The sequence below is a fragment of the Lemur catta genome, chromosome 1 (assembly GCF_020740605.2).
Source record: "Lemur catta isolate mLemCat1 chromosome 1, mLemCat1.pri, whole genome shotgun sequence".
NCBI classification, from domain to species: domain Eukaryota; kingdom Metazoa; phylum Chordata; class Mammalia; order Primates; family Lemuridae; genus Lemur; species Lemur catta.
Window position 1 is genome coordinate 100,329,930 of NC_059128.1, and position 243,615 is coordinate 100,573,544.

Below are 243,615 nucleotides of genomic sequence, written 5' to 3' on the forward strand. Positions count from 1 at the left end.
CAGATTATCCGGGATAATCTCCCCATCTCAAGGTCTTTAATTTAATCACATCTACAAAGACCCTTTTGCCACGTAAGGTAACTTATTCACAGGCTCTGGGGATTAAAACATGGACATCTTTGGGTGTCATTCTGCCTTTTGCATCCAGTGACTGACATGTAAATAAATATTTGGAATCCACACCTTATATGTTTTTCCTCCTAGCACTTGTCATCCTGCATTCCAAAGGCCTGAGTTCCTTAAGAAACTGTCATCTCCATATGAGAGCAGAAACTGAGTCACCTTTGTTCTTCAGTTTCCCAGCACCTAGCACAAGGCATGAAGTAGGTGCTCAATAAATCTTTGTTGAATGGCTGAATGAATAAATGAGTAAACATATTCTTTCACGTGGGCTGCTATAGCAGAAATCTTTTGTTTGGGCTCAGCAGATAATATCTGACCCGTTCAAAGGAAGTGGGAACAGGGTCAGTTTATCTTCTCTGCCTTGTTACTTTCAATGTCTGATTCTACCTTCAGCACATCTCTTCCCTCGGGCACCCACTGAATTCATGCCATCTGCTATGTTAATTCACATTAAGCTGTTATATTAGTGACATTACCACTAGAAGGACTGATGTTTAATTTTTAAATTAATTTTCATAGGTAATATATATATGATAAAAAAAGTTTTTTAAGTACAAAAGCATATGCATTCAAAAGCAAGTTGGACTTTCCTCCTCTTCCTGCTACCCAGTTTCCTTCCAGAAACAACATCTTCTACTAGTTTGTTGGTTTGTTTGCTTATTTGCTTGTTTTGAAGGGGGATTCTAAACTCACAGGCATACTCTATGCATATACAACTTTTTTATATAAAAGCAGAAGCATCCTAAAAAAAACTTTTCTATGCCTTGCTTTTTATCTAACAATACCAATCTTTCCAACAGCTGCTTAGTACGCCATTAAAGAGAGATGCAACAACTTATTAAACTTTTACAAATAAGGCCCTCAAGTGATGACTCAAGTGTGGCAGAACTTCAGGCATCCAAGGCACAGACAGTACGACTGGCCGTGTTTTGTGGGGAAGGAAACGGAGGGAACTGTGGTATAGATGGGACACCGGGAAGCCCAAGTATGTGTCACAAGAAAAATCTTAAGGAAAACAATGTAGACAACTAGAGGGCAGTGAGAATTTGGATGCCAAAAGAGGGAAGCCCAAGAGGGCAGAAGGAAAGGTCATTCAGGACTCTTCACAGCTGTCCCTACCCAGCGCATCTAGAAGCATCTTCCCGTACTCCCCAGAGTGCCTCCGCCCTTCTGAGCAAGTGTGTTTCCTCACCCAGCCCCCAACCCTCTGCATGCACATTCCAGGGCCTTTGCTCACATCCTCCTGCCTCCCGGGATGCATTTGAAACCATTGCCCACACCCTCCTTCCTGAGCTCTCACCTGTCCAGGTTTCTGGGTCACCTTACCCTACCGGTACTCCTGCTACCTCCCTGAACTTTTCTTCAATCAGTCTCTGCATTGGTTGGCTGGGGCTGCAGGAACAAAGCACCACAAACCATGCAGCTTAAAACAACAGAAATGTATTGTCTTATTCTGGAGGCCATAATTCCAAAATCCAACCATGCTCTCTTTGAGAGCTATAGAAAAGAATCCTTCCTTGCCTCTTCTAGCTTCTGGTGTTCTCCAGCAATTCTCGGTGTTCTTGCCTCGTAGATGCATCACTCCAATTTCTGCCTCCATCATACCTGGCTCTTCTTCTCCCTTTGTGTCATCATGTCATCTTTTCTCCGAACACATCTTCTCTTCTTCTACAGGACACCAGTCATATTGGATTAAGCCCATCCTACTCCAGTGTGACCTCATCTTAACTAATTACATCCACAATGGCACAATTTCCAAACAAAGTCACATTCACAGGTACCAGGAATTAGGACTTGAACATATCTTTTTGGGGGATGCAGCTTTAACCCATAGTACCCTCCTATAAAACAGTAGTCTACAGAGTGGGGTGAGACCTCTCTCAGGGTGTACAAAATAATACTTTGAGGAAAGGGAAAAAAAATTAAAATTTCTATTTCTAATTTTTTTTTCTAAAAAATAAGAAAAAAGTAAGCTTTACTAACATTTAATATGTGGACTAATACCGGTGACCTCCCTTACATTCTATTTGCTAGAGCTTCATGTTGTGCCTTGTGAGTGGTGGCCCCTGAGAGAACAGTGGGTGCTCCCTACGTAGTGCAGAGGGGATAGCAGAGGTGCCCCATGTTCAATTTCAGTGCATTGCCACACAGTGCAGTTACATACTTCAGGACATCATTCCTAGGGCTGCAAGACCTTTAAACAGTAGCCTCTTTACAATACTTTTTGCCAAGATGAAGCATGGCCATGAAAGTACTCTAAAATCCAACCAAAACATGAGCTTGCACTTCATTTTACAAAATTATAAATTTTCACATTTTCCTAGCCTTTCTCATGATGACAAATAACAATAAGCAGTGTGGCACCTAGCAGATAGTTTTGGAAAAGACAAAACTTCTGAGTATACCCCTTCAAGGTAAATGCAATATTTTAAAAATGAATGAGGAAGACATTTTTTTCATAAGGTACTCATATCCTAAGGAGAGCACATTTGAAAATGTTTCCATTGTTGGATGAAATAACCATGTCACAGCCTTCCATTTCTGACAATAAGGAGGAAGAAATGACCTCAAAACCATCCTGCTATAAAACACACAGAAATGTTGAAAAGAATAATTATTGGTAATGCATAATGGAATCTCTAAGAAAGTCAGGAAAACTCCCAGGGGCCAAAAACAAAGAAGGGAATAAAGCCCAGAGCTGACAGTGCAGTAGCTGCAGCTCCCCAGTAAGAGCCTGGAGACAAGAGACACCACCCTGGGCCACCTAAAGCAGGGAGCTGAAACTGTGACACCATCATAAAGCTGAGTCTTCTCTGAAAGAATGTCCTAGAAAATATCCACCCGCCAGCAAAGAGACACCCGGGAAGCATGTCAGAGGCGGCCTGGTCTTTAGGTGGGGAAAGGAAGTCTCCACCGAGGATGTTTAACACGTGCCTGGCCTCACATCATTTGGGAGCTTGAAACTCTACTAATCTCATGGACTAGGCACCTCAAAGCCAAGAAATTGGTATTAAAACTGTTTGTAAGTCACTTACACCCCTGGCAGAAGCAAACTAAAACCAAGCCAGAGCAACACTCCTTTAGCCTAGGTCTGGTAAGATTTTTTTTTTTTTTTAAGACTTTACTTTTTTCAAAAAGTTTTAGGCTCACAGCAAAATTAAGAGGAAGATGCAGAGCTTTTCCACGTATTCCTTGTCCCCAAACAAACACAGCCTCCTGCATTATCAACATCCCACACCAGAGTGGTACATTCATTACCATTGGTGAACCTACATTGACACATCATAATTACTCAAAGTCCATAACTTATATTAGGGCTCATTCTTAATGTTGTGCATTTGGCAGTTTTGGATAAACATATAATGACATCTGTCCATCTAATGATGGACACTGTGTCACACAGAGTAGTTTCACTGCCCTAAAAACCCCTTGTGTTTTGTCTGTTCATCTCTCCATGCCCCAACCACTCTCCCAACCTCTGGCAAGCCCTGATCTTTTTACTGTCTCCATGGTTTCGTCTTTTCCAGAATGTCATATTGTTAAAATCATGCAGTCTGCAGCCTTTTCAGATTGGCTTCTTTCCCTTAGTAATATGCACTTAAGTTTCCTCCCTGTCTTTCCACGGAGGATTCTTTGTAATGTAATTTTTAATAGGTAACATATTTACATGATTGAAAAACAGTTAAGAGGCTGTATTAGTCCAGCTTGGAGGTTAAGGCACACAGAGCAGAGTGGAGATGGAAGCTGGGAGATGGATTTAAGAGATAGGAGGAGTGTAATCAGAGGCTTTGATGACTAACTTGGATGTGGTGGTGGAAGAGTGGAAAGTTAAGGATGGCTTCCCAGTTTTTAATTTGAGCACCTGGATGAATAATGTTGCTTTTTACTAAGAGGGGCACACAAGCACAGCAACAGATGTGCGGGGTAAGAAAGGTTGTTCAGTTTTGACTATGCTGAACTAGAGTTACCTGCGATGCACCCACATCCAGGAAGATATTCAGCTCTGAAGCTGAAGATAAAAATGTGCATGTTGTCAGTATATCTGCATAGTAGCCAGAGCTAAAGAATATGAAGGCCCAGGAAGTGTACAGGGTGATATAAGCCTCAGGAATAGCAGCTTTTAAGGGATGGATGGAGAAATGCAGGCCAGCAGAGAGAGTATGGAGGAAGGTCAACGAACTCTAGGGTCACAGAGGCCAAATGCCAGTAAATATTAAGTGCAGGTGATATTAACAGCAGTCAACGGCCTCTTTCTCTCTGTCATCCTCACACAGAGCACAACTCCTCTAAACACTCAGAGCACTTCTGAGCCACACCTTTGCCCAGTCTTCACTCATGAGAAAGCGAATAAACATGAGCCACTCCCTGCAGCAAGGCTGTGTTTGCAGACTTGAGCACAATTATTTGGGACATCTCTTTGCTCTTTTTCCTTGATATTTCAATATTTCAATTAAACAATGTGCAGAGCAGAAGTTGAATATTACAGCAGCAAATCCTCTGTGCTAGCAAATGCTCAACCCACTGATATTAGAATCACAGGTTTATATAAATGATGGGGAAAGTCTTCATATGGATGTTTCCTCCAACAAGGCCTCATGGGATCTAGCAACTCCTAGAGGTCCTGCATGTGCCGATCTCCCTGGCATCTGTCCTGTGTGCATTACATATCCCTTGGCAACTGACTGGCTCAGTTCAAACCTAAGGCTAGCAAATTTGGGGCCAATGGACCAGTTAGACTGTGTTTCTCATTCTGTAGCCACAGCATGGCCTATTCCATTCTCACATTGTATACAACCTCTACCCATTGCTCGATGTTCTTCTCAAACCTTACTGCCATCAGAAATCTTTCCCACTGGGTGCAGTGGCTCATGCCTATAATCCCAGCACTTTGGGAGACCGAGGCAGGATGATTACTTGAGGCCAGGAGTTTGAGACCAGTCTGGGCAACTTAGCAAGATTGTGTCTCTACAAAAAAAAAAAAAAAAAATTTTTTTTTTCTTTTGAGACAGGGCTCAAGTGCAGTGGCATCAGCCTAGCTCACAGCAACCTCAAACTCCTGGGCTCAAGCAATCCTCCTGCCTCAGCCTCCTGGAATGCTAAGATTATAGGTATGAACCTCTGTGCCAGCCTCTACAAAAAATTTGTTTAAAATTAGCCAGGCGTGGTGATGTGTGCCTGTGGTCCCAGCTACTCAGGAGGCTGAGGCGCAAGGATCACTTGAGCCCAGGAGTTAGAGGCTACAGTGAGCTCTGATAGCACCACTGCACTCTGGCCTGGGTGACAGAGCAAGACCTCATCTCTAAAAATAAAATCTTTCCTTGGCTATTTCAGCCTATGGACCTTTTTCCTTCCTATGAACTTTCATCACATTTTCTTTGTCATTCACCCAGTTCTTGGTAATATTTGGTTTGTGATCTACTTCACTCTTTATCTTATTTCCCCTCTAAGTTATTTGCTGTCATCGGGAAGTATATTGAAGGCCTTGACATCTTTTATTCATTCCCCTGGGAGCTCAGACCCACCTTTGTCCTTGGTATAGATGTTTAGTTATTGTATAACTCATTACTAATTATATGTAAAAAAGACACATTTTATAATCATATGTAAACATGATTATGGCATGTTTCAAGTTTAAAGGGGAAAGATCACCCTAGTCAAGACTGGTTTCATTCTGAAGCAGTTCATTAATTATTGAGGAATAGAGGTGAGGAAGGTATAGAAGAAGAGACTAAGGTCATGTCTAGCATGTACAGTACAACTGATTCACTTATTTCATGTATTAATGTTAAAATTGAATCAAAGAATACCATACTATAGAATAACAGTGTGGCAGTTATTGATTCACTGCTCCTCGTCTCCAAGTCTGCCCTTCATTGCCTGACATGTGGCTCTGGAGCCAAACCCTGCAAATGGGTCCCTTCACCCAATGGCACATGTCAGGCTCTGTCAGCGGAGGGTTCTGATGGGATGCTGCAGGAGAAAGCAGCTTCTCCTCCTGGTTCTGATGTGCTTCCCTTTCTTCTAGCTCCTGTGGCTCCCCCAGGGTGGGAATGGGGGTGGGGCCATCTCACTCCCAGCAAGGTTCAGTGTAATCCCCACAGGCAGCTTCTGGCAAGTTCCACAAGTGCCCTGGCTAGCTTCCCAGTGAGACTAGCAGCTCTTCTGTGGGCAGCTTCCTGGCAAGATTTTCTGTGCCCAACACAGTGGGTGCTGCCATGCCTGCCAGCCCAGTTGGTAACACCTCAGTGAACCCCTCGCTATTCACTGGGTACCTTCTCCAATAAGGTCTTTATCTCAGCCTTGGAGTGGGGACTCTCCAAATTTGTCCCTTTCTTGGGGACTCTGTTTCAGCCCTAGAGTCGGCCCTAAGCTGCTCCCTCTGTCTACTATTCCAGTATTCTTCAGAGTTTACTTTGCCCTCTAACAGTTAATTCCCTGCTTTGGTTAGTAATTCTTTATTTTAAACTTCCCCTCTTCCAAATACTATATGGTTTCTGTCTCCTAACTAGACGCTGAATGATACAGATAGAATCAAAGGAGGTCATTTCCTACAACTCCCACACTTTACAGGTAAGGAGTTGGAACCAGAGGGACCAGGAGAGGGGCCGGAAAAGCAAACGCCCTGCCCAAGTCACATTCTGCAGCAAGAGGGAGAACTAGAGGTGGAAGCCACCTCAGCGAGTGGTCAATTTGACTACACTGTACTAACCCTGGCTCGATGTCTGCAATACACGAGGCAGTTGAGTGAATGAAGTAATGAATTAAGGCTCTGAGAGCAAGGCTTTATTGGGGAAGTTCAGGAAGGAGAATGCATGAAGGCCTAGGGTCTTTGATAATGATGAAGAAAGTTATCAATGAGATTAAAAAAAAAAGTACATAGTTAAAAGAGACCAAGATCTCTTAGTTAAACTTCACAATGCAACAGGCTAATCCAATAGCTTGATTTCAGCCTACAGAGGGCCTGGGGACTCGGGGTTGATTTCTTGAGAGCATTTGAGGGCATTTCTGCACAGGCTTCCAGCCTTCTCAGCCTCAAGCATCCCTGGCCAGAAGACATGTCTGTGCACCCCAGTGCCCCACCCCTGACTTTCAGATCACCCAGGCTGCCCAAATATTCACCAGGTGGTGGCAGCTTCCCTGGAAGTGTTCCCAACCTAATTGGTTTGTGGTATCCAAGAGGCAGCTCTCTGTTGTGGCGGGAAACTAATGGCAATAGAAGGCCCCCTCCAGAGCTGGCCCCATCTCCCACCCACACCCTTGAGATCCCACAACTCACAAAACGATGGCTTGGATTTTGTAATTAGCGGTTTGTCTTTAACAAGGATGATTTTAGCACTGTGGGTGCCAACACACAGTCTCTTTGAAGCACTGGCCGGGACCCAGGAGTTGTTCCTAATTTCTAATTAAGGCATGTTTGGACAGCAAGAGAAGAATAGCCAGTCTGGCATTTTGATTAGAACAAGAAGGTAAGGCTGGGCACGGTGTTTCACGCCTGTAATCCTAGCCCTCTGGGAGGCCGAGGCGGGTGGATCGCTCGAGGTCAGGAGTTCGAGACCAGCCTGAGTGAGACCTCGTCTCTACTAAAAATAGAAAGAAATTATCTGACGAACTAAAAACATATATAGAAAAAAATTAGCTGGGCATGGTGGTGCATGCCTGTAGTCCCAGCTACTCGGGAGGCTGAGGCAGTAGGATTGCTTAAGCCCAGGAGTTTGAGGTTGCTGTGAGCTAGGCTGATGCCACGGCACTCACTCTAGCCCGGGCAACAAAGTGAGACTCTGTCTCAAAAAAGAAAAAAAAAAAGAACAAGAAGGTAGTGGGATGGATTAGGCTCAGACAAACTTATTTTGGACAAGTTGTTTTGACAGGTTCAGTAAAACAGAGGGAAATACAGGGGGAAACTGATCAAGTGGAAAGAACACTAGCCTTGGAGTCCAGCTGCTAGAGGTCAAGTCCCGGCTCTACTACTAACTGGTTGCGTGATCCAGGGAAGTCACTTCACTTTGGAGCCTCAAAACTCTCATCTGCGAAAGTTTGACCTAAACAATTTGTCGACCCTAGTAATAACATCCTAAGAGATGATGGGATTTAGTGGGTTCCTGGAAGCACCTCTCCTCTTCATCTACTGCTACCTTTAAGAAATTGATTCCTAACTAGGCACAGTGGCACACACCTTTATTGCCAGCTACTCAGGAGACAGAGGCAGGAAGTTCTCTTGAGCCCAGGAATTCAAGACCAACCTGGGCAACATAGCAACACCCCCATCTCAAAGAAAAATGACTCTTATGTGTTTCAGAGTTATTCAAATGTTATTCTTTAAGAGTGAAGGTTGCACTTTGTACCCATCTAGGAACAAATGACAAAAAGTGCTTGCCTTATGCATTCATTCATTCAGTTATTCTCTGTGCACTTTCCAGGGGCAGAAAAAACTGGCTAAGTACTAATCATTTTTGAGGCTCACACCCAAACCTCTCCTCCACAAAGTTTTCCAGCTCAGCAGCACACTTGAATTCCTTTTCTGTCCTCATAGCAGCTAGCATCTGCTCAACTCATATCCTAATTAATCCTGTCACCTCTCTCCCACCGTAGAGTTTAGCCATTAAGTGGTTACTTTATTTCTCAAAGGCATTTGCCATATCTCTGTAACTAGACCATGAGATCTGGAGGGTAGGAACTAGACTTTACACTCTGTCTCTCCCACAGGGTCTAGTTCAGTGTCCTCCTACACATGGGTACTGCTCAGTTAATGGTCCTTAATTGATTGGTACATTAGCATCGTGGATATACAAAGTACAAACCCGTGTAAGTGAAAGTTCCTGTCTTTAGGAAGAATTCGGTGTAATCGAGATCATTAAGTGACAATTGCAAGCAACATCTCCAGGCCTGTGATTCAGTTGTAAACACATGCAATAGGTCAGTGGTTCCCAATCTTTGGACCCTGGACCTCTTATATAATACACGTCACAAACCCTTGTATTTGTGAGATGACTCAGACATATCTCAGAAGGTTCATATACAGTAGTGTCCCTTTATCTGTGGTTTTGATTTCCACAGTTTGTTACTCACGGTCAACTGTGGTTCGAAAATATGAAATGGAAAATTCCAGAAATAAACAATTCATAACTTTTAAAGGGAGCCATCCCGCTCAATCCAGCCTTGAATGTAAATCCTCCCTTTGGCGTATCCACACTGTAGATGCTGCCTGCTCATTAATCACTTAGTAGCCATCTCTGTCATCAGATGGATTGTCGTGGTATCGCAGTGCTTGTGATCAAGTAACCCTTATTTCACAGGACAGCAGGTCCTCGAATTACATCGTTTCATTCAACCTTGGTTCATTATAATGTTGATGAGAAAAAAGAATTGTGTGGCGTTTGCATGTTCTCCCCATGTCTGTGTGGTTTTTCTCTGGGTACTCTGGTTTCCTCCCACATCCCAAAGATGTGTACCTGAGGGGAATCAGCGTGTCTACATTGTCCCAGGGTGAGTGGGTGTGGGTGTGGGTGTGGGTGTGGGTGTGGGTGTGGCCTGTCCAGAATTGGTTCCCACCTTGTGCCCTGAGCTGCCAGGACAGGCCCCAGCCACCGGAGACCCTGAAATGGAATAGGCAGGTGAACAGTGATCTTTCTTGTTTTTATTAGTCTTTCTTAAATGTATATATAGCCCACACTTACTTCAAAGTTTAATATTAGAAGTGTTTTGATCTTTATTTAGAAGTCCAGTGATGATTTTGTGAACAGAAATATGTCATTGGAACTTAATTCCTGTTTATATCAATTTGCCTACAGTAAAACTGGTTTCCTTATACATTGTCTTGCTTAAAGTCACAGTTTCTAAGAACCTGTCAATGACATTAAGTGAGAACTAACTGTACTTAATAATGGCCCCAAAGCACAGGAGTGGTGATGCTGGGAATTCAGATATGCCAAAGAGAAGCCATCAAGTGTTTAAGTGAAAAGGTAAAAGTTCTTGGCTCAGTAAGGAAAGAAAAAAATTACATGCTGAGTTTGCTAAGATCTATGTTGAGAACAAATCTTCTATCTACGAGATTGTGAAGAAGGAAAAAGAAATTTGTGCTAGTTTTGCTGTCACATCTCAAACTGCAAAACTTACAGCCACAGTGTGTGATAAGTGCTTAGTTAATATGGAAAAGGCATTGAATTAGTGAGAGAAGGCATGAGCAGAAACATGCTTCAACTGATGGCAATTGAGTTTGATGCTACCCAAGGTTTCAGGCAACCACTAGGTGTCTTGGAATGTGACCCCCTTAGATAAGGGGGGGACTACTGTACTTATTTTTCAAATGTATATTGTGATTGGCAACATACATAGCCTCTTAAAAACCTAGGATTTCATGCTATCCTTTGTTCATCATGAACTTTTGAAATAGATACTAAAAGAAAAATTATTATGTGGGTTCTGTGAACTTTTTCTGGAACTAAAAACTATCATACTTAAATAAGTTTTGTTCAAACCACTGGCATAAACAGTCAGAATTTAGAAAAGAAAGTGAAAACTTTAGCCTATATGAGTCACGGATTTTTTTTTTCTCCTAAAAGAGATGGGATTTGAAATCAGCTTTAAATAATGGTTAAGTTTTTCAGTTTTGTTTTGTTTTGTTTTAACAGAAAGGGCATGTCTGAGATTCAATCCATTTCAGGTGTCCCAGCATATATGAAACAAATAAAGCCCACAAGTTTCATACCTACATGCTACAATTCTCTCCCTGACAGGTCATGATACTTCAAGATCAGCAGGTACACAGATGAATTGGAGCACGGATGCATGGAGATCTCAGGTTAATTAACTTCCTTTAAGAGCATCCAGAAAATTAGCAAAGACATGAGAAATCATTCACCCCAGTAACTCATACCAGTCAGCTGGAAAACTCTGAAACCTGTTATATCAGATTTTTTTTTTTTTTTTGAGACAGAGTTTTGCTTTGTTGCCTGGGCTAGAGTGCCGTGGCGTTAGCCTAGCTCACAGCAACCTCAAACTCCTGGGCTCAAGCTATCCTACTCTCTCAGCCTCCCGAGTAGCTGGGACTACAGGCATGCACCACCATGCCCAGCTAATTTTTTTATATATATATTTTTAGCTGTCCAGATCATTTCTTTCTATTTTTTTAGTAGAAACGGGGTCTCGTTCTTGCTCCAGCTGGTCTCGAACTCCTGACCTTGAGTGATCCTCCCGCCTCGGCCTCCCAGAGTGCTAGGATTACAGGATGAGCCACCTCACCCGGCCAGATTTTTAAAAACGTCTTCTAAATGCTATAGACAAGTGTACATCACCCACACCCTCAAAACTTAGTAAAGTAAACCTGAGTGCAAGAACACATGTATACAAGGAGTCATGGCTAAAAGATTTGTACCTTCAAATCAAATTCAGTCATTTTTATTTGTCACCCAGTGTGAATGGAGATGTGGGTATTAGTCCCAGATATGCCATCAACTAGCTGTGAGTCATTTCTTGGACAGGACACTTCATTTTTCTAGGCTTTGACCTGACCAAGTGAGGGTTGGGCCTAAGAATCTTTAAAGTCTCTTCCTACTAGCATGTTTCTGCCTTTCTGATGGTCACTATGGTGGACAGAGCCATCTGTTGCCAAGGAGCTGGCTGGTGCCACTGCTCTAGACCTGTGTCCTAGAAGTCGCCCAGGGAGGTGAGCAGAGGGAGAGATGACTTCCCCCATTTGATCTGGAATAAGTCTCGATAGGCTGTCATTCCTATAACTCTTTCATAAAAGTTGTTTCTCTGCAAAAGGTGAAGCTTCACTCTCTCCGTTCCTGACCTTTCCCTTTAGCCTAAAATTCACCAGTGAACCTGATTACTTTCCTTCTATATTTCAACTCGGTTTCACTCCTATCAAAAATGCTGCCTTTTCACCCCCTGCACTGCTAGAAGGAGATCATGTAATATGATCCAGCTCTTTTGGAAAATATTTTGGCATGAAGGATCAAAATGTTTAAAAATATTCATAGCCTTTTATTTTATCATCTTACTTCTAGAAATCGATCTTAAGGAAGTAATTCGAAATGTAGTTATAGATTTAGGCATAAGGTTGCTCATCAAATTGTATTATTACAAAAAATTGGAAGCAACCTAAATATCCTGAACAGAGGAAGGATTAAGTAAGTCATAGTATATTGAAACAATGAAACATTGTGTTCACAAACAGTGAATAGTTGGAAATAATAACTTGGAGACAGCTTATTTTGAAAAAGGATAAGTGAATAAAGTGAGATACAAAATTGATTGTATCCTGTGATTTTAACTTTGTAAACAAACAAAAAATGGATAGAAAAAATATTGAAAAAAGAAATACACCAAAATGTTAACAGTGATATTTCTGGATACTGAAATTCTCTCTTGCTTATATTCATCTAATTTTTTATTAATAAACTTTTATTGTTATCAGAATAAAAATATTACTCAAATATAAAGAAACCAGCCTGGATGAAAACAGTAGCAATGGAAACTTTTAGTGAAGGGAATACAATATTATTTATTTTCTTCTTTATATTTTTTCGCATTTTCCCAATTATATATTATCTATATAATCAGAGGGGAAAAAATAAGGAAGCCCACAGTGCCGGAGACCCCACCAGGGAGATTACCATGGGATACCCCAGGTCCCCACCCCACCGTGGCCCTGCTGAGATGGAGCAAGTACACACCCGTTAGCAGCTCCATGACCTGCCAAAGCGGCCCAGGCGGAAGGTGTTCTGTTGTGCTTGCCGCTAAATTTAGACTACAGGTGGCAGGAAGGACATAGGAGGGAGGATTAAAGATCCAAGGGGGCAGCTGCTTAGGAAGTCTCAGGAACCTAAATCCGGGTTGTGCTGCTGAGTGGAAGCCTCCCTTCCAAACATCTCAGCCAGCTGTTGCTACATTGTTTGTCCTGAGGACTGGCAGTGAAGACTCACTTGTCCCCACAAATGCCCAGCCCGTACATATACCACCAGCAGGAGTCTGTTGAGACCAGGAGCCAACTGGGCAGATAACCCCACTAGAAAATTTGGGGTGTACCCTGCTTGCTGCAAGGACTGGCCCAACCCCAGCTGCTGGGAAGTCAGATCCACAGGCCGATGTTGCAGGCAACCTGGACAAGGCCCTGGAGACACCTGGGAGATCTTCCCTTCATCTCAAACATCTGGCTTCCAGGAAGGTGTGAGGGCTCTGCAGTGACAGTCACATTTGCCTTCCGGATCTTCTACTAACTATCTGGGGAACTTTGGACAAGCTGCTTGATCTGTGCCTCAGTTTCCTTATTTAGCATCTCACCTTGGACCTAGCATACAGTCGATGCTTGATAAAAGGTGTTGAATGAATGACAAGGAGTAGGATAGGGTGGACCCCACCAAGCAGGCCCTTGGGGAAGGCTCACAGAGGTTTCTTCCCTTTGGGAAGAGACACATAATATAGTGTTCCCTGCCCTCCCACACCCCTATACCACTCATCTGAGAGGGAATCTCCTTCTGCCAATGCAGGCATTTTCCTGGATTTCCTCTTGGTAGCCAGTCAGGCACAAATCCTCAATCCAGTCCACAACTAGGCATTTTTCTGTCTTGGGACGAGGTGCCTCATGGCAGGGTTGGGGCAGCAGAGTCTCCACCATTGGTTGGTGGGGTAGTGGGAGCCTCTTTTCGCCATCTGTCTCACAATCTTGCTTCCTCTAACATACTTCCATCTCAGCCTTAACTGTGATGTTATACTATCTTTAAAAACGTGGAAAAACTCTCTCTCCCTAATTCCCACCACTCCAACCCTGCCTCTAGTCACACACAATGGTGGAGTCCAGGCTTGAGCCAACTGTAACCAGCCCTCAAGGGTCAAGGGGGCCCCAGGGGACCTTAAACATAAAAGCAAAAATAAGTGCACATCAAGGCATTCCCCGGGGGCCAGCCAAGGGACTGCTGAAGCCCACGCAGACTTCTCTGAGAGTTGAGAGGGCTGGGAGACTTTCCCTCCAGGGCAACGGAGAGAAAGATAAACAGAAAGGAAAATGAGCCTTCAGAGGCGAGGCTGAGAGAGTGGAGGCCATCCCCACATGCCCAGGCTGGGCAGTCACGCGAGATAGAACCGTTCATCCGCAGCCCTCGCTCATCCTGAACCTCCCTGCGGCCGAATCTACAAGTGTCTCCACTTGTAACCACTTGAGCAGAGTCAGGGGCAGGTCAGGCGCAGACCCCAGAGACCAGTCCACGGGGAGACTCAAGCAGAGAAGGGGACACGGAATCAGTTGCTGCCTGGGCTTTGTTAGTGTAGGGGTGGGAGGAGGGTGGCGGGTGGAAGACGGGGTTTGCCCACCAGCAACAACTGCTCTGGGTGTTGGGGACGTGGAGGCTCCCTCTGAGGCCCGTGTAGCTAATTTAAGTCATCTGTGTGCTGGAACTTAGTTAAAACGGAGTTTTTGTAGGATTCTTCATGTGGGCGCTGCGGTTAAACAGAAATTCCTTTTAAGTGATGTCTGAAGAGTGAGTCAAAATAAGGCCAGAAAGCAAACTGTAGGGAAGCTCGAGCCGGGTGGAGAGGGTATTTATGTTGAGCGCAGGGCCCGCAGGAGAAAGATAATGGTTCCTTCTCCAGCTGGCATGGCAGGGGGTGGCTTTTGGCTCTCCTCCTTCCCCACCGCTGTTCTGGGGGGAGTAGTTCTTCCTTACAGAATTCTTGAGCATGATTGAACTTCAGTGATCATAGTCAAGCCCCTATCTTTTTCAAAAATAAAGTCTCTGTTATTGCTTTTTCTTATTAAAAAAATACCATTGCTCATGACAGAAAAATCAGAAAATATAGACAAGTAAAAAGAAGAAATGTTAAAGTATCCATAATATAACTTGCTTTAAACAATCCCCATTAACACCATGTGAGATCATCAGTGTGCCCTCCTAGGTAAATACATATATGCACATAAAACATATTTGGATATGCATAATGCACATCATACAAACACAAATGTACTTTTTTCAAGCAAGAAAAGGCCGATCCTGTAATACAGTTTCTGTGACTTTTTCCCTGTTTTAACTAACATTTTCTGTGGCTGTAGATACATTTGCCAACATCCTTTTCATGGCTACATACTTTCCCATTATCGGGAGTACTAAGTTGATCTGACCTATCCCCTGTTGCTGGACACTCTTTCTCTATTATAAGTGTTGCAATGAATATCCATGCAGTGAAATCTTGGCATAAATTCTTAACCCTTTCACTGGGTAAATTCCCAGAAGTTAAATTGCTGAAGCTCCTTTATCTTCACATGTTAGGAAAATTAAACCCAGATAAAGGCCTGAAGCATTACATAAACACTGAAAGGTGTGGGGTGAAGAGATGGACAGCCCAGTCCAATGACATTCAGGAGCAATGCTATTTGCTCTGTGCAAGATAAGGAAGGGACTCCCCATCTTAGTGTGACGGTTGGAAATACCAGCTCTAAGAATGGAGGCCACATTTATAATACAACCTCATATAAAATCTAGGGCTCTTAATTAAAAGCCATCTATAGGCATTACTCATCTTCTGCAGCCTCGAGTCCGGAATACTTTTGGAATGTGTGCTGTGTGTCTCAGAGCTGTCAGTATTTACCTGCCTGGACATTGCATCTCCACACCTTTGTCCTCTTCTCCTGGCTACATGGGAATTGGGATATAAATGTTTTTCAAAGCTCTACAGGATTCTCCTGGCCCATTATCATGCAGTGCCTGCTTCTCACCTAACATCTCTGCCCTGAACATATTTGGAGAAAAATTCAAAGGCTTCAGAAGAGAAGCACAAATGGTCATATCTATTAGAAAGCAGGTGGAGATTCCCCATTCACTCCTTAGTAGCACAATTGAAATTAAGCCACTTAGTGGCTAAATCTGTAAGCTAATAATCCTCCTCCAAGGAGAGAGGTGGCTGGGTGGGGAAGGGTTGCTGGGGCAGGCAACAGATTCGCAGAGCGACACCTGTGGAGGCATAGAAGGAAGAAGGTGGGCAGTGAAGTTGAAAGAGTTGTTGGCTTGAGTTCCCGTTCTGCTGGTGATATGCTGTGTGGCTTTGAGGCAGTTGGTTTCCTACCCTGATCCTGTTTCTTTGTCATTTAACCAGGGCTTACAATCCCTTCCTGCTCTCACCACTGCTGTTTTTCTTACTTATTTGATAAGTTTTCTAATAACATGGTTTAGAGCATTCTCTTGTGACTTTTGACAGTCTTTTGTGTTTTTTGAATCTTACATATGGGCTGCCAGTAGCTGGCCATATGTTAATGCCACAGAGAAATACCAAATCAAGCTTTCACTTTTGCTATTGTCAAAGGCCTTAAGTTTCCAAAAGCATCTCTTATAGCAACAAGCTCTTGTTTATAAGTGACCATGCCCCCCTGTTTTTTTGTGTTGTTTGCTCGTTTGTTGTTAGGGATGAGGTTTCACCGTGTTACCCAGGCTGGACTTGAACTCCTGGGCTTAAGCAATCCTCCCATCTCAGCCCCCTGAGTAGCTGGGACCATAGGCACACTCCACCAAGCCCAGCAACCTCTTTGTTTTTAAAGCCTAGAACATGGGGGCCTCCAGAAGCTACGAATGTTCACCTCATGCATACCTGGAGAATTCCCCACTTCTGCCCCCTTTCTGCAAGGCCTGTGGGCCACCAGGAACTACAGAGTTGGCAAATAGATTACAAGGAGCATGCCAGCCTAATCAAGTGGCTGCCTCAATGGTAGTACTGAAAAGCAGTCTGAGGCCACTTCCATTCTCAACCATAAAGATTGCCATGCCTGCCATGAGCAAGACATGTGGGGAAGAGGTGGCATTACTGCCATTTCTCACTCTCCCTGTTCTAGTTTATGAGAATCGGTAAATTTGCCCAGGTCCCAGCTTTCCAATGGGTTCCTGTGCTCCAGGGTGGGAATACAGAAAATCATCCCACGTGGGGAAGGTGAGCCTGGGCAGAAGGAGGTGATCGGTACTGTAAAATAGGCCTGCCTCCCACCCCAAGCCTTCTAGCAGCCCAGAGGCTAGGTTTCTCCTGTCACTTGTACATTGGACTTTCTCAAACAATGTTTGATTCATGGGTGGTGCCTTATCCTCTCCAAGACTTTTCTGGATGTTGATTTTAACTTTTGTCCTGTATCACATTTTATTTTGAGTCGGTAAGGCGAGAACTCAGAATGAAATTACCTTTGAGCCTGTTTTCCAGCTGGAGGAACCCGGCTGGATCATTTATGGGCTGGAAGTTGGGACGTCCATGAGAATCCAAAATCTTCTCCTGGAAAGAAAAGATTTAGAAGCCAGCATCCAAGGAAGTATTTGATGTGTTCTCCTCATTCTTTCCATGGGAGTGCAAAGTAGAGCAAGTTTAAAGTGGTTATTAATGGATCTCTAAGGAAGGTATCAGGGTTTTAAAAGCAGGCTTCATAGACCTGGGGAGAGCATGCATCTCTGTCCATGGGAGTGTGGGCTACAGGGCAAGCCAAGACCTGGAACCAGGAATCCAGATTTCTACCTTCAGGCTGGTCACTCACTGAGGAAGTCAATTTCCCTTTCTGGGCCTCAGTTTCCCTATCTGTTACATGCCCTGCCCACCCGAAACAGTTTTGAGGATGATCTGATGGGAGAAAGGATGTGAATATGCTTTGAAAAGAAGCCTCAAGAGCTATATTAATGGAAGGGATGACTGTTTGTTTTCATAAGTGAACTTGTCTCTTTGCCATCACTGCTGGAGAGGCTGTTTGGATCATAAGTATTTGGCCTCTGAACTTTCATTCTGGACTGGAGCCGCTGTGGGTGGCAGGAACGCAGGGAAGGAGGAAATATCAGAGCTAGCAAGCATGGGCCTCAGTATCAGAGTGGGCCAAGTTTCTAGGGGAAAAAAATCTCAAGTAGCTCTTTGTGGTCATGAGGAATACACTTAAGTGATTGTTTTCAATGTTGTAGAGTCTGAAGAAAAGCATTAAGGGGCACTTATCACAATGGAGAACAACAGAATTACTCATTCAGCGTAAGCTGTACAAATCTACGTGAAATGCAGAATAGAAGAAATTATCTAAATAATTCAACACTCCTCTTCTTCCCAGCATATACAAATACGTATGCACAAGGGTTATGCCATCACAGTGATTCAGATAGTCATTTTGGTGTGTTTGGTGTGTCCTTCTTTACCCGTTTCCACCAATCAGAGCTTGTCCAGTCTTCAAAGTTCTTCCCAATTGCTTTGTCTGTTTATGCTCAGTGACAAACCCAGTATGTGTCTCATGGTAGGCACTTGGTAAGTTTATGATAAATGAACTACCACCCTGTCTGGGGTATATCATTACTGTAATGGCTCCCAACGAATCATGCCTTTCTGAATCCATGTCCTTACATAGTCCCTTCATAAGGGACTCTGGGCTTGATCACATAAGTTGCTTTGGCCAATGGGACCTTAGCAAACATTACACAAGCAGGGGCTTGAAAAGCACTTATACATTGAAACATGATTGCCATGTGAAGAAGCCTGAGCAAGCCTCCCAGAGACACCTCGCCCAGGCAACAGCCAGCTCTATTGACTAGTCATGTGAATAAAACCATTTTAGACTTTCCAGTCCCCATTGAGTCAGCAGGTGATTACAGCCAAGCAAAGTCAGCAGAATTGGCCAGCTGAGCTCAGCCCAAATTGCTGACCCTTAGAATCATGAGCAAATAAAATTATAGTTTTAAGCCACTGAATTTTAGCATGTTATGCAGTAATAGATAATTGAGAGGCCACTTCTTTAAAAAACATAAATAGAAACCTTTGAGTCAGAAATGGTAAATATGTTACACCCCATCTATCAACTTTAATTGATTGGTAATGTTTTCTTGAAGGACTGTCATGAAGAGAATTTGAAGGCTATATTAATGGAAAAGAAAGCCACAAATCCCTTAGTTAGTACGCAAAGAACATGGGAAGAAATAGTGGCAATATGTATGCCATATATTTTCCATTCTTGTTGCATATTATCAATCAGAGGTCAATGAATAAGGAAAGCAGAATTACTAAAGTTGAATGTTAGGTGGGCCATCTGGTAAGGAATTTCTCCAATGAGTTAGGTAACATTTTTCAGAAATAGTGATAGTGAAGGCAGAACTCCTTGACTGGACTCAACCAGGCATTACTTATTTCACTGGAGAACACAATTATGTACTGAAGAGACCCACAGTTTGGGACTTTGGTTGGCTACCCTGGCTGCCTAGGACAGCACGCAACTGGGTTTAGCATGGTCACAGATCTGGTCATCAGTTTCATAGGTCCAGAAACTCAGTGTTCTTGGTGCATCCAGAGCTGACTGGACTCTTGCAAACAGACCTACAAGAACCATATTCATGAGAGACTGACTGTAAAACAAAATGTGAAGACTTTCCAGGAATACAATTTTAATCTGCTCCCTAGACTAAATTGGTCATCAAAAAACGCCTGGTGCTATGAGGAGGATGGAATGAGAAGAAAGAGAGTGGGAAGATTCAGATGGAATATTTCACATGAGTCAGGAAAGCCGGATGGAACATCTCTGCCACCCTCTCTCCAGCAGTGGGAAAACCTCTGACCTTAGGTCCAGCACCTCTCTCCCTTGAGCATAGCTGGAGGCACACTGACCACTTGCAGGCATTGATTCCTTTTCTAACATCTCTTCAGACTCCATTCCTTCTGGGAAACATGCTTCCTCAGACACAGTAATATAATTGATCAGGCCATTGCTACTTTTCTGTTCAGAAACACCTTCTAGGGATTCTAACATAATTAGAATTTTGTTGTCCCAGGTCCCTGACTATCCATTACCACTTTGGTTTATAAAGCATCTTACCCCTTTGAAGATATACACATAATGCTTTGATTTTGTCCATCCATCTATCCATCCATCCTTTTATCCATTTGTTCTATTTCATCTGTTTATTCAGTAAATATCTAATACGTACTCAGTTGGTGCTAGGGGATACAGAGAGGAGTAATGCATGGTCCTGCCTCCAAAGAGCCTTAAATGTGAATAAGGAGACAGACTAGATGAAAGACAAGTCCTAGGCTAGATCAGGGAAGAATTGAGGATACTCTGACTAAGGCAGAGGTAATAGGGAAGAAGGACTGCTATCAGAGAAGCAGAGATGTTAAAAACAGAAAATGGATTTAGGACTGCCTTTTTGGTGGGCAGTGATGGAGAAGACCAGGATAATAAAAATGAATGTAAACTATTAAGTGTTTATTACTGTCATCATTATTGTTAATAGCTGGTGTTTATTGAGCACTTCTAGTGGGCCAGGCACTGTTCTAAGTATTTTATAAGCATGAATTCATTTATTCCTCACAACCCAATGAGGTAGGCATTGTTATATTGTATTTCAGGTGAGGAAATGGAGGCACAGGAAGATAAATAACAGGTCCAAGATGATTCAGCTAGTACATGGCAGGGATGGGGTGACTCAGGTGCCTAGTTCAGTGTCCGGGTGGTACCTCCCACAAAGATAGGAGACACAGGAAGAAGACACACAGAACAGTTTGGAAATGTACAATTTCAGATGGCTGGTATCATCTCAGTGAGGAGTTCCAGCAGGGAGTCGTCCGTATAGGAGAGGGGCCAAGGAGAGCATCTTCATGGGAAATATCAGTTTAGACACCACCATCATCTCCACATGGCGGTAGACACCATCAGTCTGGTGTGGAACATCAAGGACAGGGCCATAGTTCACCACTGCTACAGCCTACAAACAAGTAGCACTGAGAAAACCGCTACACTAAGGATATCTATAACCAAAGCATTCATCCAGAACCTACATCACCATCAAAGCACTCACAAACAAACCCAAAGTTTCTTACCCAACATATGCTGCAGATACACCCTTATAAGTGAGGCGAGGGGAAGCCCCATCTAAACAAAAGAAAATGCAAAAATAAGAAGCAACAGCTACTCCAGATGAGAAGGAATCAGTGGAAGAACTCCAGAAGCATGAAAAATTAGAGTGAAAGGGAATCCAGCTTTCCAGCAATGGATAACAGCAAAAATGAAAATACTGAAATGACAAATAAAGAATTCCAAATATGGATTGTAAAGAAGTTCAATAAATTCCAAGATAAAATTGAAAACCAACTCAAAGAAACCAGAAAAACAATTCAGGAAATGAATGAAAAATTCACTAAAGAGATTGATGTATTAAAAAAAGTTGAAGTTCTGGAAATGAAAAATCCATTTAAGGAAATACAAAACACAGTGGAAAGTTTTAAGAATAGACTAGACCAGGCAAAACAAAGAATCTTAGAGCTTGAGGACAACTCTTTCAAAGTAACTCAGTCAGTCAGAAATAAAGAAAAAAGAATTGAGAGGAATAAACAAAGCTTACAAGAAATATGCAATGATGTAAAGCAGCCAAATATAAGAATCATAGGCATCCCTGAGGGTAAGAAGAAAATGCACAAGGGCTGGAAAACCTATTTGAGGGAATAATTGAGGAAAACTTCCCTGGTCTTGCTAAAGATGTAGACATCCAGGTATAAGAAGCTCAATGAACACCTGGGAGATTCACTGCAAAGAGGCAATCACCAAGACACATCATCATCAAACTGGCCAAAGTTAACACAAACAAGGAAGTCCTGCATGCCATGAGGCAAAAATATCAAGTAGCTTACAAAGGAAAACCCATTAGGCTTAACTGCAGACTTCTCAACTGAGACCTTCTAAGCCAGAAGGGATTTGGGCCCCATCTTCAGTCTTCTTAAACAAAACAACAGCCAGCTTAGAATTTTGCATCCTGAAAAATTAAGTTTCATATATGAAGGAGAAATAAAGACTTTTCCAGACAAGCAAACATTGAAGGAATTTGTCAAGACCAGACCTACACCACAGGAAATATTCAGAACTGCATTATACATGCATCAGCACAATAGACACCCACCAGTGTAAAACCACCCAAAAACTAAAGCTCAGAGCTCACATAAAAACAATAGCACAAGAGGTAAAACAAAGCAATAAGGTATACCCAACAGGATGAACAGAACAGCATCCTACATATTGATTCTATCAATCAATGTAAATGATCTGAATGCCCTGCTCAAGAGACATAGGCTGACAGAATGAATAAAAAAATACAACCCAAATATCTTCTGTCTCCAGGAAACACATCTAACCCACAAGGACTCATTCAGACTCAAGGTGAAGGGATGAAAAAAATATTCCATGCAAATGGAAACCAAAAGAAAGCAGGTATAGCCATTCTCATATAAGATAAAATTGACTTTAAATTAACAATAGGAAAGAAAGACAAAAATGGTCATTATATAATGTAAAGGGACCAATTCAACAAGAAGACATAGTAATCCTAAATATGTATGCACCTAACACAGAAACACCCAGATTCATAAAGCAAACCCTATTAGATCTAAGCAAAAAGATAAGCAGCAGCATCATAATTTCTGGGGACTTCAACACACTACTGACAGAACTAGACAGACCCTCCAAGCAGAAAATAAATAAAGAAACACGGGACTCTAGAACAAATAGGCCAAACAGATATTTACAGAACGTTCTACCTTAAAACTACTGAATACACATACTTCTCATCAGTATGTGGAATATTCTCTAAGATGGATTATATCTTAGACCACAAAACATGTCTCAACAAATTCAAAAAAATAGAAATCATACCACATATCTTCTCAGACCACAGTGGAATAAAACCAGGAATCAACTCCAAGAGAAAAGTTCAATTCTACTCAAAGTCATGGAAATTAAACAACTTGCTAGTGAATGATTATTGGGTCAATAATGAAATCAAGATGGAAATCAAAAGATTCCTTGAACTGAATGACAGAGGAGACACAAGCTATCAAAATCTATGGGATTCAGCAAAAGCAGTCCTGAGGGGAAAATTCTTACCCTTAAATGCCTACATCAAAAATACAGAAAGATCACAAATTAACAATCTAATGACACATCTCAAGGAACTAGAAAAGGAAGAGCAAACCAAACCCAAACCAACAGAAAAGAAGTAATAACCAAGGTCAGAGCAGAACTAAACAAAATGGAAAATAAAAACCAATACAAAGGATTGATGAAATAAAAGTTAGTTTTTGAAAAGATAAACAAAATTGAGAGACCTCTTGCTAAATTAACTAGGAATAGAAGAGAAACAACCCAAATAAGGTAGATCAGGAGTGAAAAAAGAGATTGTAACTGATACCACAAAAATACAAAATATTATCTGTGAATACCATGAAAATGCACATAAACTTGAAAATTTAGAGGAAATTGACAAATTCCTGGAAACACACAACATCCTAGGATTCTGTCAGGAAGAAATAGAACTCCTGAACAGACTAATAATGAGCAGCGAGATTGAAGCAGTAATAAAAAATCTTCTAACAAAACAAACAAACAAACAAACAAACAAACAAAACCAGGACCAGAGGGAGTCACAGCTGAATTTTACTGGACCTACAAAGATGAGCTGTACCCATACTTCAGAGATTACTCCATAAAGTTAAAAAGGAGGGAATCCTCCCTGACTCATTCTACAAAGCCAATATCATCTTGATACCACGCCAAGGGAAGGACACAACAAGAACAAAAAAGAAAACTACAGACCGACATCTGTTATGGATATAGATGCAAAAATCCTCAATAAAATACTAGCAAACTGAATTCAACAGCACACCACAAAAAATAATCCACCACAACCAAGTGGGCTTTATCCCAGAGATGCAAAGATGTTTTAACATATGTAAATCAATAAATGTGATTCACCACAGAAATAGAAGCAAAAACAAAGACCATATGATTATCTCAATAGATGCAGAAAAAGCATTCAACAAAATTCAGCACCCTTTCATGCTCAAAACCCTCAACAAACTAGGCATAGAAGGAACATATCTCAAAATTATAAAAGCTATATATGACAAACCCATAGCCAACATCATACTTAATGGGGAAAAGTTGAAAACATTCCCACTAAGAACTGGAACAAGACAAGGGTGCCCACTGTCACCACTTCTATTCAACATAGTGCTGGAAGTCCTAGCCAGAGCAATCTGGCAAGAGAAAGAAATAAAGCGTATCCAAATCGGTAAAGAGGAGGTTCAACTATTGCTTTTTGCTAATGATGTGATCTTATATCTAAGAAACCCCCAAAGACTCCACCAAGAGACTCCTGGAATTGATAAATAAATTCAGCAAAGTCTCGGGTTACAAAATCAATGTACACAAATCCTATACACCAATGACAGTCAAGCTGAGAGTTGAATCAAAGTCTCAATGCCATTCACAATAGCCATAAATAAATAAATAAATAAATAAAATACCTAGGAATATACTTAACCAAGGAGGTGAAAGATCTCTACAAACAGAACTACAAAACACTGAGGAAAGAAATCGCAAACAATGCAGACAAATGGAAAAACATATCATGCTCATGGATCAGTAGAATCAACATTGTTTTAATGTCCATACTACCAAAAGTGATTTACAGACTCAATGAAATCCCCATCAAAATACTATCATCTTTCATAGAGCCAGAAAAAAATAATTCGCTGCTTCATTTGGAATCAAAAAAGAGCCCAAATAGCCAAATCAATCTCAAGCAAAAAGAACAAGTCTAGAGGCATCACATTACCAGACATCAAGCTATACTACAAAGCTATTGTATTGTAACCAAAATAGCATCGTATTGGCACTAAAATGGAGACCTAGACTATAGGAACAGAAGAGAGAACTCAGATATAAAACCATCCACGTGCAGCCAGCTGATCTTTAACAAAGCAGATAACAACATACACTGAGGAAAAGAAGCCCTATTCAATAAATGGTGCCAGAGAAATTGGATAGCCACATGCAGAAGAATGAAACAGCATCCATATCTCTCACCACTCACAAAAATTAATTCAAGATGGATAAGACTTGAAGGTAAGGCATGAAACCATAAGAATTCTAGGAGAAACTGTTGGAAAAATTCTTCCAAATATCAGCCTAGGCAAGAAATTTATGAAGACAACCCCAAAGGCAATCTCAGGAACAACAAAAATAAAGAAACGGGACTTGATTAAATTAAAAGGCTTCTGCACAGCTAAGGAAATAATCAACAAAGCAAATAACCTACAGAATGGAGTTGTATTCACAAGCTATACATCCAATAAAGAGCTAATAATCAGCATCTACAAAGAACTCAAGCAAATCAGCAAGAAAAAAACAAACAACCCCATTAAAAAGTGGGCAAAAGACACAAACAGAAGCTTTTCAAAACAAGATAGACAAATGGCCAATAAACATATGAAAAATGCTCAATGTAACTAATCATCAGGGAAATTCAAATTAAAATCACAATGAGATATCACCTTACCCCAGTGAGAATGTCTTTTATTAAAAAGTCCAAAAAACAATAGATACTGGTATGGATGCAGAGAGAAAGAAATGCTTATACATTGTTGATGGGACACAAAATTAGTACAACCTCTATGGAAAACAGTATGGAGCTTCCTCAAAGAACTAAAAGTAGACCTACCATTTGATCCAGCAATTCCACTACTGGGTATTTACCCAAACGAACGAAATCATTTTATTAAAAAGACACCTGCACTTGAATGTTCATTGCAGCACAATTTACAATTGCAAAGATGTGGAATCAACCCAAGTGCCCATCAACTCACGAGTGGATTAACAAAATGTAGTATATGTGTATCATGGAGTACTATTATATTCAGCCATAAAGAAGGATGAATCAATGCCTTTTGCAATAATTTGGATGGGCCTGTAGGCAATTATCCTAAGTGAAGTATCTAATGAATGGAAAAACAAACACCACATGTACTGACTATTAAATTGGAACTAACCAATGAGCATATATGTACACAGAGGGAAGTAAAACTCAGTGGAATTCAAGCAACAGGGAGAGTGGAGGAGGGGTGGGTGAAAAGCTACCTAACAGGTATAATGAACACTATCTGGGTGATGGGCACACTTATAACCCTGACTTGAGCATTGCAAAAATGATTCATGTAAGCAAAAACATTTGTACCCCTGTAATATATTGAAATTTAAAAAAAAAAAAGGAAAAAAAATCAAGGACAGGGCCAAAGTCAGGACCTAGGAGGAGACCCAAGAATGAAAGGGCACTTGGAGGAGGAGCCAGACAGGGACTGAGGAAATGAGTGGTTAAAGGGCTACGATATGAACCAAGAACAAGTGGTGGTATACGGGGTAAAGCAGTAAAGAGTTTCAAAAATGAGACAATGTTGAGTAGTACTCTGTGGTATACATATACCACAATGTCCATGTCCAGCAAATGCCACCCAGAAAGCATACGAATGAGGCCTGAAAAGCCCCCACGAAATTAGACATTCAAGAAGTTTGACATCTAGTGGCCTTGGACAAGCACAGTTTCAGTGGCATAAACTCCAGCTCCCAATGCACCTGGGTCAGTGGTTTTCAAACTCTGGTGCAGAAGAATCCCTTGGTAGTTCATGAAAATGCAGATTCCTGGGATCTATGAACCTGGATTCATAAGGTTTGTGGTCAGGTTCAGCAATCTGCATTTTTTAAAAGATTCTCTCCTCCCCCAGGTGATTCTGACACCAGTGGTTTGTGAACTATGTTTTGATAAGCATGGCCCTGAAGTCATGAGCATTTCCTTTTCTACCTGCCCCATGTTCTGGTTTTCTGTTAAATGATCCACGACCTTTCCCTGGGAGACCAACATGTGAGTGGCCAACGTTTCAGTTCACACCTTCCCCCAGGGGCCTGCCACACTGGCCCTAGTGTCACAATCATATTTCAATACTACAGTTAGCGGAACATTCATGCGTATCTTTCTCTCTGTCTCTCTTTCTCTCTCATGCACAGAATAAGAGAGAAAGCCATTTATCCCAAACATAAACTTTTATAAGTAAATACATATAAATACATGTGATTAATCCAATGAGGGAGAAGACTAGAATAATAAAAATGGCTCTAAATTGTCAAGAGTAAATATAAATACACTTCTATGTACTCTTAGGGACAAACTATGGAAGAAACATAGAGGAAAGAGTAATAAACTCAGCTTGGAGGAGTTGGCCAAGGCATCCCCAAGAAGGGGACATCCAAGTTACATCTTGAAGGGTGAATAAGAGTCCATGAGGCAGAGAAAGGGAAAAGGATTCCAGGCAGTGGAACAGCAGGTCTCAAAGTATAGAGACGTGAAGGAGCATGGTGCTCCCAGGAAAAGTGAGAACCTCAGTGTGGCTGGAATGGTAGAGATAGAGGGTGGGGAGAGGAGGTATAGAAGCAGGTGGAATAACAGTGAGCTAAGTTGGAAAGCTGAAATACATTGGGCCACCATTTGGAGGGTCTTTGATGCATGACAAGGAACTCGGACTTGGTCTTGGAAGAAATAGAGAGCCCATATGGTTTTTAAGTAGGGACTTGTTTTTAGATAACTAAGGATGTCAGTAGACAAGAGGCTGGGAGACCTCTTCCCATCCGTCTGCTACAGCGTCCGGCAGGAGGGGCATCTCTAGGAGAGAGAATCCCTGGAATTCACATGATACTTGCAGACATAGATTTTGAGTCTGTTTCTTCTAAGCTATGGAGCCTGAAGACTACAGTTTGGGAAATAAACCATGGGGAATGAAGGGAGGAGGGGGAGAAAACACTCAACTCCAATTCCTCAAATGGAAAGAAGTATAATGTTAATATAACATTTACTTATCTAAACATGTGTTTAAAATAATAACAAAAAAATAGAGTTCAGTTTTGCAGGGCGGGATAGTGGAAGAGAACCATAAATGACGAAAGAACAACAAAGGAGAAAAATAAGCAGAGGAGAAAAGAATATAAAAACAGGAAGTCAGCAGGCAGTGGTTCCCCATGAGGTCATTGGCAAAGGCCCCAGGGGCTGCTTCTCTGTAGGTCCCGGATGGGGCAGGGAGGGGTGGGGTGCGGGCCTTTTCTCACAGCCTTGGGCGCTAGAACAGGACAAAACATCGGGTCAGTGCCAGACACACCTGGACAGTTTCAAAATCTGTTTCTATACCGGGGTGGGAAAGGTGGTCTCAAGGCTGCCCAAGTGGAGGGAGAGAAGCTCAGTTCAAGTCAGAAGCTGAGTCTCAGCTCTGGGTCTGCCCCTTAGGGACTGTGTGACCTTGGGCAAGGGCCTCCACCTCTCTGGGCCTGTTTCCTCATCTGGGATTTAGTATGGTTGGCAAGGCCTCCATGTGTGGGTGGCCAAGGGGCATGCTGCAATCCCACTGTGAACTCTGATGTGAGCGGAGACCAGGAAGAAAGTGTTTTATTTTTCTAATTTGTACCAAAATATTGTTCTGCCAGCCAGACCCCGAGCCCACAGGGCTGTGATCACTCATAGAGGTTCCTGTCTCTCCTTCATACATAGGAGCGTCCCGGGCTAGTGGTGGCCTTGAAGTGAGGGGGTATGGAGGCACAGCGGACTAGGTTGGAAAAACAGGCTGAAGCCACCCTGGGGGAGTCTTGGATGCCACGATAAGGAATTTAAACTTGCTCTTGAAAGAGATGAGAACCAGATTTGCTTGGTCCTTGCCTTGCTCCAATCCCCCTCTCCTGGCCAGTTTCAGCCACCTGCTCCATGGAGAACCCCTGCTGCCACTGTCACCCCACCTCCCAGCACAGCCTGCCACAGCCACCAGGGGGCGAGTGCCGGCTTTCTGTGGGATTTTCATCATGCCTGCCATGACGGGAAGGAGCTGACACAGCTCCAGCACCCATGTCCAACCTGCCCTGGACCCACCGAGGCTGGCCCCGTACCTGCCCAGGGAACACAATCCAGAAGCAGGAGGGAGCTCATGCCCCACGGGGTGAACTTTGACCAGTGAAACACCTGAGATAGGAGGGAAACAACACATAGATTCCTGACTCTTCTCCCCAACAAATTGTTCCAAGGCACTGTGGTTTCACTCGTGTTCCGCAGGTTCTAGCATGGCTGGGCGATCCTTTCTATTTTACAGGGTGCCACAGCCAGCTTGTATTTGCTTTCTCTCTTTCTCTGCCTCACCTCCTCTTCCTCTCACTGTTGCTGCCCTAGGATTAGCTCCCCCTCTGCATAAAGCTTTAGCATGTGCGTGCTGCCTTTTCTCTGTTTTTAAGGGGAATGGACCAAGACAGAGGGCACCAATAGTAACAGATGGGGGCCATCTTGCTGACCCCAGCAAGCGAGGGTTTACCACATTAGTAATGTTACCTCTCTTGCTCCTGAGTGTGTTGGGACAAACACACACTCATCACCAGTATCTGGACAACAGCATCAAAAGGGCATGGGGTCAAACAGACCAGGGTTCGAATCTGGCCCCATGGCTCGCCGGCTGTGTACATGTCTTCTCTAAGAAGACTTGACTTCTCTAAGTCTCGGTTTCTTCTTCTGCGAGATGGAGATAACAAAACTGACTTCACTGATTCAGTAATGATTAAATTAAATGAGATGATGTATGCAGATTGCCTAGCATGTTGCTGGACACATAGGATGAACTCAGGCAATGACGTTTTTGTTGTAATGATGAGGAGGCCTTTGGGTCGGTGCCTGGGAACAGCAACTAGAGAGAGGGACTGCAGGACACAGGGCTGCAGCAGGGGCATGGCAGTGGTGGTCAAGGCCAGTCTGGAAGATTTCCCAGACAAGATTCTGAGCACGCGGAGTCTCTGCTATTTAAACATGGGGAGTGTCGTGAGCAGTAATCCAGGTCTCCTCTGAAACCCACTTAACTGCAGGGCTGCATAGACCACCCAGCCTGATCCCAGCCTGGAGTGTGTCCACCTCCCACCCCTGAATGCTGTCTCCGCTGTGCTGCTCCTGTTTCCATTTCATCCTCTGAAAGGACAGGCTTCTTGCCTAGCTCATTTTCACTGTGGCCTTGGCCTTGGAGGCTGAAGGCATGATTTGGTGGGAGGTGAAGCCCAGGGCAACCTAGGACAGAGGCTCCCACTGCCCACAGCCTCAGCAGCCTGTGGACACCTCTGATGCCAGCTCAGATGACAGAGCCTAAACTGCAAGGTCATTGTCACATGTGCATGGTGGTGCTGCTGCTGGAGCCCTGTGCTTATTTTCGCTGTTCCACTGCTACTTATGGTAACAGGCCACCAGTGGGGAAGGGTGGGAAGCAGAGGGGAAGGGACTTCTATCCCTGCCCCCTCCCTTTGTCTTTACACACGCCCCACATCCAAGCCTGGGTGGCTGGGTTTGTTGAGGGGACTGAGGCAGGCGGGAGACCACGCGCTACGTGACAGGCTTAAGGGAGGTTTTTGTTCTGTTTCATTTATTTGATGTTGGGGGAGCTTGTTCATGGGAAGAGCCAGAGAGAGAGAGAGAGAGAGAGAGGGATGATACTTGGAAGAGCAATCAAAGACAGAGAGGAAACCTGGGCGGGGCTGAAGGGGCTGGAGTCCTGGGGGCTGTGAAGAGATTCTGGTCTCTGCAGGAGGGGAGGCTGTGAGGGCGGCAGACATAAATAAGTCTGTAGGAGGGAGGCTGGAAGTGGAGGGATTTCATGCCGGACGGTGTCCATTTTCTCTGGGAACTAGGAGGCAGAGCCGTCTGCTGAGAGGGGGTCAGAGAGCAGTGGGAAACGTCGGGAAGAGCCATCATGCAGCAGGCAGAGGATGCTTCCTAGAGCAGGTCAGAGATCGCTCAGAGGCACCGAAGGCTGCGAATTTACGATTATCCCCCAGCAGCACTGAGCAGTACAGACCGGGGCCCAGGAGGGTTTGTCACCTATGAATGGGACTAACAGACATTATTATGGGAAGCATCTTGCCCAACACCTGGGGTCTAAACGGTTATTAAGCTCAGACTTTTCTCATTCCTCTCCTGAGAGCAGCCAGAAGGTACGAGGCTCAGAGAGGTTTTGGTCACCACCAGGCCATTCCCTCCCCACCCTGTGGGCCACTTCATCTTCCTTCCCCCCCACCCACCCCCGGAGTCAAGTGGCTGGTCTTGCGGGCAGCTGAGGGGCTGCAGGAGCAGATGGCCAGGTAGGTGGCCCTGCGTCTCTGGCAACGATCAGTCCCTCTCTGCCCACTGCCCACAGAGCTCAGAGGAAGCACACACCCAAGACAGAGGAGCCTCCGATCGCCTGAGTTGTGGGGCTCTTTGAGCACTAGGGTTGGAATCCTTCAAGCAGCTGGACTCGGGTCAGCCTGTCAATCAAAAGCGGGTCATAAGATGTCACTCTGCCTCCTCTCCTAGGACCCAACACGTGGACAAGAAATCCCACCAACCTCCCCGGTGCCAAGGCCAGCTTTATTCAAAAGTCTTATTAATTGATGTATAACTGACTATATCTGTGTTTCCACAAATGAGTTGTTTCCCAGCACTCCCCAGGTAAGTGGAAAAGGCTAAGGAACAGGATGACTTGGAAATGTTTCCTGGAAGAGGATTTATTGAGATAAAATAGTTATATATAACTTATTGTATAAGTTATATAAATAAACTATTTTATTTATAAAATAGTTTAGTGCCTGGCCGGGCCTGCCATCCCAAGACGGCGTGAACACACAGGTGTCAACTAAGAGCCTCAGCCTTCATATACCCCTACTTTTTATTTTTACCACTTCGAATTTTACTGACCCGCTTATTTAAATAGATAAAGCATGAAAAAGAACAACCCACCTTGCTTCCCCTTTCATCTCCAGGTTCAACTATTCAGCCTTTACATTTGGGGAGTTGAGACTTATAGTGAGGCTTGGTATGGCGCCATCTGGTGGTGGGAGAGGGTAACTGCCTGTTCGTGCTCTGGGGTAGTCATCGTTTCGGCAAGTACTATGTGTATTGAGGGTCCACTCTGTATCAGGCACTGTATAGTAATTGCAGTCATCTCTTAAAAATAAGGGTCTACCTATAATGTAGGGGCCTTCTCCTGGGATTGCTGGTAACTGCCATTCCAGACCCTCCATAGCAGCTGCCTCATAGGAACCCAATACCGTTGGTCCCCACTCCATTTGAGATTTCACCCAGAATCTTGGATGTGCAAAGGAGCCTGCTGGAACAATGCTGCCTTGGGCTGCAGAATTCATTTCAGGCACAGCAAAATGTGACTTTTTCCAGTTGTGGTAACTTCCCAGCGCTAAACATCAGTGGTTCTCAGCCCTGGCTGCAAATGCAAATCTGTAGGCTTTTAAAAACAACGATGCTGGGGCCTCACCCCCAGAGATTCTGATTTAATATTTCAGGGGTGAGGCATTGGCATTTTTAAAGCAGTTCAGCCGGTTCTAATGTGCAGTCAGGATTAAGAGATGTTGTCAAAATTAGTAAGTATGGGTCAGACCTCACCCTTTCTATTGCTATTATAACTGGAAGAATTACCTGCCTCCCCCCCACACACACACACGCACACACACACACCCCTCTGCCCACTCACCACACTGAGACAGAAAGTGGGGAACAGCATGGCCCCATCATCTAAGAACTTCATTTGTCTCTCACGTTATAAGTGATCCTTTCTGGGGTTGGGGGTGGGGTCTTTGAGAGGCTCCACAAACTGCTACTAAAGCCATGTGGCCAATAGGCCCCTTTTCTTGTTCTTGGCCAGTCTAAGGGAGTACCATTTGAAAGTAGAATGGATGGGGAAGAATTGAGCAAAGGAACACATTCTGGTCACCAAAACAACGTACAGTAAAACTCCAAGGGGCAGCCTTGCAAAGTATAAGCAGTTTGAAAAAAAAGTTTTTGTTTTCTTTTTGTAGTCTGAAGTCTACGCTATTTCTGGGAATTAATGTTTGTCATTGGGAGGGTATGTACATGCACCAACTACTATTCTGTGGGTATTAGGAAGAATAAAGAGCTCTACTTTCAATTCAGAATGGCGCGGACAGGCGTGTGTCCCATGTCCCCCACAGCCCATCTAGCTCTGAGGGACTTGAGAAGCCCAAGTTCATCTTGGAGCAATTTGCTGAACAGGTGTCATCCTCGATGCAATAACCAATACTTGGCTAAAGGAACTTCTGGAGTTGGGTAGGGTGTGGAGACCCTTGTGTGACGGGACAGTCCCTATACGTGGGAGGTGGAGTTTCTCCACACAGGAGGGGATGCACACCTGCTTGGGGCTGCTGTAACAGAATACTAATGAACAGAAATTTGCTGGCTCAGGGTCATGGAGGCTGGGAAGTCTAAGAGTGAGGAGCCACACGTGCTCCATTGCACAGGAAGCAGCTGGATGCTGAGGGCGACTTGAGCCTGGAGCTGCCAGAAGAGAACAGAACCCACAGGGACAGAGGCCCTGGGGAAACTCAGATGTGGGAGAAGGGAGATAACCCCAGCCCACCACCAAATACAGAGGGAGGTGGCCCTTAAGGAGAAAGGGAAAGCTGCCATTTGGGCTCCAGCATAAATTCTTTCATTACCAAGATAAAGGGGGAAAAGAAAGGTGGTTGACTGAGAAGACTGATTTTTTTAACTCAATTAGTTTTGGGCAGTAGCAGGATACTCCAGCAGACTTCCCATAGAAATGAAGACATACATGGTAAAGAGAAGGTGCAAAATTTAAGACCAGTGATAAAAATTGAAGAGTCTGAGCAATATAAAAATTGCCCAGATATGACAGGGTTTGAAATCATAGACCAAATCCTAGCCCTTGCCTTACACATGAGGAAACTGAGAACTACTAGGGTAGTGAGGGCCACTGACATCCCCAAGGTGACAGAGCTTTTTGACCTGAGGTCTATGGCTTGAGCCTGATTCCCAGCTCAGGTCTTGCTTTTGTTTTCTGTTTTCCCAGGTGTCACTTTGATCCTGGTAACCTGAACATTGACTATGGTGAACACGTGAAAGGCAATTCATGGGAAGCTCTGGGAAACCCACCAGCCAATACTCTTTTATCGGGTTTTCTGGTGCCAATTAAAGATAAGTTTTATTATCAGTTTTTTAAAAAATCATTATTTGATTTTTTTTTTGTTTTTTAGTAATTACCAATATTTGTGTAGACAGAGTTAAATCTCTGAGTCAGAATTCTCCCCTTTCTTTCAGTATATTCAGACTTCAGGACTGCATGAGCAAAGGGTATCAAGTGGTTTCCATCTAAAAGGGAACTTGACATTGAGCCATGGGACTTGGCTGCAGTCCTCATGCTCAGTGATTCCAACAGGGACAGGCCTAACCCTTTCATTAGGAAGACATTTGCCCATGACCAAGGTGACCAGGGCTTTGAAGAGGAGAAATAAAGCAGGCAAGAGGGGCAGCAACATCCCAGAAACCAAATGAAATGGTCCCTTTGGATGGAAATCAGCTATCTTGGAACAGCAAAGAGGGAGAAGTCAAGGATTCTTAGAGCTGAGGCTGAACTAAGTCTCTCTCTCCCCCCTCCCTTGCCCCTCCCCTCCCTCCCCTCTCCCCTCCCCCACCCCTCCCCTCTCTTCTTCCCTCCTCCACCCCCTCCCTCTTCCTCCCCATCTCCTCTCCCTCTCTCCCTCCCTCCTTCCCTCCCTCCTCTCTTTCCTTTCTCTCTTCACCAGGATTAACGTGTGCACAGCCATTTTGTGAACCTGGACTTGGGGGTTTGGGTGGGTATTTTTGCTACTGGCTAGCGGGGGCCAGCAAATAGACACCTCCTTCGGCCTCGAGTCCCAGCCCCTTTCCGCAGCACCACCCATCCCATGTGAAACCATCTCTGGTGACTCATGGGGCTCCCAACAGCCTTGACCACACTCATTTTCCAGTGTTTTCCGAGGTCAGAGGTGCTAGCCCCACCCAGGAAGCTCCATTCTCCGTGGGTAAGCCTCATCTGCCCACGAGGAGTTGGGATGGCATAGAAACTAGCTCCGGGAGGTGCTCAAACTTGCCCAAGGCCGTGTGTTTATAGCAACAGGGTCCACGCTGTGAGCTGTGAGAAAGCTGGCAAGGAAGCTTCTGCGGTCTGGATCGGGTCACCCTGTACCTGGGACCCTCTGAAAAGCTTGGAGACACAATGCTTGTTTATTCTGAGACAGAAGGCCAAGAAAACACTCTGGCCCTGCCTCTGCAGCACTGGAGCTGGCCAAACAAGGACAGTCTAACCACAAAGCAAAACTGCATTTTAAAAGCCAAACTGTTTTCTTCTCCCTCCTAGTCCTCGGTCCCCGTAAAATGTTCCTATTATTTGGACCTCCCTTCTTGAGGTGTGATGGCTTTTCTCTTTAATTACTTTTTAAAAGTGAAAAAGCATTTTTCCATAATTCACTATTACATAACCCTCCTCCACCTAGCAGCCAGAATGATCTTTAAGAGGCGTAGACGCCTTTCCAAGTGTCTTTGTGGCCTATGGGGGCCAGCTCTGCCCACCTCTCTGACCTCGGTGGTGACACTCTGCCCTCAGCCCCCTCAGCTCCAGCCACCCTGGCCTCTAGGTTATTCATCAAGCACTGCAGGTTCAGGAATTTACGGGGATGGGTCAGGTGCCGACACATGAAACCACTGGTCAATCATTTTTATTATAATGCTTTTAAAAATTTATATACCGTAAACTTCACTTTTCTTGTCCAGTTCGATGAGGGTTCACACATGGATAGATTCTTGTAATCCCCACCACATTGTTTGTGATATAAAACAATTCCAAGATCCCACAGAGCTCCCTCATGCTGCCCTTTTGTAGTCAGTTCCTCCTCTCACCCCCGGCAACCACTGATCTGTTTTTTCCTCCTATAGTTTTGTCCTTTCTCAATTGCCATATAAATGGAATTATACAGTGCAGAATCTTTGGAGACTGGCTTCTTTCTCCTAACATACAGCATCTGAGATTCGTCTATACTGCTGTGTGTATCAGTAGCCCATGGTTTTTACTGCTGAATGGTAGTCCATTGTGTGGATGCTGCATAGTTTGTTGATCCATTTATTTGATGAAAAACCTTTGGGTAGTTTTCAGTTTGGGGCAATTGTGAATAAAGCCACTATAAACATTTGTGTACAGGTTTTTGTGTGAGTGTCAGTCTTAATTTATAATAAATAACTACAAATGAGATGTCTGGGTCAAATGGTAAGTATATGTTTAACTTTGTGAGAAGATATCCAACTGTTTTCCAGAGTGCCAGTCCTGTACCATTTTGCATTCCCACCAGCCACATATAAGAGTTCCAGTTACTCTGTATTCTCATCAGCACTTGGCATTATCAGAACTTTTTATATTAGTCATTCTAATGGGTATGCAATGGTATCTCACTATGGTTTTTAATTTGCATTTTCCAAATGACTAATGATGTTGAGCAGCTGTTCATATGTTTATTTGCCATCAGTGTATCTTCTTTGGTGAGGTGCATGTTCAAATCTTTTACCCATTTTTAAAAAGTAGGTTTGTTTTCTTATTTTTGAGTTAGACAGTTCTTTATATATTCTGGGTACAAGTCCTTTGTCAGATGTGTGATTTGCAAATATTTTCTCCCAGTCTTTGCCTTATCTTTTCAAGCTCTTACTGGCTTTCACAGAGCAAAATTTTTAATTCAATAAATTCTAGTTTATCATTTTTTTCTTTTAAGAATCTTTTTGTGATTCAAGTTCATATAGATGTTCTCTTTTTCTTTTAAACCTAACAGTTTTAATTTTAAAAAGTTAGTTTTATAAGTTTTAAAATTTTACATTTAGGCCTATTATTCATTTTCAGTTAATTTTTGTCTATGATATGAGTATAGGTTGAGGTCCAAACTTTGCATTTTAATATCCAATTGTTCAGCACCATCTGTTGAAAAGATAATCTATTAAATTGCTTTCATACCTTTGTCAAAACTTTCAACAGTCAGTTCACAAAAGAAGATATACAGATGAGAAATAAGCACACGAAAAAGTCTTTCACATTTGGAAAAGATCTTCAATATTAGAAAAAATGAAAATAAAAACCACAATGAGTTACCACCACATACTGTTTAGACTAGCTATAATTAGAAAGACTAACTATGCCAAGTGTTGGCAAGGATGTGATGGAGCTGGAACACTCATACACTTCTGGAATAAAATGGTATAATCAATTTGGAAAACAGTTTTTCAACTAAACGCAGTTACCATTTGATTCAGCCATTCACCTAAGAGAAATGAAAGCATATGCCCATACAAAGACTTGCGCATAAATGTTCATAGCAGCTTTATTTGTAATAGCCAAAACAGGATACACCTGAATGCCCATCAACAAGTGACTAGATAAGCAAAGTGTGGTACATGAATACAATGGACCACAGAGCAATAAAAAAGAATGAATTATTGACACATGCTATAACATGGATGATCCTCAAAAGAATTATGTTGAGTTCAGGAAGCAAGACAAAAAAGTACATTCTGTATGATTCCACTACTATATAATTTCAGGAAGTGCAAACTAATGTAAATGACAGAACTCAGATCAGTGATTGCCAGGAGATGAGGTGCGAAGTGGGGTCGGGTGGGAAGGAGGGATTACTAAAGGACACAGGACACTTTGGGGGATAATGGATATGTTAATTATTTTGATTAGGGTAGTGCCTTTATAGATATATACATATGTCAAAACTTATCAAACCATATACTGTAAATATGTATAATTTGTTATAAGTCAATTAAATATCAATAAAGCTCTTTAAAACTGACTATATTTTATGGATCTATTTCTGGAGTCTCTATTCTGTTTCATTTATTTCTGTCTTTAAATCAATTCCATACTGTTATGATCACTGTAGTTTTATTTTACAGTATGTCTTAAAATTGAGTAGTACGAATCTTTGATTTTGTTCTTTGTCAAAATTGTTTTGGGTATTCTAGTTCCTTTACTTTTAAATATAAATTTTGTAATTCACTTACCTATATCTATAAAGAATCAGGTTGGGATTCGTTTGGGTTTGCCTTAAATCTATAGATCAGTTGGGGAAAGTTTGACATTTTAACTATAATAAATCTTCTAATACATGAACAGAATATGTCTCCTCACTTATTTAGGTCTTTAATTTCTTCCCTCAGTATTTTGTAGTTTTCAGCACATTGCCAGGAGATGAGGTGCGAAGTGGGGTCGAGTGGGAAGGAGGGATTATCCTGCACATATTTTGTTAGACTTATAGCTAAGTATATCATACTCTTTTTGGAATTACCATAAATGGTACTACTTTATAAATTTCAGTAGCTAACTGTTCATTTGTAGCTATTGAAATAGGACTTATATTTGCATGTTGACCTTGCTACACTCAGTCCTACAAGCTTTTTTTGTAGATTCCCTGAGATTTTCCACATAAATAACAATGTCTTCTGTGTTAGGAGACAGCTTTACCTCTTCCTTTCCAATATGAATGCCTTTTATTTCTTGTCTGATCACACTTGCTAGGATTTCCAGTACAATATGGAACAGTTGCCATGACAGGGGACATCCTCCACTTATTATTCTTTTTTTTTTTTTGAGACAGAGTCTTGCTCTGTTGCCTGGGCTAGAGTGCCATGGCGTCAGCCTAGCTCACAGCAACCCCAAGCTCCTGGGCTTAAGCAATCCTTTTGCCTCAGCCTCCCAAGTAGCTGGGACTACAGGCATGCGCCACCAGCTAATTTTTTTTTTCTATATGTATTTTTAGCTGTCCATATAATTTCTTTCTATTTTTAGTAGAGATGGGGTCTCACTCTTGCTCAGGCTGGTCTGGAACTCCTGACTTCCAGCGATCTTCCCACCTCGGCCTCCCAGAGTGCTAGGATTACAGGCGTGAGCCACCATGCCCGGCCTATCGTTCTTAACATAACAAAAAGAGGCAATAGAAAGCTAGTCCCTCTTAATGTGGTGCAGAAGGGACACACTGTCAACTATAAAGTATTCTTGCCGAAAAAACTGAACATGGGACTGACAGATGCTCTAGCTAGAGCCAAGAATAGGGAATGACCAAAAAATTCAGTGATAACATAAATCAACTTTGGTACAATATTTTTTTAAAATCACCATAAATGCAAAAAAATTCTATCATGAACAAAATACTCAAATTTTAAATAAAGACAGGATCAGTATTACTCGTGTTTTCATTGCTTCTGGCTCCATCATGACTTACTTAGCATGGAACTGTTACTGACCCTGACCCTAGTGTAAAGTCTAGATCTAATGACCATTTTACAGAAAATGTAGGAGTAGAAGAAATATAAAAGGAATCCAGTATGTGGGAAATGATAGAATGATGACTAGTTTCTTCAATAAATAAATTGCAAGGAATAAAGCAAACCTGGAGTGCTGGAGTGATAGTTACACAGACATGTTCACTTTATGATGCTTCAGCAAGCTGTACACAGTATCATCTGCGTACTTGTCAATAGTATGTCATATTGCAATGAGGTATTTTTTAAAAGATGGAAGAAAAAGCACATAAATTCAGTTATTAAGTTCAGGTGATTAGATTATGGGCTATTTATGTAATTTTATTTTTAATGTTGTTTTATAATGTTTAGTAATCATTTTATAATTTATAATTTTATAATTATAGTTGCATAACATATTTTTATAATTATAGTTATATAACTCACATAACTATAATTACTGTTAAAATGTCAAGCTACATCATATTATTATATGATTTTTAATTTTATAGTTTATGTAGCAAAACAAAGAAAGGAAGGAATGAAGGGAGGGAGGAAGGGAGATTGGAAACGGACCCAATGAAGTAAATGCAGGAAAAACTGATAATTGTTAAATCTGGGGAACATATTAGAGTTCTTTATACTCTCTACTTTTGTTATTTCCTTGAAAATTTGTAAAAAGCTCTTCACCCCCATCTACTGTCATTCTCTACCCCATTACATTGTTTTATTTTTCCCAGACTATTATCTGAAGTCATCTTGCTTATTTGAGTATTGCCTGCCTCCTTCCAGAAGAATTAAGCACCACGAAAACAGGATGTACCTGCGTCTTGTTCATTCCTCTATTCCTGGCAGCTACGGCAGTTCCTGGTGTGAGACAGACATTCAATTCACTTTATCAGCACCTTCCCTCTAATGTGATTTAGTATACAAGTGATGTTGTAGTTGAAGGGCATTTTATTTTTAATTTCCTTAATTTTTTTTTTTTTTTTTTTTTTGAGATAGAGTCTCACTCTGTTGCCCAGGCTAGAGTGAGTGCCGTGGCATCAGCCTAGCTTACAGCAACCTCAAACTCCTGGGCTTAAGCAATCCTACTGCCTCAGCCTCCCGGATAGCTGGGACTACAGGCATGCGCCACCATGCCTGGCTAATTTTTTCTATTTTTAGTTGTTTGGCTAATTTCTTTCTATTTTTAGTAGAGACAGGGTCTCGCTCTTGCTCAGGCTGGTCTCGAACTCCTGAGCTCAAGCAATCCTCCCGCCTCAGCCTCCCAGAGTGCTAGGATTACAGGCGTGAGCCACCGTGCCTGGCCTTATTTTTGATACTATTTAAAGACTAGGATCTCAGTACACCCCCACTTTTTGTCTCACAGGGATCCCAGCTCTTCACATAGGTGACCCGGCTCCTTCTGCCTGGCATGGATGGCAAGATTTGGCTGGATGCAGAGACTAAATCCCCTGTAGGAGTTCTTCACCATCATTTCAAGGCCCCAAATCTGGTTATTTGCCATTCAGTAAAGGCTACGAAGCCCTGCATTTTAATTTGACCTTCTGTTAAGTTCCCCTGTGAGGTTGTTATTTTCTAAGAGCTTTGGGGTTTTATAGACTCCATCTTCCTTAAATTGTTTTAAGGCTATCCTAAACAAAGAACAGATGTCGCACTCCATAAATCTGTAATTACCAGCTTCTAATCAGCTCTCAATGTCAAAGTTAGCTTCTCCATCTTGTGAAGGTACTGTGCACCTCAGAATAAGCAAGTTTTTGTCCCCACATTTATCTCCTTAAAAGTAATAATATAGTTAAAATTTCTCGCATGGTATTTCTTGTGTTTAAAGATGAAATTGATCTACTTGTCTGTCTTGTTTATTTTCTTTTCTTGACTGTGGGTTTGTAGACTTGTGCTATTAGAAGAATAATTTTGGGATAAAGAAAATATTTATGACATATTCATATTCAAGTTCATGACGGTTGCTATCTGTTCTTCACTAAAGTCTGAAGTCATAGCCGATTTGAGATGACCTATCAGAGGCTTAAGCATATTTGTATAACTGAATTCATCTGGGCACTTGTTAATTGAGTTGACCCATCAGAGGGGATTCCAGGTGCTTCAGGATGGGACCACCACTCCCATTTTACACATACGAGTGGCAGCAGAGGGGGTCTTTTGGGTTCTGACTTGCAAAGGCCGCTACTGGCCCTTGGCCTCCACCCCCTCTGTCCCAGGAGCTCACTCCCTTTTTCAGATTCCTCAGGGGTTCAGAGCTCAGGATTCCCCATGCCAGACTTTATTTTGGAGAATGTGCTTTTCATACCTTATGATGGGGCCTACAGACACTCCAAGGTGTATTTCAGGGCCAGAGTATTTCAGGACAAGGGGAAATCACCAGACAGCGCTGAATTTTAGAGCTCTTAGAATCTGCATGCTCTGCAAAAGAGTCTGCTTGGATATTGGGGAACACTAAATTTATATCACATTGCCCAGTGTTTTTAAAGGTAGGGAAAGTAAGTTTTTATTCAGTACCCATTCCACAAATATTTTCTGAGCTCCTGTCACGGGCCAGACACTATAAGATGTGTTGAGATATGTGGTCCCTTACCTCATGGTTGATAATCCAACAAGGGAATGGAGCATAAACACTCGACTATAACGCAAAGTGATGAGTGCTCTAGGTAAGTCTCTCCCGTCCTTCTTGCTTGGGATGAGTTTATGTCTGAACATCCTGGTGACAATGTATTTTGGGGAGCAATTTCTTTATGCTAGGTTGGCATTGTGCTTTCCATGTATCATGGAAAACCTTAATCCTTTAATCCTTACAAGAAAACTGATGTTGTAGGCATCATCATATCCTTTTTACAGGTAAGGAAGCTGAAACTTAGAGAAGTGAGACAGCCTCTTAGTTTAGCAAGTGGCAAGGCTGGAATTTAAATCAGTCTTATTCCCCAACTGCAGGAGTATACCCTTCTGTTGTTTAGATAAGGCTGCGTCCCAGTTGGACACTAGAGGGCACTGAGATAGCACAACAACGTCAGGAATTTGCTTAGGCTGCCGCTCTGAGCAGCCGTAACAAATTGACCTTCCGGAATTCATCTTTGAAGTTGGGTTAACTGTGAGTGCAGTGTTGAGAAGGCAGGTCTGTACCTACTGCACTCGGATTATAGAGGAGGGCAAGGATCACTTAGGATTCATCTTTTATCCGAAGCACTATCAGCTTGCTGCTTTTTTTTTTTTTTTGCCCTAGTAAATTGCCCAGGATTTCAATTTATTTGAATGTCTGGGTCCAATCACAAGGCACGTGTCTAGCTTGCTTCTGCTCATCCTGCAGCTGATTCCAAATCGGAGCTGTTATGCAAGCAGCTGCTCAACTAGAAATTGGTCCAAGGGAAGGTAGCTGAGTTCACCTACGGGCTGTATACACACTCCAGAGGCAGCTCCCACTACCCCGTACACTCCAGCTCCCTGAGCAATGAGTGGATGGCATGCCTGCCCTCCCCCACTCTGCAACCCTCACCCCCCCCCCCCGACTGAACCATAAAGAACTGATCCAATCAACGTGACTGTCATCCTGAGCGATGCTTCCTGAGAATGAAGTACTAAGACTGTAGCTCACAGGATTATTTATCCACTAAGGGAATGAGCACTCACCAGAATCAGTGTCGGTGTTAGGAATAAGAAGTCGACATCCTTGTTGCTTCAATTCTTTCCTCCTTAGATCTTTGCTGTTAGTTTCTACGTAGCTATTCTGTCCTGTTTACAATTCACAAGCAGTAGAGTATGTGGATGAAAATGACTGGAAAAAGCTAGCTCACACTTTAGGGGGAAAGTGTTTTAAAAGGATCGGTGAACAACATGTCTTCAAAAAGTACTTGGTCATGTGTCTCAGTCTTGTGTGGCAGAAACTAAACAGAGCCTTTTTCACCCCAGCCACACCCTGGAATGATGCAATAGCAAATGAGACCCAGGCATGGACACGTTTCAGGAGGTGAAGCTGGCCTGCCTGCTCAGGAAGTTACCCTACAGTCAGGTGGGTTGCGGATCAACGAGAAATGTTCAGACAGACTTACCCACAGGATACACAGCACAGCAGGGGACACCAGGCAGTTTGGCTCTTTTTCTCTGTACAGGAAGTGGCAGGCAGCATTTTTTTTTTTTAATGTGGGGAAGTTATGTGACCAAACTCTATTTTAGTAAGATGAGTTGGTGGCATGATAGAGGTTAAGTTAGAGGATGCTTGGAGACAGAGACCTTGGGCAGAGGGTGTGTGGAACTCAGTAGGCACTGGGGAGGGGCGGGGGGCTGTTTGTAACATTTCAGAGCTGGAATTAGCAGCTCTGGACTGTTGATTGACTGTGGGAGTTTCAGAAGGAGGTATAAATGTGGTAGGTAGCCTCACATTCATTGAGCATTTACTATGTCCATGTTACCAAGCACTTTGCAGGTATTTGCTCATTTAAGTCTAACAAATCATGAGAAAGAGGAATTATTATTATCCACCTTTTATGGGAGAGGAAACTGAGGCACAGAGAGGCTAAGTCATTTGTCAAAAGTCACTAGGATTTTGAATCCAGGCAATCAAACTCCAGAACACGCATTCTTTGCATATGCCACACGGTCTCATTTCCGGTCTGGGTGACACAGGAGATGGGGACATCACTGGCTGAGACGAGGCAGTCAGGGGAAGGAGCAGGTGGGCTTGTGTGTGCAGGAGGAGGGTGGACAGACAAGGTGGTGTTTGGGGCCTGTGTAGACTGTGGCTGTTCTGCCAGCACCTCACGTGGAGATGTCCAGAGGGCTTCGTGTCCCAACGTGGAGAGGGAGCTGGTTTTCATTAAAAATAATGAAACATCTGTAAAAATACTGTTGGCTGAGTTTACCAGTCAAGCTATTCGAGAAAGGCCTGCTATGCTAACAAACAGGAAGACCGTGCCCTAGCTGAAGGTTTGGCCAGAGACTCAGAAGGAGCAGGTTCATCAAGGTGCTCAGGCCTCTGGAACGCTGAGTACTGTGGGGAGACCCCTACACAGGAGAGAGTAGGACCAAGCCTTGAAAACGGAGGAGGGAAGGAACACACCCCTCATTCCAATGGGCCAGGGCTTCTCGATGCTGCCTTCCCATTAAAATCACCTCGGGAGTCTTTAAAAGTGCTCATGCCCAGGCCTCACCCCAGAACCAATTAAATCAGAATATCTCACCATGGGTCATAGGTCTAGACAATTCTAGAGAGCTTTTAAAAACTAGATGTGAGGCCAGGGTTAGGAACCACAGCAAAAGAATGAAGAAGGTTTGTGTTTGGAGATGGTCGGAGAGCAGGATAAGTCATGACTAACACCTACAAAGTACTTTTCAGTTCATAAAGCACTTGCACATACGTGGCATTCCTACCCACTGGTGGGACGAGGGAATCATGAACCAAAAAGGGAAACGATTCAAGGTCAAACTGTTATTTAGTGGAAAAGCCACGAATAGAACTCAGATCTGCTGGCCCCAAATTCATAATGCCACACAGAGCATTACTGCAGACAGAAGGTCAAGTTCATCTGTGTTTACATATAAAGGTGAGGGTGTAAGTATTTTTTAAAGTAAGTATGATCCAGCTAAAGAGAGAGCTGCAGCTTGTGTGCTGGAGCATAACAGGGTGAACAGCCCGAATGTTACCAGGCCAAGGTGAGCTGGGGAAGCCCTGATGGCCCAATGGCCAAGGAGCAGGTGGGGTGGCTGCAGGAAAGGACAGGGCAGGGGGCAGTGGGAGCAGAGTTAGGGAGCCCTGGCATTGCCCAGGGTCTGGCAGCCTGGGGTCCAGACACAAGCCTCTGGTAGTAATGTAAATGGTAAATGCAAGAAACTCCTGGAGGCATTTACCAGTTCACAGGAATTCTTCTGGGTCTTAAAGGACATACCATCTTACTATGCACACAGTAATTGCCTGCTAATTTCCAGAGAGCTGTACAATTTAGGATACACCATTTTTATCCATTTTCATAACTGTTTGAGGTGAGTGTTATTTTCCTACCCCAGCAGCTTCATGTAAAAACCTGGTATAATAATACCTTCTATGGATACTGAGAGTAAGCAAAAGGTGTCTAACAAAACACCTAGCACCTCTTGTGGCTGTTTCTGTTTTGAATGTGGGTGGTAAGGTGCAGAAATGTTGAATACTGTGATTACTGGAGTCAGACCACTAGGTTCAAGCTCACCTCCACCAACCCAGCCGTTAAACCCTGGATAAGTTAGTTACCCACATAAAGTCTGTTTTTTTCTGGTATAAAAGAGAGATAATACCTGAACCTTTCTCATGTGGTTTCTGGAAGGATTAAATGAGACAATGCATGCAAAGCTCCTACCGTAGTCCCTGGCACCTAATTACTGTTCAATAACTATTAATACGTTCTATGAAATCCCCTACATAGCAGTGGATAAGCCAACACTGGGATCGAGGCCCGTGCTCTTCCTGCTGCACCAAGGTGGCTCCTGATGATAATGACATTAACCCAAGCAAGAAGGAAGAGGAGCTGACATCTATGGAGGGCCAACTGCATTCCAGATGCCAACATCCCCGCAAAGCAACTCACAGGGATGTGATGAGCCTCGGGGGGGGGGGAACCTTCCCAAGGTCACAAAACTGTGAGAGATATGGGACCTCAGTTCCCACAGCCTTCGTCCGTGGTTCTCACGCTGGCCTGCTGCAGAACCATCTGAAGGGTTTGTTAAAATCCAAATTCCAGGCTCTTCTCTGGAGTTTCCGATTCAGTAGGCCTGAGAATCTGCATTTCCAACAAGTTCCCAGGTGAGGTCAGTGCTGCCGATCCCAGACCCCGTCTAGAGAACCATCAGTATATACCCAGCTGCCTGTGCTCGGTAGGATCAGTTGTCATGAGACACCTCTCAGGCTGCCAGAGCCCCAAGGAGAGCCTGGGGGCTGCCCTGGGGTACAGTGGGGAAATGTGTCTCTGCTAAGCTCCTCAGAGCTTTGTGACACACCACGCACGGCCTGGTCAGATGGGCACAGACTTTTGTCAGGCACAGTCTATGACCTCAAAGTCAGCACTCCCAGCTGGGTGTTTTATTATTTATTCACTTGACACGTAACATACATTTGGTCCTATAAGACACCATGCTATTGGCTTGACTACTTGCCACTGCACACGAGAACTCCTCTGGGCTCTCAGGAAGCCCTTGCACGGCCTGTTGAGGACAGCTCAGTCACTGCAGGGAAAAACCGTGTCCAAAGAAGCAACCTGCTCCCCAGGGAGCCTCTGTCCCACAGCCCGTTAGAGCCATGACACTCACACGTCAGGCATCATCAGAGTAATGGCCATGCTGGGAGCGATGAGTGTTCTGAACTAGAAGGTGGTCTTAAAACCATGGTGTACCAATTTATATATATTACAATTATATAAATTAAGAGGTCTACATGTATATAAAAATCTTTCAAAGGGGACTGAATTTCATTCTATATCATGCCAGGTATCTGTCAGAACCGTGAAAACAAAGGTGGTTTTCAATGGAGCTGCTATTAAAAATAGAAGGTATTTATACACAGGCCCTGCTCCTCTCATGTCCACCATGAAATCCCCTGGTGTTGTCAGGGCCCCTGGGCAACCTCAGCACCCCTACGGGCAACCTGTCTGCAGTCTGTATCTTCCGAGAGAGCAGGGGACTTGCACCAGGGCTTTTCTCCTGTGTCCCCATCTCGGCCTGGCGGCGCCTCCGAACCCAAGGGCTCCCAGAGGGAGTGACGCTGCTGTCGGAGGAGTAATCCATGCACTTGCGGAAGATCTCAGGACTGGTGCTAGAGTTCAGTCTACCCTCCTCGGCCAGAGGGGATTTTCTGGAGACACCTTTGCGTTGGGCCAAGGGGCTGCTCCAAGGACTTGAGCACGGGGAGGCGTTTGGGCTCAGAAAGAGATTCTGGTGGCCAGAAGGGCTGAGCTTGTTGGTGGCCACGTGCCGTCGGCCAGCCATAGGGGACGTGGGATTGCTCTCAGGGTCAGAGGAGCTGTTGGCAGAAGACTCGTCACCCATGTATTGAAGCTCCTCCACTCTCTTGTTGAGGGACTTGTTCAGGTGGATGCCTGTAGTGGGCTCCTCGTCATGGTTCTTGTCTTTCGGAGCTTTCTTTTTGGGTGGCTTCATACCAATCAGGACAGCTTTCATGTTCTCTTTGCCCTGAGATTCCGTGATCATGAACTCATGGGCTCTGATGGCCGCTTCTACCTCCTCAAATTCCACGATGGCGCACTCCTGGGTCCCCACTTGGCTGTAGCGACTGCTGATCCTCCGGATGTCAGGAGGTAGCTCTCTCCCAGGTTTGAGGATTCGCACTGAAGAGATGACCCCGAAGGTCCCAAAGAGCTTGAGCAAGTGTTCCATCACCTTCTCCTGCACCCTTCCATTCTTCTGGGGGGTGGCCAGCGCCCACAGCTTGGAGGACAGGTAGAGATCATAGACCAGGAGCATCTTGCTGGGGAGGTTCTCGTTGGGGAAGAGTGGGACAGGAGTGGTCCTCCTCACCTTCCGGTGGTCCTCATTCAACTCAAGGATCACTGAATACTTCAAGGCATATGCTGTGGTTCTCCAGTCCCGAGTAAGGTGTTTCACCTGAAGAACATAAAACAAATCTGAAATGGTGCCTAATGTCCTTGTTCACCTGTGTATACTCTATAATCTCCCGCCTTCACTTCCTTATCCATATAACGCTAGTATCTAGAATCATACCTTGTATATGTAAACACTCAAAAATCTAGTGAATGAACACACCAGTTTCTACAACTTCAAACTAGGGCAGGACAGTTTAGAGCAGCGTTGTCCAACATAACTCTCCATGACAATGGAAATATTCTGTTCTGCACAAGTTTATAGGTTAAACCCGCAGGCTCTGGAACAAGGCTGTTGTAGACACAAATCCTAGGCCCACTTCTCACTGGTAGCAACTCTTGAAAAGTCGTTCAACCTCTTAGCGCCTCAACTTCCCTTGCAAAAATGGAGATATTAATAGTGCCAATTGCATGGAGTTGTCATGAGGATTAAATGAATAAATATATACATACACATATCTATGTACAGACACATATTTATACATAAAACTTTGAATAGTGACTAGCTCACAATGAGTACTCAATAGCTATGTACTATCATTATTTCAAATATTACATGCTATCGTTTTGATAGAACTTGGAGATTTTAACATTCAAATGCTTCTCTAAAGCTGTATTTCTACATTTCTGCATTCGATACAGAGAAGGTTCCAAAAGATCTTTCACATTTCACAGCAATATCTTCTGAGAATGATGTGGACCATTTCAACCTGGAATTAAATCCAATTTAGGCCTCATGAGGAACAAAAAAATAATCCCTTTCTCCTCCTCCCTTGGTGGAAATTGTGTGCATCAGTGTTGCACTATATGAAAGTTATATTTATATTGTAAAATAGTAATTTTCTAGAGGCCCACTTCCGGTGAAGGGAATGCCAGGGGGGAATGAGTCATCTCAAAGAAAAGGTGAAAGTGGGTGGGGTGGGTAACCTGAGCCAGGAATGGCAGGATTGCCCTGAGTCCTCTGAGGCCAGGCCAATGTAGTGGCTTTGCAAAGGAACCAGGAACTCCAGATGTCACGGAGCCTAAAGCAGGAATTTCATGACACTCAGAAAGGGAAGGCTCACTGCCTGGGCAGGGTGGGGAAGCCTGAAGAGCCATCAGTGCGGGCTCCTAGGGACAGCACTGTCCACTCCAGCCTGTGGCCTCTGGGGGTAATGGCCCGGACTCAGGCTTAGGGTGAAGGAATCAGGAGAGTCACCTACACACAATTAATGGGCTGATCACCACGACACAGGCCAAGGGCCCAGAGAGGCAGGCCCAGGCAACGGGGCAGATTTCAGGCAAACAGAGTCCATTCGGGGTCCAGAAAGGGTGAGGACGATATGAAAAAATGCAGGTCAGAGAAAGATAGTGAGAAAGCCAGGAAATAGCTCTTCTGGGCATGAAATATGATGGAGCTTTCTCCAAAAACTGCTGGGGATGGAGCACTCAGGAGAGGAAAAGGAATTACCTCCTAAGCCTGCAGCCTGAGCAAAGAGCACCTGGGGAAGCAGGGCACTGCTTTACTCAGGGGGCTGGAGACGTCTGTGGAAGGCCACAACCTATCTCGAGAGAAGCAGGCTCCGGCAAGGGCTGAATGTCCCTCCACAGCCAGTAGCAAGGTCCACTGGGAAATCTCAGTCTCAGTCTGAGCATCCTAGGCCTGTGTCTGTGACCCTTCACAACGAGTGTCCAGGCACCTCCTAAGAAAAGGAGCCAGGGAACTTTGGTCCTTGTGCAATCGCTAGAAGAACTCTGTAAGATTTTCAGAAACTTTATAATTTCCCTACTTTTGTTACCTTTGTCATATATGTTTCCTCTTGTGAATAACAGGAAACCCTTTAGAAAGAAAAAGGCGTTTGCTCTTATTTTGGAGGTGTTAGGGAGTCTATCTCTACTCTGCAATTGGTTTCCAACAAAGAATATTCCTGAATAGATCTGTAAACGGCAGCATAAAAAGAAAAGAAAAATAGGTTGACTCCTGGGGTCCCTGGGGAGGAATAAAGAAATCTGCAGGATGATTCCACTGGCTGTTCATTTTGGGATCCCCCAAAACACCTGCTCACTGTTCTCTGGACATTGAAATGCCCCTTCCCTTCTTCTGTACCTTGAAAACTCCTTCTCATCCTCCAAGAGCCTATTTCAGTGTCGCCATCTCTGGGAAGACTTTCCATTCTCCAGGCAGGGTTTGTTGCTCTGACCAACTAGCTGCCAACAGTACCTTGCTCTCTTTTTCATTCTGTCTGTGGCCATATTGTAATCTCTCCCCGATCTCTCCCCTTTATTGGACCGTGAGCTTTTCAAAGGCCAGGGGACTACCATACTCATTCTGTACATTCTGCACCTAACAGCAAACAGAATGAATGTCTCTGATGAATGAATAAAGGGAGAGAGTGAGAGAGCAGGACAGAGTATACCAGTGGGCGAGGCAGGGAAGAGCTCCAAGGGGAAGAGCTCTCCTCCAGTGCTCTCTGACAGAGTACACAGACAACTTGGCCGGGACCCACTGGTTACGCATCCCGTTATGCAACAGGCCACGTGGTGCTCTTCCGTTCTAGTAAATGCGCTTCCCTCGGGGGACACACGGAGCTCTGATTCCAACTGGTCTGTTAACTCTCTGAGAAGTAGAGAGTTCACAGCCCAGACACTGGATCTGCCCACAGCAGGGACAAGCAGTGTGCTGCCTACACAGCATCAGTCACTGGACATCTCGTATCTCTATTGTGCAGACGAGGATGATGGTGTCACACACGGCAGAGCAAGCTGGAGTCGTGGAGAAGGCTCATCTCCCAGAGTTCTGGGTGCTCATTCTCTCCCCGTGTTTATTCAACCTGACAGATGCAAAGCTTGGATTTCACAGAATTCTAGGCCTGGCAGGTGTCTCCCAAGGCCTTCAAGTCCCCTTGTCTGGGCCCAGCATCCTCCTGGCCACCCACGCGCCTGGCAGGAGTGCCTGAACTTTCCTAAGCACAAGTGATATTGTTTCGTAACTGCTGCCAGCTGCGATTTGTCCCTTTGCCTACGACCCTTCTCACAGTGTGGGAGTATACTCTTACTAACAATCCTACATCCCTTCTCTTGGCCATTTTTCTCTTTTTCAGGCCTCAGATTTAATTTTAAAAAACTGCTAGTCATCAGGCTTCAAGGAGGTAAAAAAATGTTCAGAACCGTAACCCGAAACACCCTGGAAATCCCTGAAGCAGCTTGCGAGAACCACGCCTCACCTTTTTGAAGGATGTGAGTAGCTTGACGCTCACGTATCCCAGCTTGTTCCTCCTCACGTGCTTTAACAGGAAGGCGTCCTTCTCCAGGTTTTCATCTGAAAAGTAGAATTCAATCTGATCCACCAGCTTCTTGATTAAGTCCTCGTCTGGCGGCTTCCACTCCTGCTCCAGGTCCTCTCGCTCGTTCTCGCCCCCACTTGTCGTGGCGCCACTGGGACCAGAGGAGACACCAGGCGTTAGACGTTGAACTGTGTCCTCCCCAAATTCACATGTTGAAGTCCTGACCCCCGGGACCTCAGAATGTGACCTTACTGGGAAATAGGGTCATTGCAGACATCATTAGTTAAGATGAGGTCACACTGAAGTAGGATGTACCCCTAACCCAAGATAACTGGGGTCCTTCCGAAAAGGGGAAATTTGGACACAGACATGTGCACAGGGACAGTGTCACCTGAAGACAAAGGCAGAGCCTGGGGTGATGTAGCAGAACCCGAGGAATGCCAAAGATTGCCACCAGAAGCCAGAACAGATCCTTTCCTGGTACCCTGAGAGGGAGTGCCACCCTGCTGGTGACACCTGATTTCAGGCTTCGGGCCTCCAGAACAATGAGACAATACATTGCTATTGTTCTAAACCACCCAGTCTGTGGTACTTTGTTATGGCAGCCCTAGGAAATGACGCTGGGTCACACCTGAACTGGACTCCTCACAGGCAGTGATCACATGGCCACAGAGGGATAGCTTTTGTCTCCAACCAGCTAAGAAATCGAACTTTTGTTTCGAACAAGTAGGAAGGATCATTAAAATAATAACACCCTCTGCTAACATTGACATGGTGCTCTGCCACCGGCAAAACGCTTTTCACATATCTTATTCTCCCCTCCCCGCTCCATCCCCGCAAATCCTGATTTCTAGAAGACAATATGGCAGAGTAACTTGATCTTTCAACAAGACCCTCCTCCATCCTTGTTACAAAACAAGAGCATGACTTCTTAGCCAGTGGGTACCAAACCTATCCCTCTGTGGCCATGTGATCACTGGCTCTGAGGAGTCCTGTTCAGGTGTGACCCTGTGAAGGTTCCCAGGGCTGCCAGCTCTAAGAGTCCTGGTTCTGGAGTCAGACTGCCTGGGTTCAAATGCTAGTACAGGCTGAGCATCCCTTATCCAAAATGCCTGGGACTAGCTGCGTTTCAGATTTTGGAATATCTGCAGGATACATAATGAGGTATCCTGAGGACAGGACCCAAGTCTGAACACAAAATTAATTTGTGTCATACATATCTTATACAGATAGCCTGCGGGCAATTTTATGTAATACTTTAAATAATTTTGTAATGAAACAAAAGTTTGTATACACTGAACTTTCAGATAACAAAGGTGTCACTATTTCAGCCACCCATGTGGACAATCTGAGGCATCATGTTGGCACTCAAAAAGTTTTGGATTTTGGAGGATTTCAGATTTTTGGATTAGGGATGCTCAACCTGTATCACCTTTCATTAGCTGGGTGAATTTAGGCAGGAACTCCACTGAGCTGCACCTCATTGCCATTATCTATAAACTGAGTATTAGGATAGTCCCTATCCTGATGGGATTGTTGTAAAGATTAAATGAATTAATACATGGAGAGTGCCTGGTTTACCCTTAGAGCTCAGTAAGTGACATATGAATTCCTTTCCTCAATCAAAAGGCAGATCTAGGATTTAAATTCCAACTCTCCGTCTCCAAAGTCAGCACTCATATTACGCTCTGCGTTTTATCAGGATCCTGCGTTAGAATCTGGAAACACAACCCATCATCAAGGCCCTTCTAAATGAAGCCGAGACCACCAGCCTCTCCACCTGGACAGACTTCCCCTCTCTCTCCCTCTGAGGATGTTAGGACAGAACAAGCCAAAGCAATCCTGGGAAAAGCCTCTTTAGGAAAGCTAATCTTTCATAAGGAGATTGTACAAATTTCAAAACCATAAATGTTTAGAGAACGTGTAGATTATCCACAACCTAGTTGACACCATTATTAGAAGTTAACAGAAATCTGTAAGTAGGTAGTTACAGGAGTTGGTTTAGCAGCTCAGTAATGTCACAGCCAATAATGTCAACAGGACCTATTACTGTGATCATTTAAAGCTGGAAAAGGAACATACATATATGTCCTTCAACAAAATTTTCACTGGTTCTCAGCCTCAATAAAAAAAAGCAACTATGGAATACTCAAAAGGAGAGGAAATACTGACTATTTTGGCAGGACAGAAAAAACTAAAGTCTATTTAATAATTTTTCAAATTCAGAAATTATAATTAGTATAAAATATAGGCATTGGTTGATTAAAAAAATGCAGAGTTTTAGTTATTTGCCTGTAGGCAGCCTGGAAATGGTTTTTAAAATAGCTTACTGATGTATTTACCTTGATGTATCATTCTTTCTTTTCTTTCTCCCCCCACTTCTAAACGTAGGTATTCCCCCAAAGTCTATCCCTAATTCTTTATTCCTTGGCAACCTCTACACTTCAGCCCCTGTAAACTCCTCCAATTCAAATCTGCCTTTCTTCTCCCCACCTGCTCCCTACTTTCCTCTCCTTCTGAGCTCCAGTCCTCAATTCATACCTGCCTGCCAGACATTTCCACTAGAACCATCGGATATTTTATCAAATTCAATATGTCCACAACGGAACTTATCACCCTCTGCAGAACTTGACCTCAGGCAGGACTGAAGCCTGGGCCTGCCAACAGGCATTCTTTCTGGCAATCTGACCTTCCTTTCACACAGTCTCACAGCAAATCCATAATGCATTGAGGGTGACTCTGCATCAGTTATACGCATCCAGTGAGCGCACAGGCAGGTAGCCAGAGATTCCAGAACAGGTGGGTGGTACTGCAGAGGTGACATGAAACCCCTAGTAAAGCATAGAGGTGTAGTTCTTGCACTTGGAGGACTCCTCCCTCTGCACGGGTTCTGTCATCAGCAGCTGTGCATCTCCAAAGGGGAATGTTAGAGGAGCTAGAAAGCCTCTATTATATCTGGGAGCATGCTGCACTATTTCCTGGTTTGTATAACAGCCTTTGAAAAGGAAAAGATTCTGCAGCTTGAGCAACAGCAAGATCCTGTATCTACAAAAAATAGAAAAATTAGCCGGCGTGGTAGCGCACGCCTATAGTCCCAGCTACTCAAGAGGCTGAGGCAAGGATGATCACTGGAGCCCAAGAGTTTGAGGTTGCTGTGAGCTACGATGACATCACTGCCCTCTAGCAGGGGTGACCAGAGCAAGACTCTTTCTCAAGAAAAAGAAAAAAAAAAAAAAAAGGAAAAGATTCTGTATCCTTTATGAACATCAAAGTGTGTATCCTTTAAATGAGTATTGTCAACTTTTTGTCAATTACAACCACCCTCTGATAACCATATATCTTCCCTCCTAATCTACCCAAGTACCTTCCCCACTTATTCCTCTATGCCCTTAAGCTCAAAACCTGGGAGGCATCCTTAGCCCTGTCTTTTGCCCCAACATCCAGTCAGTTATTGAGAATTGATTTCATTCTGCAGTATCTCCCATCTGTTCTCTCCTTTCCATTCCAACCATCCTCATTACTTCTCCCTTAGACACTATTAATAGTTCATCAAAGAATGATTCTAAAAAACTAAAGTAATAAATATACATAGCAAAAATGAAAATAAAATAGAAGGGAACTTATAAAGAAAGCAACAATTCCCACTCCACCCTTCCTCCCAGAAGCAACCTCTGTTCAACCATTCAGTTCTTAGGAGAGTTGTCTCACAGCTCTATAAAATATGCTTATAGCTCTATTTTTCACTTATCAATTTTAGACATTCTCTATTAAAGTCCTATTACATAAAATAAGGACTTGGGATCACTTACGTATGGCCCCAAACCCCTTCTTCCCATTTTTAAAATTTTCTTTTTATTTTTGGTTTTTCTATTAGCTTTCTATTTGTGTTTTTAAATAATACACTTAAAAGTTTCTTATTCCATCAATATTGAACAATATTTTTCAATTCCTCATTACATATGATGTGCATATTATTGTCCTACCTTCTCCACCTCTGCTTCCATTTCCAACTTTTCAAATTCTATTAGACATACTTTTATTTCATTTTGCCATGGTTATAATGTTTCATTCTATTCTGTAACTAATATTCCATATTTTGTCTATATAGATACTGAAAATTGAAAGTCAGTTGCATTTTATTATTATGACTATGTCAACATTGTTTCATGCAGGGTGAAGTCATTTGCTAAGATTAAATTTCTTAAAGTCTTATTAGGTGACTGACCACCTGGAATGATGCTTATAAACCTCTGTGTTTATTTTTTCTTTCATATTATCTTTGTCTTTAATTTACATGCTAACAGATTTCCTTCAAATTATCTTCCAACCTCTCCTACTGAATTTTTATATTTCAATAATTATTTATTTAATTTCTAAGAACTCTTTTTGGTCCTCAAATTGTTTCTTTCTAAGAGCTTCTTATTGTTTTGGGGATGCCATATCTTAAATTCTCTCTCAGGGTACTATTATAATTGGAATATATATATTTCAGTCTTTTGTTTCCAATATCATCACCTCCTATCCTCTGGGATTGGTTCTTCCAATTAACTTCCATGCCACTGATTTTCTTTTTTTTTTTTTGAGACAGAGTCTCTCTCTGTTGCCCGGGCTAGAGTGAGTGCCGTGGCGTCAGCCTAGCTCACAGCAACCTCAAACTCCTGGGATCAAGCGATCCTACTGCCTCAGCCTCCCGAGTAGCTGGGACTACAGGCATGCGCCACCATGCCTGGCTAATTTTTTCTATATATATTTAGTTGTCCATACAATTTCTTTCTATTTTTAGTAGAGACAGAGTCTCGCTCTTGCTCAGGCTGGTCTCGAACTCCTGGGCTCAAATGATCCACCCGCCTTGGCCTCCCAAGTGCTAGGATTACAAGCGGGAGCCACCACGCCCAGCCCATGCCACTGATTTTCTTCATGTAACTAATAAATAATTCACTTTTTTCTTTATAAATTTAGAATAGTTTTAGATTTACAGAAAAGTTGTAAAAATAGTACAGAGTTGCCATATATACCCAGGCTTGCTCTATTATTAATATATTAACGTTAGTATGGTACATTTGTTACAACTAATGAACTAATAGTTATACATTATTATTAGCTAAAGTCTATACTTTATTCAAATTTCCTTAGCTTTTTCCTAATGTCCCTTTTTCTGCTCCAGGGTCCCATCCAGGACACCACATCATATTTAGTTGTCATGTCTCCTTGGGGACCTCTTGGCTGTGACAGTTTCTCAGACTTTTCCTGTTTCTGATGACCTTGACAGTGTTGACAAGTACTGATTAGGTATTCTGGGGAATGTCCCTCAGCCGGGACTTGTCTGATGTGTTTTGTCATGATTACATTGGGATTATGGGTTGTGGGGAGGAGGACCAGAGAGGTGAATTTCCACGCTCAGCACCTCATATCAGGGTACATACTGTCCACGTGAATTATCACTGTGGATGTTAACCTTGATCACCTGTCTGAGGTACTGCTTGTCACATTTCTCCCCTGTAAAATTACTCCTTTTTTCCCCACTTCCATATGGTGCTCTTTGGAAGAAAGTCACTATACCTAGCCCACATGTGAGGCATGCCAAGTGGCAGGCTTCATTCTGGAGTGAAGGGGAACAACAGGCAGGGAGTCACTAAATTGGGGCCTATGCTCAAATGGAGAAGGCTTTACTCTGCAACTACCAGCACTGCCTTAGCATCCCTAGATCTCCATAGTGAGTTCATTCAATTCCTTTAGAAAATAATCTTGTTTCTTTTCTTCCCCCTTGAAAGTACGTGGTATGTTGCCTGCTACTTCTCACTGACAGGCAGAGAGGCTGGGAAATTGCTCTAAAGGAAGAATTTAAATGACCTCTCAGATATTTGCATCCCTTTTCACTCTTGCATCCTTGGCATAGTTCCCAAGCAGAGCCTTTCTAGGGTTCTGTCTTCCCACCTCCTGCCACCCCCCATGTTGTATTTTGGGCTACAGCCTCCTCCATATTACATTACTCTGTGCCGTATTACACATTTTGAAGAACAGCTATAATATGCCACTGCTCTAGTTTAATAATAACAATAAAAGGTTTTTTATTTCCTATTACATAAAATCGAAAGTCCTTAGCTCCTTATTCAGATTCACTTAGAATCTGGCTATAACCAGCTTCTAAACTTATTTCCATCTATTTCTTTTCAAATCCTTTGCTCCAGGCAAACAGAAATATAGTTCCCTGTTAAATATCACAGCTTTCTGCACTCTACACCTTTGTGTATACTGTTCCTGTCTCTATGAATGTCGTGCACCTCTTTCTCAGGTCCAAATCCTAGCCACACATCAAGGCTCATCTCAAATGCAACTCTCCCAGGAGGGAAATCGCTCCACTTCTCCTAACATTTGTCTATATTTGTATCATGGTTACTTACGTGTGTGCGTATCTTATTAGCACCCTGAACCCTAAGTTGAGGGTAGGATTCATATTGGTTTTTTTCATTCTATTACCATCCCAGAGCCTTGCTAGTATGAATTCCTAGCAGGAATTTTAAAAGCATCATCGATATAAAGCAAATAGTTTCTGTAAGGACAAAACACACTTATCAAGATCCTCTGAGGGAGGAAGTATGGTTACTGATAAATTTGTTCTTTTGTGGACTTTCAAGAAGACTTGAAAAGGTTTTACACTTAAGATTTTTTTAAATAAAAAATCATAAATTGGGAATGGTGATGAGGTCTTTGTTACAGCTATAAACCTGGTAGAAACGGAAACAAAGGGTAGAAATAAGGGGTACATTTTAAAACAGATAATTGGGTTCCATGAATCAGTGTTGAAATATTTATTGTATTTGTAAATGATCTGGAGAAACAAAAATGATTTGCAGCATAAAACCTCCAAAGCTGCTTTTCTTATAAAAATACCAAGCTAATCTGGATACACTGATTGAGTGGTTAATCAAATGATACCTTCCAAAAGAAAAATATTCAAACTAAAATGGTGGAGTAATGAGATCCTTTCTATGACTTTCAACCCAGGAAAGATTTCCTGGACTCAGCATCTATCCTTGCATGTGGTCTATTATGGTGCTTTGACCACCAAGACCAGGAAAATAGTGGACACCAAGAAGGAAGGTACTGAACACAAAGGAGAAACATCATGTGTGAAAAACACCAGAGTCCAGTCCCATCTATGTGAAGTTTCCTTTGACTCACCTCTAGAACAAGACAATGAATCTGAAATGGTTCAAACAGGGCAACCAAACTGATATAAGCACAGGGGCAACCAAACTATAAAAGCACAGGGGTAGATTCAAAAGACAAAGGTTCTTCATTGAGACAGGTTTAAAACATACACAGGTATGTTCCCAACCTTGGAAAAGATACCACAGGAACAACCACATTCTGGATGCCGCTAGCAAAGGGCACATCCTGTGCTTGGGTGGCCCACAGCTTCTTATACATTTATTACAGAGATCATGACCTTCCTCTCTGCCCCTGTCTTCTGTCATGCTGTTCTGGCACATTCCCTAAATCGTGGAAAAGGACTACCACTAGTGGATGTCTCTTCAGGTCTAAATAATGGTTTGTGGCATGGAGTAGAGATAACATACATGGCACTTAGTTCCCCATCTGGCACAAAACTGGCATTGATAAAAGGAGACTTTCATTATCATTACCCAGAGCAGGGAAAAGAAAGCCCATGCAATGTCCCTAAAACATCACAAAAAGAAAGAAATCTAGATGATTGTGTTTGTTAAATGAAAAGCAGGTGTGCTCAATGGTTTTTATTATCCATATTGAGCATTATAATTTTGAATCATTTTTACACATTGTAAGACAAGGCAAATAGATAAATATATTAATGTTATTAGGAATCAAGATTTTCAGGGTAAAAATTAAAAGAAGTAAACAGTAAAAACCATGTAAAGTTAAATGTGAACTGGAATTATCAATACAAATTTATTTTTAAAAAACATATATTTCTTAGCTCTGTCCATTAAAAGGCCCTGAAAGCAATGATGTCCCAGCAGAAGTTAGCACTCTTAATCGCAGGTCTTGGTTTCTAAATACTTTCTCCTACTAGTATTTGAAAAACCAGGGATTCCTGTGGAAATGGCTGGATTCCACGACTGGAGTAGGAAAAGTATAAACCTGGAATATCTGGTACCAGAAAGCATGGAAGTACTCAACTAGTGCTCCAACAGGACACACTGAAGTCAATTGAAGGGGCTCCCTTAGCTACATTATAGACATTTTGAGCATCACAGGTAATGACTATGACTAATTATAAAAGTGAATAAATAAAAATCCATGAATCACAGAAAAAGGGAGAGTGTAAGCTTGAGGGAAGACCCTCATTTAAATTATTTGGTGTGACTATTATATCAAATGATCTCTTTGGCCATTTTAGGAGGAACTCTTGTTCAACCCAGATAATAAGGCAAAGCTGTTTTTTTTTTTTAACAAAAGAATGCCTGCTAATAAATGTACAAAGAATGGGAAAATTAGAAAATCATCAATTTGCAATCCTGATTAAGTAACTGGCTCACGTAAGGATCATTAATGGATACTAAAACCATCAGGTGAAAGGTCATTAGTCAAAGAATATTCACAGGAAGACTGGATAACCTGGAAGAAATGAATAAATTCCTAGAAACAGGCAACCTACCAAGACTGAATTATAAAGAAACAGAAAATCTGAACAGACTAATAATGAGTAAGGAGATTGAATCAGTAATTAAAAACCTCCCATCAAAGAAAAGCCCAAGACCTGTTGGCTTCACTGCTGAATTCTACCAAGTATTTAAAGTAGAACTAATACCCGTCCTTCTCAAACTCTTTTAAAAATGGGAAGAGGAGGGAATACTTCCAAACTCATTTCATGAGGCCAGCATTACCCTGATATGAAAGCCGGACAAAGACATACACACAAAAAATTACAAGCCAATATGAACACAGATGCAAAAATCCTCAGCAAAATACTAGCAAACTGAATTCGACAGCATGCTAAAAGGATCACTCACCATGATCAAGTGGGATTTATCCCTGGGATGCAAGGATGATTCAACATATGCAAATCAATAAATGTGATACATCACATTAACAGAATGAAGGACAAGAGCCCACACATTACTTATTAACTGAAAAGGGAAAGACGTACCTGGACGATGGAGAAATCTCCTTAACTAAATGGTCACATTTAGTATCACTGATGGTGATGCCTCCTGAGGCAATGCAACGTGAAGTCCAAGGCATGGCCTATGAAGTGTTGGTACCAAAATGTTTAAACTCAATCCATCCAGTCCTTAGCCCTAACTTCTAGTTTATACAAAGCACATGGTATTATACAAAGGAACAAGTCAAACGAGACCACCAGAACATCAGGCCAATCCAAAATATGAGACATTCAGGGAGACATCTGGCCTCTTGTACCCAAAATAGCAAAGCATTAGGGGGAAAAATGGTGGCAATGTGCTAGATTACAAGATTCTAGAGAGACATAATAGGCAAATGCCTCAACCTGGATTGTACTGTGATTTGAGATGGGGAAAAGAAACAGCTATAAAAGACAACTATGGAACAACTGGAGGAAATTTGAACATGCAACTTGGCTGTTAGATTATTTTAAGGATTATATGAGGGAATTGTTAATTTTCTTAGTTGCAATAATAGTATTACGGCTTTTTGGGAAATGTCATTATTAAGAGTTACAAAATGAAGTATCTAAGGTATAAGTCTTGTGTATAATATACTTTCAAATAGTTCAGCGGGAACCGTACACATTATAAATCCATCAAACAAATATGGCAAAATATTAACAATCTAGATATGGCTATACAAATGTTCCCAATACTATTTTTTCACATTTTCTTTACGTTTGGAAATTTTTGTGTTAAAAAGGTGAGAATAAAAGGAAAGACCTTTTTTTAATGAGTAAGATGTGGGGAAAAGACCATTGAACATTTAGTGGTTGTAAAGACTTCTCCTTATTGTGAATTTATTCCTTGTTCCCCTGGTGCAAGGCAGGTATTGGGCTAGATATGAAGATAGGGAGAGAACTAAGACAGGGCCGCTGCCTTCAAGGATCTCACTGTCTAGTGGAGGAGAAACACAAATATTTTAACACAGCAGAGTTAGTGCAATGATAGGGATATGCATTCACTCAATAAATACGTATTGAGCACCTACTATGTGCCAGGTACTGTACTGAAGATACAATGAGAATAAAGCAAGAAGCATGGTTCCTGAATTCACAGAGCTCCTATTCCTGTGAAGGAAGAGAACTATAGAATTATGACTGTGTAAGTGCCAGGTGTAAAATCTGCAGCAACACAGAGGAGAGGAAACACATCCAGCTCTGAGAGGGGACTGGGGGCGGTGGGGAAGAAGCAGTGAAGTTGCAAAGGCTGGCTAGATTTCAGTCGATCAAAGGACCTAGAGGTGGGTGTGCAGAGGCATGTAGACACCAAACAGCCCCCTGTGCTCAGGGAACTAGATGGCACTGCGGGAACAGGAATTGTTAAGCCAGGCAGGGAAGGAAGCAATGGGCTGAGGGCATGATGGGGGTGGGTGTCACATCTTAAAGAGATTTAGGAACCTGGGCTTTCTCCTGTAGGCTCCGGGAGCCAAGAACGTTCACATAAGGTGGGGGCAGCTGCCATGCCAGGCTGGGCCCAGACAGGGTACACTGTGGATCCCGCTCTTGGCTGCATCTCCTTGTGCTTGGATGCCTGCCTGTGGGGCTCTGTCAGCTCCACTACCCTGAAGAGCCCCACGGGTTTTCTGGGGTCAACTCTATGCCAGTGGGCAGCAGGAAGTGCTTCAGACCGAATGTTCCATGAGACTCAAGCCACTGGAGCTGGGACAGAAGGGCAGCTCTGGAGGGAGAGTATGAAAGGTGAAGGCAAGAGGCCCACTCATATTGAGGATCAGTTTCCACTAGACCTCCACAGGGGATCTTTTCAGGCCCAAGAAATAAGTACGGCTTTCATCTTCACTAATGATACAATCTCAAAAACTTAGCTCTCACAATAGGGATGGCTTTTGCCACAGTCACAGGCAAATAAAGTCACAAGGATAAACCACTCAGGGCTATTTTTCATGAACTCTGAAATTATTGACTAGGTGACTGCCTTCTCAAGACTCTGAGCTGTCAGTGACTACGGGTTCATCATATTTATGCTCTCAGTACTTAGCACAGAGCTGAATGAATCAGGCTTTTTAGTACATAAAATGCTGATATATCTACTGTGTCATATGCTGTGGTCTAGCTTTCCTGCCCAAAATGGTTGGGCTGGACTTTTCCTCTCCAATATTTGTCTCTACTGGTCTGTCCTGAATCTCTGGGTCCCTAAGTCTGACCCTGTCAACTGGGGAAGGGCCGGCCAGTTCTGGGGAATGGCTCTGGCCTGGGTATTCTTAAACCCTTGAGTTTAGTATTCCCCCTATGAAGTGGACACATGTCTGCCAAGGAATAATCCTGTAGAGCCTTAATGGCTAAAAGCATGTGACAGAGTCCCAGAAAAAAGAGGGCTTTTAATAAATGCCTATTGGCATTTACCAGAATTTGCAATTTGTCATTTCCTTACTCTCTTCTTTTTCTTTCTTTCTTTCTTTCTTTTTTTTTTTTTTTTTGAGACAGAGTCTCACTCTGTCCCCCAGGCTAGAGTGCAGTGGTCTCATCATAACTCACTGCAACCTCAAACTCCTGGCCTCAAGCAATCCTCCCGCCTCAGCCTCTCAAAGTGCTGGAATTACAGGTGTGAGCTACCAGGCCAGACCCTCTACTCTCATTTCTATGGATACTCCACACTGCATCTTCTTTCAACAGCAGGAATAAAACCTCAGTCCTGAAGGGCCTGGGCATTAGCATACACAAGCCTAAGGTGTCTAGGGACAAAGCTCAGGACCCGAGGGCAAGGGTAGGCAGTGCCATACCAGCTCTAAACTACCCAAAACCCAGGACCCCAAGCCCAAGCAGCAAGATGATGATGCAGGCACAGATGTCAGGTGGGGAGGGCTACGTGAAAATGGGAATCCCTCAAGGGGGAGGATGTAAAGCGGCAAGCCCTGTACCCATCTCAAATCAGGGAAAGGGCGCTCTCTACACCGTGAAATCACTCCTGGAATCCCCCATCAGCAGGTGCCAGCTGTGCCTGGCCTGCTACCACCCAGAGACTGAGCGAAGCCAGCTGGACTCAAGAGCAGACAGGGCGATGATGGCAGTAGGCTGGGGGACCACTCGCACGGGGAGGTGGCCCAGCCTCACAGGGATGGGCTTTGGGGGGGTCTTTAGGGGAGCTCACAGAGGGAACGTCTCCCCCAGAGGAGGGGCTGGCGAGGATGGCCCCTGAAAGTCTTCCTCCTGGATCCCAAAACATCCTCACTTTCAGGCCCCTCAGATCCCCGCCGCCCTGGGAGTCCCGGTCGGGTTACCAAGCTGCGGACGGGGCCCCCGCTACAGCCGAGAGCCGGTTCTGACTCAGTGGGACGGCCCAGAGCTGCCTCCCCGGCCGCGGGGCTGACCCACACCCCCGGCCGCGGAGTCGCCGCGCCCCGTGAGCTCCCCGAACTCGCGCGGGCCCGGCGCCCCTCGGGCCCCACCTCCGCCGGGCCGCGCGCGCCTACCTGTGCCCCCGGCTCGGCTCCTCCTCGCTCGCGCTGCCCCAGCCGGGGCTGAGGTACCGGCCCGGGTCCCCGGCGCCACGCGCCTCCGCCCCCTCCTCCTCGTCCTCCAACTCCTCCACGTCCTCGGCCTCCTGGATGGCGACGCGGATCTGCACTGCCGCCTCGGGCCCGGGCCGAGCCTCCTCCGCAGGCTGGGCCATGGCTCGGGGGCTGCAGCGCCGCGGGGTCCCCTCGCCGCGAGCCCAGCCACTCGGGCGGCGGCGACTGCGACGGGGGCGGGGGCGGCGCGAGCGCGCCCGGGGGAGGGACGGGGGTCGCGGCGCCCCGCCCCGCGCCGCCGGCGCCGCCACCGCCGCCCAGACCGCTCGCCGAGTGCCCGCGCGGGCGGGGCCGCCGGGGGAGGCGGCTTCCTCGGTTCTCGCGCCGCGGCCTGCCCGGAGCGAGCCCCTGGACCCCGGATCCTCCCCTCTGGCCCGCCCGCTGGCTGGGGCCTCCGCCCGCCGCCTCCCTCGCGGCCGCCGCGCGGCACGTCCGACTTCTCAGTCTGTGCTTGGCCCCCGGGATGGCGGGCACAGACAGCCGCGTGAGGGGCTTCTCGGACTCCTGCGAGTCTCCCCGACTGAACCGCCAAGATGAGAGGCGATCTCCATCTTTAGTCTGTTGGACATAACCCCCTAGACTGTGCGTCCTACGAGGTCAGGGACTCGGCTCCTACCATGCCCCGTACCAGGGGTTCTCAAAGTGTGTTCCCAGACCAGCAGCACCAGCCTTGCCTGGGAATCTGTTAGAAATTCATGTTCTCAGGGATCATCCAGACCTCCCGCATCAGAATCTATGCTTCAGAACTTTGTGTTTTAACGAGCCCTCCAGGTGATGCTGAAGTTCACCAAAGTTTGAAAGCCACTGCCCTGCACATAGTATGTGCTCATATATTTATCGAATGAATAAAGGGAGCTACTGAAATGCCAGTGTGTTCTGCAACCCTGCCACCTTTTCACATTTAGCTTTGAGTTCCATCTCAGCCCTCCAAGTTTGATCCAGAAACTAGGGACAGGAGCATAGAAATGAATAAGACCTGAATCTGCTTTCATAAAACTCTTCATTTAGGGCCTTAAACATAATTTATCATATTAATTTGTCACAGTAAGATCCAAAAGAACAGAACCCTGGACCAACACATTTGTTTTGATATAGGGACACAAGTCAGGAGAGGTTCAGGACATGGAGTCTCTTGGAGGGCAGTGTGTCCTTGTGGAAAAACACCATGTATAGGGACCCAGGAGAGACCCAGGAGCCTAGCAAGGTTAGCCAGTCTTCTTAAGAGACCCAGGAGCCTAGCAAGATTAGCCGGTCTTCTTAAAGTTTTAGAATTTGTGTCCTTTTCTTTGTCAATCTCTTTTTTGATAGAAGAGGTCCTAGAATGAGCAAGTGAAGGAAGAGAGAAACAGCTGGTGCTACTGCTGTTTCTGCACCAGAACAGCTCACAGCCCTGGGGCTGAGCTACCAGGAAGAAGAGGCAAGAGGGTGAGAATATCTTTTCCCAGCCAGCTGCACCTTCCTCCACGGCTATAAAGGTTATAGAACCTCTACACACCTGTAATGAGGTTCAGAAGGAGAGAGATTTGTAGCAATCTCCATGCCTTCTGGTCTGATATCTTCAGTTCCTGAGTTTCATAAAACAATACCCCTTATCTCATTTAAATCATCCTGTGTGGCAAAGACATCAGGTATTATTATTATTCTTACCCATGATAATGGTTCACATCTGTGCCAAGTTTTACAGTTTCTGAACAATTTATACACATCATCTCAGGTTTTCCAAATGCCTGATCAAAAGAGTCCCCTAGGGACTTTTTGGAAAATATACTTTGAGAACTAACGGTAGGTGAATCTGGTCTGCAGAGTGTTTTATTTGGTTGGAGTTTTGAAAAAAATTAGTTGAATTTATATGCCCTTAAATCCAAATATATCTGTGTATATTGTTTCTGATATTGTTTATTTCTGACTCCCCATGAAAGAATCTTGGATCTAGAGAGGATATCAGACATCATCCAGTCCTGAGCTCCTCCTGGTAGGGAATGTATACCCCCAAGAGTACCCATGAAGTCATAGGAAAAATATAGGGCACCTTTCTGGGATATTGATTTTACTCAAATATCTGAGAAGAGCCATAATATATATATTAAAACAATTTGGAATATCAGTAAAATTGAATATAAAACTTGCACAAAATTTTTAAGGCAAATTCACTTAAGTTTCTCATTTGTAGTAGTTAGCTTAGCATGATGCTTAGGGGAGGGAAAGACAGAAACCCTCATCTGCATTAGGGGTACTTCTGGGAGGGTCCAACTCAATGCCTTTTTTCAAATGAGGAGAGTCAGTTCCAGTAGGCTTGCAGGGAAGGGCCTCTTTTTCTACCTTGTTGCACCCCCCATTCTGTCTAGCAGGGAGCCTTGCATCTAGGAACACTTGCTGATTGGATTTGATTAGTCCTACCCTCACACCAATCATTTGTGTCACTGTGAAGGAATCGGGGCTTTAAAGGGCCCCTTCTGATGTCCAGCTCCTTCCTCCCCAGAGCCATGGCAGGGAAGGAGGGCACTCCTGCCCACGCCTGTCCTGAGCATCATTGCAGGGAGTTTGCATCACCACTGGGATGATTAGCAAAGACTGTTTAAAGAAAATCATGACCTCAGCCTGGAGTTGGCATCATTCCCTTTCCGTGGAATCTTGAGGGCTCATTTTTATAGTGAACTCAAAATGGAAAATAGCTTTTTTCTCTGTAGTTTCTGAGGATGAAATAGGAAATATATTGACAAAGCCTCAAGATGGACCGAGGTTAGGTTGAAGCAAAAGCTCAACCCTGAAAGACCTTTCCAATATATAAAAGGATGTTGTTCGGAATCAATTAGAAATATTTTTGAGCATGTCTGGCACTAGAAATGGAAACCAAGGACTTAGAATAAGACATTAATGTGGTGAAATTGGGATGGGGCTAAATGTTGAAGTGTTCCTGAGGGGTGCTCATTAAAAGGTCTGATTTGAACTGAAGGTTAAGAGGACATTTTTATTTACTCATTTAATCATTTATTTAAGGATGTACCAAATACCAGGCCCTGTGCTATACTCAGTTTTGTAAAATGCCTGAGACATGATCCATGAATACGAGGAGAAGGAGGCAGCCTGGAAAGACAGCCATCAATAATAAGAATATGCCTACTGCACTAAATGCTGTAACAGAAATCTGTACAAAGAGGTGCAGCCAGTGAAAACCTCACCAAGCTTACTAGAAAAGCTCACACGTAAACATTAGGGTATAATGGAAAAAGCACTCACTTGGTATCAAATAGACCTGGATTTAGACCAGCCTCACCACTTCTTAGCTTCAAAACCTCTCTGCTGTTCCATTTTCTTACCTGTAAAATGGTCTGAATGATCCATACCTAATGAGTTGGGCACATAGATAAAATTAGATTTTTTTTTTTTGTAGAAAATGTTTAGCACAGCATCTTGCCCAAATGAGATGTTCAGTATGTGCTAGTACACCATGATGTGGCTTTCTAGGTACCCCCACACCAGGAAAATCTTAGCCTAAGTGGAGAACACAAACATTCCGGTTGATAGATATGTATATTTCTCCATTGTAAATTCATAAGTTGTTTTGTTTTGCTTTTCTTGCCTAGATGCCATACTCTTATAAATTGGGGTAGCCTTTCAGAGCCAACTTAATTCTGACTACACTGACAAAACGGAGAACCTCTCTGGACCCAAACCCAGCATCTTCTCATAGTTTATCTCTAACTTCAATGAGAATTAACATATTTATCCACAGATGTGAGGTTTCTTATGAGACTTGTCCATTAATGTCTATTCTCTCGTTTAATATCAATCCCCAGTTTTAGATGGCTGTATGGCCACCTGATTGGCAATTACATTTCTCAGCCTGCCTTGCACATTGGTATAACCATGTGATGAAATTCTAGCCAATAAGATGTGAGCAGAAATGTTTTCTGCCACTTCCAGGTTGTGTTTCCCTGGCTTTTTCCTCTACCCACTGGCTAGAGCAGCCATGTCGAACACAGCATGGATGGAAACCACATGTTAAGGACACTTGAGCCAACAAACAGGCCCTGGACTTGTTTGGTGGACCAGGATCTGGACCATTATTTGAGAAAAAAAGAAACTCACACCTTGTTTAATTCACTGTTTTTTTGAGATATCTTTGTCATAGCAACTTAGCCTATATTCTATCTAATACCTAATATTAATATCTAACATTGATACTAAGATTGAATGGTATAACACATGGAACTACCTAGTTCAGGGCCTAGGATATAATAACCACTCAGTAAATTGGTGTTGAGTTTGAATTTTAGAAATTTGACAACTTCAATATTTATTGCATGATGAAAGTGTGTAAATTATGTGGTAAGAATGATAAGGGATCCCAAAAGGAATAGAATATGGTCCTCCCTATTAAAATAAGAGCTTATGTTCTAATGGTGGACTTAGATTCCTTCTTCTCATCCCTTCACAAGAATAGCATTATCAGCATTATCAATAGAAGCTACAAAGAGCAAAAACAGCAGGGGCTTCTTAAAGGCCTTCAGCTACTGTCTCCCACTCCCCTAACTTTGAGATGCCCCCCTCAAAATCTACAACATCCCAAGTTTGGGTCCCATCATTTAAAAATATCTTTCTATTATAACATTACTTTCTTTATAGCATATTATCAAATTGTTTTGGCACATACTTCAGAGAGTATATTCAAGCTTCACCTGCCATTTATGCCTTGTGGAGGGCTAGTTTATCAAACTGATAGGGAGTGTGACATATTAAAAATAGAAAAAATAGATGGGTTTTATTTGGGGGAGGGGGAGAGGAGGGCTAGATCTCAGAGAGTGATCAGTAACCACAGGTATAAAGGTGATTGGTAGAAATGCCAAGAAGCACAGGTAAAGGTACTCATTCTTTTATTAAGGGAAAACCTAAAGAACTTACACAAACCTGGACCACACGGAGCTAGAGAGCCAGCTGCCTACTGCACTCCCTATGAGGACACACAGCAGGAATGCTGCTCGCTGGTCAAGGGGAGGGCTCTGTTAGGTCAGCGATTCTCAGCTTTGGCTGCACATTAGAATCACCTGGGCAGCTTTTTAAAATTCTGATGTCCAGGCTGTACTTCTGCTCAACTAAGTTCTGGAGGTAACACCAGGCATCAGGCATCATATCCAGCTTTCAAAGTTCCCAAAGTGATTCCAACGTGCAATAAAAGTCAAGAACCTCTGTGTTAAATCTTCAAGCTTATATTTTTCAGGCACCTCTGGACAGATCTGGAGACTCTGGCTACTGGTTCACTTGATCGTCAGGTGCAAGTAACCAGCACAATTCAACCCCAGCATTTTCCTAGAGTTTACTGAGAGAATGGGTGACTCAAAGATGAATTTCTCTTGTGTACCATTTCTTAGCAGGAGCAGACATCAGATCAGCCTGCTGTGAACAGTTGTGCAGGTTGTGCAGAAGACAAGGATGCTTGGCAAAAGGAATGAAGGGGCTGAAATTACTGCCTAAACTCTGTTTACTGAGCCATCACCCTGGCCTCAAACTTGGTGCATCTTGTGGGGGAAAGAGTATCTATTTCTAATTGTCACAAAGGAGCTAAAGTGGCCCTTTGTGCTAATAGTCACCCTGGTTCAGGCCTGCCTAAGGTAGAGGCAAAGTGAGACTCAAGGAGCACCTACATCAGAACCACAAGGGAGCTTATTAAGATGCACATTCCTAGATCCTTACCCGAGATCTAAAGAATCAGATATCTGGGGATGGGGCCTAGGAATCTGTGTATTTAACAATGTCCCAGTGGTTTCTATCAAGCTGAAGATTGGGGGCCACTGGCATAGGGTATAAGATGGTCCCTGGATGAAAATAATAAATTGAGCACCTCCTACATGACAGGTCTGTGCTACCTTTCAAGGATCTAAGAGCAAATAAGACCCCATAACTTCCTCAAGTATTCTGGTCTAGTTGAAGACAAAAGCTGTGGGTCCCAGGAAGAGCCCAAACAGTCACCTCCACTGGGGTTCAGATGGGTCTGGCATATTCAGAGAACAGAGAACCAGTTAGCAGATTCAGAAATCTCTACAGGAGGGACCAAAGCTCCTCCCAGAATAGTCATCCCAGGGAAGTGGGAGCCAGGCACCACAAGCCTGACCACTAGCAAAGCCTCCATTGTCAGAAATGACAATGATTTGGGGGACAAATTAGTGCCTGACATGTGTTTCTTTGCCTGTGGGCCAAGGCCCTGCTACCCAACCCTTGTGGCTATATATCTGAGTCTCATGCAAAGCTGGGAGAGCTGTTTATATTAAAACTGAAAGAACTGTTTCCCTATAACCCTATAAACTGTTTGAGTGGAAGGAATATGACTTTGAGTCCCACTACTTGAAATTGAGGGGACACATAAAGAAGGGAGGCATTCTTTGCCGTTGCACAGAACAACATCCACAGCTTTGGCCCCGCCTGTGCTCCTCATCAGCTGCAGGAGGAGCCTGTGGTGCCTGGTGGACACAGCTGTGCCCAGGGACATGTCAGCAGTGCCCGGTGGACGGGGCATTGTCTCGCAGAGAAGGCTGGGGCAGTAGAGGAGGGATCTCCTGCAGGCACCAGCTGGTGACTAACTAGACTTGCCTATGAACACATGTGAGATACCCCCAGGGAATGCCCACAGGTATGTGGACAGCATTTGGGGGGCTAGGATCATGTGTTAATGGCAGTAGTGGGTGAGAGAGGGCAGGTGGAAAGAACTCAAAAACCACAGGTGACAGACTCAGAAGACTCAGCTCCTCTTCATTTGTCATCCCTTTTGCATCAAGGACTTGGTGCCTGGGTGACTTCTGCCCAGACCAAACACTTCAAAGACGTTAGGGGGCTTGGATGGATCAGGGTTGAGAGGGAAGGATCTGGACCCTGGAGTTCCTGAGATAGGGGAAGGGGTGGTAGTCATTTCCTTTATCTGGTCTGGAAGTTCTAGTGCATTCTCACTCCTGCCCACCTTTGCACCCTCATCTCACATCTGTCTCACCCTCGCTCCTTCTGCTCCAACCATACTGCACTCCTCTCAGTTGGCTCCAAGACACCACTCTTCTGCCTTTTAAACATGCTGTTTCAGATGCTTGAGATGCTTATTCTCCCCCTTTTGCCTGGCCAACTCCTACTAATTTTTTAGGTTTTAGCTAAGATGCCACTCAGGTGGACCTTTCCAGGTTCACCAGTTTAGTGTATAGGAAATTCACTGCCATCCATAAACTCAGATGTGGCGAAAATGTAACTCTTTGGGGTGATGGAAACTGAATCTCAATTTTAGTCTGGGCTCTTCCCATCAAAATTCCAGATGTCTCTGGTCATCAGTGTATGTAGGAGTCTGTCTATTGACATGTCCATGTCATCAGTCAGGGGCTCTCTTGGCTTGCTTCAATGCCAAGTTTGAGGCATGGCATTGAGAGCTAGGCTCTCTATGATCCCATGTACCTAGAGTCAATACCACTGGCACACAATCATTTTCCTCCTTTTTCCCCTACTTCCATTCTGGGAGGATCCTTTTTCAGTTCATGGAGAAGTTTTTCTCATCTCAAACCCTATTCTGTTCAATGGTTTCTGATTTCTTCCCCAAAACTTTTTATTATAGTCATAAATACAGAAAGGTTGAAACAATAATAAAATGAACAGCCTTATACGCTCTACTGGATTCAAAAATTTTTAAAATTTGTGATCATCATTTCCTCACCTCTATGTACTTCAGTCTATGCCTTCTAGAAAGGACATACACCTACATAACCACAACCTTGGTTGCATCTGACAAAATTGTCAGTAGTTCCACAAAATCATCTAATATCTAGTTGATATTCAAGTTTCCCACAAATGTTCCATTCCAAGAGTGTTTTTTATTCTTAAAAACAAAAACCAGGATGCAACTAAGAGTCACTCATTGCATTGGCGCTTTATGTCCTTCTAGTTCATTTTAATCTAGAACAATTCCTCCACCTTTTTATATTGTTGTTGTTGCTTCATGATATTGACTTTGTGAAGGATTAATGTTAGTTATCCTAAAGGACTTAGGCTTTTTGAAAACAAAAGTCAGAGAACTCTGTGCCAAACTTTCCTGGAGGGATGAAGTGTAACCAACCTGTCTGGTTTGTTGGGGATGGAGGGTTTTCCCTGGTCAGGGGATTTTTATGGTGAAAACCAAGAAAGTCCCGGACAAACCAGGATGAGCTGGTTGCCCTAGAGGCAAGGAAGTACAGAACTGGATATTTGCTTAAATGATGCCAGGCATAGGGTGAAACACTTAAAAAATAGATTAATCCAGTATTACACAGCCACACTTGATTAATAAATACCCTCATACAATCCTGTGGTTACCCTTTTGCAACATACATCATATTTTTGACCCTATTTGATGTCTAAATTTCCCAATAGATAAACTCCATGAAGGCAGGGACATGCATATCCTTCTCATTACTCTAATCCCACTGTATACCCATAGCCCTGGTACATATTGTTTATTAAATATTTACTGATTGAAGTAATGATTGAATTATGTCAAGGTATTTCAGAACTGAATGAATAAAGTGAAATTCAGCATCTATTTACTGAATGCCCAGCTAAGAAATTTTTAAATAGTAAGATTGCAGCCCAATAGTAATCTCCATACCACCTACTCACTGAGCATTATTAGGTGACATGCCTGCATGGAAATCTTAACAAGCGTTCTGTGCAATTGTCTTGGCCTTACACCTGAGACTCCAGAAATTTAAATGATCTTCAAGATCGAATTCAAACCTTAGCTTCTAAGTCCTCGGTGTCGTCATGCAATGAGGGGATATAGATAAGGGTAGGGGGATATCAATTAATAGGAATCTGGAGACACTTAACGCATTGGCTAAGCAGCACTGGCTAAGGAGCACCAGGATCCTAAGGAAATCAATCATATCTTAAGAAAATTCAATTAAATCAGGTAGAAATTAACATAGTAATTCCATTCAGTCCCTGTCCCCTTCTCCAGATTTGATTCCCTCAGGCTCATTAAATAATTGGTCTATGAAAGACCAAAAAGAGGTTGAGATTGGGAAGGCAGTTGAAATACGGTGTAATTCTGGACCTGGCCTGAACTCCAGGTCAACTCAAGGCCAAGGCTGGCCTTCAGGAAGTCTTCAGGGCTCGGGATTTGGTGAAAGACTGGAAGTAGCCCTGGGTACCTGACCGTAGAGAATTCACTGGGAGGCTGATCTGGGCTGGAATCTGGAAGGCCCAGTGCCCAGGACTGGCAAGGTCCATGTGGAAGATACCATATCTCAATGCCTGCTCTCTCATTTCTTTCTCTCCCCCCAGAAGAAAGTCTAGGTGAGACCCAAGCTGGCTCATGGAGGGCTGGCTTTGTGACAGAAATCCTTATTTCAGACACTCTAGGGAAAGAGGTATCATAGTATAGGCACTAAACTATCAAAGAAAGACCGATGGACAAGGGCATAGAAAAGAACTTTCTAACTGAAGGAATTTTGAAATACATGATGAGGTTTGTTTATTCTTTCTGAGTATTAACAGAATATTATTTGTGTTCCTCACACTAGGGACACCAGAGTACTGTAAAGAAGACAACAGGAATGACCATTTATGGAGCAATGACTGTGTGCTTGGCATATGACCTCATTTAATCCTTGAAGCAGTCCCAAGTCCCAATGATCCCAATGAGGTATTGGGAAACTGAGGCTCAGCAAAATTAAATGACTTGCTAAAGGTTTTATGGTTGGGGTGTGGCAGAGTATAAAGATTCATACTTTCGCTGTCTAGCTGCAAATCTATACCTTTCCTACTATACCACACTGCATTTCTCTGAAGATGCAATGGACCTAACAGTCCTAAACAGCCTCAGAAATGGGGGCATTATCAAATTCAGGTGAAGAAGACAATCATTGCTGCCATGCTATTTGAAGGGCACTGGAAAGACTTTTTGCTTCCAATTTTTACCACGCCTACTACAACACCTGAAATCTTGGCATGCATTTCTTTGAGGTGAGTATTGGGGTCATGCCTCTCAGAGCTATTCCAGGTGAACTAGTCTGATCTAGACGTGGTGGGGTAAGGTGCTCTGTTTTCCCTTCTGTCATCTCTACTTTGATACATCCCAGATGCTCCAGCAGCTCCTTTTCTCACAATCAGCTGTGAACTTGAGAGCATTGTGTTTTTCCTTCTCTTTGGCTTGATTGTCCTTCACCCTTGGGGGATGGGGAGGGGGGGTGCTAATAGCTTGGAGAGTGGCCAGACTATTCCATTTTGCAATCTCCAGCCACAGCTGCTGAAGAAAACTTAAACTGTGTTTTCATTCAGTGGGGAAAACATGTTTTGTTTTACATTCTTGCATAACCGTGAAACATCTGGGGCAACTTAGTTTAAAATTTCCTTCCAGTATGACAGTTGGGCTAAATGATATAGAAAAATTTTCACTTTGAAATGTAAGATATAACAGTGTAATAAGTCATTATTACATGCATTTGAATGCATACCCAGTAGGGAGTCATCCAGTTCTTAAAAATCAGGCCTTCTAAACTAAAACCCATTACTTTTATGGTATATTACACTGTTCCTTATATGTGGTCAGGGCCCAGAAAATGGTATTTGGGCACTCAAAATTCAGGGAAACACTGTGAGGGCTGGTGGTTCTCAAATTTGAGTGTGCATCAGAATCACCCAGAGGGCTTGTTAAAACTCAGATTGCTAGCTCCTATCCCCAGAGTTTGTGATTCAGTAGGCCTAGGGTAGAGCCTGAGAATTTGCATTTCTAACAAGTTCCAGGTGATGCTGATGCTGCTGGTCTGGAGACCAGGACAATCTCGGCTTTAAACTTTGGTCGGCCCAGGTGAGCAATCAATTATACAATATATATGGGAGTGGCAAAAACTATTTACAGTAGTAATGTTCAGGTTCATGTTTTGCACTGTTCTTCTAAATAGGTAAAAGCTGATGTTAAAATGGGATTACCACACTTAATCATTGCTGATGGGAGTACATGTTGGTAAAAACTTGCTAGAAAACAAATTGGCAGTAAATAACTATAGGCATTGATCTAGTAAAACCCACTTCTAGGTATCTCTAAGGAAATAATCAGAAGTATGCACATAGATTAAGGTATAGAAACATCTATTGCAGTGTTATATAAAACGGTAAACATTTGGAAATCACATGAATATCCAACAGTTTATAAATTATAATAATATCTGTAAATGGATTATTATGCCACGTTCAAAGTATTTAGGGAAAATTTTTAATGATAAGAGGAAATGCTTGTGATATGTTACTAAATGAAAAGTCCAGAACACAGAGCTACATATATAGTATATCAACTATATAATGCATATATACTGCTATAAACAGCATATCAACTAAGGAAACACACGAAAATGTTAACAGTGATGATTTCTGGATGGTATTGTATTTGCACTATAGATGCCTGTCATTTCTTCCCTACCTAATTTCTAAAATAATCTGTCCCACACATAGCCTCCCTACTCCATAACGTCCTCCCCAAAAGGGGATTTTTAGGCTACCATGTATGAACCAAGTGGTCCCACCCTTCCTTTGGTAGGTGATTGGCCTCTGTGTGGACATCTGACCCAAGGTGAACCCATCAGAGACTGTCTATCAAAAATTGGATCGTTAAACCCAGAATCTGTGGTTAGCTAGCTGTGGGTACATATGTGTAAGCAGGGCTGGTGGCCGTCTCAGGCTGTGTACAAGCAGAGGAGGCTACAGTAGAGCTGCTGCTTTGTCGGTTATTACCGTCGGTACCATACGGGCTCAGTAACTAAGCAGCACATACACGCAGGAACTCATGCATACACGCACAAATCCTTCTTAAAAAGCAGGGGATGGGGAAAGATTATAGATATTAAACTGTAATACCTTTGTCCCTGTTATGCTTCCAATAATCTCCCTTTTTGCTTTGAGCTAATGAGAGTAAGTTTCTCTTCCTTATAATTATGTCCCAAATTCACAGGCGACTTTTATTTATTTGTACATGTTTGTTTTTTCTTAGTCTCCCACACTGAATGTATTTCTTATTTTATTAACAGGAAATTATTAAAATTAAAACAGTGAGCTGCAGCTGAAAAAATAATTAATTCAGTGGAAATGATTCCTACTTGGTTACTAGCTCCCCACCTCCAGACCCTCTTATTTTTGACACTCAGAGCTTCAGAAATGGAGAGGTTTTCTTTGCTTTCTTTTAGTGTGGTACAAAATCCAGGGGACAGTTTCTTTAAATTTGGAATATGTCAATGCAAAATTATTTTCCCGTACTGAGCTAACAACAGCAAAGCCTGATGCAGAATAAAAGATGTAGAGTGTAGTTTTCTCCATTGATTTATAGACATGAAGATTGGAATGGATGACTCATCAGCAAATTGAATTGGGAGGGACTGCTACAGAGCAGCCCACACTGTCATAAAAATACTGCCGCAATATCACACTAGCTCAGCTGTGGTTTACCATTTTTAGAAATATGAGTGAATGCAGTATATTTGGCTACCACTTTTTGGTGACATTTCAGGTTCATGTGAAGTTGTATCAATACCAAAGAGTGATACAGTTTAGGACAGGACTATTTGGAATAAGCCCATTATGTAATGCTTTTCCCTCTCAAGGTCATCATCTTAATTTATTCCTCACTGGGAGTCAAAGTCTAACTAAAAATCGTTGCAATTTGTTTTAAAAATTTTTAGATATGCTGTAAGATATTTGAGGGAAGGGACTAATTCTGCCATGCTCAGTCTTATGCTCAGGTTGTTGAATGAGTGAAAAAAAAAGTCCGTATTGGTGCTAAAAGATGAACCTGGGGGATAAGTGCTTGGAAGTAACTTCCCAAGGGGTTCAGTTTGGGGACCCAGAATTGCGGTTTAGAAACTTGGGCTGATGTCGAAGATAAAGTTGTGATGCACTTTAGGGTTCCCAAAAGTGTATGTACTCTAAACGGAACAGACAATTCTCAAGGAGAAAACTATTCACTTTTAAAAAGGAGGAAACTTAGACCAGAGAAGTTCCATGAGTAGTATCTAAGAAAGCTATCACATCCATTGAGGAGAGTGATTTGGATACAAAGCCATGGAGTGCCTGGAGAGAAAGAGGACCTTTTTTTCCCTAAGAAATTCCAAGACCTGTGAGAGAAATGACTCTGGCTCAAAATATATTATAAATTCAACATAAAGATGGATTGCCAAACAGAGGTAATTTAAGTCTATACCTGCAGCTGACCCAATTTTATATAACAAGTCTACTCTGCAAAATTACTAAATAAAGCTATTATGATAGAAGAATAGAAAGATGAGGGTCACCATGAGGCAGGAACAGGAAAATAGTGATTGCCGTTCCCTTAGGGAGTCTTTATCACTGGTATATCAGGTCCGTGTTGGCTGCATAACAATCTACCCCACAATTTAATGGCCTACAACACAACTGTTAATTCCTCTCACAGTTTCAGGGGCAGGCTTCACTGATCCGCTGGGCTTACTTGTGCTTCTCAGTGGGCATGTAGGAAACGGCCAGGTGATCTAGGATGGCCTCTCTCACGTGTCTGGCAGCTGGAAGGCTCCTTGGAAGGGGCCGGCTGCTTCTCCACATGGACTCTCATCATTATCAGGCTAGCTTGGGCTCATCCACATGTTAGTCCTGGCGTTCCAAGCACAGCAGGAGGACAAGCCCAGTGCTCTAGCACTTTTAAAGCCTCAGTTTGTATCACCTTTGCTAAAGTCCTATTGGCTAACGCAAGTCACATGACCAGTCCCAAAGTCAAGGAGTGGAGAAATAGATTTTACCTGTCAATGGGAGTGGAAGAATTTTTTGGCCATTTTTACAACCTATCACAACTAGATAGTAGGGTTAGTAAAGAAATAAATCAGTAGGTATGTGGAACTGTAGAGAAAGGATTGGGATATCAAGCGTGCAATCCTTGACTGTAGAAACTCTGCGTTTCCTGGGTGATGTTAGCAAACAGTGTCTGAATGTCATTCAGTCCAGCTAGGGAATCCTCTGTTTAGAGATTCCCTTGGATTATTTTACCTCAGAGCCCAGTATAACTCTTTTAGGCTCTGAATAGAACTGCAAACACCATCTTGGAATGATCCTGGAAGTGTCCTGAATGTCTGGGATCCTTCTGTTCTGAATCCAACCAGGCAGGGACAATGTCCTTGGAATACCTGCAAACCCATCCCTGCTGGTTCAGGTGGGAAAGAGGACCTACTTTTTCTTCTCAAGGGCAGGGATTAAGAGCCAGGAGGTGCAAAGGGTGGGTAGCAATGGTAGGGCAGATTCATTGTCTGACCTGGGATCAGGAACAGGAAGGATGTGAATGGCAAGCCTGCTCCCAGAGAGAAGCAATCAAATTGATAGTTTAATAACAAGCTGGAGAATATGATCTGCAGGAAAGGTTAGGGAACATTTAAAGGGCAGATGGAAAAAGTTTGACAGTCTCCTGAAGCAGTTTGATTTTTTTTTTTTAAGATGATAAGCTAGGGAAAATTCTAAACTCAGCTCTGCCACTAACCAGTTATGTGAATGTGGACAAATCATCTCATCTAATTATCTCACTGACAAAATGAGGCATTTTGACCAGAGGATTTTTCCAGCTCTAACATCTTCAGGGAAGCTAGAGAAAGAAAAGGACTGACATATACATGAAGCGAATGAGTCCATGTTAGGAGTGATCCCCTTCAGAGAACAAGTACTGAGGAAGATTTGCAATGTCTGGAGCTTTAATAACATGATAGGTGCCTACCATTCATTCAACAAACATTAACTGAGCACCTACTGTATACCAGGTATTGTAGACAGAGCAGTCGGTGAATAATAGCAGCTTGCTCCTGCTGCCCCTGTGGAGCTTCCAGGATCATCTGAGTTTGAGCAAATGATTCTAGAGACTTGCAAGCACATGCAGCTTCACTGTTCAATCATTTCTGATGAAGAGTGGGATTGGGTTTGCCAGAAATGGAGAGACTGGACTGCTGAACAATTGCAGGCGGGGATTGCATCAGTAACTTTTCTGATCTTCAGTTTCTTCATCTGCAAAAGAAAAAGCATCAACTAGATCCTCCCTGAAATTCCATTCAGCTCCAAAATTCTGATTTGGCTGCCCAGTTCTTAGGTGTTTTAGCTCAGCAACCCCATCTAGTGTCTCCGTGAATTTAGTAGAAAACATCCAGTGTACTAACCAGTGACTGAAAATTAGAGGCCACTAAGGAGACTCGATATAACTGAAGACAGGCTTCAGAATCACAATATACAGGTAAGAGCTTGATAGTGATTATAACTACACTCACATGATGTTTACTATGTGCCAGGAGCAGTTCTAAGTGGTTAGCATTCATTTGATTTTCATGACAAACCTGTGATAGAGGCACTAATAACATCCCTACTTTATAGATGAGGAAACAGGGCACAGGAAGGTAAAGGAACCTGTAAGCAAGTGGCAGAGCCAGAATTGAAGCCCAGGTAGTGGGCTACAAAGTCCATGCTCTTTTTCCATACTAGTGGTTAACTATACTTTCCCACCTCTAACTAAGTGTTATGGAACACTTACCATGTGCCAGGCACTGTTCTAAGGGTTTTGCATAATGTAACTCATTTAATCCTCTCAACAAAAATATGATGTAGGTACCAAAGTCACAATTTTACAAAGAAGCAGACTTAGGCCCAGAGAGATGAAGCATAACTAGTCTAAGATCATATAGCGGATAAGTGGGGGCGCCTAGATTCAAACTTCCGTATTCAGCCAGGGTGAAGGGAGCATCCAGGCTGTTGCCAAGTCCCTAGAATTTTTTCTTCCACTTTCATGTCACTGCTTCATTATTCTTCATACAGAAAGGGAGGATGCAAGCATCAAATGCCACACAGTTTGGCGTTTTTTTTGAGCTGATTATCTGCAGAGCAAACTCTTGAACATTCTGAAGCTGTTAATTCAATTAATGGAGAATGCAGGCTTGTGCGCATTTTCTTGTTCTCTCCTGCTTCCCATTTTGGAGCAATTGTGCCAGATAGATAATGAAGACATTAAGTGCCACAACAGGTTTACAAGCTCTCCTTTAGGGATCCTACATCATGGTTTCAACTATCACTTTTATGTAAATGCCTCCACAGACTCCATCTCTGTGCCTCACCACTCAAATTGCCTGAGAAACACATCTGCTTTTCTATTCCATTATCCTCTCCAACTCAACGTTAGTATTCATTTAGCAGATACTTATAAGCCTTTACTATGTGTGAAGAACATATGGAAACTGCTTAGGTCCTTCGAGCAGTGCCTGGCACATAGGAATACTAGTGAGAGTTAGCCTTCGCCTTCAGGTTGTACAGAGTCCATGAGGGAGATTGGTGAAAAGTTATTTACAACACAAGGTGATAAATGAATGCTATGATGGGCTAAGCATGACATGTTTCAGTAGTATGCAATGACATTTCATCCAGTCTTAAGAGAGGGAAATGGATAGGGTCAGGGTGGGTTTCTCAGACCCTATTGTGTCTACTAATGATACTGCCATTTTTTGTTACCCACGCTGGAAAACTCAGTCACTGTTTACTCATTCCTTGTTCACAAATCCAGTGTCTAAATTAATCATAATGTCCAGTCAATTCTTCCTTCTCAATAGTGCCTCCATTTTTTTTTTTCTTTCCTCACTCTAGGTCAATTTTTTATCTTCACAAGCCAGGACTATTACAAAAGCATGTCATGTCATCTTAACTCTGACAAATTCTCTCCTTTCCAATTCTTCCTGCACTATGCTCCAGAGTCATTTGCCTAACATACTTTCCTGCTCAAAAATCTCAAAAGTTCATTCAATGCCCACAGCTTAAAGACTGATCTCCTTGTTCTGGCAACATTCTGACCTTCTGTCTGAATCTCTCAGAACTCCCTTGAAATTTCTGCCTTCAATCTAATCATGCCACTGTCCTTCTAGCTCACTCATCCTTTGCCTTTTATGCATTCATGCCTGGGTTGACTTTTTATTTGCCTTCAGTTCTTTTTTCTTTTGTTTTTGTTTACTTGTTTTCAAAGCATATTTTATATCCTATCTCTCCTTAAAGGGCCATTACAATTTTAACTATTTGGTGAAGCCTACCTTAAAAAAGTGTAGAATTTATTGTTTGAACTAGTCATTTGGGCAATTGGTTATGTATTGCCTTTTCTTTAATCAACTTTATATAGTTATAATTTACATACAACTACAATGTATATATCAATGTGTGATCCTCGTCATATCAGGATATAAAACATTCCATCATCCCCAAACGTTTTCTTATGTACTTTTGCAGAGAGTGTTTCCCTGCCCCAGTCTTAGGCAACCACTGATTTTCTGTTACTATAGATAAGATTTCTCTTCTCTAGAATTTTATACAAATGGAATTGTAGAATATGTACTTTTATTTGAGTGAATTTTTTTACTTACCATAATGTTTTCAAAATTCATCCATGTAGTTATGTATACGTTTGTTCTATTTTATATCCAAGGGAATTTTGTTGTATGGATATAAACAATTTGCTTATCAACTCTCCTGTTGGTGGACAGTTGTTTTCAGGTTTTGGAACCTATGAGCATTTGTGTAAAAGTGTTTGTGTAGACATATATTTTCTCTTGGGCAAATACCTAGGAGTGGGATTGCTTGATTTAATGATATGGGTATGTTATTTTTACCGAAGTTTGCCAAACTGTTTTCCAAAGTGGTTGTAACATTTTATGTTCCCACCAGCAATGTATAAAAGTTCTAATTGCTCTTTCTCTCTCCGATACTTAGTTATTTTAAATCCTTTGCTTTTTCCATGTTGTAAATGAAGTTATTTCACTTTCCAATTGTTCATCATATAGAAATAAAGTTGATTTTTGTATGTTGACCTTGCTAAATCCACTTACTGGTTCTAGTAGGCTTTTTTTTTTTTTTTTTTTACATTTCTTAGGTGTTTCTATGTACATGATCATATCACCTATAAAAAGAGACTTTATTTCTTCCTTTGAACACTGATGCATTTTCTTTTCCTTCCTTCCTTCTTTCCTTTTTTTTTTTTTCTCCATTATTGCACTGACTAGGATCTTCAATATGTTGAATGGAAGTATTCAAGAGTCAACATCCTTACCTTGTTCCTGGTCTCAGGGATAAAGCTTTCAAGGGAACATTAACTGTAATATTATTGGTATATACTTCATGGTTGCTATTAGGTCAAGTAAATTCCTTTCTATTCTTAGTTTGCTGGTAAGTTTTATCACGCATGGATGTTGACTTTTGTAAAATGTTCTTTCAAAATCTAATGACACGGAATGATTTTTCTACTTTATTCTCAATGTGGTGTATTACATTGATTGGTTTTTGAATGTGAAATCAATCTTGTAATGCTGAGCTAAACTGTACTTGGATGTGATATATTACTTCTATAATATATTCCAGGATGTTTGCTTTCACATCTATGTTCACAGGGATATTGGCTTGCAATCTCTTTTCTTAAAATGTCTTTGCCTAGTTTTGGTAATAGGGTAATGCTGAACTCATCAAAGTGTTCCCTAGTCCTTTTTTCTTGAAAGAGCTTGTGTAAGATCTTTCTTATATGTTTAATCAAATATATAAGTGAAGTCATCTGGGCCTAGAGTTTTCTTTGTGGAAAGGATTACAATTGCAAATTCAATCCCTTTAATAGAAATAGGACTACTCAGATTTTCTGTTTCTTCTTGTGCCAATTTTGATAGCTTATCTGTTTTCAGTTTTAGAATTTCCATTTGGTTCTTTTCTTTGGTTTCAGTTTCTTTGCTGAGATTCCTCCCATCTCTTCATTCATTATTACTCTATTTTCCTCTTGGAACGTATTTATAACAGCTGCTTTCAAGTTCTTATCTGCTAACTCCAACTTCTGGTCCTCTTGGGGTCAGTTTCTATTGATTCTTTTTTGTCATGATTACAGGTCACACTTTCCAATTTCTGCACATGACTAATAATTTTAAATTATATACTAGACATTTTGGATGACAAATTCTGCTATCTTCTTCCAAAGCAGCTGAATTTTGTTCCAACAGCTGGACTCAAACTCCAAACTTCATTTCCACTGAGATGGGTAGTGGCTAAGCTAATGCTTCCAGCTGTTGCTTTATGTTGGTCCCCCTGTGGTCACAACACAGGCATCACTCAGTGATTAGTCAGAGATAGGGTGGAGTATATAAGCAGATTTTGGGCCCTGTCCCCTCTGGCTTACTCTTTTCCGTGACTTGCCCCATCACCTTTCACTCTGGAAGCCCTGAATTCTTACCACTGATTCCTCAGACCAGTAAGACTGAAGCTTTCCAGAATCCCAGTAGATGAATATTTTCGACTGAATAAACTTTACATTCACATACTCGATGTGACTCTCTTCTCTCACCTAAAGTACAATCATTCTTCATGTGTATCCAACTAAGTTTAAGAAATAAATATTGGCAAATAATTAAACCATCAGAATACATTTAAAATAGAATTTAAGCCTAAAATAAATTAAAAATTCCTGATTGTAGCCTCTAATACCTTAGCATGGTCTGGTCCTACATATCACTTCAATATTATAATTCCCTGACTATTTCATTGTCTCCAGCCACCCTAGTCTTCTTGCTGTTGCTCAAACATACCAGAGCACTTGCTGTACCTATCATATGGAATGCTCTTTCCTCCGATCATTACATGGTTGTTCCTTCTGATCATCCAGGTCTCTGATCATATACTCTCCTCACAGAGGCCTATTCTGATTACCCTACCTAAAAGAGCTCCTCAAACCAGGTGTGGTGGTTCATGTCTGTAATCCCAGCACTTTGGCAGACTGAGGCAGGAGGATCACTGAGGCCAGGAGTTCAAGACCAGCCTGGGCAACATAGCAAGACCCTCATCTCTAAAATAAAAATAGGCTGGATGCAGTGGCTCACGCTTGTAATCCTAGCACTCTGGGAGGCCGAGGTGGGAGGATTGTTTGAGGTCAGGAGTTCAAGACCAGCCTGAGCAAGAGCAAGATCCCATCTCTACTAAAAATAGAAAAAATTAGGCAGGCAACTAAAAATAGAAAAAAAAATTAGCCGGGTGTGGTGGCATGCACCTGTTGTCCCAGCTACTCAGGAGGCTGAGGCAGGAGGATTGCTTGAGCCCAGGAGTTTGAGGTTGCTGTGAGCTAGGCTGATGCCACGGCACTCTAGCCTGGACAACAGAGTGAGACTTTGTCTCAAAAAAAATAAAATAAAATAAAATAAAAATTAAAAAAATAAAAATAAGTAAGTAAAAGAGCTCTTCAGCAAACTTCTCCTTCCACCCCAATTATGCTTGAACATGTTATGCTACTCTATTTTCTTCAAAGCACTAATCACTATCTGAAATTATTCATTCATTTCCTTGTTTATTACCTGGCTCCCCTACTAAAAGGTAAGTGTCAAGAGGGCAGAATCTTTGTCTGTCTTGTCACCAGTGTATCCTTAGTGTCTAGAACAGTTGTCCGGCACAGAGTAGATGCTTAATAAGTACTTATTGAATAAATAAATGAAGAATGATATGGGGAATGTTGAGGTAAATCTAACTTTTTCCCTATCAACTGGCAACAAAATATATGAAGATAATTAAAAATATTTATGCAAATATTAAATGGTATTATAGAAACTATAAATTCCTTACATGTCATTTAAAATAAAACCAGTATTTCATTTCACTGTATATGGCAGTGAAACATTACATAATATATTGTAAAATCATGTGAATCAACAAACCAAGTATAAATTCTTAATTGGTGGGAGAAAAAAACTAAGTGCATAGCAGAAAAGTACTCATATGGCTGTCAAAGTTGTTTAACATGTAGAAATGAAGTAGACTCATAGGAGTGAAATTTGGGGATGAATGGACATGTAACATTCATAACGGTTCGAATGAAGGAGATGGGTTGTTTCTAAGCTCAAAGCACAATAGGTACTTATTGACAATATTTAGCTTCAGAAGATCTATATGCTTAACTTTAAAACATAATGCTCTCTTAAAACATAAAATAGTCATCTCAAATTCAAGCCAAAGCAGCAAGAACAATAATAATAATAATAATGCTATGTGTTACACAAGCATTGTTCAGGCTCACAACTCCTATACTTTATGATTCTTTTCCTTAAAATTAAAATTACACTACTCAAATGAACTCAGACATAAAATTATCTTTAGAAGACAATCACTTTGGTGTATTATTTAAACCTTCTAGGATAAAATGCATGCAGGTTCTTCTAATCATGCAGAACTAACAGGACATGTGAGGTATAAAATGGATATTTACTTTTATTATACTCAACAGAAGATCAGAGTTATAATAAGTTTCTCAGAAACTATTTTAACAATTAACTTCATGGTACAAGACTGCCATAGAAATTTTCCTGGTGAATGGCAGATGGGCAGCTAATTTTGCATACTTATTTCCCACATGTAGAATTCAACAGAGAGGTGCTGATAAAAGAAAAACCATCTCCTACAATGGGAATGAATATGTTAGAAATGTAATACTTTTTTTTTGCATGATGTTAATAATTCCACTCTAAATTAATCAAGATAACTAATTTGTTGCAGTAGGAACTGAGGCAAATAGATTTCGTTAACAAAGTAATCTAAGTATGTGAAACTCTATCTCTAAACTGATTCCCTTTGAAAATTTTCTGTAAGAGCTTTACCTTCACCAGAAATGTTTACAGGGACTGATCCATAAATCTCATAGTATTACAAATGGACAAACAAATAAATAACATATCTTCACTCCCAAATCATTTAAAGCTATCAGGCTTGGCTGTGCTCACTGTCATTGCTCTTTACCTTCAAATTATTTAGAAGAATAGTGACATTCTAACTGGTGAATGTCAAAGAAGTCCCATAGAAGCATTGCTTCTCAACTAAGCTTAAATATTCAATGCTTACTTTTGATCACGAAATGTTGTTGCTACTATGATTTTGTTTTATAACCTGATTTCCATCAAAGAGGTAAAAAGAAAAAAAAAGGTGAAAGTAAGTGGGTAAGGAGGTTTGTGGACAGGGATTACTTTCATTATCTTGGCAAGTAGGCAAATTTTTGCCTTAGAGCTAAACAAATTTTGCTGATACTCAACTGTCAAATTATCCTGAAGTGAAATATTTATAATAGCAAAGAGATAATTACGTAAGTAAAGATTTCAAAATCTATAGCACATCAAAGCATTTGATGTTGTGTTTTTAACATGTCTCTTCTTTCACCTGTACAGCTATATAAGACAAATCACTCTGCTCACTCTTGATATCCCAGTCTGTATCTGTTTCTGAATCACTGGAGTCAATGTCAAAGAGAGAGGAAGTTCTAGACCACAATTCATCTGTCTGAGTAGTTGCATTACACAGTCGTTTTCCTAACACTTTCACTTTGGCCTGAATACCTGAAAGAGAATAAGCACAAATACCTATGAGTTAGGCTTTGCTTTTCATATATCTTTAATATACAAAAGATCAGTTCAATTGATCGATCAACTGAAGAGTCAAAACATACCCACACTACGGTGAGGGGGCCTTTTCAGAGAAATTTGTGTACTTTTATGCACTGGGCCTTCTTCACAGTGAGTAGGTACTGAAGTGACATCATTAGGTACATTACCAGCATGGACTTGTGTTTGTATAACTTCATTTTCACATGCAATCTAAAAATATAAATCAGAGGAGAATTACGTACAAGGTAAGTCTACTTTATAGAGTTTCATCTTTCAAAAGTTACAAGTAGTAAGAGTATATAGCTAGTACTTTTCAAGGTCATATATTAGTAAGGCTGAAATTCCAACCTAGGCAAGCTGGATCCATAGTGCAAGGTTCTATGAACTCTGCCACATTGTTCTTTACTACTTATAAATCATAAATTCTAGTCAAGCAGAAATATATAGGTTATCTGCTTACAACTAACTCATTTTTTCCCCTTAAATCAATGGCTAGAAGAGATAATACTACTAGTTTTAAATTACTGGATATCTTAGCAGCAATATTATTCTAGAAAACCTAATCATCAATCCTTTATACTTTATGGAGAGCTACTTTAGTAAGATAATATGAGTGGCTGTAATACTTTCCTGAGAAAAATTACACTGCGAAATGGAAATTCTGATTTGTGGGGTAATAAGGGTAAGAAGTAGAAAGGAGGAGGGTTGAAAGTGACATAAGACTGGGTACCTAGAGATTATGTGGAAGAGGCTAAAAGATACCTAGAAAAGGTAAGAGGGCCTAAGGGAAGAGAAAATAAGAAGCGATAGAGAAAAATTAAAGTGTTCAGCAATTTTACCTACAGCTGTGGTAGTAGCAACTGCCTTCAGACCACTGAAAAAATATTTAGTAGGCATCTTTGGTTGCTGTATCATGGGCTATTAAAGAAACTTTGTGAAGAAATTCTTGTGAAGAGTCCCTTTGCAACATGAATAATTATACCTAACATTATTGAGGTTTTAAATAAAAATTTAAAGGGCTTATCTTTATTTGTTTTTACAAAATCATGACCAATTTTTACTAGCCACATCTACTTCTAAGCCAAGCATTATAAAAGTCCAGAATAAGTACATACTTCTTTACAAAAAAAGATGTATCTCTGATAAAATGGAGTTTTAGGAATTTAATCAGGGTTTAAAAAATAACTTTTGTTCCCTTTATAACAGTATATTTTTCACTATGAAAAATTTCCACCATACAGAGAAGCAAAAAGAAACTAACATAATTTCAAAATTATCATAATTTAATAATCTATAACTAAAAATTTACATTTTAATCTATAACTAAAAATTTATATTTTAATGTGTTTGTCTTTGTAGTTTATAAAAATTGGGAGTATACAGTATGTTTTATAACCTAGTTTCCTCCCTTAACATATGTTTCTATGTTATTAAATATTCTGCATATTAATTTTTATGGCTGCATAGGAATCTATTATACAGATACACTATAATTTAATTTTAAAAATCCATATTACTAGAAATATTTGAACATAAATCTTCTGTGTACATATCTGATTGCTTCTTCAGATTAAAAGCTTAGAAGCAGAATTTCCAGGTATGTATTAATCTGCTGGAACATGAGTCAAAAAAAAAAAAGCTAGAATGAGACAGAAAAAGACAAAAGGAAAATGCAAAATATAGAAAAGTTCATAAGAGACAGAGTGGATAAGATGAAAAGGTAAAATGGGGCAGAAGCAATACTTGAACAAATAAGAGCTAAGAATTTATCAAAATGGTATTAAGGCATGGTTTTACAAAAGTACTATGAACCCTTTTTATTTAGCAAAATAAAAACAAAGGAAACCAAACCTATACACATTACAGTAAAACTGGAAAACAAAGGGAAGAATATAAACGGCAACAGCTAGAGGGGAAAAAGATACATTCCCTTTAAAGGAGTAAACATAAGAGTTTAGTAATGAATGACTAAACTCTTGAGGACAAAGAAAGACTGAAAGTAAAAGGATGGAAAAAGATGTACTATGCAAACACTAACTTAAGAAAGCTGGTGTTGCTATATTAGCACTATATACCTAATAACATAGCTTCAAAATATATACCACAAAAATTGTTATAAGATTATATATGTAAATTCAAAATCACAGTGTAAGATTGTAACACAACTTTCTCCATAATTAATCAAATAAGTAGACAAAAATTCCGTAAGGATATAGGAAATTTAAACATGAGTAATAGACATATATGGAACACTGTATCCAACTGTATAACGTGCATTTAAGTACATATGGAACATTTAAAAAACTGACTATGTTGGGTCTAAGTCTCAACAAATTTCAAAAGATTAAGTCCATCTATTGTATTTTCTCTAGCAACAGCGTAATTGATCTAGAAATCTATTATAAAAATATAACTACAAAATGCCCATATGTCTGGAAACTTAAAACTATACTTCTAAATAACCCATGAATAAAATATACAATCACAATAGAAATTAGAAAATATTTTATACTAAATAATAATAAAAATGGGCCATATCTAAAACTTGTGGGATTCAGTAAAGCCATGCTTAGATGGGAATTTATAGTCTTCAATGCACATATTAATATAGAAAAATTAACTAGGCTTGATTAATTTAGATTGGGATTTTTAACATCACACACAAAAATATTCCACAAGATATTTCTAACATATCTCCATTTCAAGAGCCAGTTTCTCCTTGATCAACACCACTCTACTAAATTCTACATGTGGGAAATAAGCACGTGAAACTTAGCTGCCTCATCTACCACTTACCATGAAAATCCTTTAAATCAATGATTAACTTCTCAAGAAGTTAAAGAAAGAACAGGAAATAAAATTTTAAAAAGTAGAGAGAAGGGAATAATAATAGAAATAAAAGAAAAAAAATACCAGACAGAAGATCAACAAAGCAAAGTTTGTTCTCTGAAAAGACTAATAAAAATTGATAAGCCATCTGGTGAAGCTGTTCAAGAAGCAAAAATTACTACAGATCATACAGAATTTTAAAAACTAAAAGATTATCACAGTTTTGTATCAATATATTTAAAAATTTAGATGAAACAGAACTTTTTTAAAAATACAATATCTCAAAGAACTAAAAATAGAAATACCATTTGATTCAGCAATCCCACTACTAGGCATCTACCCAGAGGAAAAAAAGACATTCTATAATAAAGACATTTGCACTCGAATATTTATGGCAGCACAATTCACAATTGCAAAGATGTGGAAACAAACCATGTGCCCTTCAATACATGAGTGAATTAATAAAATGTGGTACCATGGACTACTACTCAACTAAAAAAAACCATGGTGAATTAGCACCTCTTATATTATCCTGGATAGAGCTTGAGGCCATCCTTAAAAGTGAGGTATCACAAGCATGGAAAAACAAGCACCACATGTACTCCCCATGAAATTGGTACTAACTGATCAATATTAAGGTGCTCACATGGTAGTAATACTCACTGGGTGCTGCTCAGTTGGGAGGGGGTGGGGGAGGTGGGCAAATTCACAACTAATGAATGTGGAGCGCACTGTATGGGGGAAGGTCATGCTTGTAGCCCTGGCTTGGGCAGGGCAAAACATTATATGTAACCAAAACGTTTATACCCCCATAATACTCTGAAATTTAAAAAAAATAAAATTTATCAAAATGGCTAAACATAGAAACAAAAACTGAAATTGAATCCACTATTAAAAATCTTTCCACAAGAAAAACTCCTGGACTAGGTGTCTTATCCATGAATTCTACCAATATTAATACCAAATTTATTAGTGAATACATAATGCCAATTTATATTAATATAAACATTTCCAGAGAATGAAAAAAGAAGGAACAATTCCAAATTGGTCGGCATAATCTTCATACCAAAATCTGAGAAAGGCATTTTAAGAAAGAAAACTATAGACAAATTTCACTCATGCACACAGATGTAAAAATCCTAAATAAAATATTAGCAAACCAAATTAAGCAATATAAAAAAGAATAAAACACTTTGACCAAATTTGGTGTATTTTAGCCATGTAAGTTTGATTCTATATTTCAAAACCAAGCAGTGTAACTCACTACATTGACAGAATAAAATATATGATCATTAATAGATTCAGAAACATCATTTCATAAAATTCAACATTTATGATTTGAACTAGGAGTAGAGAAGAACATTTCTTTTTATGACAGAGAGCAGCTACAAAAATAACTATAGTAAAAATCATACAAATGGAGAAATATTAAAGGTTTTCTGTCTGAAATTAGGAATGAGAAAAGGATTCCCCATCACCTCTTCTGTTCTCCATACTGCACTGGAAGTTCTAGCTAGTGTTATAGGAAAAGTAAGAAATAAAAGCATGAACATCAAAAACTCTTTTCAGATGATATTTTTGAAAATGTAGAAAATTCAAAAGAATTTATAAGTTATTGGAATTAATAAGTGAGTTTAACAAGGTTTCTGGATACACATTCAACAAAAAATCAATTTATCAACATATACTTATAGATTATAAAATTTAAAATACCATTTATAGTAGCAAAATCAAATACCTAGGAATAAATCTAATGAAAGATATACAAGACCTCTACATAGAATGCCATAAAATGTTTTTAAGAGAAATTTAAAAACTCAAACAAATGGGAGGATATGTTCATGAATTAGAAGAAACTGATATTGTCAATATGCCATTTCTTCCCACAATTCACTGATAAATTCAATGCTGTTCCAATCAAAGTCTCAGTAGGTAATTTGTGGAAATTGATGAACTAATTCTAAAATGTATATGGAATCTTAAAGAGCCCAAAACAGCCAAGATATTCATGAACATGAACAAGAGGAATTAATCAACTGAATATTCTTAATATAAGCCTAAGTAATTAAGACACTGTGATAATGATGCAAAGATAGGCAAATAGATAAAAGGAACATAATAAAATATGTGAAAACAGACTTATGCATATACGGACACTTGATTTATGACAAAATTGACACTACAGAGCAATGAGGATATAAAAGATGCTGAGTCAATAGGGTATGTATATGGGGAAAAATGAAACTTAACTCCTACCTTACACCATACACAAAATTAATTCTGAATAGATTGTAGATCTAAATGTAAAAAATAAAACAACAAAGTAGAATCTTTTAAGCATTAGGCATAAAAAGATTGGTAAACTGGACTACATCAGAATTAAGAACTTCAGTAGATCAAGAGACAAAGAGGCAGCCCACAGTGGGTGAAGATAAAACCATTTAACTGACAAAGAACAAGGTAGAATCTATCAAGAATTCTAAATCAACAAGAAAAAGATAACCCAACAGAAACAAAACAAAACAAAACAACGCAGGAAAACAGGCTAGCTTTAAACTGGCATGTCACCAAAGAGGTTATCCAAATGTCCAATTAACATTAGAAAAGGTGTTTCCTTACTAATTTCATTAGTAATCAGGGAATGCAAAGTAATAACACCACTATACACCCTGCAAATGGACTCAGATGTGAAAGACTAGCAATCTCAAGTGTGAGCAAGAATGTGGAACTATTTAAATCCTCACACGGCTGGTAGAAGTGTAAATTGGTACAAATATTTTAGAAAACTATTTGGTATTATCCACTAAAGTTTAATATAATACTATGACCCAACACTTCTACATATGTACCCTCAGAAATGTGTGCATGTGTGAACCAAAAGACATGTGCAATAAAGTTAATGGCAGTATTACTTACGATAGCCCCAAACCCATAACAACCCAAATGTTCAACAGTAGTAGATGGATAAGCAAATTTTGGTATATTCATGAGAATGGAATACTGTATAGTGATGAAAACTACTGTTACATGCAACAATATGGATGAATCTCACACATACAATGTTGAACAAAAGAAGCCAGACACAAAGAATGCCTACAGTATTATTACATTTATATGAAATACCACAAAAAGCAAAGTTGGTTACCTTTGAGGAGAGGGGAAGGGCTGGGGTTGGGATGATATAGGGACTCCTGGGGTGTTAGTAATGTTCTATTTCTTTGACCTGGATTGTGGTCATACATGTTCAGTTTGTGACCATGTAATGACTTTTCCACTTAAGATTAGTTCAATTTTCTGTATATTTGCTATACTTCAACTAAACAGTTCAAAAATTCAGTTGGATTTTTTTAGAGGGTGTAGAATTAACAGTTAAGGAAAACAATAATCATAGCTTTATGAGGCAAAATATCAGACAGGGCATAGTGGTCCTCAGAGCCCCTTTCATTCTGTGGAGGTGGGCTCTTCCAAAGATAGGAAACAGTCACACTTATATTTATCTATATATCGCGCGAAGTACCCAGAATAGCATCTGCAATAGCTCCTCAATAAATGTTGTAGAATGACTAGAAATTTGATTTTTAGTCATTTGGTCCTGGGATTGGGAAAAAAAACATTGAGTGGGCGAGGGAGTCAGAAGTGGCACAAGCAAACTTTCTTAGTAATGTTACTAATATTAGGCTGTACACTTATTGTCATCAACTCAAAATAAACTTTTTTTTACCCTATATACTTTTAAAGTGACTATCATTAGAACTCACACATAGTTTCCTACTAACTCAGCAAGTATACTAATGTAATATGGATTGTTAGGAATGTTGGCTGGATACATTTACTGGAAAATAGATTTGGCATCTATTCTGGATGTTTCCTAATGATTAGCCTTTGCTGTATTATAAAATCTTTGGTTGTTTCACTAGCCTGGTTTTTCTTTTCCCAATTTTTGATTAGGTGGTATAATTATGGGGAAGAAAAATAGTGTGTGTGGCACATGTTTAGTATTTATCTCTCTTACTACATTTTCATATTTATATATATAGATGTAATTTATATGTTTGGGCAAAGTTTGCATAGGTAGTGATGGTGGACAAATGGTTCAAGGAAAGGGTAGATGTCTTGACAGGTATACAGCTTGGTGAGAAGGAAAACTAGCAGAGAAAAATTCTATTATAATGCAAAAATTGTTCTTTTAGTCACGTCATTCCATCAAATATTTATTGAATTCCTTAAATTTGCAAAATATTGTTCTAGGCACTGGCAATACAATGGTGAAGAAGTCATATATGATCCCTGCTCCTAGGGAGCTTACATTCTAATGTGAGACAAGCATTAAGCAGACTACACAATTATTTCATGACAATTGTGATGAGTGCTGTTGAAGAATCTGTGCTATTGAAGCAAATGGAGTATATGAAGAATAAAAGTATGGAACTAGGGGATCAAAGGGAAAGATGTTTGAGCTGATTTTTAAAGGAAAAATACTTAATTGGTGATGACGTGGAATGGGACAGGCATAATTCCAAGGTATTACATGGAACAATTGAGCAAAGTCTTGTTGGTAGTTAGGAATATAGTGTGTCCAAGAACTGAAAAAACCAGCATGACTGGTGCACAGGGAGAAACAGGGACAGTGGCCTTGGATAGGGCTGATGTGGCACTCAAGGGACATGCAGGGACATGTTAATTGTGTTAATAATTTTTTCTTTATTCTAGTAATTGCAGGATGCTATTAAAGGGTCTTATGCACTCACCTCAATGGAGGAAGCAGGTTAGTATTATTGGATCTAGAGTAAGGATTACAGGCCCTTGAGGAATTTAATACTAACCTCCTGGATGATCTTCCTCATGCATAAATTGTGGCTTTGGACTAAATGAGCACTAAGGTTTCCTTCAGCTCTAAAATTCCATGAATACCTCTGTATATTCAAAGCCAAAATGTCAATTACAGGTCACTTGACTTGTTGGTGAACTCTTCCCACCTCTAGAAATAAACATCTTTTAGATCCAATTATGAGCCATAATTTAATCTATGTAATGGTGATAGGACTGAAGTTTGATTACCTCAAAGAAGGTCTGGAAGTCTTTAAAAAGGGAAGTGGGGAAGACGGTAGTAGTAACCAGATGCAAAATAAGTATAATTAATATTTATAAGGATTAGAAAAGCAGGCAGAGAGGGCAAGAAGGAAAAATTCAACTCACCAGGAACATTTAACTTACGGCAGCTAGTATCAAAAGGAAGCTTAGGGTTAGGGATTGTTTATTAGCAAGCCCCATCTTTACCTGTAGCTCCGCATTTCCTTCCCAACATCATTTTTGACATTTAAATTGACTTTTAATTTAAGCTTATGTAATACTCTGCAAACACAGTTTCAAGTACCCCAGTTCTTGAGATTTGCTCAAATTAAACCCTTTCTATTTAAAAATTCTGGAGAAGTGAAGGCAACTCAATACTCTTAAGGACAAGACTCTGTGTTTGCGTGGGTTTTGGGGGAGGAGCAGGGAGAGGGAATTGAGTCACTTAATTCCAAAGTGTTAATGCTAAATGGGACCTTGGAGATTACTTTTAAAGCAAACTCCTAATTTTGCAGGTGAGAAAACAGAAACCTTGGAGGTGAAGTGCCTTCCCCAAGGTGACACTAAGTGGAGGAGCCTAGCCACAGCCCAGGGGTCCTTCCATGACCCTCGGTGGACTCTTAGGTCTCTCTTTACCTGTGAAACCGCAGCCCTCTTCCCGGCCCGGAGGCGTGTACAGGAGATTGGACCCTGAGCAGCCCCAGAATGCCTGGCTGCCTGAAGCTTTCCACCCTTTTCCGGGCCGCCCGCTAGGTCTCCCTCTTCTTCCCCCTTAGGTGCTGGGGCGGGCACCCGGTGCAGGGTGGGCACGGCGCCCGCCACGAGCCTCAGGCGCTGGGAAAAGCGCAGGTTCTTCTGGATAACCGAAGAGACGTCAAAACAGGCCGGGGCGAAGTGGTCAGAACAGATGACGGAGCGGTCATTGCCCCCGTACCAGTCGGCGCGGCAGCCCTGCACAAAGCGGTCCCACAGCAGCCGCACGGCCCGATCTTTGGGGAAGCGGAACAGCGACTTCCCAGATTTGGTGGTGTTGCCGCAGTGGGCGGCCACGCAGCGGGCGGGCATGGCGGCCGCCTTCGATGATGGGGAGCCGGGGTCCGGGGCCCTCTGCACTCGTGCACGCTCCTCACGGCAGCCTCGGCGAGGCAAGTCCTCTCTTCACTTGTCGACTCCGGTTCGGGCCTGTTTCTTTCCCTACCTCTGGTCACCGGAAGTGTCGAACTGGGGCCCCAAGTGAGAGAGTTCTTTGATATCTTCCTCCTCTTCGTCCTTCCTGCAATGTTACCCCGAGAGCAGGTGAACACAGGCACTGGGATACAAATTTCCCGCGGGCCACGAGGAAGTGGGCCGTAAAGAGGAACGGACCGGAAGTCCGTTATCACAGCCACCGATGTGGCCAAGCCTCTTCCCGGTCTTATCCTCCTCCCAGTACTCCCGCTGTTTTTATGAGGCCGGGAAAATAGAACGAGGAAGTGCTGACGCACTAGACTCTCAAAACTACAACCAGAGGCTATAACGACTGTGTTGTCCTGTCGATTTGGGAGAGGACCACACCGGAAATGGTAGTTTCCATGGTAACCCTGAGCGGGTTGCCTGGGAGATGACCTCTTTCGGTCTCTGAATCTCTGCTGTAGCGTCACCTCGAAGGCAGATCTAACAGATCCTGGACTGTCTCCTGCCATGATTCCCGGGAAATACCGCTCTGTTTCTGGCCGGGCTACGAACAACGTAAGTTGGGCTTCCTACTTTCCCTTTCTTCCCATTGATATCGTCCTTTCTGACTGGCGCCTTTGTCCTAGGTGGTGGGCTGTATTATTGGGACCAGGACCGCTGGGTCTACTCAAGCTATTGTCTGACCGAGGGTTGGGGTTCGTGGGCTGGAACAAGCCACTTGGAGAGTATTTAATATTGTATGATGGGTATTAAAGTCTTGTCCGGGATCTGGGCTCCCCAGAAGGTGGAGCTGGTTTGCAATGGAAGGCTCAGGTTCATTTAAATTCCTTTACCCAGTCAATTCCTTTTTCTTTTCTTTTTTTAATTGAGAAAAGAATTTATCATTAGACACTCCTACCTCCTTCACCTGTCCCATTGAGATATTTATTTAGACCTGAAATGGCAAATGTCGAAAGCCTGAGGTACTAGAGGGTTAAATTGCTACCGACATTTTGGAAATTAAATCCGTGAAACCTTTTGATTCTTAGATGTGATTTTATTGTTTTCAGCAAATCCTCAGAATATGTTCATTTACTTACCAGAAACAAACAAAATTCGAGCATTCTGTCCTATTCTAATTTTTTGTTATATCTTTATCTGTACCATTTTTGGAGGTTTGTTATATCTTTAACTGTACCATTTTGGGGGGAATATGTGTATGTATATTTAAGTTAAGAGCAAATTTTATGGTTTAATTTTTACATTTCAGGTGAACTGTGGGCTTCATCTGGTTATTCAAACATCATCGCTTCCTGAAAAAAACAAAGTAAGGTTTAAGGAGATTGGTATTTAAATTGAAGATAAATTGTTTAATATTCTACACAAACAGCAGCATGATTAAAGAGTAGATTCTGAACTTGAAATTTTAAGTATATATGTTTTGATTTCCAATATAAAGCTAATTTTTCTTTTCTGTCTATGTAAAGCCAAAAATAGTCCTCTTTTGAACATTTAATGTTATTTCATTGTTTACAAGAGGTGAGTTTTTGACATTTACATATGTCTGAAATCAGAATCTTTCTTAAAATTGATGGCATGTCCTAGTTTAATTGGGAAAGCTTTTTCTTTCTTAATAGTGAGCAAAATAATGGTATATCTTACTACTGATGACATCTTAGAATGGATAAAATGTGGTAATTTGGGAGGGCATGTCTACACATCCTGTTTAAAATTAGGGAAGAAAAAATAGGTTAACAGTGGAAATATGTTAGGCTTAATGTTATTTAGAAGTTAAGATATAAAGATGAGATATTTTGTTCCTATACTATTTGCCCATAATATCACTGGCATTTCCAGAATTTCTGGCTTTTGATTTAATTTTTGAGATTTTTCAGGTAAACCTGTTTTTCTTTTCCTCCTGTCTCACCTGAGCACTCATACTCACCCACCTCCCACACAACTACATCTCAAGACACAATGTGCTTTTGCCTCCTTGAAATGATCACAATTTACTTGTTTCCTAAAAAGTTGTTAAATAGATGCCACTGGGGGAACTCGGAAGTGAAGGGAAGAGTTTATAGATAACAGCATGAGGAGAGTAAGAGGGCACAAGGAGGATACCATTAGCCAAGCAGGCAGCAATTGATTACATTATATATGTATATGAAAATGGTGACCACTTAGAAAATAGACCATTTAATCATCTCAAATACATAGCAGTTAGCTAGATTAATTAAAAATATTCTTTATTATATTTGGATATAATGGATTCTCTCCAAATCTTTCCTAATTGATTTCACTGGACAAATCCTTTTCTACCATTATTATGTTTCTAGGAGCTATGTGACTTGCCCAAATTCTTTCCAAACTATTCATGTTCTCTTGTGTGGACATATATTCTGAGAAAATACCTTTAAGTTATATATTTCCTAAAGATGTAACGTTTATAGCATAGATGAACGAGAAGCATTATAATTCTTTTAAGTTATATATTTAGGATTTTTTTGTGGCTAACCATAAGTTGTTTTAGTTTTGTTTGTTTCAGTCCTCCTACCAGATAATTATTTTATATCAATTTAGTGAATACCCTCTATGGACATTTTAAATATACAATTTTATTATAATTGGACATTTAAAGGGATTATACTGATCAAAACAGTGATTTTTTTTCCAACAACATTTTGCTTTTGTTGTGTGCTTTTTGTTTGTTATGGGACAAATTCAATCATTGTAGTTGTAGTGAGGGTGTGGGTGTGGGTGAGGGTGTGGAGGGATTGGATGGATGTCAGATTGGAGTATGGTTTCATCTGACCTCATGAAATTGGCTCTGATTTTGTGTGTGATAAAATACACATAACATGAAATTTACCATTTAAACCATTTGAAGGTATACAATTCAGTGGCATTAAGTACATTCATAATGTTGTGCAACTGTCACTTCTATCTAGTTCCAGAACTTTTTCATCATTCCAAACAGAATCCCAGGACCCAGTAAGCAATTATTCCTCAATCACTACTTCCTCTAAACTTCTGGAAGCTATAAATACACTTTCTGTCTCTCTGGATTTGCCTATTGTAGATATTTCATATAAATGAAATCACATGATATGTGGCCTTTTGTGTCTGGCTTCTTTGACTTGGCATGATGTTTTCAAGGTTTATCCATTTGTAGCATGCATCAGCTATTGTTTATTGTTTAATAATTATCTTCATTGCTTACTGTTACTGTTAAATTCATCTCCAAATATTTTTTTCTAATGTTTTTCAGGTCGAATTCAAGCTAAATAAAGAAACGCCATCATTCCCTGGTAGACTCTTACAACATGACCTTGAAAGAAACTACTCAAGTAGGCAAGGTATTATCAATGAGCAGAGATCAGATATGGTTCTGATCTCTGAAGAATATTAATTGCTTATAATGTTGAATTACTAGATCTAAATAAGTTTGAATTAAAAATGAAACGGTTCATTGGTTACCAAATTGGTTTGACATTTGTTTAAATCAGAATTGATTTTATATACATAGCATAGTAGATTATTTCCAATACATAAAAAGCTATTGTTATTATATTTTAGTTTGAGGGTGAGCTATGCACTAGAGAATAGGAGAAGAATGTTCTAAATACTGTATTAGAACTAGGAAAAATGGCTAATTAGTGAGAGTAAGAGTATGGGAACACAAGTCTTTAGGAAATAAGGAAACAATAGAAAGAATGGAAAGTTAAGAGTGGAAAAGATACAATCTCTTTCTCTTACTAACACATATAATTAGAGATATATTATATTAAAGACCTTAAACTTTGATGTATATCACTTGGGACCTTCTTAAAAATGCAGATTCTTAGTGCTTCCTCTCCATCTTCCCCATTCCCCCATTTTGATTTTGTAGGTCTTTGGTGGGATTTGGATATGTGCATTTTACTAATGCCACAAGTGATTATGATGGATGTGGTTTGTGAATCCCTTGTTGACAAGGACTACCTTATATGATCTGATTATATTTCTGAAATATATTTTTCAAATCAAGGAAAAATTTCTTTCAGCACATTTGAATCTTAGTTGGTTGCTAACAGCTGTTAGCTATTTGTAATGTGCTGGTTTTAAAAACTTCAAAATCCTTACATAAAGTACTGCTTCTACCTCCTAGGAGTTTGTATGAGAGGGCCATTCAATATAGGCCTTTCTAGATTGTTCATCTCATTACTGTGTGAACATATGGTAAGTTTGAATATTGGCTAACTTTCCCTTTTCGTTTTGTTACTTCTGGGCCTTCCTCTTGGGCCCATCTAATCTGACATGTCTTTTCTCTTTCCTATATTCTACACTCTTGTCTTAGCCAATTGCTGGACATGGCATCAACCTAACTACAGTTCCACAGTGCAGGAAGCATCTGTCTTGCCTTCTTTTGTTCAGTTCAGTATATATTTATAAAGTGTGTACTATGTCCCAGTCACTGTTTTAGGCACAGAGTTATAGATGTGAACCTGAAAATTCTCAACTAGGGTTTTTTATGCTTGCATTGTGAATTTCCTTCACATTTTTGACAATATCTTAATTTTTTTTCTCAAATCATGAATCAAACTTAAATACTTTCCGTAAGTTTTTCTTGAGTTAGAGTAGGAGTTGTTATACAGATTTTTGGATGGCTGGCTAAGTAAATTTATTTAAGCAGTGAAGTATTATTAGATATTTGCTAATGAGGAAATAGTATGGATGCACTAAATTTTGTGAACCTGAGAGAGGAATAAAATCTCATATATAAGTAATGACTCACATAATACAAATTAACTCTTTAAGGAAAAATAAGCCTAATTGGTTTTTTAATTAAAAAATTTTATTCAAAATCATTTTTTGTAACAGGACACTCATTTGATATGTCTTAAATGTGTACCTGGCTGTTTCCAATGTACCGTTTCTATCATTCTAGGAAGTTTCATGCAAAGAAGACTACATAATGTATAGCTATTTTCTTGATTTTTGTATTCAACTTTTACCTCTCAGGGCATAAAAATTTGGGAAAATTATAACTAGCACTTTCTTAGGAAACATTAGGGACCTCTGCATAATAAACTGCATCTTGATGCCCAATCATAATAATTAATTTTAGCCTGTTTCTTATTTTTCAAAATTAATCAAACATATCATAGCCTGTCAGTACAAATTAATCAAAGATACTCTCAGTCAAAAGTAAAGAAACTTGATGTTTTATTTCAGCTGATTAGTCTAAAACTTGAAATGTGATTTCTTTTAGACTTTTTAAAATATTGTTAAGAGTTAACCCCTGCATCGTTAACATTTTGTAAGAGTCAGATATTGCAGGGAATACTTTACAGTAAAATCTCAGTTAACCTAAACTTAATTGATTCAGTGCCTTAATTAAGAATTTTAAAATATGTTTGCAGAGGGGAAGAGGCAATGCTTGGCTCTTAGGATCATCATAAATCGCTGGAAAAATCTAGAATCAGGATTTTGGTTACCAAAACAATCTCAAAGATAAGGCAGAGTGAACACACATATGTGGCAATGTACTTACTACCCATCCACCCATCATTCTATCTGCCCACCCATCTGTCCATTTATCCACTCATGTATCCATCTACCCATTCATACATACATCCACCCATCCATCCATTTATATATGGAGGGCGCAGTGCAGCGAACATTCTTACCAAATTTAGACTTGGAGGTACTACTTATAAAAGAATTCATTCAGCATCTTTATACGAAAATGCAAGAATTTCTGATTTTCTTTTTTAACATAAATAACATACATAAACTAGATTCCCAATTAAGTCTTAAAAAACTGGAAAAACAATTAATTTATCTACTGATTGCCTACTGTGTTTAGGTTCTACCAAGAATATAAAGGATATAAAATGAGGTCCATCTCTCAAAGAGATTATAAATTTAATTGGGAAGACAAGGGCTACATATACAGAAATTAAATAGTGATATGAGAAATAATAACAGAGGAAGTATTTCAATTAAAATTTTACCACATAGTGATATAGTTTATATGTGGGTATTTATACACCCACATATATATGTGAATATTTTAACCACAGATTCCCTCTGGTTCCCACATTTAGAGTGGTGGTCCCCAACCTTGTTGGCACCAGGGACCGTTAAAAGAAAGACAGTTTTTCCATGGATTGGGGTTGGGGTGGGGGTGGGAGTGGGGGTGGGGAAGGTGGCGCTCAGGTGGTGATGCCAGTGATGGGGAGCGTCTGTAAATACACATGAAGCTTGGCTGGCTTGCCCACCGCTCACCTCCTAATGTCAGGGATTGAGGAGCTTTCCTAAATTTCATAGAAGACAATTTTTCTTGGGGGAGGGGGTGCGGGGGCAGTGGAGCTCTGCGGCCTGGTCCCTAACAGGCTGCTAACTGGTACCAGTCAGTGGCGCAGGAGTTGTTGACTACACATTTAGAGGATCTTGTTTGTGGATTTCAAGGCCTTTCTACCTAATCATTCTTGTCTTTTGCTACTTATTATAAGCTGTATATCACAGTGATAGTAAGTTCACCATGCTATTAGTGATTATGACTCCTGTGTAAAATAAGACCTGAAAAGTGTTAGGATAAAATTCCTTTATTCACTGAATGTATTTGAAATTTACTCTTTCATGATTGTTTCTAAATCCCAAGTCTTGTAAATTATAAAGTTTAAGTCTGCCTCTTAAATTGAGGATTGGCTTGAACCCTTAAAAATAATTCAAAAAACCAAACTCAAATGCTAACAAGAGAAATCAAGGTTGTCTATTATTTGGAGTTTTTCCTTTTTCTTCTTTAGCTGACCAATTAATCTTTAATCAGTTAAATTTTAGACTGCAGTTAATCCTTAATATGCTTTTTATTTGTTTTGGATTTTTTAACCATGTAACTTTTGATTTCCAAATCAATTTAATGAATCATGATTGCCAGGGTATCTTGCTAGCAGGTGGTCATGTCTTAAGATTGGTTCATTGGTGGACATGATGTCATTTCTGAATGGTTGTATTCTAGACCATCATCACTGTCTTGATTTCATGATATTCAGAAAAGTGGGATGTGAGCACTGATTCTTTTGTTCAAGAAACTAGGTGTGAGATACTTTGGTTTATGCCTTGCAGACCTGAAGAAGCTAGCAAATGCCATTGCTTTACTTTTTAATATGATTTGTATGGAACTTGATTTTAAGTTGTCATCATATTGTCTGATGTCCTCCCAAAGAGTATGTTAGCTTCCTAGGTTTGGTTTTCGTCTTTTCACCTTATTGATTAGTTTAAGCAGCAGAATTTTGTGGTTACCTCAGGTTCTATTTTACTACTTATTGCTCCCTTTAAACACTCAACATCAGTTGCTGCTTTCAGGAGATTTTCTCTTTATAGAGGAAAATATGGTAGATTTCCTCTGGAATTCAAACTGTCACTCAAATCTTACCTTGTTTATAGAACTTCCTGTCATTTCTTCTTGGCCATTCTACATTCTTCTTGTCATTTAGACTATATCTTGATATCCATCTCCTCAGAAACTCATCTGTAACCATCTTCATTAAGTGATAAATAACTAGACATGCTTATATGCAAATATATAAATAGGCATTCTTTTTATTCTGCATTTTATGTATGTTCTATTTAGTTTATTAATTTCATATGTGTTTGCCTGCTAGATTGAAAGCTACTTAATGGCAGGAAAACCAACTAACAGCCTATAACTGTCATAGGGGTGTCATATGCCCTGTGGACCCCCAACTACAAGTGTACTGGATTTATTGATACCCATGTTGGTATTTTGGCAATATTCTCTACTAATAGTAGCTGAACATACAAAGAAAAAGTGATGATGCAAGGTTTACATCTGCTATCCAAAACTACCTTTTGTGTATTTTCTATAGTAAAGTCATGTATTGCGTAGCTTTGTGATAAACTTTTTGATATTTTGAAGGAGATGGAAGAGTAATAAGTCCTTCGCCTCGTAGTAAATCATCATGCATCTCATCCACAACAAATGTGACAGAACTATATGGGCTGGAAATGAAAACTGCCACGAGCTCTTTATCAGCATTTGGAGATTCTTCCATTCAGACATCTTCAAAGTCCAGAATCCGGCAGGGCTGTCATAGTGCTGGCCCAAATGTATCTGGTAATGAGGGACTATCATCTCAGTTACAAGAGAGTTAAAATTTAGTACAAAGAGTCAGGATTACAAAGGGTTGAAGATAGCACTAGAGTAGTGTTCTGTACTTTCAACCAGTCTCTAAGGCAAGGGAAATATTATTTGGCACACACAGAACACATAGTTTAGGTTTAAGGAGGAAAGAAACAAACTCAAATTTAGTAATTTACTTCAAATAGAGAGAGCTATGGAAACTTTCTAGATAAGATATTTGTAGGTGCCAAAGTTCTCCAAATATAAGGTGACTTTAATTTCAAGATTTTAAAAGGTTTTTTCTTAATCAAGTAATTTGTATATCATTTTTAATAGGTGATCATATTAATTTGGTGAGCTCATCAATGCCATCATTTCCTATTCTCCAACGTTCTTCTGAAGAGAAAATTCTTTACTCAGACAGGTTGACCCTAGAAAGGTGAGGACAATTTATTTTATTTTATTTTTTTGACTAGATAATACATAGATATGGTACAAGGTTTGAAAGATGCAAAAGTCTGCCTGCCTCCTCCTGTTCCTCAGCTATCCATTTCTCCTATCTAGATATAGTCACTTTTTACCAGTTTTTTGTTTACCCTTCCAGAGGCATCGTGAGGAATTTTATATCTATATAATGTAAAAGAGATTGACTATACTCCAAAAGAATACTATAGCAATTCTAAAATATGACATTGACAAAAATGGATTTTGGGATAGAAAAAACTTTGCAATATAATCCTTACACAGGCTTGCTGGGGCCTTTCCATTCTAGTTCCCTGTTACCTTAATGGCCTCATCTCTTCCTACACTCTCATTCACTCACTCTGCTTCAGCCACACCTGCCTCGTTGTTGTTCCTTAACCACACCAAGCATGCCTGTACTTCAGGAATTTTGTACTTGCTGTTTCCTCTGCCTGTAATTCTGTTCCTCCTCATATCTGTAGGCTCACTACCTTACCTCCTTCAGGTCTTTACTCAAATGTCATCATCTCAGGGATGATTTTCTCTGGCCGCCCTCTCCAAAATTGCAGCCCCTTCCACTGTGATAGTCCTAGCCCCCTTCTCTGCTTTATTTTTCTCCTTAGCATTTATCAACCTCTAACATTAACTGTTCACTTATCATGTTTATCTGTCTTCCTTCTATGTAAGTTCCGCAAGCAGGAATGCAATTCTGTATTCTTGGCACCTAGAACAGAACCTGGTACAAAATAGGCTCTTTATAAAAAAATTTTGAATAAATGAATATATTTAGGACTCAATGCCCATTTTTATATCTAGGAAGATATCCACAATAGGATGTTAGATGAAAGATCTCAACCCTTACCCTAGTGGTATAACTGGCAGAGAAGACACTTCTGCTGTACATATCTTTAGCTTAGCTCTACACACCTGACAAAAAATTATAACAGATCATCTGTGTTTGTAGTTGCAAAAAATATCTCTGGAAAGTCTAACATGTTGTTTTGTAGGCAAAGGGCAGTATCTCTCATGACATCCATGAAATATTAATGGTTTTTGAGATTGTGATGCTAGTTAATATTTATAACTTTCATGATATTATTTTAATGTTTTGAGGGATTTCGTGGTATTTTTTTTCTTGGTCTTTACAAGTCTCGTCAAAAATAGCACCTTAGCCTTCCAGTTTTCATATTATTTGATATTAACAGGAGCCAGTATTTGTAAGACTGTGACATAACAAGTCAGGTGCTTCTACTGTTAGTAGCTCATGGTAACTCAGGCAAGTATGATGATGGCTCCTCAGCAGCTTGTGCCTCTGGAGTGGAGAAGCAAATTTTGATCAGGTGGAAACTTGCTTATCAAGAAAGTCAGGACCAAAAGAACTAATTCTGCTTAAAAGTTGGTTGTGAAATAGCAGAATCACAAAGATTTCATAGGGTTAGTTATAGTTTGACCAGTACCAGCATGTGTATCAAGAAAGTTGGACTAGCAGCAAAGAACTAACTTAGGGATCATTATTTGAGAGCCAGTGGGTAGAGGTAGTGAGTTCCAAAGGCAGATCTACCATGCTGTGTGGCTTCTTAGCTGAGAGACTGAGGGATCGAGAGTAGAATCCAGCCCTGAGAAAGAAATACTTGGAGGAGCTAGGCTCTGGCTGTTCAGGGAGGTAAGGAAAGCCTGGAGTATTAGGAAGGCAGCCTTTTGGCACCAAGAGGGAAACATAGAAGCAAAAACTTTGTCCAATAGATGTGTCAGTAATGGGGTAGGAGATATAGCAACTCAAGAGTTTTGTGGATGTAACAAACTCTCTCCTTGAGAGCACTGGGTCATTGGTTATTATGTGTGTTTGCTTGCTTGTTCTGGTGGAATGATAGGGATTCCTGGGGTTAAGGGGCATATAAGTGAGCTTTGGAGTTGGGATTTAGCCACTATGTTTGGAATCTGAGAAAGTGACCTCATTTCAAGCTACCTACAGTAATTTATGTAAGAGGGAGATCAGAGGCTATTTATTTTCCTGTCTCAGTGATGATTGACACAAGAATTGGATGAAATAGAAGTTAAGGGTTATCTGTCAGTTTAACTATGAGAAGTAGAGAAAGACTGAAGCAAGAAAAATGACATAAGTTTTTTGCTAAGTGTGTGTACAAAGATATAAATTTTAAACTAGAATACTCATAAATTATTAATTTATAATTTATAAACCCAAAGTACCAACTATGGTAGAATAATTGAATGCATGAAATGAATTCTAAATACAATCACACATTAAAAAAACTATTGCCTAATATTTTTTACCTTTCCTCTTATTTTAAACCAATTTCTTCAGCATCTATATTTTTAAACATTATATCTCTGTCAGCTATTAACATTCATTTTTTTTTCTGCTGATCATTCTTTTTTTTCTCTTTATAAGGATGATTCTGATTACTTCCATAGTTTCACTTATCCTTGTAACACTCTAGTTTATTTTCTGTAAAGCTTGATTTAGTAACTTGATTTTTACTGAACAAATTCTTTCTTATAAACCTCCCTATTAGAGTGGTTCACACTCAGAACTGTATTTTCCTTGAAAACTCCTTTTAACCTCTCAGAGTAGAATCATTCAGTACCTCCTTTCTGCCCATATTATTATACCAGTAGAATTCTTAAAAGGTCTTGCACTTATTTACTTCACATGTAATATATGTTTTTGCATAAAAGAGGCCTACTGTTTTAAATACAGCTGAAGGCATATATTTTTACGGTTTCAATCTACCATGTAGCTCTCTAAATGTTCCTTAAAGTTCAAAGTTAGTGTTGAACATGTAAACATATTTTGTTCAGTAAGGACCACTTACCATTAATGGATTTCAGGATGAATTTTTTCTTTTTATCAAAATGAGCTGCAGATGACTGAATTTCTTGCTCTTTTGAAGATACCATCCAGCTCAAGAGTCTGTAATTTTATGAAAGATCTTTTTATATGGTTTTTCTCCCATAAATTAGTTGCCTGGGAAATCTTACATCAATGGATTGATGCCAAAGGCACTTCTCTGGTTTATGACATGGTTCTTTCTGCCATCTAAACTTCTATAACAAACGGTAATTACATTGGGTGTTTTCTGATGTTAAGTCAATTTCTTGTGAAATAATTGATACTTGAGATTTTTTTAATACAATAAGAGCTTAGACTTAATTTTAATAATTACCCTTGTCAAAGTCTATTGCCTTTTTTGTGAATGATTTACAATTAAATATAGGTCACTTAATTCATGGGGTTGGACGTGGTCCAACTTATCTTTTTCTCCTCACAGAATGAGAGTACAAAGATACTAATAATATTTGTAAGAAAAGGTAGGCTGCTGAATCAGAACCTTATTAACTTTTAAAAATTTTTTCTAGGCAAAAGCTGACTGTATGTCCCATCATCGATGGGGAAGAACACCTTCGTTTGTTGAACTTTCAACACAATTTTATCACTCGGATCCAAAATATTTCTAATCTCCAGAAGTTAATATTCTTGGATTTATATGATAACCAGATTGAAGAAATTAGTGGGCTTTCTACTCTGAAATCCCTCCGTGTCCTTCTGTTGGGGAAAAACAGGTATTCTTTATACAGCAGTTTTTGTTTATAGCCTAATGTTATATGTAGGACTAATGTTGAGTCCTGTGGTATGAAGATGGCAACTCAGAATTAAATAATGCTTAAGAAACTAATTGACTAACATTTTTGAAAGATTATTTAAATGTTAAGATTCAGTCATAATTTGTTTCATGAGATTCAGTATGATTCTTTTTCAGATGGCAGTTTCAGTATGTATTTAATATTATATCCTGTATGAACTTCCCCAGTTCCTTTTATATAGCTCTTTTATGCAGTGCAGCTACACATTCCTGACTCATTTCTTTGAGATTTATTCATGACTCTTCTCTTTATTCTCCTTGACTGGATAGTTTTTGCAATGCCTATAAAGAAGGGCTGTTTAGCAAAATCTAAAAATGATTTTTATATTTTCAGATTATAAAGTTTAGATATAGCATTATACCCAGGTTAGGTTCCCCTACCCCTTCTTCACTCTGTGTGCCCCCCGCCCCCAACCGCCATTCCCCCAGCATGGATTTTGGATTACTTCTTGTAGGGGGAAAAAAATTATATCTTTTCCTCACCCATTGCAAGGCACATGGCTGACATTCCTATAACAAACACAGGTTAACAAGGTAAAATCATAACAAATCCATTTAATATGAGTTTTACGTGACACAGGAGCCGTCAGAAATGAAGACCCAAAGAAATGGGGAAAACTGTATTTTTATGCTAAGGTTTGATGACAAGTAGACAGTTGTTTAGAAGTATGATTGAACAAAAGGAGGCATGATACAATGGTAATAAACTAGGAAGACTTAGCAAGACCTGTTTGTTCAGATTCTTCTTGGCATCTCTGTGTCTTCATTCCTTTTTGGGGGGTATAGGACAGGATCCCTCTGGAATGAGGGTCTTATGACTTACTTTCAGGGGAGGTAGGTCAGAGAATTCTTTTTATGGCTTCAGGGGAAAAGGTTAGAGAGTGACTTTCCTGCTTTTGTGGTTTCCTTAATTTCCTTCAGTTTAAATTACTCAGTATGCCTAGGTGCCATAATTCAGGGTATTGTGTTCTGAGCACTGACAATCATTATTCCTACCACCCAATGATAATATATTTTTTCCAAGATCATGTCCCAGAGTTCTAGACTCTTATCTGTCCTCTGTGGTTTCTTTGAAAGTTCCCAATAGTGTGGTTTATCACCCACAATTAGTTCAAGTGTTAAATTAAGCATGTAGTATGAGGGAATTTGGGGGGTGTCTTAGTCTGTGTTGCTATAAAGGAATACCTGAGGCTGGGCAATTTATAAAGAAAAGAGGTTTATTTGGCTTATGGTTCTGCAGGCTGTGCAAGAAGCATTGTGAGAACTTCTGGATGTTTCCATTCATGGTGGAAAGTGAATGTGAGCAGATGCGTGTGGAGATCACATGGTGAGAGAGGAGGAAGAAAGTGTCAGGCTCTTTTTAACAGCCAGCTGTGGTAGGGACTAATAGAGTGAGAATTCACTTACTCCCTACCATTCCCCTATATCCTCTATTCATGAGGGACCTGCCCCTATGACCCAACACCTCCCATTAGGCGCCACCATTGGGGATCAAATTTCAACATGAAGTTTGGAGGGGTCAAGTATCCCAACCACAGCAGAAGGATTATACAATCCTAAAGTATTAAAGCTTGAAGTGACCTCAGAGATCGGCTTTCTCATTCTACAGATGAAGAAATGGAAAGATAAAGTGACTTTTGCAAAGTTACAAACTCTATATAGTAGGAGTATGCCTGCCACCAGAGAAGTTCATTGAGTAAGGTGAGGAGGGAAGTTCACTTTTCATACATTTAAGGCATTCCCTTCTAGGTGTTCCCTGTTATCTCTTCCAGACATTTTACTAGTTTTTGATTTATGGAGTTACTGATTTCTTTTTCTAACTTACATTTATTCTTTAATACTATTGAGTTTTTGCACTTCTTTTAGTCCTTGAGTTAAGAGTGTTTTCTAGTGATATTTTTAATCTCCTCTGGTTTTAAATGTAGTATCTAACTGCTGCCTCTGGTTCCTGCCATTTTAATTCATCTCTCCATCTCTTCTCTCTTCCTACTTCTACTTTTCATCTTCTCTGGCTTCTCCGAAATAAACTTTTAAGTTGTTGCTTTTTGTTTTTTGTTGATAACTTGTGCCTTTAAGGTGACAGTCTGTCTGACCTTCTGACTTTATTTAAGGTCTCTGTTCTTCCAACTCGAAGGGACCTAATGCCTTTCTACTATATCCTCATCTTGGTGAAGTAAAAGCAATCTAATGCTGTCTCTTCTTCCTCCTTCTACTCCTCCACCTTCTTTGTTTGTTTGTTTTTGGTCATATTTTACTTTATTTTTCACATAAAAAAATAGCTGTTAAACGAATCAAAAGAAAAGGAGTCAGAAGATAACTTTCTACATTCTCCCAAATTGTATGTTTCTAAAGTATCAGTAAAATGCAAATCTGATCCCTAAAACAAATGCCAAGTGCTCTTCAGCCAGTAGACTTTGTTACAGCATGGAGCCCGTTAGTTTTGAAGATGCAAATCTATCCTGAGGCAGTCCTTGTGAGCATTAGGCAAACCCAGCTGAGAAGGCTGGTGAAGACCGAAGCACATCTGCCACCATGTCTCATGTTTGTCTTGGATGACTTGATGCCCCCTGGTGGTAAAGTCCAGAAAGGTTTCTCCATCCCACGTTGCAAAGGACTGCACTATCTTTTAGTCCAAGACGTTGGAACCATATATGGAAATCCAGAGTAACCAGATGCCTCAAGGTTCAGGGAGGCTCAATATAGATTTCTATTCAAGAGCTAGAAAGACCCCTGCTCAGATGCTGTATGTGAAGTTTCCGTTGCCACCAAGGAACTACCAACTCCACTTTGCTGTTGAAGTTCCTGCCCTCTAATTTTTCTGCCTTCAATATCCCCTGCTCATCCTTTCTAGAACTTTTGGTGCCCTCATAATTACAGGCTAATGAATAGAACTTATCTACATTTTCTTCTGATCATCTAGGATTGTGGATACAAAACTCTGCCAGATCCTGGGATTCTCTGTGCCTTTCTTTTTAACTCCTTGAAATTTCCCACATAAGGATTTGTCTCTGACACCTGAGCTGAGCCTTTGTATAGGTCCTGTGATAGTCTTTATCCCAGCATCAGTGACATAATGTGGCCTGCAGAGACAGCTCCAATATATCCCTAGAGGTCTGTAGCTGCTGAGGTGATGAGCGAGGCTAGTCTTTTTCTAGTTTTAGTTTCCGTTCAGTGGGAGAACTTCTTTTTTAAAAAATCTTTCAGGTTACATTGATGTTAATATAAAAATCAATCAACTATTTGGGCACTGAATAGGATTATGCAAATTCTTCATATCAATAGCTAATCTGACAAGTGGCCCTAAAGTCAACGGAAGCCTTCATCTACCTCAAAATTCTTTAGAGTTGGATGAGTTTTTAGGTTATTTCAGGTGTGGGGGTGGAGAGAGAATTTACGGCAAAGGCAACTTAGGAGAACAAGACAGCAAGATTTTTGGTTGGTCTTGGGTTTAATTGATTGAGCTACTTGTCTATTTTCTTTCCTATTCACCTGGGCAATCAGAATCTGAAGGAAGTGCGAGCCATAAAGCCAATATGAGTCAAAGCTAAAAGAATGCTTGAAGACCCAACAAAAAGGGAATGAGTGAGTGAGGCATTCTGTGGGAAGACATATTGCATGTGAAGGTTTCTGTGACTGAAGTGCCTTAAAGGTGCTCAGGGTTTCTGATAAACACAGAAACAGTCTACATTGATTCTCCAGATCAGAGAACTTTAGGCTCAGATAATCTCCATTATCCTTGGTGTATAATTTTCAAAATTTTGAAAATATAATTCTCAGATACATAGGTAGTAATCACAGGCCAGTGTTTTTTTTTTTTTTTTTTTTTGAGACAGAGTCTCACTTTGTTGCCCGGGCTAGAGTGAGTGCCGTGGCATCAGCCTAGCTCACAGCAACCTCAAACTCCTGGGCTTAAGCAATCCTACTGCCTCAGCCTCCCGAGTAGCTGGGACTACAGGCATGCGCCACCATGCCCGGCTAATTTTTTCTATATATATTTTTAGTTGTCCAGATAATTTTTATTTCTATTTTTAGTAGAGACGAGGTCTTGCTCTTGCTGGTCTCGAATTCCTGACCTCGAGCAATCCACCCGCCTCGGCCTCCCAGAGGGCTAGGATTACAGGCGTGAGCCACCGCACCCGGCCAGGCCAATGTTTTAATTAACTCAATAATGTGGGAAGCAGCAGGATGACAAAGCTGGTTCAAAGGAGGACAAGAGAAACTGAGAGATAGTCACTGGTTTAGCAAGCCCTCAGAAGTTTGAGAACCACTGTTTTAGGGAATGTGAGCTTGGGAGTATAAAGGAATTGAATAAAAAGGCTTCTCTACTAGCTGTGAGATCAGATTGCTATCATAAAACATGACTTTCCTAAACCATATTATTAGGGTACTGTAATTTTCTCCAGTTATTCTAGATATTTCAAGAGCAAAGCAGGAAGAGGAATAATTTTGTTGAAAGTTTTGTCTGTTTTCCCATAAGGTTGGGCTAGCCAAATAGCTAGAGATTTAAATGGTAGATAGGATAGTATTAAATGCCTGGCTCTGGATGAAGTCTAATGAAGAATTCCAATGAGTCCAGAAGGATGCTGATGGTTTGGATGAAGTGACATAGAGGTGTTCAGGATATAGGGTACTTTCTAGGAAAAGAGTAGATTCTGCCAGGGTGATGGTGTGAGAGAAGAGACTGATGAAGAAGTTGTGGTCATAAGGGAGTGTGGTATCTTTGTGATAATGGAATGAGGAGAAGTACAACCACATGGTGATGATACATGGTGGGTTTATGATAAATATTTTTATAAATTAAATTGAATTAATTGGTTTGTGGTGATGTGATTCTTGATTTGGCAATGATACAGGATGGCTGAGGTCAAGAGGAGACAGATATTCACGAAGTTTAAGTTTGCATTATGTTAAATAGTGATCAACATATATATATATCATATAAATATCATTCAATGGATGATCTAGGTTCTGGAAACTTTAGAAAGGTTGAAATGGTTCTTTGAGGCAGTAAGCAATGACAACAGGAATAAATAGTGATAAATATATGGTGATAAAGATGAGTTTTATGAACTTTATTTTTTGTCCTTTCTTTGATTGTTCTCATCTGTCTACTGAATAATGGTAGTAGGAAAAAGTAGAATCTATAGCATGAAGAACAATAAAAAGTAGGTGTTTGGTTTTGTTAGAAGAGTCCAGTTGGAGGAAATTGGGCAGGTAAAGTAGCCACACAAGATAGGAATGAGGGAGACAATGGGTAGGCCTAACCTTTAGGGGATATAAGAGGTGGCATTTTAGAGATAAAATTCTGGGATTTTATTTATAGCAAAGTTCTAGCTTTTTACAAGATGACAAATCAGAAATTTCAAATAAATATAAGTGTTTTACAAACTGAGCAGTCTAGTAGAAAGCATTTAGGTAGTGTGTAATTTGTCTCTGTAATAAACAATCCTATTATGAATGCCCTTGTACATAAAACTCATCCATTTAATAATTAATATGTTTATTTATTCAATAAACAAATAATTAATTGGGTGCCTACTTGGTACCAGAGAGTGTTACAAGTGCTGGGGATAGAGTAGAGAACATGTCAAAGTTTCTGCCACCTTGAAGCTCAAATTTTGGCTTGGCAAGAGAGAAATTTTAAAAAGTAAACCCCCAAATAATATAATTTTGGGCAATGACAAATGCTTTGAAGTCAGTTAAAGCAGAGAAAGGAGAGAGTAAGGGGAACAGGAAGGGAAAGCTGTTTTAGATAGGGTCATCTGGTGGCAACTGTAAGATGTTTGAGCTGAGACCTTAATAATGTGAAGGTGTGAACTGTGAAGTTTTGGCGGAAGAATATTAAGGCAGAAGGAACAGCAAGGGTAGATATCCTAAGGAGGAAATGACCTTGTCAGGTTAGAAATACAGCAAGTATGCCCCTGTAGCTGGAGCGAAAGGAGTGAGCCTGTAGTAAGTGATAAGACTGGGTGGGGGAAGAGTCGGCAGCAAGATAGTTTAGTGCCTTGCCGGCCGAAGTAAGGAGTTTAGATTGTATTCTAAGATGAAGGGAACTGCCTTGCATAAGTGCCTTGACCTAAGGTTCTTAGAAGTAGAATTGCTCTTTTCTAAAGGTAAACATTTAAGCTATCTTACCCCTAGTGGTATTGCATCTTTAAAATTATAATAAATCAAAGGGAAATATATTATTGTTTAAGATACATATTGTTAAGGTGGCAATTTATATGCAGGATGACAAAGAATTCTCAACACAAAGATTAGGATAGAAAGAAGATTATTTTACTCTCCCTGAGAGAAAATGGGGAGGGAAAGGGCTTGGCACAAAGAAAGAAATAGAGAAGTGCTGAAGGCCTTAAGGCAAGAGGAACAGCAAGGATAAATATCCTAAGGTGGAAATGACCCATATAATGTGTATTATAAAAATACACAGTAGCAACAGAAGGCTTCAGGATTTTTATGGGGAAAAAGGGAAAAAAAGAAAAATTTATTGTGGCAGACTGATAGCAGGAAAATGACAGTAGGAAAATGGCTGTGGAGCTGCTGTGTCTGGTTTTTCTTTTTTTCTTTTTTCTGTCTTTTTTTTTTTTCCTCTTCTCTTAGAGATAGTCTTATCTGGCCAGATGGGTCTGGTGAATGTAAAGGAGGATTTATACTTCCTTTCTCTATGCTCAGCTCTTTTCAAATGCTGTGAAAACATTCTCAGCAGGCAGTTAATTAATATTAAAAGACAGGTGATGAATCTTAAAGACTAATACTTAATAAACTATCTAATAAACTAGATAGTTTATTTTTCTCTGCTAGATAGCTAATTAGCAAGGCCGTCCTTTCATATATATTATAACTATATATAGAGAAAGGGAGAGAGAATCAACTAAAATGAGCTGCATCTTTACACCTTAGCATGCTTTGATTTACAGAGAGATGTGATACATCCATATTTCTATGCTACTTACTCTATTTATTCTGATTTTCAGAATCAAGAAAATCTCAAATCTGGAAAATCTAAAAAACTTAGATGTCTTGGACCTTCATGGAAATCAGGTATGGTAAAGCCCTTTCACTCCTTTTTTAAGAGGAAGTCCAGAAAATTGGTATTATAAAAGATATAAAAATCATACATTGAATTTTTCAAGAGTTATTTTACCAACTCACTGGAATTTTTAAGATATTAAGCTATTCATATAAGATTTGATAACTCCTTAGCAGTAAATGACAGATAAAACTTATAAAACATTGGAATCCTTAGTTATTATAATTTTATTTTTTGTTTAGTTTTTTATTAAGTTATTTTTATAATACACATTATATTATCCAACCGATCTGGGCTCCCTATTCTGTTCAGTCAATTTGTCTACCTCTATATCTGTCTGTCTTAATTTCTGTATCTGGTTTATTATGTTCCCTCTCTTTATTATTCTCCGTCAGAGCAACTTGGCTTTTTTATGTTAGCCCTTTGCTCATCCATTTACATTTTTATCTTTGAAATGTATTTAGTTACAAATAGCTACATGAGATACATACTCATGCAGAAGGTAAAGTCTCTTCTGAAGTAATGAACCTATATTCAGGGATGATCCAGGAGTCCTTGCCTGTTGATGAACAAGAGCTGCCACTGCTGCTTGCAGTTGGTCAGGTAAACACTCAGTATGATCTTGCTAGGCTTTCTGACACCTGTTAGTCCCAATAGTTTTGTTGAAAGCTAATGTAATTAATAAAAACCTTAATAAATCTAGATAGACTACATCTACTAGGTTCTAATCTATTTCCAGCCCAATGTGTGTGTCTGCATGTGCATGTAGTGGGAGGAGTGTTGGTGTCCTGGGAATTGTCCAGCTCTGCAGGCTGGTTAGGGTCAGTCCAGTAGAGGGAAAGTTATCCTGTTATATAGTGGTGGAAGGGGAAGAGGAATTAAAGAGTATTGACAATAAAAGAATATCATATGCAAAGGCACTGAGATTAAAAACAATGTAAGTAATTTTTACCACTAGAGAATTGAACATGTGTAAAAGAACAGTGAAAGAAGAGGCTAGAAAGGTAGGTAAAGGCCAGATTATGGAGGGCTTGGTATGCCAGGCTAAGGAATAGGTATTTAATCTTGTAGGCCACTGTTTTAAAATTTGTTTATAACTATTAGTGTTACATTTTATGGTAGCAATATTTTTCTCAAGTTTATTTTAAAATGTATGTATGAGAAGTAATAAACATTTATGCATTTTTCAAATTATAATATACCTTTAAGAATTCATGGGTACTACCCAAGATCTTCCAGAACACCTGATAAGTGAACACCGTATTATTTGAGCTATACATTATGTTTAGGCATTACCAACCATTATATTGATGAAAAAAATGCTTTATTCCTTGTTAACTGACCTGTGTTTACATATTATATAAGTCAGCATATTTTATTCTGTGTATTCAGATTAGACATTTGTACTACACAACCTATTCTCAAAGTTCTATAACTACAAGAAGGACGTTTTAAGTGAAAATCTGAGTCTTGTTTCAAAATATATAAATCTAACAGGCAAAAATTTGGAGTATTTCAAAGCAAAGATAGTCTTAAAGACTATCAAAGTCTTAGTGACCCTAGGTTTCTAAAAAGTTACGAGATACACTATTCAAAATGAAACAATTAATTTCTAACTCTAAAAATTTAGCATCAGATAGTAAAAAGCTAAAAGAAATTAAGTGGATATTTTTTGTCTTTTAAATTTACTCCTATGTCTTTATCCAGGCAGAGCAGTCTAGGTTACTCTTATATATGAAGATAAGACTGGAGTATCCAGCTTTCCTAGGTGCATTAATAAGCCCTGCAGTCTATCTTGGGACTCTTTCTAATCACCGTGACCCGTAATCAGGCTTTCCAACATTCCCATCATCTTTTCTTCTTGCTGTGAAGTATATCAACCAATCAAGAACTACACTCTCACCTTCCACTACCTTTTGCCTGAAGCTTCTGTCACCCAATCTATTCTTGTGACTTTGTCCATGGCTGCAATGAGTAACTGACTTTATCCCATAGCAGTTTACACAATTCTGGCCTTTCGGATTGCAAACCAAGAAGCCAGACAATATCCCTAGTGATTTTTTTAAAAATTACAGGTTGATACCTATGTATAAGAATTAACAGTGTTTCTTTTCAGACATTTCAAACTAGAAGGTAATTCAAAAATACAGCCATTCTAATAGTAAGTCCTACCAGGACCATGTGAAAGAGTACTTTTCTAAAAGAACTGTCCAGAACTATTTGCAGAAAGGAGAAGACACACTATGCAGTTCATACAGTTGCGCCCTTTTATGTTTCTTGAGCTCAGGAAAGTTTTACATATTTAGACATTGTTTCTTTCCCATTTATATTTGTTGTCTCTACATTGTCTGTCTTCTATATCCCCATTTTATCTTTTATTCTTCCTATATGTTTTTCATTGGTATTTTGGGAGGCTTTTTCAAGCTTGCAATGACATTACTAATTTCTTTTTTTCTGTGGTGTCTATTTTGCTTTTTATTGGTTTCATACATTTTGAATTCTATCACTTATTTAGTTTTGAAATGTTTTACTCTATGTCTTATTACACAGTTCTATCATTTATAAATACTCATAACCTTTCTTCTTTTTCAACTTTTATATAATTTTATTTCACTTTACGTTAGATAAATCTCAGAACTAATTTTAAACATGGTCATAGGTTGTCTTTACATATTATTATTGAATTTATAATAAACATACGTTTCTCTTTTAGAACCTAGATGGAATCTAGATGGTATTTCTTGAATGTAAGGGAGAATCCAAATAACAACATGGAAAATATAAGTTCTTTTAGCTGACATCTGCTTTGAAGTGTTAGATAAAAAATTTCAAATATACTGTGATGGGGTACAAATGAGCAAATTAATCTCTGGTGATTTTGAAATTCATTTTCTTAATGTTCAGAAGAAACGTGTTATATGTACAACTCATTATTACTTAAGTACATTACATTAAGAGGTTGATGAAGTCTTCCACCAGGACTCCTATTCTGTGTCATGCAGAAACTCATCCTGTTGTGCTGTGCCTGCTATATTATAGTAGTGGGGCTTAAAATCATGCTGAGCTCTCATCACTTCACGGTGTTAGTTTGTACTTACCCTCAACTTAGTAGGCAACTCAAACTCTGCCGCAGTTCCGTGCTTATGTGTGTATGCATATTCCATAATTCAAGTCCTCTTGTTTTAAACAATTGGTATCTACCATATTGTACCCTGACTAAACATCTATCTAAACTGAACTATCTCCTCTCAAGCATTTCCACTAATAAAAGAATATGCTCACCTTCCCCTGGGGATCCTAGTTCCTTGAATCTTTCCATTCAGACTCTTGACCACTCTCAGGATTTTGTAGTATAAATAGAATTGAGAAGGGGAACTTGGTATTCCTTTCCCTTGCCTTTTCTCTCAGAGGGCAGACTTGCTTTGTCAAAGCATTATAAGTGTATGCCTTGCACTCAGAGTACATTTCTATCTGGCAGGTAATATGTAACCTTCACAGGACCTGGCACAGTATTGGGCTCTTAGAGTTACCCCAGACAATGGATGCATTGCTTATTTGATGAAATTTACTTCAAATATTTACTATAGTCAAATTTTAAAATATGGTCTTTTAGTTAATTTTCACATGACTTCATATTATCTGCAACATGGAAATAAGAAATAGATTCTTAAAAGTCTGCCTATAAACTTGTCACTGAATCCAATGACTTTGGATACTTTATTTTTACAGTTTTTAGGACATGCATACTGAGAGTTTTGCCTGCTAATCTCCCCTCACCCATTTTTTGACAGATTACCAAAATTGAAAATGTCAATCATTTGTGTGATTTGAGAGTTTTAAATCTTGCCAGAAACTTTTTAAGTCACGTCGATAATCTCAATGGGCTGGATTCACTAACTGAACTTAACTTGCGACACAATCAAATCACTTTTGTGGTAAGTATTAAAATGGAACTGATATGTACTTTCTGGCTTTCTTTCAAGTAAATGAAACAAATGTCATAGCATGGCTTTATGCAAGAAAAAATCTAAGGTTATTTAGTTTTTTTTCTGAATTTGAATTGTGGATATAATTATTAAGTTTTGTAGTATGTTGATTTGGAAAGTATTGAGGTATTTTCTTTTTAAAAGAATAAATATAAAATTAGAAGTGTTATCACTAAAATCAGCTAGTGTAAATGAGTACTGAATCATTTCCTGTTTTGTCATGGTTATAGAATTAATAAGAAGGAAGCTTATTGGTGACTGAAAGTTGAGGAATTGTTGTACCGGGGAGAAGGCCCAGAGAGGAGAGGTTGAGGGTTATGAAAACACATACTTCCTTTGCAATTTTTAAAGAGGCAGTGGAAAGAGCATTGTATAGGGGGACATCAGAGGCCTAGTCCTGGCTTCACCTCTTATTAGCTGTGTGACATTAAGTAAATTGCTTTAACTCTCTGGGCCTCAGTTTAACTTTTTCTAAAATGAGGACATTGGGCTAGTTTGGCTCTAAGATCTTTTTTGGCTTGTTGATTCTGAAAAAATATGTAAAGATGATAGAGAACTGGCATTGTGAACAGCAGGAAAAGAGTTAGATTGTGGGAGCAAAAAATTACAGAAACAGGACTCTGGAAGTCTGAGACAAACTTGGTCAGATTTATGATTTTTGCTGAAGGTCAACAACTAAATAGCAGCTTGATTCTGAGGTATTTTATATTTGTGCATGTGTGAAGAGCACTAGAAATATAACTGTTCAGCTGTATAATAGGATAAAGGGTAAGAAAAACATTATTGGTTCTTTTAACAAGTTTCCTTTTTTTAAAAGCCATAAAAAAACTGCATTAGGTTCTCTCTGGTATCATTTAAGTACTTTGAAAGGCACAATCTAACTCTTAACTCTTTTAGGACATTAAGTTTCATTAGTAAAAAATTAAGTGTACTGTAAATGGTATACTTGAAAATGTTGGGGAACAAGATGATTCCTTATCTCTAGGCCTCATTGTACACATTGGTTTCATTTTGAAGTTTTCCCAGAAAATGTGAACCAAGAAATACTCCTATCTTCTAGGAGGTTAGGAAAACTTCAGAACCTTCTCCAAGGCATGGATTTATTTCAGAACTTCTAAATTATGCCAACCCCTCCCCAGGTTGGATATAAATATTAGAACTGTAATGTTTATTTAAAAAAGACATCCAGAGTCCAGACTTAATCTGTCCTTAGGACACTGGGTCTGGTAAGATTCCACAAAGCTTTGGTAGAGTGGGGAACAGAATGTATTGGCCCTAGTATATTCTTGCTTATACTTTGGCTTTCATTTGGAAAGTGCATAATGTATATCCAGGAAATTGCTTACTAAATTTCCCATTGAATATTATGTCTAATCATTGCTGTTATAATTTAGGTGGCAGTAAACATCTTATAGAAAAGGAAGTTGAATTAATTTCTAAGAGTTAAAAATGATACTTAATGATAAGTATCATGTATATTAATACTAGAAAATTATGAATATACATATAAGGCTAAATAAGAAACTTCATCTAATTCTTATTTATTTATTTTTGAAAGCATCCTTTTCATAAAAGATCCAAGGGACTTTTTAATCTGAGGATATCGGGGTTTTCTTTCATTATCTTTTCTGATCTCTAGGGTCAGTTATCACACTTACTCTTTTTGCTTTTTTTTATTTCATGATTTTGATTCTCCTCAATGGCTGATAATTCTTAACTGAAGGATTATGTTAAGTAAGTGTCTTGTGTCTTGTGCTATTGAATAGGTATTTTTAACCGCGAGATCTCTCTCTAGAATTATCACTAGATTTGTGTAAGTAGTTGTGGACTTCCCTTTAGGGTGAGTGGAAAGAAAAAGGCAGGCTTACTCCATACCAAAATAAGAAAGACTTTACTTTTGGGGTAGAAGGACTTTATTTTCATTTGTTCCAGGTGAAACTGCCATTTCTTGTTTTTCTCTGATTCTTTTGTCGCAGTTATTAATTATCAGCATAGATAAAACATCCACTCTCCATCCTTCCTTGACAAATAACTGCTTTGTTTAGAGAATAGTTTCTGAGGCTCTACTTGAGGATTTCTTCAGCCAACTACTCTGTACATGTTTATGTTCATGACAAGCGTAGGAGTTGGGTGGGTTTGTTGGTGTTCCAAAAATAGCTGTTGAGTAGACAGATCTTTAATTATGCACCTCCTTGATTCACCAGTTCATCATAGTCCATGCCTGCTCCCTGTATGCACTGACTGCATGAAGTAAGATGGAATTTGGTCAGAAAAAATTGTTACATTTGAATGCAGCATCTCTCTTGCAGTTCTGAGCTATGGTTCTCCTCACTCACAGTAATTTCCAGTTAGATCCCATCAGCTTTCCAGCTGTCTGAAATTCATCAGTAATGTTGGTCTGTTAATGACAATTCTGTTATTTTTAGGATTTGTATGAATTTACTCCTTTTAGTGTATTTTTATTGCTTCACCCAATGACTCTTGGGAAGGAGGGGAAACAAATACATTTCCTACTTCACCATCTTGAACAGAAACCTTTTCTGATGTTTTTGCTGTAGAAAGTTATTGTTTGTTTGTTTATTCACCAGTCTTTTTCTTGGAAATTTTATAAATTTGAAACCAAAGTATCTTTTTAGCTAATATGGTATCTTTCTCTTTAAAAAATTTATGAAACATTTCAGACATCCTCAAAAGAATAGTAAATAATATTACCAACATTTGTATATCTACCAATCAGCTTAGTAAATACAAACCTTTCAAATATAGTTGAGGCCTCATGTGTAACCCTCCCCCATCATATTCTCTCCCTCCTTTGCAGAGGTAACCACAATTCTGAATATGATGGTATTTATTTCCATGAATGTCTATTTCTTTTTTCCATATCTGTATGTATCTCTAAATGTTATGTAGTAATTGTTTTGTATACTTCTAAATATTCTGTAAATGGTATCATCGTACTACACATACATTCTGTAAATTGTTTTTATTAACATTATGCTTTGAGATTTATCCATGTTGATACCTGTAGTTATTGTTTGCTAATTTTCATGATTATATAGTCTTTCATTATATGATTACAATTAAATATTCATTATTCTCTTCATGAATAGTCATGTTTTTCCAATTTTTGTTATTACAAAGTGGCACAAATGACATTTTCATACATTTATTTTTGTGCATGTGTGTAACAGCTTTTCTAAGGATACTATTTTAGATATTTCCAGCCATAATCTATAGTAATAGATAAAATTTACATTGGAACCCAGTTATTACATACATATTTACATGGGTATATTATATATAATAGAAACAAGCATTTCATGAAACTATATTTACCCTTACTGCGATCCATTCCAGTATATCCTATTCTAATATATCTCATTAAAAAATATGGTCTCAAAAATAATGTTGGTCTCAACATGCTAAACCAATGAGAAACTGGTTGTAACCTGCATTTGAAAAATTATGTTCAGTGGTAGATACTTGGAGGAAGCATTGTTAGGTGGGGGGATTATGCACATCATTCACTTTATCCAGTATCACCCAAATTTCTCCAAGGTGGCCATACCAAATTGCATTTCTGTCAGTATCACCTGAGAGTTCTGTAACTTCACATCTTGGTTGACACTTGATATTGTTAGACTGTTTATTTCTGCCAGTCTGTTAGCTAAGAAGTTGTATTTTAATTGGAATTTCCAGTGAGACTGAATGCTTATTATCTTTTTTCTTTTTTAATATTGAGATTGCCTTTCCTGTGAATAGCCTTGTCTTTTACCCATTTTAATGACAGTTTTTTTCCCTGTTGATCTGTAGTATTTCTTTTATTTCTACTTTTGAGGAACAGTAATGAAAATTATCAATATTTTTCTTTATTGTTTCTTCTTTTTGTTTGAAAAATCCTTCCCTGTAGGCTGAGGATATAAAGTTATTTTTCTATATTGTCTAACAAAAGCTTTAAAGTTGGTTTTCACATTTAGGTGTTTTATCTATTTTGAAGTGGTTTTTGCCTGTTGTATGAAGCTGAAATTCAATTTCATTTTTGTTTCTGGTATGGATAACCAATTGTCCCAGCACCATTTATTGAAAAGTGGATTATCTCTGTCCCCCTTTCCTGTCCCTTTGGCAATATCTCCCTCTATCTATCGAATTAAGTTTCTACACATGCATGGATCTGTGCCTGAGCTCTCTGGTTTAATTGATGTCTATCCATGTGACAATGTAGCACATCTTAATAACTGTAACTTTCTATTATGTCTTAGGAGCTAGTATTTGAGGTTTCTAATCTTCTCTTTCTTTCCCTTCCCTTCCCTTCTTTTTCCTCCTTTTCCCCTTCCCTCGCTTCTTCTCCTCTTCCCCTTCCCTCCTCTCCCTTCCCCTTCGCTTACCCTTCATTTCTTTTCCCATTCTCCTTCCCTCCAGTCCCTCTTCTCTCCCCAACCTCTTCCCTATCTCCCTGCCCTTCCTCATCCCCTCCCCTTGCTCTTACTCTTTCCCTTCCCCTTCTTTCCCTTTTCCCCTCCCATTCTCCTTCCTCTTCTCTTCTCTTGCTCTCTTCTCCGCTCCTACCCTCAGTCCCTTCCTTCCTTTTAAAAGAAATCATTTTGGTCCTTCATTTTTCCACATACATTCTGGAAATAGCATGTCAACTTTCCTGAAAAACCCTACTGGTCTATTTCATTGGAATTTCTTTGAATTTGAAAACAGTTGACATTTTTGTGGTATTGAGTCTTCCAGCTCATTTAATGATTTTTATGCTTTTCTCCATGGATAGTGTAAGGTTTTTTGGATTGGCTGGCGCCAGAGAAAGAGCGCTCCCCAGTGAGGGTAATGGGTCCCAAGAGAGAGGGGCCCCGGTGGAGGTTCTCAGGTCCCGGGAGAGAGAGAGAGAGAGAAACTTGAGAAGTCGCCCCGCCCAGAAATCTGAGTGGGTTTATATATGTTTTTTACGGCTGGGGGTGGGGGTTTTTTTGGCGGAAAGATTTATGGAGGCAAGAGCAAGGAATTTTCCGTTGCAGTTTTAGGGCAGGTGTGGAGAAATAGGAAGGGCTGGTGGTATGGGTGGACTCCAGGAACCGTGAGGGACTCCAGGAGCCGAGACCCTTGTCAGGGTAACCATCCAGGTGTGGTTATTCTTTTAACTCAGCTGGGCCTAGCAGGCATTGTTCTTGGCAGGTCTTGTGGGCTTTTTCTTTTTTTTCATTAGGGAGGGGAGGGGTGCCTGCCACCAGCCTTACAGATACTTATATGTTTTTTGTTAGATTTCTTCCCAGATATTGTATACTCTTTTGTTGCTATTATAAATTTTTTTGATCAGAAATAGATTTCTTATTGTTGCTGGTATATGGAACTACTGTTGATTTTGGTTCATTGATCTTATATCTAACTACCTTGCTCTGAACACTTAATTATAATAATATGGTTATAGATTATCTTGAGTTTTCTATTTAGACAATTATAATTTTTTGCAAATAATGACAGTTTTCCCCTAATCATTGTATATTTGTGCTATAATATGAATGTTGGTGTCTCCCAAAATTTGTATGTTGAAACTTAATAACCAATGCAATAGTATTAACAGGTAGGACTTTTGGAGGTGATTAGGTGAATAGGATTAGTGCCCCTTAAAAGATGATTGGGGGAACTTGTTTATTCCTTCTGCCATGTGAGGACAAATAGAAAGGGCCATCTCTGGGGAATGGGCCTTCACCAAACACTGAATCTGGTGGCACCTTGATCATGGACTTCCCAGCCTTCACAAATGTGAGTAATACATTTCTGTTGTTTATAAATTATCTATTCTAAGTTATTTTGTTATAGCAGCCCAAATGGACTAAGGCAATTTTATCATTTCTTCTTGTTTGTCTGAGCTACACAAAAGCTCTAGTACAAGGTTGAATAGAGAAGTGAAACTGGGCATCCTTGATTCCTGATGTTAAAGGAAATTTGTCATCAGCTATGTGTTTGCTAGATTCCATGTATCAGTCTGAAGAAATTATCTTTCATTTTTAGTTTGCTTAGAGTTCATATTAAATGATAGTTGGATTTTATTAAATTATTTTTCTATGATTCTTGGATTGATCATATAGATTGTTTATTAAATTTGCAAATTATATTAGAAGATTTTGTAATTATAAGTCATTCTAGCATTCTTGGTCATATATTATGAGCTATATTTCATATACATTTCTAGAGTTTTTTGCTAACATTTTATTTATATTATTTATGTCTTTGATAATAAATGAGATTGACTTATAATTTCTTTTCCTTTTATTCTTTTCTGGTGTCAATGTTGTACTAAAGTCATAAAGTAAACTGGGAATTGCTTCCTGTTTTGATACTCTCTGATTTCCCATTTTGGTTTCCTATTTGTAATAAATCTCAACTTACATGAAATAAAGGTGATCTGTTCTTGAATATTTGGTAGAATTTATCTGTAAAAAAGTCTAGGTAGTTTTAAGCTATTGACTCAGTAACAATAATGGGTATCTGTTTTGATGTTTTGATAGTTTCCTTTCATCTAAGTTCACTTTTTGTTTTTTATTTTTTTTGGTTTTGGCTGCTCTATCTTTAGTCATGACCCCCTTGTCACTTCTAATAATGTTTATTGATGCTTTTTTTCCCCCTGATCAATATTGCCTGAGGTTTGTTTATTTTACTAGTAGGTTCAGAGAATCAGTTTTTGGTTTTGTTGAACTTCTTTATAGTGTTTTAAAGATATTATTTTACTGATTTTTGTTCTTGTCTCTCTTATTTTCTCTATTTTCTGTCTCAAGTTTTGTGTTTGATATTAGATATGTTAATTTTCAGTCTTTTAAGTTTTCTATATGAGTATTTAAGGCTATAAATTTCGCTGTAAGAACCACTTCAGCTTCTTCCCACAAGTCTTGAAATTTAGTATTTTTATCATTTAGTTCTAAATGTTTTAAGATTTCCATTGTGATTTCTTCTTTAATCCATGTGTTATTTAGATGATATCTTAAAATTTTGAAATGTATGAATTTCTTATTCTACAGCTATTCTTTTCTAATTTAATTGTATTCTGGCCAATGAATGGAGATTATATGTAATTGGTTCTTTGAAATTTACTAAGATTTTTATTTACTTCTTTATTTGTAGTCAAAGCTTACTATCAATACATTTGTCTAGTATTCAATCAGTATTCTGAAGCTGTGTTTCTAGGTGCATACACAATTAATTTCTCTTCCTGGTAAATTGTTCATTTTATCATTCATTTTGTATCAACTCTCTTATTACTAACTCCTTCATTGAGCAAATATTTTATGAGCATGGGCTATATGCCAGGCACTGTTCTAGGTGGTTGGGATATGTCAGGACTCTAATAATATTTATTGCCTTAATATTCATTTAATCTAATGTTAATACCAGCACCTGCTTTCTCTTATTTTTGCTTTGTATATTTTTTATTTCTTAACCTTTAAAATATTTTTTAATTTGACATAATTTCAGAAAATGTAACAATAGTATAAAGAATTTCCAGTACAGAATGCACCCAGATTCTTAAGTGATAACATTTACTATATCTGCTTTATCCTCTCTCTCTCTCACTTACTTTCTCTCTTTCTCCTTCCTTTTCTTTGTATCTATCAGTTTATATATAATTTTTGTCAACTATTTAAGAATAAGTTACTGATACTATATGATGCTCTTTATTGCCACATACTTCATAGTATATTTTATAAAAACAAGGAATTTTCTTATATAACCATAGTATCTTCAAAATCAGGAAATTAACATTGATATGATACCATTTATCTCATCTATAGATCCCATTTGGACTTTGCCATTTGTCCCAATAGCATCCTTTATAGCAAAAGAAAATCCAGGATCATACATTGCATTCAGTTGTTAGGTCTCCTTAGTCTTTTTTAATCTGGATGAGTACCTGAGTCTTTTTTTGTATTTCGTGACATGGACATTTGTGAAGAGTACAAACCTGTTATTTTGTAGAATGTCTTAGTGTCTGGGCTTGTCTAATGATGTTTCCTCATTAGATTTAGATCATGCACTTTTGACAGGAATACCACATAAGTGACACTGAGTTCTCAGCGCATCCTATCAAATATGTATTCTTTAATTTTCAATGTTTCTTTTTATAAAGAACACATGGCTTGTTTTTTAAACAGTCTGAGAATCTTTTAACCAGAGACTTTATTATACTAATTGTGATCACTGATATATTTATATTTATTACTTTGGTGTTATTTCATGCTTTCTATTTATCCTGATATTCCTATGCTTTTTTCCCCTTCTGCCTTATTTTGTATTGATGGAGTTTTCTCTATTCTTTCTTATTCATTTTAATGGCTATTCTTAACCTTTTAAAATATAGATGTCACTTAAATCATAGAGTTAATATATATCTCAACCCTCTTCTCAGATAAGGCCTTTAGAATCATTTAATGCAACAACCTCTCCCATTTTACATGTTTTTGTTGCCTAGTATTTTCTTTTACCTCAAAACCTAGACATTTTAATTGTTGTGGTTTTTAGTCACTTACTTGTTTGGGTTCACCACTCCTTTCTGCATCTCAGTCTTGTCTTCTTCCTAAAATATATTATTTAGAAAAAGTTCCTTTAAGGTGACTCCGGTAGTAGTAAACTCTCTCAGTTTTTGTTTGTCGAAAGAGATATTTATTGTGCTTTTATTCATGACTGATGGCTTCACTTGATTGACGGTTATTTTTCTCCCACATGTTTGAAGATCATATTCCATTGTCTCTGAGTTTCTGTATTGTCATTAAAATTTCTACTATCATTTTTTAATGTGTGTGTGTAGGGTATCTCCTTTTTCTTCCTCTGGTTGCCTTTAAGTTTATAAGATTTCTTTTTGAAGTCCTTCAAATTCACTATGATGTGTTTAGATGTGATACTATCATATTTTATCAATTTGAGACACATTTTTCCATGTTTCATCAAATCTGAGATGTGGATATGTCTTACAGTCTATGGCATTTTATAGTCACTGTTGAACAGGCTATAGCAATTTCATTACCTAAGTATATGTGAACTTGATTATAGCTGTTTATACTATTGTCATTTCATTTGTTGGTACTACATGTTTTGAGTTTAATCAATGTCCAAATGTATTTTGAAAGATTACACCATTATTTGGCATTGAAATGAAACATTACTGTGTATTCAAAAAAGCATGGAAATAGAGTGGCAAAGAAATAAGTTTTTCATTGGAAGGATGACTGCAATTCCTCCGCTTTTTGCTAATTAACAATCAAATACTTTAAAAGGGAAATAACCATATATTGGTGAAACTGTGTTACATTTTGTTACTGAGATAGATTCACAGAGGTTGCTTATCACATGTCAAGCAATGCAACTGAAGGCAGGAGACATTGAGCAAACCCTTTGGAATAGATGAAAGAAATTTCAAAATAACAAGAAGCCATGTGAACAAATTATGTTATGCCTCCTTTATCTTACAATATCAAAACACACAGAATGTGTATCAATAGTTTGGAAGAAAATCCCAAGGACAGTAATGGAGCTCACTTTTAAGATATATCACATTAATGTTCTCAATAGCACAGAAGACAATATTGTATTAAAAGCATGGACATTATTAATTGAAAAGTGATTCTGAAGTTTAAATATGAAGACTTTCCTTTATATTTTATTGACGTATAATTAAGATACAGTAAAATGCGTAATATTAATGGTACAGTTCAATAATTTTTTTATCTGAGTACTTTCATGAGAGTATCACCCAGATCAAGATATAAAACATTTCTGTCACCCCAAAAGTTCCTTTATGCTTTTTCCCGTCACTACCTTCCCCTATATTCTGGTATTCTAACTTCTATACCTGTGGATTAATTTTGCCTGATTTTGAACTTTATGTAAACTATATATATTAATATAAAGAGCATGTACTCTTTTGTGTATTTATCATAATGTTTTGATATTCATCCATTTTGTTATGCGTATCAGTTTTTTTAATTGCTGAAGTGTATTCCATTGTATAAATATAATACAATTTGCTTACTTATTTTTCTGTTCACAGATATAGTGGTTATTTATAATTTTTGGCTTTTACAAATAAAGCTGCTATGAATATTCTTGTACTCTTTTATTTATATATATTTTTTGGGTGGACATATGCCCTCTTTTCTGTTAGGTAAATACATAGGAGTGTCATTACTGAACCATAGGGTAGGTGGATGTCTAAATTAATTAGAAACTACCAGTTTTATGAAGTGATTGTACCATTTTCCACTCCCACCAGCAATAGAGGGTTCTAATTGTTCTACATCCCTATTGTTCTACATCCCTGCCAACATTTGGCATTTTCAGTCTTTTTTTTTTTTGAGACAGAATCTCGCTCTGTTGCCCGGGCTAGAGTGAGTGCCATGGCGTCAGCCTAGCTCACAGCAACCTCAAACTCCTGGGCTCAAGCGATCCTACTGCCTCAGCCTCCCGAGTAGCTGGGACTACAGGCATGCGCCACCATGCCTGGCCAATTTTTTCTATATATATATTTTAGTTGGTCAGATAATTTCTTTCTATTTTTAGTAGAGACAGGATCTCGCTCTTGCTCAGGCTGGTCTCGAACTCCTGACCTGGAGCAATCCTCCCACCTCGGCCTCCCAGAGTCCTAGGATTACAGGTGTGAGACACCACACCTGGCCTGTTTTCTTTTATTATAGTGTCTTTTGGATCCTACCCCAATATCATGACTATGTTCGCCTATATTTTCTTCCAGAAAATTTATAGTTTTACCATTCTATTAGGTCTGTGATCCATCTTTAATTAAATTTGGGTATGCTGTGATATAAGAGATCATGGTTCCTTTTTCCCACATAGGGATATATATTTTCTTCATCACCTTTTATTGAAAAGGACCTTCTTTTCCCACTGTACTGAATTTGTGTCGTTGAAATTGAATGAGAATCAAATGGATCTTTTTCTGTACCCCCTGTTCTGTTCCATCTCTTTATCTACTATTATGCCAAACCACACCCTAGGTAACTACTCTTTCATGATAGTAAGTGGAGATATTTTGGAACTTCAGTAAATTTATTTTGCCTAACTTTTCGTGTATGCATAAGAATATTTGGTAAAAAAAAAAATCTGGTTAAGTAACTCTAAAAGAGCTCTTTTAGTAATAATGAAATAAAAATTTTAAGTGATAGATTATACTACTATAGGTTAATCTTAAGTTTATTTTCCCCTAAGTGTTGTATAAAATAGTTGTAAGATAATAACAGATTTGATAAAATATGGTAATTTTATTAGCATACCTAATATTTGTGTTTCCTGGATGTGCAGATTCACATCTTTTATTAATTATGGGAACATTTTGAGTCTTTATATTTTCAAATGTTGTACCTTCCGTTTTCTCTCTTTCTACTTCTTAAACATGTACTGGATGCAGTATGGACCTTGTCATTCTAGCCTTTGTTTGTTAATCCCTCTTTTATAATCTTCATCGTTCTTATTTCTCTCTGCTGCATTTCTGCATTCTTATTAATTCTTTGGTTCTACCTTTGAATGCACTTTCTCCTCAGTTTGATCTGATTTTTAGTCCATCCATTAAGTTTTTGATAATCACCATAATTTTTTGTTTCTAAAAGTTCTGTATGAATTTTTTCATAAATGCTCAGGTTTCTTTATTTCTGGTACAGTCATATCTCAGAGATATTGTGGGTTCGTTTCCAGACCACAGCAATAAGGCAAATATTGCTGAAATATGAAATTTTGCTTTCTCAGTGCATATAAAAGTTAGGTTTACATTACACTATCGTCTATTAAATATGCAATAGCATTATGTCTAAAAGAACAATGTACATTCCTTAATCAAAAAATACTTTAGTGCTAAACAGTGCTAACGATTATCTGAGCCTTCAGCAAGTTATAATCATTTTGCTGGTGGAGGAAGGGTCTTGCCTTGATGTTGATAGTGGTTGCTGAAAGGTTGGGTTGGCTGTGGCAATTTCTTAAATCAACACAACAGTGAAGTTTCCTGCATTGATTAATTTCTTTTTATTTCAAAAAATTTAGGGGGTACAAATATTTTTGGTTATGTGCATGTATTGTATCATGCTGAAGTCAGGGCTTTCAGTGTACCTATCACCAGAATAGTACACACTGTATTCAGTTGGTAGATTTTTATCCCTTACCCCCTCCCATCCTCTTCCCTTCTTAATTTCCAATGTCCATTACTGCTCTTTATGACCATATATATCCTTTGTTTAACTCCCACTTATAAGTGAGAACATGTGGGTGTTATCTGTTTGTTTATCCATTCCTGAGGACACTTCACTTAGGATAATGATCTCCAGTTCTACCCAAGTTGCTGCAAAAGACATGATTTCATTCCTTTTTGTGACTGAGTAGTACTCCATGGTGTGTGTGTGTGTGTGTGTGTATTTTCTTTATTTACTCATCAGTTGATAGGCACTTAGGTTGATTCAATATCTTTGAAATTATGAATGTGCTGTGATAAACATTCAGGTGCAGGTGTCTTTTTGACAAAATGACTTCTTTTCCTTTGTATAGTTACCCAGTAGAGGGACTGCCAAATTGAATGGTAGTTCTACTTTTAGTTCTTTGAGGCATTTCCATACTGCTTTTCATAATGGTTGTACAAAGTTTACAATCCCACCATCAGTCTATATGCATTCCCTTTTCACCACAACCACGCCAATGTCTTTCGTTTTTTTTGACTTTTTAATAATGGCAATTCTGATGGGGCAATGTAGTCTCTTTGTGGTTTTCATTTGCACATTTCCCTGATGATTAGTTGATGTTGAGCATTTTCCATATTTGTTGGCCATTTGTCTATCTTCTTTTGCAAAGAGTCTGTTCATGTCTTTTGCTCATTTTTTAAGGGGATTACTTGTTTTTTTCTTGCTGATTTGTTTGAGTTCTTTGTAGATTCTGGATATTAGCCCTTTGTCAAATGTATAATTTGCAAATATTCTCTCCTATTCTATATATTGTCTGTTTACTCTGTTGATTATTTCTTTTGCTGTGCAGAAACTTTCTAGTTTAATTAAGTCCCATTTATTGATTTTTGTTGTTGCTGAATTTGTTTTTGGGGTCTTACTCATAAATTCTTTGCCAGCCAATGTCTAGAGGAATTTTTACTACATTTTTTTTAGAATGTTTATGGTTTCAGGTCTTACATTTAAGTCTTTACTCCATCTTGAGTTAATTTTTGTACATGGTGAAAGATAGGGATCCAGTTTCATTCTTCTGCATGTGGCTATACAGTTTTCCCGGTACCGCTTATTGAATAGGGATTTTTTTTTACCCAGTGTATGTTTTTGTCTGCTTTGTCAAAAATCAGCTGGTTGTGGCTATATTGTTTTATTTTGGGGTTCTCTATTCTGTTCCATTAGTCTATGTGTCTACCTTTATACGAGTACCATGCTGTTTTGGTTACTATAGCTTTGTAGTATAATTTAAAGTCAGGTAATGCCTCTAGATTTGTTCTTTTTGCTTAGAATTGCTTTGACTATTTGGGGTCCTTTTTGGTTCCATATGAAGTTTAGGATTATTTTTTCTAGATCTGTGAGAAATGACATTGGAATTTTGATGGGAATTGCATTGAATCTGTGAATCACTTTGGGTAGTATGGACATATTAACGGTGTTAATTTTTTAAATCCATGAGCAGGGGATCTTTTTCCATTTTTTTGCATCATCTATGATTTCTTTCATCAGTGTTTTGTTGTTCTCCTTGCAGAGATTTTCACCTCCTTGGTTAAGTATATTCTTTGGCATTTTATTTTCTTTGTATCTACTATAAATGATATTTGAGTGCTTGATTTGAGTCTCAGCTTGGCTGTTATTAGTATATAGAAATACTATTGATTTGTGTACATTGATTTTATAACCTGAAACATTACCGAATTTATCAATCGTAGGAGTCTTTTGGTGGGGTTTTTAGGGTTTTCTAGGTATAAGATCATATTCTTGGCAAACAGAGATAGTTTGACCTTCTCTTTCCTGATTTGGATGCCCTTTATTTCTTTCTGTTGTCTGATTGCTCTGGCTAAGACTTCTGGTACTATGTTGAATAGAAGTGGTTACAGTAGACACTCTTGTCTTGTTCCAGTTCTTAGGGGGAATGCTTTCAACTTTTCCCCATTAAGTATGATGTTGGCCATGGATTTGTCATATATGGCTTTTATTATTTTGAGGTGTGTTCCTTCTATGCCTGTTTTTATTGAGTATTTTTATCATGAAGTGGTGCTGGATTTTATTGAATGTGTTTTCTGCATCTATTGAGATCATACGGTCTTTGTTTTTATTTCTGTTTATGTGTTGAATCACATTTATTGATTTGCATGTAATGAACCATCCTTCCATCCCTGGGATGAATCCCACTTGATCATGGTGGGTTATTTTCTTGATGTGCTGTCAAATTCTGTTTGCTAGTATTTTGTTGAGGATTTTTGTATCTATGTTCATAAGGGGTATTAGTCTGTAGTTTCCTTTTTTTGTTGTGTCCTTTCTTGGCTTTTGTATCAGGGTGATACTGGCTTCACAGAATGAGTTAGGCAGGATTCCTTCCTTTTCAATGTTATGGAACAGTTTCAATGGAATGGGTGCCAATTCTTTGCAGGTCTGGTAGAATTTGACTGTGAGTCCGTCTGGTTTGGGGCTTTTTTTGTTGGGAGAGTTTTTATTGCTGTTTTCAATCTTGATACTCATTATTGGTCTTTTCAGGATTTGTGTTTCTTCCTGATTTAAGCTTGGGAGGTTGCGTGTTTCCAAAAATTTATACATTTCCTCTAGATTTTCTAGTTTGTGTGCATAGAGGTTTTCATAATAGTCATGGATGATATTTTGTATTTCTCTTGTATCAGTTGTAATGTCTCCTTTTTCATTTCTGATTGAGCTTGTTTGAGTGTTTTCTCTTCTATTTCTGGTTAATCTAGCTAGAGGTCTATTGATTTTGTTTATCTTTTTAAAGAACCAACTTTTTGTTTCCCTGATCCTTTGTATTGTTTTTTTTTTTTTTTGGTTTCTGTTTTGTTTAGTTCTGCTCTTAGCTTTGTTATTTCTTTTCTTCTTCTGGCTTGGGTTTGATTTGTTCTTTTTCTAGTTCCTTGAGGTGTGACATTAGATTGTTAATTTGTGATCTTTCTGTCTTTTTGATGTAAGCCTTCAAGACTATGAACTTTCCTCTTAACGCTGCTTTTTCGGTATCCCGTAGATTTTTGGATGCTTATATCATGTTTATTGTTCAGTTTGAAAAATCTTTTGATTTCCTTCTTAATTTTGTCATTGATCCAAGAATCCTTGAGCAGCAGGCTGTTTAATTTCCATGACTTTATATAGATTTGAGAGTTCCTCTTGAAATTGATGTCTAGTTTGATTCTATTGTGATCTGAGAAGATATATGGAATGATTTTGATTTTTCTGAATTTGCTGAGACCTGTTTTGTGGCCTAACATATGATATATCTTGGAAAATGCCCTATGTGCTGATGAGAATGTATATTCTGCAGTTTTTGGATAGACTGCTCTGTAGATGTCTGTTAGGTCCATTTGTTCTAGAGTATCATTTAAGTCCAGTATTTCTTTGTTGATCTTCTGTCACAGTGATTTGTCTAGTTCTGTCAGTGGAGTGTTGAAGGCCCTAGGAATTATGATGGTGCCATTTATCTCTTTGCTTAGATCTAATAGAATTTGTTTTATGAATCTAGGAGCTCCTGTATTGGGTGCATATATATTTAGGATTGTTATATCTTCTTGCTGAATTGCTCCCTTTATCTTTACATAATTTATCTTTTTGTTACCATTGTTGATTTAAAGTCCATTTTATCTAATATGAGTATAGATACTCCTGTTCGCTTTTAGTTTCCATTTGCATGGAATATTTTTCCCCACCCCTTTACCCTGAGTCTAGGAGAACCCTTGTGATTTAGATGGGTTTCTTGGAGATACCTTATACTTGGGGTGTGTTTTTTCATCCATTCAGCCAGTCTTTGTCTTTTAAATGGATCATTAAGACCGTTTACTTTTAATGTTAGTATTGATTTGTGAGATACTGTTCTGTTCATCATGTTGAATGATACCTAGTTGCTTTGTTTTTTCCCTTGTGTTCCTCTTTTGTCAGAGTTATGAGCTTTAACTTCTGGGTGTTTTTACACTGGTGGGTGTTGATTGTTCTGTTCCATGTATAGACCACTTATAAGCATTTCCTGAAGGGCAGGTCTAGTGGTGACAAATTCCCTTAGTGTTTGCTTGTCTGGGAAAGACTTTATTTCTCCATCATTTATGAAACTCAGTTTTATGGGATAAAAAATTCTTGGCTGGTAGTTATTCTGTTTAAGAAGACTAAAAATGGGACCCCAGTCCCTTCTGGTTTGAAGGGTTTTTGCTGAAAGATGTGTTAGTCTGATGTTCTCCCTTGTAAGTAACTTGTTGCTTTCGTCTTGCAGCTTGTAGGATTTTCTCCTTCTCTTTGACTTTGGCCAGGCTGACAACTATGTGTTTTGGTGGTGTTCTCTTTGTTATGAATTTTGCAGGTGTTCAATGCCCATCTTGTATCTGGATATCTAGATCTCTAGCAATATGAGGGAAGTTTTCCTCAATTATTCTCTCAAATAGGTTTTCCATGCTTATTGCCTTTTCTTTTTCTCCCTCAGTGATACCTATGATTCTTATATTAGCTCACTTTGCATAATCCCATTATTTCTTGCAGTGATTGTTCATTCTTCTTTTTTCTTTTTTCTACATTTTTAACTGACTGGCTTACTTCAAAATCCTTGTCTTTAAGCTCTGAGATTCTTTCTTCTGCTTAGTATAGTCTGTTGTTAAAGCTTTGTGCTGTATTTTGAAATTCCCTAAATGACTCTTTCATTTCTTTAAGTTCTGTTCTCTTTTCTAATATCATTTCTCTCTTTAGCTAATTTTTTGTTCATGTCCTAAATTATTTTTTGATTTCTTTGATATGGTTTTCTACCACCTCCTCAATTCCATTCATCTTACTTGCCATTCATAATCTAAATTCCACATCTGTCATTTCAACAATTTCCTTTTGGTTGGAGTTCATTACTGGAGAACTATTGTAATCATTTGGGGTGTTGAGACAGCCTATTTTTTCATGTTACTAGAGTTTTTATGCTGGTTTCTCCTTATCTGGGGCCTCTTCTCTCAGCCTCAAACAGATAATAGACATAGTACATCTCTTCTTCTCTGCTGAGACCTCTGTTACTCAGTGATGATAGAGATGGAGCCCTGGCCACTGTGCTTGGGTTCTACTCGAGAAGCTTGATCAGGCTGGGCAGAGCACCTGTGTAGGACAGAGCAGGTCCATGGGACACGGCACTCACATGTGTGGGCTCGGGCAGCAGCAGTGCTGGGTGAATGGGCAGGGAATGCATAGGGTGTGGCATAGGTCCATGGCATGCAGTCTGCCCGGTTCCAAACATGGTAGCTGCACTGGCTCTTGCCCTTCACCCTGCTTGGGGCCTCCCAGGCGGTGGCAGAATTGGTGGCAGTGGTCCAGCTGCCCTGACAGTGAGCAGTAGGTGCCAGGACTACAGGTGTGTGCTCTGTCCGAGGCCTGCAGGAGGTATAGTTGAGCAGGATCACTCAGACCGTAGCAGCAGGTGCTAGATCCATGGTCTCCTGTTTTGCCTAGGTTCCCTGGCAGTGGCAGCAGCAGGGGTGCAGGTCACTTGCTCATGGGGCATGCATGAGCACCAGGACTCCCTGTTCTCTCCCTGCCAGGCAGGGGCAAGGCTGGGCAGCAATCATAGATCTGACCCCTGGGCAGAAGTAGTATTCCAGGGTTGGGATGTCACAATGGCCCGTCATTCCAAAATAATTACGTCATGTTTTTTGGATAAGCATATTATTGAATGCTAGTTCCCCCCAAATGCCACCAGAATAATCTGTTGATAAGGCAACAGTGAGATTATTACTTACTGGCAAGTAAAAGCATACTATCTTGACAAAGTCTTGGTCATGTCTTCAAGGGCAAAGGCAGGAGATTTATTTTTGAAATTTCTTGGAGTTCTGGTTTAGGGTGGTCCTTTCAATGCAGAGGCTTAATTAAAATTGATAAATTTATGTTATAATAGATTAGGGTTGGTTGACATAGGAAGGTGAGGTTTTCAAAGTGAGTCTTAAACCATGATGTTAAAGTTTTGTTTTCTCTGGGATTAATAACTGTCTCATTTTCCCCATTAATTTAGGGTTTTGTTTAACTATCATTAATTAATATTTAAACTTTCCAACAGAACTCTAAAATTCCTCTCTGTATGGGCAAATATGTCAGATAATCTATGTTTCATTTTCCTCCCTTGGAGATATGCCTCTTAGGGCCTCCTGTCTTCTGTCTCTAATGTTGACCAGTTGCTCTTAGCCCTGCTATTCAGATGTCATCCTTGGATTTTTCTTTGCTTCTCTTGGGTGGTGAATCTTACTCTTTGGATCTTATGTATTAATATTTTCTATCTTTTGTTTACTCTTTCATATTAGAGAAGCCATCCTCTAGTAGTGTTATACAAGTCCTTTTCTATAAATAATCCATGTATAAACAATTGATATGAATATGATGTTTTCTTTTTGTCTATTTGTAATGCTAGAATTTATTACAAAAGTGTATCTCAGAATTGCTAGAAAAAGTCATTTTCTTACAGATGAAATTTGGAACAATAGAAAATGATTGTGGGTAATTTTTCTTTTTAAAGTTCTAGAAAGGCTATCTATATAAGTGGCTACAGGGATATATGTAGTTGAATTGCATATATTAGTTTTTCAATTTGTTGTGAATTTTTTTTGTAACTATCAGGTAATGATGTTTAATAATTTTGAAATTTGGTAAAGACCTATAAATTTTGTTTCATAAATAAAGATAAATACAAAGCATATAATTTTATCAAATTAACTTTAAAAAACCTTTTCTCAAATAATTATAGACTGATGTAATTTGAGTTTAGATTTTAATTGCAAAAATTATGTCTTAAAAAGTGTCTATAATCTCTGAAGATGGTGTGCTGGAGCTCAAAAAGGCAAATGTATACTTTTAAAAAGATACCTTGATTCAAAGGAGATCCAGGCTACTGCCTCTCAGTTTCTAACATTTGCGTGTCAGTAACAATGCTGACAGGTAGATTCTAGGAAGAATTTGGGATAAGAGAGTCCCCAAGAGTACAGAGGGGGCTCTCAGTTAGGCTATGACTTCATGTTTTTAGAAACCAGATAGGCAGCAAGCTACCATTACCTTGGAAAATAGGGCCCTGGAATAAAGTGGGTCCTACCACTATTCCATCACTCTTCCCCAATTTTTGTGCACATCAGGGAGATGTGGCTGAAAGAAATGATTCGGGAAGTCTGTCCACATATAAAGCCTATCACCCACTGAGGAAAATTTGGCTGCCCTCCTGTTTTCTACAGACCTATTCCTTGACCATGAAAAGCTCTAAAAATCACTATCTCACTTCAGTGGTACAGGCTTTTTAGGGATGGTTCTGAGAATAATAGTGTCCAATGAATGGCCTGCATGGCCACTGTTTTGATCATGGGGAATGGTATGCATTTTACACTATTTAGGGTCCGAGGGATTGAGAGAAGTTTGGAGAATAGGATAGGGAAGGTAGGAGAACATCTTAAGCCTGATTCATTTCTCCTATGCTCTCTCAGAAACCATTAAGAAGTGGCTCTGCCACAATTCTATCACTTTTATATTTTCTTTGTTTAACAAGCTTTTTAAAATGAATAAATGTAGCATTTTGGGAAAAGATAGGCTTGTCTATAATTTTAATGCACTTGCCTAAACTCTTACTGAGGTCTTAGAAATAGTAAAATTTTTAAAAGGGGGAAGGAGAGGAGGGAGGAAGAAAGATGATGATTTATGGAAACAGTAAGACAAATTTTGATTTAGGTTTACATATTGCTCACAATAATATGTAAATATATTTACATTTGTATTATTTAAATCATATAACTGGGAATTACTATACATGATACTATCCTTAGTAATGAAAAACATTTTATATGAGAAGTGGTGCTATGTAATATTTTAAAGAGCAGAGCACTGGAAGGCAGGATGACTAGAATCTTGTCCTGTCTTAGCCTCTAGGACAGTATGTACTCCTGGGCTACCTTCCCACCCCACCCTCGTCCTGCCCCCGCAGCATCCTCAACTATTCACTTTTCCTCATATGAATAATGAAGTTGTAGACTGGCTAATTACTAAGCTTCCTCTCAAGATTATGTTATCATATTATGCATTTCAGAAGGTTTGTGTGTTTTCACTTAATGAAATTAGGTAGCGTTACTTGTATTTTGTGATTTTTAAAAAATCATTCGGGCATAAACATTTCAGTATTTGTGAAGGGTAACTATTTAAACAGCAATGGTGTCCTTTTTGGGGTGCTGTACATAAATATAACAGGGTAGATTTCCCTTGTAAGAAGCTCTTATATGTGCTTAGATTGGAAATTGCCCTTACAGTGCCCTTTGGTGACATTTTCTATGATCTATTTTTAGTTTTATGGGGGGAATTGTCAGTGTATTCGTTCATTTGTAACTGAGTGGCATATTTCCTAAGGTTTGAGAATAGTGAGGTAAATAGCTTTGAAATTCTCACTATTGTTTAGAAGGCTAATTGTACAGATTTAAAATTTAAAGCTTTTGAATGGCTTCTTTTTAAAAGTGATTTTTACCAAATGTTTAATCATCCTGTATTTGTGCTACAGTTGAAATGCTGAAGTAGCATTTTGGCATCTTTCCCAAAAGCATGCTTAAAGAGGCTAGCAGCAGCATCTCTCACTGTCTCCTCAGTGCTTTTTACCTTGCGAGTGGTGCAGCTTGTTCTGCGGATGTACTGAAACCCTCCCTTTTAATCTGCAGTGGAGAAGAATGGAGTTCAATGTCCAGTAGAAATCAATCGTGTAGCAAGGTTGCAGTAAATAGAAATGACTATATATTCCAACAGCTGAGCAAGAAGACATTTATAATATTTTTTTCTTTCAACTGATAAATTTTTGCTTTCTGTTTCCTTCTAGAGAGATGTGGATAATTTGCCCTGCCTCCAACGTCTGTTTCTCAGCTTCAACAATATATCTAGGTAAGTGGAAACTCCCAACTTGTCATTTATTAACAACTTGATTGTGTGGGTTCTAGCACTTTAAATTAAGATTGTAAATACCTTCGAGAATTTTATTGACATGGGAGATTTTAAATTGTAAAATGATATGACAAAGTTCTTTGTGGAAAAACGAAGCTCTTGTGTGTGTTATTACCTCTAATGCTAAAATGATGACATTAGTATAACGTGCTTTTTATTTAATTATACTTTAGTTATGCTTTTGTAAAATATGTGTATGTGGAAATTTCAACATATATTTGGCTGTCCTTTGTTTGACATTCACTGCACTAGTCAGTTGAATTAGAATTTCTTTCATAAATTACCATCTGTAATTTCTATAGCTACTAAGCAATTTTAATACAGCAGGCTATATTTGTCACTGAGCCACTTGCTAATTAGGCCATAACTATCTTCTAACTTAGTATCCTCACTTAGAATTAATACTGTTAAGAGACAGTATATTAGAATGTATAAATGTGGAAAACTAAATTTAGTTTTCCAAAGATTTGAAGTGTATCATCCTTTTTATTGTGATAATGTCTCATTCAGCGTCAATATAGAAGATTTCAGAACTGGAGCTGAGACATACAGTCAGACTTTTCAACGCAAAAGGACCCTTACTTCTTCCTTAATTTTTCATTTTCCTCTTTCCCTCTGGGCACTTAGTTTGTACTAGGCTTTATAATTATCCCTCAGATCTTTATTTTCATTTCAAGGCTGTTCTTTGAACCTGCTTTTATAAGAGAGTAAAAATTAAATAAAAAGGTTTAGAGAATATCTCTTTCTGAGCTCTATGTCTGTGCTTCTGTATTAAAAAACAGTTTCATTTTTGTGCATTTTCTCTTCGCATCTTTTTTGTCCTCTTTCAGACTTAAGTTTTAATCCTATCTTCCTATACTATATCTCTAAAAGACAAGAGATTATCTAAAGATGGTGAGCTTTGCATATAGGCATTAGTTCAAAGAAAATACCCTTAATTTTTTTCTTTTTTCTGTTCTGTGGAAAAAAATATTAAAGTTTTCTGATAGACTTTTCATATTCTTCTTAGTTTATGTTGAATGCAGTGTTCTAGCTGCCTTTCTATCTTGGTGGGTGGGAGGTAGGATTTCTTTTCATTGGCAATGAAAGGGGCACTCAATTTTCTTTAGGAAATTCCTCTTTAAAAACCATTAACAACTGTTTAGAGAAGATACTTTCATTCTTACAATATGAAATATTAGCTATTTTTAGGATGCTGCAAACCCCTAGATTTCCCGAACCTGTGGTAGAACTCATTACTTCATTTATTTCTTATCTTGATTATAGTGAATAATTTAAAGAGAGATGTAAATTTGGTATCGCAGGGTTATGATGTTCCCACGTCCCCAGGACTTCTGAATTTCTGAACTCCTGGCTCTGTAGGAAGTTGGTTTTGGTTGTCCTATCTGGGAAATTTTCTTCCTAACCTAAAAAGGAATTTCATCCACCTTGCAAAGTAAAGTTAAGATTATGAGAGTAATACTTATAAATGTATTTAAAAAGCATGATTTCTCAAGAAATAGAGGTAGAAGTGAGGCAACAATTTCAAGGCTTTCATTCTCTCTGCTTTCTCTGTGTTTCTATGTAGACTTTGCCCTGTACCTTCCTCTAGTGTTTCCAGCTGATCTGCTTTTGAGGCAAAGTGCATTTTTTGCTCTGTTCTTGTTGATGCTTGTGGTCCAGGAGGTTGTATAGTGAATATATTGGGTCTGAGGGGGGAAGAATCAGAGAGAGCAAGCCTTGATAGTTGGGCTATCAGACAACCTGAAAATATAACCATAGTATATTTTCAGGGCTCAGTTGTTGTATTATGTCCTGGCCTAATGGTGCTGCCGGGTTTTACAGTGCCAACTTTCTGGGACCTGTTCTCTATGGATTCTAATTCAATAGTTTTAGCTTGGGCTGAGGAATTTGTATTTTTACTAAGTAATGCAGCTGACTTAAAAATACTTCAAACTTCAGGTCAAAACCCATGCAGGGATCAATTTAGTGATTCAAGACCAGGAAAATTAAGATGGAATAGAAAATATCAGAACTTGCCATACATCCTAAGGGCAAAATATTGTTTCATAAAAATTTTGCAGTGTTAATAATATATAGGTATGTCTATGCATAGATTTGTATGGGTACAATGTAGAAACTGGGTGACAGTGTAAATATGTTTCTTATGCACTCACATGGGTTGGGTTAAAAAGCTTAAAAAATACTGTGGAATCTTGCTACATGCATTCATAGTTTCTTGTATTTCCATTGTTATTGCAGTGTTCATAGTTTATTGTACTGTCATTTTAAATTGTGCCTTCTGTTAGAGGTGGTAAACTTGACAGAGGAATATGTCTATACTGCTCACTAAAGCCTCTCTAGCATCTAGCATGTATATGCTTTTAGTGAAAGAATTACTAGTGTATTTAAAAAATTTCTAAGAAGAATTTAATCCCTCAAACAGAAAGATGTTTCTGTGTATTCTAAGAACTTGTTTTGGTGGGTCCTCTTTCATTTCATTACTAGGTCATTTGGATCATGTTTAAAACCTTGACCTGTGAGGCTTAAAGCCACAAGCAACCAAAGTTCTCTTGGCAGTTTGGACCTCCAGGTCAGTTTATTGATTTGTCAGTAGGATCTTGCCCAGAACTTCTAGAGTAACTAAACCTTTCATTTATGTAGTGGGGCATATCGAGTATAGGTTAGTTGGTGTGGTGAGCCCCAGGCAAGGGTGTAGGCAATAAGGAACTACAATACCTGTAGGACATTTAAAAACAATAATAAAATGAACAAAAATAATGTTGCTTTTTATTATCATCATGCACTGGAATTTCTAACCCATGTCAGTGATAAAATACCCCTCCTTGGGTATTTTATCACCAGGGTAGACCTCTCATACCTCCTTCCTTACCTTGGTAAGACAATGTTATTTAGACTCAGCTTTCTCTTTATGATTTCACTGAAAATTTTAAACTGTTTAATATGTTTCCTTATGGTTCAAGGTCATTGAACCAAGCTCTGGGGTGTGACTTTTGCTTCATCACCATTCTCCAGGATAAGATTATCCTCCAGGCTATTTTCAAAATTTTACTGAAAATGGTTTATAATTTTACCTTTATCAGGAAGTCATTCTCCTTGCATTTTTCTTAAGCTATACTTCAACTTGGTAAGTCACCCTATATATCCAGAAAAGAATCTGTTTCTATTTAGGAAAGTCAGAAAACCTCAGACTGCCCTGCAGTTGTCTCATTTAATACTAGTTAGTATTTTTTTGAGACAGTCTCACTCTGTTGCCCGGGCTAGAGTGCCATGGTGTCAGCCTAGCTCACAGCAACCTCACACTCCTCGGCTCAAGCGATCCTACTGCCTCAGCCTCCCGAGTAGCTGGGACTACAGGCATGCGCCACCATGCCCAGCTAATTTTTTCTATATATTTTTAGTTGTCCAGATAATTTCTTTCTATTTTTTTAGTAGAGATGGGGTCTTACTCTTGCTCAGGCTGGTCTCGAACTCCTGAGCTCAAACGATCCACCCGCCTCGGCTTCAGTACTAGTTAGTATTTTAAGGAGGGAATTATTTCACCAGCCTTCAGAATCCATTGATATCTGTTATGAGCTCAAGTTCTTACGTAGTGTTCCTATAGTTGAGATATAGGGCTTTACTCTTGTACATTCCAGGATTGGAAGTGTCACTGAAAGTCTTTTTGGCATGAAGTAAATTCGTTTTCTTTAGTTCTAGTTTCTATCATACTGTTAGAATGCCTTCACTTTTCCTTTGTTAACAGATAACCAACAATATGCAAATCTTCTTACTAACTGAACAAAACAGAGGAAATCAACTATTGACAGATTTTTTCTGACCGCCTGCTAAGAAAAGTTTTAAATTTAAGAAATGATTACATACTTGTCAAGGAAATTTTATTATCATGACCCATTTGTCTACTCAACTCCTCTTATGAGGTATTTACTGAATGGTTGACATGTGACTCACCTTCAGACAAACATTTAATTGCATTTTTCTAAATATTATGGGCATCATCTAAAGAGGACCCATAAAAACAAGTTCTAAAAATAGGGGCATTTTTTTTTCATCCATTGCTGGTTTACTCCTTTCCTGTGAGCAAAATCCCCTGAGTATGGTAAGACATATAGTTCCTTAGTAAATTTTACTGTAAAGTCTAGCTCTAGCTTTTGAATTCTTTTAGACAGAAAATAAGTGAAAAGAGATATCCATAACTAATGATAGATTTGTTCCACCACTTCAGAAAAATAGACTTTGAGGTAAGATAAATTTGTTTTATCATGATCAGGGTTGATGTAATTATTGGATCTAAATTTGTTTTATTTAAAATATAGCCCTTTTACTAAAATAATTTTTATGTACTCTTCCTTGTATATCTTATTTCAATATTGCCTTATTATAGTGCTGTTTATCCTTTTAGAGATCAAAAGTAGAAATTATTCTAAAATATTATAAAATAGAAAAATGTTGAGAATAAATTGACTTCGTTTTCTTCATTGTTTTTATTTATTTATTTATTTTTTTAAATTTTAAATCTTTTAATGGGCTTTACTTAGGATTTTGATGTTTGGCAGAAGAAATGGCAATAATGGTTATTTGGTACCCAAAACAAATACTAAGTTGTGATCTTAAAGCTTTTATAATCATATTTAGACAGATAGATTACATGTAGATATAGTATGTGGAAGCATTTTAAGGAATTTGAGTTCTAGAAAAGTTCTTTAAAGGTCAACCTAATTAAAGCAACCAGTATAAAGTAGATACTATTATTGGAAATTCATTGCAGCAGAACAGAATGGCGTTTCACTTGCAGTTTAAACTTTTTGTTTTCTTCATTGTTTTTAGTACATTTGTTTATTAGATGACTGTGCTCTGGTTGTAATATTAATACTTTGCATATATAAAGTCTTATTTTCATTTTTATATACTAAGTTAAAGATTACATAGTTTAACTAGCCAATTTCCTCTGACTACTGTTTATTTTTGTGTTGTAGTCAAAATTACTTTTTATTTCTGTTAGTTTAAGGTATGCTTGTTGAGCTCATGCTAGATGAATTACTGAGTATGGATAGGATATTAACACCATATACTCTTGTCAAGTGGCAGTATTATTGAAAACATTGGAGATTTTCTTCTAATTTAAGGGAACTAGTGTTACTGCCATTCACATAATAGATAAATGAACATTAGAAATTAACTTCTTTATATTCCTTATTCATCTTTATAGTATTTTCCATAATTATAAACTCTATAATTTTTGCTTTAAACTAGCATTTTAAAGTGACAGTATACATTTGCTTTGTATTTTCTAATTTACTAAATTGTATATAGAGTTTACTGCCAAGAGAATAGTATGTAAGTAACACAAATAGAGGTTAAAGGCTTCATTCAGATATGTTATCAGGGAGCACCTAAAAACCAGGTGACTGTCTGATTGAAGCAGATTCAGAGTTTTTATAGGATACTGGAAAGTTGAGTAAGTGACCTTGTAATTTTATCTTAAGCAGCAGTTTTTACTTAAACTGCCACTCACCGTTAGGGATTTTCCTGTTTTGATGCCTCTTGCTTGAGTTCTCAAACGTCAGAACAGTGTTTTGTGAGGACAGTTTTTGCAAGCCTTGCAGTTTGTCAGAGTCAAAGTTCATGGGGCAGCGGTGGCAGACAGTTAAAAAGAAAGAAAAGGGGGCAAACGTATAAGGCAATAGGGAAACTCGGGACTTTCTACTTTGTTTTATTCCTTTTGTGTTACCTTTAAAGAAGAGAAAGGTAAAAAAAATCTAATGAATAGCGGTTACTTTTTTACTATTATTACAGACCTTATTTTATTATGCTCTGTCAGCATCTGTAATCATTTAAGGCATTAAATCTGTAGGTACAAATGCTGTCATGGACTTTAATTATAACATTATGAAGTACAGAGTGATAACCATGTGTGCTCTCTAACTCCCTTTTATAAGTTGTTAAAATTAGTCTTCGCAAATTATAGTTGTTTTCAATTCAAAGATTGCCTTTCTTCAATGGACATTATTAGTAAATTGAACAGTTTCTCTACTTGTGCCTTCTCAACTAACTTATAAATATACGTATGATTTTGAACTCATAGAAAAATTTCTGGATATTCTTACTGTAAGGTTTCATTTTCACTAGTGTAAAAGTTGTGTGTGTGTGTGAGAAAGAGAGAGAGAGAGTTTTTCTAAAAGAAGGCATCTTGAGGCAAAATTAAACTAAGCCTCTGGGAGCAGGCTGTTTGCACACATTGTCTCAGTCTGGGTTCACACATGCATAGTTGAGAGGCTGATAGCTAGCTATCCATGGCAGTGAATTAACATTTTTGAAAGCATTGACTTACTAAAGGTCCTTTGAGTTTTGTTGATGTGAAGGTCCTAGAAGTTGCAGGAAAATTTTTGGTGCATAGTACTGAAGGGAAGGACCATGAGCCTTAAAATTATTTACGATTAAATATTGGGTGGTTGTTTCTAGGTTCAGAAACAAACATATATGATGAATTGAGACCAATATGTGTTTTATGATTTCCTTTGTATTTTGTTCTACAAATGCAAGAAAATCCAAAGCATATTCAGAAGCAAACTTAAGAAATAAATTAATTAAATCCAAATTGTATTTAGAAACAAAATTAAGATATATAAGTAGTTTCTTCTAGTGCTATTTCGTGTACTTATATTGTAGAAATACTCCCAAAAGAGATTTGAAGTAGACTACAATAAGAATCACAAATACAATGAACACAAACATTTAAAACAGAGGTAAATGAGAACAAGAGCCTAATAATATTGAAATGACTGAACAAATTAGTCAGTTAATTTCAGGAAAGAAACAAGTTAAAAATCAATCATGCCAAAACCCGGTTATGTATACTTCTGTCTGCAAAACATTCAGGTTTGATCTACTGAAGGAACTATTGTTTATCCTTTGTGATTCAATGCAAACCCCAAACAAGGGGAATTATTTCCTTTTCTACTACCTCTGTAATACCTCTTAGAGTACAATAATATCTGTTTTATGTATGTCCAATTAGGCCATGCTCAACTTATTGTAGTATATGTCACCTCTAGCACAGAGTAGGCACACAATTATTATTGGTTTTAATTAATGAATAAATACAGTCAAAATTTACATCTGATGTTTTTCAGTATCTGTAGATAATTCTTAACAGTTTATTCAACAGGTTATCTTGTTTAGTTGCCTGAGGATTCAGTTTGCAGCTAATTTATCATGGCTGTCCTTTGGGATATAATTCTGCTAAAAAGTAAATAAGACAAAGAAGGCAAAGTAAGATTATTTTACATTCAAGTTGGATGATCGGTAACACCTGTCTCAAGATCTTCCAAACCAAAAACTCTCTTCAGTGATGTAAGGTTTTAGAGGTATACTTTTTGAACAGCTGAGTAGATTTAAAGTTGCTTTTTGGAGAGAAACACAGATACTGCTTCAAGTAATTTCTAAATCTGATGCCAAAGATAAGCTTGCTCTCCATTAGAGCAAAAATATCTGTGTGATTTACATTTATATAGATTTTTAATCTACATATCTATATATATATTTACATTTATATAGATTTTTTATACTTTTTAAAGTCCTTGTCTACTAATTCCAGCATCTGTGTCATGTGGTACTGTTTTTAGTGACTTTTTTTCTTGTTAATATGTGTTAGAATTTATTGCTTCTTCCTCATCTGGTAATTTTTTATTTTATTCTGGGCATTGTATATATTGTTACGAGTCTGGATTTTGTTGTCTTAATTTAAAGATTATTGAGTTTTGTTCTGATAACTTCTGGAGAATAAGGTTGATCCTGTTGAGGCTTATTTTTAGTTTGTTTTTTTATGGTGGATCTATAGTGATACTTATTCTAGAACTAGAGTAGTAAGTTTTTATATCTGTATTTATTTTATTATGACAGTACACATAAGATTTCTGGATCATAGGCAGACTGATTATTTACCTGCAGAATATCTTGCATTGGTTTCCCTTGTTCCATTTTATCCTGCAGGGCTATGTGATGAGGGCAGATGTCACCTACATGTATGGGGGGATCTCTACCACGTGAGAGAAACCCCATATTATTACTCTTGGAGCTTATATAGGAGCTGCTTATACAACTGCACCTCCTCCCCTCCAGAGCGGAGAGAAGGATATAGAGAGAGACAGGCAGAGAAAGAGAGAGACAGAGAGAGAGAGAGAAAGAACAGAGAGAAACTGAGACATAATATACTTCCTAATGTAGACAAATGTAAACTTACTAATGTAAATAAATCCTCTGTGAGGAGAAAAGGAGGTCTCTTGGCCAATTATCTTTTGGAATGTAAACAAATGGCTCCAGATTTTGTTACCTTTAAAATGTAAATGTGTAGCTCTGAGAGATAACTTTCTATATCACTATTAATGTCTCTATCTGTTCAGTTACCCATTAACCCAGCTGCCAATTTTCTTTGCTCAGAAAGCCTTTGTCATGTAGAAACATGAAAATGTTTACATTGTTTCTTGACATAGAGTAGCCCTACAATGTGGGTCTTTGGTGAGGTCTCTTCACTCTATTTGGTTGGAATTCCAGTGTCTCTCAGCTCCATGTGTCCTATAGATCCTCTTTTCATCTCACAGCTCCTTAATAGTTATATTCTGTGAGGCTTTGTGGGGTCTCACCCTGTGCACCGGGTGCCTGTGTTTCCTAATATTCAGCCAAATACTCAAGAGAGTCCTATGCAGACTTCTGGAGTTCCTTCTCTACAAGGTTCCTTCCTCTCCATTCTCCACCTGTGAAAAGTTGGCCCTCTGTATACATAGCTTTTGCATCCCTAGAATACTTTTGATGTGTGAGTTTGGTTGCAGGTGCAGAACCACCAGTGAAGAGAACCAACTATATTTATTGAAAAAAAATCTGCCCGTAAATGGACCTATGCAGTTCAAACCCTGTTGTTCAAGGTTCAACTGTAATATAAAAGCTGTGTTAACTTATTTAGGAATAAATTTATAACGATTGTATATTTTTTTAGAAGCTGCTGACTTTTGATGTTTGAAGGGGTGATTGACAATCACACCCTTTCTCTTCTGCTCCAAGTTTTGCGTTGTTTGAAAAATACAGAAATCAGACAAATGGAGTTCAAAATAACAAAACGCAGTTTAGATGTGTACCTACAGCCATCCTAATACATTTCTCCTGAATTAGATTTTTGACTCACTCTGTCACTAGCAGAGGAATTGGAAAACTGAGAGCTGCTTCCCTAGGAGTGGAAATGAATAGAACCACCCCAATCCTGGAGATTAACTGGTTTAAAAGAAAAAATAAGAGAATTTGGGATTATTACATAGGCACAATGACTTTTTCCCAATCTCTCCAATCAGATAAATCACTTCTTCTTTGGGGAGTTTACCTTTTAAGAAGTGTGTGTGTCAAATTTTCAAAGCATCAACATGATAAAAATATGTTACTTATTGAAAGCATGTCCTCTGTTGTCAGAATTGTGGGTTTTGTCTCCAACTCTAAAATGTATATGTATGGTTGGTTGGTTGGTTAGTTGTTTGGCTTATTGCTTCTGGATACCTTGTAACCAGTTATCTCCATTAACTCATTGTGTTTTCTAAGGGTATAACAACATCTATATTTTAAAGATCTTTAAAGAGAAAGGAATTCTAAAATACTTGACAAAATATATGCTTAGAAAATCTTGGGTATCAACATCATCATCATTACTATTTATTACTTACTTTTCTTTATGGTCTTTAATGTCTTCCCATAGTCAGGGCTAGTAGGAAAAAGAAGAAACCTACCTACCTATTCAATGTGAAATTTCCATATAGTCATTTGTAAGAAAGAGGATTTTACTAGTTGTCTGTTAATATTTTTTTTAAATCCATACTATGAATATATTCTATAAAAGAGAATTCTACTGAAAGTTACTTCTTCCTATTTTTTTAAATTTATAGCTATTGAGTCTTTCATTAATTCTAGTTATAATAAAAATTCAAGGAGGTCATTAAAGTCTTATAATCCATATAAATTTTATATAATATGTCTTATATTTTGCTTATGTACTTTACATACATTTGCATCAATAATTATTATGTTATTACATAACACAAAATGTGCTGGTCAATGGGAATCTTAAAGTACTAATTGCAGCATGAGTATAAAAAAAAAGAAGTGTGTGTGTGTGTGTGTGTGTGTGTGTGTGTGTGTATGTGTAGGTTATTAGATGGTTTGAATTTGTTTCTTTTTCCACATTTGTTTTTAGTATTAAAGATGACTTTTATGGAGGGCTGAAGCTTAACTTGGTGAGCAAGGAAAATAATTGCCTGATCTTGAGGGGTACTGGACCTGATTAAAAGAGGAAGGTATTTTCTCCTTTAAAAAATCTTGCTTACATGCAAAGGAGTTGGGATTCTCTATATGGAGGATTCTTTGGAATTCTTGCCTTGAAGTGAAGTAAAACAGTTAGGCTTGTTTATACTGGGTACATATAAAGGTATCATAGTGACTTAATTATATACCCCAAAATATCTTAAAGGGTAGTTCAAAACTGTCAACTAGTCGTTAGTCTCTGGGCATTGTTTTGTTTTGTGTTTTTAAATTTTTTTTAAAGTAACACAAGTTGTATATATTTATGTTATGCAACATATTTTGATGGGTATATCAAAATATCATGATGTATACATTATGGAATGACTAAATCAAGCTAACTAACTTTACCTCACATACATATTTTTTTGTAATGAGAACATTTAAAATCCATCTTAGCAATTTTCAAGTATATAATACATTATTATTAAATATAATTACCATGTTATACAATAGATCTCCTGAACTTATTCCTCTTGTCTACCTAAAATTTTATTTTCCTTGACAAACATCTCCCCAATCACCCCTTTACCACCCCAGCCCCTGGTAACTACCATTCTACTCTATGATTCTATGAGTTCAACTTTTTTAGATTCCACATATGAGTGAGATCATGTGGTATTTGTCTTTCTGTTCCTGGCTTATTTCATTTAGCATAATGTCCTCTAAGTTTGTCCATGGTGTCACAAATGACAGGATTTACTTCTGTTTAAGGCTGAATAGTATTCCATTGTGTGTGTATATATGTATCACATTTTCTTTATTCATTCTTCTGTTAATGGACACTTAGGGTGATTCTGTAGCTTGGCTATTATGAATAATGCTGCAATGAACACAGGAGTGTAGGTATCTTTTCAACATACTGATTTCATTTCCTTTGGATATATATCCAGAAATGGGATTGCTGGATCATATAGTAGTTTTACTTTTAATTTTTCTAGGAACCTCCGTACTATTTTCCATAATGGTCGCACTAATTTATATTCCCACCAACAGTGTACAAGAGTTCCACATCCTCACCAACACTTAATGTCTTATCTTATTGATAATAGCCATCATTACAGGTATGAGATGATATCTCATTGTGGCTTTTATTTGCATTTCCTCGATGCTTTTCTTCACCTACCTCTTGGCTATTTGTATGTCTTCTTTTGAGAAATTTCTATTAAAGTCCTTTATTCATTCTTCTTATGGCTTAAAAAGAAATTGACGATGTCAGTTAGAGACCATAGTTTTTAATCTAGGAATCTCTTGGGAAGCACTGACTAAAGCTGGAGACAAGTTTAGTAATATTTTTCTACTAGTTTCTTTGAGCTTGTTTTGGGGGCTTGCTTTTTTGCATTTCATGGGTATTGGTATTTTACAAAATGGCTCACTTCAGGGATTATGAGAGTGATGCCGGTTTTTTTTTTTTTTTTTTTTTTTTTTTTTTTTTTTATAGCTGGGTGGCTTTAGGATCTAGGACTATCATAGGGATATCCAGAGGATGCCTCATTTTTACCTCAATAGTGGTAGCTAGTAACTAATCCTCCTCCTTCATATCCTTTACTATTTCATTAAAATGTCTTCTCCATCTGTTTCATCTACAGAATTTAATTTTTTTCCCTTTGGTTCTTGAAGAACATTGATTATGTATCTCTTTGTATAAAACACCAAATAAGGTATTGTGGAGAGTGACAGAGGTTAAACATATGGCTTTTGTTTCCTCTGAGTGTATAATGGCAAAGAAAACACAAAGACATGAGTGACAGAAACATAAATCCTGTATCTTGCAGACAAGCCAAAAGCCTGAATATCACCGTCTATCACTTAGTAGCTCTGTTATAAAGAGTACTTCATTCCTGATTGCTTGGCAGAAATTTCTGAAGGGACTTAATGTTCAAAATTATGTCCCTGGACCAGCAGGGTTAACATCACTGGGGAGCTTATTAGAAGTCCAGAATCTTAAGCCCTACCCTAGACCTACTAGATCAGAAATGTCATTTTAAAAAGATCCCCAGGTGATTCAAATGCACATTACAGTCTGGGAGGCACTGCTGCAGACGATTCTGATATAGCTTATTTAGCTCAGGTGCCCAGTTGGAACAAACCACTCTGGCCAGGGACATCCAGGACATACTGAATGCTCAATCCTGGGACATATGTTCCCTATTCCCTAGGATACTGGAGGTGGGATCAGTTTGTGGACTGGGTTTATTACAGGAAAGAAATGTTCTATTATCAGGAGAAGGGCAGCTTTGCAATAAAAATTTGTCTTCCTTTGTAAACAAAAGAAGACAATAACAATAGATATCTATTAAACTTATTTCCTCTTTCACATCTTTGCTCACATTAATGTTAGAGCTAGCTGTTCCCTACCCCCTTCACTTTTGGTCACTTCATCCTATTTCCTGACTCTGTGTGTGTGTGTGTGTGTGTGTGTGTGTATGTGTGTGTATTCATGTGTGTTCTACTTCCAATCTTCCCCACCCCTCAATGCCATCTGTCTGCCTGACCTAGATATCAGAGGTTCTTCCTTCTTCCACAGCATGGTTCTCCCATCCCTTCTCAGAGAGTCATATTTTTCAAATACATATTAATACATTAAGCATAAGCACACACGCACCTCTGCCTAAGTCGACTTCATCCTTCACTCTTGGTAGAGCACGTGTGCTTACCCCATTGCCTTTCATTTTACCGCTAAGGTATTAATCCTTGGAGTCATGCTTTTTTAAGCTGTGAACTATCTGTTAAAATGCATTTTTATTTACTAGAGGGAGTTATACTTTTAGCCCTCAGGAATTATAACTCCATTAGGATATTTTTGCATGCAGGGAACAAAAGAGGGTTGTAAGCCTTTACTATTATTATTTATTTTGATGCTCAAATTTTCACGATTTCTCAAGTTGGCTCCTGTAGTCTTTTGATATGTCCCCATCATTCTTTGAGTACTTCCTTCCTTTTTGGAACAACAAGATGTCTGAGGCTCATCTTGTACTTTTACAGTCCTGGCTCTGGAATCAGCCATTTCTTAAAGGAGTTTTACTTCCCTTTAGTGGAGAATGGTATTTAGAAACCAAGATTTGAGTACTAGGTGTGCTTATAGTTATTGAGGTATCCTTGTTTCTAGGCTGTCTCAGTGGATAGAATCAGCAAGTGTGTGTGTGTGTGTGTGTGTATGTGTGGTGTGTATCATTTCTTTGTTTGTCTATCTATGTATATTAAAAGCTATGTGAGAAGGTACACAGTTTCAGCTGTAAGATGAATAAGTTCTGGAGATTTCATGTACAACATAGTAACTATAGTTAATAATAATAGTGTACTTGAAATTGCTAAGAGAATAGATCTAAATGCTTCCAACACACACACACACACACACACACACACACACACAAATAGTAACTATATGAGGTGATGGATATGTTAATTGTGGTAATCACTTTACAATGCATACGTATATATCAAAACATCATATTGTATATCTTAAGTACAGTTTTCATGTGTCAAAAAATAAATAGAAACACTTTCTTTCCTACCAAAACCCCCCACAAAAACCGAGAAGAACCAAACCAAAACAAACAACTGTGGCTTCTAATTACAATCCAACACCACAGGGCTTATTTTAACCATCCACCTCCACCCCCTTTCCATATTAATAGTTACTTTCTGACATTGACTCCCATCATATGGGATAATTTATTTACTTATTTGCTCAGTCCTTAAATGTATAGAAAATAGTTTCAGAATTACTAACCCATACTTCTGTGTGAGGAGGCAGGGGGATTACTAAACAGGGTTCAATATTTATTTACACTGTTTTTGTTTTTAGCGTAAAGGTATCTAGTCAGAACACTGGGTTCAAAAATTGCATTGGTTAGTTCTTCTCCACAATTTTCAGTATGAACAGTAAGGGTTCATTTGTTTCTGTTTGTATTCCACTTTTTGTTGTTTTTTCCTCTCAACTTTGCTAATGTGATATTTTTATTTTTTAGTCTATGTAATAGTAACATGGTTCTAAAACTCAAGAGCTATACAAAAAGGTATCACTCAACTATCTATCACTCTCCCATTCCCTCTACCTATTTCAACCTCTTTCCTTTCCATTTTGTTTGCACCCACCTCTATAGATAACCAATCCAATAAGTTTCTGTTTTATCTTTCTCATCTTTGTTTTTTGCACAAATCAGCAGATACATGATTTCTTCTGGTACTTGCATGGTTTCAATTTATATGTTAATATCTGATCCATTTGGAGTTTATTCTTTTGGATGGTGTGAAGTATGGAGCTAATTTAATTTTTTTAATGTCTACCCATGTGTCCCAGAGCTATTTACTAAAAAGCCCACATCTTTGTTCCAGTGATTTGGAATGCTACCTTTAATATCAATTTGTCTAACTGCATTAAGAAGCTTGTTGGTTTTTTGTTGTTTTTTTCCTTTTAAGAGACAGGATCTTGCTCTGTCGCCCAGGCCAGATTGAACTGCCAGACTTGAGGGATCTTCTTGCCTCAGCTTCCCCAGTAGCTGGGACCACAGGCACACGCTACTATGCCTGGCTATTTTTTTTTTTTTTTTTTTTTTGAGACAGAGTATCACTCTGTTGCCTGGGCTAGAGTGAGTGCCATGGCGTCAGCCTAGCTCACAGCAACCTCAAACTCCTGGGCTTAAGTGATCCTACTGCCTCAGCCTCCCGAGTAGCTGGGACTACAGGCATGCACCACCATGCCCGGCTAATTTTTTCTATATATATATTTAGATGGCCAGATAATTTCTTTCTATTTTTTTAGTAGAGACAGGGTCTCACTCAGGCTGGTCTCGAACTCCTGACCTCGAGCGATCCACCCGCCTCGGCCTCCCAGAGTGCTAGGATTACAGGCGTGAGCCACCGCGCCTGGCCTATTTTTTAAATTTTTTATAGAGTTGGTACCTTGCCCAGGCTAATCTTGAACTCCTGGCCTCAAGTGGTCCTCCTGCCTCAGCCTCCCAAAGTGCTGGGATTACAGGCAGGAGCCATTGCGCTTGGCCTTATTGTATTTTTATTGGGATTGTATTAAATTTATAAATTAATCTAGGGAAACTGATCTCTCTATGTGAAGTCATTCTTTTTTTTTTTTGTAGACAGGGTTTTGCTCTTCTGGGCTAGAGTATAGTAGCTGTGGCCTAGGTCACAGCAAGCTCAAACTCCTGGGCTCAAGCAAACTTCCTGCCTTAGCCTCCCAGGTAGCTGGGACTACAGGCGCACACCACTACGCCCAGCTAATTTTTCTATTTTTTGTAGAGATGGGGTCTTGCTTTTGCTCAGGTGGTCTCGAACTCCTGGCCTCATCCTCCCACCTCAGCCTCCCAAAGTGCTAGGATTACAGGCATGAGCCACCATGCCTAGCCTGTTAAGTCATACTATCTAAGAGCAAGCAATATATTCCCATTTACTTAAATCTATTTTTGTGTCTTTCAGATGTGTTTTAAAATTTTCCTCATGTAGATTTTGCACATTTCTTATTGTTTATTCCTATGTATTTTATCTTTTTTAATATATATTATATAATTTTTTTGGTACCATCATACCTTCTAACTGGTTATTATTTTTGTATATGAAGGCTATTGATTTCTCTGTGTTAATTTTATATCCTGCTACCTTACTTAATTCTTTTATTGTTTAGGTTAGTTTTATCATTGACTCCCTAGGGTAGCACTGTCCAATACAACCTTCTGTAATAATGGAAATATTCTCTACCTGCCCTGTCCAATATGTTACCTACTAGCCACATGTAGGTATTTGAATTTAAATTAAAAAGTTAAATAAAATGAACTGTTTAGTTTCTTAGTCACCCTATCCATGTTTCAAGTGTTTAATAGTCACATGTGGCTAGGGGCTACCATATTGGACACCACAACTCTATGTGTTTCAAGGTATGCTATATGTCATCTGCAAATATAGTTTTACTTTTTTTCTAATTTTTATACCTATAATTTATTTCTTTTATTTAATTGCATTGGCTATTACCTTCAACAAAATATTGAATAGTAGTTGAATAGTGAGTACACATGCCTTATTCCTAATCTTAGCAGAAATACCTCAAATGTTGCCACATTAAGTAAGATGGTGGACTGGCTTTAGGGCTTTTATTTTTCTTTTATCATGTTAAGAAAGTATCCATTAACTTTTGTTTTCTTGAGTATTTTCTTCAAAAGATGGGTTTTGAATTTTTTCAAGGGCTTTCTCAGCATCTATGGAGATATCTATATGATTTTTTTCTTTAGATCTGCTAATATTGTATATTGTATTAACAGATTTCCCAATATTGAACAAACTGCATTTCTAGAATAAATAGCACTTGGTCAAGGTGTATAATTTTCTTAATATGATGTTGAATTTTGTTGCTAATATTTTACTTAAAACTTCTGCTACAATACTTACAAATGACATTGACCTATCATGTCATGTTCTCTTTTATAAAAGTAGGTTTGGGTGTCAGTGTTATACTTGCTTCGTAAGAATAATAAGTGTCCTTCATTTTCAATGCTCTGAAACAATTTATAAAGTATTGGTACTACCTGGTCTTTGAAGGTTTGGTAGAATTCCCTAGTGAAACCATTTGTGTGTGTGTGTGTGTGTGTGTGTGTGTGTGTGTGTATTATGTGTATATTCAGAGAACTTAGATTGGCATCATATACCTGATTCTTTGTAGGTCAGATGGTCTCTGTTTCAAGTCCTTCGCTGCTTTTGTAACACGAAAGTATTCATAGACCATACGTAAATGAATGGGCAGGGCTGTGTTCCAATAAAATTTTATTTATAGACATTGAAATTTGTATTTCATATAATTTTCACATATCATGACATTTTTCTTTTGACTTCGTTTCAACCATTTAAAGACACAGAGGCCATTATTAGTTTGTGGACCATACAAAACAGGTGATAGACCATGTTTGGCTTGTGGGCTATAGTTTGCTGACCCCTAGTCTTTCTGAAACACTTTATGTTTACATGCATACACAAATGCATATATAGTCATGCATTGCGTAATGACATTTTGGTCAACGATGGACTACATATACAATGGTGTTCCTGTAAGATTATAATATACCTGAAAAATTCTTATCACCTAATGATGCTATAGCCATCATAGCATCATAACACAACCATTACTCGTGTATTTGTGGTAATGTTGATATAAACAAACCTACTGCACTGCCAGTGATATAAAAGTATAGCACATATAATTAAGTGCAGTGCATAATACTTGATAATAAGTGATTATGTTACTAGTTTATATATTTACTAAACAAGTTGTCTCTCAGAATCTGTGGTGGATTGGTTCCAGGACTCCCCATGTATATCAAAATCCACTGATGCTCAAATCCCTGATATAAAATGTGTAGTATTTGCATATAACCTGCGTACATACTTCCATATACTTTAAATTATCTCTAGATTACTTCAAATCCCTAACACAATGCCTACACATCATTTCATTGTAGATTCAGTGTAGTACTTGTTGCACATCAAATTTAAGTATTGCTTTTTGGAACTTTATAGAATTTTTTTTTCCAAATATTTTCTATTTGAGCTTGATTGAATCCATGGATTTGGAACCCACAGATATGGAGGACCAGCTGTCCTATACTTTTTATTATGATTTTAGAGTTGACTCCTTCTACTTGTTAAAAAAGAGTTAACTATAAAATAGCCTCCGGTAGGTCCTTCAGGAGCTATTCCAGAAGAAGGCATTGTTATCATAGATGACAGCTCCATGTGTGTTAAAGCTCCTGAAGACTTTCCAGTGGGACAGTTGTGGTTTGTGGTTATAAGTATTCAGGGAAGAATTTTCCTTCCCTTCTACTTAGCCCTAAGTTTTGAGATAGGCAATATTTCTTGGGTAGTAGCTAGGAAAGTTTATGATTATTTCATCGTATTTTGAGGGTCTAGCCCTTGGAGTCCCAGATTTATGGGTAGGTGTCTAGTTAGACTCTCCAACTTGGGTGGTCCCCAGGACTTTTCTTCTGTCCTCCAGCCTTGAAGATCATGTAAACCAAAGCTCAAGTTCATTGGATTCAGCAAATGCCCTCACAACATAAAGATTAGTTTCAACATTCTGTTTACCTCTCTAGGTTCCCACCTTTCCTCTTTTCTTTTCTTTTTGTCTGTGTACTCTTCATTTTTAAAAACAGGTCCATGGATGCATTTGAAGTTTTAAAAATATGCTTTATTCAGCATTTTTAGTTCATCATTCTAGCAGAAATACAAGTACCTGCATTATGTGCTCTTTTCTTTAACTGTGTTTCACTTCTTAATTCTTAATTGTATATTACCTTATAGATCTTTCTAGTTATTTGAGGTTTGTCAGTTGTGTATATTTCAGTCCTTGTGAACACATTTGATAATTTATTCTACTGTTCCATTTCATTTCAGCTCACTAGGCACATAGAAACGATTCAGGAAAATTCTCACTGATCAATATAAAATTAGTGAGCTTTTCATTAAGATTATTTCAGAGTTCATGGTACTGTTTTGGTATGTAAGAATAAAAAAAAAAAACCTTTTTCTGAAGTACCTAACTTAGTTAGAGGAGGCAAATTTCTAATTGGGGAAATTTGACTGATATTTGGGAATTGTTATTTGAATATCTATGTGACATTCATGCATGTATGGGAATTTTATTTCTTTCTTTGCATTTTAAGTAAGCATAAAATGGACTAAAATATTTTCTTTTCCTTTTGGGATATGAATTTTGGTCAATAGGGTCAGATTATTTCTCCATAGGTTCTTTAGCAGATAGGAAGCAGATGTGGCAATGTGAGGAGACCTCTAGGGGAAGAACAAATGTATGAGTAATCTGGAAAAAGATTAAAGTGAAATTATGAGTTGAATGTCAGCCTTTGGACCAAAGCTTTTCTGTTCTTAGTACTCTGAAGAGACAGGGGCAACTGAGTGTTCTTAACCAAAAGAGAGAGAGACTGTTGTTAAAAGCCAGTATTTTACTATATTTATTGTTTTATTTCCAAGTTTGTTTTTTTATTTAAACAGTTTGATTTTGATTTTCTTTGGTTAGGTCGGGTTATAACCCTTCATTATCTTGTATTTGTGCTTAAGAGTATTGTTTTATTTGGTTCAAGAATGTCTTTAAAATAATATGCACTTTATCAGTACGCTTCTAGGAATGTCTGGCATGTTTATTGGTCAAATGCCTTGCAGATGGAAATGAAATTTTGTGAGGAATCTTCTGGATCAAATACAGATTTATTTTTACTTTAATAAAACTATTCAAAGCATAAAGACTTTACTCTGAGGGTCAACACTAACGGCTGATCTGGGAGTAGTTGCCAGAATAGTACCTGCTGAAGATTGCAATGATTTTCCCATTTCTTATGCCTCTTTTTTATTGTGCTTGAATTATAGACATAGACCATATGGGCATCTACAGTTCTTTTAGATTTCTGAAGTACTTCATAATGACTGCATTCACTAGGCATACTATTTTCTTCTATATATCCAAACATGCTTTTTGGATTCTTACTTCAATTAAGATACTGTTTAGTTTTGTATGTAATACCACCCATTATTAGACCAATTCCATTGGTAATTATAAGATCAGTTCTGTTCCCCAAAGGAATATTAAAGACATGGGGCTGGGAACAGTTACAATCACTTCAGTTTAAAATTATACTTAAGCAATCAGTCATAGACTCTCTGCAGTCTAGCTTGTAAATAAGTAGTAAATAAAAACAAAATTAGAATCTGTCTATAATAAAATGAAGTTGTTTAGTTTTTCCATGTTTCTGGACATACTGTTTCCATTTTTCAATGCATTCACCTGATTAGTGATATATATTGTGTCATAATGAATCTTGAATATCATGTTATCGTTTAATAATTCTGAGACTAGTGTAAGAAAATTCACTTACTAATTTTTTTTTGTCAAGGAGAAACTCTTTGGAATCATTTCAATTCATCATATTTTTTCATTCATTTACCAAAACTTACTGCACACTTATTAGATTATAGGTCCTAAGTTAGATATGGGAGCAGTGGTCATGGTACATTTCTGGCCTTCAAGAAGCTTACAGTTTCACTCTATACATTTAGGCTGGGCAATTGAAGGAAAATGCTTTTCAACATAGGCAATTTACTGGCTCTGTTACCTATGCACCTCACATTAGTTAATATCTCAAGAGTTAAAATTAATAAGCCCATCCTATGATAGTTGGGGAAAAACTTAATGAAAGCCCTTTTGAAACATGTCCTAATAGCCACTGGCCACCAGTGTAACAATGTTCCAGGTAAAGGAGACCTGATAGATGAAAAGGTAATCTGTCAAATCTGTATTTTTTTATCATTTAATTTAAATTTTTTCTGTAAACCAGTTTTTAAGATATAATTTACATGTAATAAAATGCACTCAATTTAAACGTAGAGTTCAATGAGTTTTGACAAAGTATGTACCGTTGTAACCACAGCCCCAGTCCTCAGAGAGAAACTTGATGTGATTCTAGATTCCTCTCTTCATCACATCCAAATGATTACTGATTTCTGTTCATGCTATACTCTAAACTTCCTTAGAACCTATCTCCTCTTTACTCTTACAACTCCTGCTTTAGTTTTTGATATGTTAGACCCTTACTATTTTTCATCTCTCTTACTGCAATTCTACTTTATAACTAGTTTTTGACTCTTTTCTTTGCTTTATTCCCTCCATGATGTTACTAAGATGTGATTTTTCTAAAATGCAATTCTGATCACATTAGTCCCCCTTACTTAAAATCTGTTGATGACTCTTCACAGTTTCCATTCTCAATCATCAATTTCTGAGACAGAAATTGATATAGATGGCAACTGATTTGATGATGACATCATTTATCAAATAGGAAATATACATAGAGAAGCAGATTTGTGGAGGGAAGATGATGAGTTCACTTTAACAATGTGGAACAAATAAAATGTCTTCACAAACCTTTGTATTTGATTCAAGTTTTATGTAAGCAACTATGGGAGAAGGAGAGAAACATCTTTTAAACAGCTGTCTCAAAGACCAGCAACTGTTCTGAGATTTTTATACTAATGAAAAAAATGAAATTTGATAATGCTAGATAGGAAAAGAATTACAATGTGTGTTCAAGTTTGTTTAAACTTGAAGTGACTATTAAGTTTAAATCTATAAATTTTCATTTTCACCTACATATACTAGCCTGTTAAAAATGCCTTCCTATTATTATCTAAACATGTCTCAAATACCATGATATGCATACAAATTGTGAGGTGTACCTTTTATATTGGTAAAGATAAGCTCTGAGGTAAGATAATTAATAGCAGGGTATCTTTTTACCTTGAGTGAGAGGAATATGTAGGAGAAATATTTAAATATGACAATAAAGACAGTGAATTTATTCTTGCTGTAGAATTTGCCTTACCTTAATTGTTAGCACATAGATTATTTTCTACACCACAAATATTCTATATCCTTTAGCTTTTCTTAACACAAGAAGAAGAGATATTCAATATCGTACCTGAATAAATAAAGTATTTTTAGGCCTAAGTGTTTATATTAGTTGAGTCACTGAATAAGAATAACAATCATTAGAGTGAATAGAAAACCTATAGAATAGGAGAAAATATTTGCATGCTGTACATCCAATAAAGGGCTCATAACTAAAATCTACAAAGAACTCAAGCAAATCAACAAGAAAAAAATCAAACAACCCCATTAAAAAGTGGGCAAAAAACATGAACAGAAGCTTTTCAAAAGAAGATAGACTAATAGCCAACAAAGATATGAAAAAATGCTCAACATCTCTAATCATCAGGGAAATGCAAATCAAAACTATAAGGAGATATCACTTAACTCCAGTAAGAATGGCTTATATCAGAAAGTCCCAAAACAACAAGTGGTGGCATGGATGCAGAGAGATAGGAACACTCTTACACTGCTGGTGGGACTGCAAATTAGTACAACCCCTGTGGAAAATAATTTGGAGATACCTCAGAGAGCTAAAAATAGAAATACCATTTGATCCAGCAATACCACTACTGGGTATTTACCCAAAAGAAAAAAAGACATTCTATAAAAAAGACACCTGAACTCAAATGTTTATAGCAGCACAATTCACAATTGCAAAGATGTGGAAACAACCCAAGTGCCCATCAATACATGGGTGGATTAATAAAATGTGGTGTAATACTCAGCTATAAAAAAAATGGTGAACTAATACCTCTTGTATTAACCTGGTTGGAATTGAAGAACATTCTTCTAAGTGTGAAGTATCACAAGAATGGAAAAACAAACACCACATGTACTCATCATTAAATTGTAACTAATTGATCAACATTTATGTGCACACATGGAAATAACATACATCAGAAATCAAGCAGGTGGGAGGGAGGGGAAGGGAAGGGTAAATTCACACCTAACAGGTACAGTGCACACTATCTGGGTGATGGCCACACTTATAACTTTGATTCAAATGGCACAACAGCAATTTATGTAACCAAAACATATGTACCCCTGTAATATTCTGAAATTTAAAAAAACAACACACATAAATGAATTAATTTTAAAAAAAGCATGACTCCAATATAAATGAATTTTACCAAGGTGCTCTGGGCATTATTTAGTAAAATGATTATTCCCTTCTTTAAAAAATGAGAATCCCAATCAAAATTCTAGCAAATTATTTTATAGATACCAACAAATAGATTCTAAAGTTTATATAGAAATGCCAAGACCTAGAATAGTAACACGATACTGAAGAACAAAGGTGAAGGGCTCACACTAACCCATGTCAAGACTGTTTTAATATGGTTAAAATAATGAGATGATCAAAGTATAATTTCATGAATTACATGGTTTATTTCCATACAAAGAGATTCTCTTTTTTTATTTACAATGCTCAAAGAGGGGGAGAATAACAGGAACAAATGTCACAGAAAATATGCTCAATAGACGAGGTACAGTAACATAGTGAGTGAGTTCTAATTTGACCTAGAGTCTAATTATTAAAGTCTAGTTATTCAGTTAGTATGGAAGCAGGACTCTGTGGATATAAAGTCTCATTGAAGTTTGAAGAGTACCTTTGTATGAGAGAGAGGTTCTTGGGAGAGATGGTTTGATCAACACAGTAGAGATCCATGACAACATGCAAGGTCCCTCGACACTAGCAAGCAGTGCCAATGAGGCTTAAGAGAATAGTTCAAAGGCTGACAGAGAGTAGCCCTGCCAAATCCTAAGCTCTCAATCTGTCTGTCAAAATCTTGGGTTTAAATGTGTTTTGAAGTCAAGTAGTTTAGGCCAGTAACTCACATGTGTGGTCTGTCAAGGGGTGATGTAACATTCTGGCTGAGAGGAGAATTACACTCCCTGTCCTTATGTAGTAAATAAAATATTTAAATGTTTAAATCATTTCAGAAGTACATAACAAGGACTTACTATAAAGCTACAGCAATCAAGACAGCATGCTATTTTCGAAAGAATAGATACATATCAGTGTAATGGAATAGAAGTCCCAGAAATAGACCCTTACAAATATAATCAGGTGATCTTTGACAAAGGAGCAAAAGCAATTCAATAGAGAAAGGATATTCTTTTCAACAATGGTACTGGAGCAATTGGATGTCTATATTAAAAAAAAGAACATATACATAGACCTTATACCTTTCACTAAATTAACTCAAAATCAATCATAGAACTAAATGTAAAGCACAAAACTATTAAACTTATAGAAGAAAACTTAGGAGAAAATCTAGGCAAGTTGGGCTTGGCAATGAGTTTTTAGATAAAAGACCAAAAGTATGATCCATGAAAAAGAAAACTGATTGGTTGGACATCATTAAAATTAAAAATGTCTGCCCTATGAAAGACACAGTTAAGAGAATGAAAAGATAAGCCACAGACTGGGATAAATATTTGCAAAACATATATCTGATGAAAGACTTATATAGGTAATATTTAAAAAAGAAAAAAACTCTTAAAACTCCACAGTAAGAAAACAATTCAATTAAAAATGGGCAAAAGAGCTGAAAACACGAAGAAGATACACAGATGGCAAATATGCATATGAAAAGGTCTCAACATCCTTTGTCATTAGGTAATTGCATGTTAAAACAATGAGATACCACTAAAATCCAAAACCACAAATACCAAATGCTGGTGAGGATGGGAAACTGAAAGGAATGCAAGATGATACAGCCATTTTGGAAGACAGTTTGGCAGTTTCTTAACAAAGCTAAAGTAAACAAGTATTACTATATGATCTAACAGTTACACTCTTAGGTATTTATCCAATTAAGTTGAAAACTTATATCCACATAAAAGCTTACAGATGAGTATTTATAAAGCTTTATTCATAATCACCAAAACCTGAAAGCAGCCAAGATGTCCTCAATAGGTGAATGGATAAAGAAACTGTGGTACATCCATACAATGAAGTGTTACTCAGTGATAAAAAGAAATGAGCTATGAAGCCACAAAAAGACATGGATAAACTTTAAATGGATATTTCTAAATGAAAGAAATAAGTCTGAAAAGGCTAAAAATTATATGATTTCAATTATATGACATTCTGGAAATAGCATAACTATAGAGACAGTAAAAAGATCAGTGGTTGCCAGGGATTTGGGAGGGTGGAGAGGAGAGTTGAATGATTAAAGCACAGAGGATTTTTCTAGGCCCATGAAACTATTTTATATGATGTTTTAGTGGTGGATGTTTGACATTATATGTTTGTCAAAACCCCTAATATATGAAAAATTTTAAAAATCATTTAAGAGGTTGGAGGATCCAAGAAAGGAATGAAGACTATAACAGGAGAATCTAACTATATTTCAGATGTATGAAACAACCTCTCTGAAGAGGTAGGGGGAAATGCACTGACCTAAATAAGTTTGGAAATGAGTCTGTAAGTCTAAATACAAAAGGAATTACACTTAGTTGTGTACTTCATTTGATAAAGTTGTTTCCCATTGGGTGTACAGATTAAAAATTCTGACACTTCTATACATATATACTGGAAGTGAATGTTTATAGCAGCACAATTCACAATTGCAAAGATGTGGAAACAACCCAAGTGCCCATCAGTTCAAAAATGGATTAGTAAATTGTGTGTATACCATGGAGTATTACTCAGCTATAAGAAATAACGGTGATACGACATCTCTTTGGTTCTCCTGGAGAGAGTTGGAACCCATTATATTAACTGTAGTATCCCAAGAATGGAAAAGCAAGCATCACATGTACTCACCAGAAAATTGGTTTCCCTGATCATCACCTAAATGCACATTGGGGAACGATACCAACTGGATATCAGACTGAGGCAGGGGGTGGGGGGAGGGGATGGGTGTATGCCTACATGATGAGTGCGTTGCACACCGTCTGAGGAATGGTCATGCTTGAAGGTGCTGACTTGGGGAAGTAGGGGGTGGAGGGAGGGGATGGGGGTATGACTACATGGTGAGTGCCAGGCGCACTGTCTGGGGAATGGACACACTTGAGACTCTGACTCAGGGGAATGGACAGGACATGGGCAATATATATAACCTGAGCTTTTGTACACCCATAATAAGCTAAAAAAAAAAAAGAAAGAAAGAAAATGGATAGCAAATGGTGGGAGCCAAATTTCTCCTTGTTGGGAGTAGGAATTTTTAGTTTAAGCAAGGGCAGGAGGCTAGAATGATACATTTAGTAATGGATTGGAGACATCAGTAGAGTTGGAGACATCAGTATGAACTCATGTTTAGCTTACTGTAGACACAGATGGTTACAGAGAGAAATATTTATAGATGTGTGTGTATATATAGGTTTCAATACACATACATATTTTCTTGCTGTGTCAGCTGAAAGGACCTAAAAGAGATGACACCACAGTAGCAAAATGTACACGTAGCCAGATCTTTGTTTCCAATATTCTCCAATAAAAGGAATTATGGCTCCTTGGAGACATGGCTGATTCTAGGACTAGGGTGGGAAATACATGAGTCTAGAAAATCTTATAGTGCCAAGTGCTCAAAAAAAAAAAAAAAAAAAGAAAGAAATCCACATTGATGGGAGTTAAAGGGACATAGGAGCCAATTACAAGAGCGTCCAATGGCCAAAGCTGGAATAATGTTGAAAAGCAAAGTAAGTCAAGTAGTATTGGATTATAACCCAAAGTATAAAATAAGTATCTCTGAGTCCAAACTGAAATAAATAAATAAATAAATAGGTAAATACATAGACAGACAAAAAAGACAAATCACCTGGAAAGAAGAATTCCAAATAATTTACATAGATACTCTGCCCTCAAGGATGGGGAGCCTAACTTCCCACTCCTTAAATGTGGGCTGCACTTAATGACTTTCTTACAGAGTTTAGTATGAAAAAGAGGGGAGGGGATAATAATTTTACACTGGAGAAACCTGAAAAACACTACGTCAGCCAAGTGATCAGGTCAACATCAACAGTGATAACTCATATTAATAGTATATACCTTAACCCCAGTCTAATCATGAGAAAAATATCAGAAAAATCCTAATAAAAGGGCATCCTACAAAATGACTGATGAGTATTCCTCAAAACTCTCAAGGTCATCAAAAACAAGGAAAGTCTAAGAAACTGTCCCAGCCAAGAAGAGCCTTAGGAAACATGACAACTAAATGTAATATGATATCCTGGATGGTATCCTGAAACAGAAAAAAAGACACTAGATAGAAACCAAGGAAGTCTGGATAAAATATGGAGTTTTGTTAGAATGTATTGATATTGGTTAATTAATTGCATTATTAATAACAAATGTACCATACTAATAAAAAATGTTAATAATAGTGAAAACTGGGAGTTTATGGGAGCTATGTACTATCTTCTCAATTTTTCTGTAAGTCTAACACTGTTATAAAAAAATAAAGTCTATTTAAAAAGTGAAAGTATTATTTGAAGCCCTCAGAATAATGTCATGGGTTTCTGTCTCTCCTGCAGTTTTGACAATGTTTCCTGCCTTGCTGACTCTGCTTCCCTCTCAGACATCACCTTTGATGGCAATCCAATAGCTCAAGAGTCATGGTACAAACACACGGTCCTTCAGAATATGATGCAGCTGCGCCAGCTAGATATGAAGAGAATCACAGTGAGAACCTTTCTAAAATGTTCACCATATTGTTTTCCTTAGTGTGGATTAAGAAATTGGGGTGCATATTCTTTGCTTGAAATGCTTCTTAATTTTAATGTACTATGACTGTAAACTTCATAATGTAATTATAGCATTTTTACCACCCACTCCCACCCCAATTTCATTAAATAGGGCTTTTAAAATTCCTAGTCTTTGATTTAAATTAATCATCATGCTTAGTTTTCATTCTTGTTTAATATCCAACTAATAATTTATTTTGGAATGGATGAGTGAGAATTTCATTAAGTTGCATATTGTAATGGTTAAGAGCATGGGTGCTGGAGCCAGACTGCCCGAGTCTGAATTCTGGCATGGCCACTTGCTAGCCATATGAACTTTGCAATTTACTTAATCTTTTTATACCTCATTTTCCTCAAAGTAAAATGGGGATCATAATGATACTATGTCATAGAGTTATTGTGAAAATCAAATAAAGTACTGAACCTTAGAAGAGTGTGAGGCTCTAGGAAGCATTGTATGGAGTTATTATTATTATTATTATTGCTGATGTTATACCTCCAAAAGTAGCTCTCTTTTTTTATTCATTCTATTTGCATGTTAAGATACTCTCCATACTTGGATGTTTTGATATGCCGCTGATCTTAGTGAAATGCTGCACATGATATCCCCCTCTTTTTAGGTGCACAGTGCATATTAGCATATAAGATCCAGGAAGTACTGTAATTAAAGAGACTTGCCTAATTTTGTTCCATTGTATCCCAACATTGTTTTAATATTTTAATTTCTTACAAAATACTTATTAATAACCTCAGTTTGATAGTCTCTGACCTAGAAAAATATCCTAAGCCTCCACCTGTTTTCTCTCTTCTAGATTCTGCTAATTTTGATGTGGATTCTGATCATCAGCTAGGTTTACTCAGTTGCCAACTGACTTATTCTTTGTATAACAGCTTCACAAAGTGTGCAGTTTTCATTCATGCCTCAGCAGTATTATAGACATCTAGGGTGGCTAGCAGATATTTGAAAGTGCAGATGAATTCATGAATACCAGGGGTCTTCTAGGGTTCTGCCTCTCTGTCTGTTCCATGATGGAGATGTGGTTCTTTGTCCTGTCGGTTTTTTTCAGCTTTATACTGTCAACACTGTTTTTTACTTTTGTGGTGACTCTTTACCCATATCTGTAGGTCTTTCTTAATTAAGCATCCTTGGTACTTCTAACTGCTCTTCCTGATAAGATTGATATAAGTGGGGTAAGATACAGAGGTAACCCATTTATATAAATTAGTACTTAATTATATATTATGTTTCTCATAGTGAATTTATATGTCAATCTTGTCTACCCAAATAATATATAGTCTTTAAGGGTAGAAACCATTCTTCTTCTTCCTTACCTGACACATACGGATATTCTATAAGTATTTATTTCCTTTCCTTCTCTATCTTACTAAGTACTGAGAAGTTGAACTTAATAATGTTCAATAAAGACTTGTTGATTGAGTTAAATTTGCCTAACTTCCATAACTTCCATGCCTTAAATAAAGGAGAATGATACTGTATATAATCATTGTCCTTGTACATCCCATAGGGTGTGTGTTTGCCTGGTAAGGAAATGAAAGAAGATCACTTGGGATGGGAACAGGGCCAGCCTTCTGCTGCATATAGAGCATTAATATCTATAGACCATATAAATATGGAATATATAAGTATATAGGACATATATATTTAGCATATATAGAATATATATTTTTATATATAGGATATAAATATAAATAGAGAACATATAAATATGAAGTGTATCTGATCCTCCACTGTTTAACTTAAAAAATTAAAAATAAAAAAATCGGAAACAATCTCAAAGTTACAGAAAAGTTGTAAGTACAGTACAAAGAACTTTTTTTTCTTGAACTATTTGACAGTAAGCTGCTGACTTGATTGCCCAACAACCCTGAACACTTTAGTATATATTTTCTATCAGCAAAGACACTCTCCTACATAACCACAATATAACCAACAAAATCGGGAAATAAACATTGGAAAATTTACTAGCATCTAATTCTCACACCACATTCAACTTTCACCAGTTATATCAGTACTGTTCTTTATAGCAAAATGACTCCGTTCAGAATTATACAGTGCATATAGATGAATTTTGTTGTCATGTCTCTATAATTATCATTTTTCTGGAACAGTTCCTCAGTCTGTCTTTGATTTTCATGACTTTGACATTTATGAAGATTACAGGTTAGTTATTTTGTAGAATAAAAATCAATTCAAATTTTTCTGATGTTTCCTTGTGATTGATTTTTACTTACAGGGCTTTGGCATAAATAACATATAGCAGTGATTTTGTATTCTTCCCATTGCATCCTATCAAGTGGTATGTTATTCCACTTGAATTCATATTATCTCTTTGCTGATTATGCTTACTTTGATTAAGATGCTGCCTGCCAGGCTTCTCCTTTTGAAGTTATTCTCATTCCCTTTGTAATTCCATTCCTCATAAAAGTTTCAATGTATCCGTTTATTCTCATGTCAGTATAGACTCATGGTATTTAGCTTCATCTTTTATTTGTAACTTTTTAGTAACTTTAGTGTGGAAACAATGTACCCTAAAAAAACACCAGCAAACAGCAGCCTATGAGCTGGCTGCCTGTTTTTATAAATGAAGATGTATTGGAACACAGTGTTGCAGTGACAGAGTTGAGTGATTGTTAAACTGACTATATGCTTTTCAAGCTGAAGTATTTATTATCTGGCTGAAAAAGTTTGCTCACACCTATAACTATTTTTTCTCTTTAAAATACAATGTCTTGATTAAATTTTTGTGTAAATTTGCCATATAAACATTCTAGCTGTTGTGGATCACACAAGTATTTAATGAACTTCTGTGCATAGAGCTGTGATTCCTAAACTGTAAGCCAAAGGTGCTGTAGTGAACTCACAGGGTCACTGTGGAATATTTTTAATTTTCAAGGGAAACACAGGAGATTTGACATCTGTTAGACACTGAGCAAACTACTAGTTCAAAGTAGTTTACCATTTCAATATTAGGTCATACTATATTAGATCATATAATATCTTTGCAAAGCTGAGTTTTCAGTGGTTGTGATAAAAACAAATACCATACCAAAATCGATATGGAACAGGAAATGAGGGTGGCAGTGTCCAATCTGATTCTCTGTTTTAGCAGTTGTGTAATGCCCTACAGTTTATACACATTCCATTGATAAGTAGTTGTGGTTATTTATGAATGGTATAAATATTTTTCATTCCAATTTACGTGTATTATGTTTTTAAATGGTTGCTAACTTGCTAGACTATAAATACTTATTAAGTAGTTTGGACCTAACTACTTAGTAAACAGAGCTGTCACATATTTCTTTTGGCCTAGGGGCACTGTGAAAAAACTCCTCAGACTCTTAGGTAACTTGAATTGAGGAGTTTCTGTACTAGGGTGTGTATCAAACACTAGAGATGACAAGAGCAGAATCATACTCCATGCCCTAAAGTTACTTGCAGTCTACTTCAGGAGTAGGCATGCAGCCAGATTCCAGTGCAAAATGATAATCTAGAGAGAAAAGATAGTTAGATGGCTCACTAGCTATATATGTTCATGTACACATACTTACACCTGTGTGCATGTGCGTATGCACGGCCACACAGGGCAAAATGATATCAAAGAGCAAAGTACTCGTACGTCTACCAGAGAAATAGAAAAAGTTCCCGAGGAGAAAATGCTTGACTCGAGACTTACAGAATGTTAAAGAAGAAGGAGGATGTATCTGTAGAGAGTAAAGACATGCAAAATGTAGAGGGATGCTGAGAGAACATAGCAGCTCATATAGCTGTTCAATATGGCTACGCATTGAGTGTATGTGTGGAGGAATAGCAGGAGACAAGCATGTCTGACAGGCAAGGGCTAGGGCATTTTATGTCATAATAAGGAGTTTAGATTTTTGTCTTGGATATAATAGGTGAAGCCCTTGAAGAGTTTAAGGTAGCTAAATTGAATTTGCTTATTAAAAAGACTATCTATGTGAGTAACAGCCTGGAGGAGAAATTGGGGAGAATGGGATGGGTGATGAGATGAGAAGCAAGGAGATTAGTCAGGGTAAGAGATTCGGGGTATCTGATCCAAAGGAATGACAAGAGATAATATGATGCCAAATACTGCTAGCCTCAACTCGTAGTTTGCTTCTGTTATCTCTCTTAAGAAGAGTGGGGTTTAGTTTGTAAAGAGTAGAATGAAGATTAATAAGATGAAAGTGATACCTAGGATAGGTTAATAAGCAAGTTTGACTTAAGGTCCCTCTAGAGCAGGAGTTGGCAAACTAACTGTAAAAGGCCTGATATAAATATTTTAGGCTTTAGGGAGCTGTACAGTCTCTATTGAAACTATTTAACTCTGCCATTGTAGTATGAAAGCAGGCATGGACAACACATAATGAAAGAGCATGGCTCTATTCCAACAAAACATTATTTACAAAAATAGGTGGCAGACTGTATTTTGGCCTGAGGGCTAGAGTTTACCAGGCCTTGATTGAGAACACTGAATAAATTGCTGGGCCACTGAAAGTTGTATCAGGGAAGTGGTGTAGAATAATGGAGTAGCTGAAAGGGAAGATGAACTAATCTGTCTTTTTATCATAAAAGGAAAGACTATAAATTCCACGAATTATAACAGTCAACTTTGATTATGAAATAAATCTAAATTGATTATTAAGATGGTTTGTGAGTACTTAAGGAATTGATCACTAGGAGGCAGCATTAGCTCACTAAAAACAACTCATGCCAGACAAAATTAGTTTTCTATTTTAGAAATTATAAATAGATCCGCTTAGAGAAGAGCTATAGACAGTGTTTTGGCATTTAAGCAAAGCATTTGACAAAGTCTTTTATGACGTCATTTTGAGAAAGTTGAGTAAGTAACATGGTTAAGTGGATATTTGATTCATTATACCTATAGAACATGAAGTAATGGATCAATGTCAACCTTTAGAGAAATCTGTACTGGCATGCCACGAGGCTGTTTCCTCTGGCCCATTCTATTCAACATTTTTGTTAATGTCTAGAGAACATATTTGTTATTCTGATAAAGTACATCAATGACAGAAATTGGAGAAGTTAGAGATACTGATATATTGGTTGATCAAATCAAAATCCAAAAGTAGCTCAATAGTCTAGTACAGGGTTTTGGCAAACTACAGCCTGTGGGGCAAATCTATCCTGCAGCCTGCGTTTGTACAGATCTCAAGCTAAGAATGGGCTTTATATTTTTAAAGCATTGTAAAATAATAAAATAGAAACAAAGAAGAATACGAGATAGAGATCATATATAGCCTACAAAGTCTAAAATATTTACTGTCTGCCCTTTACAGAAAAAGTTTGCTGACCTCTAGTTTAGAAAAATAAGCAGAATTTAACATGATAAAAAATAGATAAATTGAAGATCCTGGACAACATATTGAAAATCCATAACAACAATCAAACAAAACAATTCTCAGCACAAATGCAGGGTTTTGAAAGGTTAGACTTACTGCAGCATGTGTGAAAATCATTTGAGTTAGAACTAATGAATTCAAATTGAACTAATTATAAGATGTTATTGTTAAAAGTTAATATGGATTAAAATAATATTCATTTACAGAAAAAGAGAATTCAGAAAATGGAGACAGTAGTTCCTTTATTTTTCTTCAATGGTCAGATTTCACCTGAACTATTATTAGTTTTAAAGTGGTGACAAGAAACTGGAGCATTTCCAGAAAATTTGACGTGATTAGTTGACAAAAGAGAAGACATAAGGAAAGTATTACAGTGATCCTCAACTCTTTTCACAACTGTTCAAAAAAAGAGAGAATAGGTATTTTGAGGGGCTAAAACAAGGACCATGGTATAGAAAATTCTGGGAAGCAGAATTTTCTCCTTTCTAAGGTAGGATTTGCAAATGCAGGCACTATTCTCACAATTCCGGAACAGAAACAGTGTCTGAAGTTTTCACCTCAATCCCACAGTTGGCTTAGTATGGACTTGTTTATAATTTGCTTTCAAAAAAAAAATGGAATAGCGCTGATCTCAGGCAGAAGTAAGTTTCCTGTTGTGGTAGACATTACTAATGCTCAGCAATATGTCTTGGTTCTCCTCCTCTTTTTGACATGTGGGAAGATGTTTGGCCAATGAAATGTGAGCAGAAACAATGGATATCATTTCAAGCAGCATTTAAACACCAATGCATGAGTCTCATGTTTTTTCCTATGTGGTAGTCACTGTGGAAGCATATAGTGATTGAGCGGAAGATGCCATTAGATCACAGCACCCAGGAAAATACTTAGCCACTATATTGAAGCCAGTTGCAGATCAAGAAATAAACTTTTCTTATCATAAGCCAGTGTAAGATTTGAAGTTGTTACAGCAGCATAACCTACCCTGTTCTGGGTTTTTTTTCTCCCCAGTATTTAATATTCCTGGGCCTAAAGTCAGGTGACATAGCTTATAATCTTCACTTTAACGTAGCTATGACCCTGGGAAAATCAGTTTTCTCTGTTAAAAGAGGTTGTTTGGATGAAAAATGTTGACCATCTCTTTTAGAAAAAAAATCTGTGATTTTAAAGTCTGTTTTAATATTTTATATATTCAAAGAAAATAATGTTTATAACTATTCTAAAGTACATTGTTAAAATACAGTTTGCCATTTGATTTTTAAAATTCCACATAATAAATTGCTATCTGTATTAGGACTACTATTAATATTATTTACTTTGAAGCAAAATGTTTTCTTATGTAATATAAGCATTGTTTTAGAACCTTAATAATCTACTAACAGAGTATGATCTAGGTTATGAAATACCTATTAAATCACTGCATTACTTAATTAACTGGCAATAATTTTAATTTTGAGTTTTCATGGCCAAACTGAAGTAAGGAAAAAAGTAGATTTTTTTTTGTCCCAGATCAGTCCTTTTCTTTTGTTTGCTACATAAAGGATATGGCATTTGCCCCAGAAATTGGACTATTACCAAGAAGGTGCCAGAATTTTACAGTTTTTTTCCTTCTTACCAACGGATTTGTAGTTTAACTTCACAATTAGAGGTTTATTTTTATTTCTAGTTTAGTTACTCTGTAATTATTTGGATTGAAATGTAACCATCAGATGCATAAATTCTTTAAAACACTCAATATTTGAATTGATTTGGTGTAAATCCAGTTTTCCAAGGTTTAGCTTTCCTTTTAAAGCCCTACTGCTTTTAATAGAAGCTCAAATTCTTTTTGAAAATCTGATGAAATCATGTCCTAAGTATGTGTAGTACGTGATCCATACAGTTTCCAGTACAGTTTGAAATTGGCTCCTTGAATAGCCAATCTGTTTCTAGTCCACATTTTATAGATAAGTCAACAATTGAACATCAATATATTTTGCTCTTTTAAAAAGTTTATTCTGAAATAGGTTTACCGTACAGATACCAAATCAGTATTTACTGAATAAAAGAATTTAATATAATTATTAAACCAGCTATTTTGTGAAGCTAGGAATCAGAGTTCTGTATTTTTATTTAGTTTTTTTTCCTCATTACTTCTATTTAGTTTTTAAAAGTTAAGAATAATTATTTTCCACATTGTAAAAGATACTTTAAGTCCACCAAAAATCACATTAAATTTTCATTCCCTTCAAAACAACTAAATCATTTTGTGGCAGATTACTATGGAATTCTAACCTCTCCTTTTTTAAATCTCTCTGAAATTAGTAAGATAAATTTAAATGTATCTTTATTATAAAAAATACTGTGAATTCAATATCTAGCAAGACATGGCTTCTGGTCCTGATCCCGGCTTTGTCACTAGCCGTGTGACCTCCTATAAGTTACTAACCTCTTAGAACAGTTTCCTCATTTCTAAAATTAGAGTCTTCTACTGGATATTTTCCTAGTTTTCTTTTTAACTCTATGATATTTTATGTTTGTGCATTTTTAAATATACTTCTTTGAGTCTAGGACTTTTGTTTTTAGGAGGACGTTTTCTGGCTCGCCCTCTAGAATACATTTTCATAGCCTCTTTGACCTTTCTTAACTCTAACATAACATATATTGGTCAGGATAGGCTAGATTGTGCTGCAGTAACAACTTCTCTAACCTCAGTGGATTAAAACAACAGAGTTTATTTCAGGGTCCTAATACCTTTCTACCCATGATACATGATCTGGGACCTTGTTGTCCATTATTCCAGTTGTCCTTGTTGTCCTTATTCCAGTACTCAGGCCTTTGAAGTACCTACCATCTAGAGCTTTGCAGATGCTGTGGCAGAGGTGAGAAAGAGAATAGTCGTATCATACATTTTCTTTGAAAGCTTCCTCCCAGAAATAAATACGTCACTTTTGTTCATATGACATTGGCCAAAGCAAGTCACATAGCCACATCTAATAACTTCAAGGGGGTAGGAAGTGCCTCCTTCCTACAATGTGGCTTGGGCATATGAAGACACAGGAATATTTACTGAACAGCTCTTGTGACTATCCATTAGGTTTTAAATCAAATGTTGACTTCTGGTAGGAGTGTAAAGTAGAACTACATTTATGGAGGACAATTTGCAAACGTGTCAAAAGCCCTAGAAATATGTCTACCATTTGATTTAGCAGTTTCAGTTTTAGGAAATTATTGAACAGATATAGAAAGCTGTATATTCGTTAGTTTATTCTTTAAATGTATATTTATTGAGTATCTACTATGTGCCAAGAGCTGACATGATCCATACATTCACAGAACTTACTGTACGGAGTGGGAGGCAAAAGGGATTGGATCAGAGATAATTAACATGACACAGATTAAGTGCTATGAGAGAGAAGTATAGGGTGCTATGAAAGCATATAGAAACATTTCTCCTGATCTGTTTTATAATTGACTTATTCTCTCTTTACCTGTGTATAATCTGCTGTTGAACCCCCTTCATTGAATTTTAAATTTCAGTTCTTGTAAGTTTTCATTTATAAAAGAGTTATTCTTCAAATCTGCTAAAGGTACCTTTATAGTTTCCTATCTCTGAAGATATTTTCAAGCTTGCCTTTATTAAGAAATTATTTCCTCACATTGTATCATCATTTTGAGTACCTACAAATCTTTTGGCAATGAAAATTAAAAGTGACATGGTTATAATTTACTCTATTAAAATCTGACAGTCTTTAAGGGGGGAAAATGGTCCAGATGCAACTTCTAAAAATTTGCTTATAATGAATATTGTAAGAAATTGTAATATTTGAGTGAGGGTGTTGGGATGATGACGGATTTTCTTAAATTTTCCAAACTGTAATTTTATTTCATAATTTCTATTTTTTCCAGCTTTATTGAGGTATGATTGACAAATAAAATTGTACAAGGTGTACAACATAATGATTTGATGTATATTGTGAAGGATTACCATAATCAAGTTAGTTAACACATCGATCACTTCACCTAATTAACTGTTTTTTTTTGTAGTAAGAACATTTAAGATCGACTCTCTTAGCAAATTTCAAATTTATAATACAAGATTGCTAATTACAGCCACAATTCTGTATTTCATAGTTTTTAGAATTTAAGAAATGAGACTGGACAAATCAATTTAAAAACAAAGTAAAAGTAATGATATTACCTAATCTATTAATATTGATAGAGAGTTTTAAAAGGTGTTTTATCCTTGTTTTATCTTCAAAAAGCTCTGATTTGCAGCCATAAATCAAATCAAAATTGTTAAAAGTATCATTTTATCTTTTTGTGTTGATGATAAAAAGTTTAAGTCTAGGTAGAACCATTGGTATATGGTGTACAAAAAAAAATTATAGTGTACTCACCCTTTTCTTCTTTCTCTTCTCATTTTCTTTTCCTTCTTGATGAGTTAGTTTCATCTCATCTCCAAAGTTGGGAGTAGAGTTAAGAATGCATAGATTTTTTAGAATAAGGAGTGAAGAAGAAAATAAAGAGAAACAACATACTAATATTTTCTTTGAGGGGACGTAGTATGCCTCTCAAGAAGAAAACTAGACTTACAGAACTAAAGATACTTAGCATTAAAAATTGTCAAACACTTCATAATACTTTCCAAAAAATTTCTTTTAGGAAGAAGAAAGGCGTATGGCATCTATTTTAGCCAAAAAAGAGGAAGAGAAGAAGCGGGAAAGTCATAAACAATCTTTGCTTAAGGTATTTTCTCTGATGTCTACGTGGATGAGTGTGCACACACACACTCACACACACACTAGAACTAGGTAGCTGGAAGAGTGGTTTCTAAACTTTGTAAATTTCTCATTCCTATCAGAATATATGTACCCCTAAAACGTGTAGAAATTGTTATCTATAAATATTAAATAAATCTGAACTTAGGAAATACAATATAATGTACATTATAAAATATATGCAAAAGCTAGAAATTTTAAAAGGAAGAGATGAAAAATAAATATAATTAAAATAAATAAATATAATTGAAGTTATAGCATTTTTTTTCTTTTTTTTCATACCAGTGCATCATCTTATATGTCCCATGGCCTATGCATTTCATTTTGGAAAGCACTGTAATAGACTGTCATCTTTACTGATATATTTTAAAGAGCTCTGCTACATGGGTTTTTTTTTTAATGATAGCTTTTAATTTAAATTTTAATTTAAAATGTTTTTCTGTTAGCTCCTCTAATGTAAAAGTGGTAAAGATTTTGAGGAATGTCAATTTGTTTTAAACTGATTTTAACTTATTTTATATATATTACCTTCCTTAAGTAAAATATTCTGTTTTTAAATATTTTATATTTAACATCACAAAGTATAATAAATAAAGACAGCTTAAAATTTATAGTTCATATTCTATATCACACTATGTTCTAAAATTAAGGACGTCATCCTAATTATCATTATTCATCCTTGTCCTATATAGGTGCTTTATTTTTTAGATTAAAATGGCATTCAGAATTAAAAAAAATGATTAGCCAGGCATATGGATGTATACCTGTAGTCCCATCTACTCAGCAGGCTGAGTTGGGAGGATTGCTTGATCCCAGGAGTCGGAGGCCAGCCTGGGTAAAAAAAAAAAAAAAATGACTGGTAGAGATACAAAGTAATATTTAATATCCTTAGGAAATCACAGAACTTTCTGGGGTGATGGAAATATTCTTTATCTTGATAGGGGTATGGGTTATACAGGTATATACATTTGTCAAAGTGAATGAAACAGTACACTTGAAATCTTTGTGTTTTACTCTATAAAAACTATTCCTAAATTAACAACAACAACAACAAAACTTGTTCCCAAACGCTCTCAGCTCAAGACTATAACTCAAAAGTAATTAAAGCTATTACTCTATAGGCTACAATTTCCTCCCCTGCTGTTACCTATAACCTCCTAAGTCCTCCCCAACTTTTATCTGTTATCCCCATCCCGTGATTTAACTGTGCCTAAGCCCTCTCCTGACATATCTGTCTTTTACTGATTCAGTCAACAGGAATTTTTAATCTTTCCTGTATTGGAGTATCCCTAAGGGTTGGCCAAACCACCCTTGTTTATAGGAAATATAGCTGTTGGCAGTATTTTAAAATTTATAGGAGCAAGATTTACCATTGCCAGGTAATGTTATTGGCAAACCGTTCTGAACAGTTCATTTAGAAAAAGTAGTATTCCTTATTATGTAGTTGCTGCTATCAGATACATAAGCAAATGAATACGTGAAAAATACATATGTATATATATTATGAAATGTCCAGTTTCCTTAAGTACTAAGTTTGACAGTTGATATCACTGCCATTTCACTTTGATACTTCTTGTTTTATTTTTATTGTGAAGGTACATCCTCAGTCTTTCAAATGCACATTGTGGCTTGTGATTATCTTTCAAATTTTTTTTTAGAGTAATTCTTATGAAATCATGGATAAGTCAAAAATTCATGTTATTTTCAAATATGAGTACCGTCATAGAACCAATGCAGCACAGACAGCTCAAAATATCAACACAGTGTTTGGGAAGGATATGGTTAATGAGTGCATAATACATCAATGGTTTGAGAAGCTTCGTTCTGGTGATTTTAATCTTGAAAATGAACCAGGTAGGTGACCTGAGACCAAGGTGGATACTGACGAGCTGAAAGCTACAGTGGAAGCGAATCCATCTCAACCTACATGTGAATTAGCAGCAAGGTTTGACATTACTATTCCAACAATATTGGACCATTTGAAACAAATCAGCAAGGTAAAGCTGGAAAGATGGGTTCTGCATGAATTAAATGAGCATCAGAAAAGAAATTATCTCAAAGCTTGCCTTTCTTTGCTGTCATGACACAAAGGCAAACCATTTCTACACCGTATTGTTATGTATGATGAAAAATGGATTCTTTTTGATAATCCTAAGTGTTCAGCACAATGGTTGGATAAAGATGAAGTGCTGAAACACAGTAAAAAGCCAAATATTCATCAGAAAAAGCTACTGGTGTCAGTTCGGTGGTCCAGTGCTGCTATTATCCACTACGGCGTCATGAAACCCAGTCAGTTGATTACAGCAGATGTCTACTGCAGCCAACTGCAGTGATGAAATGAAATGATGAGTGTGGTTGTGATTAAGCAGCAGAGATTGGTCAATAGAGACAGGCTAACCCTCTTGCTAGACAGTACTCGACCACATGTCACACAAACTATGTTGCTTAAACTACAAGCAGCTGGACTTAGAAACTCTGTCATCCACTGTATTCGCCAGACCTTGCAGCAACTGCCTACCACTTCTTCCAGGCTTTGGACCACTTCTTACAAGGAAAATAGTCAATTGTCAACAAGCTGTGGAAAATGCCTTTCATGATTTCATTGCCACTTGCTCTCCAGGCTTCTTCGCTGCTGGCATAAACAAGCTACTGTTAAGATGGCAAAACTGTGTCAGTAGTTTAGGTGCATACTTTAATTATACTGCTTCTTGTTTGAGATATAATAAACTACACTTTTGATTTGAAATTGGACATTTCATATGTAATGACCTAACACATATATATATACACACACACACACACACACACACACACACAGAAAGCTGTCAGATCTATAGACCACTCTTGTGTATGACAGACCAGAGCACGGAAGGGAAGAAAGAACAAAGAAATTCCATCAATGATTTAGCTCTAGGCCTCCCAGTATAGGTAGAGCCTGGTCTAAGCACCAAATCGCACTTGACTTCACCTTGCAACTGAAATTTTTTTTTGTTATATACCCAATTCAGCTGCTTCTTACCATCACCATCTGGAGAAAGGTGCCATTAAATTTTTAGCAAACTTTTATTAATATCTGGAAAGTTTTTATGAAAGCTGTGGAAAGTTAAAGTTCAGAAAGTTTCTCTTGAAGTCACGAAATAGACTTTATAGTTATGAGGATTATTTAGCATTTTTATTTTTAATGAGATGAAAAGCATGGGGAATCAGGAAATTCTAGTTCTAGGACTAGCTCAGAATTGGAATCATGATATAATAGAACCTCAGCATTTGCTGAGGATTGTTTCATGCAACCCTACATCTGGATCATTAACAAAATGGCTTGGGTTAGATTTAGAGGGACAGGAAAAGTGCATAGACACATATCTTCTGACTTATTTCTTTTCTATCTTTCTATTTTCCTTGTAACCTTGGAAATGAAGGGAAGTGATAGTTATGGCATATACTGGTGTGGTCTTGCCTGGACTATGAAGAATTGACTCAAATGGCAGAAGTTCAAATTTGGCATCTTTTAAAATATTTGTCACTTTAAAACAGACTTGACAACTTATTGGCATATAGCTATTAGAAACATAATTGTAGCTGATATGCCAAATGCATATCAGTAAACTCTTCTTTGGGTACCCGTTTCTGTCTTACAGAATCTCTAGCATTCTCTAGGCTTTCTGCTTCTTTTTTTTTCTTTCTCCACAGATGCCCAGAGCCCTCTTGTGGCCTCTTGGCCAGCCAGTGATTCCCCACCTGACCCCGGCTACACTTCTGTCTTAAAATATCTCTTCCCTTTTCCTGGACCTAATAAAATTAACCATTCTCTTAGTCGACCTGGTGTTGATTTGATTTTGATAATCCAAGTAAAGGAGCTTAACTTTGGCACAGGTATAGGATAGTGTTTGCATTTTCAAAGACTATTCTGTTACAAATTTGTTAACATACTCAGTGGTATAAAGATATTTTATGCCTTTTTTTCCTAAGCACTGCTATATCTACCTCATTAAGAATATTTCTTTCTGCCAGCCCCTGTCAGCCAGAAAGGCAAATGCTTGGAGCCAATATGAAAGCCGTCCTCCATTAACTCACTGCCCTCACCTCTTTCAGAGTGGCCTAGGTACTGAGTAAAAATAACAGCATTGCTTAGATTAAGAATTGGGTTGGCACAGTCATCAGCAAATAACTGAAATAGAATTCCTTAAAGTAAGATGCTTTTTTATTATAGATTAGGGAAAATATGTTTTTGCAGTAGAATAGCAGATTTCTACTTGCTTTAGATAAGTGGGACATAAATAAAATGTCAAAAAGTCTCAAAAGACTTTAAGTGTAACCCACTTAATTATACAGAAAAATTTGAAATATCAAACAATAGAAAAAAAGAACCCAGGCCAAAAACATTTTAAGATAATATCTCACTATGTTGCCTAGGCTGGAGTGCAGTGGCTATTTACAGGTATAATCAAAGGACGCTACAGCCTCAAACTCTTGGGCTCCAGAGATCTCCCTGCCTTAGCCTCCCGAGTAGCTGGGTCTACAGGTATACACACTGCACCCCAAAAAACATTTTTAAACACAGAAATAGAACTTTAAAAAGTTTACTTTTAATTAAGCAAGCACATCACTCTTCATTCCTAATGCCATGCATACATGGTAAAATCTTAGATAACCAAATATAGGCAAAAGGTGCAACTAAAAAGAATTATTCTACTTATATATGTGCACTGAGGACAGGGAATCTTCCTAACAGTCTTCACTGACTCCAGAGCCAGCAGGTAAAGAGGGGTCAGTATCACACTCAGTTGATTTCTCAAATGGAGGGTTGTACTCTTAGTAAACTAGAGGAAAGGGAAAGCGTCTTATTTTCAGCATTCTGATCTAATTGATATGCTACTTAAAAATGTTAACTTTTGATAATGGAAACTATCAGAATAAGGATTACTTTCCTAATTAATATATATAAATTTGATAGAAACATTTCAATCTAGCACAATTTCTTTCAGTATTTGAAATCTGCTTTTCTCAGTAGGGTTTGAGAGAACTGACCTCTAATGCCCTAAGTCAGTGGTTCTCAGCATGAGGTCCATGAACAAATAACATTAGCAGTACCTGGGCGCTTGTTAGAAATGTAAATCCTAGAGTCCTACTCCCAAAACACTGAATCAACCATCTGTTTCAACAAGCCCTCCAGGAGATTTGAGGTGCCCTAAAATTTGAGAACCACTACTTTAAGGCATCCATTGCTTATAATGAATTAATTTCTTTCCTATTCATCTAAAATTGTATTAGTTATCTAGAGACATTTCAACCTAGCACAATTTATTTTAATAGTCTAGATAATAGTTTTTGATTTTCAGACATTACAGTTTATGGTATGAAACTTGGAACACTCATCAAACCCTCCGTATTAGATTATTCCACCATATTAGTCCTAATTATTGGGGTAGTAAAACTTAAATATTATTAGTTTTTTCTTGCTATGTTTAAACACAGAGGCATATAGATTTCTGCCAATTTAAAATTTCAGATAACATTAACTATATAAAAATTTCTGTCAAATTAAAATTTCAGATAGTGAATTTTCACTCTCCAGTAGGTTATATATTTATTTTTAATAAATTAAGTTTCTAAGGACAAATTATTGCTTATACATAATTTTTTACATTTAGAATGATAGATCATTATTGAGATGTTTGAATGCACTGGGTAAATACAGGCCTTTTGAACCTCATTTTAGAATATATATAGGGTAGCTACTTGTAAAGAATAGGCTCCTTTTGAAAGTATTATGAGAAGGTACAAACAATATGTTTCTTAGATGTCACTTCTGCTACAAAAATTGCATTATATAATTCTTGTCGCAATTAACTTTTTCATAGGAGAAGAAAAGGTTAACAATTAACAACGTAGCTCGAAAGTGGGATTTGCAACAACGAGTAGCCAATATTGCCACAACTCAAGATAGAAAAGACTCTGACTCTCCTTCTCAGGACCCCTGTCAGATTGATGGAAGCACCATCTCTGCATCTCCGGAGGAAACAGGGTATGCAATGGCATCTTTCAAGATACGAGCATCTTTAGAGAACTGAATATGGAGTGGAAATGGGAAACCATTTCACGTATAATTATATTAATAGAGTAGTTTTCTTAAGAAAATTTACTGAAATTGGAAGTTTAAATTAAGATGAAAAATTGAAAATATAAATCTGACTATAGCCTCCTAATTAAAACACCCTTCAGTGGTTTCCTACTTTTCATAAGAAAAAGTCTAGATTACTTAATATAGTCTATGAGGCCCTCTGCCCACCTCATCTGTTTTCTCCTGCAGCATCAGCCACCTTCTTCTGGGACTGCAGCATCATTGACTTTCTTTAAGTCCAGTTACTTACTACTTCAGAACATTTCTTACAATAGTGTTTTTCTGCACTGATACCACTTCTCTGCCCTGTGTCTCTGATCCTGCCGTAGCTAATTCCAGTTCATCCTAGAGGTCTTAAGTTTAAACCTCATGTCTCCCCAAAAGCCTTCCCTGACTCTAGAGAGTAGATTACATACCCCTTTTGTCTCTCAGTACCCTGCATTTCCCCTTCTTAGTGCTTACCATAACTATAAATAAATAACTAGTTGGTAATTAGTTCTTCCATATGTGTCTTACCCACTAGAGTGTAAGCTTCATGAGGAAAGGAATTTTGGTTGATTGTCTTGACCACTGTTGTATCTCCAGCAGCCAGTACAAATCCTTAGTCCTTAACTAGTAGTGGTAAGCAATGTGGCATAAAATCTGAATAATTACTCCAGTTGTGGTCTATATTATTTGTCATTCCAGTGGCTCATAACCATTTTTCTTCTCAGACACATGTATCACATGATACATGTCCCCAGGTTTATGAGCAATTCTGAGTACACTATCTAGTCCCCACATATTTCTCTTCCTCTCAAGAAAGCATATTGGAATCAAGTAAATGAGAGGGACAAAAAGCATATATATCTTTATAATGTATATATACTTTACATATGTAACTATATATATACATACAGTCATCTCTCAGTATCCATGGGGGATTAGTTTCAGGACCCCCACAGATACCAAAATCTATGAGTGCTCAATTTCCTTATATAATAAAATAGCATAATATTTACATATAACCTGCCTGCATCCTGCTGTGTACTTTAAGTTATCTCTGCGTTAGTTATAATGCCTAGTACAATGCTCTATGTCACTTCATTCACATGGAATCAGTGTAGCATAGCACTCAGCATGCAACAAATTCAGGTTTTGCTTTTTGGAACTTTGTGGAATTTTTATTTTCTGAATATTTTTGATTCATGTGGCTGAATTTGTGGATGCAGAACCCACTGAAACAGAAGGCTGGCTGTATTTAAAAATAAAGCCTAAAACTCAAAGGTAGAATACAATTCAATTTTGTTTTATTTTATGAAACCCATTTGTCTTATTACCTTAACCAAACTCTGAAACATATTGTAAACTAAATATAATATAGCTTTTATTTCAAGTTTTTAGCTAGAGTTCTTTTAGCCTTTTATATATAAATAATGTAATAAAGGAAATAATTTCATAACCATTAGAACAATGTTTTAGAAATTTTCTGGACTTAGAGTCTCACATTCATTTAGAAAAACATACTTTTTAAATTTTAGTTATAGGATTAACTTACATCAGTGTATTTCCTTCAACTGCCTTGGGAATCTACACGTAGAACTTCTCCGTTCTGTTAGCTAGAAAAATAAGGGAACAAGAATAAAAATTGTAATAAAGTAATAATTTATATGACTAATATATCATTCTTATATAGCCCTAGAGCTGTATTTAATATTATTTAAATGTCGAAATATAATTTTACTTGATTAGAACTATAATACTTTATAATGTTAAAACTTTATAGTATTGGGCTTTAGATTTATGAAATAATACACATCAGTCCTATTTCTGATTTTTCTTTTTTTTTTAAATTTTTTTTCTGTTTTTGTTAAAAAGATTTCCCAGGTCTGAATTTATCCAAGTGATCTTATAAATTTCATTCAATATATTAATAAGGTTTTAGAAGTTAGTACTTTAATATGTATGACTTATATTTAGTATTAGGTAAGGGTCTATCTTGATTTTATTTCAATTGACTAGTCAATTTGCTAATAGCTTTTCTTAAACTATTCTTTCTTTTTTAATAAGAATGGCATCTTTATCTTATGGTAAATTGCCATAAATATGTGGATATATTTTTGGACTATCCATTCCATTCTACTAATCTATTTATCTGTTTTTATGCCAACACCAGACTCTTTTGATAATGGTAGTTTTGTAGTAAGTTTTAATAACTAGTAGGGGAAATATGCTTTCATTGTTCTTTCCAAATTTCAATTCTCACACACATACTCTTCCATATGAACTTTAAAGTTCTTTAATCTAGATAGAAAAGAATTGTTGAAGATCTTATTCAAATCACATTTAAGTTTACTTATTAATTTCAGAAGAATTGCCATTGTTATAACAATAACATCACTTTAAGAAATATGGTATGTCTCTCCGTTTTTTCAGGTCTTGTTTGATATCCAGAGGGAGCTAACTGGGAAAATGTTGAAAGACTGAAGGAAAATTCTGAGGAACTAAATGAGGTTAGAATGAAATTGTAGCAACCATAGCCAGAATTGTAGAGTGAGTTTATTCTAGGAGTACAGAGTAACTAAGTATAACAGTAGAGAAGCTAAATGTCTGATGAAGAACAAGAAAATAAGGGATCAAAGAGAAGGAATAAAAAAATTCAAGTATGATGACAAACAAAACATAGAAATGATGGGTCAGATAGTCTAGGCTAGATTTTTAAGAAATTAAAAAGCAAAGGTTGCCAACAGATTGGGAGAATATTTTATATTTCTGGGACTGGAAGTCTAAGTAACGGTGAAGATGAGTATATAAAGTAAGAGGGTTAATAATGAGCCAGAATCGTGGGAATTTATGGTCAGAGTGAGTTTTTGAGGTTGAAGATTTTAGAGGTAGAAATATCTAAGTAATGACATTAAGAGCAATATGGAGGCCATTTTTGTGGCTGTGGGAATGGGTTGGTGGAGAAGAGTAAAAGCAAAGATCACCAGAGGAGAGATCAGTTGAAACCATTATTGTAGACACTGAAGTTACTAATGGTGGAACTAGGTGTGGAACCAGGGGCCAAAATATTCAACAACTGACCAGCCTTTTCTCCATCCAGTCTCTGCCTTCCATCCTGTGCTCTTGTTACAGGACTGTTCACTATTCAGGTTTTACTAGTTTTGGCAGCTGCAGTGAATGTAGGAGTATCTTTTTTATTAAATGACTCTTTTATGTGTCAAAACTATCTCTGATAGGCAGATTCCAGACTATTAATGTGACTTGCCTGACATTTTGAACTTTTAAAGTGGCATATGGCCAAAAATTTCATGACCTTCTAAAATAATTTAAAATTATAGAGTCTTCACTTTTATGATCTCAAAAATAAGCAATCAGTTCCAAGAAAAAGAGGAAGTATCTGTTAGTGAAAATTGTTGTGCCTTATACTTACTGCCAAGAGTTTCAGAATTTTTATTGGGAGTTTTACGAAGTCAGAAGCTTTTAAACAGGGAGCACAGAAGAAGAGTTTGAGAGAGACGGGAAAAGTGATGTGTGGGTTCAATGGAGAGATTGTTAAGAGTAATGATGAATCATTAGGAAAGAGATCCACAATTTCTGGCAGAAAATTTACTTTCTACAAATATAAGTTTAAAGTTCCATGGAAACACTGTGACATTCTCTTGGGCTGACCCTTTTTTAATGACCTGAAAACTAGTAAATTGAAGAGCCACAGAACATATTTATATATGGTAGTGGAAAAATAAAACTTTAGGGACAGACAGTGGATAATGGTAGAGACTATAATGCAAAATCAGTTACTTATAACTTTTAATGGTTGCAGATTTTTCTTTAATTTTGTTTGTAAATGTGTGATTCCTATAAAATATCTTATATCTGAAAGTTAGAAATATTTCTATAAGAGCTTATTATCCCTTGTGTTTGTCTAAACCAGGGGCTCTTAACCAAAGGATCCAAACTGGTTTTTTGAATTGTAAGTCCTTATTTTACTTGACCTCCCCACAGCATTTGATGTAGTTGACACTCTTCATTCACTTTATTTTCCTTATACTTATGTGGCTACTCTTTTTTTTAAGTATGTTTTACTGACTGCTTTTCTACCAAATATTTAAATGTATATCATGTGATTTTTTTTTGGTAAGATTTAGATACACTAATTGCTATAATAGATGAAGATTCAGCTCACTCACCTCCTTTCCTCTCAAAACTATTTATCTGTAGTTCTCTCATTGGTAACTTTTATAATGTATAATTAAATCTCCATTTCTTGTTCCATCTGCTATAGATGGTAGCTCTCAAGTGTGCACTGTTCAAGATGAGTCTGTCCTTTTTATTTCTCCCACTTTATACGTTGCAAATTATATCAACTGGACTTTTCTAATTTTCCTTGTGATTTCTTCTTTGACCCATTGGTTGTTTCAGAGTGTGGTGTTGAATTTCCATATATGTATTAATTTTCCAGATTTTCTTGTGTTACTGATTTCTAGTTTTATTCCATTGTAGTCAGAGAAGATATTTTGTATGAATTTAATCCTTTTAAATTTATTAAGACTTGTTTTGTGGCTTAAAATGTTCCATGTGCACTTGAGAAGAATGTATATTCTGCTGTTGCTGGGTGGAGTGTTCTGTGTGTATCTGTTAGGTCTGGTTGGTTTATAGCGTTTTCAAGTCTTTTCTTTATGGTTGATCTTCTGTCTAGTTGTTCTATCCATTATTGAAAGTAGCGTATTGGCATCTCCAACTATTAATGTAGAACTATTTCTCCCTTAAATTCTTTCAGTTTTGCTTCCTGTATTTTAGGGGTTAGTTGCATATATGTTCATAATTATTATACCTTTGTTATGGATTCACCCATTTTTCAATATAAAATATCCTTCCATGTTTCTTGTAAAAATTTTTGACATAGGTTCTATTTTGTATGATGTTAATAGCCACTCCAGCCCCCTTTTGGTTAGGTTTGCATGGAATAATTGTGTCTATCCTTTCAATTTTAACCTATTTTTGTCTTTTAATTTGGTAGACAGCATGTACTTGGATCTTTTTTAAAAAAAAAAATTCAGTCTACTAATCACTGCCTTTTAATTGGAGAGAAGGAGGGACTTATTTCTGCCATTTTCTTATTTGTTTTCTGTTGTATATCTTTTTTTGTTCCTCAATTCCTTCATTATTTTCTTCTTTTCTGTTTAATTGATTTTCTTTTAGTGTACCATTTTTTGATTCCCGTCTCATTCCTTTTACTGTATACTTTTAGCTGTTTTCTTGTTACCCTGAGGATTAAAATTAAAATATTAATTTATAATAATCTAGTTTGAATTAATACCAACTAGATTATTATAAATTTAGTTATAATATTATACATAAACTTGTTTTCTATATAGCTTCACCCCCCTTTATGTTGTTATTGTCACAAATTACATCTTTTTTTTAATTTTATTTTTATTTATTTATTTCAGGATATTATGGGGGTACAAACATTTTGGTTACATGTTATGACTTTGCCCCACCCAAACCATGATTTGGGGTGTGTCTTTTCTCCCCTACAATGCTCACCATGTCCATTAGTTATGAGCTTACCCACCGCCAACCCTCTAATCCCTGGAGAATATTACTACCATGTGATCACCATAATATTGATCAGTTAGTGCCAATTTGATGGCTAGTACATGTGGAGCCTATTCTTCCATTCTTGTGATACCTCACTTCGGAGGATGGGCTCAAGCTCTATCCAGGAAAATATAAGAGGTTCTAGATCACCATTTTTTCTTATAATTGAGTAGTATTCCATTGTATACATATACCAAATTTTAATAATCTCATGAATTGACGGGCAGTTGGCTTGTTCCATATCCTTGCAATAGTGAATTTTGCTCCCATAAACATTCGGGTGCAGATGTCTTTATTATAGAATGTCTTTTGCTCTTTTGGGTAGATGCCTAATAGTGATATTGCTAGATCGAATGCTATTTCTATTTTTAGATCTTTGAGGTATCTCCAAATTCTTTTCCACAGAGGTTGCACTAATTTGCAGTCCCACCAGCAGTGTAAGAGTGTTCTTGTCTCTCCATATCCTTGCCAGCATTTGTTGTTTTGGGATTTTTTTGATAGAGGCCAATCTCACTGGGGTTAAGTGATACCTCATTATGGTTTTGATTTGCATTTCTCTAATGATTAGAGATGTTGAGAATTTTTTTATATGTTTGCTGGCCATTATTCTGTCTTCTTTTGAAAAGATTCTGTTAATGTCCTTTGCCCATTTATTGATGGGGTTGTTTGATTTTTTCTTGTTGATTTTTTTAAGTTCTAAATAGATTCTGGTTATCAGCCCTTTATCGGATGTGTAGAGAGCAAATATTTTCTCCCATTCTGTAGGCTGTCTATTTGCTCTAATGATAGTTTCCTTGGCTGTGCAAAAGCTTTTTAATTTGATCAGGTCCCATTTATTTTTGTTGCTGCTGTGATTGCTTTGGGGGTCTTCTTCAAAAATTCTTTGCCTAGGCCAATGTCTGAAAGGGTCTTCCCTACATCTTCCTCTAGGATTCTTAAGATTTCATGCCTTAGGTTTAAGTCTGTTATCCATCTTGAATTGATTTTTGTAAGAGGTGAGAGGTGGGGATCTAGTTTCAATCTTCTGCATGTAGCTATCCAGTTTTCCTAGCACCATTTATTGAAAAGAGATTCTTTTCCCCAATGTATATTTTTGTCTGTTTTGTCAAAGATTAGATTACCAAATGCGGATGGTTTCATCTCTGGATTCTCAGTCCTGTTCCAAAGGTCTTTATCTCTGTTCTTATGCCAGTACCACACTGTTTTAGTTACTATAGCCTTGAAGTACAGCTTGAAGTCTGGTAGACTGATACCTCCCAGTTTGTTCTTTTTACTTAAGATTGCTTTGGCTATACGAGGTCTTCTCTGGTTCCATTCAAAGCATAGAATTATTTTTTCTAGATATGTAAAGAATAATGATGGTACTTTGATAAGGGTTGGGTTAATTCTGTAGATCACTTTAGGTAGTATGGACATTTTCATGATGTTAATTCTACTAATTCATGAGCAAGGTAGATATTTCCATCTGTTTACATCTTCTACAATTTCTTTTCTTAGTGTTTTGTAATTCTCCATGTATATGTCTCTTAAAATTACATCTTTAAACACTGTGTATGCATTAACAGATTTTATAATTGTTATTTCATGTATTTGTCTTTTAAATCATATAAAAAAAAGAGAAATTACCAACCAAAAATACAGTAATATTAGCTTTTATTATATACCTATGTAATTATCTTTTCTGATGTTCTGTATTTCTTCTTATGGCTTCAGATTACCATCTAGTGTTCTTTAATTTCAGCCTAAGGGATTCCCTTTAGCATTTCGTATAGGGCAGATGTACTAGCAATGGATTCCTCAGCTTTTGTTTATCAGTGAATGTCTTAATTTCTCCCTTATTTTTGAAATACAGTTTTGCCAGTTACAGAATTCTGGATTGACAGGTTTTGTTTTGTTTTGTTTTTTCTTTTTAGCCGTTTAAATATGTCATCCACTACCTTCTGGTCTCCATGGTTTCTGATGAGAAATCATCTGTTATTCTTATTGAGGATCCCTTGTATGTGATGAGTCATTTCTCTCTCACTGCTTTTAAGATTGTCTCTTTATCTTTGTCTTTCAACAGTTTAATTACAATGTGTCTTAGTGTGGGTCTCTTTGAGTTTATCCTAGTTGGCATTCATTGGGGTTCTTGGATGTGTTGATTAATGTTTTCTATCAAATTTGGGAAGTTTATGGCATGTATTTCTTCACATTTTCTGTTTTTAAAAGTATTCTTTCTTCTTTTTTATCTTCATGTCTGTCCTTCTGAACCTCTCATTATGTTTATGTTGGTATGCTTGATGGTGTCCCATAGTTTTCTTAGGTTCTGCTTGTTTATTTTCATTCTTTTTCCCCCTACTCCTCAGAGTATGTAATTTCAATTGACCTGTTTTTAAGATCACTGATTCTTTCTTCTGCCTTCTCAAATCTGCTGTCAAAGCCCTCTATAGAACATTTCATTTCAGTTATTATATTTTTCACCTATAGAATTTCCATTTAGTTCCTTTTTAATTTCCATCTCTTTATTGACATTCTCTATTTGGTAAGACATTGTTCTGGTTTTGTTTTGTTTGTTTGTTTAGTTCTTTTAGCATATTTAAAACAGTTGACTTAAAGTCTAGTAAGTCTAATGTATAGGCTTCTTCATGGTCAGTGTCTATTCATTTCTTTTTTTCCTATGAGTAGGCTATACTTTCTAGTTTCTTTGCATGCCTCATAATTTTTTTTAAACTGGATATTTTGAATACTCTAATTTGGCAACTTTGGAAACAGATCATCTCTCCTCCCTAGGGTTTGCTGTTGCTGCTTATTTTGGTTGTTCTGTTTGTTTAGTGACTTTTCTGAACTATTTTTGTTGAGACTATGTTCTTTGTCATATTGTAGCCACTGAAGTCTCCATTCCATTAGTTTAGTGGTCAATTAGTAATTTGACAGAGATTTTCTTAAATTACTAGAGAAAAGAGAAAAAATAAACCTCTCTCAGTCTTTGCAGATTGGTTCTATGTTGGGGCACTCTTTCAGTGCTTACCTAGGCAGTTTACAACTCTGCCTTAGCCTTCACTTCCTGAAGATCAGCCAGAGGTGATTGCTTAGGGTCTTCTCAGGTCTTTTCCATGCATATGTCCAGCCCTGGACATGCATGTACTCTTCTAGATTCCCTGGAATACACAGGGGCTTCTCAAAGCCCTGTTCCAGGTATCTCCTTCCCTTGGCTCTTCTTTCTCAGGCTTTTTGGTCTTCTATTGCTTGCTTTACCTGTCATCTTTTACCCCATGTGGCAGCAGCCAATACATTTTTACCTTTAAAAATGTATTAATGGCTCTTCACAAATGCCACACAGAAGCCACTTCAGCCCTGGAGAAGCACAAAGGCAAGCCCTTGAGCTGATTCTTCAAAGAACCATATGATATATCAAAACATATAGCCACAATTTTTTGAGAATATGGTCTATATTGCTTCCTCTGTTACCAGCAACTTACATCAGGAATGTGGGCCGGTCATCTTCAAGACTACCACCAAGCTGGGGAGTGGGGAATGGTAATAGGATAAGTTAAAATGCCATAGAACTGTCTTTTTGAAATTCAGGAGTTTTTTTCTCCATTAAATGTTCTCCTGGGTATTGTAATTTTTTATTAGATTCCAGAGTTCTGAAAAAGTTGATCTGACTTTTTTTGCTAGCATGTTTGTTGCTTTTATGAAGGGATGGAGTTTTGGAGTTCCCTAGTCTACCATTTTTGCTTCTTCTTTGGGATTCTAATTTTGCTATATTCTTTGAGATGAGGTAAACTTTTATATGTCAAGATTAACACTGTAATCATAAAACTTTGTCAATTGGTAGCATTTAAAATTTGAAAACTGATAAACAGTATTTAAGTTCCTATGATGTAATTATTTTAATATTTAAGTAGTATACTATGATTATATATCCTTTTGTGCTTCCTAAATCACTCAAGGAGAATAGCCTAGCATCAAGGTCAAATGGCCCTCTCTTCATTACTTCAAAAGTTATCCAAATCCATGCCACATTTTACTTTGCTTCATATTTGGGCTATGCCTTTCTTACATAGTTTGCCTCTGGAGTTTCTGATTGCCTTTTTTTTTAATTGAACAAAGAAATTTGCTGCCTTTACTATACTTCTAATTTCTAGAATCCACTTTTCTTGAACCCTACTTTTTCCCTGATCTAATTTAGATTGATTATTTGCTTTTGGACCATTCTTTACAGTGTGTTATTTTAGATTATTAGCAGCCTTTTATTCTCTCTTGTATTATGTGTCTTTCTCATATCCTCAAGTATTTCTATTCGCTCAACCTCTAGATGGTAGAGCTCCTCAGATTTTGGTCCTAAGCTCTCTTCTCACTCTCTGATTTCCCGCTAAGCAATCTCATATGTGCCTTTGACTTTAAATGTCATTTATATGCTGAAGACAACAAAATGTATACCTTGTCTTTTATGACTTACCCATTTAGATTCTGTTTAAGTAAGAAAAAAAAAATCCTTTACTACATTGAGACTTTAAAAATATTCTCTCATTTTGTCTTCCTAAAGGCTTAAAATTTGGCCTTTCATATTGAAGTCTTTATTATACCTTGAATTGATGTTTATATTTGAGGTTAAGGTGTGATATATTGGGTATATTTTTTTTCCCCATAGGAACTATCAGTTACTCTAGTGCTATTTATTGAGCATTCTTTCCTTTTCTCATTGATTTGCCATGCTACTCTGCCTGACCATTTTGTTGGCAGTGGAAGAAGTAGGTGGGAGAGTTCTTTTGCAAATCTTCAATTAATGCCTCAGTGTTCAGTCTCACTTTTCACTCTTATCCTTCACCATACCTACTATTCTTTCCTTTCCAGAGTTCTAGTAAGCACTTTGGCTGCCATCTTTTTCTTATCCCCAGTGCATATTTGAGGAGACAGCTCTTTTTTACCCTTCTTCATCACTTAACACTTTTTACTTTGCAGCTTCTAGAAATTGGCTGAAATCTCCTGTTGTTGGTAGTCCTCCCTTATTATGCTTGTTGTTGTTGTGGGTTTATACCTTTTCAGTTACTTTTCTTCATTGGGGTCCTGGAGGGAGTGCTTTTAAATATATGTGTTCAGTCTATCTGCTATTTTATCGAAAGTACAAAGTGAAGAATTTTAAACATTAAAGGTTGTGTTACCATATCCTCTGTCTTTAAAAATATAATTAAATTTCTTTTTCTGGGAATGATTAAGCTTCATCTTTCTGAAGGTAGAAAGCTCTTCAGAGGCCCACAAGGTCTTTCCCTTAGTGTTTCATTTTGTTTTTTGATACCACATAAGGTTTTCTATTTTAAATAATCATTTATAGTCTTTAGCATTTCATAGTGCCGAAAAAGTGGCTAATTCTTGTGTTACAGTGTCTGTGCCCTTTGGCTTTTGGGAAACAAGTGTCTATGAAAAAATTATAGGCACAAAAAGGGAAGAAAGTCTATAATGATTAATGATCCATTTATGATTTCACTGTTCACTGTACTTGGGATAGCTCTATAGTAAAATGGTATATAGCAGGTTTCTTTTCCCTGGCAGAAAGGGGAAAGTACTTGGTGTAATATTTTCTTTGCTTACATTGGATACATGCAGTGAATGAAGCTGGTTTATTTTTGGACATTTCCTGTCTATGAACATTGTGGTATTTTAGCCAACACTACTATAATAAAATATAATGCATAAAATGAATTTCCACACCTATGAATGTTGTAATAGAAATTCATAAAATAAGTTATTATAAGAATCAGCACCACTTATTCATCAGGAAAAGAATCTTCCAAAATATTTTAAATCTTTATGTTCTAGCCTGTTATAAAAAGCCTGAAGGTAAAAAAATACATAATCCTCCAAAATGTTGTCTTTTTTTCCATCTAGACATTTATGAGTATGTTCTACATTTACCCTGGTTTTTAAGGACTCATTACTTTATTGCATTAAGTTAATCATTCTGTCTTTTCTTAATGTCTTCTATTAAGTGAAAAGGCATAGAATATTTTTCTGATTTGTTACTATATAAAGATAAAGTTGAATAGGTGAACATTTAGACTTGAAATTAACCACTAAAGATCTTGAAGAGAATTCTTATTTGATGTTGTACTGCCTGCTGTCATATAATTAATGTTTGATTTAGAGAATATATTTGGAAATGCATTGGAATTCATGGGAAAACAAATTTTAAAACATGGATCCTCTGGAGAATAATACCAGCTTTCTTAGAGTGTAAATTTAGGCTAGACTGAGGTAGGAAACTGGACCAGATGACCAGTTACCCACTCTAGAAATTTCAGTCATACTTAATTCTTCTCTCTCCTTCATTCTCCATAGTTAATCAACCCCTAAGTTCTCCTTTTCTCTTAAATATCTGATAAATCTGTGTTCTCTTTCATTAATAATGATCTTGAAAATGTATTGAGCTAAGTATGAGGCATAGTTTAGAATATTATTTCTAATCTTCACAGCAACTGTGAAAAGATACATATTATGATCATCATCTTACGTACAAGGAAACTGAAACTCAAAGAAATTAAGTAACTTGCCCAAAAAGTTATGTGTTTAACAATGGCAGGTCTCGAATTTGAACTAAGATCTGTCTCATTTTCTTTCCAATACCATTTCCACTACAACATACCATTTTTTTCTTATACTCTCATATGGACTAGTTGATGCTGTTCCACTGGTCTTCTTGCTAACCCCCTGCATCCAACTTTTCCCTACTACTTCTTCACAAAGTTAATCAACATATATGTCCGAAGTGGGTCCCTGAGAGCAGAGAGCATATCTTATTCATCTTTGTATTCCCAGCACCTAGATCCATGCATGGCACTTTGGAGGTACTTAAAAACTTGCATTGAATATGGTCTTATTACTTTTTTTTTTATTTCAGCATATTACAGGGGTACAAATGTTTAGGTTACATATATTGCCTTTGCCCCGCCCGAGTCAGAGTTTCAAGCATGTCCATCCCTCAGATGGTGCATACCCATGCCCCCACCCCCCTTCCACCTGCTAACACCCAATGAATGTTACTACTATATGTGCACATAAGTGTTGATCAGTTAATGCCAATTTGATGGTGAGTACATGTGGTGCTTGTTTTTCCATTCTTGTGATACTTCACTTAGTAGAATGGGCTCCAGCTCTATCCAGGATAATACAAGAGGTGCTAGATCACCATTGTTTTTTGTGGTTGAGTAGTACTTCATAGTATACATATACCACATTTTATTAATCCACTCAGGTATTGATGGGCACTTCGGTTGTTTCCATATCTTTGCAATTGTCAATTGTGCTGCTATAAACATTTGAGTGCAGATGTCTTTTTTATAGAATGTCTTTTTTTCCTTTGGATAGATGCCCAGTAATGGGATTGCTGGATCAAATGGTAGTTCTACTTGTAGCTCTTTGAGGTATTTCCATATGACTTTCCATAGAGGTTGTACTAGTTTGCCGTCCCACCAACAGTGTATGAGTGTTCCTATCTCTCCACATCCACACCAACATTATTGTTTTGAGACTTTTTGATAAAGGCCATTCTCATTGGAGTTAAGTGATATTTAAAAACTTCTCAGCCCTACAGGGTAAAATCTGACTTTTCAGTCTCATCACCAACTCTTACTCCCCTGTATGTTTCAGTGTTCCAGCCATATTGAAGTTGTTCTTACTTGAATGTGTTATACATAATCAGGCTTCTGTGCCTTTCTTCATTCTGTTTTTTCCCCTTCTATTCCTGATGAAATTCTGCTATTCATCTCTCAAGGATTAGTTCAAATGCTGCCTCATTTTGAAACTCGGCTTTTTCCCTCTACAAGAATTAGTCATTTCTTTCTCTGTGTTCCCAGAGCATATGGTTTAAATACTCATTATATAACAATAAGCACATTGTATCACATTTGAAGTATATATTTATCTTCCTTTCCACCCCCGACCCTCGAGATTGGGAGCTCTTTGAGGGCAAGTATGTCTTGATTTATTTTTATATCCCTAACACAATACCTTACACATAATAAGCTCTCCACAAAAAAAAAAACAAAAACAACCTATTTGTTTAATGGGATGTTGATGTCATTTCAGTTTAAAAATTATGTCCTATGTGTTTATTAGGTTGATTGCAAAGTAGGATTAGAGCAGTTATATTTCTGAAACCATAGTCCAGTAAAGACAATCAATAATTTTGATATATCCAAAATCTTACATATGGTCTCAATACTGGTTGTTCTTATCAGCACAGAAGATTTGGTGGCCTGTGTCAGAATTCTTAGCACAGTGCCTTATAGATAGTGGGCTTTTAGCAATTGTTGGTGAATGAAAGAATGAATTGTGAATGAATGAACAAATTAATATATATGTATTTGTAACTAAAAAGATGTGGACATATCTACTAAGCATGCAAAGATAACTGGAAGGATAATCTCCAACACATGAAGAATGTTTAGCAAGCTTTCTAAGTCATTTTTTATGGAAATCAGAACACACTTTCCCAGAGCAGCAAATTTATAAACATTGGCCAGAGTTTGAAGCTAAACTCAAAAGCCTCATTCAGAAAATAACTGAAATGAGTTAAGTATTATATGACCTATTTAACAGGTACTATATTTCCCAGTGAAAAAGATGAGCCTGTCTACAGCCCAGCAGATAGACTTTCCATTTGTTCTTGCCAAATGTCCATGTGAGATGTATATAAGTTGGAGATGACTTCTGCTTTGTTTTATAACGATCTTACTGTTTTGCTGAATATAGACTTATCATTTCACTTATTTTCCCAACAGTTTGCTTGACAAGACTTTACATAAAATAAATGATCCCTTTCTAATTGTAGACTTTTTATTTTGGAATTTATATTAAATTTTTAATCATATGGAAAAAGAAAAGCAACACATTTTCAAATATACAGCATCACTTCCCAAAGGATTTATTCATGTTTTTGATACCTAACTCCGATTTCTTATCATTTTTACATTAAAACTAAATTTATTTTGCTGGGTATCATGGCCATCAGGCATCCCTACATAAACTAGCTTTTATTTTTCCCTTCACCTTCTTTCTTCATTACATGTCTTTGCCTCACCTGGGTAAACCTTCTTGCTAACCCTTATTCTATGTCTGTATCACTGATTCTTCCCCTTTTCTGAAACCACAGCTTATGGTTAGAATAGCCTTCTTAAGATTTAGTAGATACTAAAAACTTCATAATTATCTCACTTCATTAATTCATTCAAGAAATATGTATAAAGCAAAGAATGTGCTAGGAACTATGCTAAATATTGGATCTACTATAGTAAGTGACAAAGTTCAAGCACTCAAGGATTACAGTGTTTAGTAAGAGAGACAGACAAGCAACAGGTAATTGCAGCATAATGTGGTAAGTGGTGTAATAGGAGTATGCACTCTTTTTCATCAAGCCTTCTTTATTTTAGCAGCAGTGAAATGCTGACTCCTATCCTCCATTCTATTCCAGTAATGATTATATGGTCTACCTAGCTCAATGTATCACACAAAGCATAGTATATGGAACTAATTCTTATTTTATTTTTGTTCTATTATCAGCCTTTACCATTCTAGGATTATCATCCAAGACTGCTCTTATATTACTACTTATTAAATGTTTGATTATTGTCATGTAATAATCGTTGTCTTAAGCACTAATCTGGTAGAAATAAAGCCTTTTTATATTTTCTTGGTTGCATATTCACATAGAGTAGACTGATGTTATTACCCAGCCTGTTATTGAATAGACAAATGTGTAGAGGGTTAACTGGTACCTCTGAAATAAGTATGATAAACCAACAGGGTGGTGGTTTATCACTGTTATCCCTCAACATCAGCATTTAAAATTTTTGAAGATCTTTAATAATTAATTCATTCAATACACATTGTGAAAAGCTTATTACTAGGCCTCAGCATCCCCAAAGATGAAAAAATATAATCTTTAACTTCAAGGAACTTATTGTCTGGAATTAGAGACAAAATTGTAAACATGTAATTATTATAATACAGTATGAGAAGTGATGTGTTGGAGGAGTGTATAAATGTCCATAGGAACACAAAGAGAAAGACACTAATTTTAGTAGGGGCAAGTAAATACTGTCTGAAAGCAGAAATTTCAGAATGAAAACACATAGAACAAAAGCCAAGCTTTGTTTAAGTTTTGAGGTTGAGTAAGACAAATAGTTTCGTCTCTATTCAGAAAGCAGAAAATTTGAATTGGATCAAGATACTTCGTTTATTGTCTAGCTATCATTCAGGTAGCCTTTTATAAAAAATGTGGCTCCTACTTTGGAAATAATAACAATTACAATATTCAGTAGAATATATACAGTGATTTTGTGTATATATAATATAAATAATGGATTCTTTTTTCATTATTTCTTATTTCAAATTGGGGAGGAAATCTTCACGGATTTTACTAATTATAACTGTAGTATACACTTGCAAAATTTCAAAAACATTGAAATATTCAAAAATAGAAAGAGTTACCCGTTAATCCAATCTCTGAGAGATAAACTATTTTTAACATTTATGATTTGTTTTGTAAATATATTTTTCTAGTGTATGGTTCTTACTATAGAAATTTTTTGACTGTATTTTTTCCAGTCAGAAAATTTCATTGATTGGAAAAACCTATTTGGATTGACGTGAAAAGATACCCATGATATGTTAATTGGATTGTTTTAAAACTAAATAGAATATCAGTATCTTTCATTGATATAAATAATTTGGGTTTAGAGGGTTTTTTTGTTTTTAAGGTACCTCTTTTTTAATTAAAATACTTGATTAGAATAATGTAATATTTCCAGATAGTCTATTGAAAATTCATCTTTGGTGCCCTAGTTTTAATTATTAAAATGAAAAAGATGAATATAAATTGTAAAGAGTTTTTCTAACAGGCCATTTACAACCTGTTATTTACTTTGCATGATAAAACTTTCATCTAAAATTATACTTTGGGTTCTCCAGGTCTCTAGACGCAGGACTCACCAGTGCTTTACAAGGTTTAGCTGTCATAGACTCATACCTTGTTGAAGTAGATGGGGACACACTTTCCCTGTATGGCTCAGGAGCACTGGAGTCTCTGGATCGGAATTGGAGTGCTCAAACGGCAGGAATGGTCACAACAGTCTCCTTCACTTTCATAGAATTTGATGAGATCGTCCAAGTGCTTCCCAAATTGAAGATTAAGTTTCCTAATTCTCTGGTAAACATTTCCTTTTAGTAGTATATTTGAGTTATTCTTAGTCATGACTTGTGTGCTCAGGCCAAAGACCTGTTTTAACTTTTATTTATACAGTTTCTGTCTGGCAGGGAAACTGAGTTTTTGTGTTGATTTTCTGGAGCTGGCATTTAAATTAGTATTCATAAATGGCCTTGTATTTTGTGTTAATGTTGGAAATGATGCTTCTAAAATATAATCCTCTTTGGAGTAAAAAAGACTAATATAAATTTATTCAAATTACATATTTCTACTTTATAAAGCATTCAACTGTATGCAGCACATAGCCCTATGTGTTTAGTTATTGTACCTGGTATTGATGGACATGTATATTTATTATATGATTTTTATAGTAGTCCTCCAATGGCACTGAAAATAATTTTAGTACCTCATTAAAATTATGTTGAGAAATTGACCTTCCCCTATTATGGTAGCATTATATTAATTAATTAGGATGCATTTGTAGAAACTGTGACTTCTACAATGGGCTCTCTCTTGAATTTTTATTATGGTTGTGTTTTTCTCTGTTAGCCAAGTGATTTCTCTTACCCACCCTTTCACAGTGGGGTGTTTTTTTTTCCCCACTTCATCCTCCTTGAAGAAAATAGGTAGATTTGGAGACAGTGTGTTTAGAAAAGAGCACACAAATTCACAGAGACAACATTCGCATTAACATTTCAGTTTTAATGATTTGATTTCTCAGTAGCCAGTTTAACTAGCCTACTTAGTATTTGGCAAGCTACAAGTAATAATGATTAACTAGTTCTTCTCAGGAGCATTGTGAGTCCCGTATTTATAAAGTTCTGAAATTTTCATTTCCAGTGTTTTTTTTTAAATAAATTAAATGTCAGTGTAAATCATATAAAATCATTGTTATGCCTGAAAGAATCTATTTGATATTTATATATAACTTTAAAGAATCTTAGTTTGTTAATAAGTGAGAATGTGCTTTGTAGAAGAAACAACGCAGAATTCAATGTTGGATGTATTCCATCAATGGTGCTTTGGATAAATTAAAGTTATATATGTTTAGTACATTCAGTTAACATAATTGAAAATATATTTGCTAAGCCTAAGGTTTACATATTTACTTAGGGAATGATCAGTGAAGCGTTATTGTTAATATTTCAGGATGGTAAACTCAATGTTGAGATCTTTTTTTGTGTTTTATTATTGCAGCACCTTAAATTTAAAGAAACAAATCTTGTAATGCTGCAGCAATTTAATGCACTAGCACAACTCCGTCGTATTGACCAATTGACAATCGATCCTCAAGGAAATCCAGTTGTCAATTTTACACTCTGGAAATACTATGTGCTGTTTAGGCTGAGCCATTTTAGTATGCAGAAAATAAATGGAACAGAGGTAAGCTGAAAACTAAGTGAACTGTAGAATAAAAATGTTCTTTTTTAGGGGAAATAGGTACTAAAAATGGTGAAAAATTTAAATACCTAGGATATAATTTTTGAGAAATACTGTTTTTTTTAAAAAAAAATTATGACATTTAAAACATTAAAATGAAAAAAATTCTATCCAGAAACTTCTAAAGCACTAAACAAATTATGAAAATAAAATAGTAACCTCATGATGAATAGTAAATACTTTTGTTGCTTTTTTTGTAAGCATTCAGAGAAGTAAAATGGTAAGATAACAATTTTTAAAAAAACCAAAAATAATAATTCTTCCATAGTAATATGATCTTTGTATTTTTCAAAGTGCTTGTAGATTGCCTGGCATACAAGAGGGGATGGGAAAGTAAAACTCAAGTGTCCACTAATAAGGGTCATGGTAGAGGAAGGGAAGAATAAAATGAAAAAAAAAAAGAATGTATAAAAGGAAAGAAGAGTGACTTTAAAAAAAAGAAGAGATGAGAAGGAGAAATAAGAAAGAAAGGGAAAAGAAGAGAAAAGAAAAAGAAAAGAAAACAAGCATAAGTCAATGCCAGGACTGCTTTGTTAATAGTTGGTAACAGCTGCCTGTACCATGACTACATTGGATAACTCTGGCCTGGAGCTGAAGAACTGGAAAATTATTAGTGAAAAGTTATTTTTAGACTGATTCTGCTAAGCTTGTCACAAGGGTAATCTCCCAGCTACTCAAAAACCATGTTCTCTTTAAATATTAATTTGGAAAAAAGAGAAAAACTATGCTTCTACCTCTACTGAATTTAAATAATCCTCCAAAGGAAAAAAATCTTTAAAGTTCAGAACACCTCCTTATTGTAAGATGAACTATAATCAGCTTTGCTGGCACAGTAGCTGTATTTCCCTATAGCTGATACACTACAGGTAGGCACCTCTGGCCTAGAACTCCAAGAATTCTTCATACTTTTAGGAGACTGGAGGTCTCTGGATCAGTGTACAAGCAGCCATATGAAATCTGCACCAACCATGATGTTCCCATGACCATAGTATCAGCCATCTGTTGAAGATGTTGGGCAAATCTAGAATCTTCATATGACTTTTAATTTCTCCAGCTAGTTCTCAAGAGATGTGGTTTAGCCTTGTGTACTTTTGTGTACCCTTTGGTACTTCCCCAGAGGAGAGATCTTAAGTCCCTTGTAGGACCTAATAATTAGTCCCAAAGGTTTCCAGAGTTAGCCTTGACTGGATATAGAATGGTTATTTTGACTATAGGTGGGTGATTCTCCCTTACTAATGGCAAAATTGTTATCCCAATTAACCTTAAATAGTGTATATACACAGATACGAATCATTACCAGAAGATACCCATTATTACAGAACTTTGAATTAGGAAGGAATAGTATAATTATATAAAGTAGAGCAGAATTGTAAAGAACCAGTATAATTTTTTTCTGACTTGAATTTCTGAAAATGCCACTGTCAGGGATATTTGACATTTTCCTAAAATACATTTCTCCTTATAAAATCCTTGACAATATAGAGTAATGTTACACTACATTTCTACATCTCTTTGTAAAAGAGAGAATGATATTGCTTGAAGTAGAATCAAATTGAATTATGAGCATCAAGTAGAAAAGATGTAGTGGCCTGCAGTGGCCACTAGGTGACTATATTGGACCAACAACTTAGTTTTCAGCTAAAGGAAGGATTTGAGGGAGCAGTACCCTCGTTAACTATGAAGGTCCAGGGAAGGGAAGAAATTTTGTCTGCACTGATTCATATGTATAAGATGTTTTTGAATTATTGGCTTTTTTTTTCCAGAAAATGCCTGTAAAGTATATTACAGCTAGTGTTAAGAATGAATTTTTTGAAGATCCAGAATTCAACTACACCAGGGGTTCTCAACCTTGGCTCCATTAACATTTTGGGCCAGATAATTCTTTGCTGAAGGGGCTGTCCTGTGCACTGTAAGATGTTCAGCAGTCATCCTGGTCTCTATCCACTAGATTCCAGTAGTACTCCTCTACCAACTGTGAAAACCAAACATGTCTCCAGACATTGCAAAATGTTTCTTAAGGGGCAAAATGACCCCTGGTTGGGAATCATTGAATTAAATAGACAAACCAACAATATTTAAAATGCAAGTAACCCTATTTTATATTAAAGAAGATATGTCTAGATATTAATACAAGGCCTACTTTCAGCTTTTAGTACTTTATTGGTATAGCCCTCACAGGGTATACTTGTGACAAATTATTCTTTGTGGGGAGAAAGGCTGATATAAATTTAGAATGTACAGGAGTATGCTCACTAATCCTGTGAGAGTTCCATCTCTCAAAAAGGGACAAATTATCCTTATATAAATAGGAGCAAGGTGTGAACAATACCTTGGCTTGCCTTTGACACCTTATTGAAATGAATCTATCCCATTGACACTTGGGAATTTTTCTCTCTAAATAATTCTAATCCAAAAAGCTATAGGATTTCTGAAAAAATTCATTAAGAATCTAAGGTACTTAAAACATAATTCTCAGGAAACACATCTTCTAAGTCAGCACCAGCTCATCATCCCTGGTCAGCTTCCATCAACATCAGTCACATTTATACATCTTCATTTTACTTCAAGGAAGAGAAATGTCAATGAAAACTCTTCTCTCTACAGCCCAGGAGAATGTACTTTCTGGATTTAAAAGATAATATTTAATCTAGACATTTATTTGGGTTTATATAAGCTGTATCCAGCTAACAGATGGTGTCATTTTTGACCCCTCTCCATTGTATCTCTTCAGGTGACGCAGAATGATATGATAATGGCTGAAAGGCTCTTTGGAATCCTAGCACATGTAGCATCTTCTGAGTTACCCCAGTACCGTCTGATTTCAATTCTGGGTGATGCCAGGTAAACTTTAATTTATGTAGTTTTTATAGAATTACTGTTACACTAGAAAAAGAAATCAATTCCATACACCTCTTAGCTGTGTCATTTATGTATTCCACAAACATGTATCCTAGATGTATTTTGTGATTGACACTATTCAAAGTGTTGGGGATATAAAACTAAGTAAGACAAAGTCTTTGTTCTCCTGTGGCTTATAATCTAATAAGTTAAAGATATACATAAGCAATTAAAGCACAATATTTCAGGTACTATAAGAGAGGACTATAGAAGCATAGGAGAGACTAACTGCATTTTGAAAGAACATTGAGAAGGCTTCACAAAGGAGGTAACATTTTATCTAGTTCTTCAGGAATGAGTAGGAATTTTTCGGGTAGAAGATATGTGGTAAAAAGATCTGCAAAAGCACAAGGAATTATAAATAATTCAGTATAATTGGAGCATGGGATGATCATGAATAAGTATAGGACATTAAGCTAGAAAGATTGTTGTCTTATTTTGAAGAGCTTTGCAATCCATGCCAAACAAAAATGAAAATTTGTGTGTTGTAATTAAGCACGACAATCATGTGATTGGATTTGTTTTCTAGAAAGGCTGCCATTCGAGCAGAGAGAGATTGAAAGACTGACCAATTAAGTCATGAGTCTATAGTCCAGGAGAGAGATTATGAGGTCCTGAACTAAGGCAGTGAGAATAAAGGAGAAGATAATTTGAAAAACACTTAGAAGGTATACCTGACAGAACATACTGACTGACAGGATACAGTATGGATAGAGGAAGAATAGTCAATGATGGTGTATCAGCCACGACTCAGTTATAAATAATAGAAGTCACTCTGGTTAGAGTAAGCAAGGTATTAGATATCTACGAAATTTTTGGAAGGGTTGAGGAAGCAGTCTCTAGATTGAGCCTCCAAAGATAACTCCCAGAATGATACCACAGAACAAATCCACAAGGAAACTGCCACTTTTGCTACAGTCATGGACAACAGGAGGCTGTTGTCCTAGCTGTGAGCCCCAGGATCATGCCACTTCAACTACACTGGGGATCAGGAAATTCCCTACTCCACTCCTTAGAACCTGGCTCCAGGGCCATGTTGCCCTGCTATACTTTACACCACCAAGATGCGTGTCTTGTGTGGCATTCCTACTTCTGCCCTTAGCTCAGTTCTGAATTCAGATCTTACGCAAGTGTGTCTGATTCATGGAATCTAAATCCCATCTAGAACTCACAAACTACTTTGAAAAAAAAAATACTGAGGGAGGCATTGAATTCAAGAAATGATGGTGTGGAAATAAATTAGTAAAAAATTATAGTTTTCTGGATAAGTATTAATACATAATATAAAAAAATAAATAACTTGAAAATAGAAATCTCAGAAAATCCTAAGAGAACGGAAGTTAAAGTTTGCTAAGTTTCTTTGCCTGTTTAGGACACATAATAGGTACTAATTAACAACAAAAATTGATGGAAAAATACATGTTTGACTGTGTGTATTAAAATTTTAAGGATTGCCATTAGAAAAAGATTAGATGTATAATTCTAAATTACTAAAAAAACAAAAAAAAGAGTAGCAAAAAGCAGAAAGAGAAGAAAAAAGAAAAGCATATGAGTTATCATAATAAATTAATGAATGAAATTCTCCTATTAATAGATAGTACCTCTCAGAGTGGGTTCAAGATTGAGTTACGTGTTATTTTTGAGAAACATCCCTAAAGAAATTCCTAAAATTTGAAAATAAAGGGATAAAAATATATAACAAGCAAATGCCAACAACAAATATGAGAATATTAGTATTAGAGATAATAGAATTGATGACACTAAAAACTGCAATCTACCGAAAGATAATAGTTATGAAACAGTGTAATCAGGATTACAGCTTCTAAACATATTAACAAATACAGGTATACATTGACAAATTCAATTATTATAGTAGTTATTAATATACTTCTCATAACTCAGATCAAATAAATCAAAATAAGAAACAATATGGAGGATTTGAATAACACAGTTAACACACTTTATCAATTAAATGTATTTAAAATATTATTTCCAGAACCATATGCACAATTCAGAAAAAAACACATATTCTATTAAAAAATCTATGAAATGTCTATAAAACTTAAACATATATTAAACTCAAAGAAAATTTCTATGTATCCCAAAAAGCATACTCATATAGATCATATCATAAAATTGTAAATAATGAGTTAGGATAGCAAAAACTTCTCTAGCTGGAACTGGGAGGGTGGAAAATATGGGAAGCAAGTTTCCAGAAAACAAAATACAAGTGCCTTTAACACATTAACTGCCATGTGAGTTGTATTTAACTCATGCTAGTTTTGAGCCCAGGGCCTCATGAAGCATTTGTAACTTACACATCTCTTCACTTTGGGAGCTGCAAGAACTATTTTTTAAGTTGCATATATTAATAACTCATGCACAGAAAACTATAAAAAATAAATTTTGTATTAAATTAGAATGGATCATTTTGTTTTTGAAGTTTTCATTCTATCTTCTTAATAAAATACCGTGGAAAAAAAATTTTTTCTAGTGTGGCACTCAATGTGTTAAACTTTAGAAAAAGGGTGTTTGACTTCAATCAAAGTTATAAACATGCAAATTTTAAAATAATGAAATAACTTCTTGGGGAAAGACTAAAAGTTTGATGATATACAGTGTGGTGAAATAGGGCTCTTATATGCTTTTGGTGGTAATGAAATTTACTGTAATTATTTTTCACAGCAATTTAGCAATATCTAACAAATTTTAAACATACATGCCTTTTGACTTAGAAATTTTACTTAAAGTAATTTGTTCTACAGATTTTTTTACATGAACACAAATATATGTGTCCAAGGATTTTCATTGTAGCCAGTATTTATATTAGCAAAAATATAAAAACTTACTAAATGTCCATCAGTAGAACATGACCAATTACTTGCAGCTCTAAAAATAATTAGATATTCTTATATGAAACAGTTACTAACACGTCTCAAAATAAAAATGTGAGAGGCTGGGTACAGTGGCTCACACCTGTAATCCCAGAACTTTGGGAGGCCAAGACAGGAGGATCACTTGAGGCCAAGAGTTTGAAAACAGCCTCATAGCAAGACCCCATCTCTAAAAAAAAAAAAAAAAAAAGGTAAGATATAGAACATTTGTATAGTATGCTTGCAATTTGTGAGAAATGGGGCATATTTTTCAGAGGCATTCTTGTGCTGTTTAAACATATTTGATTTTTAAAAAATGATTGCCTCTAGATGTTCAACTGGGGACACTAGGGTTCCAAAGTGTATAAGATGCTTACTTTTTACTGCATGTTTATATGAACCTCTTGAATTATCTTTTTGGTTTTTGTTCAGTCTTGTTTTTAGAGTTTTTTGTTGTTGTTTTCTGTGGGTTTGGTTTGTTTTATTTGTTTGTTTGTTTGTTTTTTGAGATAGAGTCTTGCTCTATTACCCAGGCTATAGTGCAGTAGTGTCATCATAGCTCACTACAACCTCAAACTCCTAGGCTCCAGTGATCATCCTGACTTAGCCTCCTGAATAGCTGGGACTACAGGCACATGCCACTATGCCCAGCAATTTTTTTTTATTTTTTGTAGAGACAAGGTCTCCATATGTTGCTCAAGCAATCCTCCAGCCTCTGCCTCCTAAAGTACTAGGATTATAGGCATGAGCCACTACACCCAGCCTATATTCTTTTTTTAAAAAGGATATTTTAAAAAAATACTTTAACTCTGTTAAATTAAAGAGGAAGTTAAAGCTGAAATAATAAATCATATATAAATGAATTTGACAACAAGAATACTATGTGTCAGGACCTCTGGGACATGGCCAAAACTGTACTCAGAGGAAATTATGTATCTTTAATGTACTTACTGGAAAACAAAAAAGATTAGAAAGTAATAAATAAAGCTTTTACTTCAGGAAGCTATAAAAACACCAAAGTGAAGCAAAAGAAAATGGGGAAAAGAAGTTTGTAAAGATAACAGCAACTTTAAAAAAAAAAAAAAAAGAAATTGAAAAGATAGTAGTTGACCAGTAAAAGCAAAAATTGACTCTCCAGAAAATACAGGAACTCAACTTGTAAACTTTTGTAATTAATCAGAATATGCAATAATGAGGCCAGATAGATACTAGATCAACATATTGATATAAAAATAATTAACAAGTCCTCATAGCAAAAATAAACTATTGAAAATAGTATTAGAAAGAGTATCCCATTTACAGAGGCAAAGAAACTATAAAATACCAGTAAATCTACTGGACAAGAGTGCACACAGACGATTTATGTACAAGGCTGCCATGCTTTATTGTTTGTAGTTGCTCGACTTTGGAAAGTGATTAAATGCCTAGTAATAGGGAAACCTAAGTATATCATGGTATTTCTCCATTATGGGTATAGTATCCATATGATACAATCTACATTACAGTCATTACTTGACTGTAAAAGGAGGAGGGGGGAAAAGATTGAGGTAAATCTCCTGTTCTGACATGAAATTATCAGAAACATATATTTAATTGAATGAAATAAGGCATCAAATGATATTTATATTATGATTCAATATTATAAAAAACTAAATATGTAGACATGTAAATACAGAGACATAGAAAGGTAACTGAATCATTCATGTTGTTGTTTGTAGCTACAGTTTGTTGTTTTTCAAGGCTCAATAGTATTCCATTTAAAAGTGTATCAATTATTTATTCTATTGCTGGTAGATATTTGGGTTATGTCCTATTTTTGGTTATTATGAATAAAGCTGCTATGAGCATACTTGCACATGACTTTGGTGCACATACACACTCATTTCTTGTGAATATAACTTATGAGGGGAACTACTAGGTCACAGGGAAGAGGGTGTGTTTAACTTTATTAGATACTGCCAACAGTTTTCCAAATTGGTTGTACCAATTTACACTCCCATTAGCAACATGTGAGAGTTCCAGTTATTCACATCGTCACCAATACTCGATATTGCCAGTTTTTAAACATATGTTTGCCATTTAGATGGTGCATAGTGGAACCTCATTGCTTTAATTGCATTTCCGCAATCGCTAATGACACTGAGAATCTTTCCATTTGTTTAGTAGCTATTTATATATTTTCTTTTGTGAAGCGCCTGTTCAAGTCTTCCACCCATTTTTAAAGATTGTCTGTCTTTTCCTTATTGATTTCTGGGAATTCTTTCCATATTCTCGATATGAATCATTTGTAGGATTTATATATTGCAAATATCTTCTTAAAAAAAAAAAAAAGAAAGGGAACCAAAAGCACGAACACCTGGAGGGATGTAGATATTAGGAGTGGTGATAGAGTGGTTGAAGAGTGGCTTTCAAGTTTTGCTCTGTGCTGGTATAGTTTGAAAAGAGTGGCTTTCAAGTTTTACTCTACATCTGTTCAAAATTGGGAATATATTGAACTTCTGTTTCTGAAAATGCTGAGTTTGGTTGTATTGACCATCCCTTATGTTAAAAACCACTAAAAATGCTGGGTAAAATAAAAAATAAAAACTTCTCCATAAATGTTTTGAGGATGGAGTCCTATGCTAAGAACTGACTTACCATCATTTTGCCCATGTTGTATTGGTCCAAGCGAGTCACAGAGCAACATTTGAGGGGCCTGGAAGTAGGCCTTACATAGCTGTAAAATCACATTGTAAGGGGCATGGATTTAAGGAAGCCATAATACAGCCATTAATGTAATCAATCTACCTCAATGATACAGATGCAAATATACTAATTTTTCTGATTAAAAGCCATAAATTGTCAGACTGAATAAAAAAATGAAGTCCAACTATATGTTGTTTACAGCAGACATATCTGAAACATAAGTTTACATAAAGTTGGAAAGTAAAAAAGTGAGAAAAGATAAACAACATAAATACTATCCACAATAACAGCAGAGTAACCATTGAGGACTAAATAGACTTCAAAGTTAAAAGCAATACTAGAAATAAAGAGGATCATTTCAAATTGATAATAGGTTCAGTTTGCCAGAAAGACATAGCAAATTTAAATTTGTATGCACCTATTAGCACAACCTTAAAAATTTATAACCCAAAAGTTCCAGAACTACAAATCCACAGTTTCACTGGGAAGCTTTAATACATCTGTGAGTAAATATTATAAAAAGGATATAAAATACTTGAACAATATGATAACAAATTTGACCTAATGGACAGTGACAGAATGTTGCCCCCAGCAACTGCAGAACACACATTCTTTTAAAGCATACATGGAACATTTATAAAAATTAACCAAATACTATCCATAAAGCAAATGTCAACAGATTGCAAAGAATTGAAATCACATGGACTGTGTTCTCTGTTCAAAATGCAATTAAGCTTTAACCCAATTACAACATGATAACCAGGAAATCCCCGTATATTTGGAAATTAAGAAACACATTTCTATATAACCCATAGGTCAAAGACAATTTGTAATGGAAATCTGAAACTGCCTTGAACTGAAATACAGTAAAAATACCACATTTCAAAACTTGTGGGATTAGGTTAAAGTGGTGCTAAATGTAAACATGCTAGCCTTAAAATGAGCATATTAGGAAAGAATAAAGGCTGAAAATGAATGAGAAAAACATTTATCTCACCAAGCTAGAAAAAGAACAACAAAATAACCCTGAAGAAAGTTAAAGAAAAAAAATAATGAGGTTAAAGACAGGATTACTTGAAAGTTGATTTGTGAAATGACTAATGAAAGTGATAGAAAATGTATGTGGGCATTGTTTTTGTAATTAAAACATTAGGTACAAATATAGATCTTTATCTGCATTTATTTTCTTTACTAAAATGAGAAAGTTATACTACCTAAATATCCAATAAAAAGGATAATTAGGTAAATTGTGATCTCTATCACAAATGACTTTTATTCACTTATTAAAATTATCATTTTTTAATGATAGAGAAAATGCTTATTATATAGCATTAAGTGAAAACAGTATACAAAATTGGATGTTTAATATGATTTTAACATTTTACAAAAATTTGTAGAAAAAGCCTACAAAGAAGTATGTTGAATGTGAACAAGGTCATAGATTTAGATTTATGACTTATGAGTGATTTTATCTATTCATACTTTTCAAAATGTATACTTCCCAAAATTTCTAAAATAATTGTGTTATACTTTTAAATGAAAAAGAAGAAATTTTAAAATTTCTTCTCCCAATCTTCAGTTCACAGTAAAGTAGTAGTATCACTTCATTTAGAGACACCCTAAGTGGTGGAAACCAGAAATCGACCGTCATGGAGGATGAGTTGCAGTCCTCTGGAATTCTGGGCTGATGGCTCTGTAAGTGATACTGTGAGCACTGTGTATGTCCCTCTTCATAATCAAGTATGGCTTCTTGTTTCATTATTTAACCTCCTACTAGGGATCTTGCCATGACATGCTAACAGTTGGAGGTTTTTTTGGTTTCCACTTGTTTTGTTTTTGCCTAAACTTAAACCAGTATCCCATTCCATTTTCTAGCTCTGAGTAATGTGCACTACTGAGGTGCATAATGGAATTATGAACTATTTGTGTGATTTATGAGAGGTAACTAACATATGTTTCATGGGATATAAAGACTTTGAAAGTTTGCCCTACTGTATCTTTAATTGGGTTATTTTGTGCTCCATGACTGTTTAATTTTTGTATTGATTTTTATTAAGGTGAAGTTGTTTTTTTCATTTTAGAAATGCTTGAGACATGTTTATGTTGATGATTGGTTGTTATGGAACAGAAGAATTTGGGTTGAGTAGCCTAATTAGTAGCAAGATTGGAGTACCAAACTGAGCTCAAATAAGTAATAAACTCAAACTCACAAAACAGATGTTCAAAACAGCATGTGCTCTCCTCTAAAGTCAACAAAAATAGACATGTTTTAATAAGTCTGATAAGTAATGCTCTAAATCTCTATACTGTCTTTCTACAGGAAAAAGCAGTTCCAGTATCTGCTAGAAACCAAAGGAAAAAAGCCTGGTGTTGTCAATGAAGAAAATAACGACAGCAAAAGACTTGTAGGAGAAAACACAAATCGTGCTACACTAAATTATACCACAAGAGACTTTTATAATGAAAAGCTAGAGGTAAAACTATCATTAATCTGTGGAATCTAGTGTCTGGATATATCTTACATGGCTTGGGATTTGGGGGTTGTACATTTCACCGTTAGTCAGTTAAGGGAACCTTTTTTTGTTCTAGAATGTTTGTCAGCTTTATATACAAAGCTAGGGGACAGTAAGCACCAAAGTATTAGGAAGAAATATAGCCCTGAGATGAAGAAGAGCGCATGATTCCAATATTTTTATTTCAGCAGAAAAAAAAATGTTCAAAAGAAATCTGTACCAAAAATCTAGACCAAAATAGAATCAAGGGTCCTGGTCTATCTGAATTAATAAAAGGGGTCTAGGCTTGTTGTGAATACTTAAGCAGCCCGTGTCAGACCAGCAGAGGACATAGCAGAACCTCCATTTCTATTCTCTTTACTTGGGTCCTTGGTGTTTTAATTCATACCCTTCATTCTACACCATTAACTTCTGTGTTCTTAATCATGTAGTATAATTTCAACCCATTCTATTCCCAATATAGCTACTTACCCAGGAAAACTAGAAATGATCCCTATCTTTTTTACATGTTCAAAGGTTTATTGGGGAAATACAATTTGTGGTGCTGTGGTAGCTACAAAGAAGAAAAGCGTACAGTGCCTACCTTGATGGAACTCATAGGAAAGCTGAAGAAACAAGTCATCTAAATAACAATAGTTAAGATTCTTCAAGTGATTTTGAGGAGACAAAAGGGCAAAAGAACAAGATAGAGATCAGACACATTTATTGAGCATCTATGACTTACGAGCAAGGCACTGTGTGAGGAGATATACCTATATAGAAATACACAAAAATGTATATATAATTATATATCTTCTCACACAGGTTATATATAGATATAGATAAATAGATACAGTGAGAGGCATCTCTCCAGATATGCATACCTCTAGAGACAGAGATAGATGTAGATATATCTATATATCTTCTCACACAGCTTATATATAGATATAAATAGATATAGATATATAAGAGGATGGATAGATATAGAGATATCTACCTATATCTATATTTATATCTATTTATATCTTTCTCTAGAGATAGATATATTAATAGATAGATTTATTTATCTCCTCCCACAGGTTATATGTATGTATATTCTATATATACACTGTAAATTATATATAATTTAGATGTGAAATGGCCAGACAAGTGGTTTTCAAATGTTTTTTAACAGCTGTGGAATCTTTATTCCAACCATAATTGTCGTTAAAAACCCAGTATGTCAAAACAAAGCAAAACAACAGAACTATTGTCATTATAGAGGAAAAGCAGGAGACTCAGAGTTTCATTTGATTGGATCTTCTATCCTTTTTCTTTTTCCTCACCCTATTTGTAATCTTGAAGTATCTCCTTGGAACCCATAGGGCTCTAAGGATTACAGCTTGAAAATTACTTGAAAATTCAATGTCACAATATTTTTATAGCTTCCTAAAAGATGTTCAGATTCTGCTTTAAATTCTTCTAGTGCAAAAACAGGTCCATGCTTCATGTGGTAGTTGTCTATCACTGAACAACTCTGAATGTGAAGAAATTCTTATTCATATTAAACTTAAATCTGCTCCTAATAACTTTCACTTATTGATCCTAGTACCACCTTATGTAGTAAAGAGAACAAGTCTCTTCCTTATGAAAACCCTCCAAGTACTTGAAGTCAACTACCCATTTCATCTTAGCCCTCTCCACATTCATACTTTCACTCATTCAAAAATCATTTCTTGAGTACCTGTCATATACAATGCACTGTGAAATATACTAGGACTATAAGAAGACACTGTCTTTGACCTCATGGACTTTGCATTCTAATGGAAGAGATAGACATATATCATTATAAATCAGTATATCAAAAGAGTAGAGGAGGGATAGCTAATGCAAATCTTAACAAGAAGGGAGGCTTCCAGAAAAGAGGCTGCCTGATACGAGTATTAAAGGATAAAATACAGCTATATGACAAAGGTAAAGAGGGCAAGTAGAATAGTAAGAATAAAAGGCATAGATGTATAAAACAGATAAGGAGATGGCCAGGAAATACAAGCAGTGCATTGTTGTTGAAGTACAAAGATTGAGGTAGATAGTGTTAAAAGATGAGACTGGAAAGGTAATAAGAGGGTTATGTGAAAGAGTTTGAGTATAATCCTTTGGTCAATAGGGTTTTCCTGGTCTTGCCAGAGAAAGGAAAATGAAAGCCAAGCTGGCAGAATTATGAGTCCCTCTCTTCCTGAATACAGTTGTATAAGGTGTATGCAGTCCTCCCTTGGTATCCACAGGTGATTAGTTCTGGGACCTCCTGTGGGTACCAAAATCCTCTGATGCTCAAGCCCCTGATATAAAATGGCATCATATTTGTGTATAACCTATGCACATCCTCCTGTATACTTTAAATCATCTCTAGTTATTTATAATACCTAATACAATGTAAATGCTATGTAAATAGCTATTATACTGTATTGTTTAGGAATTAATGACAAGAAAAACAAGTCTGTACATGTTCAGTACAGATGCAGTTCTTTTCCTGATAGTTTTGATCCGTGGTTGGTTGAATCCACAGATGTGACACCCATGAATATGGAGGGCTGACTGTATTCAGAAAATCTAAATAAGCTAATTTTCATAAAAAATTTAGAAAAATATCAAAGAGCTACATTCAAAACAAGGACAGCTTCATAGAGAAATCTATCAACTCTTTAAGGAACAAAAAAATTCTAATGATTTTTAAGTTGTTCAAGAGTATTGAAAAAGAAGGAAAACTTTCCCATTTTTTTTATTTTTTTTAATTGATACATAATAGTTGTACATATTGATGGATTACATGTTACATCTTGAAACTAGCACACAGCATACAATGATCATATCAGGGTAACTGGGACAAGATTCACCTGAAACAGTCATCATTGCTTTATGAAATTTTATTGAAAATCATTGAAGAAATACTAACTAGATTATTTTTATGGACAGAAACTTTCTACATTGTAAAGATGGCAAATCTTTCTAAATTCATTCAAAATATAAGGCAGTTCTAATTCAAATTTGGACAGAGTTATTTATGGAATTTCACCAGCTGATCTCAAAAGTTATCTGATAGAACAAAGGACCTAAAAAATACACAAAAGTAAAGGTGGAGAGAACTTGCCTTACCAGATAGCAAGTATTATTATAATGCTATAGCAATTAAGGCACTGTAGGGATAGACAAATAGATCGGTGGACAAAACAGAAAGCCAGAACTATCCCTGTATATGGGGAAACTTTATACAGATAGTAGATATTACAAACTACTAGAAACAAACCATTTAATATTCCTCAGTAATAATACTGAGGAAATGGGATATCCATTCAGAAAAACATTGAACTCTTCTTCGTACCATAGAATAAAAATTTACCTCCAGATCAAATAAAAGCCCAAGTATGAAAAGCAAAACTTTAAAGTTCTTATTTTTAAAATAAGAGAAAACCTTTATAACCTTGGTTGGGTATGATTTTTTTCACACCACCAGTGCGCAAACTATAAAGGAAAAAATTTTGATAAATTCGGCACTCAGGCAGCTCGTCAGAGCGACTGTGCACTTGTGGCTGGTTAGAGGCAATTTGTGAAATGAGTAACTCAGAAGATGATGACCCCCCAGATTTCTGCTCACACCTTAGCAGCTCTCCAGGAGTTTTATGCTGAACAAAAACAACAAACTGACCTAGGTGGAGATGATAAATATAACATCGAAATAATAGAAGAGAATTGGTGACAGGGTCTCATTCTGTCACCCAGGATGAAGTGCAGTGGTATGATTATAGCTCATTGTAACCTCAAACTCCTGGACTCAAGTGACCTCCCAGTGTCTGGAACTACAGCAATTAAGCCAGTTTTGGTATAGTCAGGAAACTGCTCTGCGACTTGCATAAGAAGCCATTGCTGCTGCTGGAGAAGGTGGCAGAATAGCATGTGTGAGTGCCCCCAGCGTTTACCAGAAACTCAGAGAACTGCGCAGAGAGAGAAGACTTTTCATTATACATGCTTGAATATGACAAAAGATTTGCCATGTACAGAGAGGAGTTTATCTTCTATGATTACTATAATCCATTGGATTTGCCCGAAAAAATTGCTGTACATAGTTTTGACATCGTAATAGCAGATCCTCCCTATCTTCCTGAGTAATGTCTCAGAAAAACATCAGAAACCATCAGGTACCTGACTCAGGGCAAGATTCTGCTGTGCACAGGTGCCATCGTGGAAGAACTTGCAACAGAACTCCTTGGAGTGAAGATGTGCAAGTTTATTCCAAAACAGACCTGAAACTTAGCAAACGAGTTTTGCTGTTATGTGAATTATGAATCTGGGCTAGACTGTGGTCTCTAAATACAGATAGTAACAAAGCACAGTAAAGGACCCCTCACACATTTCTCCTCTCTTTTTATTTTCTTAGTAGATTGAGAAGTTGTAACCTCCTCCCCTCCTCACCAAACAGGAGCTGTCCCTGGTCTAATTTTCAAAATAAGGACACAACCTCTCAGTATTGTTTCCTTAAGGAGGGCATCCCTAGAGCTTGGTCGTCTTCTGCCAGGCCGAATCCACGGAATTAGAGTTGGAAGAAATCTTAGAAACTGCCTAATCCACTCTCCTCATTTAACATATGTAAAAACAGAACAAACGGCTTTGTGGCTTGCCCAAGGCCTCCTAATTAGACAGGACCTTGGCCTCTGCCTCAGGCCGTAGGTTCCCTAAAAATGCACTTCTTCTGTGTGCCTGGCGCAGTCTGGGAGCATCCTAGGGCTCATGAGGCCCCACCCATGTCCAATTCGAGCCCCTCAAGAAGAAACAATTTGCCTCCATGAGGTATCTGAGTGCCTCTGGGAATTCTCCTCCTCTTCCCAGTTCCGGGAGGGCTGAGAGGGTAATGGGAACAAAACCCAAGTGCTCTCGCTCCAAACTGCCTGAGCAGATGAAAGTGCCATCTGTAAACCAAACCCCAGAACCAAAAGGGGAGCTGGGAAATGCATGGAGTATCACTATTGAAAGCATATTTATTCATCACACACCCACACCACAGAGGACTCCAGCAGCCAGAAAGGATGAACTGTTGGTACATGCAACTGGGATGGACCCCAAGGACATCAACTGAGTGAAAAATCCCAAAGATTACACACTGGATGTTTCTAGTTATCAGAGGGGAACAATTTAGTGGTTGGAAGGGGTCAGGATAGGCGCAGGGGGAGTTTTCTGGTACTTGCATGGTGGTCTGTGTCTTATCTATCTGTAGTGACGGTTTCATGCATCTGCACATGTGACAGCATTGCGTAGAACCACACACATACACATACACACAAATGAGTGTGTGTAAAACTAGTTAACTCGTAATGTGGTCTGTGGGTTGAACCAGTATCTGTTTTCTGGTTATGATATTGCACTGGGGGAAAGTGGGAAAAGGGTATATAAGACCTATCAGTAGTATTTTTTGAATTTCCTGGGAATCTATAATCATTTTAAAATAAAAACTTTCCAAAAAATTTTCAAAAAAATTTGGCAAGTCAGGGTCATTGGTTTTGGTTTTGGGGCTTTGTTTTGTTTTGTTTTGTTTATAGAGAAAGGGATAGTCTCTCTCTGTTGTCCAGACTGGTCTAGAACTCCTGGGCTCAAGGAATCCTCCTGCCTCAGCCTCCTAAGTGACTGGGACTATAGGCATGAAGATTTTTAAAAATAGAAGTAGCTTCAGTGAAGTTAAGTAAAGTCTTGAGTAGAGTGGTTTTGAGCACTAAATAAGCAATGAAAAAGTAAAGATAGGGAATGTTGACTCCTATTTTGAGAAATTTTAAAGGGAAAAGAAGGAATCTGAAGTCCCATAATACTTTGGAAAGAACACTAGGCTAACAATCAGAAGACTTGGATTTGAGCCCCTTATTCAACCACTTATTACCTGAAAGACCTTGCCCAAGTCTCTTAATCACTCTCTCTTGACTCAGAGCCCAGCATTCCTTCATTTATACCATGCTCCCCACAGCTTGAAAAATACTTAAATCACTGCAGCACAGAGTGCTCAGTCTCTCTCTTCTGTACATCCTGAGTTGTTGAGAAAATTAATTGAGGTGAGCTCCTCACAAATCAGGTTAAGCAGACCTTTTCATTATACATGTCATAATTCTGTTACTTGGTAGTTGTCCATCCATTCTCCTAACTCATCTAAAAAAGATTTAAAATGGACATAGAGTCAGAGTGCTGAAAGGGACTTTATAAAATCTAATCCTCTTCTTAGACCAGGGGCGGGGAACCTGTGGCATTAAGGCCACATGTGGCCTTCTAGGTCCTTAAGTGTGGCCTTTTGACTGAATCCAAATTTTACAGAACAAATGCTTTTATTTCTATTAATACATTTTTGTTTGTCTTTTATATTTTTATTTTATTTTTAAAATGAACATATTTAAAATACCAAAGAATAAAATCAGTTTCAATGAAGTAATTGTCCCAGGTTGACTGGCACAATTAGAACATTAGTAAGCCATAAGAGCTAAATGGATAGCTGCTACATTCATGATTTAGTTCTAACTTCCCCCACCTGACTGGTGCCACTACCACGAGGCTGGTTGGCGAGAGTTTATGGAGGTCGAGTAAAGCAGTCTGTTATCAGCTTTTGACAGCGGTGCACTGTGTTTCTATTTGAAGTGGAATTTATGAATACTTGCACAACTCGACAGTATTTTTTAATTCTATGTGCTTAGCAGCCCATCATGTCAAAGAAGACTAAGAGAATGCTGAAGGAAGAAAACAAATTTTTTAATGAGGATTGGGAATTGAAATATTATCTTGTTTCTGCTAAACATAAGATGATTTGCTTGCTTTGTAGTACCGCAATATCAACATTAAAGAAATTCAATGCTCATCAACATTGTAACACTCATAAGGACCACAGGTATTTTAAATTAGAGGGAGAAGGTGCAAAAGGTTGTATTGAAGAAATTAAAAGATGAAAAGCAAAAGCAAAGACAATTCCTCCAAGCAGCAATATGACCTGGAAATAATGCCACTGAAGCAACATATAAAGTAGCTTATATACTTGGGAAAAAGGGGAGCCATTCAGTGATGTAGAGATTGTGAAAGAATTCATTGTCGAAGTTGTAGGATGCTTAGACCCCAATAACATTTCAAAGTACAAACAACTGCCTCTTTCAAGGAGAACCATAACTGATCGACAGCATGAATTAGCCTTCAACTTAACAGAACAACTTCATGCAGTGCTTCAGAAGGAAAATATGTCTTATTTAACTACTTTGGATGAATCAGCTGGTACTACTGACTCGGCACAGGTTTTATACTTCATTTGGGTCACAGCAGATTTTCTTTGCTGTGAAGAGTTACTAGCTTTGGGCACTCTTGCAAACTGAACATGGGGAACAGATATCTTCAACAACTTTCAAGATAAATGTTATGAAGTTGGGCTGAATTTGCAAAATTTAGTGTGTGTATGTACATATGGTGTGCCTTCCATGACAGGAAAACATGAAGGGTTTATTGCACAGATAAAAAAAAAAGTATAATCAGATCCAGATGCTCCTATTTCTTTTCATTGTATCTTGCATCACCAAAATCTCTGTGCTAAAGCTACTATTTTAAGTGACACTTTGCAACAAGTTACACGGCATCACATGATCAGTTTCATAACATGCTAAAGTTGAACGATGAGGTATTTGGTCTGGATTCGCCATATCATTCTAAAGTGCATTGGCTATCGTAGGGACAGGTGTTAGCCAAAATTTTACCTCTGTGAGAACAGATAGTTAAATTTTATGAAGAACAGAATTAGCAATGTGAATTATTAAAAGAAAATTTCTATAGGAATGCAGCATTCCTTTGTGATATCATATCACATCAAAATGACTTGAATATTTCTTTGCAAGCTAAGACTAAGTCTATATATAATATGTGGCAAAAAATGCAAGCATTTCAAAAAATGCTATCTTTTTTCAAAACACTTCTTCAAAATGAAATTTTGGATGAACATTTTCACCCAGTTAGCAAAGGTCATTGATGAGCAGGATGATATATGTGAATCATTTGAAGAATACACAGCTGTTATAGACCTTTAACAGTGAAAGGTTCAGTGACTTTGAGAATCATGAATCACACTGAAATTAGCATTTCAGCCTCACCTAGTTGATATCTCCAAGGCGTCTAAAGAACTACAGATGAAACTGATTGAGCTCTCAGTAGATTACATTTTAAAGTCATTGTGTGATGCTAAGAAAGATCCAAGTGAAATATGGGAAAATGCAGTAGAATACCCACACCTTTGGCAACATGCCCCCACAATGCTTTCTTGCTTTTCAACCACTGATTGCTGCAAATCTACATTCTCCTACCTAACCCAAATCAAGATGCCCTTAAGGTCACAAATGACTGATATGTATCTAGAAGATCAACTGGAACTGGGGACCTCCATGCTGCTACCAAATGTTCAAATGCTTTCCAACAAAAAGCAGACAGAACAAAGTCACTAAAAGGTTAGTTAACTTTAAAATTAACAAATAAAGTTTTCATTTTTTGAAATTATTAAGTACATAGTTAGATTTTTATAAAATAATGTACATTTTTAAGTATACCTAATTGAAGTTTCTTGAATGTGGCCTTATTTGATTACAACTAAATTAATGTGGCCTTCCAACATGAAAAGTTTCCCCACCCCTGCACAAATGAGGAAAACCAGAAACTCAGGTGAATTACTCAGGTTCACAGTGAATTATTGACTGAGCTGCCTCTCTAACTGAGACCTTCTGATTGCTGACCTTGGACGCTTTCACGGTTTATCATGGTGCTCTCTGAAGTCTTCTTGACCACCCCAGTGCAAAGGGCTCTCTCTTCTCCAAACACTAATTACATTTGCTCTCTGACATTTCATTCAGCACTTATTTACTGTTTTATCTCTTTAGTTAGCTTTTTGTATGTGTAAGCCATCTCCCAACTAGACTGCAAATTCTTCAAGAACTTAATTACTTTCTAGGGAAATATTAGTAGATGAGCTTTAATCCTGAGCAAATCTCTCTACCTCTATAGATCTTATTTTGCATTTATAAAATAGGGATATGAATTAAATCCTAATACAAGTACCATTATAGTTAAAATTGTTCTATAACAAACCTCACCATTGACCTACCTTTTTTCCAAACCATCTTCATAACAAAATTCTAGTTCAATGAAATAATAGAAACAATATTGTATAGAGTTCATCTCATCAGGATTGAACTTGTAAAATACTTACTTTAATAATCTCACAGAGATATTGTGAGATAAAAAGGAATAAGCAAATGAAAGCATTTGAGAGTGGAAAAAGCATTATTCAGAGAGCCACAACTCTTTGACAGGTCAGAGCAAGAGAGGCATCTCTAATGTGCTCTTAATAGTATCATTCTGGACGGGCAGAGTGAGGTGTCCTGACAGAGACCTCTGATGAGTTATGGGGTATACTGCATGGAGGTGCAGAGAAATTGGCTTGGAGGGGAGGAGAAATAATGATGTAAAAATGCTTTCAAACAAATTACTAAATGAAAGGTTGTTATAGAAAATATAATTCTGTATCAGCATATTCATAGAGAAACAATGGAAGAAACTATAACAGGAAATTTTGAAACACTAAAAATTATACTATGCCAATTATGAAAAGTTTATTGTAATTTGTATTATATATAAATGATTTAACAAAATACATCATTTCATTCTTTTAATTGTTGTTATTCCTGGATTGTTATAACAGTTCTTCATCTTAATCATAGAACTTTGTCTTTTTTAAATTCAAATCCTGTTGTAAGAAATTTAGAAATCTGTAAGAGAAGCATTCACTAAATATGCACTGTGCCTTCTACTTGTATAAATGCCTTGCTTGTTATAAAATGTTGCTCATTTTAGTTACTGATCTCTAGCGATTCACACTTGTGAATCTAGGGGCCCCTACGTAGCTCAGATTTACTGAGTGTTACAAGGGAGCGGCTAAATGCTGTTCTCATCCACATGCTAACTTAGTGCAGGTGGCTAAGTCCCAGACTGTAGTATGGTCAGGGTTAGAGAAGTTAGGCTCACCAGAGAAATACTCAGCTGGAAACATTTGTTGTTTATCACCTATCAAAATCCATACATATTTTTATGATAGGTCAACCTATGACCTGTTGTTTTAGCACATGAACTATATCAGATCAGCATGTTGACCCCTGAATGGTGAGTGATTATTTAGAGATGTCTTATGTGTCATAAGAAAATTCCCAAAATATACCTCTGTTAGGGAAAGTTAGTGCAATGTGGACTTATTATTAACTTACATTAATTAGTCAGGAATTTAAAACATATTTGAAAAATCATAAACATTTGGAAAAAGAAAAACAGAAAAAAGGAGGAAAGCACACTTAGGGTCTTGCAACCTAAAGCAATGACACTTCACTATATTTTGTTCGATAGTTTCTATGTGTTCTTTTCTAATTTTTAATAAAAATTTCAAATATACAGTAAAGTTCAAAGAATTTTACAATAAACACCCTTACACCCCAAACCTCCATTATACTATTAGCATCATACCTTGCAATGTACTTGCTTTATTACATGTCTGTGTATCTATCCATCCCTCTCTCTATCCGTCAAGCCACCTTGGGTTTTTAAAATTCATTTTAAAGTAATTGTAGACATGAGGAAGCTTCTCCCAAAATAATTCAGCATGCATATCATTAGACTTCAGTATTTGATACAGTTTTTTTAAAGTAAAATTAATATACTGAAATATAGATCTTAGGTATAAAATTGCTGAGTTTTGACAAATGCATACATTCATAGAGCCCAGACTCTATCAAAATTTCATTTTGTGTTTTTCTTTTTTCACATAACTTTATAATGTAAGTGTTTTTCTTGTTATTATAAATCTTCATAGGTGTAATTTAAATGACAATATCTCTGATATTTTAAATTTAACTTTTAATTCACCTTGAAATTATTTTGTTGTTTCAATTTGAGTTAGAGATTTAAATGGATCATTTTCCAAGTATTAATAGTTAAATGTATTTTCTCATTAACATTTATTATTTCTTTCCTCCTTCGTTTATGTGAATTACTTCCCTTGTAATTCTGATTAACTAATGTGTTGAATTGATTTTTCCATATGTATTATGTCACCTTCCATGATCATGCCTTGATATTCTCCAGAAGTAGCAATAGCTAAAATAATGTTGAATGGCTTACATTAAACAAAATGGCTTTGTTTTAGCATCTGTGATGAAATTGGGGCCCGATGGCTGAATATTCTCTGGCCCAAAACTTCCCCTGTTTTGTTTAGAACCAGGTTTTCTATTTGCAGACTGTCAGACCCAGAAGTTGAGTGGGAGCACTGTTTCTTTAGAAGGCCACATTCTGGGTCCTAGGCTCATATGTATTTCTTCTTTCTTCTTGTACACTTTTCCCCAACTTTGTCCGAATGGTCTAGGCCACACAGGTCAGTGTAATGTACCATTTTATGGTTTTCTAGAATAGAGAGTAAATTCAGAGTATAGGTATTTAAAGTGTTAAATATTATATGGCTATTAACTAACCTCGTACCAATTAAAATTATCATTATCAGTGCCCTGATACATTTACCACTGGAAGCCATGGGTCTGTGCATTCAGCTGACTTGTGTGAGCTAAACTACCTGAACTGAGATAGGAGAAATAGTAGTTATGATTCAGCAATTCCAATAAAGAAACACACCTTAGAGCCGTCCAACAGAAGTGGGAGTGGGCTGAGAAGCAAGGAGCTCCTTGTTGCTGCCTTGACTCAAGCAGAGCTCTCTGACAGGCAAGGCTGGGAAAGAATTCCTGCTCTGAGGGGTAGGAGGGGGAGAGGGATGGGGGATCAGAATACAATTTCACGTTTCTGTGGTTCAGCTAATTGTTGCTTTGACTTTTGGATTAGTTATGATTTAATGCAAAACTTTCTTTTTCCTAACAGGAAATAAAGGAAAAAAAGAAATTCTGCAAGATGTATGTAGAGGACCTTGTGAAGGAAGCCACAGAAATCAACATGAAAAATGAGGCTTTGCAGAAGCTTTGGCCACAGATGTTCATTGAGCTTGTTAGGGATGCAGTCATAGAAATCCGCAATAAAAATTCCTATATGAAGCTGTGCCTACAGCAGATAACTGACCAAAAATAAAAATGGCTTTTAGTTACAGGTGATTTTGGCAGTTTTATTTTTTGAAGGCTGAAAATATGCAGGTTATACATGTTAAAACAACAACAGTATCCTACAAACTAGAAAGACTAGCATCAAAGCATTATTGCCTACTGTTCTCATAAAGATTAAGAAGGAAAGCAGGAGAGGCAGGATTAATATTCTATATATAATGACCAAACAACCTTTTGAAACTAGGCAGTTTTCAGAGATGGCTTGGCACTGCATCTTCGGTTGTTGCTTTGATTGGTGCCCTGCTAGAGCCCAAAGCACGTAGCATTTGCTGATGATTCAGTATGAGCTGCTTCTACCTACTTTTCAGCTGATAATTTTCAGTTATTTGCCTTTTTATTTTATGTCATGATTTAAAAGCCAAAAATATGTTCTTTTTTTATGGGTGAAGAATAAACTTATCAATAAATTAGTAAAAAAAATGTTTGCCTTCTTAATCCAGTCAGAATTGTCACATTTATTCTATGTTCCTTTTTAGCTGGGGAAGAGCCCTGCTATTCACCTATATGGGATCAGGCCCCATTCTTCTAGGGATGCATTCTTAGGGCACCACAGAAGGTCCTGGGAGTCACTGCGGGCATAGAATATGAAAATGAGTCAAAACTGAGGTATCATCAAAACAAGCTCCCACACACAGAGCAACCAGGAAAAAAAAAATGAGGTATCAAAAAAATGCTGTTTTGAAGGATCCTGAGTGAATGTAAAATGCAGTTACAAGTTAGCAAGTCTGCTTCTGAGAAAGGTATTTCATTCCATTCTTAGCTACTCTGGGGCTCTTTTCATGGGCATGCTTGTGTACCTGTGCCTCCAAAGTATTAGGGATGCATGGGTGAAAGGTTTTAATTTTTAAAATTTCATTTGAAGATCAAACAAGTAAACAAGATGGAAAAGGGTTTGGCCTAACTCATGCTGGTGAGGATGTTGGTTGGTAGCCTCCTACCAAGGCTAGAGATGATATAATTTCAGAAAAATAATCTTACAGGTCATAAATAGAAATTCTCCAGTTTGCTCAGATTTTGCCTAGAAGGTATTATGACTGCAGGACCACCAGGATGTGGGTAAACAAGAATAGAAGATACAGGACAGCAAAGTCATGCAGAGTCACTTGGAAGGAAACTGGCTAAGCTGCTATCATGGTTCTAAGAAAGACCCACATCCGTAAGATCTCTTGGTCACCCTCCCCCCAGAAGGAGCGCTCAAGTTGAGTAGGTTAATGTAATTTTTCTGAACATGGCCTTTTAAGTCACACCATCCTAGGTTGACATCTTGGCACTTAAGCTACCAGCTTACCAGCTTGTGACCTATCTGAACCTCAGTTTCCTCATAATAGTATCTACTAGAGAAGGTTATTGTTGAGGATCAAATGAGATAATGCATGTAAAGCATTTCTCCTAATGCCTGGCACACAACAAACACACAATGAATAGAGCTATTATTATTATTTTTTTGGATACAGGTTGAACCGTAGTGTTGGTGCCCTAGGACAGGAAGAGCTATTGGCATTGCTTTTGATCCTTCAGTCTCTCCGAATTGAAGCATATGGACCATTTCTCATCTGGTAAACAGTAATCTCTCCTGGAATTTATATCTGTTTGGTGTAGAAATGAGATCTCAGCTTGAGGGTGATGTTGAAAGAAGAACCAAGAATATCTTGTTGGTGGACTCCTAGTAAGTAGGAAAGATGTAAGACCTTCTGACTCCTCAAGAGTGTGAGAAACTGTTGCTTACTCCAGGCTTTGCAGTGAACAGCCTAGCTGTTTAATAAGTCATCTGTCCAGCTTCCTGCATGCTGCCTCTCCTCCTCTAACCCTCCCATCCCTAGTGCTAGAGACTTGACCCTCACATGCATTCTTGGCCCAGTCATTCTGGGAACTTGAGGAACCCTAAGTCAGCACTCAATGAATTTGCAGCAAGCCTGCCCAGCCACTGCCGGCTCTACCTAGACTTGCTGCTTTAGGCCTAGTAATAGAGTTTCTCTCTTGTTCCTGAAACCAAATGTCCTTACTCCTCCGCTGTGGTCTCTCCTTCCTTCCTACTTGAGTTCCCTCTTGTCTGCCCTCACTATCCCATAATGATTTCTACTTCTTGAATCCTTATTTTGTCTGGTCTCAAACTCCCAATGGCTGTGTCTTCTATCTAGTTCTATCCTCCAAACTCATTTTGTTTACTGGAGTTCCTGGGTGAGGATAATCCCCAGATGAAAGGACAAGGGGAGCTGGGTCTGCTGGGTCTGGGATCAAGTGAGGGTCCTATGTTGTGAATGAGTGGTGATCCATGGAACAAATTGCCCTTTCTACTTGGGATTTTCCAGGGTTTTCAGGGAAGGGGAAGAGAAGCACCATCCCACAGTCTGAGACTGTCCAGGCTAGTGTGTGCTGAAGGGTTGTTTTTTTCCCCAAAAGGGATCTCAAACACAAACAATACTGTGGTTGCTGCGAAAGTAAAAACATTCAGCATCCCCCATTAGGGAAGATACTGTACCCCATGTTCTGGTTCAGCAACTGGATGTGTGAGTGTGCTGCTAGATCTGGCGCTGGTTACTAAGTGTGCTGGTGGATCTGAGGCTAGTTAATGTGATACTGAGTCTGAGGATGCTGCTGGTATCAGCTCCCTAATTCCTGAGCTTCATTCCACCCATGGCCTGGCTTATAAGACAGTGCGGCCCTACCATGCTCCTCATCTATTCCCGATAGGGGCAGGGGATACACAGGGATTCCTACTCTCCTCACGGAGTCACAATAATCATAGCAAAGATTCATGGAGCAGTGTTTTACAACATTATAGCCTCTTCGTATGCATTCTCACTTAGTCTCCTAACACTGTGTTATACACATGAGAGCTATCCCCATTTGAACATTAGAAATATGAGGTATAGAGAGGTTAAAAACTCATCCAAGGGTACTTCGGCCAATACATAGCAGGCAGCACCCACATTCACTGTTAGTCTTAAGGATCTGGCACATGGGAAAAACTAAGATGTCCATAGTCTTTCCTGATCTGCTTTCGTGTTTTGCTGTTATGCTGAAGAGTAGCAAATAAAAAATGAGAATTCTGAAATAAGTCCACCTGTACAGCACATTGCAGAACATTAATAAATACAGTATAAATACGTAAAATGTGTAAGTACACATGTTATTTATTGTTTAGTGTTAAATGTACTAAAAGTATAAAAATATTGCTGGATTCATACCAATAATGTGTAGAAAATCAACCTGAGGAGGAGGCAAGAGCAATAATCAAACGAGGGAGGCCAGTGGGGAGGGTGCTGCACTAATCCAGGCAAGAAATAACGGTGACTCAGATCAAAGTGGTAGCTGCAGAGATGTTTGAAGTGGTTGGCTTTGGGTGTATTTTAAAGACAAAGCCAACAAGATTTACTGATAGATTGGATGTGGGGTATGAGAGACAGGAGTCAGTGATGGCCCCAGGGTTTTTGGCTTGGGCAACTGAAAAGATGGAGTTGCCATCCACTGAGATGGGTGCAAGCTGTGAATGAAGTGTCTTTCAGGAGGAAGAGCAGGAATTCCATCTTGCATATGTTGAGTCTGAGATAAATATCCAAGTGCAGGTGTTAAGTAGGTGTGGATATAAGAGTTGGGAGTTGAGGAGAGAAATATGGGTTGGGGCTAGAATTATAAAATTTGGAGTCATTGGCATATAGCAGTACTTGTTTATGTTATTTTTATATTTAAGAAAATAAACCTATCCCTTGTTAAATGATTATCATAGTGTATTTGTCTTTCAATTTTGACTTATCTGTGTTTTTCTTTTTGTGTTGTCTAATCTTTTACTGTTTTCCTGTATGATTTCTTTCACTGTAATTAAGCTTACTCAGAGAGTAGATGATAATTTACGTATATCTTTCCATGTTTCAATTCCATGCTTATCTGTCACTAAAAATTTGATGACAGACCAAAACATATCCTATTTATCTCTTCTTTGGGAAAACCTGAGTTTTATCCTCTCAGCTCACAGTTTAATATGATATTCTTGGGGGGAAACAAAAAAAGGAAGGAGAGAGGGAAAGAAGGAATGAAAGAAAGAGAGAAAGAAGACAGGAAGGGAGGGAGGGGAAATGAATGAAGCTGGCTAGTTAGCAAGGCAAAATGCAAAATAGAATAAAGAGAGACTGCTCAGAAAAATATTACATTTAAACCTTGAAGAACAAAGGTTAGTTTTTGTAACCTGCTTTTATGGGTCAGCTGGAGATGGAGTGGTTACTGTTGCCAAGAAAGTTCAGAGCCAAGTTTGAAACTTGATCACAGCAACTATAGTTAAGCAATATTGATGGAATATTTGGTATCTTTGATCCTAATTTTCCACTTATGTTTATGTTTTTGTGGTTCATTGTATGTGTCTTTTGTTGCAAGCTACCTCGAATTCTTTATGGAATGAGTTAAAGTATGTTTAAAGCTCCAAAGATTAAATGACTCCTAAAAAATAAATTCACTCCTTGGGGAGTGGAATAGTTTTCAGTTTCTCTTCAGGAGACAATGAAACTATTTATTAATTCCTTACACCAGCCCCTCTAAGCCTGAGCCATCAGAGTTGACTTCTTTTCTTTGTTTATCTTGAAATATCTCAACGTGCAGCAGTGCATGTAGAGGAATATCTCAAATAAATACCCTGGATCCACCACCAAGCATAACAGATCTTAATATTCTTCCACATTTGCTTCATATTTTAAAAATAAAACATTACAGAGATGGAGCCTCTGTGCACCCTCTTCCCTCCCTAAAGGTAATCACTATCCTGAACTTTATGCTTATACATTCATGTTTTCATACTGTTCCTATTTGCAGAAGTGCATAGGGAGTTTATTGAATTTTTATATTTCCAATTTCATATAAATGGTATCATGCAATATGTATTTTTCTGAATCATTCTTTTCACTCAATATTATGTTTCTCAGGATTATCTTCATTGATGGGAGTAATTCTACTTCTTCATTTTCAGTGCTATTTGATATTTGGATGTATGGCCAATGCATGAGATATGTACCTGTTTCCTGTTGGTGGGCATTGAGAAATTTCTAGTTTAAAACTAGTACAGAGAGTGCTGCTTTGAATATTCCTGTTCACATGTGTGTTTGAGGGGTACATAATTAGCAGTGGAATCGCTGGGCCACATGCACACATTCAGCTGCATTAAATATTGTCAAATTTCTTTCTAAAGTGATTTGTTTCAAGTTACACTCCCAGAAGCAGATACAAGTTCCAGTTGTTCCACATATTCTCTGACAACTAGGATTTTTATTGTTTGCAATCTAATGCATTAAAGGGAGTGTGTATATGTGTGCATGTGTACTTGAGAGTGGCCTTTGTGTGGAGAAGACATTGTTTGAGAATTTTTTTTAAAAAAAAGATAACTTTTACATACAGTGAAATGTGCTTATGTGTACAATTTGAGGAATTTTAAAAAACACAATCATCATCCCAATTAAGATACAAAACATTTTAATCACTTCAAAAAAATTCTTTTAGTCAAGCCATGCCCCTCCCCTATTAGTAATCTTTGCTCTAATTTCTTTCACCATTGATTAATTTTGTCTATTCTGGAACTTTCTGTAAATGAAACTATACAGTAGGTACTCTTTTGTGTCTGTCTTCTTTTACCCAACATAATGTTTTTGAGAATCATCCATATTGTTTCATGTATCAATAATTCATTATTTTGTATTGCTTAGTATAAAGATATCATACAATTTGTTTAACCAGTCCATTGGGATGTTTCCAACTTGGGGCTCTTATGAATAAAGACATTTTTATATGAATCCTCTTGTGCAGTGGAGCTATTGGGTCAGAATAGTAATAAGTTTAACTTTATAAGAAACTGCCATACATTTCATCCAAGTAGTCGTACAATTTTACACTCCTTCCAGCAATGTATAGAGAGTTCTAGCAGCTCCAGGTATTTGTCAACATTTATTGTTATGAACTTTTTTTTTATTTTCAGCTATTCTCATGTGGCCTTGTCAGCCATCTCATTGTTACTTTGATTTTATTTTACCTGATGTAAAATGATGTTGATCACATTTTTATGTGCTTGTTGGTCATTTTTTTATATCTCCTTTCATGAAGTAAATGTTCAGGTCTGTTGCCCATTTTTTAAAACTTGAATTGTGTTTTCATTATTGATTTATATATGTACGTTGTATGTTCTAGGTAAAATGCTTTTGTTTTGAATAATTATGATAAAGTCCAATTCATCAATTTTTATGGCAAGTACTTTTTATGCTCTCTCTAAAAAGGTCTTGTTGCCCAAAGTTTGCAAAGACATTCTCTTCTCTCTTCCAGAGCTTCATAATTGTAGTTGTTACATTCAGGACCATGATCTTTCTTGACTTAATTCTTTTGAATGTTTTGAGGTAGAGATATAACTTCATTTTCTTTTCTGCATGGAAACCCAGTGTTTCCAGTATAATTTGGTACAAAAAGTGTCCTTTCCTCCATTTAACTGCTTTGGAAATTATTTTTTTTATTTCAGAATATTATGGGAGTACAAACATTTTGGTTACATGTAATGCCTTTCTTTTGCCTTTCCCAAGGCACAGCTAGAAGCATGCCCTTCCCCCATAGAGTACACTGTCTCCATTAGTTGTGAGTTTACCCACCCACACCCCCACACACACCTGACCGGCACCCAGTGAGTATTACTACCACGTGAGCACAATTCAAAATTGCAAAGATGTGGAAACAACCCAAGTGCCCATCAATACATGAGTGGATTAATAAAATGTGGTATATGTATACCATGGCGTTCTACTCAGCCGCAAAAAACAATGGTGATCTAGCACCTCTTGTATTATCCTGGATAGAGCTTGAGCCCATCCTTCCAAGTGAGGTATTACAAGAATGGAAAAACAAGCACTACATGTACTCACCATCAAATTGGTACTAACTGTTCAAAAATTTTTAAAAATTAATTGACTGATATATGTGTGGATCTCTTTCTAGACTTACTATTCTGTTCCATTTATCTATTTTTATATTTTACTGTACTGTCTTGATTATTGTAGCTCTATGTAAGTCTTGGAATCAAGTAATATAACTCCTCAAACTTTCTTGTTTCTTTACAAAATTGTTTTAGCTAGTCTAAGTCTTTGCATTTCTATATAAATTTTAGAATCAGCTTGCTGATTAATTTAAAGAACAACTTTTGGTATTTTTATTGAGATTGTATTGAATCTATAGATGAATTGGGAAGGATATTCCAATCCATGAACATGATATATCTTTTCATTTATTTAGATCATTTTTCAGCAAAATTTTGTAAGTTTCAGTTTAAGATTCTGAAGTAGACTTATTCCTGATCATTTTATGTTTTTTGGTATTTTAAAGCTGCAGTCCCCAACCCCCTGGCCATGGACAATACCAGTCCATGGCCTGTTAGTAACCAGACCACACAGCAGGAGATGAGCAGTAGGCCAGCCAGCGAAGCTTCATCTGTATTTACAGCCGCTCCCCATTGCTCCCATTGTGGCATAAGCTCTGCCTCCTGTCAGGCCAGTGGCTTCATTAGATTCTCATCAGAAGAGAACTCTACTATAAACTGCACATACGAGGGATCTAGGCTGAGTGCTCCTTATGAGAATCTAATGCCTGATGATCTGAGGTGGAGCTGAGGCAGTGATGCTAGCGCTGGGGAGCAGCTGCAAATACAGATTATCATTAGCAGAGAGGTTTGACTGCACAATACATGTAATGTGCTTGAATATTCACAAACTATCCTCCTCCTCCCCAACCCATGGAAAAATTGTCTTCCATGAAACTGGTCCCTGGTGTGAAAAGGTTTGGAGGACCACTGTTTTAAGGGTACTTTGTAAAGGTATTAAAAATTTCATTTCTAATTTTTTTTTGCTAATACATAGTAATACAGCTGATCCTCATTATTCACAGATGTATAAAAACTTGCGTTCTCACTAAAACTTATTTGTAACCCTACATTCATTTGTGGACATGCACAAAGTGATGAAAACTTTGAGCTCCCAACGTACATGTTCCCAGCTGAGGTTGAGCAAGGCAACACTTTTCCTTCTTGTTTCAGTTCTCAGAACGTAAACAAGTAGCCTTTTCACGGTATATTTAATGCCATGTTTATTGCATTTTTGTGGTTTTTATTAGTGACTTTGCTATTTAAAATTCTCCTCAGGGATAGGGCTGAAGTGCTCTCCAGGGCTCCTGAGCACAAGAAGCTTGTGATGTGCCTTATATCACAAAGAAATAACATGTGGTAGATAAGCTTTGTTTAGGCATGAGTTCCAGTGCTATTGGCCATGAGTTTGATGTTAATGAATCAACTATACCTATACACACACACACACACACACACACACACACACACACACACACACACGCATATATATTTTAAAAGATGTTGTTATTAAACAGAAACACACATATAACAAGTGTATATATTGATTAATGAAAAATGTTGTCCCAGAGGCTCACAGGAACCTAACCCTGTGTTTCCCATAGGAGCAAATGTTCAGTATTCACTACTTCAGTGTTCAAAGCAACTTTTTCTAAGAATTTCCATATCTTCCATGTTTTCAAGTTTACATGCATAGAGATTTTTATAGTATTCAGAGATGATATTTTGTATTTATGTGGTTTCAGTTGTCATTTCTCTTTTTTCATTCCTGACTGAGCTTATTAGAGTCCTTTCTTTTGTGCTTGTGGTTAATCTAACAAGTGGCATGTTAACTTTGTTTATCTTTTCAAAGAGCCAACTTTTTGTTTCATTAATCTTTCATATAATTCTTTTATTATCAATTTCATTTAGTTCTGCTCTGATCTTGGTTATTTCTATTCTTCTGCTGGGCTTGGGATTGGTTTGCTCTTCCTTTTTCAGTTCTTTGAGTCAATTCTTAAGACTGTTGATTTGTGATATTTCTATCTTTTGGATGTAGGTAATTGTGTAGAATTTTCCTCTCAGGACTGCTTTAGCTGTGCCCCACAGAGTTTGATAACTTGTGTCCCCTTTATCATTTAGTTCAAAGAATCTTTTGATTTCCATCTTAATTTTTTCCTTAACCTGAGTATCATTCAGCAGTATGTTGTTTAGTTTCCATGACATTGTGTAGAGATGAATGTTTCTATTGGGGTTGATTTTCTAATTTTATTTCACTGTGTTCTGAGAAGATGCATGGTATAATTTCTATTTTTTTAAATTTGTTGAGACATGTTTTATGGCCAAGCATGTGGTTGATCTTAGAGAATGTTCCATGAGTTGATGAAAAGAATGTATATTCAGTGGTTTTGGGGTAGAATGTTCTGTAAATGTCTGTTAGGCCCATTTGTTCTAGAGTTCTGTTTAAGTCCATTGTTTCTTTGTTTATTTTCTGTTTGGAGAATCTGTCATGTTCTCAAAGGGGTGTTGAAGTCCCTAGATATTACAGTGCTGCTGTTTATCATTTTGTTTAGATCAAGTAAGATTTGCTTTATGAATCTGGGCACACCTGTGTTGGATGCATAAATATTTAGAATTGCTATGTCTTCTTGTTGCATTGTTCCTTTTACCACTATATAACGACCATCTTTGTCTTTTATTACATTTGTTGATATGAAGGCTAAGTTATCCGATATTAGAACTGCTATACTAGTTTTCTTTTGGTTTACATTTGCATGGAAAATTGTTTTCCATCTTTTCACCTTGAGTCTGAATGAGTCCTTGTGGCTTAGATGTGTTTCCTGAAGACACCAGATACTTGACTTGTGTATATTTATCCATTCGGCCAGCCTATGTCTCTTCAGTGGACAGTTGAAGCCATTCACATTTATTGAAAGAATTGATAAGTGGGGTGGATTTCTGTTCATCCTGTTGAGTAGAACTTTGTTGCTTTTTTTTTTTTTTTTTATCTCTTGAGCCATTATGGTATCTGGCTGTTGACCTTTAGCTTTTGAATAATTTTACACTGTTAAGTTTCTATTTTGCTGATCCATGAATAATAGAGTTCTGAGTACTTCCTGCAGGGCAGGTCTTTTATTGACAAATTCCGTCAGTGTTTCCTTGTCTGAGAAAGACTTTATTTACCCCTCATATATGAAACTTGGTTTTTGTAACACTACTGATTTTTGTATGTTGATTTTGTCTTTACTGAATTTATTATTTATTGTTATAGAACTCTTATCAATTCTAAGAGTTTTTTGGTGGAGTCTTTAGGTTTTTCTCTATATAAGATTATGTCATCTTCAAAGAGGGGAAGTTTGACTTCCTCTTTTGCAGTTTGGATGTCCTTTATTTCTTTCTCTTGCCTGATTGCTCCAGCTATAACATCCAGCACAATGTTGAATAGCAGTGGTGAAAGTGGGCATCCTTGTCTTGTCCCAGTTCTTAAAGGAAAGGCTTTCAGCTTTTCCCCATTCTCTATGATGTTAGCTGTGGGTTTGTCATATACGGCCTTTATTGTGTTGAGGTATCTTCCTTCTATGCCTAACTTGTTGAAACTTTTTATCATGAAGGTATATTGAATTTTGTAAAATTCAATGCTTTTTCTTTGTCTATTGAGATGATCCTATGGTTTTTGTCCTTCATTCTGTTGATATGGTATATCACATTTATTGATTTGCATATGTTGAACCTATATAGCATTATTAATGTGGATTTTAAACCAATATATTTAAATCCCAGTAGATATTATCATTATTTTAAAGTTGGTAATCATTTAGAGCTCCTCACATATTCACCACTTTTTTGCTCTTCATATTTTATTATAACTCAGAACTTTCATCTGGGATCATTCTTTTCTATCCTAATACATTATAGCCTTTGGAAGTTTTTAGTGCTATTCTTCTGCTGGAGAACTCTCTCAGGTTTTTTAAATCTAAAAATGTCTTTATTTCACCTTCATATTTTTTTTTAAAAAAAAGCTTAATTGAAATATAACATTCATATAGTAAAGTCTATTAATGGAGTCACTACTGATCTGGAACTACCTTAAACCAGATTCAGGGCTTCAAATTCCATTTTGTGGTTGTTGGAATTTTATTTATGTCCCCATCTCTCCGTGATGTTATCAAAACAAAGGTCCCAGTTTTCCAGGATTGGCAAGCATCACGAGGGTATATGTGGCTTCTGTGCTCTTTTACCTTTTTGGATTCTTGTTTTTACTTTACTCTGAGCTTATAATTCCTTATGGTCTTGTTTTGTCTTTGATACTTTAAAAAAATTTTAATATATTTTATCCAGCTGTTTCAAATTTTAATCCAGTGGGATAGTTAATTCAAATAACATAGCCCTCCATTATTGGAAACAGAAAATTCCCATATTAAGTTTTTAATCTTTTCTTATTATAATTTCTAAGAATTGTTTTTGGTTTTGTTTGCTTGCTTTCTGTACATACTTTTTTTTTAATTTTTTTTTTTGAGACAGAGTCTCACTCTGTTGCTCAGACTAGAGTGAGTGCCGTGGCATCAGTCTAGCTCACAGCAACCTCAAACTCCTGGGCTTAAGCAATCCTTCTGCCTCAGCCTCCCGAGTAGCTGGGACTACAGGCATGCGCCACCATGCCCGGCTAATTTTTCTATATATATTTTTAGCTGTCCATATAATTTCTTTCTATTTTTAGTAGAGACGGGGTCTTGCTCTTGCTCAGGCTGGTCTTGAACTCCTGAGCTCAAACGATCCACCCACCTCAGCCTTCCAGAGTGCTAGAATTACAGGTGTGAGCCACCGCACCCGGCCTGAACATACTTTTTAATTAGTATCCTCTACTTATGGATCAATATTTTCTCTTAGCTCTCTGTATATATTAAAGATAGGCTTTTTCTTTTGTGTTCTTTTTTAGTTTTCTTATCTTTAGATAGCCTTCATATTCTCCAAGTTGTTTTTTTTCTATTTGTTAGTTTTAGATTCTGTCTTTCATGTTACAGACTTTCCTCAAATATCCTATGATTCCAGAATTCTGGCAAATGACTACCAGGATTAGGGCGTACTGATTTCTGACATGACCTACCCCTAAGTTTAGGGTTCATGTTCTCTCTTCGAAATTTTGCCACAGCTCTTGATTGCTTTGTGGGATTTCACTTGGTAGTTCACCCTAGGGACTTTCACATCCCCTACCTCTTTTCCAACCTTATTTTGGAAGCCCGAATGTATTATTGTCTTTCTGAAACAAAGACAAGTTGAGGCACTGCAATCACATACATTGTGTTGGAAGTCACAGTGGTCCACTGTGAGGTCACACATCCCGCTTCCTTCCCTACTGGCCAAACTGGCTTATCAAGTAAGAATTGGCGTATGGAAAAATTTCTGCTTCTTCCAGTCTTTGATGAAAGCTCTGGTTTTTCTCTGCCCTTCCTGGCTTGCACTATTGATAAGTGTTAGCTACCTGGGATAAACAGAGCACATCAAGAGGCTTCTAATGGATCCTCCTTAATACCGTGTCTCCATGCTGACAGGACAGACGCCCCCCACCCTCATTTCCTACCATGCCCATCGCCACAATCTGCACTGCTTGATCTGCTCTTTTATCTTCTGACTTTCAGTGCCCAGGGGGCCCGGCTTCTCTGTTCCTCACACCCTGTCACTCTATTATTTCTTTGGCCTAGAGCCTCATTCCTCAAGATGAGTCTCAGTTAAGACCGTTCAGGAATGCAGGCATTCTCCACATCCACAAAGAGCAGCTTAAGTAAAGACGGTAGCCTGAATGGACTTTTCCTTCTTCATGCTCAGTCAGAGACAGTCAGTGTCACCGGTTCCCAGGGGACAGAATCCCATCATCCTCACACCTCCCAACTTGTTACCCATTTCTTTACATAGCGTGATGAAAAGTCATATAGTCAGTGACTTCATTTTAATTATTTTTACTGTATTCTCAATACCAAGAAAATACAAGCCACCAGTGTTTTTTCTGTGAATAGAGCAGGAGTGGATCTCTTTTACTAGCATATTTAACAACTTTCTTTCATGCATACATAGCTAATAATCAATTCAATCACAACTCTGAATGCTTCTTTTTCAGTTTACATCATGGTTCACAAAATAGTCATTGACTAAACAAGCAAACAATATTCTGCAGCCTGAGATTTGTCTGGATTTACATCCTTCCCTCCTCCCTAACACACAGATTTCCAAGTTCTGATTCATATCACACACGGCCTGGCTTTAATACTGCTGTAAAGCAAAATATCTGCACTAGGTACATGTGAGAGTAATTGCTCTCCACATGGTGTGTCAGTGATATGCAACATCTAACAATATCAATTGATTCAGGAATTCAAACTTTCTATTCAAGCAAAATATTTGGCATTAATTTTATGGCTAGTTTATAATTTCTAGATGATGACATGGCTCATACCTGTTTTACTCCAAGGAATGCAAGATTAAATAATGCCTCTGCAATTTTAGTTTCTGCTTCACTTTAGCAATAAAGTGAAAAGCACTAGCTTTTACTCCGTGAAAATTCAATTTATTTACCAAACTCTGCATTGTTTGACAATTATGTCAAATCCATAGTGGTTGTGGGTGTAATAGACAATGAGCTGAGAGATAGGGGACGAAAGGATCAACAGTTGTTCAATACAATTCAAATTTCATACAGTCTTAATAAATCTATATAAAACACTTGTATTTCCTAGTCACACTTTTATTTTTCATCTCTTCGTGTAAAATCATCTTATTTGCAGATTCCATTTTCCTAGGACATTCATTTTCTCATCCTATATTTGCACTGAAGTCAGCTTACTATTGAAGTTTATATTATTTACATTTTATTAAATAGTATTAATTTAATATGCTCATTACTCTTGATCTTCAACAAACCATTTTTGTGAATTGGGGCTAATCACATCCTAATAGAAACAACAAATATGCAGTCCAAGGAAACTCATGCCAGGCACTGTCCTATGGCTGGGGATATAAAAGTGACCAATTATAGATGCAGCCTCTTAAAATTCATAGTCAAGTGGACAGTGGAATGTAAATGGTGACAAGCTACATCATCTCAAAGGAACTATATTAGCTGATTCTCAGCAGAAAAAACTGGAACATGCACAATCTTTAAGAATGTAAAAATACACAGGAATAAGTTCTAGTGTCTGATAGCACAGTAGGGTGACTATAGTTAACACCGATCTATTGTGTATTTCAAAACAGCTAGAAGATTTGAAATATTCCCGCACAAAGCTATGATAATTGTTTGAGGTGATGGAGATCCTAAATCCCTTAATTTGATCATTACACATTATATGCATGTGTTACAATATCACATGTACCCAATAAATATGTACAAATGTTACATATTAGTAAAAATAAGATAAACAAGAAACAGAAAGAATGTAGAAATGAGAACATGTCCATACTTCAGTGCAAATTGTAATTAAAGTTATGTTCCAAATTTGTGGGATACGTGTAAAAATAATTTTTAAAATACTTTTGGCCCCTGACACCACCAAACTCCCTGCAGCCTGCGCACTTAGACTGCCAGGGTCCATCACTGGTTTGTGGAAAATGGTTTGAGAGACATAAACATAGGCTTGTATTTTTGTTTTGTTTTGTTTTGTTTTTTAGTATCCTCCTCCGCCAGCATAGCAGAAATTTGATTGGGTGGGATCAACTTTACTTCCTAGGTCTAGAGACAGGCCTTGATTGACATAAGCTGGTTAACTTAGCTTCATGCCTCTTGCTACAATCATCGCGTAGTAAATCAAACCTAAGCCAATCAGTATGTGGAATTTCTCTAGCATCGGCAATTGGCGCAGATAGGTCCAATCTGAGAGAAGTGCAGAGGTGTTTTATTTTGTTTTGTTTGAACAGATGGGAATAAGAAAGCTCTTCCTCTCTTACTCTGAATGTGAGGTGTACAAATGTGAAGGCTGGAGCCTCAGCAGCTACTTTGGTCCCATGAAAGAAACCAGACACAGTGGGAAAGTGAGAGCTGAGAAATTACTAAGACATGGAGACAGAGCCCTGACTGAGCCATGCTTGAAACCCTCTACTGCCCAGCTTTGCATCTGCTGCATAATGTCTGGGGCCTCAGCAAGGAGGATGCAACGGCTAAGGTCTGGAATAATCTGAAGTTTTACTCACTGATACGTCTGGTGGTTGATGCTGACTACTGGCTGGAACCTCAGCTGGGGCTGTCACCCAGAACACCTACCTACACATGGACTCTTCTAGTGGCTGCTTGGGCTTCCTCATAGCATGGTGCCTGGGTTCCAAGAGCAAGAATCTCAACCAAGTTCTATCATCGTTTATGACCAAGCCTCAGAAGTCACATTACATCACTTTCAGAGCCAAAAGCACATAGAGCCATCTCTCCACCAGTGGAGAGTATCAAGTCACAATGTCAGAAAAGCATGTGAAATGAGAAATATCACTGCAGCATTTTGAAAACTACCATTTGCCACAAACAACATGGTGTCCTTTGTCTCTATGTCCTTGGGCATTTTGCAACATTTCTTTCTGCTTTTTCACTTGGCTAAACCATACGCAGCCTGGTCTGGATGAGGTGTCCCCATCAGCGTGCACGCAGCATCCTGGGCTTCTTTCAGAGGGTTTACTTGTAATTTTCTATTCACCTACCTGGCTCCTCCTCCAGTCTATAAGTTCCCTGGCCATGTGTGTCTCCTTCCTTCATTCCTGTATCTCCAGCACTTAGCAAAATATCTGCATATCTGCATTTCTGTAGACAAACCAGTTTCATTTAAATTGGATTCCTGTTTCAGAGACAGTTCTCAACTTCTGACTTTTAACATGCTTATATCCTGCAGTTTGGAGCCCTATGCACCTTCCAGATGCGAAGTTCAGACTTTCATAAGCCAGCCATCAAAGAGCATTCTGAGCTACCCTATGGTGGTCCTGCCTGGAAGCCAACCGTTCAGTCTTATAAGTGTCACCATGTGTGCACAGCAGAGCCAGCAGAAAAGGAAAAATAAGTAATTCTGATACTAGTGATAGAAGTGAAACCTCACAGGTGCTACAGTAGAGTCCAGGATGGAAACCATTAACTACGGTGAAAATGCCATAAAGGAAAAGAAAAGAACAAAATGTAAAGAACATATACAAAATGCTGGAAATATATTATCAAAGATGGAATCTAAAAGGCAGAATATGTTACTATGGATTTTATTTCATTTTTGAGTGCTCTGGAAATGAAAGTCCTCCATGATATATAAATTCCTCTGCTGAGCTTTTGGTTTCTTAGTAGATTTACAGGAACACATTGTGCACTAAAAGTGAGGACCACCTATACTAAATAAAGTGTGAAGCTCGTAAAGGGTCCACATCAACTCGGCAGGTCAAGTTTAAAAGTGATCAGGTATCTTTCCTGAGAACCGATGTTGATGACAGTGACAGTAGGGCATGTGTTCTGGGAGGAAGACTTAAATGCATCTGTGCCTGAAAGAACAGGGGGTCACACAGGGTTCATTCACTGATATGTTATAAGGTGTCTTGCCAGTCCTGTCATTATGCCGGGAAGCATTTCTCAAAGAACCACCTGGGTAATGTGCTAATTACCCTAATTTGATCATTGCACTTTGAGTACACACATCAAAATATCACACTGTACCCCATAAATATGTACAGTTATATGTCAATTAAAAAATTAATTGATTTTTTTATGAAAAGAATGGCCTGGGGACATCCACCTCAGAATCACTGTAGGAGTCTTACAATTCAATTGCCTGTCTTCCCCTGTCCCCGCTATTCTCTTTCCTCAGACCAAATCTCTGTGGGTGGGTCCCAGCATTTTTAACAGGCTCCCAGATGACTCTTCTGCAGACCAAGTTTTGGGACCAGTGCTTTGGTAGATGCTGACAGGGGAGCCATGAGCCCTGAAGTCTAGAAAGGAGTCCACTTTAGCCTCACCCCCCCAAAGAAAGTCAACCTCATCAGATCCCAGGTGATACAAGCCCCTATTAACATGAAGAAATGGTTTTGTGACAAGAAAACAAGAAGAATCCAAGGGAATTTTTTGTAATCACCTTCCAAAATGCAAACCTTATGCATTTCAAATGGCCAAGGCCTATGCCGTTCTCCACAAGCTGACGTTGGGGGACAGATTTGGGTAGTTGTAGCCAGTCTTCCAACAGGTTTTCGTAAAGCTCTGGTCACGTGTCCAGCTGACTGTGACACTGGAGCACAAGAAGGAAAGGTGGCCAGTAGCAGAGCATTTTGTTAGACTGTGATGCACATGCCGAAGGCTGTCTGTAAGAATGATGTTTGTGGCTCCCGCCCTGTGGAACGGACTGTTGACAGTGGCAGAGATGGGGACGGGGTAGGACTGATCAACTGTGTGCGGGCCAAGCGGGACCTTTGACTTTCGGCTGATTCCAGCACTGAAGGGAAGAAAGCAGAGACCTTCGGCATCGTGATTGGGGAAGCGAGAGGTAGTAGCTGGAGGTGCCAAGCCTATTACTCTACAGTGGCCAACAATATGGACGTGAAGATGCTGCAGCCAAACGTGAGGAGCCTGATGACCAACCCAATAGAATCGAGCAAAACAGAAAACGGAAATAGGTCTCTTCATCCCACAGAGTTCAGTCCTAAATTCATCTATATCCCACGTAGTAGATTTGAGTTCAGTTAAAACCATTCAAATCTTGCTGGTTATTTCAGCCAATGAACGTATGGGTTGTATTTATGGTCTAGGAAAGGGATTGTATAAACATCTCTGTCTACTTTTTTCTCCCCTTCTGTCCATTTTTCTTCCCTTTTTCTCCCCCTCATTGCTCCCTCATCAATCATTGTCTCCATCTCTGTCTTCTCTTCCTTTATTTTTTTGTCCCAGATCTCCCTGGAACCCTCTTGTCATCTTTCCTGCTCCGTCCCCGCAGTGCCCTCTCTCCCACACTTCTCATCACAAAGACGCATCTCTCTCCCTCTCATTCCCTTATTCTGTCACGGTCTTTTTGTCCCTTTGTGTCTGAGTGTCTCCAGTCTTCAGTCTTTCTGTCTCAGTGTCTCAGTCTTCCAAAACCTCCATGACCATTTTTAAAAACCTCTGTGTTACTCTCAACTTCTATGGAGTTATTCCCAGTGGTACTGTGTGCCACGGCAGGTAAGATATTCTGACAAGCACCAGCTAAGACCCTGTGGCAAGGATGACAGAGACACGTATCACATCCAGCTCCCCTCCTACTATCCTGAAGCCCTCCGGGCAGGGACAGCACATGGACCATATTAGGAGCACATATGTTTATTAAACTGGACGTTGTTATTGGGGAGAAAGTCTTAGCATCAGGCGATACCATTTACTATAAGAAAAGTAGAGTTCAACAGTGCTATAGCATCTTTAAATTTGAAAAATCACTGGAAACCATGATTTATTTTTTAAAGTCACATTTTCCAATGCAAACAGCCCAACAGCCTTGGTAGAACTTTTGCCCATGTCTTTTCATATGCATCCACCATGTCCACCCTTCTAATACTATTGTCAAGTAAAAGAAACCAGGACTCCACAGAAGACAGATAACACCTTGTGCTGGGAAAGAAAACAAAAATCAGAATGAGCGCAGAATATCCTGTTGTTATCAGAAAGTAAGAATCATTCTTTTAAAAAAAATGTTGGGAGCAATCCAAAAAATCCAATTTAAGGATTTCCATTGACAAAGCTGTGACAATTTAAACATAAAATATTATTTTTACTTGGCGCAAGTTAAGTATATGAAGGGCCATGGATTCATAATTATACTCAAAAGAGAAAAATTACCATAATATGTACAAAAATATGGTTGAAATGAAAAATGGATAACCAATTATAGAGATGTTTCTTGTTAATGGATTTCAACAAGTGAGCACTGTTTATATATGGCTATTTTGTCTCTCCCACTAAATTACTGTCTTATAAAAAATATATACGTGCACATATTTGCTTCTGAGGAAAAATAAACTTATGGAACCAAGTAACCAATAATCCAGTGTAATAACAGGAACTCTACCAAAAGAAGGAAGAGGACTGGTTTGGATCATATTGGGATTAATACATAATAATTTAGATGGACAATAGGTCCAACACTTAATCAGGATCAATGATCACACAAAATTACCCAGTAGAAGAAAGATTCTACAGGGTCGTCTCAGTCTTTTGGGTTGCTATAACAAGATGCCATAAACTCTAACTTGTAAAAAACAATTACTGATTTCTCACGGTTCTGGAGGCTGGGAATACCAAG

General features: G+C 37.7%; 3 protein-coding genes and 1 pseudogene across 7 annotated transcripts; 2 read left to right on the forward strand and 2 right to left on the reverse strand.

Moving 5' to 3' along the window:
- Positions 1-46,102: 46,102 nt before the first annotated feature.
- On the reverse strand, positions 46,103-63,855 carry LARP6 (La ribonucleoprotein 6, translational regulator). Its single transcript, XM_045530920.1, has 3 exons — positions 63,505-63,855; positions 50,848-51,058; positions 46,103-47,648 (listed from the first exon to the last, which is right to left on the reverse strand). Exons 1-3 carry the CDS (start codon positions 63,702-63,704, stop codon positions 46,581-46,583), a joined length of 1,479 nt encoding a protein of 492 aa, XP_045386876.1. The 5' UTR covers positions 63,705-63,855; the 3' UTR covers positions 46,103-46,580.
- Positions 63,856-78,250: 14,395 nt separating this feature from the next.
- Positions 78,251-95,274, reverse strand: THAP10 (THAP domain containing 10). Of its 3 annotated transcripts, none has more exons than XM_045530958.1 (4): positions 94,545-95,274; positions 86,072-86,219; positions 85,821-85,961; positions 78,251-78,606 (listed from the first exon to the last, which is right to left on the reverse strand). In XM_045530958.1, the coding sequence occupies exons 1-4, from the start codon at positions 94,971-94,973 to the stop codon at positions 78,575-78,577; spliced, it is 750 nt and encodes a 249-aa protein (XP_045386914.1). In that variant the 5' UTR covers positions 94,974-95,274; the 3' UTR covers positions 78,251-78,574. The 3 variants fall into 3 exon arrangements, with proteins under 3 accessions (XP_045386914.1, XP_045386919.1, XP_045386908.1); XM_045530963.1 differs by lacking the exon at positions 78,251-78,606 and adding an exon at positions 82,651-82,683; XM_045530952.1 differs by lacking the exon at positions 78,251-78,606 and having other exon boundaries at positions 84,679-85,961.
- On the forward strand, positions 95,173-224,490 carry LRRC49 (leucine rich repeat containing 49). 3 transcript variants are annotated; one of them, XM_045530934.1, is made up of 17 exons: positions 95,173-95,636; positions 96,331-96,387; positions 98,329-98,416; positions 102,985-103,182; positions 103,525-103,627; positions 107,029-107,232; positions 114,287-114,353; positions 118,134-118,277; positions 139,335-139,396; positions 166,710-166,857; positions 176,940-177,023; positions 182,917-183,080; positions 199,707-199,944; positions 201,139-201,324; positions 204,113-204,222; positions 212,158-212,311; positions 224,264-224,490. In XM_045530934.1, the coding sequence occupies exons 1-17, from the start codon at positions 95,589-95,591 to the stop codon at positions 224,465-224,467; spliced, it is 2,259 nt and encodes a 752-aa protein (XP_045386890.1). In that variant the 5' UTR covers positions 95,173-95,588; the 3' UTR covers positions 224,468-224,490. The 3 variants fall into 3 exon arrangements, with proteins under 3 accessions (XP_045386890.1, XP_045386898.1, XP_045386902.1); XM_045530942.1 differs by lacking the exon at positions 102,985-103,182 and having other exon boundaries at positions 95,262-95,636; XM_045530946.1 differs by lacking the exons at positions 95,173-95,636; positions 96,331-96,387; positions 98,329-98,416; ... (3 more) ...; positions 114,287-114,353; positions 118,134-118,277 and adding an exon at positions 139,134-139,228.
- Positions 215,918-216,715, forward strand: LOC123623638 (annotated as a pseudogene).
- Positions 224,491-243,615: the final 19,125 nt, after the last annotated feature.

What these genes read in the sequence shown, in the direction of transcription:
- LARP6 (XM_045530920.1), bottom strand. Translation starts at nt 63,704, where the DNA reads ATGGCCCAGCCTGCGGAGGAGGCTCGGCCCGGGCCCGAGGCGGCAGTG. An exon ending in GAGCCGAGCCGGGGGCACAG is followed by an intron (nt 51,059 to 63,504) that starts GTAGGCGCGCGC and finishes CTCTGGTCCCAG; the next exon opens with TGGCGCCACGACAAGTGGGG. An exon ending in TACTCACATCCTTCAAAAAG is followed by an intron (nt 47,649 to 50,847) that starts GTGAGGCGTGGT and finishes TATGTTCTTCAG; the next exon opens with GTGAAACACCTTACTCGGGA.
- THAP10 (XM_045530952.1), bottom strand. Translation starts at nt 94,973, where the DNA reads ATGCCCGCCCGCTGCGTGGCCGCCCACTGCGGCAACACCACCAAATCT. An exon ending in AGAGGGCTGCGGTTTCACAG is followed by an intron (nt 86,220 to 94,544) that starts GTAAAGAGAGAC and finishes TTATATTTTTAG; the next exon opens with ATTGCATGTGAAAATGAAGT. An exon ending in GCCCCCTCACCGTAGTGTGG is followed by an intron (nt 85,962 to 86,071) that starts GTATGTTTTGAC and finishes ATTCTCTTTCAG; the next exon opens with GTATTCAGGCCAAAGTGAAA.
- LRRC49 (XM_045530934.1), top strand. Translation starts at nt 95,589, where the DNA reads ATGATTCCCGGGAAATACCGCTCTGTTTCTGGCCGGGCTACGAACAAC. An exon ending in CGCTTCCTGAAAAAAACAAA is followed by an intron (nt 96,388 to 98,328) that starts GTAAGGTTTAAG and finishes AATGTTTTTCAG; the next exon opens with GTCGAATTCAAGCTAAATAA. An exon ending in AGCTTCAACAATATATCTAG is followed by an intron (nt 139,397 to 166,709) that starts GTAAGTGGAAAC and finishes TCTCTCCTGCAG; the next exon opens with TTTTGACAATGTTTCCTGCC.